This window comes from Eleginops maclovinus, chromosome 6 (assembly GCF_036324505.1).
Source record: "Eleginops maclovinus isolate JMC-PN-2008 ecotype Puerto Natales chromosome 6, JC_Emac_rtc_rv5, whole genome shotgun sequence".
Classification (NCBI taxonomy): domain Eukaryota; kingdom Metazoa; phylum Chordata; class Actinopteri; order Perciformes; family Eleginopidae; genus Eleginops; species Eleginops maclovinus.
The window spans coordinates 16,716,752-17,005,109 of NC_086354.1; the positions used below are offsets into that span (position 1 = coordinate 16,716,752).

Below are 288,358 nucleotides of genomic sequence, written 5' to 3' on the forward strand. Positions count from 1 at the left end.
AGGTTCACCATTGACTGCAAAACGGTGTGAGAGACTGTTCCGGCCCTTCCCCTTCTATAATCGTTGACCACACCAACCCAATCAGCTATTATTAATTTTGATTGATGATAAGTAATTACTCTGGATTTAAGGGACAGCGTAAAACAACGGTGGCTTTTGTTGGGATATTGGGGGCCGATGGGCATCAGAGGCAGGAGGGAGGAGAGGCAGATGTTTCTCCACTCTCTGCCCTATTCTCCGCGGCTAAAAACAATGCGTTTGGCTTCAGAAAAAGAGAAGTGCTGCAACAATTGTTCCCTGGAGAGAGATACTCTGAGCGAAATTAGATCCAGATAAAAGGCGTTTATGCGAGGTCAACTTCAGTGTGGACACGGACACATATATAGTGGCCAAAGTCAAATCTGAGTGATTTGTCTGAACCCGGGGGGGATTAATTAAAAAAGCTGTGAATTATAAACATTTAACGTCTTTACCGATTAAATGTCAACTAAATCATCCTCAAAGTGTTTTATTATTTTAAATAAAAGACACATTCTAGTTGTAATTCTTCCCTGATCAAAAATGCATGTGGTAAAAAAAGACTTTTTTCTTTAGGCAGTGTTTTAATCGCAGATCATTTCACCTTTAAATTGCAATAGGAACTGATGATGATTAGCCCTATTGAGTCCAGGGAGCCCGGGCTCTCCAACTGGTCGTCTGATTGCATGAGGACATAAACATATCACACCGGCTCTGATTAGCAGTGGAGGGCCAGGCCAGGCTAATTCTTATAATTGCAAGTGACTTCAGCAGCACCCTTCTTTGATCTATTGAAACCATTTCCTGACATCCTCTGCCTTTCTTATTGGGTTGACACAGCGCCACTTTACACTTTTTATTTAAAGACTATTTGAAATGCATATTAATATTAGAATTGATTTATTTATAGATATTTGGCTTTTAAAATCTAAACGTATTATGCACTATAACAGAATAAACCCTATTAGAAATACCCTCATACAACCTTCTTTTGTCAAAATAGTCTATATATTTTTAATGACACTAATAAATGTGTTGCTGCTTTTGGTTTCAATACAAGCTGATTTATTAAATTAAGTCTGCAGATGTTTGAAACCATAATGATCCTTTCAATTTGGCCTTCTTTTTTTTTTTTGAAAATTACTAACGCGATAATCTTTTTCCTTATTCATTTCTAAATAATTTGACCAGGTTTAACAAGAATAACTATCAGAACTTCTTGATAAAAGCACACATTACAATTGAAATTAAAAAACGATTAGTGTCATTCCAATTTCTTACATTTCAGACGTTTAACTTAGATTTTCAGTGAGGGTTAAAAAATGTTTGATTACATTTCCTTTTTTAACATTCATATAAAAAGGTTATGGAAAAACGACACTGAACAGTAAACTAAGAAGGAAGAGAAATGTTAGAGAAAAGGAAATAATACAAAAACCTGTGACAAAATTACACGGTCATTGTCGAGTATTTTTTTTTGACACAAAGTTTATGTTTTATAATGACAACAACAACAACAACAACAACGGTGGGAATAATTATATATGCAAATATTTTAAAGGCAATATTCAACACATCAACATCATCATTATGTGCATTAACATCAAACCATGATAATAATCAGGTATAAAAATACAACCATCCGAGCCTATTAAGTGTGCTGGAGTAAAAATAAAACGGATCATAAAATAAAAAACATAATGTTGAATACCTGCGTTGTATTATAGCAACTCTAGTCTATAGCTCCCTCTTGTGGTCAAACGTCGTACTGAAGTAAAAGTGACAAAAACCAGCTGCTTCTACTTACAAGAAATGTGTCTCATAAAATGTATTTTAATTTTAACTGTACTGCCTTATACTCTATCACAGCTGCTTCTTTCTCACATTCACCAGCACTCAATCCTAATCATGACTCTGTGTCACACACACACACACACACACACACACACACACACACACACACACACACACACACACACACACACACACACACACACACACACACTATTTTTCAGTGGACATGATCTCTGTACTCCAGCAGCAGGTAGTTCTTGATGAACGTGGGCAGGTCCAGTTCAGGGACCACTTTATGCAACCGGCCCTCCAGGAAGCTCCTGATCCTGCAGCGTGCCAAGTGCTGCAGGGACCGAGGGGCCCGCTCCAAAGAGAAGACGGACTCATAAAACTCTTTGTGCTCCTGTATGATAAAAAAAACCCACAAATGAAACTGAGATCTCATAATATTATTTCTCTCAATTTACAAAGTAAATCATGGCATGTTTTAATACAAAATTAGTAAAAAAAGCCAAACCATTTGCAATATTCCCCTGTAGATTAGAGCCTTTGTGATTATAAAATATTGCTCATACTGTCTATACAGCTATAAGCATCCTGGCAAATACATGGCTTGATTTATTCATATTACCATCATAATATTTTTGTAAATTAGTTATTTATTTAAAGGCCTAACATACCTCAGAATTGCTGCCATCACTGAATAAATGTTATTTACAACCTGTCAAAAACAAACTTTTAAGGCCTGTATATAGCATATTTTTTAAGAATTTAAATAAAGAAAACAGACATTTGTTCTGAAAACACCCATTCTGATTCAATTCTACTCATGAATTCATAATTTCAGGAGCTTGCCTTTAACAGCTCCGGGGAAACAGCCTCAACCCAGGTTTCGTTTACTTTGAGGCTGCTGTAGGCGTTCAGAAGAACCTCGATGGTGCGTGGAGATCCACAGCAGTGCTTCAAAACCTTCAAAGAAACACCACAACACAGAGGAAAGATTCAGATAATCATCATTTAAGTTCATGAGCGAGCTTGTGACTCCATAGAACTGAAGAAATAAAGTAATTAAACACTTGTGAAATGAACAGATTGGTCTTCCCTCCAGGGGTTTAACTGGAAATTATGCAATTAGTGCTAATTAATCTCCTATTAACACTTGCCTAATTAGGAACCAGGCATTTTGTCTAGTGCACGTGGGTTCACTGATGGTTGTAGTCTGTTTCCCGCAGAGAGTGCAACACTTCATGTTGTGTCATGAAATGGGAATGATTTGAATGTGAAGTTGTGAAGTCTGGAATATTTCAAGGAACAGTTTACTGCTTCAAGACTCTTTCACAAGGTGTTACATGTGCAGTTATAGTGCTAATTATGCAAAATGAGGCACCTTGATGAATAATTGGTTCATGCTGTAAATACATATACTGATACAAACCACTCTGGATTGCTGAGTTCATCTGTCCTCTAGTAATTTTACATTACATCTTTAATTTCTTACCATTGGCAGAGCTCCAGGCCACACGCGGATAGAGCCATGGTTAAGCAGAGCTCGGACGATCCTCTCAGGTTGATGGGACACCTTGTAGCACACCACCTTCAGGATGTTGTGCATGGGAGCTTCACCCCCGTAGTCCATCTCATTAACGCAGGCACCATGAGCCAGCAGCAGATCCACTATGTCTGGGTTTACATTCTTGCAGGCCGTGTGCAAAGGACTGTGTTTGTCCTGGTCCGTTGTGTGGACGTTGGCCCCGGCCCCCAGCAGCATCTGGCAGACCTTGAAGTAGCTTTGAAGCTCCTGCAGCTCCTGGGGTTGTGAACAAGCAGCGTTCAGAGGCGTTAGACCCTCACTGTTCTGTTTGTCCACAGCAGCTCCATAGCGCAGGTAGAGCTCAGTATGATCTGTGAGGCTGTTACTGGCTGCCACGTGTAAGGGAGTGTCGTCTTCATCCACAGTGCGACCATTAATAGCTGCTCCATACTGAAGGAGGTACTTGGCACATCTGCAGACAGGCAGATGAAGTATTTTACTGTTCATTAAAACAGATGTTAAACTGGATAACATTAAACACTATAATTTATATAAACACAGTTCTCCTGATAATCTTTTAGTATCTAGGTTTTAACATGTCACACAGCAGAAATTCCATGTTCAATCAATTTTTCCAGCACTTTGGGAATTTCCATTTCACCTTTTCTTTACCTTGTCTTACAGCTTGTTTAAATGTACTTTCAACAGAAGCTTGTGGTTATAAAGTGAGATTACATTTTACATTACAAAGTTGTGTTCAATTGCAAGAAATGCAACCTTAGTCATTTCAATCCACTTTGGGGTTTTACTGCAACTGTCTTTCTTGGTCTGTCATGACCATAGACTGTATAAATAAGGTCATGACCAAGGGGCAACCTCCGGTGCTGAGCAGTGAAATTTGTATACAACTCCCCCGTTTTAATTATATTAAGGCTTAAAGTTATGCACAATTAAGGGCGTGGTCGCTTTGATTGACAGGTTAGCGCTGTCAGTGGGCGCTAGCTGTTGTCTGCTCTGCTAAAAGCCTCTGCACTGATAATGTGTCTTGTTTGGTGTAATTCCTTAAAGCAGCAATAAAAACTATGACTATGCAAGCCAGTATCAATAATACATTTACCATCACATGTAACTTAGCTTATTAAACGTATTAAAAGTAACGTTGTAATCGAGTGTAAACGTTAACGTTACGCTGATTCACGGTAACACTGGCCACATTTCTGGTCAAAATATAGTGTTGCAAATTACGTCTATATTTGAAACAAGCATTTTTAAAATAGTGTAGTATAATCTCAATAACAGATAGATCTTTATGTCAAGTTTTGTTGTATAGTTTCAGGTTAACTTACCTTGAGTAAGATTGACCGGCAACCGGGAGCAACGAGACCCGCAGGGTTTGCTGTTGACTTTTAGCGGGATAGCGCCGCCCGCGAGTAGCATACGGTAGCATGTAGCCTAGCTTGGAAGCCTTCGCTAGCTTGGTAGCTTCGAGCTAGATGGGCGTGTTTCAGTAGCCACGCCCGCTTCAGTTCCAACCCTATGTCCATATTTGGATTAGCCGGGAGTTGGCGGGAGGTAGACTGAGAAGATGTCGACGGTGGGAGTCGCCCACACCTATGAGTGACGTCACGGATACTACGTCCATTATTTATACAGTCTATGGTCAGGACCAGTAGCTTATGGTTGGCTAAGGTACACAGGAAATACTGGAGTGTTTTTTTTTAAACAATTAGTTTCATCTCAAATTTTCATATTTAACCATTTTTGAGTGTAATTAGCTGGAGATGAAAAGCTTTTGGATTAATATAGCCACACATGTTTTGCAATATCTGCTACTGATAAGCAATCAGCAATTAGGTAGATTATTGGTTTACTGATCTTAAATAGCAACTTTCGCAGCCACTCTGTTATGACCTAGCTTATTAAGGCTGATGTTTGAAAATGTCAAGTTTAAGCGCATGAATGTAAATTTTACTGAAGCAGTGAAATGACTTTTTTTTCTCCTCTGTTTGATTTTGTTACACGTTTGTTCTTCTTTACTTACTGTAAGGATTCGGGACTTGTGCAGAAGTGCAAAGGCATGAGGCCGTCTTCAGTGACAGCGTTGGCGTTGGCGCCATGGACCAGCAGCAGCTTGGTGCACTCGGGATGGCAGTTTTCACAGGACTCGTGCAGAGCGGTGGTGCCCCCTGGTGCCAGGTCAACACTGGCCCCGCGCTGCAGCAGGAGTCTCAGGCACTCTGTGAAGCCTCTGCCAGCTGTGATGTGAAGGGGTGTGGTCAGCTCCTGCTCATAACTCAGTGACCATAGTCCTGCCAACAGAGAGTACAATGTGAGGCCAACATTGAACCCAACCATTCAGTAATGTAAATTAGCAGACACGTCAGATATTCAAGAGTGTTTTTACAATGAAGTGCTTTGTATCAGAACATTTCCAATTACTACTTGACTCTTTTCAATACTCACTAAAAGCCCCTGGTATGCTAAATAAAAGTAAGACTTCTTTGCGTAACTGTAGGCAGTTTGAAATATCAACAAAGCTACAATAAACCTACTTAGGCCTCTGTAGTTAAATCTGAAGTTCTTCCATTCGTCTATGTTGCTGGTGTCATAAACGGCATCAATAAGGTACTCGTACTCCTCGTCGTCCAAGATGCTGACAACGGTCAGCTCATCACCAACAAGCAGAGAGTTCCAAAACTGCAGGACACAACCCGAGGCCCTGGATGTGGCAATCACGTCGTCACGGTACTTCTTGGGTTTGTGCCACTTAATTTTAGGTGCTATGTAAGCCATACTGGTGCTAAATAGATCGTTTCTGTAACTTTTGTACAGGCTTGGTTCTCCAGAAGGAAACACACATTTATGCAGGTTGTTTGCGCAGATAGGGCTATTTCAGGGATGTTGATATGTGATATTTAACTTGACCCTGTAAATGTTGCCAGTGAAAGCATGGGAGCCAATGGCTGGTGTGATATGTGTCACCTGCCCACTGATTAAGCTAAATCACTGAAGCCAGAGGACATTGACCCCTGCACCCAAAAGGTTTAGGAGATTAACGTTGTTTTGACAAATTATTTTAGTAGCATCTTATGTTGAAGTATCGTTAGAACATTTAACTTGGAGACTGAACATTTATTTCAGGGTTTCAACAAGCCAAAGCTGACATAAAAATGTTTTGTTTTTTTAAATACAAAAAGGAAACTGGTTATTTTGTGTCCTGTATTCAGCGATAGACCACATTAAAATCCAACACTCGCTCGCTCTCTGTTGATGTGTTGGACATATGATGGGTTCTAAAAATATTGCCTCGTGTTCTGTTTCTATAAATATCACTTCAGTGTGTATTTAAACGCTGGGGGAGGGTGAGACGCACCAGGTACAGCTCTTTACTTTCTCTCTTGACCAGCAACACAGGTGAAAGTCTCTCACATCAGTTAATTGTGGTAGCTAATCTCTAGGAAATACACCAAATCTACCTGGCTGTGCCAAGTCATATATATTCCTGGATTAATATCTAATGGGGATATACTGTATTTTGTCTCCTACCTTCCCCTGTGGCGACCCAGCGCATGTCCCCTCCCTGTGGCTCAATGATGAGGTTTGTTGGGGATCCTCTGGGAAAGAGTTGCTGCATAGCCTGCAGATCTCCTGTGTAAAGAGCGTTCTGGATGACCACGTCGTGGCAGATTGCTGGTGGCATGGCGGTGCTGGTCCTCAGCAGTGTCCTTTCCCGGATCTCCTTCTGCAGCATATAGCTATTGAAGTGATGGGTAGCCAGCTGCTTTTTGTGCTTGTGTCTCGCCAGCATGTCCTCATCAAGTTCAAGAGAACGCAAGGCTGTAGATGTGAAGACAAAGCTGCCTTGAGACATGCTTAAAATCTATCCTTTTTCCGAAGAAAAGTGTGAAAAGTAAAGTGAGAGAGCCAGATATAAAGGCCTGTCTCTCTGTTTCTGTTGGTTGTTTCTCTCTGTCTAATGTCCACTATGTGCCTGCCGGCTGTTCACAGGGTCGGTTCAAAGAGTGGTTTTGGTGTTCGGTATGAGACCCTCCCCTGGAGTGTGACAAGTTGTGCTATTTTTATGTCTCACATGTAGACACTCAAGCCTCTTCTATGTGCCTGAGGCGAAGTTACAGCCATGAAGTGTCCCTGTCAGGCTGCCAGTGTCAAATTAATTTAATAAAAGCGCAATAGCTGTTTGGGTGTGATAGAACAAATGATTCAATCACACAGTATTATGAGACAAAACTTTAATCACCAGCAAATGGAGGAGTGTTTCTTTAAAAAATATATATAGCTAACATAGATTTTAAACTTAGAAACATACTGCCCATTCCAGAAATGCGCAAGATGAAGGGTCAAGTAGTTAGATTCAATGTTAAACTTAAAAAAATTATGAAAAGTAGCAGACAACTTTTTATGTCCAGACATTTTTCTTAGAGGAAGGGCAAATAAGAATGGCCTGTGTGTCAGCCTAGTAAGTATGTTTTTGCAAAATGTATTTTTCTGCTCTGTGTTCTCTCCGTTCAAGAGCCTTAATGGATTTTATGTATCCACATGGCTCCCTGCATTAGAACATTAGGCTGAATGACTGGCAACCGCTGTGTCACTCTGCCCCACGTGTAGTGTTCTGATGGCAGAGGGACGGCGCATAATTAAGCCTCTTAAGCCTACTCACTAGGCATCTGACAAACATCTCATATGACTGATGGGCCGTCATTTTCCAATGCTAGAAGTTCCATCCAGTAGCAAAATCCCATCCCATCTTTTAGCTCTCTAGACACCAAGGATAGATATTCATGGCTTGGAAGGATTGTCTTTAAGTCATTTCAGATTGATTAACTTGCTCATATATCTCTATCCTTTAAGATGTGCTATAATGGATGCACAATGTCTAAAAACAAACACGTTTTCATGTATGTTTATCCACCTCAGTGTTGGAGTCCATCAAGGTGCCTGTAAGCTCTGTGCAAAACAAGGTCTGCACTGCAGGTGAAGTAGTACACGATATTTGTGAAGAGGTTTACCTTCTTTCCCATTTGAAAACACGGAAGCATCGCTGCATCTCATCTATACCTTAACGACTGTTCTGGTATGGAAATCAAGGTCATTTATTTTATGTTACAGTTTGGTAATAGATGCCACATTAAACTGAAGGCGAGTAAGAGTTTCAACTTTGAAAACACACATTACCAGAGAGAGACTAGGAATATTGTTTTTGCGGCTGGAGTACATCCTTTTAAATGATATACATAATGAGTTTATAATATGCATCTGGGCTACCTCCTCTCTACTTTGATGTCTTCCAAATGGCCCGGGTGTCATCAGCAAAACATGTAGGCACTTTCCCGCCTCATTGACTCCCAAATGTATTTTAAATATCATTCCTGGTAACGCAATTATTTAAAACGCTGAACTAAACACTTACTAATGGGGAAAAAGACAGCGACTTCGATAAATTCATTTCTCAAATGGTGGGCATTCATGTTTCTTTCTTTTTTTCGTTCCTCTGTGAAGCGGAGGCAACTCTGATGACAACAAAAAAAAACATCAGCAGTAGTAACACCCCCTGGCCTCCCAGCCCCCTGTGGACACACTAAATCTTTGGTTTTCTTACATTACCCACCAGAAGCAGTCTCTCCAAGGTTTCCTGCATTGTGGTCAACTGCCTTCCAAGGCGTTGAGAGGGTGGACATCAGCAACAGGCATTGATGAGAGGAAGGCACTTCATTTATGCAATCATAGGCAATTAGTTCCCTCTGATTATGTGCCTCTTAATGCTGTTTTGAGTACTGTGGCACACAGTAATACAGAAAGAGATTAAACTATAGCCCTCCCTCCACACTGAGCAGTCATTTAATATACTGAGAACATAATGAAATGTACACAGTAATTACAGTAATATTAAACTCTAATGGCTTTGCAATTAAATCTGAGACATAGTGCATGCAAAGAAAGTCTAAGTTTAGAGAGTGCACTGTGACATCAGTGCAATACATTATCCATCAGGTGTTTCTAATATTAATGATTTATGTGTTGTTTATTTATTATTCCTATCAGAGGAAGCAAGCTCATATCTGGCATGTGTTTATATTCTAGTGGTAGAATAACTTGGAGGTCACCATGAAAAATGAAAAGAGATAATGAGCATGCTTAATTGGCTAGCGTCATTATCTAAAAGGAGCTGCATTTATGCCTCTGTCTGATAAATCTGATTTACATCTTGGCTTTTGCTTATTTTCTTGATATCATATTGGCCAACAGTCGATATGGACACATTATGGTAGATAAAATATGTCTGCTTCAAGTCTTCAATGCCTTTAAAATGCCTCTGATAGGCCATCAACATGGTTTCCTCTGGCCCACCAAAGTCCACAACAGGGCTTAGACAAGGTGCCCTGTTTGTAAATCCCCCCCACGTCTCATCACAATCCTTGAGATGTTGGTGGAGAACCTAAATGAATTTATAGAGCCTTGAATTGAACAGTAGCTCCAAACTATTCTGTGGAAGCATGATTACTTTTTCTGTACTCTTTCAGCTCTGAGCCCACTACCTATAATGTATTGTATCGGTCTTTGCAGATTCCAATTCTCTCTCAATGCACTGATCACCACGCAAATAGCCCTTTGTTTCATCATGACAATTGAGAGGTTCATATTTCAACCTAATAGTCCTGTATAACTTTAACCATCTATCACAACCTCATTTCATTGCGGTTGCAGTTAATACGCGCTTCCCTGCCAAGTGGAACATTTTCTAATGATGCACTCTCACACGAAAACAAGGCAAGCCAGCCTGGGCTCTGCATCACTCACTAATGCATCCATCCATAATGTGTTCATAGCAGTCTGCCTAAAGGAGACAGCGATGACTACCACTAGGCATGGGCATGAGAGGGGATATGGGGAAGGGTGCAAGATGCAAACCTAAATGGGCATGATAATCATGAACAAAGTTACTGCCATCAAAAACTGTATCACCCTCATAATAACATCTGTAGATTTCACATCATTACCAAGAATACTGGGAAGCATCTTAAATGGGTATCTTAACAATAACAGTCAGCGGTGGGAGTCACATCCAAGTGCATTATCAGTGAGCCCGGCTTTGTAAGATGTTGACAAGAGTAGCATAATAGGTGTATGTCATGCCTGATGTAAACACCATCGTAATTAGTGAGACCTTATCAGTTCCTCCATTTTATGCAGATTGGACCGGTACAAGCTCTGGTGTCATTATCCTGTAATCAAGTGCTATTCAGTTGACAGTGTCGTCTTTTAAAGCCCTGATTAGGATGCATAACAAGCATTCAATGTTACATTATTTCCTCTAAGAGTTTATAAATATGTCAATTTTGAAAGCTGACTGAATAATGGATCTTATCAGGGTTTCAATAAAGATATAAGGTGGGGAAAAAAACAGACCCTGTGGTATTTTGAAATATAATGAATTTAATAAACAGTTTTTTACCTCAAATGTATTCGGTGTCTCTACATAGGAGGTATATTATGATTACAATTGAGGCAGAACTATGCCCTTTTTTCCTCAAATATAAAACCCAACTTTAAAAACGACAGATGGTTTTACAATAGGGCTGCGCGATATATTGTATTTATCAACATTGTGATGGGACCCTGTCTTTCTGGGCGTTTGTTTTTTAATAATTATTTTTTTGCTATTTAAAAATCTATTTGTTGTGTTCCAGCCATGGTTTGGAATTCTTTTTGTAACACTTTTTCATGTCATCCACTTTTATCTTCTTTGAAATGAAGTGCCAAATTCTGGTTATAATTTTCCTGTGGCCTACCGAATGTCACTTCCGGTTGACATCTTTGTTTTGACAGTCGGTATTTAAGAAATCAGAAACAACATAAATCCACTTGTATAGGCTACTTGATGCAGACGGACTATTTGTTTTGTTGCAGCCTTAAAGAGCACTTTTTGGGGGGTTTTGTTTAAGAGTTGTTCCTGCTTTGTCTCATTAACAGTAACGGTCATTAGGCTACCATTGCTAGCTGACGTGATGCTAACCTTAGCTATATTGCAAAGATACTTAAGTAATTTGTGCGCGTTGTGGTTGTTTCAGTAAACTCTCTGAGCTTCTTCCCCATTATATTTGATATCTGGAGATGCAATGTTAAGTGAGTTACATTCAGTAGATAACTATGAAATCAAGAAGCGATTAGCTGAGTGACAGTAATTCAGTTTAAGCTTCGATCAAACTCCAGTTATGTTATCCTCTCTAAATCGCAGCCACCTGTGTAATTTGGCACCTGTCAGGGCTGTGTTCTCTCATAACCCCTATTAGTGTCTCGACAAATAACACAGGTGCCTTTTGCTTTTAGGTTGATAAGACACTCCATGTACAGTATGTGTGAGGATTTAAAACAACGTGCATAACGGAATGCCACAATTTACAATTACGTTTTTTTAATTTTTATGAACTATGCTATAAAATAATGTACTTAGAGTTAAATATTCGGTTGTAAGACAAGTGTTAACAATTGACAGAATGGATGATACATTTTAAGGGTCGTTTAATTTCTTATTTGTGATTTTATTCTACATGTTGCACCTATGGGCCAGCTCAAAATACATTTCGTTGTGCCTTAACAATGACGATCCAGTTCTCGAAACTTGCTAAGAATATTTGAATTTACTTTCATGAGTTAAAAAACCCCCGAGTATGTTAAGACTGTCCATAAACTGACAGCTAGATATTATCCCATATGAACCCTTTATGCATAGGCGCCGATTCCGTGGGTGCTTCCGGGCCCGAGCACCCACGGAGAAGGCCGAGCACCCACGTGCCGTGCATGTCATGCGATGGACGCATGAGGGGGTGGCACACACACACTGTTTTGAGCACCCACCGGCAGAAACATAAATCAGCGCCTATGCCTTTATGTACCAACGTGGTATTGTAGCAGAATACTGATATCATGCATGCCGTTTATTGCATCACTGCAGAGGTGTTTTTGCCAACTTGCAGTGTATCTGTTAGCAAAAATGAACGTTTCATAGCTTTAATGTAGGCCTACACAACACCAAGACAATAGGTCTGCAATATGAAAGATGTGCAATTACCCCATCTAGTGGTTTGAAATTACTTTACACTGTAAATAGAGTCAAGGAGATTACAACAAATGGGGTGGGGGTGGGGGTGAGGGGGTGGGGGGAAAGCGTGTTGTGCTTAGATTTATTGAACTCAAAAAAGTAACAAACGCACAGATGCACAAGTTTGAAATCTGTCACAACAAGTGTTGAAGGCTTCATTTGGAGCTGGTGTATTTGGTAACAGCCTTGGTTCCCTCGGACACGGCGTGTTTGGCCAGCTCCCCGGGCAGCAGCAGCCTCACGGCGGTCTGCACCTCCCTGCTGGTGATGGTGGAGCGCTTATTGTACTGAGCCAGCCGGGACGCCTCAGTAGTAATCCTCTCAAAAAGGTCATTCACGAAGGAGTTCATGATGCTCATGGCTCTGCTAGAAATCCCTGTGTCCGGGTGAACCTTTGACGGCAGAGGAAAAAAGTTGCGTTATAGGTCTAATTTTAATTTGGGAAAATCGAATCATTTACATTTTTTCTTTTTGTTCTACCCACCTGTTTCAAAACTTTATAGATGTACATCGCGTAGGTCTCTCTTCTTTTGGCCTTTCGTTTGCCTTTTTTCTCAACCTTCACCTTCTTTTTAGACGCATCATTAGTCATTTTAAACGGTTTCTATTTACTCTGACAATGTTGAGTTAGTCAAACGCGTTATCTAGTAGGAATCATCTCCCAGTTTTCGGGCTCGAGGACGTTTATGTAGCGTGCGTTAATTAGTGACTGATTTGACCCACCTGTGTTTTTGTTGAGCGGATATTCTTTCGCTCCATATTACGATACAGTGATGACATGAATAGGGAATGAAAGTGTAGCCGAGAGGCCTTACAAACGTACGTTTTCATCCCGCAGGTAATGTTTTATTTATATTTTACTGCAGTCTTTCTACGGTAATAAAGTGATAAATGGAGGTAGAGTTTTACCATTGCACATAGTATTGGAGTCCACTGGGTGGCACACTTGCACCAATGTTCAAGCTGCATTCAATCTCTCAACTAGAGTGGTCTACCTGTCCACTGTAATCCATTGTAATCTTCGATGTATGTTGTTGCTGACAAAACATTTCAGCGCGAGGTATACGATTAATGTCAAATAGCATTTACAGGACACGCTTTTGAGTTGCATTATGGTCCCCATGAGTTTTATGGTAAGCACACTCTTGATCCACATGTAGACCTGAATTGTTTCCTGCTGATAGATTAATGTACGCTGAGGCCAAGCTTGTTATAAAATCTACGATTTTAGGACTAAGGTCTGATTAATGCAGGAACTTTCCCCTGACACCCGGCACCAAACCTCCAGGTTCATTTTGTTTGATGAAGTATGTGGAAGCGAATATGTATGGCACTGTAAATGTCTAGTCCTGAAGCTTTCTAAGATGTTAGAGTGCTGTTTCAAGTCCCTAGTGTTCAAATTCAGAATACATTGGTGCAGTATTTTGTGTTTTAACAAGCTCCTAATTTGGACAAACTGCAAAGTGATAGAATAGTAACATTTTAGCTTTGTGCTAATGATTGTTTTTAGTTTTGCTTGTTAATTTATAATGTATTCATATCCTCTCATCACATTCAGATACCAGAACATATTTTATATTATTTTACGATCGACTATGTCTTACCGCTAATAGGGGCACAACGTTTGTCACTGGTAGTCGAGGGAGCAGGTTCATCTGCCCTCTGGCTGTGCACATAATGTATTTCAGTTATAGTTGGTGTCACTGTGAGGTGTAATTGTACTTGAGGGGGTGTTTGTTTGGTTAGTAATGGTATGTTTACATCCCCTAGCTTGCATTTGTCCTGCATGCTTTTATGCGTTGAACACCTTGACAAATTTTAGATTTGCATGCTGATAATTGGGATAAAAATGTTTCAGCTTCAGGCCTGTCATTTCTTTTTAAGATATTCCTGTGGTGTTATTTGGGATAAAAAGCATTTCATTTTAATTAGCCATGGGTGTGTTGTTTAAAAGCACATTTTGAGGAATAAATATGGTCATATTTGATTAAACATGGCAGCCTACTGACTTTAACCACTATTGCGTTTATCTTAAAGTAGGCCTATAGTATTCCAAAAATCTGTCTTTTTTATTGTATTTTAGTGGAACATTATTATCAGTTAAAGGATATACTCAGCCAACAACACGTCACGAATGTATCTATCTTGTGTGATGTGTGTTTGATTTGTATGTTTATAAAGGCCTGCTATACGTCATAGTTTCTGCATCACAGACATAATCTGTGTGATTGATGCGACCCAAAGCAGTTAAAGAAGCTGAGCACAAATAATTCCTTTATGTCATCCAAACACATCGCTCTGAAGCACTTTATCATGTTCCTTTACTATCATATATCCTGGGACAGTTGGTTTTAAACATGTAACTGAGCTTTCAATCAATTTGTAGATACATCCATAAAATATAAGGGGAGGTAAATAGTGAATTTGAGGAAAATAGTTGCAAACTCACTCTGTATTAAACAGGCTATTCCGGTGATAGTATATAAAGCAAATGGACAGTAGTGTTAAGGCAGACTCCTGCAAGCTATATCAGTGGAGCATTGCTTTAACAACATCTTCATTGAAACTATTTGGGTTTTAAGTAGCTCTGGACTCATTGCAGAAAAAAATCAGCAGTTCAGTTATTTATATACATTTTAACCAAACAGGGGTAAAGAGACGCATTTCTATCCATCACATATAATGCACTATTATTAATATTATTTAGCCTGAGCAATATGACAATTTTCAGTGTGCAGTACAGAAGAAATCCTTTCTTTTACATAAAAGGTTTTTCCTGTTTAACTCCAAGGACCCTCTGATGTTCTCTTAGATTTACAAAATATCTGCTTTTATTTCTTTTTCTATAAGAAACTGGTGCATTTGGTTTGATAAATAACACATTTGAGGATGTAATTAGTGCCAAATCTCTTCAGAACATTGCCATTCCTGTGTCCAGGGTCTTGGACTTTTTTTCTTCTCCTCTCAGTTTTGTTCTGCACAAGCACAGCAGATAATTGAGCAGGAGATTACGTATGAAAGGGCCCTTATCTCCAACAGCATTTATGCAAGGTCATTTCCAGCGACTGCCACACACATTGAATAGCAGCCATCGGTTGACTGTATTGTGAAGGCCGTTTTCTCTCTCTGTTCTCTGGCAGATTTCTGCAGCTTGCTTGTTTCATCTGTGAAGAGAAGATGAAAAAAAAGGTGAGTCAATGTGTACACATCTGCTACCTCGCTGAGTGGGTCTGACAGTGACAGAACAAATGAGGATGTGCTGTACTGTTTATCACCACCTTTCATATCAACATATTGCTGAAGGCTACGATGGGTGTTTGTTTTGTGTTTTTCTGCTGGGTTTGTAGCTAAATAGAACAAAGCTTAGCTCGATTCCTGCGGTTATTGCTAAGTAGTTGCCGAATGCACAAGTTGTTGTCACAGTCTTTTATACAGATATACCAGGTTGTTTTCTGTGAACATATCCACACTCAGCGCCTTATTATGTTGCCCCTTATTTGATAATAACAAGCATCCATCTTTCATACACTACAGTTGAAAAGCGTTTTTTTTTGATGACCTAAGTACCATTTTAACATTATTTTTTTTGGTTTGCATTGAAGTTTTGCAATCACAGTTTATTTATTTATTTTTTATTTGCAGTGTACTTGTGTAAACTGCTGAATATTGTATGTAGTAAAACAAAGCGCTTGGAGAGGGAGATCGTTTAGAAGGATCACACTTTCAGTCTAATCTGTAATGTTCTAGCTCCTCGGTACTGGCACTGCTGTGTTGGTGCAGCGTTGCATTTCTGCTGCTCCTTCTTAACTTAGTGATGTATGTGCTCTTAAATGTTGACTGCTTTACTGCAGGGTTCAGCTCCTAACCGGGTAATCTCTTCTCTGAGGAGCTTGTCCAATCTGCATAACTTGGGCATCACAACGAATGATTTACTGTAATTGCGGCTTTTAGCTCTATATCATATCCTGGCAGTTTGCTTGTGGCAGGATTTTTTCTTTGCTAGCTGAACTGAAGTAGTACAGCACCTTGCTTAATATCCAACATAATGAGAGTGGCGCTCTAAACGTTGCTAGGGTACTGTTTACTTGTCATATCAGAAAGGATCATTTTTTTCCAAAGCTTTTGCAGCATGTGGCATTCAGGAACAACAGACCAGCAGTATGAACCACATTGTTTGCGGCTGTGCATCGTGGACCAACCTTATCAATCCTGTTAAGAAACGAGTCAACATGAAGCAATCCTAGTCCCTTCAATTATCAGAAAATCCTGGTTTAAGTTAGCTTTCCTTACAGTTGCTTTACATTGATCATGTTTTATCTTTACTGACTTTGCTCAATGATGAGGGCGGTGGTGGCAAAGTCCATGGGGGCTTGGCCTGGGAACTGGAAGGTCACCAGTTCAAGTCCCCGAAAGACCAAGTGCCACCGTGGTGTCCCTGAGCAAGACACTGGTTACCTACACTGCTCCCCGGGCGCCGTACATAATGGCAGCCCACTGCTCCTAACACTAGGATGGGTCAAATGCAGAGACCGCATTTTGTTGTCCTAGTACTTGTACTCTGTGCAATGACAATAAAGTTGAATCTTTAAAAAAAATTTTTTTTTTAATGAGCATTATCCCAGAGCTGTTGTTGATTATCAAACAACACATTCCTGGATGCCCAAAACAAAGCTTAACATGGAAATGTGAACTAAAAAGTGTATTATTTACATTACGTATGATCAAAGATATAAAACAAAGGAAAACCAATTAAAGATAAGACCAGGATTATCCTTTGTGCTCACAGACATCAGACTTACTGTGAATTACGTCTTACTCTCATCCCACTCTGCATTAAGAGTCTAGCCTATAAATGTTATTGCATCTTTATAATATTTTTTGCTTTTACAAACTTCTCTGGCTAGTTCACAGGCAGTTAACGCACTATGTGAGTTATGAAGCCAGAGGTATTTTTAGGCCTGGAATTTCTCAGAACATTAGTTTATGAAGTGAAATTCAAAGGCCCCCAAAAAAGAGAGTGCAGTGCTCAGCAGTGCCTCAAATATTACCCCTACCTTATTAATATTCACTGCATTATGCTGTGCATCCTACCATCCACTTGAAAGCCAATTACTGTTGAAAAGTCCACCACTTTCATCCTGCAATCTGCAACAACAGACATGCCTGCCAGTGTGAAGTTGGGATTAAAGTTAGCTCATCTGAACTCAGGCCAACTTTCACCCAAATGTAGGGAATTCAAATAAATGCAGCGTAAAGACTATTTAATTATTTAACTGAACAAGTAGTTTAATGCAGACGTATGCAACAACGACAAAAGATCACCCTACTCTGATGATGAATATGTATCATTCTATATTTCTTAAAGGTTTCTCTTGGTGAAACAGTTCAGTTAATCTTTTGTAAAAAATAATTTCTTGAGAGGTCTTAGATCATTTTTCGGCTACTGTGCATGTTTTAGACACAGGATTTTAACACTAGCGTTTGCATTTTTTATTGCAAATAATATATAAGATTTGTTTTGAAACTCACTGAATATAAATGGCACAAAGCTGAGGGTCAGGTCTTAGTCGACCCCCTGTGCTTTCACCATGCTCCTAGATCGTTACTTGAACATGTCACGGTTGCTTCTCTTAACTATTTATATTGTGGGATTTTGTAGTTCATGTCTTTTCAAGAAACACAGCATACATTTTCTAGTCATTCCTACATGCTCACTAATATATAACAGTTATAGGCAGTATCTATGATTTTATGCTGTTTATGTTTTGTCGAAACATTGGCATACTTGGCTCTGTTTGAGAATGAAGACATTTTTAAAACGGAGTGACGGTTTCATATGTTAAATGTCTATAGCATCATCCATCAATGTTAAGTGGTTCTTCTTTTAAGCACATTAGTCATTGTGGGTCATGACTGTGAACACAAAGTGTTGGGGATTTCATACATTTAAAGTACAGGAGAGGATTATCTAGCCCTGAGTCAGGAATCAACCACCAGTACATCCATCTTCATCAAGGCAGTAACGCTTTGACAAGAAATAATATTGGATTTATTTAAGGTGTCACCAAGTTACGACTTTATATAAGTGTATTTTTGTTTAGCTTGTAGTGCTTTTGGGGGGAAGAAGCACAAGAAAGGCTGCTGTCTTGTTGTTTCTAAATTGCAATATCTAAGACATTGTTTTGGTAGACCTATTTTAAGTCTTTCCTGTCAGGTGAAAACTGATACTGTGGTAGGGGGGTTTAAAACCACAACATCACTTCAGGCATCATGTTGCATTTCCTTCTGTGAGCATGTTTTAAATTTCCTCTGGACTGTGACAATGTGTGGTTGACCTAGGATTTCTTTAAAGTTTACAGATGCAGTGATTTACCTAGTTGTATATGAATAGCATACCATTGCATTCTATGGTGTTGTGGTTAATGGTTGCTAGGCTCTCTGTGCGTGGTTACTAGGACAGAATATTGATTTAATCCTCAAGGGCTTTGGTCATATCCTTGGCAGTTCACCTATTGTTATGATAATTAGACATCCCCGGCTAGCAAATGAGTGATAATCTTGTTGGCGAAATGAAAAGGTTTCTCAGAATAGTGCGGTGAAATATTAACCCCAGTAAAATCAGCAATTCCATTACTGGTCAAGCCTGGAAATCCCACGTAGTCACAGACAGCGAACCATATCCCTAGACTGATATAGCCAGAATGGGAAATGCTTTTTGGGATTTGTCCATTTCTTGTAACTACAAAGAAAATGTAATTATTTAACCCATGCTGCTGAAATAAAACAAAATACATAAAGATCTATAATCATGTGTAATAATGAAGAAATCCTTTAACCAGCTGATTTCAGTCATATATGTGTGGGGTTTACTCTATGAAAAGGTTAAAATCAGGACATTTCTTTTGTGTTTATCAGTCTAAATAATGTGCAACCTGTAGCATTCTTGCATGCGTGCAAACATGTTGGCGACAGATTAGAGAATAATAACACAGCGAAGGTGGCGTCCAGATTGAAAGACTTCCCGTGTGAGAACAGACACACAGGCAAAGCAGCCATTCAGCAGTGGGATGGATCCTGACTACTAAAGAGGGAGAGGGAGAGAGAGACCGAAGAGCGACAGAGCAAGAAATGGGGGAGTGGTGGATGAGAGAGAGGAAGCGAAGAAGAGAGTGAAAGGTTCCACACGGCAGAATATAAATCTGTATGTTAACAGGACCAAAGCTAGAGGTTCCCGAAGCGGCTTCAGTGGTTATGCTGGTGGGGGGTGGACATCAAGAGGTGGTCTTCCCTGTTAACTGAGGATCTGTGCAAATAAGGAAGTAAAACCCGTGGGAGCCGTGAACGCCGGTTGTCAAGCACAGTGGTGGGCTGGTCGGAGGTCTGTGACCCCCTCATTTTTATTTCCAGAAGACAGAAGAAGAGCAAAAAAAGGCACGAGCGAAAGAGGAAGGTAGCTGCGAGGGACCAGTGAGCCATTTCTCTCTTTTATGACTTCCATTCACAAAACCATTGCATCCCATTATCACAGCGATGTAGAGGCATTCTCTTCGGTTAGAGGAGGAAGGGTCCCATTGACTGCTGAGGCTTAGCACCTCTCTCCAAGCGCTAGCCCTTTTCATTGCGGTCCCCCCCCCCCCCCCTCATCTCTCGCCTCTATCCTTTACGTCTGCTGTTTTCTCTGTTCTCTCTTTACTTGTCCCTTGTATTCTTGTCCCTTTTCACTGCACTCAGGAATCAGGAAGCATTGCGTTCTGGTAGAAGTGGGTGTTTCTGGAGCTGTCATTGTGTTTGGTGCCGCTACAAAGGACAGCTGAGCAGGGAGTCAGAGAGACAGCTTTTGGTGATAATAAAATAGCAGCCTGAAAGAACAGGGGGGACCTGGGACAACAGGAACAGCTGACCGCCAGTGGAAGGTGAATTGTGATGAAAAAGAAAACTGTTACAGAGACTGACAACCATTTTAAGGTAGCTTTTTATTGACACCATCAACACTTCTTGAGGAAATAAAGAAGCAGCGTGCCAAACCAACACTGCCGGCTGGATTCTGCTGTTGCTAAGCAAAGTCTTTAACCTGAAGTTCTTGAGCACTCTACAGCCATGAAAGAAAGCTCAGCGGAAAGCATTGAAAGCACCAGGCCCTCCAACCTGCAAGCTTTTGCCAACATATCAACCCTACATGGCATGAGTCACATTTTCGCCTATGGGCACATGACATTCCGTCGGTTTCTTTGGAGTATTTCCTTTCTTGGTTCACTAAGCTTACTGATGCTGGTGTGCATGGATCGAGTGTCCTATTACCTGGAGTATCCTCATGTAACCAAACTAGACGAAGTGGCGGCACCGAACCTCACCTTCCCAGCCGTTACCTTCTGTAACCTCAACGAGTTTCGCTTCTCCAAAATCACGAAGAATGACCTGTATCATGTGGGAGAGCTCTTGGCCCTCCTCAATAATAAACACGAAATAGCCAACCTACACTTGGCTGAGCCCGAGGTGCTGGCTGCCCTCAAGGATAAGGCAAACTTTCTGAGCTTTAAGCCCAAACTATTCAACATGACTGACTTCTATAATCGTACGGGTCATGATATCGGGGAAATGCTACTGCAGTGCACCTTTCGAGGAGAGGATTGCTACCCGATGAACTTCACCACAGTAAGTACTCAAGCATACACTCTATTATCTTAACATGCTGTAATTCTGCACAGCGTGCTGTATTTCCTGCCAGACCTGACAGCTTGTCCATTTCTTTTATATTCCGATGGGCTTAGACTGAGCTTTAATGTAGCTTGTGCAATTTATTTCAAACAGCTGCCCTGCTTTAATGCATCTAGTACACTATTGTAGTCCAGTGTTAATGTTGTATTTGTTATTTCTCAAGTGTTGGCAGTTCTTGCAAAAGCTGCTGTAAGTGTTGATTCTTTGTTTTTGTAACCTTAGTTCATGTTTGTTCCGTGCTGAGAGCAAACGGTGCATGAAACTTGTGAAACAGGTCAGGTCTTAAGGTGAAATGCTTCAAAGATATCCCCCCCCCCACTCCACTGGCTCTGAAGATGGCTTGGCTTCTGTTGTTTTTGTTATTCCCTCCCCCCCATGATGTGCTGTTCTTAGGTCAGATTTATGGTTGAGGCATTGGACACATGTGTTTTGTTTGGGCAAATCGGACTGATGTTGTAATAACATTGTCCAGATTGAAGTTCCTCACTGATTATTGCTTTGGTATTAGTATATGTTCACCCTTGGTGCCTCTTTTCATTATTTTCCCATCTTCTTTATTCTGCTCATTTAAATATTCATCAGTGCTGCTCCTAAAGTTATTTCTCAGTTTTGAGTAGAAACTATTTGATGATTTTTAAATTTCATTAACACTTCCGACAAAGATTATTTTAAATACCTTTGAGAAAAAGGTGCAATAGTGCTGAGTTTTTACCAAGCAGTCCCACTGTGTGCTCTGATTTATTCAACTCTACATTTGGCTATGCTACCAAGCCTACCTCTTCATTCTCCATTCAGTATGACTGTAAATATGTTGCTTTTGTTTTGCTCTTTGAGCTGATTATTTAACTAATACCTCATCCCAAATCAATGATGGAGTGGTAAGTAGTATCAATGGTTGATTAGAAGTGATGGACTATATTAAAGCAGAGATGTGGATCTGGGTGACATCAGACAAATGATCCTCGTAAAGATCTTAACACACCCCAGTACTGATGCTGCATTATAATGTGCGCTGAGGGATGTGTCTGTAATATATTTTTTAAAAAGTGGCACTTAGTAGGCCTTAATTAAAAAGGGTGACCTTACAGACAGGTTTTATATTTGAACAGCAAATAAACATATCCTAAAAGAGGAAAAATAGGATGTTAGCCTCAGAAGTTATACACATGTGCTTCAATTAAATTGGCATTGTTATTCATGAGAAACATCGCCTTAAAAGTTTATAATTTCACTGCAGTTCATCTGAAATTCATGTGATTATGAGTTATCAGTTGCCAATTATACTTTATGCCATACGAGTTTGTGGCAGCCGGGTGTGGTTAGAGCGCCGGCTGCGGGGGTGAGGGGAGTGGCTCGGCCGGAGACCAGACAGCTGATCGGAATCAGGTAATCAGGCAGTTAATATAAAGCATGTTGGTAACCTGGTTCTGGTCGGTCTTGCAGTAGGCTGGGTCCTGGGAAGACGACACAGCCCGTCCTGGCCTTGCCCGTCCTGAAAGTACCGCGGAGCTGTCTGTTGTGTGCACATTTCGTAAGAAATAAACGCTATTGTTTTTGCCCAACCCCGAACGCTTCCGTCTCTTGCCTTTCACCTGAGCCACCCCGCTCACAGTGGCACCTGAACAGGGACCTGAACCCCTCAGATGACGGAAGGAGAAAGCCCGCTGGGCCAGGCCCTCCAGCGTCTCGCCCTCATGCAGGAGAGCACCACTGCCCTGCAATGTCAGCAGAGCGAGGCTCTCCTCGAAATCGCCTCCAGCCAGCGGGAGGACCGTGCTCTCCTGCGGGAGCTGCTGCAGCGTCCGGCCGCCCGGGAGGCCGAGCCGGTGACCAACCCCGCCCGGCTGCCGCAGATTGTCCTCCAGAAGATGTCAGCCGACGACGACCCAGAGGCTTATCTGGACATATTTGAGGGCACTGCGGCGGCGTGCGGGTGGCCGGAGGAGGAGTGGGCTGTGCGGCTTCTTCCCCTGCTGGCCGGGGGAGCGCAGCTAGCCGCCCACAGCCTGCCAGCGTCCGATCGACATGAGTACAAGCAGCTGCGGAGGGCCATCCTGGACCGGCTCGGCAGCACGCCAGAGGGACACCGCCGCCGGTTCAGGGCCCTTCCCTTCGAGGACGCTGGCCGCCCCTTCTCCTACGCGAAGCAGCTCCTCGATGCGGCGAGGCGCTGGCTTCAGCCGGGGATGCGCTCCGCCGAGGACGTCATGGAGCAGGTGGCACTGGAGCAGTTTGTCGCCGGGCTGCCATCGTCAACGGCGAATTGGGTCCAGTGTCACCGCCCTGCCAGCCTGGAGGCAGCCGTCGTCCTCGCGGAGGACCACATTTCGCTTCCCCGGCGGAGCATGAAGGAGGAGCCCCAACAACCTGTCGTCCCCGCGGGCCGACCCGTTCCAGCCCCGAGGAGGAGGTTCCCGACAGCAGCCGCTGCACCGCGTTCCCCTCAACCCACGACCCGGCCCCTTCCCACCCAAGCCCTACCTCATCTCTCTCTCTCTCTACCTTTTGTTTTGCAGACCGACGCCTCCAACAGTGGGGTGGGGGCCGTTTTGTCCCAGCAGGTAGAGGGGGTCGACCGCCCCGTACTGTACATTAGCCGTAAGCTGGCTCAGAGGGAGGTGAACTACAGTACGGTGGAAAAGGAGTGCCTCGCCATACGGTGGGCGGTCGGCGCCATGCGTTACTACCTCCTGGGGCGCCCTTTCACCCTCTATTCGGACCATGCCCCGCTCCAGTGGCTCCACCGCATGAAGGATGCCAACGCCCGGATCACTCGTTGGTATCTGGCGTTACAGCCGTTTAACTTCAAGGTGATCCACAGGCCGGGTAACCGGATGGTCGTGGCTGATTTCCTCTCCCGCTCGGCGGAGGGGGGGGAGTCAGCTGTCGGCTGGCGGGATCCCGGCCTGAGTCGGGCGGTGGGGGTATATGTGGCAGCGGGGTGTGGATAGAGCGCTGGCTGCGGGGGTGAGGGGAGTGGCTCGGCCGGAGACCAGACAGCTGATCGGAATCAGGCAGTTAATATAAAGCATGTTGGTAACCTGGTTCTGGTCGGTCTTGCAGTAGGCTGGGTCCTGGGAAGACGACACAGCCCGTCCTGGCCTTGCCCATCCTGAAAGTACCGCGGAGCTGTCTGTTGTGTGCACATTTCGTAAGAAATAAACGCTATTGTTTTTGCCCAACCCCGAACGCTTCCGTCTCTTGCCTTTCACCTGAGCCATCCCGCTCACAGAGTTAAATCAAACTTTTTCATAATGATAATTTGATTGTTGGCAAATTTTTCCTTGCGTCAGTCTGGATTTCAGATTATTTTATTTGAAACAAGAGTGCATTGGCTAGAAAGAATAAAATGCCTAGGGAGAGGCAACACTGCAACACTTGTTTCTGTTTTATTTCCAACTCTTTTTTTCAAGACGTTTTATTATTCTCACTGCGTCCGCTTCCTATAAGCCATCTCTTAAAGTGCACTTTTGATGGGGTGACATCTAACTTACTTATCTCTAAATGAGTTTATCCACCATCAACAATACAATTTCTTATCTACTTTGTATCTTTAATCAACCTTAAAGGAAGTCCCCACAGGCGGACAGTTTTTACGTGAGTGACTATAATCGTGGTAGTTGATAAAAACTCATCTTTGCTGTGTGAGAAAATAAAGCAATAACTTAATACTGATGTAAAATGTTGTTTATTTGTGTCATGATTATTGGTAATTGGAGATGTTTCCATTTACATGTTTGTCTCCAAGCAATAAGAACGTTTCTTGAGAAACTAATCATCCATGGAAAGCTAATTGCTGCTGTATTGCTTGAATGAAACAGTCAATGAATTTGGATTTGCTGCGTGTTTGATTTTGTTTTTGTTGGGCAAATTTGGTGGTCCAGTAAACTGTGAACTTTAACCTGGCCATGAATTACTGTCATCAGATTTCAACCGCCTTGTTGATGCCCACCCATCATTGTATTGTGTTGATGTAGTGCTACACCACACTGCATGTTGTCCTCAGTTGGCAGAGTTGTGTTTGTCAGGCTTGGATGAGTGCCAGTATGACATTTTAAGGATTTGGTGAGGTTTTGTTCTCGCGTTATCCCGGGACATCGCAACAGTACGAATCCAGCTACCTCAATAGGTAACATGAGTTGGGCAGACATAAGGGAGAAGAGGGAAGTTTTAAAAACAGAGCAGCAGGAGGATGAGGAAGAACTGTGCTTCCAGGATTGCCAGACATGTGCTCAAGACTTATTTCAGCTTTTTTGCAATAAAAGAGTAACACATTTTGCTGGAAAAGTCAAGCCTTTTTCTCATTTTGTATAACCTCCAAAAGACATAGTTGTGTGAATTTTATTTTGCAATAATTCCAGTCGAGTTGGTATTTGGTAACCATTAAGCCTATTACACATTAAATTACTGCTCTCAGAAACCTTCCATTTCAAAAGAAGTTTAGTCAAGTGTTGGCTCATGTAAAGCAGTTTATGGGAGTTTAAAATGAAAGGAAAAAGAAATCAAATATGAACGAGGCCACAATATTCTTATTTTCAACCATTTCTTAATTCAACGTCCAGAAAAATTACTTTTATTTGATTTGTGCCATGATAAATGTCACCTAACCCTATGCTATACCCATGGAGCTGATCGCTTGGTGCTGTATCTGACAATAATCTCACACAACACTGAGGCTCGCCCACTTATCGTGTAACTGAGTTGATAACCTGCTTCAGTGGGAAATTACATCTCAGCTGCAATTATTATACATCTCCAACAGCGAACACCAAATCAAGACATGGTTTTATGTTGTATTTTGTTGTTTTTTTTCCATGTGTGTCCAAGGTGTTATCTTTTCCAAACACAGCATCACCATTCACTGGCAGTATATTGATATTTAGACAACTACAGAAAAAAATTCCAACTATTCAAATTTCCCCACAGACATGGTGAGAGGAAGATTTACAATGCAAAGCACCGTCGGAGTGATGAGCTTTGACCTTGAATAAACAAAGGAAGAATTCCATTAAGTCTGGGTTATAATGCATTGCGAAAACAAAGCATTCATTTTGCATTGTAATGGGTGGGTGGGCCAGGGGAGAATGGCAATTTGTGTTTCCAATGCAATTAACAACTGTAATCCCTCTTAATGATTGTATGGGACATAATGTTTTCCATGTCATAAAACATTTAGATTTGTCTCGTAGACTATGGACAAACTTTAGGGATATTTTTTTCTTCCAGCTGAAATTCAAAATAACCTCTCGAACGTGGGAAGCTATCAAAGAGTTAGCTCTCTAGCGCCCTGTCAGTTCTGAGGTCAGGGCAAGTTGTTTCAATTTTTAAATCTCCCTTTTCAAGGCTGTCTTTTTAGATGATCTTGGTTTTAAGATAAGTATATTTCCCAGCCCCCAGATTCTTATGATGAGCTCACTCGAAAAATGAAAGATATTTAATACAATCTCTTTGGTGAGGTGGAAAAATCTTACTTTCAGTCCGAAGTGAACCAGAGTTTAATTGTAATCTGAAAAAAAAACAGCTTTTCTAAATTTAAAGATCATAGTAGGGTTAACCACATTTAAATTCTTAGCTTTCCACCACATGAATAGTTACCCCTGTAAATTGTTTAATTGAATTTACTGGGGATTTTACAGAGGTGTATTTTGAAAATGGCATTTAAGCTGAAAAAAAAATGCCAAAATGACCTTTATCAATGTGTATTTATTGACTTGCTGTGGCTGGGAGAGAAGCCTCTGAGAAACACTGTATGTAAATGACGCCTCAGTCGATGATAGACTGCTCTACTGAACAAGAGGTTGATTATCATAATCTGATAGTGTGGATGTAGCAACCCATTCTTAAGTCTTGACAGGTCATGACAAGTCCCTCCGGGCTAGATTTCTGTCCGTTTCTTACAGACTGTGTAAAATCAGTATTCATTATTGCATGTTGCTGAAGCTCAGTCTTTAAGATGTGAGGTGTCTTTCATCTTATCCTTCAGATGACAGCAGGTGTCAAGGGGATGAAACATGGCTACAGTTGAGACGAGGCTAACTCACTCAATGTGACTTGTGGATCCACACATCGGGTATTTATGCAGAGGTCCTCAACACCTAAGGCTCATTTACACTTTAGACAAGGGGTCTTCAACCTTTTTTTGTGCCAAGACCCCTAAGCTAAAAGAAAGAGCACATGGACCCCCTACTAGACAAAAGTGAGGCAGCCTGAGGTGCTTAACCAACCTTTTTATGTTGAATACAGTTCAAAGCTAGTTAATCAGTTATAGGTAGACATAGCTTACTAGTTGAATGTTATGGACAGGTGCTGCGTAGTGAGGTTGCATTTCTCCCCCCCCCCCGCTAGTGAAGACCCATGCTCTAAAACGAATTGATGCAAGAGCCAGAGGATATGTTTCTCTAATATTTTGTCTTATTACAGATACTGTGTGTCAGCAGTGTTGTATTTTTGGCTGATTTGTACAAATAGCGTACATAGATTTCCATAATTTCATAATTCTGTTGTTTGCAGAGCAGGCTGTTTTGTTGACAACACTCTGCAGCAGCTCGGTTGACACAGTAAAATATCACAGTTCAGCAGAAGGTGATGGCAATTCTGTTCATAATAGCTACCATCGTTCTTAATCTGTAAGACACCCTGTAAAATAGAAAACCATCCCAACTCTTTGATTACCACAGTACCAAGTATATCAGTTTTTGTAAATGCGAAAATACAAATTGGTCAATTTGTGATCCCAAAACTGCAGAGATAATGATAACTGCCTGTATGTTCATCACATACTTGGCCCCTTTTTCCTATTACACATTGTCATTAGATCCATTACAAAAATGTTGATTCACACAGCTTTTAGGTGTTTTCTGAGGTACATGCTTTTCTTGCTGTTTGATATTGTCAATGTTATGTTCAATCTAGCATCAGTTTGGGTCTAATCAATGCATATGCTCAAACATTTGTTCACATACAAGTATCTTCTTATCGGGTATACGCAGAAACAACACACACAGGCATCCCTGCATTCAGAAGCATTGCAGCTGCCACATCGATCCTTATGTACACTTGCAAGGGATACACACTGAGAGCATGTAACAACACTTCACTAAGCTTCTTCCCATGAAATGGAATTTGTGGCAGAGAAACATCAAATCCGCAATCTGCTCCAGCAGCCACTGTATGAACCCACTGTAGTGGAGTGGGTATGTGGGCTGACTTTATTGAACAAAGCTATCCTCCAAATTCAGCTGGTGGGAACAAGTAGTCTTTAAACTTGCATCATTAAGCTGATCAGTTTGAGTAAAAAAATAAATAAAAGTATCCACTGTCTGTAGTAGCAGCTGCTCTGTAACAGCAGTCGATACTGTATGTGCACACGGCGAACGAGAGTGTCAGGAAGGAAGAAAACAAGCTGCTCCACTGAATAATGTTTCATGAGTTTTTCAGGAGGTGATGAGTTGTGAGAAGTTAGTGTTGCAGACGCACTGTGTAAACTCAGACTCAGAAACAGAGGAGATGGGGGAAAAACAGGAGAGCATATATATAAAAAAAAAAAAAAGATTACTTGCTTTATATGACAAAAAGAGCTATGGTGTGATACATATTTGTGCAGCTGCACCTGTCACAGCAGCATCTGTTCTAACCATTGTTATGGACTTAATATTTTAGGATTGCTCGAGGGAATTTCTTCAAATCTGGCATTTAAATCCACTTTCCACTCAGGAAACTGATTACAGTTTGTTGGTCGGAGGTCAACACCACTGTTTTGGGCCATAACTCAAGGATGATGATTTGTGTTAAAATGTCAATGTCTAATAGGATGAAATGGTAAAGGAATGACATTTTGGACAGACATTAAAGTAAACTGGTACTTGGTTGGCAGACGCATACAACTATAAGGTTTCGTAGTGTAAAAAAATCGTCTATAGCAATTTTCCATATTGTTCATACTTTTGCCCTTCTTCTGATAGTAGTGTAAGGGATTACAACCTTCTGCTGCTGTGGTGCAGGTCTCTGAGGCTGACACACTCAAGCAAAAGTGTTGAAAGTTATTTAATTACAGACAAACAACAGCTTTTAATACTTTATTATACATCCTTGTTATACAAATTTAAATACTTTTGTGAAAGTCAGCTTAAGCACACACTTACCTTGTCAACATTATTGCTGATATAGTTATAACTAACAGAATTGATTAACAATAGTGTGTGTGCTAAACGTGTCTCAGAGGGAACCGTATGTGTCCTTGTTTCAAATAGTGGACTCTGAGTCTCTTTTTCTATAGCACATGTTTGAGACCTTAAACTGGTAAATTTTCCTCACTCTTAGGTGTTGAAGTTATCTATCCTTGGTCACTGAGAGGTTTACAACTTCACTGTAACACCGGGGTATTCATAACTCAGAGCAGGGCATGATAAAAAAAGAGTTATGGGCCTTTTTTCCCTTTTCCATTGTTTTTATTATTGAGCAGCATCTAAAAATAAATGTAGGATGCCAAAAGGCAGGCTGTAAGTGGGGAAAAAAGACCATAACAGGTACTTCCTGTGGACATCAGTGGCTACATTTTTACCCCACAAGTATACAATGTAAAGTTTCCCCTCCTCCGGGTAGTGGGCTTCAATGATTACATACCTGAAAATAGTCAGGGAATTGTATCATTGTCCGTCTCACAGGGCAAAGCTGCAGCCAATCATGTTAGTCTCTCATGTGTGACGTTAACTGCTCACGGGACACTTCTGTTCCCTGCAGCCCTCCAGGAAAATGCCTGCATTCAGATTGCACACCGCCCTTGAAAGAAACACAGTCTTGGGAATAATCTCGAGGAACAAAAGTAGCTTCTCTTGCTTTAGTTCCCAAACCTGCAAGCTTCATGGAAGAATATTAAAGCACTGATTACAGGGGGGAAAAATCTTATGGACTTTCAACCACCCACTGAAACCTTGAAAGTAACACAGCACTTTTGGAACAGAGTAGGGCAGAAATTAAAGACCATCAGTGTGACTTTTATGGTTTGTTTTGTCATAATCAAAAAACAATTATCTTGTTATTTTGGATCCAACAAGCTTCCTATTTACACAGTTTGTGCGGCATGCTATCCCATCTTATTCAAACTGTTTGTTTAATGGGGATATAAAAAAGAACATTTACATCAAACGACACTAACTGCAGACTGATGAGCTGTTTTATAGCTACATTCATATAAGAAATACTCTTTCTATGATATAACTAACCCAGCTTCAGCAGTAACATTTTTGCAATATGAAAGATATTTGACCTTCAGTGTCAAAGTGGAAACGCAGTTTTTGTCAGCTTTCCCTTCAGCCTAAGCTGACGGCTTGTCTGCATTCCTGTCAGTGTGTCTTGATGAAGTCTAATCTCTGCCCATGATTGCCTTGTGTCACTGCTCAACATTTGACATCATGAGATAACATTAGTTACTTAGCATACTGCTGCTGAAAGCAAACATACAGTATCTGCTTAAATATCCCTGAAGTATCCTTAAAGGGACTGAAAAATGAGTCAACAAAAGTTGGTTTGTTGTGATTAAAGATTAGACAGAAAGCAAAGCAGAATTGGTCAATTTACCTCGTGATCATAACACCATTAATTATGTACAGATTAATGAGAAAAAGGAGCTTAATATTCTTTCAACGTCAATAAAAAAAAAAATGCATAAATGATAATCACTGTGCGTTTTATGTGGCAGGTGTTAAGTCTTCGGTCAGAAATAGATCTGGGCAGTTTAGGCAGGGTTAGTATTGGTTAATTACCACCACTGTGATAGCTAGTGCAATAGCAGCTGTCCGTCTATGATATTAACTAAGAGTATTACAAAAGGCAAAATTCCTGCAGTGCAGTCCAGCACAAAACAAAAGACATCGTTAGGAATGTCTACAACCAATTTGTATTTCAGTCAGTTTATATTATATTATTATAAGATATTCTTCTCTTGCTTTGTCAGATTTAAAACAAGCCCCATTAAGCTCCATTAAAATGCTGGAAATGGCAATAAATCAGCGCTGTGATGGTGAATACGCAAACCTGAAGTACAAATAACCACATTTTCACAAGGGCTGAACAATAATTAATATTATCATTGTTTTGTGATGAAATAATTATAAATTGGCCGTTTTCAAATATATGTTGCATGTGTGTAAATGAGTCTAAGTCAAAGTAAAAGTAATTAGCACCAATGTCCATCCTGACCTGTAGAATATATGTAATAAAATAATCAGTACCTTTTTTTAAATGTGATGATATTGTCTTTCTATCACAGTTTCTTTGGATCGGAAATTCACTTTACTACTTTACCAACACATACTTTACTGTATGTTGCATGTACAATAATTTCAGGTACATTTGTGACCCGACAATTTTCACTATTATCGCACATTGAGAAAAACCATGTGAGGTCTAAATTTGCCAGTCTTTTAAATTAATAATTAACTTTTTTTCTGCCTGTTGAAACAAACCCACAGCATATTTAGAGGCAGAGAGAATAAAAAATAGTTCCGCTCTTAATCATCCTCATCATTTGAAGAAGTATGCATTGATCCTTTGAATCTTTAATGTTTGCAAATGGAAAAGAGCACATGAATCACTCAGTTCTCTTGAGTTTCTGTTATAAATGTTTCATCAGTGTGACCTCAGGTTAAGTAATATAACTACATTCAATTATTTGAAGAACTCTGCATTGCTATTTTAAAAAAAAAGTCATTTAGGCTAATGAGGTTTATGTAACATTCATGACCTGCAAGTATCAAACAACAGACACTTTAGATGATTATGTTGCTTTTGCATAACAAGTATTTTTGTAGGTGTTGCTTGAGCACAATAAGCATGTACATCTTCTATTTCCACGAGTGCCTTTTTCCATTAAAGTACATCGACACAAAGAGGAAGCACAAATTAATACGTCTCTGAGTGAATCGATTCTGCCTCCTACATATTCAGAATATTTTTTCTGCCCAGTGCTTGAAAACAGGCGGCAATGTAAGTTCCTTACATTTGATTTCATCGGACAACTAATCACACAGACAGAAATGTGCTAGAAATCATTCCACCTGTCATTACCTTGATTGTGACCGGCGTAGCTCCAGCACAAATAGAGCTGCAGTGTTTAAGTCATTTACATTCATGGGCCGTGGCGGTTTGTTTATCTTCACCAGGACGGGATTACTTACACGAAAGCCAAATTGTCAATATGTCCTTCTCTATTGCACATGCAGGGTTTATGATAGAGGGTTACTCTGCTCTAGTTGGTTTATGGGAAACAAAATTATTCTACTCCCACATCTCCTGTAGGAATAATAAACACCAAGGATAATAGCATTTGTTCACTTCCCGAAAAAAGATGTTGCGAATATTTTACCCTAATGCTAAAATAGTTGTTTCTCTGCTGAGCTTTGCTATGAGATAGCTTGCGGTCTTGAATTACTGTTCTCAATAAAATTAATCTGAGAGATATTGGTTTGTGCCTCTGAGCTTAACATTCCTTTTTTCCTAAATTAAACCCACTTAGTTTGGTACAAAAAGTGCTCTATCATTATTTTTCCTTTCGTTAGTCCTTTAACAACCATGGCAAATTATGCTTCAAAATCCTTTAATTTGTGGCTCATTCTAACTCCAGAATATCCCTTTACTTCACAGAAGGATTTTACATTTAGGGCTGCGTTATGTGCTTTCCTTCCGTTCCTACAGCTTGTGTGTAACGTCTTGCGTAGCATCATTGATGCTGACTTTCACAGCGTCAGCTGAAATATGTTGAGTAGGACTTATACATAGTGGGTCAATGATCCCAAAACACTGAAGTACTTGCGAATCCGATCTTAGAGTGCCATTTCTCGAAGAAGAGATACCATTAAACCCATTGTATACAGTGTTCTAGAACATGCTTCAGTGAGATGATGTGAAAGCTGCAGGTCAATGGCCGGACAGAAGGTCACAGGAAGTGTAACAGACCACTCCAGACACTCTGTGTGTGTCTGAGACGCCACGTTTTGTTATTGGTCCATTGATACAAGGAATGTTTGACTTTATTTTGTGGAACGTGTACAATATACTGCAACCAAAGCTTTTCTTATTCATCCGTGTGATGTTTGACATTTCATCTTGGGTCCAACTGTTGTTTTATTCCTTGCGCCCTTTAAAACCTATAAAGATCTATAGTGAAAATGAAAGATCATTTTCATTAATAACTAATCTGATGAGTTTTTTTGTTCATTCATTGATGGATTGTTTTATATAAAAAACAAGATTACATTCTCGTTGTTTTTTATTTGTCCTATCATTAACTTAAAATCCAAATGCATTCACTTTATGTTAGAAGACAACTAAGGAAATATATTCACATTTGAGAAGCTAGTGGCTACCCTTTTTCGGCATCTAACCTTTAAAAATGACAATAAACGATGAGTTGATTCAATAAAATTGCAGCAGAATAATTTTCGATTAACTCATTGCTTATCAATTGTCTAAACATTACATCTCTAAAAGGGTCTTGAACGAACATGAGCGCTTGTAAAGTATGAATAATTATTTTGTGTCAGTGTTTAGTATTATTTCATGATTCCACCAACCTTTTTTCAGATTATCTTTTTCACTCCATCCTGGTAACACCAAGATTTCAAAGGATGTAGCTGAGGGCGATGTTGCTGCATTGACGAGGGACTACATTGTCTGCCCTTTGAAAACTCATTTTTATTTTTGTCCCCCTATCCTGGCTCCAGCTTTAGTATGATTACACCACAGTTAAACATCTGATTTTGCAGACCTTTGTATCCAATATAATGTCTGAAAGAGTAGCTGACATTTAAATAATTAATAGAATTTGCAGGACTGCTGATAAGCAAACAAATAATTTGCGTGACTAATTCTCATTTTCATAACACATGCTAGCTACCAAAAACATTCAACCTATGTTCCCTATTCTTTGAACTGACTATTTGCCATTAGATCCTGTACCAAACACACGGTTAAAGCCAGTTTTTCAGCAGCTCTACGCTTTAACGCATGAGTATCTTTGGTAAACCTCAATTATTTGATCATTAGCAGGTTAAATAGTTAAAAGCTTGACATATTAGTTCATCATTGATCTGTGCTCTCTTTTCGGAGTGAACTGAAAAGAAATCTAGCCCCTTGCCACATTGGGCCAGTCTGTTGCCATGGCAGTCGTCTGTGAGGCATGCTCCTGTGCTGTAATCACGAATTGCATTACTCCACGTACAGCGCAATTACCCGACTCATCAAACCAGCTCCTAAGGTGCTACAGCACTCTTCCTGTGGTTAACACGAGGGGCAATTCTAACTTCACCCCTGTATCGTTTCTCTTTTCCTCCTGCGTTTGTTCCAGAGTCCTTCTTTGCACTGTGGATCACTGACATCGGACAATGGTGTATTGACATCAAAATGGCATCCGATTACCCGGCTGATCAATATATTGGATCACGGAACATATTGGATGCATGCTTAAGAGAATCAATATGTGAGCATCAGCACAATGAGTTTTCCCCCCCCCCTAGAATATTTGGAGAACAAAGACTTGGAGATTGTGATTTATAGATGAGTCTTTGTCCTGGCATTGGTTTTAAACATCATGACATCTGATGGTCATTTGAAATGGTAATTCCACTCAAAGAACATATGTCAAAAACTCACTCTTCAAATGTCACATGTATTTCCCTGGAGAAGGCTGAATTAAAATGTGTAGTCCATTTATTAAAGGATTTAGAATTTTTGCAAAGCACTGTGGCTCGGTATTGGTTGCTTTTTTTGACGAGTCCAACCTCTCTCTCTTTTTTGGTCTGCTGATATGTCTTCAGATCCAAAGAAATGTCTTTTTAATATACATTTATAAAGGAGCACTCCTCAGCCAATCTTTTTGGCATTTGTTCTCTCTGTAAATGCCACTGTTAAAAATGTGTTACACATATACAGCCCCGGAAAAAATTAAGAGACCACTCCAAATATTTCTTAAGTCTTTATCTCTTCATGTATGGCATTCCAGTGTCTGTTGAATTCCAACACAGAGACATGTTGTCAGGAGTTTATAGAATACAATAGAAAAAAAACCATTTAACTCAAAGACATATCTATAAAAAGTAAAACCAGAAAAACTGATAATGCTGAAGTGGTCTCTTAATTTTTTCCGCGGCTATATGGTATTCATATATTTAATTCAGTCATTTAACTTCTGTGTGTCTAAATGCATTAAACTCAATCAGACCTACTCAGAGATGATCATCTCATTAATTAAAGTTAAACATTATCTTGAGATGGCAGTGGAGGTATTTAATAAATCGTTTCACTTTGTCTCACTTTAGAAATACTGTAGAAATAATTAATTTTAGTTATTAATATTTCCATGTAGCTTATAGTTTCCGGTTTTACTGCTTAGTTGAATTCTGTCACTTCATTCTCCTCAAAAACTGGCATTTGGGTTGCCTTTAAAGGAATAAAAATGAGTTGTATATACGCTCTCTCTTTTACTTGTTTGCGCAAATACTGTAGATATTTTTAATCAATCTTTTTCTCGGTAGTTTAAATGTTTTACAGCTACTAGCATAACAACCCAGACTGATGCTGTCTAGTGTTTCCTGTGTACACTTGTTTGGTGATTGATCCACAATCTCACAAATAACACTGTCCAATTTATTACTCTTTCCTTTTGTGTTTTCTGGGAGAAGTTAGTTATGAGTATGCGCTCCCCTGAGACTCATTATGGCTGTGGAACTGTAGGATATAAAATAATGGTTTCACCGGGGACAGGATTCTCTCCAGAAGCTCATTTTGGTAATGTAGAGCCTGCAGTCGTGTGTGTGTGTGTGTTTGATGGTTTGTTCGGTTCAGGTGGCGGGCTGTTGCTGTGCGGACACTCAAATGTCAATTTGTCTATTCACCGTCACACCCTTGAAAAGTGCTAAATTGACTGTTGTCATGGATATCTGAATGTGACCCAGGCTGAGTTCATTGTTTGACTTAATTCAAAATGACAAAGGCTCTCATTTATTAATGGCTTTGATTTGAAACCTACATGCCACCTGTGGGTTTTAATGCAAGCCAGTCGCAACAGGCTGTGTGTCGTTGCAGAATAGCACAGTAGGAGATGAGAATGTGCTCTCTCCGCTTGCACTGTATCACCACTATGCCAGTCTTTAGATTGTCGTAGTTTCAACAATAACACAATAAATGGAGGGTCAAAAGCTCCAGCTAAGTGAGCTGGAGGGGTTATGGGGACGACATTGACAGAATTGAAAAGCTGCAAGAGATAGTGAAACACCATCTCAGTCAGCACAGCACTGAATTATGACTCTGTATTGTTATCTGTAATTGTAATGACCTTACCTGAAATGTTTTGTACCGATACATGCGAGGAGGAGTTGGTGAGTCATCTAGTTTGCATTTTCTGTAACTGTGCTTATCACAAAGTGTCTCTATTCTGCTGCACAGTTCGTACCTTCCTGTCTCCGGTCTCTGCATCTGCCGATTAGTAAACCTTCGCTGCTGCTGACTCACACTTTGTCCGACGCAATCCACAGCTTTTGATCAGAAAATGTTAAATTACTGGCAGTGGTCTTTATTTATTGATTTGTTGTATTTATTATTATTGAATTTTTAATGTTTTATTGTAAAAATTGTTTATTATATTATTTATATGAATATGTATGAAAATAAATGTAAAGAACAAAATAATTACTGGCAGTGTCATTTGAAACTAACAGAACAAGAGCATGTTATTTGACAGATGTGCAGACTGAATATCTATATATTCTGTGTATGTTCCGTATGTTGTAGGACTATTGGCTTAAATAGACCCTTTTGCTCTAAATGCCTATGCTTTGAATGACTTTGTTTGGAGAATTCCTGACATAAAAGAACAGTTATTTTAGTGATTACTGTATGCCTCAGAATACAGTAATTACTAAAATAATGAGCACTGCACTTACAATGTCCTCTTTGCATTTAACAAATGCAGCAGTCAGATAATTTATGTACCCCAGAAAGCCAAGGGGATCTCTCTTACCATGTCCTCACCCCTCTTTGTTTCATCTCCATCTTCCTCTCTGTCCCTGCCTCTCTCATACCAACCCATAAAGTCTATTAGTAGTCTCTACGCATGACAGCCACGGGGGAACGCTTCCTTTTGAAGGCATTTCACACTGAACACTTAAAACAGTAATCTTTATGAAGAAACGGCTGCTTTGTTAGATGAACTAGTTTTCCCTAATGGCTGGTTTAGGGCTACACGTTCCCTAGATTTAGTCCCTTGATAATGCCGCTGTTGCAGCTTCTTTTGAAATCCCTGTTTACACTACGCCATTTGCTGTGATGTCCAGTCAGGATCATGTGAAGATGTTCTTGCATAAACAATAGAGTCTCCGTCAGTGTTGCGCCGCTACCCAGAGCCAAAGGAGATGTGTGGGTCGTGGGAAGGCTTTCTGCAGACGACTCAATGTCTCACTCACTGTGCTTAGTCAGGCCTAACACGCCCGAGGCAGATCACTCTCTGACTGCATATAAATTAAAGCAGATAGCCTTGTCCATGCTTTATTATCTGCAGCTTCTCGATGCTGTTTAAAACTTCCCACTGAGAGGCGGCGCTTATATTGCCGAGGCTAATGACGAGAGCGTCGACCTCATTCGCACTCTTCGAGCTGAGGATGAGTAACGACCGCCATCATGAATTTATGGGGAGCGCCGCAAATGAATGATCAGTCATTCATTGCCATTTTGTTTTTGCCACGCTTTACCGTTTCAAAGCTACACCTTTTTGTTTACAACCTCTAAGGCACACTGCATGCGTCTGTGTGCCACATTATGAAAAGATTGAAAAAAAATCATCTATTCACGGTTCTTAACAGAAGCCTTGATTTTCAACTAGAGTGTTTATTGTTTTCTTCATCATGGCTCTGATCACTGTCTTAGTCATGTTGTGTACCACTTACACTCCGGCATCATGTGTACGATGTAGCCTTTCTGTATTAAGTGGTAAAGGAGCTATTTTCAGTTCATTTTAATTGAGATTTTAAAGGGTTCACATTCATATTGGGTCAAAGATGTTTTTTATACACATCCCCAAACTTGCAGCCAACTTATCGGAGGGAATTTAAGGGCCATAGATCTTAGAAACTCTAAATATGGCTCGGTAAAGCATTACCAATGAAACACTAATAAACACTTGCAATCATAATTTGTACTTGTAATAGGTTTTTGCAACTTAATGTTATATTTGAAGATGAATCTTTTAAGTTATGTGGTATAAACACCCTTATATTAAAGACCCTAAACAGTTGTTTTAATTTAAGTTGCCTGGTTAAACCTCTTAACTGGATTATGTGTGTACAAATGAGGCTTCATTGACATTCCCCCACGTTAAATCCTCTTAATCTGCTGCTCCTGTTAGAGGCGGGATCATTTACCCTGTTAGACTTACTATTAGTCCATAAAGTTAGTTGACATAGTTTTAATCAAAGCATAGCTTAACACAGTTTCAGAGTAGAGTCTAATCAGCCAAACTATTGAAAACACCTGTGCGGGTTTGGAGGTAATTCAAAGCTTAAAGTCATCAGTCATGATTTGATTTCAATGAGGCCAGTTTCACAAAAGAGGCAAAAGCTATTGTGTAACTCAAGCTCTTCAGAATAGATAACATAGAAGTCCTGAAGCATCCATTGCACTCAAGTAGTACTCATTTGCCACAGATTCTGGGTCAATTAGGATTTTTTTCAAACAATTAAACATGGCTTAACTGCTTAAAACTGCTCAGCTAACTTCACTCCAGCAGAAAGGTTTGCCTTCTGGAATAATTCAACAAGGACGGTTTACTGGGAACATTCCCAGAACAGCGTAATAATGGCAAAAACTCCCTTCAGTGCAAACCTTTGGAACTCTTGAGATGCTGTGGCTCAGGGTTCAATACTTTTGTCAACAGTCGGGCTTAGAATAGTTTACTAAGACAAACAATAACAACTAATGTACATTTCAAACTTGCAGGCTGTGAAAAGTCAGTGTATGAATCTTCTTCTCAATTCATTTTAAAGAACAAATCTGATGAATGACTTCTGTGGAAGAATAGAGTGGTCATCCCTTTTTTTTAAACTCTCAAATATCGATATCAGCCTGAACAAATCCAAAGACGGTCGAGCGGCAGTCCCTGGAGTACAGCGGCAGCATAATCACATGTGTCACTTTCCAAATAGACTCTGGTGTGTTCATCTAGATTGTGCTTTTTTACATTCCTCCAAACTCTCAGCCGCAGTTATTTTGGATGCACATGTTTTGTAACCTCTGTGTGTTCTGCAATAGCAATGTCTTGTCTACTTAATGCATTTCTGGAGTCCGTGTTTGGGTCCGCTAATCTAAATTGCCAGTGGCTGAACCTAACACAAGGGTTTAAGATGCAGAATAGAAATCCAGCCTCGGCTCTTTCATTATCCTAATGAACTCATTATGGCTCTGATAATTGTCCTCAGTTGGCTTTACTGATCGGAAGCTGTTGGCAAGTGATATTTTACAGCAAGTATATTTTTCTATTTCACTATATAATTGATATAAGAATCACTAACCACATTCTGTAGCTACACAGCCATCGTTATTGGAACAGTAATTCCTATTTCCTATCTAATTGTATATGCTGCTGCTGCTTTACTTACACTTTCAAAGGTTGATTTCATCTGTTAGATCATCTTCCCTTCTCTCACACATGAATTACTAAACATTAGAAAAAAACAAGATAGAAAATAAGTGGAACCAGAATAATGTGACAGGATTAGCTGGATCCCTGGGAATCTGCCCACAAGAAGCTTGGGAACAGTGCTGGGATTTAAAACGGCGATTTTTGGGGGAAAAACCACACATGGAAGGGTTAAGATTGTTTCACTTTGATTTAGACAGACTCCTGTTGGCTGACTTAATTCTCAAAGGAAATAAAAAATCTGGACTATCTTTGAAGACGGAGAGAAATGAGAGTCTGGGATTGTGTCTTGAAGGGGAGATGTTGCAGAAAGCTTGTGATTGGATGGAAATTGTTATGCAGCATTGCTTCTCATTTGAGACCTTTGGTGTTGTTGTTTTTTTTTAACCTATTATCAGAGGCATTTCTGCTTGAGTTGGTTCTGAGCAGGGGCAATGCTCACTTAGACTGCTGTTCCTCCTAATTTGCCAGTTTAGGTCTATCCTCATTCAGGCTTGTCACAGACTATCTTTCCTCCAGTCCTTTTTAAAGAAGATTTCACTCATGCCTTCTACCTCCTTCAACCACAACCCACACCCAATCCCATTTACCAGCCCAATGTCCTCTCTCGTCTGCAAACCAGAGCCAATGTGAAAAATGCCATGTTCTTGTCTGGTGAGAATGCAAAGCCCCCTTCTCGGACATGTTTGGCACATAAAGGCAGCGCCGGGCCTGACACCAGAACATCACTATGAACAGTGCCTGAACAAGCAGCACAAGCATATTCATTCTGTCTTCATTTAAAGCAAATCAAATATACATTTCCCTATGTTTAATTGTCTGTAGGAGCTGTGGTGTTTCTGCCCTGCGTTTCTTCATCAATTAGTATCACTGATAATGCGATGTGTTTTTTTTTGTCTTTGAATGCTCTGTTTAGACATGTGGTTATTGCTGGTCACGTGACATTTTTTTTAAAGGCAATTTATTGTACACGTTAAAGATGTATTTTATTTTTATTTTTTTACAAAGTATAAATAATAAAGTTCATGTTCAAAAGGGGCAAGAAGAAGCATAAAAAGTTCTAGTCCTACATCGCTTAGCAAACATGCTACGAAGTCATACAGAGTTCGGTTCATGGTCAACCTACATCGCTTAGCAAACATTGCAAGTCGAAAGTCATACAGAGTTCGGTTCATGGTCGTTTGAAAATGTGTTTTTTGTATAGTTTTTTTTCTTTAAGTTTCACAGCATTTCAGCTCATCATTATAGTTGTTCTACAGAATAACACCTTTTGTAGTCATGCAGTGAAGTTGGGAATTTGTTCATACAGGTGGTTTTTTAACAAGCAGTTTCCCCTGTGTTTGTTTTTCTCTTAGTATGAACAGCCCCTTGATACTATGAAGCAATTGTTGATTTACGGCTTTGAACATACAGTAATTTGAATAGTTTCAAGGTCTTGTAGTTTTAGTATTTTTAGATTGATAAGTAATCGATTTGTTGTTTCTATGTAAGTAGTTTTATGTATAATGCATACTACTTTGCTTTGTGTGACATGTGCCAAAGGATTTTCCTCCCGAAACTCTTACCTATGAGAAGACCTGCGTATAGATTGACTACATCTCTCATACAGGGACATTAACAGGGGGGTATATTAAGATGGTTTGAGAAGTATTACTTGAATAGTGGCCATCTTAGATAGACAATCCAAACATGAAGTCTTGCTGGAACGCTATGATTGTAAAATCTTATAATTTAGAAGTTCAGCTTCTCCCTTCCAGATTTGGTGGTAGTCCCACATGCCTCAGGCCTGCTCTGGCAGAAGGGTGCTTGGCTTGTACCAGGGGGTGTGAAACAAGTCCCTCAGCCAGCAGGATAACAATCTCCTTCCCTCAAGTCTCACAAAACCGCCTCCTGCCAAGAGCCTCCTACTGTCCTGCCACCTGGTCTTCAGTTGTAAATCTAATCCCAGCCAGAGACCCGTCCATAAGGCACCCAGGCGTCCTCATGAAGCTGTGGTCCCCCCATCGGACCGCAGCGAGGACCCTGGCAGCGACTTGTATGAATAAGCAAGCGTCACTGCCAAAAGTTTCAGCTAATCTTCTTTGTTCCGGTGTTATTGAATTACAGGATTGAATAAGCAGAGAATTAATTGTTGATTTTTAATACCACCTCCACAAATGTTGTGCCAATTTAGAAAGTCATTGATGGAGAGCATCGCTTATCATTGAGACGACTTTTTAAATTAAAATGTCTGTCTCATAATTCCTTAATCCTGGATCCAGGTGTTTAAAAAGGAAATGTTTGTTGATGTAACAGTATGTTTTGGTATCCAGAAATGGTTTCATGAAACGCTAGGCAAAGATATTCATGTCTAAATCTATGCCTTTTGATACAGGAGGCCGAAGCCACATGGACCCAGACATTAAGTTATTCAGCATGACAAGGGTTGAGGCTGACCTTTTTTAAATGGAATGTTCTCCAAGAGAGGTTGCCAGTGACCAAATTTAAGTCTTCAATCTTGTAGATGTAATCTCTGACATTCAGAGCCCTTATGTTTATCTCATTGATTCAGCAAACGTCCAACACCACGAGGCGTTGCAAGCAAATTCCCTGCTCTCCTCCCCTCTGGCTTCTATTTTGCCTCCTTTTCAGACTTCTGCGAATGGTGAATACAAATCGTGTGTGATATTTAAACAGCCCTAACATTTGCCCAAATCAAACAGTCATAGCCCGAAGCAGGTTGCCCTTCCTCGGCAGCATGTTAAAACGTTCTCTTGATTAGTGTAATTTGCCCTGCTGTCTTTAGTGAGAGTGCAGCGCATTAGCCGTATGCTTAGAGGTGAGGGGGCTGCTGTCAGCGGCCCCCTCACCAGCTCCTGTCCTGCCAACTGTTGCTGATGATTCACAATTATCAATTTGTTCACAGAGAATCTCATTTAAATCTAATTTTAGAAATCTAACCGCTTGTGACCGAAGTTAGTGAATATCTTATAACTTATTTATCAAAGTGGTTGTTAATTATAATAATGAAATTGCCCACCCACGGTCGTTAAGTCAAGTGACAATGAACACTGTAATGTGCAGAATCAATTATCAATTAAACAGACAGAAAAAGGGGAACTAGTTTCAGGTCAGTACACTATCGCACCGTGTGCCAAACAGCTGACTCATGCTGCTTTTGGTTCACTGACTTGCAATATGAAACATAATTGGCAGTTAATCTAACTGATGTTGATAAAGTATCAAATGGGGAAGAACGTGCTCTCTGTGCCAACGCTATTACCATTGGGAACCCATCGTTATCAACAATGCTGGTGCAGGTTTAACCAAGTTATCCACCTGATCAGCGATGGCTAATGAGGCTCTACTAACTAACATTCCTAATTGATCATGGCATGTGCTGTTAATCATGATGCTGCAATAATCAAATGACCTAGAGCTAAACTGTGTGCACACCATTTACCCCCTGGGTGCATCTAAAAAAAGTCCAATCTTCCCCCTCTTTTAGCTCTGTTTTTGGTCACCACCGACTTCTTAGGGCAGGGCAGTGGCAAGTGTATTTATATAGCACCTTTCAACACAAGGCAATTCAAAGTGCTTTACAAAAAGGAAAGACATTAAGAGCATTAAAAAAAAGTGAAGCAGAAACACATTATAAAATGGCATTTAAAAACAGTCATTAAAAAGCAAAGACAATAAAATATACATAACAGCTATAAAATACATGAATAAAAGTCAATGTTGGATAAGAATAGTTCAATTCAAAGCAGCAGCAAAAATAAATGTTTTCAGCCTGGATTTAAAAGTAGTGAGAGTAGCAGCGGACCTGGAAGGTTCCGGTAGTTTGTTCCAGATATTTGGAGCATGATAACTGAACGCTGCCTCACCTTGTTTAGTTTTGACTCTGGGGACAGAAAGCTGACACGTCCAGAAATACCATCCAACGCCTTTGAGGATACTCTCCCTTCAGCCCCCAAAACGCCATCCAAGGGAAATTGGCTATTTAGCTATTAAGCTAATCTCACCAGGTAGTCACTAACAGTGTCCGTCAACGGTTTGGTGCTGAACAGGTTGTTTACAGTGAGTTTGAAAACCTTTACGCTGAAAACAAAATGTTATTTTAAAGGTGTTTTTACTATAAGGTAGCATTGTGTATTTTCTCTCAGGCAGATGGGAACACGAATACCAGTTCAATATGCTAAGCATCGTAACATGAAGGAATGATGAGTCACACCACGCTCCTTTACTCCCAGCCCAGACTGTGTGTTATTTTCTGACCCGAGTGGATCTGCCGATTCATGTCAAGCAGAAAAATGTTGGGCAAACTCAGCTAATTTCTCATGGCTGAGTGCCACCGAGGCTCCCCCGGACCAGGGAGCACCGCTTCTAGCTCGGGGAACACAATACACACACAATCCATCATACAGCCACCAGCTATCAGCCATCCACCCAGCCTCAGCTCGATGTAAGCTCAGAAGGCATGCTTCCTTGATTAATGGAGTAGCTTGGTTCCTAATAAAGAACTTAATGTGCCTCACATTTCAAACAAATCACAGCAAATCAGACTATTTAGGGAGGGTTTCTTTTGCTGACATTATCCCATGGAAAAATCAGTATTTTAAGTCATTTTCTTTTTTCTTCGTCATGCTTAATAATCTATGAATAATAATAGAGTTTCCAATAATTTCCATAGACATACACATCCGCATAAAATCCTTCCAAGCCTGTGTCATGCATTTGGAAATTAAAGATCAGCTTCGAGCACACAATGTGTGTGAGATCCCTGGGCACCTCATCAGATCTGTGTACAGTCATTGTCCACCGGCATTGTCAGACAGAAAGCAGCATGAGCGGCTGCATTGTCCCTTTGTTGCGTAGAGAAGCACAAACAGACGATGGAGCTTTTTTTTTTTTGCAAGTCTCCTGCTATATTGCAGTGGGGACTTGGGTTGAACATGTGTAATTACCTGGGCCTCTGTACTCAGGATTAGGAACAGAATTAAAATAGTGTGGAAGGCAAAGGGGAATACAAGAGCAGACACCAAACCAAGCTTTATTGATTACTTTGGGTACGGAAGTGATTGCAGCGTGTGTTTGTGTGTGAGTTAGGAGAAATTAGAGATGTCAAGTCTTAGTGTTGCTGCAGTAATTGTGTTTAGATCACAACTCCCATCTGGCTGTGGTGCAGTGGCGATATTTATGAGAGGTTGTGACACACCCAGATGCAGTAATGGTTGCATCTGTTCTGTCAGCCTGACCTGAGGGTCCGCTGTGTTTACAGACATACTATGAGTCAGTGACCCCACTGCGTCAGGAGGCTTTTTGTTTTGATTTCATGAAGGATCCTCCAGAGTTCTCACTGTGCTTTAAGGCGCTTTCATGATCAAGGAGTAATGTTCTGTGAGGATTTGCTGTTTGCCAGACTCGCTGAACCTTTGGGGATTGCACTGAGGACAGATGGCTGGAATAACACGTGGTTATGACGACGTCTGTACATATTGACACTGAAAGCTTGTCAGTGTAGATCCAAGTGTCATTATGACAAACCTTCAGTCTGCTCTATATTCTCTAAGTACTATTATCGTATGCATGTTGTCAATTCAAGCATCAACTTCTAAGGTGAGAGAGTGTAGCTGCTTCAGTTCATGATGGATGAGTGGAGGGATTCAACTCCCATCAGCCTTTTAATCAAGATAACTTGTATCTGTGTAACCAAATATGTTCACAGTTTCAGGTACAGATTTACACCGGGTTTAAAGTAAAGTCAATTGCATATTAACTTCCCATATTGCCTTTTCACAGTCAAATACCAACATTAATATTTAAAATTGAGTTCATTTCTCCAGTGGGGTCAAATCCTCACCAGTAGATCTTTGTTCTCTCCTTTTGTGAAATAAATCTTTTGTATGTAACACTAAATGCAATCGACCTTCCAGGTTTGTACCGCTTAAAGCTTTTCCCTTTCCGTTCAGTATATGTGAGTCCACCTCCTGGGATGTAGTGTAATGCTGTTTCTAACACCAGGCCCTTCTGTGGTTGTTTGTTGTTGTTGTTGTTGCCGCCCTCAGGCTAACTCTGTGGCTGTGACACCTTTTAAGAACATGAAAGTAGGTTTAGCGGTAATCGGGTAAAAATGGTGAGGTGAAGATTGAAGTAAGCAGGAGGAGAGGAATATCAACAACACGAGACGAGGAAGAACTCGTGGTTATATAATGACCAGACATGTTCACACTGTGTTTTATTTCATCAGTGTTTTGTCAGACACATTATAAAGTATAAGGTACACACTCTTACCATGAGCTGGTTGCTTACTTTGCATGCTGCTTACTATCAGTTAGTCAAAGTCAACTTTATTGTCAATCTTTCAGTTTGTGTATACAGAGATTGAAATACTGTGTCCCACAATCTCAAGGATTAGAAATACAAATATATATATATATATATATAACTAAAAAAAAACAACATATCTTCAAGATTCAAAGGTTTTAATGTCATGTGCACATAAGCTACAGTGTAGTAATGGCAATACAAATCTTAATTTAAATTTCTCCAATAATGCAACATAGTTATACAAGACATCAAATAAAATTCAAAAATAAAACGAGATACAAAGTATAATAAAATAAATAAATAAATGAAATAGTGCAAGAAGAAGTCTCTATGTAAGTTAATAGAATATGATATATACCAGAACAGAATGTGTATATATATATGTACAGTGGGGAGAATAAGTATTTGATACACTGCCGATTTTGCAGATTTTCCTACTTACAAAGCATGTAGAAGTCTGTCATTTTTATCATAGGTAGTCTTCAACTGTGAGAGACGGAATCTAAAACAAAAATCCAGAAAATCACATTGTATGATTTTTAAGTAATTAATTTGCATTTTTATTGGATGACATAAGTATTTGATACATCAGAAAAACAGAACATAATATTTGGTACAGAAACCTTTGTTTGCCATTACAGAGAGCAGACGTTTCCTGTAGATCTTGACCAGGTTTGCACACACTGCAGCAGGGATTTTGGTCCACTCCTTCATACAGATCTTCTCCAGATCCTTCAGGTTTCGGGGCTGTCGCTGGGCAATACGGACTTTGAGCTCCCTCCAAAGAATTTCTATGGGTTCAGGTCTGGAGACTGGCTAGGCCACTCCAGGACCTTGAGATGCTTCTTACGGAGCCACTCCTTAGTTGCCCTGGCTGTGTGTTTTGGGTCGTTGTCATGCTGGAAGACCCAGCCACAAGCCATCTTCAATGCTCTTACTGAGGGAAGGAGGATGTTGGCCAAGATCTCGCGATACATAGCCCCATCCATCCTCCCCTCAATACGGTGCAGTCGTCCTGTCCCCTTTGCAGAAAAGCATCCCCAAAGAATGATGTTTCCACCTCCATGCTTCACGGTTGGGATGCCGTTCTTGGGGTTGTACTCATCCTTGTTCTTCCTCCAAACACGGCGAGTGGAGTTTAGACCAAAAAGCTCTATTTTTGTCTCATCAGACCACATGACCTTCTCCCATTCCTCGTCTGGATCATCCACATGGTCATTGCAAACTTCAGATGGGCCATGACATGCGCTGGCTTGAGCAGGGGGACCTTGCGTGCGCTGCAGGATTTTAATCCATGACGGCGTAGTGTGTTACTAATGGTTTTCTTTGAAACTGTGGTTCCAGCTCTCTTCAGGTCATTGACCAGGTCCTGCCGTGTAGTTCTGGGCTGATCCCTCACCTTCCTCATGATCATTGATGCCCCACTAGGTGAGATCTTGCATGGAGCCCCAGACCGAGGGAGATTGACCGTCATCTTGAACTTCTTCCATTTTCTAATAATTGCGCCAACAGTTGTTGCCTTCTCACCAAGCTGCTTGCCTATTGTCCTGTAGCCCATCCCAGCCATGTGCAGGTCTACAATTTTATCCCTGATGTCCTTACACAGCTCTATGGTCTTGGCCATTGTGGAGAGGTTGGAATCAGTTTGATTGAGTGTGTGGACAGGTGTCTTAAGGAAACAAGTTCAAACAGGTGCAGTTAATACAGGTAATGAGTGGAGAACAGGAGGGCTTCTTAAAGAAACACTAACAGGTCTGTGAGAGCCGGAATTCTTACTTGTTGGCAGGTGATCAAATACTTATGTCATGCAATAAAATGCTAATTAATTATTTTAAAATCATACAATGTGATTTTCTGGATTTTTGTTTTAGATTCCGTCTCTCACAGTTGAAGTGTACCTATGATAAAAAATTACAGACCTCTACATGCTTTGTAAGTGGGAAAACCTGCAAAATCGGCAGTATATCAAATACTTGTTCTCCCCACTGTATATACACATACATAATTAACATAGACACATATAAATATGTACACATTAAGAGGCATAGATAAAGGCAACACAGTCAACATTTACAAAATAACAGTCACTAGAATGATGAATATATTTCAGTAAAAAATGTACATTCGTGCAAAAGACTGTCCATAGCAGCGTCATTAGGGATAATTAAAGTTAGCGGTAATAATTACATAATTTATTTAAGCTAATGATTAATAGATTAACCTCTTAATGTAGTGAAGAAATTCTTATGTGATGAATTGAATTTACTTACTAATTATTGTACCGTTATAAATACCATTACCGTGTTTATAGGATACAATGCAACACATTTAGTTCGTCCACCCACTCCTAGAGAACAGACATTTGCAAACCACTCTGCACAATTACATCACAATGCATGCATCATAATTTGAGTATATTACTTTGCTACAATGCGGCTTTTGTTTTGGCTTTCCTCCCCTGCCGGCTGTTTGGCAGGAAACTATACTGACTGCTTCACCTCTGTAACTCGATTATACGCTGTTCCCTCTCTACTTGCTGAACAAGGATACAGTAATGTAACACTTCAGAGCTATACGTTTCTTCATATATATAATCATCGTAAACATAGTTGTACCCCATTGAGAGTTCTTTAGCTTCAGTAGCTGTAAAGCAGACATCTTGCAGACCACAGCGATTGTTTAGGTTAATGGCTCTCACGTGGTGAAATATTTCTTCAGCAGTCTTGAAGTGTGGAGTTGTAGACTGGAAGCCCTGCAGGGTGCTCAGCTAATTGCTGCGTGAGAAATGGCGCACAAGCTCAAAGTTGTTACACTTTTGCTGATGTGCATGTTGGAGTTGTAACGCATGATCACGCATCGTCGTGGGAGAGCTCACTATTGCTGTCAACACTCTGATGGAGATGATGGATGGAGGAAGAGGAACACAGTAAACAGAGACAGACACACTCTCAGCTCTCTGTACATATGTCTGTCTCTGCCCGTCTGTCCTTCAAACACACACACACACACACACACACACACACACACACACACACACACACACACACACACACACACACACACACACACACACACACACACACACACACACACACACACACACACACACACACACACACAGATCCAAGGTTGAATGGGTTGATAAAACATATGCCATGTGAACTATTGGTGCAAGGCATTGGTGTTGAAATGTTGTGGCTGAAGGCTACTTTATCCCTCACCTATGTAAGGGGTTCTTTATAAAAACTCATATTGTTTATTTTTAAATAAATGAATTCATAGTAGATTTAAAAGAATCTATATTTTGAAAACAGCCAAACTCAACTCATTATTTTGTTTGCTGGTTTTGTTCCAGTTTGTTAATAGCAAAGCTAACGTGCTGTGATGTGTTTATCGTAGCTGCAGGAGATGAGAGGCTTTCTACATGTTTGGATGGTAATGTTTGTTTTACAGGAGTATAAATGGAGTACTGGCTTCTTACTCAAAACAAGTTCACTTCACCTTCTCCACCTCTCTGCTCTGCTGTTCACTGACTTGAATGTGTGTATGTGCTGGGATTGAGCTTGTACATAACAGACAGACAGAAAGACAGCAATTCTGTATTTCTTTTATTTGCATAAGGAAGAATTTAAACACCAGCATTAAAAATACAAGCAGTGTACAAACATTGAGATAATGTTTTTTAACACAGTATAATAAAGTTATATTTGTCAACAACTATAACTGTTCCTGCAGGCAGAGGCAGACATTTAAACAGGTGATAAATGACAATATTGTAAAACACATACAGGTGTAATAACATAAAACATACCTTCATAGGTGAAGCTGTTGTTCACAAATACGGTACATCATTGATACAGTTACAGATGTTCTTATATGTGCTTATACATACTGAATCGGGAGGTTAAAGTCAAGTTTAACCAAACAACAGTTGTAAAAAAGACAGGCTTAGTATCGTGACTATTCAAACTGCACAGTTGATTTGTGACAATACGTTAACTAGTATGCAAATTAGGAGATTATGAGAAATATGTAATTGGTTATGTAGTAATACAGTTGAAATAAGCATACAAGAGCAGCCAGGTGTTTCCCATAACACCAAATATGCTCTCAGGTTCTCTTTACATCTCGTCTAAATCTGTTAAATTCTGTAAATTAAAGGGAGCTTTCAATATTCCTAACTTGGTCTGCCTTTTAATTCAGTGACATTTTTCAATATACTGTAACTGAAATAGATCATACTTCTGATGGGTGTGAGATCCATAGTTGTGCAACCCTGTGCTAAAAGACACAAAAAACACGTTTGTTGAAAGATGAAAGGAGCGTAAACGGGCAGAGTGCCAGCAGTATGCCAGTCTTTACACAAAGCCTTCCTTTAGATCATTGTCTCCGATGCCACCATGATATCGCTTTGTTCATTCTCTGCTGGTGGTTGGACACACGTCAGGAAATTGAAGTCTCTGGTAACAGCCAATTTTGTTGCCATTTGTACCTTTTAATTTTTTTCTAAATCCTTCCTCTCGGTTTAGGACAGGTCCGTCAAACCTGCTGGGTATGCAGCTTTACATTTTGGTCTGAAATGTGACTCTGAAGTCATCAGTGGCAGTCCTGGAAGGACTGGAGATGTTTTTTTTATTTGTTGTTGTCCTGCTGTGAGTAGATTTAGCTTAATAAGTAATACATTTCATATCTTATTCTTATTACTTCTTCTCCCCGTGGTGCGAGATTGACAGCCGAGAGAGATTTGTCCCTGTGTGCGTGGGGATCTATTAGTCTGGCTGTGATAAGTGTGCGAGGGATTATTTCACCTAGTGACAGCTGCTAGGTGTGTGTGCAGAATTCAGAGAGGTAGCTCTGGGTTTGTATTTCGTTTCCAGGCCGCGTTACCTAATCGTCTTTTAGTTCAGATTTGGTGCTACTTGGCTTGAATTGCTGTTAGTAGATAAAATAGGACTATCAATCAGCCTCAGGCGTTCAGCAAGTTTAAATAAAGCCAAGTCCAATATTTTCTGAGCAAACAACACCGGTATTACCACACTTGGATCTTTCTACGTCTCCCAAGGCTGAAGGTTTCCTGGCGCCTACAAATATCCCCGAGTGTTAAGACTGACAGCTGAAGTTCAAAAAAGTCATCTGTGTTGAACCTGACTGAGGTTTGCTTATGTTCTCTAACTAAATGAAGAGCTCATAAGGAGGACGTTGGGTGGATTTAATTCATTATTAATGCATATGGGTTTCAAAGGGGCGAAATGAACAACTCATCCGGTTTCCCACTCACAGCCATGCTGCTGCAGAGTGCCAGGAACAAATGAATAGACGGTATATGCTAAGTGGATCAGGTTTTAGCAGTGATGTTTTCAACATTTCCGTCCATTTGTCCTAATAGCATTTCTGATTTGTTTATCTTGGTTTGAGGCCTAATGAAAAGTATTAACAAAGGGAGATGTTGTTGTTTTTATTTTGTGACTTTACCGTTGTTTTTCCTTAACACTTTTATTCTCAAAGATTCTCATTTTGAAAACCCAATCTAGTGTGATAAAAAAAAAACACACAGCTAATGTCGATTTTCATTTTACAGCAAATCGATCTGGAAATAATTTTCTTGATTGCTATCTGCTCATCATCTCCACTTTTTTATTTTTTGTTGATTTTTCTCCTAAACATTATTTTTTCTTTATTTTATTAGTCAATTTATTGAACATGTTAACCAAATGTTTTTTTGGCATGTTGGTTTAAGTATAACAATAAATAATCAAGTCCTTTTCCAGTCCTACCCCCTCTAGCAAGCATTGCTCAGCGGTGGTGATATTTGATTTGTTTTTTAAAACTAAAAAACAATCATGTCTTTGTACAAATCAAAGAAATAATTGAATAATCTTTACAGGTAAACCAAAAATCGCCAAAGACAACAATAATCCAGAAATCATCGGTCCTGCTCATAACCATTAGTTTGATTTCTGAAGTTTTTTTTGTTTAAATAAAGTTGCATAGCATTTCAGCTCACCATTCATTAAACTTCTCCATCCATGCACAATTAAATCAGAAAACATTACTTGCTAAATTAAATCTGACACCATTTGAAACAAAATGCGGTTCATAAATGCTCAAAATGTTTGTCATCTACCTAAACAGACAAACAGAACATCTGCGTTAAGTAGTTCTCTTTTGAATTGAAGACATGCATTTAGTATTTTACTATTGCTTTGCCGATGCTTTGCTGGTGTAGGGGTGCACGAATGCAGAGGGGCAGAAACGTCTCGGGTTGTTTCTTCATCAGCGTGTTGTTTCCTCTGGACACAAGCACTGAAGCGTGGCTCCCTGTTACAGATGCAGATATGAGTATTATCTACTCGGCTGAGGCCTGTGTGCATTTAACACAGGGGGGACTGCATTAATTAATTAACAGTCACTTCATTATACTTTAGATGATAGGGTAAAGTTTTCAGCAGAGAAGTTTAATAGTGCAAGAGGTCAATTAATTCAGTCTTCGGCCAAAGAGAAAAGCGGCTAGTGGAAAACCCGCGGGAGCAAAAGAGAGGGAATGAGAGAGTTGATCTCTGCCACAGTGATCATGATCTTCTGCTTGTGTAAGGCTTTGGAACCACGTTGAAAGGTCAAATTTAGCCGGTGTATATTGAAGACACGACCTGCAAGAGCAAATAAATGTTTGTGTAAACACAAAGACCCACACTGACGCAGAAAAACACATTTCCATGCATGCACTTATCCGCCCACTCGTTATACAGAAACACACAAATACACCACGCTGCCTCCCACACACATATGCACCCAGCATAGAAATCATGTCTTTCTCTCACACACACACACACACACACACACACACACACACACACACACACACACACACACACACACACACACACACACACACACACACACACACACACACACACACACACACACACACACACGCCTGAGCATTATATTCAAATCCAAACCGTTTCATGTACGCATTAGAGCGCGTTTTTGAACCTTCACTTTTTTTTTCTCCCTGGGAGTTAAAAGGAAGCTCGCTGGTCTTAGCAAAATAAAAGAAGGAAGTAATTTAGCATTCAAGCCTGGCACTGTCCTTATCTCCTTTAACTATTTTATGACATGTCGGTGTTAGTTTGTGTGTGTGTATGCGTGAATGACACAGGGTTTGGGGTGTTTTCAACCTTTGAAGTTTGAAGCTGGCTAAATCTGAGCCCAGTTCAGCCTCGCTTAGGGAGTTCTGCCTTTTTGTTTATGAGAAGGGTTTTGTTTGGAACAGCAGCATAAGAATAGCTATGTTGGTGGATGTGGTATTGTTATTAGCTTGGGTAATGCTTTTATATAACTTATTAAGATACATAACTATCAAAAACCCAACGTGTCTTGATTTGGTGAATGTTACCCATGCAGTGATGGCTCCCCGCAGACTACCTTTGTTCTGCATGGGAAGACTTTATCTGCTTAATGGATAATGTTTTAGAGGTTTCAGTCCATTTGTCCTAATAGCATTTCTGATTTGTTTATCTTTGTTTGAGGCTGCAAAGATGTGGTTATTTTAGTTTTATAGCTTAACTTTTCTCAACCCTCTCATTCTCTAAGTGCTGTACATTAATATCTGTTCTGATCTAATCTGTTACTATAGTCATCAACACTAATGATGCAGCATCAGGAAGCATTTTGAAAGCCAGTCTATTCTCATTTAAAACAAAGAAAATACCACAACTAATGATGATTTTCATTTTACAGTAAATTGTAAATTGATCTCTGGGTTTTTCTAGAGAATAACGTTTGAGGGCACTGATGTCACCTCCAGCTAAAATGACGGCCCCGTCCAAAAACTAATTGATCAGAGCGAACCGTAAAATATTTGTTTCCGACATTGATCACCTGTTTATTCGGAGCTTCATCAAAACAAAGCTGTCTGCCGCCTGACGCTCTATTTGACACAATTTTCAGATTTTTGGAGTAATTATACAGTTTTTGACAAACAGAAATATTGTTTTCTGGCATCACTTAAACATTTTACGTGGAAAATCCGCATTTTGGTATGAGGGCGCACGCCTAAAGTAAGAGGGAGCAGCACCAAGACTTTATCTGCTTAATGGATAATGTTTTAGCAGTGATTATGCCATATTTTACTCCATTCTGTCACGGGTGGGGGAAAAGGACCCAAGCGCAGAAGCAATAGAGGAGGCAGGGGTACAAAAGTGTAACATAAGGCAAGCTTTTATTCATGGGAAAGCTGATGACCAAAATGAAAAAACTAGGAACAAAGGAAAAGGTACAACACAGGACAAGTATCAAAAGAAAACTCAGACAAACCTGTGGAAAAGGGAGGGCTGAAAAGGGCGATCCCAGACATCACAGGGAACAGGCAAACAACGACGAAGACGCAACATACAACACAAAGGGAAGACGAGGCTAAATACAGAGGAGGGTAATCACAAGACAAGACACAGCTGGCAAGGGGAGGTGAAACACAGGGGCAACAGGTGCCACAATCAGACAGGAGGGAAACTAAAGACAGGAAGTAAACTAGAAAAGACAAGAACTAAGACAAAGCAAGATTCATTTAAAGATAAATCAGTAAACTATAAATACAAAAACTGAGATCCTAACACATTTGTCTTAATAGCATTTCAAAAACCCAACATGTCTTGATTTGGTGAATGGTATTCATGCAGTGATGGCTCCCTGCTTTGTTCTGCATGTGAACACTTTATCTGCTTAATGGATAGTGTTTTAGAAGTTCATATTTCAGTCCATTTGTCCTAATAGCATTTCTGATTTTGTTTTTTTTAATTTGAGGCTGAATGCTAAGTATTAACAAAGGGAGATTATTTTAGTTTTATAACTTGACTTTTCTCAACACTCTTATTCTCTAAGTGCTGTACATTAATATCTGTCCTGATCTAATCTGTGCCTATAGTCATCAACAGTAATGAGGCATCAGGAAGCATTTTGAAAGCCAAGCTAGTCTCGTAAAAACAAACAAAAAAAACACAACCACAGCTAAAGATGATTTTCATTTTACAGTAAATCGTAAACTGATCTGGCAATTATTTTATTGATTGCTGTCAGCTCGTCATCTCCACTCTTTGTTGCTTTTCTCCTAAACTTTTCCATAGATGCACAATAAAATTAGAAAGCAAAACTTTGTAATAATTCAAGAACACAGCCAAATTCCTAAATGCTCAACAAGAGAAATTATGAGAAGCATTTTCTTTGGAACAGTAGCATAATAACAGATATGTTGGTGAAGTTGGTATTGATGTTAACTTGGTTAATGCTTTTATATAAATTGTTAAGATACATCACTGTCAACAATACGTCTTGATTTGGTGAACGGTACTCCTGCAGTAATGGCTCCCCGCTGACTGCCTTTGTTCTGCATGTGAAGCCTCTTTGCTGCTGCTCCTGTGTGTTCACAGAAGGTACGCACTGATGATCACAATTTCATGCTTCTTGTTTTCGGCGGTGAATATCTTTACTGACTGTTTGGATATACCAACAGACCATCATCACAGATGGACCCATGAATGTAGGGCTGGACCCAAATATTTGATCATTTACAAAAATGGATAAAAACCCTTTGAAGAAATGTTTTTTATACAATAACAAATTATAAGGAAAATGACAATAATGTAAAACTACAGGTACCCACTAAAAACATATCAGCCCTTTAACTAAACTGATGGACAAGCATTGAAGGCAAGGAATACATTTTTACATCAAAATGAAATCTGAAATTATGCTGCAATTGTCCTTCCTGTTTCAGAGCAGATAGGTGGTCTAATGCAATGTTCGAGTCCTCTCAAGATTTTCAGACATGTGTGACGATTTCAGTACAAAACCTAAAAAGCTTCAGCACGACCCTCAAAGGAGAACGTTGGGCAGCTTTCTCTGCAGCTGTAGGAACGTCAGAAAAGCCACAATGCCTGCTGGTTTGATTGAACGTAATTATTTCGGCCTTCATGAGTTACCTCCAGCTATCCGCAGAACAAACGGCACATGCAGCTCACGTCTCTGTAGCCTTTCTGTCCTCCACATTTGGCATTTAGCCATCTTCTCGTCTTTTATAGTTTTGTTTCTCCAAATCAGAGCACACAGTCACTGCTGCGAGCTGCTTTCTTCTCAAGCTGGATTTTAGCACAGCAGGACAGAAAACACATTTTGCATTTCAGTATAAGTGTGCAGTGTGTTGGAGTTCCTCACTACTAGATCCAGCCTTCTCAATGATATGATAGAATGTTGTCATGCTACAGGCACATTGATGTGTTTTGTAGTCTGCTTTCACCTTCATTTGACAATGTGTATATATGTTAAACATCTCCACATCGTGTCGCATCAACTGACCCCAGTCGGTCTGTAATTATCCTCATCAGCCATTTGCTGCTGCGAAGGAACCACATATTTAATCCTGATTAAGTGCACTGAAGCCTCTTAAAAATAAACCCCGCTCTGTCTCCTCTCCCTCCCTTTTGATCTCCACCCTCTCTGAATATTTCGTTTTACCCCTTCAGAGTGTAACTAGTTGTTTAAGATTGGATTAATCATCGGAAGGAAGTGCACCCACCAGTATCAGAAGGGAGTCTGTTGGCTTTCTTTTTTGTTTCTCCACTGAAAATGTGCTCTACCCCAAGGCTCATTTGTTGATATTTTGTTGGATTTTGACACCGTCTCAAAAGTTTCCCCCAGGGACTGAAAGCTTGAGCTCCCCGCGGTGTGGTGTGTGATTGATGCAGCCTCTCTCCGTCTCTGTGATGTGTTTACTGATGCGGCGGTGATGGAGTGAGATACCCCTGCTGAAGCTGATCTAGTGAGCAGCTGGCCCGTGTTCCTCGCTCACACAGCGCCTTCGCAGTTGTTTCCCATCACAATTTCTCTCCCCATTATGACTACAGGGTGTTGTTTAGTGGCTTGGCTTCAGGGAAACGGAAGGATTGCTGAGCCGTACCCCACCCCAGGTTAGTCTTTTAATGATACCCCACTAGAATTTATTCACTTTTAGGAAGGTCAGACTGTGAAGGAGACGTTGTCATTACAGCACAGCCAGATTCTACGTGTTGATAGATGCAAAAATAAGGTTTCTGTGTCTAGATTGTTTTCCTTTTTGAATCCAGATGCGGTCAACTAAACACCCACGTCAATTGTGACGTAAACCTTCTCCCTTTTTAAACCTTTTCATTCTCAAAACTATAGTGGTGCAGGAACAAGTCCTAAATGCCGGAAGTGAGTTGGTGTATTACCGCTTCCGGTTCCCTTGACTCAGAGCCGATGGGATTTCTCCATAGGGTTTTGGAAAATAGCTCAAAGTAAGGTCTGTGGTTGACACAAATTTAAGAGACGGATCACGTTTTGTTCTACGACATTAAAGACATCAGCAGTGACCCCGCTCCACTGTTGATTTCTGAAGAGTTTACGTGTCTGAAAAACAATGGTTGTTAACAAGTGGCTGAATAGGACTGCAAAAGTTGTCGAGCACGTTGTACGTCATTACGCCGAACACGTAAACACTCCCGCTAAGTTTGTTTGCCCCTGTTCTGCTTGAAAGTAAGTACCTGTGCTCTTGCAAACAGGAAACGCTTTGTTAAAATATGCAAGCGCGCAAAGGTCACTTGAAAGGATCTTAAGTTGGCGTGACGTTGAAGTTGTGCGACCCTGCTGTACTCCTCTGTAGTTCGTTTATAGCATAACGTTAGCATTTTGCTTCTGACGATTAGATTTATGATTCTAAAATTACAAAAGTAGGATAGACATGTGCTGATTAAACGGCTGAACAAAACTTGCATTTATCACACAGGTTCGTTTTCCACAGATCTTATTTTTTACAAAATCCTATGGAGAAATCGCATTGCTTTTTTGTCAAGGGAACCCATGCGCAGCTTACTTCCGGGTCGGCCTACAAAAATACGTCATCCCTGCATCACTTTATGACAAACATTTAGGCATCATGCTTCACACTTTTAGCACTGACTGTCGCAATAAAATGATAAACATCACAGATGGTTGATTATATCAGTGAGGCTCATTAACGTTAATTGGCGGGCAATTTGAAACTTGTAGCCGTTCTCTGATTCAAAGTGCGCTCTGTGTTCAGCCAATTTTTCAAAATGACTCTATACCACCACTTTACAGCCACGAGTGAACTGTGAGTGGCGAGGCTCCTCAAGATAGTCATTTGAATTGTATAATCTCTCAGTTAAACTCCTTAATGTCAACACTCTGAGCTTTTCACCTGAATAGTCCTGTATAGAGATCTCCAGTATTTGGTGCCAGTAGCTGTATTTTACAGCATAGGCAAAACAATTGTATATATTCATAATAAAATATTGAATAGTTAAATTCATTTCTATGTGTGATCAATAATGATAGTCCAGTGGCAGATTGATTTTGCATCTCTAATTGTTTCACAAGTAGCCAGTCATCAAATCAATTTCAAGCTAAATCGTTGTCAGACTAAAGCCTTGGGTTCAGAGGGTTTTTTTTTCAGGGCAATGTGGTGCGCTTCTTTTGATATTCCCATGTCTGTTTACCTGCATGTAGCATTGCTTGAAAGTGATTTCTCATTACTTCTTGAACTACCATTGAAAACCAGAACACTTGCAATAGCAAGTCTTGTCTCATGATTACATATATATCTGCATTCATATATTCATATCCATTTCTAGAGACCAGCTGCAGTCTGTGTGGAGCTACTGCAAGCAGGCTTGTGTTGTGAGGAAAGGTACCTGCTGCAGAGACGCCTTCATAGGGAGCGCTCATTTTATGCCTTACTGAAGTCTGCCCACACTCGATACAGCTAGAAACAGGAGCAGTTGTACATGCTTCGTGACCATAGCTTACAGTATACATCTTTAAAGCAGTACAGTATGTTAAAGACAAACGTTTTCTCTTTTAGAGTTCAAGTGTGGTTGTAAAAAAACATTTTTAGTAGCAGATGCAATGAGTGGTTTTGTTAAGTGATCATGTAATGCTTGAAAACTCATAGCCTTTTGAAAAGTTTCAGCTGAATCTCGCTGTGACAGCTCAGTCAATATTGTTGCTGCGAACATCCTGGGAAAACAATACTGTAATCTATTCAGCAATGTGGAAGTGCTGCTTTGAGGCAGGCTTTGAAGATTTGCCCAATGTTTGTTTGAATTTGCATCCAAATGAGCTTTACATTTCCATTTATATGTATGACACGGTAACAGTATACGTTTTTGGCGTTTTGCCTATTGTTGTATAGAACAGCTGAAGGCAGACAGGAAAGGACTGAGGGTCAGCTTCAAATTCAGGCTGCTGTGGTAGGACTTTGGAAACCCGCTCTACCAGGTGAACTAACATGGAGAATACTCTAACCAGAAAATGTAGCCAGACATCTAGAAAATGAAACCAGGTACTTTTTTTTTAACTCTTTATCCATTGCAGTTTTGCTATTCTACATTTTCCTTTTTTCAGCTCTTGAATATCATTAAGGTAAAGTACTGTCTGACATTTCTGAACGATACCCAGCCCTAATTGAGATATTCTCCACTTAACCAGAAAGAAAGAAATCATGTTAACTGAACATATGGGAAAGGACGTTTTTCTTTACCACATTTCATCAATTTAATTTCATTACATCTGACGGTGCGGGAAATAAGATGGAACTCAGACAGGGATGCCTGACTGAGTGAGGAGGCTATTTAAAAGATTATTTGAAAAAAAAGAGGAGAATCTATGATGGCACTGTGAACATTATATTTAATGATACAGACTGTCAAGACCTGTATTTGTGCAGCACCCTGGAAGGTGCACTGAGTCATCCTCCTCCTCACTGATATTTTTTCCTCAGCATACAGTTATTTAACACCTGATCAACAGCTTTAGAGACATATGATTCAGCACGCAACAACCCAGAAAATTAATAGATTGACTGCTCTCTGTGGACAGCCTCATAAAAGAGCTGGTTAGTCACATGGTGTACGGGCTGACAAGTAGTTTGTCTCGTGGCAGTTACCTGTAAATCTCTCCTCTCTACTGTTCATTGCAGCCCATCACATACATGTAGGTGGATTGTGCTTTATGGGGTAAACCCAGCTCCATAATGTGAGAGCTGTCCTCTGTGAATTGTTTCACTTTATGGGTTCTAAAGAATGTCTTCTAAATGGTTAGCTGCTCACATTACCAAGACATCTATTCTACAATACTGATAAAGCCCTGCGACAGGTGACCATTTAATGGCTTGCAAGTACAATTTTTTACTCCTCTGTTCCTCTTAAACAATAGTAACAGCTGTAGAAGGAACTTTAGGACTAAATATTCCTCATCAGAGTTAATGTCAATACAAGTAGAACTGAACTTATTTTACTAGTGTCAGACAGACAGTCAATCCAGCATTATACTGTGTATATATATATACCTAGATAGCTCTCGAAAAAATTAAGAGACCACTCCAAATTTTTCTTAGATCTTTATCTCTACACATATGGCAGCCATTCCAATGTCTGTTGAATTTCAACACAGAGAAAAATTGTCAGTAGTTTATAGAATACAAAAAAAGAAATTGCTGAATTGGTCTCTTAATTTTTTCCGGGGCTGTAAATTGATTTAAGTCAACCACCATTTTATTGGACAATAACCCACATTTAGTCTTTGGATTGTCAAATATATCGAAAAAAAATGGCCGTTAACTTTATGACTTTATGATCTGCCCCCTAGTGACCAAAGATCTTATTGTGGCTTTGTTTCAGCAACGCTATTGCTGTCAGTCCTGCACAAAAAACAATAAAAGTGTTTTGTTGTTTTTTTATTTCCTTGATCGTTTGAACTAAATCTTTTTACTGCAAATTCAAGCAAACACACAAACATATAGCAGAGCTCCAGTATGGACATGCCACTACTGATAACGCATTCCTAATGGCCATCGATTAACTGGTTATTCTACATTTGACGAGTTGTTTGGAGATGTGCATACAATCAGACAATTCTTCTCTCTTTTTGCACTATTTTATTTATCTTATTTGCACCATGTATGTTGAGTTGTTGGAGGAGCATGGGATATAAGATTTTCATTGCCAACATATACGTTGTATATGCTGTGCATATGACCAATAAAACCTTGAAACAATGTGTCTTGGTGGAAAAATGACAGAAATGTCTGCAACAAAGATTGAAGGCAAATGAATATCCAGGCTTAACATTTGTGCTCTACTGAAGCAGGACCTTTTGCTTCTCCGTAGAAACACCGCAAACCTCAACTTGTACTTTTCTAGCCCAAAGAAAAACAAATGAAATTGAGTGTAAATGTTAAATTTAGACATTTAATTAAAGGAGACCTGATTAAACTACTGTTCTCATTCAATACAAGGGAAGAGAAAATGTGCTTTCATTCTTTGCTGAACCTTCAATCATGAATGCTGAGAGAGTCTGCAAGATGGGACGAGACCAGCGTTATAATTAGTAAGGGCTCAAAAAACAATTTCCCTGGTGCTTCTGCAATAATGACCGTAATGAGGTTTAACAGTAATGCCTTCCTTGGCATTTTTCTGAATATATAAACATAGGTATGTACTGAATTGATATCTGTTAAATTTGTGTGTGTTTATTCATTCAAAGGCTTTATTATTTCAATTGTATTGTGATGAAGATTACAGAGGCTGCACTGGGTCCTATTATTAAGTGTTATGGCATCTATTTACTTTCTGCCAGAATAATAATAATGATGTTTTTATGTAATATTTCTTCTCCTCTTTTTATTACTATGTGACACGAGGAGTCTGTACTATTTTGTATATGCAATGAAAGATAAAGCAGTAACCATCGGTAGCTGCAGCGCTCTACATAGGATTAATTACAGATTATCCACTGATTCTTGTTGATTTACATAAAAAGGAATCACCTGGTGGATTGGTATCAGATCTGAGCATTCCCCTGCAATAAACCAGCGTTTTTTGAGTCTTCCTTGAACTAATCGTTTATTGTTTGCTTTCGTATTGACCTTTTTGGCTCTTGACAGCACAGACTGTAATGAGATTTATCACAGTCCCTCTGAGAAACACGCAGACCGATAAAGCCAGGCAGAGGAAATTGTAGAAGGGAAGTAAAACATAATTTAAAGTTAACTGTTATGAAGCAAAATGTGATATATTTCAAAGGCTGTAGGATATCACAAAACATGTAAACATCATCATAAAAACAACATAAAGAGATATGACAATTAGAGATGGGAAAGAGAAGCAGCTAAATGTCCCTGCATCATGTGCCACAAAGAGAGGCAGCCATTATCCACAAATTAACATACTGTACCACACAAAAGCGTCAGTTTATTATTTATGCTGGACCCCTTTTCCGACAGTAAAGGCTTTCTTCAATCAGGATATCCATGTAACCGTACAGTTTAATCATTGTGTGAAAGTTACTGAAAATAAAGGTTGCTCATTGTTGTTTAAACAGGTCTAGATGATATGTGATGGTTTGATGAATTGTCAGGGTATTTAAACTGGAGGGTTTGAAGTAATATTTGATAATGACTTCATTCAAGGAATGATTGGTTAACTTAAAACATGTGCAAACATACACAGTAGCCAGTATGGTTCCCTTAGATTGCTAACAACAAATACCCACCACTGCCAGCATAAGTACAGTTTTAACAAATACTTTTTTATTGACTTGGCCCAAACATTAGAACCATATTGCGTAACTGGATATCTAGAAAAATACATTCAGTACAGAACCACTCGGCTGGTTTTTGCGTTTTATGATACGCAACCACTACACAGATATGTGTTAGCAAAGTAATATGTTTTTTTTGTCTGTAGTTTCTTTGCAATGACAGTTCTGTACCTTTTTTAAAAACTGAAATCAATCATCCTGTCTGTGGAAAGTGCTGTTTCATTGATCCTGAATGTTACAGGCGGAGAAAACCAGATATTGCATTTTTTATGTGGCTGTCTGCCAGAATTCCTTGAAGTGCCCGAATACCTTTGTTATGTTATAAGTGTGCAAAAGAAAGTTGCATTTTGGGATGTGAGGGCTCTGAATTTGTTTCTTAAATATTTTAATTTATATACTGTATATGTGAATTAGGGTAGGTTAGGGGCTAGTTGCTCTTTTAAAATCCTCAGGGATAAAGAATTAGCTTTAACTTGATTTCATATTTTATCCATTGTGTTCCTTGTTCACACTATGGCAGTTATTTGTGGCCTATCAAACAAGTCAGAGATAACCTCAAATTTAAGTTTAGATCATTTTTGTTTATGCGCTTGTTAGTCGTAATTGTCACAGGTCAAATGTCTGCCGTTTTTGTGTGTTGAATGCCTCTCCAGTTAAAGGACTATTAACTGTGCAGTGATCTTCTGGCATGGTATTTCCTGAATGTCTTCGAAAGCTACAAAATCTATTTGTAGCAATGCAAATAACTGCACTAGCCACCATCCAGTGAAACATCACACATATGAAGCCCAACAGAAGTTAAATGAGATTGTTTGTGTGGCAAGAGTTTGTACTGTTGAGGTCTTGCAATTACACGATTGTGACTAGTTATCTTCCAACATGATACAATACATCAATTTCCAGGTGGGCATGATCATGCTGTGAACCGTAAATAAATTAATGATAACGAGATTAGATTCTCATTACAAGGATGCCTGGAGAAATGAGAGATAACAGAATAAACTTGATAAGTTAAGGGGATGAAGAGACGGCAGTTTATGGCAAAGACTGTGGTGTCGATTTAATGAATCATGAATTTTCCCATAATCACTTTGTGATGGAAGTGTTATCGACAAGGGGAAATGTTCCTCCTCATTAGATTAACTAATTTAACTTGTTGTAAGAATTAATAGGTCATAGACTGAACAATTCCTGAAAAAGATGTTAAATAATTGATATAGTTAATTGTTTAAAGCATTATAGTGTTTCAGTGTTGGAAGTGGGAGCATATTTAGCACATCGTGAGCCTTTGAGATTGACTGTGCCGCCAGCATCAGACGTCATATATGCTTTTAATAATAATATTCAATCGATGTGTGCAGACTAAAAGTTCTCAGGGGGAAAATCATTTAAAGTCTGCAAGCCACTGCTCAGGCCATTTATCTGTGAAGCTTAATTATCCCTCATCATATGTTGCCTCTGTCTGCTGTAAATAGTGGTCATAGGGGCCAAAACCATTAGAGCTTACCGCTCATATTTCCATACATTCACTGAGGCACCTTTTTACTTCAAATATAATATGACTCACGCAGCGAAACCCACCCCCTTTGCCTTTTCCAGAAAAAATCCTTTAGAAACAACCGTAGTAAATCTCCTCTGAGGGATCCTGCACTGTGCTGCTTTAAATCACCAACCTGCCCATCGACATGTTTCTATAAATAGCCTGCTGAGTTTTTATAACCGATTCTTTACACTGATGGCGGAACGGCAACACCACATGACACGTACACACCTCCCTTTCGATTAATAAAAACAAATGCATTTTGCCAATTAGCTAACTGCCTCGACGCCCTTTCCTGTGCAAGGGAGGTGTGCAATAAATTATTTCAGTCATGCTTGAATATTCATGCTATAATGGTTTTTAGTATTCATGTAACATACCAGTTCATATTAGTCTGGTTTGATTCTTCTTGTAAAAACTGATAGCCTAATGTTACTGAAGTTTAACTAACGTAAGTAATAAGGATAAACACAAATGTGTTTGTTAAGCTGGAGTAAAATGTGTCATCTTGCATATTTTTAAGCTAAATGAGGAACACCAGGTATCTTTTGTGTCTTTGAGGTGATTTACATTTTTCAAATAAGCACTCGGAAAAAGTGTAATCCTTTTCAGTGTCCTTTTTAAAAGAAGAAAACATGTTAATGTTTGTTTATGCTATGATCGTCCTAAATCTCCCGGAGCAATCACAATGTAGACATGTGTTCAATAGAACGAGAGTCTGCCTCGGGCACTTCATTGTATTGTTTCCTATTGCAATTGATTTTCGGGGAAATCCTAGGCGCCATACGAGTGGGTTCGAGTAAAAACAAGCATCCACTGCCGCAGAGTGTTTATTCTTCAAAACACAGGAGGCAAATAAAAAATGCTTATTTAACCCTTATGTACACAAAGAAAACAGCATCACGGTTAGCCACTCTGAAATCATGTCTGAAACTTGAGTCATACTAAATATTCAATGTAACTTCCCATTGTAGAATTAAGTCTCAGCCGGAAATCAACTTGATGACGCCAAAGAACAGTAGTTGTGTTAGTGTTCTAGAGTAGACAACTTCCAAACATCTATTTTTACCCTGTAGGCAAATCTGAATGTGTTTTGCTCACCGTTTGCATATATGAATCTACTTTACATAGTGACTGCGGCAATAAGCAAGACCCCAGCCTGACACTCCATGCCCACACACATTGCTGTGTGTGTAGGAGGGGGATAGGACGACACGTCCAGGGTATATAGTGCTTGACTCAAGCTCACTTGGTACTCCTGTGTTTTTCAAAAGCCACATCATTTACATTGAAAAGGTAGTTTTCATACACAAGAACCACCGCATGCAGCTTTCAGTCAACAGTGGCGTTTCACGTTGCATTGTAATGCCTTAATAATAGCCTCTTCTTAACAGCTGTGATAGCTACCAAAGCAACTAGATGGATGAAGAGGTATCTCTTTGTGCTGCATTTATTTGATTTCCCACCCCCCCTGAGCTACAAGCTGGATTCTTCTCTAGCTAATGATGCTTCACAAATTAAAAAGCTGCAGCCCTGAAACCAAAGTCATCCTGCTTCATCCATCAGAACATGCCCGTCATTGGACCAATCCGTATTGAAACAGACCTAACCCTGTATTTGTTCTCACACACTGGTGGCGTCCCGCATAATCAGTCTGAGAGTACAGAATGATCTAAAGACCAATTGATCACCTAAATGAGCAGCTTTTCCATACGATCAGACTGATTGAGCATCTGGTTTGTGTACAAAGAAGTCTATATTCAGTAAAGATACTTGTGATTATGTACATAATTGCCTCCTAACTGATCTTGTTACACCAGCAAATCGATATGTATATTTGAAGTGATGTAGCATACCTCATTAAGAAGTACCTCCTCTCTTTTCATTCTCTCACAGTTCAACAGATGTGCAGCAGCGTCTGAGAAACATATTGTCATTAAATCAGAGCCTGTGTTCATACGTACAAATGGCAGCATGTGGCTTTGCCTTTTTCTGTCCCCCACAGATGTGGCCTAACGCCATTTATCACGGGTGGACAGGCTTGTTTACCTTCCTGTTTGCTATTGGTCATGGCGGCTTGGGAGTAATAGGTGGAAAGCCAAGTCCTCTTCCAGCAGCATGTACCAGCGCCTCTCACAGGCACAGACCCACTGTAATCTCGCACACCAGTGAACTCAAATTAAAGTGAAATTCTCAGGTGTCAAAAATGTACGAGCTCCTCTTCTGCAAGGACTAGTTGAACTGCCTATAGGCACTTATTGTGTTGTTTTTGTTGGCCTTTAGTCCAAATATTATATTATAGACGGTGATCAAATAAATGACAGCTATCATTTATTAATGTTCAATCTGCTGGGGAGTAAATGGTAATACACTTTGTTTGAATTTGGTGGCTTGAGTGATTTTAAAATGAAAGCACCTGAATGTGAGATCTATGAGAATAAGAAAAAAAAGAAGTCAAATTTCACAGAACACAGAGCTCATCTGGAGGCTCCTCTGCTGACAGGAGCAGATCCGGACTAGGACAGAGAAATAACCTGTTTGTCTCCGCTAACACAATCATTTGTGGCTCCATGATGGAATTCATACTGTGTGTGTGTGTGTGTGTGTGTGTGTGTGTGTGTGTGTGTGTGTGTGTGTGTGTGTGTGTGTGTGTGTGTGTGTGTGTGTGTGTGTGTGTGTGTGTGTGTGTGTGTGTGTGTGTGTGTGTGTGTGTGTGTGTGTGTGTGTGTGTGTGTGTGTGTGTGTGTGTGTGTGTGTGTGTGTGTGTGTGTGTCTTTTGTTCACACATTGTCACTAGAAGATACCAACACTTTATTCATCACTTCATCACTGTCTTGTTTCCTGGTTCACAGTTAACTCATAAGCTGTCAGTAAATCATACAGCTTTGTTAGATTTCCAATACTAAGCGGATCTGCCTGCTGCTTCCACTATGCCTGCAGAGTTAATTGTGTTATGAAACAATAATTACAGTTAATACATGCTTTACCTCACTGAAATGCAAATGAAAAGGTTAACACCATGGCCACTTTTGTACACATATGCAATCCAGTACAGAAGCCTTCTGCTGAAGCTACAAAGCTATAGACGATAACAATAACATTTTGTGTCAGTGGTTTATTCATAGAAGCAATAAAAACACACATATAACACAAGTAAACAATAAAAGGAACAAATGCCTACAGAAATGGAAACAAACTGAACATTACTATTATGGTTAAGGCACAACTTGGGGCTTAGATGTTGTATTCGGTTGCGTTAGTAGTCATTTCAAGAATGTTTTTCATTCACAATCAGTGTGTCAGACATAAAAGCACCTTTCCACAACGCTATATCTCTGGCTAAATAAACATTGCCACCTGCTGCCAGCATCTATTAATTGAATCAGGTCACAAAAAGATTCTTTGAAGTGCTTCCTTCACTGTGCACTCCCTGTAATAACGCTGTCATAACCACTTAAACCCAATAATTGAATTAGACGAATGTCAAAGCACAAATCCTTTTTTAGTTTTTGTATCTTCAGATATATCAACAAGCATTTAGCATTGCTTATTGATCAGTTTGTTTTTCACAAATATACAAAGGAAATCTATCTGTATGAATAGTAAAAGTGTCTTTCTGTTGGAGAATCGCAGAAGACAGAACTACCCAGGGGGTGAAGACAGTTTTTAGGGGACTGTGTCAGTAGCAAACCCTCGGTGGATAAACAGTGGAGATGCATGGCAGATAGCTCTGAGGCACACAGGAGAGCTTGTTAAGGAGGCAGCTGAGAAGGATAATGGAAGCTTCTCACTTCACTGTCTGCCAAAGGGCCCAGACGAAAAGAGAAAAAGAAATCTGCTCTGAGAATAGGTTTACACTCAACACAATAGGCTACTGTATGTAAGCCTTCCTTCCAGAAAAAAATCTTACAGCCCTGTAGCAGCTGCAAAAGTTTCTTATTATTTATTTTCCGCACCGCTGAAATGAAAAGTCGGTCCTCACGGTTTACAGTTTATAAAGCTTAATAGACAGGTTCTGTACACATCGCCCCAGAGAGTGGGAGGCCAGAAAAAGCAGTAAAAAAAGTGGAAGTAATAACTGAGCAGGAGAGTTTGGGCACAGTATTTTATTTCTCTAGAACAATGGGTTTCTATAGTGTGCCCTTTTTTACTTTTAGTTAAAAATATTGTGTATGACATGTTTCCTTGGTGTCCTTGATCCTGTCCTGCTTGGTTAACCATCAGAAAGACTGATTGGGTTAATCCTAGGGGAAGTAGGCAGGGTGTTCCTGAGGAGTAATGTCACAGGTTGTAGCTGAGTGAATGTTTACTTGCCCAATTTAATTGAATTCCTCATGCTCCATACACAGCTATTACAGGCCGGAGATAGCCTGATTAGTTACCTCAACCCTGCAGCTGGGTGACAGTTGTTTGACACCCTGTACGATCAGATGTAACGGGGAAACATTCTGGCTATCAGTGAAAGTACAGACTGAAATGCCAAGGATTTCCCGAGCTGAACTATAGCCATTTATTTTGTTTAAAGTTGACTGTCAAATTTACAGAAAGCAGGTAATTGGTTTCTCTATGTCACAGCACCACTCCGATGGGGGGGACCACAGTTGGATTTTAAAGCTTTTATTACTATAAATGATTAATATTACACATTCAAAAGGGACATCAGGAGTGTGTGCACTTCAAAAGGGGAAGACAAATAGCTAACAATGCAGCAGAGTTTCCTATTGAGAAACTTTTTTGCCACAAAATCTTAATACTGAATGTATACAAAACTATCTCAGTGAATGTTTCCATCGGGTAAGTTGATTTTTTAAAGTTACACATTTCAGAGCAAATGCTGTGTATTGAAGTCAATGGTGACACAACACAGGACGTGTTTACTGTCTAACCCTAACCTGCACCTCAGTCTTTCCCCAAGCTTATATAAGAATGTAAGGGAGCCTAAACCTAACCCCTCACACAGAATGCAGGACTAACTTTGACTTCTAGCATCAAAATGTAGATGGAAAACAACTCGCCAGTGAACATAATCCAAGCAACAAAACTTCTATCGAAAGCACATTGGGCAAAACCATTAAGTATACAGTGTATAAACTTAATTTGTAGGACATAGGGTTTGTTATTACTTTTATTTACTTCACTAGCACTCTGGTTGTATATGGGTTTAATGGTGATGTTGGAATGAAAGGGCCAGACTGGTTTAAATAGTCCACCCTGCTAGATGGCATCAATAAGGATATAAAATATTGCATGGAGTTTTACTCTCCGATTCCCTCGATATATTTTAAATATTAAAAGAATGATTTATTCTTAGCTTGAGTGTGGTTGGAAGGTGAGGTCCGTTAAAACATCAAACATTCTAAAACAGCCTTAGGTCTTTATAGCCTGGGACCAAGGAGAGCATTAACTTTAAGTCTTTTCACCTTGTTGCCAAAAAGAAATGTCTTTATCTAACTGACAGAAATGTCGTCAAGCCCTGGTGTTTACTTAATATGAACACTGACACGAGGGAACACGTTGCAATCTATAAAACCCGCCAAAAACAACAAACCAACTACCAGGGGAGGGAGAGAGTGACTGGCTGCCTCCACCAGCTTATAAAGCAGAGGAGCCGTGCGGCACAGGTGTCAGCCTCCCTCCGACGGCCTTCCTGTTACTCTCCCTGTGGGGGGAGACAGCAGACGGGACCAGGCAGCACTTCAGGGCTGTCACACCCCTGCCTTCCTCCTCCTCTGTTTACTCTCCCAGACGACAGCCATCAAAACAATCAAGCTCCGTCTAGTAGTTAATTAATCAGTCCAAAGCCAATTTCAGCCGCTACAATCCATGGCTGTGGGAGGGAATCAGGAGAGAGATTGTTTTCTAAATGCTAACTTTACACTCGTGCATAACTGTCATTGCTAATCCAGTTAGCTGACTTTGTAGAGCAGTGCACAATCAGGACAAGCACATTATACTGTAGAGCTGTTTTAATACTGTAGTCTATTTAATGAAATCAGCATTCCCCTTAAACCTCTCATATTGACTATAGGGATTAGACTACTTAGCTGTGATGACTAATGATGAAAGATCTAATGGCTTCCATCAATCAACACCACAACAAACTCCATGGATTCAGTCCTGATGCAGGAAGAGCTCTTTCAGATGGATTTGTATGTAAAGCACTCCTGTCTTTTGAATCAAGGTTACCTAGCTTGCTTTTTCTTACAGCTTCAAACCACATCTCACATGCTCAGTTGTCATGGTGATAGCTCAGGTATCATGACACAGGTTTAGTCCTGCTTTGTCAATTTTATGTCGCTAATTATGGCAGTTTCCAAAGTGCATTTAATGTTGCTTTATTGTATAAGGTCTGCCGTTATTGTAAGCAATATTGTTGTAAGCAGTGGGCTGCCTGCGGTGGGCCATTTTGCAGTGTGGTGCGATCTTGATACCTGTAATCATGCAGCGGGAAAGCTGGTCATTATTGGTCAACAGTAAATGGACTTTCATTTAAATTGTGCCTTTCTAGTCTTCCCACCACTCGAAGAGCTTTTACACCTCATGCCAACATTTACTGACATATTCAAACACTGATGGCAGGGCTGCCGTACAAGGTGCCAAGCTACTCATGATCTAATGCTTACACACACACACACACACACACACACACACACACACACACACACACACACACACACACACACACACACACACACACACACACACACACACACACACACACACACACACACACACACACACACACACACACATATACATACACTAACACTACGATTGCTATGCCTCTGGAGCAAATTGGGGTTCAGTATCTTGCCCAATGACACTTAGAGATGCAAACTAGCGTAGCCAGCCAGGAATCGAACTGCTGCTTTCCAATTTAGAGACAACCCACTATACATCCTGCCCTGACAGTTTGGATTTAGCATAGGGGTCTTGATTCAGTCTGCTTGGATGCAGTTTAGACATTATCGTTTAGGCGACAAACCCTTGGACTCGATGTTGTTTTACAAACTGGTCACTGGGATTCCAGGACTGTCCTCAAACTGGATGTTAACCCGCGTTATCTTATGTTGTCAACTCTGATAACTCCATCATGATTACTGTCATTTATAGAAAGAAAATCCATCATTTCTAGAAACAACACTGAGGTTTTACCCGTGACTTCAATAAGTGGGCCTGCCTGACATTCTTATGTTAAGTTAGCGGGAGAACTTGTGGACATTGAGGTCGTGTAATGACACTTGACTTTGTAATTTCCTGCAGGCAAGTGCTTTGGTTCAGAGCTACCGATACTAAATAGAAGCAGTATTGATTTGAGAGTAAAGCTCGAACAGGACCATTTAATACAAATTCCACTAAGTCAGTGCTAAGTCAGCAAATACAGACTAGAGCTTTATTACCTGGATAGCCCAGGAGAATATATAACTGAATATAAGAACGGTAAAGTCACCAAATAAACAATAATAACTCACTGGAAACTAATCTTAAATGTCAATACAAATAAATAATATTCCTGAGTGTGGTTTAGAAAGAATGAATAACACAGGCCTCAGTCAGCATCAGACATTCATCAGGAAGCATTAATCACACACATACAGAGATTTATGCTTCATAGCTTGATGTCAGTGCATTTAATAATATTGAATTCTTTATTTGTAAAGGCTGTATGTTCTGAAAAGTATAGAAAATCAACGCAGCCCAAAGCTTTCCCCTTAACGTTTTCATTCCGAGTCTTCTTGAAGCATTTTGGTGTTTATCTGTGGTTCTATAAAAGCCTTTATCTTTGTTTTTATTATATATACATTTATAATTGGCAGATTCTGTCAAAGCATTTTCCTGTAATTGTTTGGAAAAGGCTCAAAAGACTTAAAGTATGTCTTGAAATCTTCAGCAGAATTATAAACATTCAAAGAGTCAGACCTGGTTGGGTTTGGTCAGAGCTATGGAATATTAAATCTCCCTTAGGTGAAGATAAAATACAGGTGATGAACTTCTTTTTAAAATACAAAAATGTGTAATTATATTTGTAGTGTATCAGTAGTTAATTATAGTCAGAGGTGGGAAGTAACTAAGTACATTTACTCAAGCTCTGAACTTAAGTACAATTTGAATCTTGAATCTTTAGGTACTTGTTTCCATGTTATGCTACTTTGTACTTCTACTCCACTACAATTCAGAGGTAAATCGTGTACTTTTACTCAACTACGTTTATTTAATACCTTTAGTTACTTGAATAATGATGTGAAATATAATCATCACTTGAATCAGACTTTATTTACATCTGGAGCAAATTCACAAGCTACCCTGCAGCTTTGATAACACTTTCATGCATCAATAATTATAATCAAGACACATCATATTATTCTGAAATGAGCCAATCTGCACAATTAGTACTTTTACTTTTGGTATATTTTGATGCCAATACTTTTGTACTTTTACTTGAGCAACCTTTTACTTGTAACTACACTCTGGTTCTTCTACTTTTACTTAAGTACAAGAGTAGTTCTCCCAGCGCTGATTGTAGTTAACTGCATACTGTGTAGTGCACCCCTTGTACTGTGGTCTTTAATATTGTGGCCTGGGGCTCCCTTTGATACCTGCTTGGGTACCCACCCCTACTCCTCTGTTATCAGAGCTTCAGAGTGCATCCATAGAGGATAACCTTCAAGACGGAGTAGTGGGTCACTCCTCAGACTTAAGATTAGAGCCATGGCCGACTTGTCCCTATTTTTGGCACGGATAATATTTGACATTGACAAATCTGGACTGAGTTTCCTAAAATCATATAAAATGGGTTTCTCTGCGGACAAGGTGCAATGTTCCCTGACACCAAGTCGAACCTGTAAATCGGTTTTATATATTTCTTAACAGTTCAATCTTAAAAGTCAAGGTCTGAGAGGGCATGTCAGTATGTAAATGCCATTTTAGGTATTATTTTCATCTCAAGGGTGTTGTTTCCAAACCTCTCTCTCAAATGGATTTGGGGAAAGTCACCTTTCATTCCCCTGAACTGTACTTACTGCTAATTGCAGTCTTAGATGGACAAAAATAATTTTTGAAAGGTTCTTTGAAGTACCCAAAGTGAAGCTTTTCCGCCTTTTATTCTCTGTGATTGGTTTGGCAGCTATATGAAGTTCTCTGCTTGTGCATAACAATTACCAGTCAGCATGGAGTTAGGCATTAAATCAAACGGGGGGGGATTTCTACATACAAAAGTCATAGTCCATGCTCTTTATGAATTAAACCCACAGCACAGCATTCACCTCTGCTGTGCAAACAAAAGATATAGCATATTCCCTTTGTTCTAATGGTACCCAATTCATCAGGAATTCCCATGTGTGAGGGTCAATACTGAAATATTCTCAGTACTTGTTGCCCATTTCCTGCAATACGAGAAACCAGCTGCAGTCTACTTTCACTGCAGACACAGATTTTGATTAATGGCTTTCAAAAAGCTGCTTTTATGAAGTGAAAGATGAGAAGTAGATAAATAGCTGCAGATACTGTGCTGGTAATAAAGTATGGTATGGTTGTCCTTTCCGCTCAGATGGCAAAGACTGATCGGTGATTGGGGATGGATTTTGATTTCACTTTTTGAAATGAGTTGTGTTACAACTGATATGATTCAACATTTAAAACTGGAGTTATTTTTATGAAGAGATTGTGTCTGAGTTAACAAGTATGTATTGGCATTTTTAGTGTTTTGTTCTGGAAATACATTTGCATTTATAGGCCATTTTCTCCGGTCTGAGGCAATTAAAACAATTATGTCTTGATTAAAAATAATGCACTGGCTCTGATTGAGCAACCATAAACGGTCCGTCAGTTAATTGATTTGTTTCAATTAATTGGTAATCATTTCTAGGCTCGCAAAAACATATATTCAGTTGTTTTCTAAACCTTTCAGTCAGCATGGAGTTTGTTCAGTTTGATGTAATTTGAAGCAGCTAAAAAAAAGCTATTAAACATACTTTGATTTGAGGCTTTTTTGGTTGTCAAGATACGTCTTAAGATCAAAAATGAACTTTACTGCTCATAAATATTCTTTATTTAGCATTCATCACCTATGGGTGGCTGCAGATGAATACTTGGATGAACCTTAAAGCTTAACGCTGAGTAGTTCGGGGTCTAGGGTTTAAAAAATGTTGATACGAATCCCAGCATGCTGCCCTGTTCCTGCATTTTAATGAGTTTATTTGCATTCTTGTTTATCATTATCTCAGTCAAGACTATTGATGTGAAATTTGTCATTACATTAGATATGTCAGCTCAGCACTTTCAGACTTGGTTCCTTGCTGTTTTGCTTTTGGAGCTACATAAAAGAAAAAAAAAAAACAGAAAAGACTGAGTTGCCCGACAGTTGGATAAAGTCTCTGACGTGACGTGTCCACTTTTTACATTTCAGATTCAAAAACACTGCTCTCTTCTTGACCTGTGAACTTTCTGTGGAGCCGAGCAATTTTCCTGTCACAAAAAAAGAAACTGAAAATAGTCCTTCACACTAAAACCTCGCTAAATCTCAAACATTTTGATGGCTGGGACGTTGCTGGGGTACTCGGGTTGACAAAACAAGAGGGAAGGTAATTATAATTTGAGGAGCAGAGGGACAGGTTGAGACCTTTTTCCAGTATTTAAATGACCTTTCAGCATTATAAAAACGCCATTCTTGTAGCCCTTACACGTCCGCCATCACATCCCGCAGACAAACGCTGACATTTTGCACACAGTGAAGAAACAAAGCGGCTGATGAGAAAGAGCTCTTAGTCTCTGAAGATATCAGTAATCTGGACATGTGTGAATGCAGCCTCGGCTTCTTCTCACTGTAGAGTTAAAGAAAGTGTTTTCGGGCGCACAGAGAAGTGTTGATGTACTGAATTGCTGATTTGTTACGGCAGTGCATTAACCAGTACACCTAACTTAAAGTATCTGGAAAAGCTCCACAGTGTATTGATTGAGGAGCTGCTTGCACTTTGCCCAGAGTGCCCCTATTAACGACCCAAATGTGCTTTGTCCACTACTTAATTTGCTGTAGTCTAAGAAGGATTACTCAATGTTACCCATAGGCAACAGAACAGCAAATATGTACTCAATGTTCATGTGCATAGGGAAAAGCTTTTAAATTATTTTATTTATACTCAAAGAGAACAATCCACGAAGCTAGTTCAAAGTGGCACCTTCTTTAAACTGTCCTTTGTTTAAACTTCTAGTTTTGATGTGCTCTTGCTAAACCTGACATTGTCTAAATGACATTTCTCTCAGTCACTCGACGCTGAAGGAAAGGTTGCTGTGAGTAAAAAGCCTTTAAAGTAAACTTAAACGTCAGAGTTGAGATTTAGTTGTATTTTTCAGGTCGGGTCAGGGCAGATTCTTTACCTGTAGGTAGATTTAGTTTGCAGATAAAAAGACAAGGGATCCATCCTGACACACACAGACAACAGACACATCTCTAATAAAAAGACTGATAAAAGTACACCCTGCTCTGTCAAATCTCAAAAGGTTTAATTCAAAATTCATAAATAAATAGGTCTCTGCGTGACGCTCCTATGATTTGTAAATTTGGCCAATCGCTGCTGGGATAAAGCTGTTTTTATACTGCTTAGTTCTACTCTTTGGGACAACTAACCTCCGGCCCGAAAGTAAGAAGTTTGAATTCCAGTTACATTTTCAAGTGTGAATGCTCAGCTAGAGCATACTGCAGCTGTGGCATGAGGTAATTGTTTTCTGCACTTTTTCTTTTTGAAGTTACTGCTCCTTGCAAAGAGAGGTTAGTGTGTGTTTTCGGTGCTGTGTGTCCCTGAGTGCTTGTTTATTAAGTTATCTGATAGCTAACAGATTTTAATGATGTCTTGTGGAAAATTACAGCCAAGGAAGTGATTAGGTTTCGTGGCAGGACCAGGAAAAGATTTGTTAATATTGTTGTCAAATATAACATTTTCATTATTTCCTCATTAATGCACTGGCCTTACTTTTTAATCAATATGCCCAAAAGTGATCTCTTGATTGTCACGGTGTACCATTTAGAACACTTTGCAGCCTTGCCAGCGCAGTGCATTTATTTTTATAAATGTTTTTATAAGTTGCCAAATGTAAACGTATGTGGTAATTATAAGGTACACCCTGCACTTTATGTACAATCTATTTATAGCCGGCATCGATTGAGTGAGGGCTGTGTCAGTGTTTAGTTTAGTACCACAATGACAATCCCATCGGTAATGTCAGACCGGTTAAAGCTGCTCCAATCAATATTCTGACATTAACAATTGATTAAAAGACTACACGTCATGTAAAAGTGGGCGTGATGAACACACAGAATATGATCACCCTGTAGCAGGGTTCAAAATTAACATTTAAATGTTCCAATTTAACCAGCCACTGAGAAGATTACAGTTGTGCTTTTTGTCTGGTGAGTAAAACAAATCTACCCGCCAGTCGCATATTTCCCGAGCATTCGTCTTGTGAATTGTGCTACATTTTTGCCCTGCAGTTCTCCTCAGCTCCCAAGAGCATTTTATCATCTTTTAACCTGCTGTTTTGCTTTTATGACCAGCAGACTTACTGTTTTGAATCTTCCTCTCCTGGCAGGCAATTAATAAATTCATAAGAGCCGACAGACCTGGTCCATTTTGCTGTAGTCTCCTAAGGAATGCTGAATGAATGTCCGCTGAACATGGGCAACTGTTTGCCAGTGGCGAAAAAACATGGCTCAGTTCAGATAGAGCTTTACATATATTATATTTAGACTTTTGGGATTGAGTGTAGTCGACATCTCTTGAAAGTTAAATCTATTTATTGAGACCTAATCTATCTGAAACCTGCAATATGTGGTTATTTTGTCCACTGGAGGGCAGAAGAAAGAAGATGTGAACACAATACTGCCCTTTAAGTTAAAATGGCATTAGCAAACAGTTGCTTATTTACACTTCCAGCAGGTACGGAGCAGCGTTATCATTCATTTAGTGTCCTGTCTGTTGCTCCCTGATGAATGTTAGTCCAATATTCCCTCTTCTTCATCCCGCTTTTGGCCTCTACCAACATAATTGATCGAAGGAAGGGAAATATAGAGGTGGGGTGAGAGGAGAAATGGATGGGTACATTTAAAGGCTTGATAAAAGTGATGTATGTAAGATGAAAGAGGTGTGGATGATGAATACAGATTGGTGTGTCGGTGAGGAAAGCAGAAACAAACAGGGGTGAATGGTTTAACCAGGATTATTTGAAATAGTGACAGGTGATTAGAGATCTTTGTTCAGCTTCTAACATAAGTTAGCTTATTAACTCCATTTTAAATGATCGCTGCTCTGAGCAAATCAATTTCAGTCAAGACCAATGCTTATCAGGATGAACTGAAATAACCTCAGGTCTGCATCCTGCCAATATACACCTCTGCCCATGAGCTGAAATATATGCTGGAGAACCTCTATGAGGAGAGGGCATTAATAATAGATGCTGTTACAAAACACATGATAGGGGGGCTGCAGCAAGATAGATGATGTATGCTGCAAACTTAAGGGATCAGCTATGGTTGCATAGACTAGTGCTGAATGTGTTTTACGATCCTTTAAATGGATTTAAAGACGTTTGTGCACAGTAGATGAATGCTTGCTTTGACTCTCCAGAGTGACTCATGTCATCGTATTATGTGTAATCGTTACAAGAAAGTTCAGGAGGGATCATGGCAGCCTTCAGATTACAAACGTCACTCTAAGACGACTGCCAGGTTTGAATACTGTCACCAGCTGCATTAAGCTTAAAAGGAACCATGAATGAGTTATACAATGGCCTCTCACATAAAGGTCTGTTAAGATTTCATTAAGAAAAGCACTACACCATTACCATAGTGTAGTGCTCCTCTGTGGCTGATAGATTATTGTCGTTTTACATGGCAGCTCAAGATTTGTTTACGCTGCTCTAACACAATGTGATCCTCATTGGGCTCAATTACATTTTGTGTCTGCTAAATGTCAGCTTTTCTGGAACTAAGAACAACAACCTTTTATTTTTTACCTAGACTACTACACCTGTGTGATGTCTTCAAGGCATCTTGATTGAGTCACAGTATTTTTTTTGCTAATTAAATAGCTTTGAACTCTTCTGAGTGGTCCTTTAAGACTGAGTTCGATATCGCACGACATCCTGAAATGGTGTTTGGTTAGATACATTTTACAAAAGCCCAAAAACAATTGATATAGTTTGAGGTTGCTAATAGAATTTGATTTGGTTTTGATCTTTGCCTGCCTCTGCTGTATCCCTATCTGATGCATCCCCCAATTCCCGCTGTGGGATCAGGTCTGACTTTCCAATTGAAACCGGATCTTTAGAATTCACTGTGCCCTCTAAGGTCTAAATGAGGATTGGTTGATACAAATGTCCATCGCTTCTTCCCAGCTCCAGATATCCAACTCTTCCCCTCCCTTGGGTGTGAGGAGGAAACTAGACCCTGTTTCGACCATCCTCCCTTGTACATTTAGTTTGGATGAACCTCCCTGTCAGCACCATTATTCAGCGAGACATAACTACTGCAAGTTCGCATCCAGCAGTCGCTTATTTGGAAATTCTTGGTCATAATGGGAGCCCCAGAAGAGGAAGCTCCTCGTCCACCATCCGACATTACAGTGTATGGAGCCAATTGTACCCTCCACGGGCTCAGCCACATCTTCCTACCCGGTGGAGTGACTATTCGACGGCTGCTTTGGGCCGCCGCATTCAGCTCTTCCCTTTCCATCTTCCTCTACCAAGTGGCCGACCGTGTGATCGAGTACTACCAGTACCCCCATGTCACTATCCTTGATGAGATGGACAGTCCCGTCATGTATTTCCCAGCCATCACCATATGCAACTACAACAGCTATCGAAAGTCCCAGATTCTGAGGAACGACATATTCTGGATGGCCGGCCTCTTGGGTGTGGAACAAGGGGATTTTGATGACTTCATGGCCGCTTTGGGGCAGCCCACGGATAACAGCAAGTTCTTCCCCAGCAAGAGCTTCAACATGCTGGAGTTTGTACAGAGGGCCAGCCACAACATGGACGAAATGTTGCTTGACTGCAAATACAGAGGCAAGGACTGCGGTCCAGAGAACTTTACCACAGTAAGTATGGCTTCTTTTAGCCTCTAATGAAATCTGTGTCAACTGCGTCATAAAAAATAACGGGAAAAACATGCATCCTTCGGTAGTATCCTTAAAAGTTTATACATTTCTCATTAGGATTACTACTAGTTTGTTAAATATTTATCAGAATACCTAAAATAATGTTTTAACTTTAAGTTGAAAGTGTTTGAACGCAACATATGCAGAAGACTTCGGCAACATTGCCAACAACTGTGAGCTGTTTGATAGTCATTATGATGCTCAATTTAAATTCTTCATGCTGCCCACCATAACATTAATTATGAGTCAGTTTATGTTCTTCAACAGCGGAAAACATTACAGCGAAAGCTCTGCTGTAAGAGAGTGGTTCTCTGTATAAAACGAGCATTGTCATGATGAGACATAGACATCAGATATCGCTAGGGAAAGAGAAGTCACTTTCATTCAAAGGATGTTGTCATTTCTTGATTATTTCTTCAGGTAGGGTCCCATAATCCTTCCTTTGTAAATAATGAATGTCATTTTAATCTAAAGATTCACCAGCTGAAGGGGGAAAACAGGTATGGGGGTGTAACACAGAAAGAATTCTAAGGAATACTAATACAGCAATATTTTCTCTCTGTTACAAGACCCTGGTACCAACAGCAGAAAGGTTGTTATTGGGCTTTCATGGTTAGGGCAATAATTATACTGTTTCCAATTTCTCATGTTGTGACTTCTACTAATAGTGATTTTTCTTGAAGGAGAAATGAGAGATACTTCCCTAAAATTGTCCTCGGGAAGATGTAAACTACCGAGTTACCATATGGTTCAACAAATCTCTCCTGACATCACGCATCATGTATTATGGAGCAAACATATGGCGTTTTGAAAACCAGTTGAGTTTTCATGCGGTATTGTTTATTTTTGTAAATACCTCAGAAGAATAATCTTCATACTGTAGCGATGGCACCAAATGTTCTAGTGTTTTGTCTAAGCATTTTATGCTTTTATTTTTGGTTGAATCCCAGATTATTTTCGTTCTTGATTATCAGACTTCACCAGAGAGAATAATCATGTCAGCACAATTTGAATCAATCGTCCTGCTGCAGAGACCGATGAGGGATTGTATTTCTATGAAATGGACCATTGATTTGAGGGATGAAAGCCAAGCACCAACATGGGTTTGTCCCGATGCACAAGTGAAAGTGATTTATACTAATTATATAGAACTTCTACACTGGCAATACAATTATTTTGTATGAGAGAATAGTTTAAATAGATCCCACAGTAAACTTAACTTCTAATATAGAAACGGTTTCAGGCTTGTATATGAAAATGGAACTGGATTTCAGTTCCAAAAACAATGGAAGCTTATGAAGACAGATTTGGATATCGATGTGGACAGTTAAGTGACCTTGGCTCTTTCACATCCCAATGCAGAAAGGACAAATTTCAGCTAAATGTCAGAAACTGGAGATGCTCTGAGGGCCTATGTATAGAGGGGACTAATTAAATATTCATGGAGCTGCCTGAATTCCCTTCCTCGGCCTGCTGATCTTACTGTGGGAGGCTCAGAGGCAGTCCCCCTCACCGGAGATGAGATCTGATGGAAATGAGATTACCCATCATATACTTCAGGAACATCACTGCGAGATGACTCACGCAAGGTCTAGACAACATCTGACAATTAGCTCTCTACATGTGGAATAAACGGAAGAAGTATATGCATAAAATCATTCCGATGCCTTTTAGTTTAGCATTTTAGGTTTGAGCGTAATGCATTTGGAAATGGCCATAAATCAGCAAAACATTGAAACAAATCATCTTTTTCATAATTGAATCTCTTGGAATACTATTATGTTTAGATATTTCTGTCTTAGTTGTATATTTTTTAGGATTAAGTGTGATATGTCTGCATTTTTGTATCAAAGTCAGACAAAGAAAGACTGGCTGAAGAAACTACAGCATGTCTACAGTAACAGGAAAGAGCAGATGTTTCTACTAATGAGTTGGATATGGGTGCAGTGGTATTGAGAAATCTTGGAGAGGAAATATCAGGGCCCCCAAGAGCAATTATTCCCTCTGCATAAAGTACTGAAATATGTTTTTGGGGGGGAGGATGCTGTAATTCACTGGAGGAGAACGAGTCGCAGATATTAAAGGCTGGCAGATGGCAATAGCTAGAAATGTTCTACCCAGTGCTAAAAATATATACAGCAAGATGGCTTTGAATGTCCATGTATCAATCTGTAAGTGAACTATGGCAATAAGTTTTGTTCAGATTACACTGAACGATTTATCTGCTTCCAGAGTATGAAATGTATATCTTTACAGGTCAGACAGCGCATCACTAAACACATCTCAACACACCGCTCCACAGAACAACTTTCTTCAGTGGAAGCTTTATTTCATTATCAATATTTTAATCACGCCGCCATCTTGTTGCAGGACACACTGTCTCTGAACTAGTGTGTGATTGATTGCCTCATTAATACTCGAAAGTGTCAGCCCCCCAACACATCCCATCACACTGCTGTGGATTAAACCTGCAAGATTGGCTCAGACCAAATAAATCATCTGTCAGTGTGTATATGCAGGATTCATGCGGAAGTTGGCGTGATATCATTTCAATCGATCAGCAGCTCAGAGCTCTAGCTGCCTTGCGCTAATGCAGAGAGTAGATTCTAACACATTTATCCTTTAAGTGTTGAACTCTTGGTGTGATTGAACTTACTGTTGAGGTATCAAACTGTATTGACATCATTATATTTCATTATGGTCTGTATGTGGTGGTTGCGGATTTGTTCTGGGTCTGCCAAAACAGAAACAGGATGTGGAGGTTTACTTCCACTGCAGTATAGTCTACAGGCTTTGGAGGTCAAAGGAAAGAGAAGGGTGAAGCAAGCAGTAGTAAGGATTGAGTGTTAGAAATAAAATAGGCAGTGTTGAAGATAGGAAAAGGGACGAAGAGTGGCAGCTTATAACAAGAGGGATGGATAAAGGGCTCGGATGGGGGGTGTTGGATAAGACAGAGTTGAAGGGGAAAGCTAAGAAGACAAGGTGGGAACAAAAGGCAAAGGAGGGGAGTTGGAGGAAAAGGAGGCAGTGCTGTGCTTAGATTGAGGTGGTACTGGGACTCAGCAGAGGACCGATGCCATCATTGTGATTCAGCCTGCATTTGAAATGAAGCCACAGCCAGGATGCACAACTGGAAGCATTAGGAGAGATGAAAGGAAGAGGTGTGCGAAGGAGCACAGAATTATAGAGCCGCCTCAGGCATGAAAAGAAAGGTAGCAAAAAAAATAAAGCTCCACAGTTCAAACAATAGAATAAACAAATCTGAGGCAGGTTGTGTAGATGACAGGCCAGATAGCAAATACCTAATATGTTTGTTCCATTACTCAGTGTCAGTAAAGGCCAGTGCGGGAGCCACTGTTACTCTAAGTGCTGTATTGGCATTCCGATCAATGGCGTTGAAGAGGAAAAGTGAGGAATTCATAGCACGGGGGACGCTTTTTTGCTGACTTGCACACCAGGGTACAGACACCACCAGAGGCAGACATTGGAGGTGCCAGTTGACAGAACCCTCTTAAGTTAATTGGCTTGTTAGGTGGAGACATTGGACACAAGAGTGGCTCTGTCCAAAACCAATAGTGCCATTATGTTGTGTTGTAGATTACCAGCCTTCTGGCACAGTGTCATACCCAAACAAAAGCATGTGTTAGTGCTTTTAACAGCCATTTTTCATATTTAACTACCCAATGATGGCCTGGCGAATGCTTAAGGTTTCATATCATATGTCCTTTTGATCTTGGATTACCTGCCATGCCCATACAGTATATCTTTTGTTTCCACTAATGGCCTTGTGATCTATGCCAAATAGTAACAATGTCTTGCTCCTCCTAAAGTATTGTATTGCTATCTTCTTTCAAGTAAACTGAGAGTCCGCCTGACACCACCAGTTACTGTAAAAGCCAGACATGACATTTTGTTGGAGACAGCTTATCGTTTAAGTGTTTAAAATGACATACATTTAAATTATGAAGTGACGTTTCTTTGAATGCTGGAAAGAGTGAATGTGTACCCTTGCAAATATTTAGGAATATATTTTGAATCCTAATACGTTCACCTGACACACGGCTGAGTCTTAATGCATTGCTGTTATTCTATGGTGCTTTTCACACAGCTGGAAAGTGCTTACAATGCTTAATTTTTTGGGGGAAAGCGGGCAAAATGTATTCAGGAATGTATATCAAAAGCCTCCGGCTGAGCAAACACGATGAGAACATGCAAAAAAAAAAAAGAGATTACCCTTGCAAATGAAGGTACCGGGGAGGAAATATGAGGAGTGAGTTTATCAAAGTGGGACTGCGGGGCTGCAGACTGAAAGCTTGAGTGACAGCGCACTTGTGTTTTTTTTAGTTGGATTTTGCCTGGAATGTAACAAGGGAACAAGATGGCAGGTGTAACCGCAGCATCTGTTTTTTATTGATACAGACTGCAGCTGCTCTCCACCTGGTCTACTGGTGGAGGGGGGGGGGGTACTGTACATGTGCTGTGTCAGAGATGTTTACAATTACTGGTGAACTTCCCTTTACTGAACCTTAAAGCCTCACATAGTCTTATGGACAATAAGATGTTAAATATACTCTCCCTTTTTTAATTTTATTATTCTTACCAAGGAAATGCCAATGTTTCTCCCTCTTGTTACATTTTATATGAGGTATTCCAAAGTATAAGCCCCTCTTAGCTAAAATCCAATCTTGCTTCCCTTGCAATACTCATGCAGAATACAAAGTGGCTGCTGCTGGCTTTTCAATGAGGTTAGTTTCATTTAGAGGCAGGCCACAAGATGTCTCCCTCTGCTAAAGAAGCTGCTTGTTCACCAGAGTGACGTCCCTGATCGCAGATTTTTTTGGATCTAACCGTCTGTCTTCTGTTACACATTTACATTTGTTTAGTCTTAAATCACAGTGTAACAGAGGACTTGTTTCTCTCTGGCCTTTATTTGTATGATTCAGAATTTCGAGTTGTGATATACAGTAACTCAATGCTGCAATAAATGTGGAATATTTCCTTAATCTCCAACAAGTCAGCTTTATTTATTCAAGCTTTAAATGTTACATAACTTGAACTGGATATTGTATCTGTTTCAATGATCCTATATTCATCTAAAAATATCAATCAAATGTGTTGCAGTCACTTTATTTTCTACATAAAATAGGAAAAGAAGCAAGAACAATAAAGCATTGTTCATGTTGATCTGAAATGATCATTCAATTATTGATTTGTTGATAGAAGAAAATAACTGCTTTTCAAGTTATATTAGAAGGAAGATGGCAGATGGTATGTAATTCATATTCTGTATCTTAATTTCACTTAATTAATCATTGGGCCTGTAACCTAGTGGACAATCACACTTACATTGAATTTTCACAATTGATTTTTGACATGTTTGATTGTTGTGTATCGACATACAAACTAATCAGTTTAGCTGTACAATAACTGGACAATAATACTGGCTATAGCTTTTCGTCACCTCTTTGTCTGAGCTGTGTGTATCTGACGTGAATATAATTGCTGCCAGGATTTCATTTGGTGTTTCATTCTCACTGGCCCTTGAAGGGTCTCTTCCCTTTTTCTCAGTCAAAAGTCTGCTCCTCCTCTAATGAGACCTCTGGGGTTCAGCCAGGCTTTGACATAAAAGGAGGATTGTTAGTGTAATTTCCTGACAGTATCCGGGATCACTGAGCCGGTCTCAAGGCTGGACAATAAATGTACATATCTGAGAAATAGTTATCTTTTAAAATAGTTTCTACTTTTCCATCAAAACGGCAATCAGCTTCTCAATTCAGCAAATTGTATTATACATGATTCTCTAATTACATGCTTGAATACTGCGATAAATATGACATGTCTGTGCATCGCCAGGAAGGCAACAATAGAAATGTGGGAGCAGCAGAATGGAGGAGGATAACGATTTTGCGGACACAAAAAAAATAAATGTGCTTCCACCTGGAGCGCTTTATAGTCCTCAGTGATTGCAATGCTGTCTGTGAGGGGTTATTTAAATTCTATTAATGAGTTTGCGAAAGGATCTCACAAACAAAGACAGCTTCAAAGTAAGTCAGACATAAGTGAAAGCCACGTTATGAACATTTCTAAAACACTGCAGTTCAGACACACCATTGCAGAGTGTTACATCAGATAGGTAAGCTTTGTTGTTTCATTGATTAGATTAGACACGTTCTGACCTTCTTGTACAGTCATGTTTCAATTTGCAGTAACACAAGCAAGAGGGAAATACATACTTCTTATACACAAAGCTACACAGTCCACTGCATTATCCCTTTCACTTTACCCAGAAAATCATTGATTCTGATGGGAAGAAAAAAAATCACTGGTAATATGTCATTCAAGTAGTTTAATATTGATATTTAAAGCTGCACTAATCAATGTTTTTATACAAAAAAATGTACAAATGTTTGCTCACACATTCTCTATACCAACTTATCTTATGAACTAATTATAAGTAATCGTTGTGGTTAAGCTTGTTGTGTGGCCAAGTCAAAAGTTTTACATACATGATGTCTCCAGTTATGGATGCAAAGCCGTTCACATCAATCACTGATGTTTACCAAATAAGCAACTACTTTTGGTTACGGCGATAGCATAAAACATCATTTGTGGCTCACTCAGGTTGTGGACCGCAACATATATTGCTTAGAAGTTTGCCATCAACCTGAGAGGTGAATATACAGTATGTCAATGTTAGGTTTGCAGTTTGTTTTGGCTACACCCTCGTAGCCAAAACGGTTACAAAAAAGCTGGAAATCCTTATAATTGAGGCTAAAACTTGAGAATGTTGAGGGTTTTTGTTGAGAGGATGACGAACAAGCTGTTTTGAATGTCAAAATCAACATTTTTCCATTCATTCACTAATCAATTATTTCACTATTTTTTTTTTATTGATGGTTAATCCGATGAAGACAATGGGTTTCATTCTCAAAAAAAAAATCTGGCAGTAGTACGACACTCAGTTACAGACAGGACGTTCTTACAAACACTCCATGAAAATGATAAGTGGTTAACTGCCAAAGTGAACCCTCACAGATGCTGTCTTCAGTTTTCTGGAAAGTATTAAATTCTCCCCCAGGAGAATCATTCTGGACTTTTCAGTTCCTGTTGTATTGTGTTCAGGTTGAGGGGACAGTGTAGCAGAAAGCTTTTTGACTAAATACTGTACGGACTCAGGGGATGGAGGGAGTATTGAAGCCCTGGGAGTGAAGGCCTTGGCAGCAGTGTTTACGTGACATGTACGTGGATAAATAAGTGGGCAGCAGTCCAAGGATTGATGAATAAATGAAGTTATACCAGTGCAAAGCCCTGCACCTGGATAGTGACGACTGGTTGGCTAAAGAATACAGATTACAATAATGTGTGAGGGGTTTATAAATGTTTATGTGTCTCTGAGAAACATAATAGAAAAAAGGGTGTTAGAGAGTGAGCTGGATCTTAAAACATCTCCCAAAGTCCAGAAGAGATTCAAAGCTTTGTTGCACAGAAAGAACACATTACACTAAAATAGAAAGATAAACACTACCGCGAACTTCATTAACATAGCTTCAAAGGTCTAAAATGTAAATGTTTAAAATGTAAAATCAAGCAAATGTATTATAGCGTCTAATCAATAATGCATATTAGGTGATAGAAAAACGTAAAGCTGATTGCTGGAAATGTGCAGTTAGAAAGCACATTAAAAAGAGTAATGCTGATTGTCGTGCATTGCCTGTGTGTAACCTGCGCAGCTGGGAGTAATGAAATGCGTTTTGGTTCAAACTGCTGACGACGGACAATTCAGAGAGCCTCACGCCTCCGCTTGGCTTCTATAGGAAAAAGGAGCTTGGGTAATTAAATTACCAGCTAAATGCACCTCATATCTATTGACATGTTATCCAAAGAAACCGAGAATAAAGGAAATCCATGCAGCGGGTCAATAAGTGGAGAAACCAGGCAGTCAGCTGTAAGTCTGATAAGGTTTTATTGTTGGAATAAGTCACTGGTTTTAGCGCTCATGCAGCATTAGCATCTCATCTTCTTTGTTTTGCTTTGTTATTGGGACCACAGAGGTAGTTATCGACTCTCATGCCAAAATACAGCATTTTATTTACTTTGATTGGATCTTTCCCAAACATAAAGAGAATCCTTAATTGTAAAATTAAAACAGAGCCCATCTGGCTGTTTCTAAAAATAAAAATGTTTGAACATAAGGCTAAAGAGAAAGCAATGTCAAGCATCTGTTTTGCATTCGAGTAAGAACAAATTAGGCGCCGTGCAAACATGAAATCCAGTAGCTGTAAAGGAAGCTGGACCTCTGCAATTAATTTAGATTTGTTTTTTACCATAAAGCCCTGAACCATTGCAGGGACAAAAACTGTTAGCAGTGTGCTGTTAATGAGGCTTTATTTATTTTCTGTATCCAGACATTCATTAATGTTATCGGACTCGTAGGCCTATTACCACAACTTTTGAACAGGAACTGTTCTGCATAATTCTCTCTCTTTGTTATAATTTGATCATTTTGGCTTTAATTAAATTGGCTGCAGATAATTTCAAATGTTTTGAAAAAACAGTAATCTTTTTATTGAATTGAGTTTAGTTAAATTACAAATGTGCTGATAGGAATAAAAGACTCCCAGAGCTTAATCAAGTCTACAGTTTGACCTTTTGATCCTTGGATTGAAATATCTTGTAAAATATTCTTTCCCCGCATTAAATGGCAGAACGGTCTTGTCAAAGTTAACAGTTATCAGCCAAACCCTTTCTCTTTTTGTTATAGGAAATTAGTTTACAAGTTCAAAGGAATTTACCCATATAATGTACTAAGACAATAACAGTATGTAGATGAGAAAGGCCACCACAGATAAATTAGAAACTTTAAAGCTTGCTTCGTGGCTCTCTGTACAAGAAAAAAGGTTTTGCAGAATGACTTTCCTGGAGTCTCCACTTCCAATATGCTAAGCTAACAGCCTGCTAGCTCTAGCATCACGTATAGCTAGCAGATATGTGAGAGTTGTTGATCATTTCATCTTACGCTCACCTAGAACATGGCTATTCCCCAAAAGGTTGAGTGATTTCTGTTAGGTAAAATGTCTCTTAATTTCCCTCCGATTCTGTTGTTTAACAACTACGTCCAATGTATTGATTTTTAAGAAAGAAGAAGACATACTTCATTACTTACAATTGGCAACCTTTACCTTAAGTACTCACAGTTATCCAACATTTTCTCCATTCTTCCCTTTTCAGAATATTTCATCTTAAGTCACCACAGCTGTGATCAGTTTACTTAGCCAACAGTCACATTCTAAAATAAAAAGAATCCAGCTAACATAATGAAAAATAGTGTCAGTGTGAATCTGAGCCTTCTGCCAAACAGAATGCTTTAATAGGCTCACATAAACGGAGTAAAGCACTTTTAGTATCAGCCAGAGTCACATCTGCATGCTGCGGCATGTCAGCCCTCATTACATTGCATTTGTGAAATCATATCTGATACTGACAGAAAGAGGATCTAGGAGATGTGCCATACTGGATTTTTTCTAACACATTTTTAAATGGATCTTTCTGTGTTTTTCTCCAACTAACGGGCTCCCCTCAGTTATCAATTTTATAGATGTATTGAGCCAGGAGCTAGCTGCAGATTCTCCAATATTAAAGGATCTCAGACCTCGTCAGTTTTGCTGTTTGGGAGTTTCTTTATAACAATTATTTGTACTTTGATTGATACCTCCCCCCGCCTCTCTATACCATCGGAGGTCTACTTCATCACCGAGGGAAACAATTTCATTCACTGGCTCCACCTCATTCTCCATTCGACTGTAGAGAGAGTGTGTAGGGGGGCTACAAGCTTTATACTGCTTTATGCAGGCTGCAAGTCAACAGTCTAAAAAAGCATCTGTTCAATCTGTGGAAAAAGGGAGGAGTTGGGTTCGGGGCAGCTACTGCACAAAGAGAGAAACCACCGAAATCTGCAAGTATTGTCTGGCACTGAAGAGGGAGATGGAGGAGTAAGAGATCAGAGCAACAGGGGTAAGCCTCTCCGGATTTTCAAAGTGATTGCCTCTGGGAGTGAAGCCGTCGCTAAAATCTGCAATTATCACGTCCATTTATCTATTGATGAAGGACTGCTGATGGTTACGCTTGATGTTTTTTTATTAATGGACAGATTCAGCTGTTTTTCCCATAAAGGAATCATTATGTAAATCAATTTTACCTCCCCAAAGGAGCTCAGGTCCTTTGTTTACGGCAAATCATTTTCAAGCGTGAACAGTGGGACAGCTGCACATCAGGAGTCCAGTCGCTGCTACCTGCAAATTGTGATAGTTAAACCTGGAGATGTTTGTTTGTGAATTAGAGATGTGTAGGGTTGGAAACTGAGAAACAGCAATTAGTAAAGAAGCGACCGCCTTAACAGAAGCAATTATGGTTAAAGTACCTATATCCGAAACAGTTGCCATGGGACCACCACCTAAAGAAAGTGATGCCCAAGAGACTTGTGTCCAAAACAAGTCCAGCTCCCTTAAACCGACACTGAAGGAGATCACTGTGGATTTCATAATGAGGACCAAAGTCCACGGGTTGAAGTTTATCTTCTTTCCGGACAAGTCAAAACTGCAGCGAGTCATCTGGATCATGGCCTTCTTCCTCTGTATCAGTCTCCTGTGCACCTGGTCCTGGAATCGGATCCTCTACCTGATGTCGTACCCTGCCATCACGAAGATATACATGGTGTGGGCTCACAACATGTCCTTCCCAGCTGTTACCTTCTGCAACAAGAACGTGTTCCGCGTATCCTCTCTGACCACGGATGACCTGTACCACAGCGGCTACTGGATGGACCTTATGTATCCCAATCACACGGTGGTGGAGCAGAGCGTGTCCCTGCTTAGAGACAGCCACATACAGGGTCTCCTGAACCTGTTGGACTTCAAAAACTTCACCCCGCCCCCTGATCACAGCGTCAACACCACCGAGATGATGGGACGCCTCGGCCACCAGCTGGAGGACATGCTGCTGGAGTGCAGGTTCAGAGGGGACCCCTGCACCTACAAAAACTTCAGCACTGTATGTACGGAGAGAAAGATGGTGTTTGTCAGGTGTGGATATGAATGGTTGTTTACAACGTTTATTAATAATTCATGGAAGCGTTTGACAAACCACCCTCAATCTCTCAGAGTGTTTTTAGGGAGCTTCAAAGCTGCAAACAAGCCTGCACTGTTTTTCACCTCTCACATATGACAGATTCTCTCTTTATTAAACGTTACGTCTACAAAAGTCAGTTCCAGAAACAAATGCTTCCTTCATGTTGTTGGTGAAAATGTCATGGCATGTCATCATCAAGGACTTTTGTGTCTTCTTTGCAGTCTTCTGAGTTTCTCTCACCCAGGCAATCCTTGAATTAACGCCTTTTTGCTTTACAACCCGTGACAACAATATAAAAGAAGAAAAATGAGAGCATTAATAATTCAAACAAGTAAATCAGTTGAAATTAAAATTTTAGCTTCCCTTTATTAAACATCTGGAGGGCATGTGCGGTATACGGCATTGTTTAAAAAATACAGCAGAGCTGCACTTCATTACACACATTAAGTTTGGAGTAACCACTGAATGCTGCATGGAGGAATACGACGATTGCAAACCATAGTCACACTATTTGTAATAATTATAATTATAATTTTGTATCAAATGCTTCCGGAACAGCCTATAACATCATCAGAAAATATTAAAGGCTCTACGGAGAAACTTCTGCAGTGAGAAATCCCCCTGCAGAGCGACTAATTTATTTCCACAGCACTGAGAATAATTTAAACCCAGGACACACTCGTAGATTTAAAGCAGTAACGTGTCACTGGCTCTTCATTTAACCACATATATTAGTATATACAGCGTCATAAAAAAATAAAAACCTGTAACTATGACTACTACAGTGAATATATTTGAATTGCAAAGTCTCGCACACTGCAGTATGTCAGCTGTCAGCGGTGGCTTCCCTGTTTTGCAGAATCTCTGCAATCTTTAACATCTCGGTCAGATTGCACTGAGCCATAATTGGGATTTAAACTGTCTTGTGCTCGGAGAGACATATGGTGCGGCTGTGATGTGACAGAATGAAGCTCCTTTTTATCTAAACTTAAATCTGAATCTTTAAAGAGAGGTCTCTAGTTACAGTACTCTTTGCAGACCTCATTATATAACCAGCTGGGGGAAAGGACCAAAGCTGTCTTATCTGTCTGAGCTGCACGGCCGTCTGTCTGTGTCTGCATGTGGAACACTGACTCTCATCTCTTGAGATCAGCTTTGCCATGCTGGTTGAATTTTTGCCAGCAGCCCTCTCACCCCAACCGTAGCACACTGGGTAGTGAAAATTAGATGACATTCCTCTCCAGTGTTACTGGTGTGGTGAAGAGCAACTTGGACAGCCAGACAAAAACATCATGTCAGAATGCTTCAGTGTTTGTATGGCCAATTATTGTTTGCCCAGGAAGGATATTCGGACATCCTTGGTCATTAATGTAGGAAGTGTGGCTGGATGCAGCAAACCACAATTTCAACTCAACATTGAGGGTTTTAGATGGAATTAAAAAAGAAAAGGTTAAAAAAGGGAAATTACCTAGTTCTGAAAATGAACCTTTATAAGTTATAATGCGGTTTGAATTGGCCTTATTACATTATCTGGAAGTGATGTTACATTTTGAAATAAAATCCATTTACGCTTGATTCGTTAGATGTTGCAGTTTGAGCAACCTTGTGGAATTATTGAAATTCAGATTGAAAAAGAAAATTCTGATTTTATTAGTAGTGAAATATTTCAGTGCTTCGAATTCAGTGGAAATGATCTGCAACATAAAATATTTCACTGTGATTACATTTCAAAATACTATATTCAAACATTTTTAAGCCTTTCTTTGATTTTATTGTTTTATAGTTGATGTGTGATTGGTCAATGTAGTCGTGATCCTTTCACCCCACTAAAATATGAAGTTTTTTGGCAACGAACACCAACAAGTGGATATTGCTGTAACTGATGAACTTGTAACAAACTCTCCTCTTTATAACGGTGCAGATTGTTGTGGTGAAATACATGATTACCAGATATTGAAGTTCCTCATAGTGTTGCATAACCAATCAATTCTACTGTGATAATCTAATCTGAGACTGATAGATTTAGCTTGAATTGACACAATCCCTCGAGCCATTTTCAGAATTGTAAGATGTCTTGATCCAAACTCTAGAGTGCAGTTTCAAATGTCAACATATATAACCACGATACAGATTTATTGTGACTTGTTTTGCAGAGGATGGAGAGTTTTTCCAATCACAGTGAAAATCCATAAATTTGAAAAACATAAAATATCCATCAGCTCTGACTCTGCAACGAAGGCTGAAAGAAAATGGTTTAATTAGAACTGACAGATGTTTTGTGTTAGGCAATGTACTGTAAAGATTTCACATCAAGCGGTAAGTCAAGACAAATATGTTTTTCAAACTCAAGTTGGTGTGTGTGTGTGTGTGTGTGTGTGTGTGTGTGTGTGTGTGTGTGTGTGTGTGTGTGTGTGTGTGTGTGTGTGTGTGTGTGTGTGTGTGTGTGTGTGTGTGTGTGTGTGTGTGTGTGTGTGTGTGTGTGTGTGTGTGTGTGTGTGTGTGTGTGTGTGTGTGTGTGTGTGTGTGTGCGTGCACAGAGAGCTTTCACCTCAGGTGGTTTTTATGTAATGACGGCAACATAGTTCATTCACTCTTAAAATACTCAGGGGAAATTTGGAGTGAAATTGGGTGAAGATTGATAGCTGCTGCTGCAGCTGCGAAGCAAAGCTCATTAATTCCTCAATTCAGAGCCAGGTGCCAGTTTAAAGTCGGTACTGTTTCTCTGATAATCACAAAGCCTCTGCAATGATTAGCTGTCCTGCAAAACTACAGGCTGACATGTAATACATCTTGTAAAGGCACACAATTTACCTCAGCACAGTGGAAAGGCTATAACTTTTCCTTATGCTCCTTCTTTTGCTGTGCTCTTTCTTTGCAGATTTACACACGCTATGGAAAATGCTACACTTTCAACTCTGGAATAGGCGACAACCCCTTGTTGACCACGTTGAAAGGCGGCACGGGGAACGGCTTGGAGATCATGTTGGACATTCAGCAGGATGAATACCTTCCTGTCTGGGGAGAGACAGGTCAGTATAAAACAGTAAACGGTATCATTTTATCCTTGTGAAAATCACTCCAACCTTTGTGGTTCCTCTGAAAATCCAGAATAATTTTGCAGTCACTAGTGATTGATTTAACAGGAGGATGTTTTACTTTGTCCAGATAACACAATCACAATAATTTCCCAGGTTTTTCTTATCTTCTTTTTACTGCCTATTGTCTGCAGAACTTCTACCACACAGCAGTGATGTACTAGCTATTGCTATGTTTAATAGTATAACATCCTCCAAGTCAACCACCCACATAAGATCTAATAGATTGACTTTATGGACATATTGGATTCAAAAAACTACACCCACTGTATTGTACAGCCGTAAAGCTTACAGCATGTAATAAATCTTAGGTTGTAAATCAGTTTTATGCAGTATAAAGTATATCACTGATATTAGCTCTCAGCAGGGGCTTTCGGGAGCACTAAGCATCAGTGCCAGAGCCAAAGAGCGGGTTTCCATGGGCGACCGTATTTGTTTTTATATTTTCTGGCCTGCTGTATCCACAGATGAGACCTCCTACGAAGCAGGCATCAAGGTTCAGATCCACAGCCAGGACGAGCCGCCCTTCATTGACCAACTGGGATTTGGTGTAGCCCCTGGTTTTCAAACTTTTGTGTCATGTCAGCAGCAACTGGTACCTAATGCTCAGCCTCCTCCACTCCAGCCTCGACCTTTTCTCGATCCGCTTCATTCTGTGTTTGTCCCCCGATCCTCGCCAGCCAGTGCCCGTTACCTCTATATCTCAGAGCCTGGAGCAAAATCAGATCTTTGGTTTACCTTGTGTGGGAAATGTGCTGTTAAGGTGTCGTATAAACACCTAGGGGTTCTGGGTACAATTTAGGGATTATAGCAGCCAAGGAATATTGGTTGGACCTTAAAAAACAAGTATACTGGGCTTATCTGAGACTCTCACAATACACAGAAATATCTGGCAGCTAGAAATGTTTTTCTTTACATATTTAGTCTTCCCTGCTTTCAGTTTGTTGGGGAAAAATAAATACAGCCAATTCCAATGCTGTGAAATGTGTGTCTACTGGCCAATTAAAGAGACATCAGAATTCACACAGATCAGCAGGCTTTAATGATCAAAATATGAACTCTGATTCATTAAAAAAACAAACCCTAATTTAAAGTGTTTGAAGCAAAAATGACTTCTAATTAATATGCTTAGAATTTCTTATACTCAAAACCCTTTAAGGAAATTATAATTGTAACATTAAGACTGGTTGCCAAATTGGTCGTCTGGCAGCAGAATTGAGCCAAAATGAGATTCACTATAAATAACTGACCTCTGAAGACTTTCTGTATCTTATTGAAAAAACGTTTTTGATGTTAAATTGACCCATTAGAAGAAGCTTATGCATTGTGTCATCATTAGTTTATATCCCTTATTCATTAACACGTAAGGCATGCAGCATCAGATGAGAAGATGAACCACAGCCTTTTCTTAAGACATGTTTTAAAATGCACCATGATTTAGGAACTTAGTAAATGTGAGTTTTAGCACGAAATATCAAAGGAAGCAAAAGAGCCTGTGGCAGGGTTTTGCAGAAAAATTTGATTCCAGCCCTGAAATATAGTGAAGGATGAAAAGTAATAACTACAGTAGAGCCTGAATTGATCGCAGTGCTTGTGTTCAAGGTCGTAACTCTGAGCTCACATGTACATCGTATCCAAATTAATCAAACTGTACTGCATTTTTGTGATGTTGCCAAGACAACACGTTGAAACTGTGCTTCTTATTTCTACACTAGAATAAGCACCGCACCTCTCATTTTCATATGGATACAGTGAAAGAATAGGGGAATATTCTCTGACAAGGAGAAAAACCCTCATTGTAAGACACAAGGAAATGGCGCCCGTGCCACAAAGGATTTCAGGATTTTGCAAGGATTACCTTTGAGATCAAGTGCATTTCTGTATTGTGCTGCAGGCTCATTATAATATCCACCACATAATGAGTGAAGTCTCGAAATAATTGATACCCCAGCAGTAAATCTAATTCCTTACAAGCCCAATTTAAATGATTTTGCTCCTTAAGTTAATGGTCTTGGTCAGTTCATGAGCATGAGATAAATGATCAAATAAACCCTTCCGCCCTTTTGTTTTGGCAGAATAACATGGGATTATTGAGGCTGAGTTTGGTCCCCTAAAACAGGCTTTTGGACACCACACAGATGACAAATTTCAGTTCTTGAACATGTAATGTTTCTTTTTTACTTCTTATGTAGGGGTGTCAAGTGCTCCAAGTGTTTCATCGTTCAGCAGTCTCTAAGAAGGGAATCTGATCTATTAATCACATCGCAAAGTTTCCTCCTGAAAACAAAAGTACATGGACTGTCATTTATAATCCTGACACGAGCGCCCACACCAGTGACAGCTAAAAGACGTGTTTACGACCTCAGAGATGTGCTGAATTAATTAGACTGTCATTAAAGTCTGGCCAGCATTAATTTCAGTCAGTCTCACTCGACTACAGTGACACTGCTCTCAGAGTAATAACTGACATCTGGATAAAGCACTTGTGATTTCTAGACTTTTCATTTTGGGAAGCCTCTGTCAGCGAGGAATTTCATTTTTAATAGGAAGCTATGACTGGTGAGATCTGAGAGACCATTTTAGAGCACAATTATGTAATGGTGACTCTGCGGTCACCCGATCTCCAGTGGATAGTAGAATAGAGCGACTAAATGACAACCCACCAGTGTAGAATCAAATTAAATCAATCAAACGTGATGTATATAGCCCATTATCACAAATGATGCTTGTCTCAGCAGGCTTTATGGAGTGTAGAGCTACACCCTCTGTCCATAGACCCCTGCCACTTACAGGGAAAAACTCACCAAAGAAACCCCACAAACAAAAAAAAACTTAGAAATTAGACATGCGACAGAATAAACCACATAGTAAATTACAGATTAGACAACCCATATGAGAGATATGATAATGTTACTATACTGTATACGAACAAGATGGAGCCAGTAGGGTGTTTTGTTGGCGGCAAAAATTAAATCATCGGCTATGACTTTGGCAACAGTCGCAGCCCTGATTCATGATTCAGATGGGACCTTTAATAGTGTTAACCTGCCAGATGAGAGCCATAAAAACACCTGGTACTAACTTTCATTCGTACCAATGATGAAAAGTTTTCACGCACTGCTGGGAGCAGTAGCTTTTTTTGTTAATTTCCTGCGTCAGGCTGTGTCTTGTCCGAAGGGGTGGATCACTTCCTGTCCCTCGCATTGCTGGTGCACCTCCTTATTATTCTGATAATGATGTGGGCTGTGTTCCCTCATCCCCTCGCCCTAGATGAGATGTCCTATGAGGCCGGCATAAAGGTACAGCTTCACACTCAGTCTGAGCCTCCTTTCCTCCATCAGCTGGGCTTCGGGGTCGCCCCCGGCTTCCAAACGTTTGTTTCCAGCCAAGAGCAGAGGGTAGCGTATGACTGTTATGGGCTTGCTGCATGCCACAAGTCGTGTATTGTTTAATACATACACATCAGTAAGATTCTAACTTTCAGCCCCCCCCCCCAAGGAATGGATCCATCCCTCTGTGTGGCTGAAGCAATGACATCCAACATCTGCAGTCTGTCGCCCTTGTCTTCTCTGTTTAATAGATGTCAGTAAAAGCAGTTAATGGGTTTCATTCCAGCTTGAATCCATCCACCCGAGTCTGTACCTTCATCAAAGCTGTTGTTTGGCTTTACCCTCTCAAGGCCATATAGAGTTCTGTTGCATTTTTTGTTTTGTTTTGCCTTTATGTTATCGGGGCGATCCACTGGACCGCTACTTAATATAATCTGGAGGGGCCAGACAGTGTGATTCATTAGGTTTTATTAGCCATGGAGACTCTGGAATCGTTTTGTTTTTTTGTTTGTTTCCTGACACTCCTGTTATGAGAGTCTGTGGGCTAGAAATGGAGTTCAATAAAGGCTTAATAATGTTTGCCAGTTTAAGTCCACTCCTTGAATGAACTTCAGTCTTATCTCTGTCACTTTCTGTTGACTAAATGGCCCTTACATTGTCAGAGTTGGCCTTGTTAGAGCTGGGGAAGATGACAGTGAATTGCAGTGAATGTTAATGTGACAAAAGCAGCATCATCTCTGTGAAGTTTTGTCAGGAACAAACCCTTGGAATAGACTGTTGGCTAGCTCCCTCTGCAATTAAAAGCTATCTGCTCCGATGCCTAGGCAAGCGGCGCTAGCCTTCACAAATAATTGGTTCGTTTGAGTACTAAGCATTTATTACCATTAATTGCTGTAAACAAGACTTTAAAAGTTGTCTAAAAGTGTTGTTGGTGGTTAAATGTCGGTAAAAAAAAGTGTCTTTCAGTGTTTAAGAGAGCTCTGCACATTCCTGCCGTTATGAGACGAGCACCATGGGTCCAATGTTTACTGTGAGCCAAAAATGTAAAAAGCAGGCATTACATATTCCTCATTAGTGGATTCATTTAGAATTCCCTGAGTTACTTATAAATGTAATGACCTGCTCTTCACCTTATTAATGAGAGTTTACCTCTAATGAGACTGCACACTGACTTCACTTCATTGTTTAATTCACAAGACTGCAGTCCTGGGAAGCTTTAAAAAAAACCTCATGGGTTTTAATTAGAAAATCAAAATAGTTAAATAACAATAAAAAACACTTGTATGCTTAGGAGGAGTCATTTATTCATTAAGAATCATATATTCACTTTAAATTAAGATATAAAGCTCTATATAATCACTACAATTCATTTATTTGTTCATTCAAATACTGTTTATTGTTCTGGATTCTGTTCTCGAGTTTGTCTATTAATTGTGGTGTCCTGTCTGAATCTACATATTTTACAGATTTTTATTAGGGCTGTCTCTATTCCCATGGTATTCTGTTTCCTACCGGGGACTAGACCTGCATCAGTTATGATACGTAATGCATGACGCCCTGCTTGCTGCTATACGTGAAAAAATGAAGTTGGTCTGACCGGATATTTTGTTCAAATATTATCACAGTGCATATTTTCATTGTGAAGCTTCTGTATTTTTTTTTTTATGTGAGAGACTTCTTTTGTACTTCCATTCCACTTTTGTACTTGCATTATGTTTTTGGTTGTAATCCTGTCCGCTGATATACTGAGGGAAAACATGTGCTGTTTTGCTCTTTCAGCTTCAGTACCTCCCTCCGCCTTGGGGAGATTGCAAGTCTACTCCCATAGACTCTGAATTCTTCTCCACGTACAGCATCACCGCCTGCCGCATTGACTGTGAAACTCGGTACCTGCTTGAGAACTGCAACTGCAGGATGGTTCACATGCCTGGTATGAATTCAGAAACACGCGCCCAATTAAAAACGGAGCTGCAAATACTTCATCCCCATGCAGTTTTTTTATATCATTTGTGTAATTATTTTCACCTCATGTTATTTCAAACAGGGACCTCAACAGTTTGCACACCTGAGCAGTACAAAGACTGTGCTGACCCAGCTTTAGGTGAGCCTTCACACTTTATTTAATCAGTAAGAAATATGAGTGTGATACTTATGTGTCCAGCAGCAGACTTTTAAAGCTTCAATATAATGCCTCTGTAGCTTTAATTAGAAATTACTTTGATCTCAGACAGTGCTGAAGCAAAAAATAATAAAGTAAAACGATTGTATAAAAATTCCATTAGGTAGATTTGTGATGTGTCTCTGCTTCGCCGATGTCAAATAAATCCCAACAAGTTTTTTTTCTTCTCCCTCCTCTGTAGTCTAGCTTCAGTCATTATTTGCTTTCATGGAAAGTGAACGATGGCAGCGTATGTTGTTTCTTCAGTTTTGTGCAGAGATATTTTTAGAGAGCCTCTGTGTGCAGGTTTGTTTGATTCTCCGCAATATCTTGAAATGACTTTGATCCTCCACAGACTTTTTGGTAGAGAAAGACAACGATTACTGTGTCTGTCAGACCCCCTGCAACATGACTCGCTATGGCAAGGAGCTGTCCATGGTTAAGATCCCCAGTAAGGCCTCTGCTAAATATCTGGCTAAGAAATTCAACAAAACTGAGCAGTATATTGGGTAAGTATTGTATGGTAGCAGTTCTTAGCTTTTCTTCTTTTAATGGATGGATGAATTGTGGCATAGCATGACCTAGGTCTCCATCGTTCACCTTCAATGTAACAATAATGAAAGATAGTTGCACAGGAAACGTTAGGTGCTGTTTGCTGTAATGTAATAACAGCAATAAACTCTTTGGGTGTGATCTTGTCTGTCCTCTCTCCAGAGAAAATATACTGGTAATGGACATCTTCTTTGAAGCTCTGAATTACGAGAAGATTGAGCAGAAGAAAGCCTATGAAATTGCCGGGCTCCTCGGTAAGATTTCTCGCAGTTGTCAGGTTTATTGTGACAGAAAAATGTGGTTGACCTCGGTAGCAGCGCTCTCAGCGGGCCTCCGCCAGACATTTCACATCTTGTGTTCACGTCCGGTGCTTTGAGGTTTTCTCTTTGAACTCTTGAAAAAGGGGCTGAACACATTTTCATAATATGATGATCTTGCAAGGGCAGCTGTGGTTGTGTCTGATGAGAAGTTGGGGCTGGTTGGACACTTTTGACAACTCTGCGCAGATTACTCTGAGAGATACTGAATGACAGCACAGGAAACACTTTCACACACTTTTGTTTCATCACTGTACCTGCACATATCTGTTCATCTCGCTTCTAGGTGATATTGGAGGTCAGATGGGACTGTTCATCGGAGCCAGCGTCTTAACTATACTGGAAATCTTTGATTACTTGTATGAGGTAAAGTGATGACTTTCACCAATTGAGATTTAACCCTGAAAACAATAATTCAATGTATTTTTGTTCTTGTGCATATAATAGTACATTGTTAACTACTCAACAGTTAATTGACTTATGTGTTTGAGTCCATTTTAATGGATACATATGTTACTGCTTGTTTTTAATCTTAATTCAACAGTCTATTTTTCACTCTTGATAAGAAACTACTTCTTTGAAACGTAACAGATCTACCCATCACCTTCTGTAAAGCTCAATAATAACTTGTATTAACACCTTATTTCTTAATAGTTACATGCATAAATAAAGCGAAATGTAAAAATGTCACAGGTTGGCTCCATCGAAGATATAGTCGGGCACATATCCTCCAGGAAAACCACAGCTATGTTCTTACGCTCCAGTTTTAGCATGGATAAACTGAACAAGATGCAACTTCTGAACTAGTGATCTTCAGCAAGCAGTTTTCTCCTGTTTTCAGTCGTTATGCTAAGCTAACCAGCCCAAGGCTGCAGTGTCATGTTTTGCGTCACAGAGTTGAGAGCGATATTAATCATTTCATCAGACTCTCAGCACGAAAGTACATTTCCTAAACTGTATAATTAACTGCTAATGTTAAGTGTAAATGTCACTGAACATGATTAATTCTGTGAAAAATTAGTATTTGATGTTTTTTTTGCATTTAGGTGTTTAAGGATAAGGTGTTGGGCTACTTCATTCGCAAGAAACGTCCTCAGCGTTGTCAGAGCGACAATCTGGTAATTTCAGTCTCTCAGAATGCATGTGAATGAATTAATGTGAATGTATTTAATGAGCCTCAGGAACAACAATACCAACAAACATGTCCATTGACTCTCAAAATGCGTTTAATGGACAGCACTAGAGAGAGAAATCCAAGCAAAACCACAGTATGTGACGACTAGTTTCATTTTCCCACACAGAACCTATGTATTGTGATAAAAATGAATGCATAATCAGTTTATCTAATGTTACACTCATATATTACTTTATTTAAATGCTGAATATTATGGAGAAGCATCAAAACATTATGTCACATGCTGAAAAGAATCTACAATAGTTATACAGATGGAATACAGATGAGTATAATTAAAAGAAGCAAACTGACTATAAGCCTTCTTTTATATGCTTCCATATTTTGTGCTTGCTACGAGACCACTGCTTTAACTACAGTGCATGAAGTAGAAATTAATTAACTGACCGCTTCTGGATTAACCTCTTAACGTGACTCATAAACTGCTTTTATTTATGCTCTTACATTGAGAAGTTAAAGCCCTTTGCAGTAGCTGATCCCACACACTCAGTGACTCAGTGTTTACCCAGCTTACTGCAACATGGCTGTGTGACAGTATTATCAGAGGAAAGTCAGAATTGAATACAGAGCCGGATAAAGATGACTCAAGATTGTATTCACATTATGATTCAACTCATTTTTAAGCGATAATCCCATTTAATTTCAACATTAAAGCTAGAATAATGAGGGTTTGCTCGGTCCTGAATCACATCATTTGTCTAGCCTAAAGGTGTCAAGAGGAACCTCTTAGCTTTATACCAAGGAGTTGAGAAATGATCAATAGCTGAAAAACACTTTCTTAATATAGGAAATGAGCAAACGTTCAGCACATGAATCAAACCTTTGTTGGCAATAGTTGTAGGACCGTTATTATATAGCTGAGAAAAATACTTGATTGATGTTATTGATCCTATTGTTTTTAATGCCAAGCTTCAAAGTTAGTGATTTAGAACAAAGAAAGTATCTCCTATAGATTAGATAAATTACTTTAAAGGAGTCCCAGAAGGAACACATTTTTAATACATGATTATCCGTATGTTCTTAAAAATAGTCAGTTAGGATATCATTGGTTATTAGGAGTATCGCAATATGCAACTACTGATGATGACCGTAATGTTTTTTAAAAATGTAACATTCATATTTTCTTCGTAATACATATGATCCAGCACCTCTTTAAATGATTAACCTGTAATTACTATAAGCAAACACATGAGATAAAGATTCTAAAAAGTCTAAAATAAGTTGTTTAACGATCAATATTAGGCCTACCACATTATTTTTCTGCAGCTAACTAAACCTAAAAACAAACAATTTTTTCCAATTCTTTGAAAGACATGTAGACGTCTCCCTCTGTGCAGCTCATTGTAGACGTGTAAGCGCTAACAAAAGCTTTTTTCTGGTTTCAATCAAAAGCATTCAAACAGATTTATGTTAGCGCAGACAGTTCTTTTGTCCCCAAATATATTCTATCAACCAGTTTGCAAGCTCAAATGTTTTATTCGTGTCACACAAGCCCACATAACACACAACATAATAACCTTTAGTGTCTTCACTTCGGTGAAAAAGCCATTGGTTTGTCTCTGCATGTGTTTTGTGATCCCGCATGCCGGGTTGCCTCGCGTTAAGGACCTGTTTTGATTGCTGATGTGGAAGAAAAGACTGAAAGAAGGTGTTTACTCTCCTCTGTTGAAGTGGAGATATGTTAATTTAAGACAACATAATGATGGAAGTTATTTCAGTCAGTCTGGTTTTTAAATAGCAGAAGAAGAAGCATTTATTCAGTGTGCTGATATTTATAGTATGTCGTGCTTTTACTGGAGTTTTACATAGTGTGATATGTCTTGTTCTCTTCCCCATTCATGTCATATGTTCATCTGCTTACAATAAATCATCCTTTTTCTTTCTCTCACCAATAATCGTTTTTCAACTAGTCCATTGTCACGTCTCCACTCAAACAACCCGACAGTAAAGTATAGCATTTTGTCTTTTTTTTGTCTACTTTCATTTCCCTTTATTGATCGTCAACTCTTCTGGATGACAGTAATCATCTTTTATTTTCCCTGCTTATTAAAAGGATCCAAATCTGATCAAACAGCCATCTTCCTTCAGTACTTTAAACCTTTCACTGAGGGGAAACAAACACTATTAGAATTTGCATTGTGTTTTATTTTCATTTCAGTCACCCTCACCCATCTTTCTTTTCATCATGTCTATTCCAGGAGTTTCCAGAGAACCCAACCAGCCCTGGTGTCACGCCTAATCATGCCCCCAGGTAGCACACCCCATTGATTATAGATGCTCCCTCCCATGCTGTCCCTTCTCTTTCATACATACCTGAAAACCATCTCATACATTATTTCCTCAGTGGCTACAAAATGCTGTGGTAGATAGTGAAACAAAAAGGGGGTGATTAGCCAACTGCAGCGAGCATTTTAATATCCAGCCGTGGTGTCAGGGCAGGTTAGTTCTGTGTGTTTCTGAATTTATCGGCTCAACGCGAGTCGGTTGGCTTCTCCTAGTGCATAATGATTGGACTCTATGCAAAACTCGCTCCTTCCATTGAATAATGATGCTTTCTCTCCCAATAGGACAAAGCGCAGTCCTCCTGTGAAAAAAGATTACATATTTATTGAGTTGTGGTACAACCAGCTGAACCATACGAGATCCATTTGTTTCCCCCCCAGCATAGAGGTCCATTTAGAGGCCAAGCATTGAGGCTCATGCCAGATAACATCACTAGATGCATTACTTTGTGATGTTATCTCAGGTCTGCATGCAGGGAGTTTGCACAAAACATAAATGGTTCTCTGTCTGCTGGAATAGCCAGTTTTGCCGATGGGACTACCAATGGTTGTTCAACACATACAGTGTCAGGAGTTACTCACTCAGCTTTGCACACACAGGGAATGCAGAACATTTGGATGTTCCAGCTTAACTCTAACTATAGTGTAAAAACAGGATTAAATATATGCTGTTGTCTCTCTCTTCTCCTTCCTTTCATTCATATTCCCCCACCTTCCTTCTGGTTTTTCTTTGAACCCTCTTTTGTGAAACATATGCAATGTGGCTGATCTTGAAACCTCCAAATCTGTTGTATTCATGACCTCACCGTATGTTTCTGTCATTGATGGCCCTCCATCTTATATCTCTGTTGCCTTGATAATATTATTTTTGCACAATTTCTCCTTGCCTCAACATTTCTCCTCTTTTCCATTTCATCCGCGTTCATCCATCGTCCCGCTCGCTCTCATTTTACCTGTGGCTCATTTACTTACCTTCATCATCATCATGGCTCCCTTCATCGCCCCTCCCTTAACCTGGTTGAACTCGTCTTCCCTCCCCCCTCCCCCCTCCTCCTCTGTTTTGCAGAGCACCTGTGACACCCTGCGGAGTCACTCCGACAGTCTTGGATTCACGCCGAACATGTTACCTCGTCACCCGACTCTAGGCAACTTCGAGGAGTTTGCTTGTTGACAACATAAAGAAGGGGTTGGGGGTGGTGGTGGCACATCCGGGGACTTGACAGCAAACTGTGACTTAATTTATGTATTTAACAGAAACTGTTTGAGTATACTATAGTAGAATTTATCAATGCCTGAATAGAAATAGAGTTCTATCATCAGAAGAAAACAAAAAAAAGAGAGACCACTTCCTAAACAGAACTCAGGTTTAACTGCCATGTCAAGGCGTCTGTGTTAATTTATTCATGTTTCATTTTGTTTTTCTTACGCTCTCACTTTTGAGTTTACAAGCAGAAAATAGAACTATGTTTAGAAAATGCTTTCTGAACTGTGATGAGGTGTAGCACTGTTCTGCCTGCATTGCTGTACAAACCTAAAAGAAAAAGAAAATTGGAATCTGCAGCATCACAGTTTCTCAACAGTGTTACATCTGCAGCATCCAACACATGCTGTAGTGAGTGACCTTATACTGTCACCAGTTTGAACAGGAGAGCCCCTTTTCATCTCAGTGAGCTGATGTTGGATAAAAGAGCGGCTCAATCCTGAATCACATCACTAGACTGGGGTTTAATGTTGCCTTCTGCTACTGTGAGGCTCTGAGTTATGAATTTAAATGACTGTGCTTAATACATTTCAAAAGAGAAAGGGAACATAATATTTGTATACATGCAAGTATCTAGTTAGGTTTCACAGGGATGGCAGAAACTTGGATGGGTTTGTTAACTTAAGTCACTTTCTACATGTAGTAAGGGTTAATTAAAGAGTCAGGAGGCCCGAACAAGGCTATTGATTGTATCTTTATATCCTGACGTTTCTATTTTCATTGTTTTTCCATTTTTTTGGGATGACGTTGCTGTGCTGTGAAAATAATTCCCTTATTTACATGAATTAATTAAAAGAGAAACACTCTGGTTTCCCTTTTGCCTTTTTAATAAATCCTCAGAACCAGTTTTTCCATTACTGTGTCTTAAAGGTGTCCATCAGCACAACCCCCCGTGATAGTAACCTATTCTCTATTGAACATAAGAAAACCTAAAGAGGTGTGTTGGGGACATTCCTTAACTTGACAGAAACTTGTAAATACTCACAATCAGATGCCATGAAGAAATTCTATACTGCTTATGTGAGACATTTGTCAAATATATACTGTATATATATGTCAATATATCTAATTATAGATATATATATAGAGGAAGATAAAGTGTTCTCCTTTCTGTTCTTACACCAGAGAAGGAACTTGGACTTTCTATCTGGGTGGACCGTAAGTGTCTTTGAGTTTCTGGTGATTATAGCGATCCACTTTATTAGATACAGGAGAATTGCCTCAAAACATTCGAAACCACCTCGCACATCAGCCCCATTTACTACAATTGATTTATAGCGGAAATGCATTGTAAGATTTTAACATTGTATCATTTTATTATTATTACTCCAGAACATGTAATAAGTCACAAATAACAGTTTGTGATGTATAAATGAACAAGTATAATAAACTCAATATTTACCCATCTTACTCACGTACACAACTTTTCTTCTTATCTTCGTGTGAGTCTACTTCCTCTCGTTAATGTTCACTGTTATTTAAATCCTTGACACTACAGTTATGGACTTGCTGTTACACTCACATATCCTCACTATAAATACTTTACTGGAAAATCAGAGTAGTTTTTTTTTTTAGATGTGAAAGTATAATGCCAATCAAGTTAAGTGGTGTTCATAACACTGTAGCTTTATACTCTGTCTGTGTATTAGATGACTGTTGATGTGAAGCACAAACCCTTGGAGATCAGCCATCACTTGAAAGCCAATGACTGGACGTCTATGGTTGTGACTACCTTTTGTGGCTCTAGTTTGAACTAGACACACTGTTAATTATGGTGTGTTCACTTCTCCATCATTCATAGGAAAAAGAGCATCTGCCAAGAGCAGCCAGAGACCTCGTTGTGAAGAGACTTTATCCAAATGGAAAATGTGCTTTACAGGAAAAAAGATGAATCAGCGGCATTGTGTCATGAGCAATAAATGCACTGAACCGAATATAGTTGAGACTCAAAACAAAAAAAAAAGATTTGAGATTCCCATTTTGAATAAATGATGTTTTCACCGGCTGGAATGACAGACTGAACAGCTGCGAGACAGATGTATGATATGACAATTGTATATTAGCCATCATTAACCCATTAAAGAGACAAACCCCAATTCATGTTACACAATGATGCTGCATTACCATGCATTACACACAGTGTGTGTGTGTGTCATGTTGTTTGGGTTAAGAAGCATAAAAATGACCCACCATTTACCAGAAACTGTGGCTGGAGGATGTGTGAAAATGTCCCGGGTCTTTAACTCTCTTTCCCCACACCCCCTGCCTTACTACCAGTCACAGAACAGCAGAGTGTATCTGAACTGGCAGAAATTATTACTGAACTGTTTGTGCCCATCAAGTAGTCCTCCTGATATTTGCCGCATAGTTATGGCCAAGTAGAAAACCGTACTCTATATATTTCTGTCACCGAACACTGACGTTTGAACTATTTTATTCCAACTAATTATGTCACATCACTCATTTTGTTCCTTGCATGACCATTATGTATTCCTATTATCTCTGGTCTCTTAATGTAATCTTAGTCATGCTGTTCACTTTGTATGGTCCAAAATGTCCAAAATGTATATTTTGGAGCCAGATGAATCAAAAGGATGTTCTGCAGGTCCTCCTCAAACCAGGCTTGGGATCGTGCAATACTCAAAAAGGGAAGATATTTGGAAGATGTGGGCAAACTGATACATCTTTTCATCAGTTTTTATGGATATAATAAACATAATGTGGCTTAAAGTAGAAATAAATGTGCCTTCAAGACTGGTTGTAACAGGTAACATCAAGATTTCCATTCAAAGATCTGGAGAACTGAACTTGCTTCATCTGGCTCTACGTGCTTTATGTGCATTTTATTGCAGATATGTGATTTTAACTCTGAACTGTACATTAAATAGTTAATACACACTTAACTACGTGTAACTTACTCAACTCACTTTACCGACAGCACATGCACCTGCATGCCAATTTAAAGGCCCCGAGACCTCAATCACCCTCTGGACAAAAACAAATCTGCAAAAGTAATGATGCTTTCAGGGTCCCCTCAGATGGTAACATATCCCGAGTTTGGCAATCGTTCTTTTGACTTCTGTGCATTGATAGTCGAAAAATTGCGCGGGAACACTTGAAGAGAACTCTCTTTGGGAGATGGGGCCAGCTCAGCTGCAGGAATTCACGCAGCAGCGCTGGAAAGTCGCCACAGACGCCAAAATCGAAACAACAAAAAAATTAAAGCTTTTCCTGGTGACAGTAGGACATCAGGATGTTGACGACTTGTTTGGCAAGGGCATCAATAACAACTTCCATATGTGTTTTATATGTTAAAGCCCTGCTCTCCCGTTATCAACATTTCTTAACAGCAACAACACATTTACTTTCTTCTGATTAAAATTCCGTCAACTTGGCAAGGAGTGTACCGAAATATTTCCCTACTTTTGTTCTGATTTGAGGGAGCGCTCACATTTGGACGTATATTACATGTATGCAGCATTAGAACAGTTTGATGAGATTTGTCTGTGCACCTTTTTCCTGAAATCTAGTTAGATGTGCGCTATAGACATCTATGCACCTATCAGAATTGTGCAACACATGGAAAAGTATATGACAGTTGGTGGGTTCTTTACTGTTGCCAGGCAACACAATCCTGATGCCCCATATTAACTGGTTTTCACTATTACTAAAACTCCTACTTAGCAACACCTCATGAAGTTTATTCCCAAACCTTACTGTGATTGTTGCTTATTTACAAAAATGTTCTGAAGTACATTTACTCAAGTACTGTATGATTCTAGGGTACTTTTTCTGTAAGATTTCTAAGCAGGACTTCTTCCACCTCTGCTTATTTAGCATTTATAAAAAAGGTTTGAATCAAAACCATTTCCAGAGATTCAAAGTTGACATTTAGTTTGATCAAACCTAGCATCCTAGCCTACCCTGTAGTTGCACAATTATGACAAAAAGCACTTTACATATTACTGGATAATTGTTATCATTTACTATTATCAAAGTGTTTCCAAAATGCAGAAGTAGCCAAGGTGACCGGATAAAAAGCAAACTTTGTAAATCATTTTCAACAGGCACATTTTTCCAAAATACATCTCAATACCAGGTCTATTAAGCGTCTGATTTTCCTCAGTTGTCACCGATACAATCCAACACTGAATAACAGCTGTTAAATGGATGGACTTTGGGGCCAGATTATTTGTTCAGCTTCCATTTCATAAGTCAACTATGATTCGATCTTAAAAGCAAACATGTATTTATATCCAGTTTACTGAATAGTGAGTCTTATTGTCTGAATTATACATAAAAGAATCACTGACATCTGTCCCACGGGTTTCGACCAAAAAAATGAAAGATACTAGCAAAGTGCAAAATCACCTCTTCATTAAAAGGTTAAATAGAAGCTGTACAAAGTAACTCTAAAGCAGTTTATCACTAGAGAATGAAATACTGAGAGGAAATGCTTTTGTTTTTTCATTATAACTTACACACACACACACACACACACACACAGAACCTTTAAATCCTAAAATAGCTGGCTAAAGTCTTTAGATCTGAGTTACATTAAACCATTATGAAGTCACTGTACCAAATGAACCTCTTTTAACGAATGCAGAAAAAGGAGCAGACATTCCATCATTAATAAATACATGCATCCATTATCTTCTTACATCAGCAAAATGGAAATAAGTCAATTCCCTATTAGCACAGCTACATCAAACAGAAATCATTATGTAGGCGTATTTATGGGATACGTAGCGCTGCAACGATCTGGAGTAAAATAACACTGCAAGCTGTTTACCATGTTGATTAAAATGAATAGTCAGAAAGTACACAGCTAATGGTGCCAAACAATCATTATATGAAAATACAAATTATCAGTGGGTTACTATTAAAGCATTTCAGAAAAGGATGTTAGTATAATTATGATGTAAGAAAAGTAATGTGTCACTAATGGTCCGCTAGTCATTAACATGTATTTATGTATATTGGCCCATTGATTGATAACCGGCTATAATCCTGGCTGTCAGTGTTCAACATATTTAATAATATTCATATATATACACTAAACAATTTCAAACAAAACTTACAAAGTGCACAGGAAAAAAATACAAAAAGGGGAAATAAAAAGCCTGAGAAAGATAAAATAATAAGTTAGCTTTCCATGCTATTATACAATCTTGTAATTTGGGACAAAGAAATGTACTGTTGGTATGTGAAACCTCAGAATTACAAGTCTGTAGTCTGTAGGCCTGAAAAGTAAATATATATAACAGTATTATACAGGTTTGTAATTCCCTTATAATTTCCTAGGAAGTTTCCAGTAATAAGTATGTTGTTGGTACTAATTATAAAGTAAATAGAGATGTGTTTAACGTGTTACCGTCAAAGCAGACCAAATGAACATGCAATCATTTGATTAATCTGTACAGAAAATATACAATTTCGTTTATATCGTCAAATTAGTTTACACCATAAGTTTATTATTAGAGAAAAATAACTTGTGGTTTAATTAAAGTATTTCTTTCATAGCTAGACATTAGTACCAAATCACAAACAAGAAACATTCCTTGGAAATCATTTTGTAATTACAGACCTGTAAATTAAAGTGGAACAAAAGTAACATACAATCCTTAAAAACACTGACTTAAGCCTTCATCATTTCATTCAAATAAATCTCTCCCTTGTTATTCTAAAAAATACAAATTAATTGGAAATAGTAGCATTTAGCAACCCCAGGAATGAGTGAGCCATTAAATCATCTGCTCATGTGTTAGAACGTTTAAATTAAAATCTGAATTCATTTACCAAATGTGATCACCACAGATTCAAAAAGGGGCCTTTTTCCATTCATAAACAACTATTTAAAAGTCAGAAATGAACAGCTTGTTAATTTCATCACTGTTTTGGAGCAGAGGGGCATTTTGTTCTGAAGTGTTTCCACAGGTATAAAAAGTGTTTAATGCAACACATAGTGCATCCTCCCACATTAGCGCTACTTTACTGGGAGGCATTTATGTACCAAATTAAACGGGCTTGCAATTTAAAACAACCTTAATCCTTGCAGAGCCATCAGGCCGCCGTTCCAGAGGCACAACAGAATGAAATGCAGGGGAGTGTTTGAAAGCGGAGAGGGATTCGCCTTGTTGGTCCTAATGACCGAGCAGAGTGAAGGATGATTGATTCTGGCGGCTGAGGTTCAGCGAGTGGCCGTTTAGCTTTTAGGGTGGGCAGAAATCAGCAAAGTAAGGGTGCTGCAAGGCCTCCTCTGCAGAGATCCTCTGGACAGGATTACATTTTAGCAGGTTCTGGATGAGATGGAAGGAAACATGAGTAAATAGATGGAAATGTACAATTTATGGCTGCATAAGCAACAACTTGAGGGTAGTTTCAGCTGAAGTTATTAAATAAATGCAAAGTTATATAGGTTAAAAAAGTCATATTTTGATTGACAGTTGTGATAATGTGTTATGATATTTAAACAGAGGCAGGCAAGTTCAAAGTACCTGGAGTAGATCCCGTCCTGTGCTACTGAGTTTGGGCACCACATTCACCAGCGAGGTGGTAGCCGGATACATGGGGTATGGCTGCGGGTAGACAGAAAGTTTCAATAACACATAGCAGATACTGCGGGCACTGTGGGTCTACATGGTATTAATAAGTTACCTTGTAATCGGGGAGTTTCGTCATTGTCTGCCACTGTTCTTCAGTTGGTGTACCCAACAACGTACTGAGTGGTTAAAGAAATACTTATTTTGCAACAGAGAGTTGTGTCCAACCTGCAGAGACGTACTGTTTGTAAATCATTCATCTCATAGTAGGTTAAAGAGTTCCATTTAGCAAAAAGGATATCTGAAGATTCTTTTCAACTGGTCGTCCACATCGTTTCCGGGGAATAAAGGCCTTCCAGCATTAGCCAGCTCTGAATAGGACGTGAAATCAAAAGGAAACATGAGAAATATTTTATATATGGTTTGGTTACATATACCTTTTATTCATAAAATGTTAAGCATGACAGAGCAAGCCATTTTTAACCAAAGCGCCCTAGACTTATATTGATGAGTTATGATTTTTGTGATTACGATTATCCTTCACTTAGTTACACAAACCCTTTTTTTTTTTTATCAACTGGGTTTATGGCAAGTGAATGATCAAATTTGACAAGCCACAAAAGATTACCATTGATTTGGAGCTGGTAAGTGATGAAAACTAATAAGACACTTTGCATTTAGCTTGCATGTTGCTAACTGTGTACCCTGCATGCGAGATAACAGAACAAAGTTAGTAAAACAAGAATAGATTTACATATATTTGATTGATGTCAACAATTAAAAACAAACCTGCAAATATGCATCCAGCAGACCACATGTCGATTGAGGTAGAATAAAGTTTAGCACCAAACAGCACATCGGGAGGCCGGTACCACAAGGTCACCACCTACATATAAATCACAGAGAAGGGAGTTAGCTCCAATTATCACAACTGGTGTTAACACAAGTGTTCAGGCATTCAATGGAAAGACCGTTCTCTGGGGGGGTGAGTTTGTACCGACACTGATTTCAGAACGAGTGGGATTTGTCACTAAGACTTCACCTGGTTCCGCTTAACTTTTTTCAACTTCTACAAACTGTTCTTTGTCAGGTGTAAATGTTTAAGAGACATGTTTCAAGGTCATATAACAATGTGGTGAAGTTCACTGACAGAACAGAGTAAAAAAGCAGAAAATTACAACTTTTCAGAAATGTGGAGCTGTTTCAGCTTGAAAGGTTCAATTAGTTAAATATGCTCATTTTCAGCATACTACGGGAACATGAATTACTTTTTGAGGGTGTTTAAAAGAGAAAAGATAACCTGCAAATCTTTGAAGTTTAAATAAAATTGTTCTACATTAATTATTATTACAATGTCCCATCTGGAGTCCTCACCGTTTGCATGTTTAAAAAAAGCGAAGCTCAAAGAACAATTAATTATGCATAATAAATTAGGCAGCTCTTTAAGTCTTTCTTAATCTCTGAAACATTTGACTTATTATGCTTACAAATTTAACAAAATACTTATCCAGACATAAGAAATTCAGTGACTGTATTCAATTCATGCTATCCATGTAGTGTTAAATAACTGTAGGACCATCCATCTCTTCTTGCTGAACCAGTGCTAAGAGTCTCAGGGTAATACATCGTCTGAAATGAAATGACCTTTTGAAATGACCTTACTTCAAAACTGCAATGCTTTAAACTCTGTTCCCCTCTAGGTTTTCTGTTTATTACATTTCCAGATCAGACGCAGTCACCCTGGGTCAAGTGCCCCCTCTTGAGATTGGTGTGCCGGGCCCTTAGGTCAGCCAACCAAATCCACTGAACCTGAGTCTGAAACCTTCCTGTCAAATCTCTGATAGCAACAAAAATCACAACACCATTTTAACCACAGGTTGCTGTGTGTTCGACTCTCTCCCATATCATTTATTAAAGGCTCAGACCTCAGAGAAACTGAGGCCAGTGACTGTTCACACGAATAACAGCAATTTAATCGGATAACAAAGGAAAATTGTGGAAGACGCCATGTTTCTGTATTGTTGGGGCAGTTTGATAGTTGGAGGTCACTGCTAGGCCATATTTTTATATTACTTTTTCACACAAAGGTATTGATTTGTATGTCATGTCGTCCAGTCCCACAAGCCTCAAAGCTTTCAATGTATTGATCAGACGCTGTCTATCATGTTTCACTGTGCTATAGAACATAAAGACGAACCTGAGGACTGAGAGATAATACATAAAGCTTTCTTGTCTCAATACCCAATTCAAAATACCACACAGCTACGTAGAGAGTCTAAGTAAGGTCAAATAAACTGATCAGTAAGAAGGACATTTGTGCATGTTACCTTGTCACAAGTAATACACGTTTTTGAAAAGCCTGAATTAAATAGAAAAATCTCCTCATGTCATTGGTTAGAACCCAATTCCAAAATCTCTCAATGGCAGGCCAAAGGTCCAGGATTCAGTCTGACTCCAATTTTTCCATAGGTCTATGTGATCACTTATTAGCACCTGCTGTGTTACAAAAGTAAAATGTACCTCTGCTGAGTAACACCTCACAGGAATGCCAAAGGCTCGAGCCAACCCAAAGTCAGCCAGCTTCAACTCCCCATTCTGTAAACAGAGACGCAAGTAACAATGATATTAATGACACAGACTAAAAAACTATTCGCAGTGCATCAGATTTAGCTTTACAATTCAGACATGCTGCTGTAACTCATTTCAAGTGTTCACGGTCAGCCTTGAGTCAAAGTCCAAACGCAGCTAAACACTCACTCTGTTTATGAGGAGATTCTGTGGCTTCAGATCTCGATGAAGAACGTTTCGACTGTGACAGAAGGCGAGGCCTTTCAACAGCTGGTACATGAATGACTGCATCAGAGAGAGAAAAAGACAAAGCAATGTTAAAGCAATTAATTACACGTTTCACAATATGATAATGATGATAATCTGAAGCCAAATATGACGCTATTATCTGTAAACCAAACTGTTATTATAGTATGCATTAAAGCAGCATGCTGTAAACCATCTTCTAGGACAGGACTATCCAGGATTTGTAGCTCTCACCTTCACAGTTTCAGGATCTAGATCCCCATTGCAGCTGTCAAAATACTTCTTCAAATCCTGCAGTTGATAAGAGACATACATTAGCCTTGGAAGGTACAGATAAAAACATATTCCGTTGTTTGGGATGGATATCTCACCTGGTCACAATATTCAAAAACCAAGGTTAACTTCTTGTCACTGTGCAACACATCATGTAGTCTGCAGAGGACAGAACAGATTTAAGTGGATGGTTGTTGAGATCAGAGTTAAATGCAAGCTGCTTAGCATGTTTACTTATCTGACCAACTGTGCATTATTTCCTGTCACTCACAAATAGCAACAGATTAAAAGGCAGACTAACCTGACAATGTTTTTGTGCTTAAGTTCCTTCAGCAGACAGATTTCCCTCAGAGCAGAACTTGGCACCCCCTGAAAGAAATGACACCCAGTGTGGTTAGTACTAGCCTGCTAACAGCTTGCTATCATATACTAAAATTAATATTATGTTATTCTGAAAACATACCTCGTCGTCATCGTCCAACCTGACCCTTTTCAAAGCCACGATTTCGTGGGTTTCTCTGTTTTTAGCCTTAAAAACTGTCCCATACGTACCTATAGAGCAGATAGCGATGAGTTAAAATCAGTCATCGTATTTATGAATGGCATTGCTAGCTTGGTACCTAATGTTAGCTCTTGTTAGTATCGTTAAAAAGCTGGCAGGCAAAAACTGTACGCACAGCTTAGTATATGGTTAGCAAGGGAGTTATTTACTGTAGGCACGCAGCTTAAAATCTAGAACCTAGAAAAGCATCTAAATCATTGCTAGGTTAGCAAACCAGGCTAGCTAATATTACTCTAGAAAAGGGGAATGAAAACTCACCCTCTCCGATTTTTTCAAGCTTCTCATATTTCTGCATGTTTGGCCAGTAAGCCAACCTCGAACAAGCTAGCGAACCAGTGGCTAATAAAAGCCCCAAATAGGGGTAAATAATGTTGTTATAGCTAGCGTTAGCTTAAAGCTACATGCAGTTGCTGCTCCTGGTCGGTCTACAGCTAGGCTTGTTTTGTTGGTCATCTAGAGGCCAAAAGATGAATCGCAGCTCTCTGAAAAAATAGACCAAACACCCCAAAACATTACTGGGTGCAGAAACATCTTAGGTGCGAGCAGCAATATTCCGTTTGTGTTTATTTGTATGGCACACTTTGTCTGTTTACTATTTGTTTGCAACTCATTTAATTCACACTTTAAACAATTGTGACAAACTACATAGTTATAGCTTAAATTAAACCCTTTTTTAACATTATTTTGTACAATTCTCTCTAAATGTATTGACTTTAAATAAAATAATAAAAAAACAACAACATATGTAAGCCTATATTATATATACCTTGAAGTCTGATCACAAATTCCTGTAGGCTGCAAGCTAATGTTCATAATTCAGTTTCATATATTAATCACCATCATCTCTTTTCTATTGTTTGGTATCGTGCATTGCCTACATATGTTCAGCTCCTTTTTTGAACTGTTACACAAATAATGTAATTTTACTGTTATACATATTTGTTTTATATGTATAAAACACGGAGCGTAAACTAGTTCACACCTCATTTCAATGGACCAAATTCTTAATTTCTTCAAATTGTCCCACATACTGTAGTATGCAAGATAAGTAACAGTGAGGGATGTTTATACGTGTAATATATGTTATATCTTGAACGTGTTTGCTGTGCTTTAATTGATTCTTTGTAACTTAATCTGAAACAGCAAACAGATTCTACTGGGAACTGTTAGGCTAATATGTGAGTCTAGGCCAACTTTGAATTATTAATCACAAATAGCCTCATTTGTCTGTTAAATAATGTAAACACTATTGTAAATGGGATACAAATCTTGGCTTTTCACTTTAGTTCAGCAAATGATACGAATAATCCAATTAATGAAAGGTGATTGCTTATATTAATTAGTGTCAGTGGGCAATGCTTTGTGTCAGCGCACATAATGTACAGACACACACAGGTGTGGATAAAATAATGCATCACATTAGACAGGAGCAACCTCTAGGCATCAGTTTAATTGTGACAATTTACTCAAAATATTTATTTAAGTCAGTAAGTAAAACCATATTAACAATGGCAGTTCCTAGCTTTAAAAGGGAGGTTACAATGTTGCCAAAAAAGCAGTTCCTCCCAGTTATCACATCTAATCAGAGCGGATGTTACCTGTCTGCTTGCTTTAGCTTTACCCTGGTGTGGAAATAAACTGTAGGATCACTAAAAGAAATGGCACTATCCACTCAGCATATATTTCTCCTGAATTGGGTTCAAACAATAGTTTCTTTAACCCTGTATGTGTGACAAAACATGCAATTGTTGTGTATAATGATCCATAAAAAATAACAGAAGTGCAGTATTCTAATTAAAACAATGTTTAATACTTTTTTCCCCTTCTAAACTATACTTGATCATTCAATACAGAGAAAAAACACTGATATCAAAATCCCATTTAAATTATACTGTACAGTAGTGTAGTTTGGTAATCATCACAGGCTCATTGAGTTGGTCCGCTTATACATTTACTGTACATACATTCATTTGAGAGTTTGTTTTTAAAGTACACATCTAACATCTGGTAGATATACAGTAGAGTACAGTACAGTATAGTACAGTACATGTTTTACATAATTCATCTGTTCAAGCATGCTTTACTATGAGTTTGATTTGAAAAAATAAATGAAATGACTCAGTTTAGATCTACAAGTGTGTTCACTTCTTCCCTTCAGCTCTTTGCCTGCGGATCAGATCGGAATAGAGTCCTCCTTTGCCCAGCAGTTCCAAGTGAGTCCCAGCCTTGAAAGACAAGAAAAAACTGTAAGTTACAATTCAAACTTATATCATACATTAAGTTCTTTGAGATGGAAGCAACAATGTTATACATTTACTTAGCTCAACTTAGAACCAAGTGAACTGTCTTCTGTTTCTCTTGAGGGAATGCAGTCCAATAAATAAGCCACTACTTTAATAGAATATAGGAGCCTATTCATTTATCTGTATAGTCTGCTTCCTCACCTCCACAATGCGGCCATTGCTCATGACACAGATGAGGTCCGCCCCTTGAATGGTGCTCAGCCTGTGGGCGATGATAAGCACAGTGCGCCCAGTTGTAGCCCTGTCCAGAGCCTCCTGCACCACCCGCTCTGACTCTGCATCCAGAGCGCTGGTGGCTTCATCCAGCACCAGGATGCAGGGGTTCTTGATCAAGGCGCGGGCAATGGCAACTCGCTGTTTCTGGCCACCAGATAGCGTTGCACCTCGCTCCCCTAGGTAAGAAAATATAGAGCTTAGTATTTAAATGGCAAACAAATGTTAGTATTTAGTGTGCCTACATGAAAGCACGTACCAACCACAGTGTTATAGCCGTCTGGGAAACCTGTAATGAAGCCGTGAGCATTGGCTTGCTTGGCTGCGTTAATGACCTCAGCATCTGTGGCTTCAGGCTTCCCAAAGCGGATGTTCTCCATGATAGATGATCCGAACAAAACTGGCTCCTGCAAAGATACAGGGTGGAAGATAATAGCGTTGCACAATATGGATTTTCAAGTCAACCAATAATTACATGCTTCTTATGGCCAAAACCAATAATTTCACATTTTTATTGTTTATGCACAGCTGAGGGAACCCTAAACCGTATAAAGATGTATTGAGCAAAGATGGATTAATCAATATTCCAAAGCTCTGAACTCACTAAATATAAACAACATTGCTATTGTTTACCCAAAAAACAGAACAGTTCTCACTTTCCAAATGTTCATTTATTTTTTCTAGTGAAGAACATCAAAAAACAAAACTGTTGTCTTCCTCCGAAACTGTGAGAACAGTCCATCCCAGGTGATGGCATGTTTGTGTCTACAGTCAGATTGCTGTGCTTGCTTTTCTTCTCCTCTGTGTACATTGGCAGATTGCAAATAAGTCTGAAGGTGCATACAACCATGCACGCTTTCAGAGTGTGTAGATGCTGCTTGTTAATTCAATGAAAGCACTCTTTTTTTAAATGATTATCATCGTTTAATAATTTCTTGGCTATACTTCCATTATTGGACTAATTCATATCAAATTGAAATGGCCCATTATTGGCCAATGATATATCCTGTATCGCTTTAAGATAGAGCGATAACTGGTCTGCAACAAATATGTAATGTATACTAATCATTTTATTAAACTGAATTAATAACAAAAAGCATGCAATATTGATGAACAATCTTTACCTGATTGATAAATCCAATGACTTTTCCCCTGAGCCAGGTCAGATCAAGTGTTCGGATGTCAAGACCGTCCACCATGACTACACCGCTGATGGGGTCATAGAAACGCTCCAGCAAAGACGCCACAGTGGACTTTCCTAAAATCAAGTATTTGATTAATAATTATAAAATACATTTCAGACTATCACTATCATTAAATAGGATTTTACCTCCTCCAGATTCTCCAACAATGGCAACAGTTTTACAAGGTGGCAGCGTTAAGTTGAACTTTGACAGGATCTGATGGCCAGGTCTCGTTGGATAGCTATAAATATACAAAGAAAAGCAAAGAAAAGATAGTATCAGCTGATATTTATGTGAGGTTATTATCTTGAATTGTCTGGAAATCTACTTAAATTCAGATGAGTTTCCAACCTGAATGAGATGTTAATGAAATCCACTCTTCCTGTCAGAGAATGGTACGGGATGCGTCCTCCTCCAGACATAGGGATGGTGGGCACCAGAGACAGGTATTCAAAGACTCGGGCCCCAGAGCTTAATCCTCTCACCATCTGTTGCAAAAGTTTAAGATTGACTGCTTAGTTTATCACTGGTTTTGGTTTATCAGATGTTGCATACATAATATAGTGATACATTTTCAGGTAACGCATGTTCTATACTTGCAAATTAATTTTACTCACCTGTCCAAAAAGGATAGAGATACCAGCCAACGACCTGAGTACAAAAAAGAGTATACAGTGGTCTAACATCAGCTACATTTGAACTGATACTTTTAGTTTCAAAAGAAAGATTGGAGAATAAGAGCAACCATTGTAGATAAAGATGTATTTTTACCTCTGAACAGTCTGTGAGGCAACCAGGAAAGACATGAGGTCTCCAGGGGACATTTCATTGCTAGAAATTAAAGTCCCTCCAGCAAAAATAGTTCCCAGGACAATGCCTGCAATAACGGCACACAACACATCAGCATCACTGTAATGGATCTGCTCAACAATGTCTTTATCATTTAACATAGTAAAATATACACTCACAGTTAAGGGCAACGTTTGACAGTCCTTGGAAAACTGCAATTCCAGAACCAAGATCTTCATTCATTTCACATGACTTGTCGACTTCATATGCATATTGCCTGGGGAATAATGACACAGACATATTATTTCTAACATCCAGCATATCGTGTCTCTAAAACTAATATAGCTTTTGATATACTTATGTATATCAACTAAACTCTCACTTACTGGAGCTCCCGCTCCTCCATCGCAAAAGCTTTCACTGTCCGCACATTGCCGAGTGCCTCATCTGCCACTCCTGTTGCTTTTGCCACCTTAAATCAAACACAAAGTTAGAAGAAACAGTTACTCTCAAGATATTGTATCATACGCAAAATAATATAAATATAATGTCTAGATGTTCTGTTCTGTACATATCTAGACTGTTTTAATTGTTGCTGTTCTAATATTTCAGCCTCTTGTGACTTGGCAATGAAACTCAACCGTATACAAGACATTGTTCAGTCCAAACAAAGACTCTAGGCAAAATGATAATACTACATTCGGAATCACCTGTTCTTGAGCCAAACGGGACAGTTTGCGGAGGAATGAGCCGAAGATAGCCCCTGCTCCCACCAGACAGGGGAGGACAACCACTGTCAGACCTGTGAGTTTGGGGGAGATGATATAGAGAGAGACAAAGCATCCGACTGTCTGTGTAATGCTCCGAAGGCCCTGCAATTATGCAAAAATAATTTAGAAGCCTAAAATGTATAGAATGTATATTATTCTACAATATAAAATATAGTATTTTATACCTGAGAAATGACCAACTTGAAGGAGGACTTGAACTCCTGAATGTCAGCAGTCAGACGGTTCACCAGCTGCCCGGTTTTATTGGCGTCAAAGAAAGCGACATCTTGTCTGAGAACAAATAAAAGAACACAGGCAAAATTACAGGGCTTCTCCGGATATAAGATTCATAGAGGGCTATTAGCAAATGACAGCATCCTGTCAGGGGACCATTGAGTGTTTTGTATGCATGTATTATTTTGCTAGGAGTATACCTCAATAAGGATGCAAAAAGTGTCTTCCTCATGTCTGCTGCCACTCTCTCCCCTACTCTTGAAAGCAGGACGATGTAGCCACTTGTCAGCAGGCCCTGCACAAATGAGGTAATTAAGGACCAGGGCAAAAGTGTATTTACCAAAAAAACAAATGTGACATTTATACGTTTTCATGCACATTTTCTTCACAGTGAAGAGTTGAACGGATCATGGGTAGGGCAGCAAGCATCTACAAAAATTAACTGACAACAACAACACACAACGTACTGGCATAGTAAGTTGTGCAGCTGTACTTACTTGGATACCATACAGTACGAGTAATTTCAGTGCAGGGCCTCTTATTTCTTGGACATAATTCCCAGTCTGTTCTCTCAGGTAACGTGCCACAACGTTCACCAAATCCCCAAGCAACAGAGGGATTTGAATATTCAAGATAGCTGCAGCAAAAGCAAGCTGAAAAGAAAAATACAAAACTTTAGGTTATCAGTGTAAATGAAAGATCATATGTAAAGTTTTTGTCACGTCATATTTTATTTCAAAAGCATGGAGATTGCATTTAAAATAAGTTATTCGAGCTTACCACAACAGCACCCATGAGAGCAAATAGCTGAGGTTTGACAAACTCCCAAAAGATATGCCATTTGAACTCTGGTGCAGGAGTTTTGGATGTAACTTCAAGAGGAGTGTTGTTATTCACATCTGCCTCGCAGTGAGCTACATGGCAGAACAGCCGTGCAGAGACAGTGAGTACTGCTGGTCCTAGGATGAACTTCAGGGCCACTCCAGGGGGTTTGGACGTTCGGGTGCTGGACTGGCGGATAGCTCTCTGTGTGAGGCCCCAAATACGAGTGACAGCATTTCCAGGCTGCTGTGAGGAGCTGCAGGCTGGGGATCGTGGAGATGTGTACCATCTGGATGAGAAAAAAAGATTATTAATACAATTTGCGATTCAATAACGTACACAAAGTAGTTTAAGGCTAATGTTATAAAGGCTATGTACTGTATTTTAAGGCTATACCAATTACAAAAAAACGGAATTATGATTGCAACTTGCAATAGACATTTCTTAATCACAAACCCTATGAGTAATCATTATTTCACTGTTTTTCTATCATTTGAAACGTTAATTCCAACTTTTGAGAAGCTTCTTTGTCATTTCTCTTTTGAAAAACACTGATTAATTTAAATGTTTTATTTGCTGCCCAAATATTTACAGAAGGCAATCCCAATTCTATATTCCATGTCTGTTTTTAGAGGTTAAAAGACAAATTATAACTCATACATTGAACTTGTGGTTGATTCATGTACTGTGTTTGACAAGAAATAATACAATCATACATCCCACTGAAGCTTTCTATAAATAAATGAACACTTGGGTAAACTTGCTGAATGCATATCCAAATCAAAGTATGCCAAGCTCTTAAAGCAGCTACAGGTCAGCTGTCAGCTACACTAGTAACGTTACCGGTCCGATTACCCTACCGTGAAACTTTCCATAGATCTGCTGCTTTATTGCATCGCGGGTGTAACGACAATGACCGCACCGGACCAGAGATGCGAGCTCTACAGCAGAGTATGTGAAACATGTTTAATGCTTATTTCTGTGATAACTAGCGCACACATTTAAAATGATCTTTAAGCTCTACTGTAATCCACAGGCACCATGCAGGCTGCCATGTTGACACTGACCCAGAGTGCATTTCTGCAGCAACCGCTGACTTCATTTTATGTGAATATTGCGAAATGGCGAAAATGTGCTTGTTGATTTCACATCAAGCAACAAAGTATAAGCTTTAAAGCGAGTTATGCAACATTTGTTTACCGAGACGCCACAAAATATCAGACTTTATAAGGGAAAACACGAAAAAACTACAACTTGTATCCGGAAATGACGCCCAGAGAAACGGAAGGTGACGTCAATAGCGTTTTGTTGACATTTGTTTTGTGAGAGACAAAAACAGTGGACACACACTGGATGGTGTATTATTGGAAACCAGCGAACGAAACTCGCGACTGACTGAAGAGCACCGTGTTGTGATTTGAACACAGTGTATGAAACGAGCTCTGGTGAAGAGTGGACTGACATCAAAGAAGATTTCAACATCAGCAGTTAGGAGTCGGGAACAAAACAAACCGAAGGACTGCATGAGGGGCTGAATCATTCACAAGCTAACCAGACAGCAGACAGTGGAGTTAGGTTGTTATCTTAAAATGACCATAACTAACAGTTATATCTGCTGAATATTCGTTTTCGAAAGTCTTAACTACCACTCAGTATTTCTCGCGTTACCATGGTCGTTTAGTTACACAAGCGTTGTCCGCCGGACTAGCAAGTTAGCAAGCTAGAGTGGTTAGCTGTAGCTAACGTTGCCCTTACTTGAACTGCTCCAGCTGCTAGCAACATAATGTAGCTGAGGTTACAAGACTGCATTCGTTTCATACCGTGTTTACTATAAGTAGCTTGTGAGTTTGCGGTAAGCTCAAGAATGTGAAGAACAATGGCCAACTTTGAAGCTTACCAGGAATATCAGAGAATTGAAGACTTTGAGGAGGACTCGCCACCAGGGGAGGAACAGGATTTACTTGTGCATGTGCCCGAAGGCCTAAAAGGTAAACATGTTGTTACAACTAAAACATTACTTGTATATAAAGAAATGACTAACTGCTTATATTCAGATTAATTGTATTGTTTACTGTTGGATCCCCATTAGCTGTGCCCTTAAGCACCACTAACGGAACTCGTCCTGAGATTCACATTCAAATACAAAACAAGAGGTGGAAGAAGTGCTCAGATCTTGTTCTTAAGTAAAAGTAGAAGTACCAGATTGTAGGAGTACTCTGTTACAAGTAAATGTCCTGCACTCGAAATGTTACTCGTATTTGACTTTACTTTGTATGCTGCAGGGTAGCTTGTTAATATTACTCCAGGTGTAACCAAAGCTTTATTTAAGTGTTGATTATATTTTCTCATCATTAATAGAGTTAAAGTACGGGATTTCCCTCTGACTTGTGATGGAGTAAAAGTACTGAGTATCAAAACAAGTACTTGACACCACTGTACAAAACACATTACAGTCTACATAAATCAACACATTTAAAAACACGCTTTGAACAGTGTAGGCAACACACAGGACAAGCATAAGAGATATTAGATAATAACATTAATATCTGTAAAACCTTACACATGGTTCCTAGCAATAACGTAGCATCCTACACATGAAGTCCCAAGCTGTGAGCTTATTTGCTTCTTTCACACTTTCGTTTGTGTGTATTTAGTCAAGAAGAAGGAATGTTTCATTGTCCTATAATATATTACTGTGCATCTTAGAAAATTAGCCTTATGTTGCCTGTCTGCGAGGAAATGTATTTAATTTTAAATAGTGATATTCTTGTACTGAATAAGTATATTTAAAAAAAGAAATGCAAATTGTAGCTGAAACTGCTAATGCTTTCATTTGTGTTACAGACTCATGGCACCATATCAAGAACCTGGATAACTTCTTCAAAAGGATATCCTTTTAAATGACAGTTCTGTTTAATAGCAGGTCTTCCAAAGTGTACTGTCATTGCATATGTCACTGACATTGCATCATGCTGACACATAAACCACTGATGCTTTTTGTTGCTTGATGTTTACTTCTTGACTGGGGTATATATGTTCCCAGGCTCCCCAGCTTAATATCCTCCTGATATGACACATTTATCAAACCTACGCCTGGAAATTGGCGTCCAAGCTGCTTTCTTTTATGTTTTAGGCTAATGTTACTTCACAGTTTTTCTTAACTTTCCCGTCCACATCTATCATTTTCATCAGAAGAATGGCTTCGCTTGTATGATGCTGTCAGAGTTCTTTGAACTTGTGTAAGTATCAAGTAGTACACAACGCTGAGAGTTCATAATGAGATACAGTGTTTACAATTATGAGCATTACTTTGGGTTTGCAGTTTAATAAGAAACCTGTAGTCAGTTAGACATAGTCCCTGTTTTTGTCACTGGTAATAATTCATGTTATGCCTCAGGCTTCATAACGAACAACTTCAACCGGATGATTTCAACAGCAGCTGTACTTAGAAGCTCATGTGAAATACTTTCTTCACACCAAACACTATCATCTTATTACATGTTGGTGATTGCTTTATTCACCATTAACTTATGACTTTAACTCAACATTAATGTTATTTAAACTAATTGGGTCTGTAGCTGAGGTCACAAAAGTGCAATAATAAATATACAGGGTTAATTTTAAGTTTGTGAAAATCTTTCTTCATAACAACAAACTAATCAAAGCTAAGCCTGTAAACATATTAAATAACGGAACTGCAAGTAATCTGTCTTATCTGCACTTCTGCATTTATTACTTCTCAGTATTTACAGACTGCATGATAGTTAGAAATGAAATATAGTCACTTATCTCATCTTAATGGCTAATGAAATGAATCTCTTTTGCCAAGTATATTACTTTTGGGTTGCTTGTTTGTTTGTTCCACTGTCATTAGGTATGATTCCTAATCTTTTCATTTCATTTCTTCCTCACAGTCAGTTTTTGTTTGTTGTCACATTCACGACGTTCCTTGTCAACTGCGTGGAGTATGATGTACTGTTTGCCAACCGAGCGGTCAACCACACCGGGCAGGGCCAGAACCCCTTGGACAGGAACAAGGTCACTCTTCCTGACGCCATCCTGCCCAGTCAGCAGTGCACTGAGAGGTAATCATGTTTAATACTGTGTTTTGTGGCGCTTTAGAATGTGTAAAAAGAGTATTTTTTTCTATAGTTAAGAAAATTAGTTAAAAGTCTAAGTGAATTACCTAAACGAAATAAGCAGTCACATAAAAGGATGTGACTGTTCTCTCATTCCAGCCAGTTTGATTAGCTGCTTTGTTCTCGAGCATACATGGGCTTGGAGCCCTTTTAGAGACAGGCCTTTAGAGGGATTACATTTGTCTGGCTTAATTCAGTAAGGATCAGACTTTCAGCCTTCCATTTTTTATCGGATTGTGTCAGATGTGGCTTCCCACTGCAAGATACAGTTGCATCCGTAAGACAGGAGCCTTTTAAGCCGTTCCCCTTTGGTTTATTGTTTTAGAGAATCCAGAGAACTTTCTATTTTTTTTATTTAGTGATTTACGGAAAAGCCTCCTGAGTTTTCTAGTAAATGTAGAGACACTCTAAGCAATGATTGTGTTTCTACTACTACTGTTATAAGTTGACTTGAGTTTCTATGGTTTTTGTCTTACTGTTACCTCAAAAAAGTAATCTATCAAAATATTATTCCTAACAAAATGTATTTTGTATTGTGTGTTAAGCTTCTGAAGACATGTGAAAACACATTGAAGTTATTCATTCATGTTAAAAAAAGGTGTTAATGCTGTGGTAATAGCAGATAGCATTAAATCTTAGGTTGTTGTTTTTAAACGGTCTATAAAAAGCATCAAGTTTGAACAGATTCGATTTGATATCTGATTTGAAGTGACATCTCTTTCTATGAAATGTTTTTCTCTCTAAGTATTTTGTTTATTTGAACCTGGGATTGCTAGCTCCTGCAACTGACAGTTACGTGGAGGAAGGTATTTGTGTACTGTGTTTAGACTTTAGGAACAGGACAATGTAATGGATAGCTTTGGTGAGGTAAATCTGTCCTGCCGGGATACTGACAACTCGCCCGGGCCAACAAGCTGACTACCACATGACACCTCACTAGACCTCCCCCAACTCCAACCCCAATCCCATGTTTTCATATTCTTTCCAAGCTGTAGCCTTCCATCTGTTTTTTTTCTCAAGCTTGTCTAATAGGCCTCTCATTAATTTGTTCCTGATTCTGACTGTGGCTGTATAATTATTTGTCTCCAAGTCAGTGACGTACAGCACCCTGGAGATCTGTTATGGGAACAGTGTGTTCCACAGTTAGGAACCTATCTGTCCTCCTCTTAACTTCTCTAATGTCCTATTCAAAGCCAGATCCTATTAACAACATATTTTTTTCACATTTGTTTATTATACGTAAAAGTGACCTAATATAAAATGATATAGACAAGGTTTAAAAGTGCATCAACAACCGCAGTATATTGGCTAATATGGGTTTATACGTTTTTGCCAAGTGTGTTCTGTGTTTTGACTTGAAATACTTTGGAAGGCTTCTTTGTTTTGGACACAGGCTGCCTTTCCACAGCCTGCAAACAATGGTGGCAGTTTGATACATATCATAGCCTAAACTTGAGCAGCAGGTCTAATTTATTTGCATCTGTTCATCATATCATAAGTTAAATACTGCATAAAGAATCAATTTACCTTGTCATATGAGAAGAGGACGTCATGTGTTTTTTTCCTGAGTTCTCAGTAAATGTTTTTTTCTGAATCCCAGATTTCAAATTAGCCCCCCTGTAACTGTTCTCAGGATATTTTTAGGCTTTTTTCCACCTGCTATCTTTCCATCCCTTCTAAATATTGTGCAAGCATTATGGGTCTTTCTGTCCTGACATTTTCAAATACAGCTGTAACTAATGTTTAACCCATTTCTGAATGACATCCATTTCTTTAACAGATCAATAAAGCCAGCCATGTCTGAAAGGATCTTTCTTTTTGTTATCCAGGATTCAAGAGAACAGTTGGCTTATATTCCTTCTCATCATGGCAGCCATCTTCTGGCTCTATCGACTTGTTAAAGTATTTTGCAATGTTATGAGCTACTGGGAGATCAGGCAGTTCTACATCAAAGCCCTGAAGATCAGAATGGTTAGTGCTACATGTGAACACCTTATCAAATGTCTCTATGTTGACAATAATAAAACCATGAAGATAATGATATCCCAAACACTAAACCGGATTGTCTGTAGTATTAGTCAAATTACTTTATGCTCCTTCCTCTCACAGGACGAACTATGCAACTTCACATGGCAGGAAGTGCAGGACCGTCTCATCAGCCTGCAGAGAGAGCAGCAGATGTGCATACACAAGAAGGAGCTGACAGAACTCGACATCTATCACCGCATCCTGAGGTTCAAGAACTACATGGTGGCAATGATAAACAAATCTCTGCTGCCAGTACAGCTGCAGCTCCCTCTGCTGGGCAATGTGGTGTTCCTCACCCAGGGACTCAAGTACAACTTTGAGCTCATCCTCTTCTGGGGCCCTGGCTCTCTGTTCCAGAATAAGTGGAACCTGCATCCCAAGTACAAGCGCAACGGAAACCGCCTGGAGCTGGCGCAGCAGCTCAGCAGAGTCATCCTGCTCATGGGTTTGGCCAATCTGCTGCTGTGTCCATTCATCCTGGTGTGGCAGGTGCTGTACGCTTTCTTCAGCTACACCGAAGTGATCCGCAGAGAGCCGGGGAGCCTGGGTGCGCGCCGCTGGTCCCTGTACGGTCACTTATACCTGCGACACTTCAATGAGCTGGACCACGAGCTGCATGGACGTTTAGGCCGCGGCTACAAGCCCACGTCCAAGTACATGAACTCCTTTACGTCGCCGGTGCTGACCGTGCTCGCTAAGAACTTGGCCTTCTTCTCAGGCTCAATTTTAGCTGTGCTCATTGCACTGACGGTCTATGATGAAGATGTCCTGACCGTGCAGCACATTCTCACCGCCATCACAGTGTTGGGAGTCGTCGTCACCATCGCCAGGTGAGCTTTCAGAGACAGGTTTTATTACCTAGAGCCATCCCAGGATTGTTAATAGGTGTTACAATTAAAGCAGCTACCTTTATTGCATTAATATTAAACTTGCTGTTTATCAGGGCTGACTTAATTTTAAATCGACCAAAATTTAGGAGCAAAATCTGGGAAAATATGTCTCAAAATAGCTTTTGAAATTAAGTGTTGTTGTGCTTCAGTGTTCAGGCCTGCACATTATATTCTACAGACTTTATTTGGTAGAGATCCTGTTAATGAACATCGCCTCAAGTAATGTAAATGTTATCACAAATGTGTAATCAGTTAAAAATATTGCAATTAGATATTTTAACTTCATTATTTAGCCCGACTGTTTATATTATATTCTACACACAACTATATACTTTGATAGATTATCATTTTGGTTATTCAGTTATGAGTAATCAATTCCTTTGAGTTGTATTTTAGCGGTGTTCAGAAGCTTCTGTCCAGTTATTGTGTGAAGTTATAGTGAACTGTAAGCTCCCTTCATCCTTCACTCACTCGTGAATATGGGCAAGCTTTAAGTGATTTGATTCCCCTCCAAATCAGTCACATTTTTTCAGCCTCAAATCAATCTACACGGTACAAAACGATTCAATTTCAGAGTTAATAATGAACATATTTTGTCCATACCCTGCTCCAGGTCCTTCATCCCAGATGAGCATATGGTGTGGTGTCCAGAACAGCTGCTGCAGTGCATGTTGGCACACATTCACTACATGCCGGACCACTGGAGGGGACATGCTAACAAGAGCGAGACCCGTGACGAGGTGGCGCAGCTGTTCCAGTACAAAGCGGTGAGGAAGGGAGGAACTGAGTGGATGGGAACACATTTGCAACATTTTAAATCAGCGTTATGGAAGATGGATGATCTCAGTTTGTATTGAGGACATTTTTGATATGAAGCACCTGGTCAATAATGATACTGTCTATTAGGAGTAACACTGGATTTATTGATGGGTTCCTGGGAAGTTTTGACATTGATCTGATTATGTAAAGGATTTGTACATATTTAGAATGTGACTGATTTTTCTGATTCAATCAGGTGTTCATCTTGGAGGAGTTGCTCAGTCCCATTATCACACCCTTCATTCTCATCTTCCACCTGAGGAAAAAATCTCTAGAGATCATCGACTTCTTCAGGAACTTCACCGTGGAGGTCGTTGGGGTCGGAGACATCTGCTCCTTTGCGCAGATGGACATCAGACGCCATGGAAACCCAACGGTAAGATTTGTTTCTTCACTTTTATCAAACTGGGGGTGTATGACCCTCCAAAACTAATTTCAAACTTCATTTAATGTTGGTGATTAATCTACATTTCTGAATGTTTTTGCAGTGGATGTCAGAGGGCCAGACGGAGGCCTCCATATACCAACAAGCGGAAAATGGCAAGACAGAGTTGTCTCTTATGCATTTCACCATCAAGAATCCACGCTGGCAGCCGCCTCAGGAGAGCTCGGTGTTTATCAGCCACCTGAAGGAGAAGGTGCACCACGATGCACAGGGCGGCCCCTCCACCCAGCTGCTGCTCTCCGAGGCTCCTCTCTGCACCTCACTGCAGTCCAACGAATCGGACGCTGCGGTAGGAACCCTCAGATATTATTCACACTAACCTAAATGTTACAATAAATATTAATTGCCTCAGAGTAATTTAAAAGTAGAATTTTCTACATTAAGTAATGATCCATACAGGTATTCTCCTTAAAAACCTTTAAATGTCAATGCTTACCTTCTCTATTGCGATGTACTCTTGTTTACTTAGGGACTCTGTATTGACATGTGTGGTTTTTTCCAGCATGATAATCTGCTGGCCAGTGTCTTGGCTCACCCTGTCCTAACTGCGTCCGGACTACAAGGGCGAGACCACCGCTTCATTCCACCGAGCACCGCTGCTTCTGCCGCTGCCAGTGTCCTGGCCTCTTTGTCAACCTCCCAGCTCCAACACACCAGCCGCAGCCGCACGCACGGCCTCATGAACTCATCCGTCCAACCCGAGACCATGTACCGCAGCGATCGCACCATCATTGACAGGTGATCATCACACGTTCACATTACGTTGCATTATCACTCGCTGTAGCTATAATAGTGTTTGGAGCAATCAATGCAAATGCTTTAATTAATATGTTTTTTTCCCAGTATATCTAACAGTGACATCCGGAGCAACACTCTGAACTCAGAGTTTGCCTCAGCTGAGATGAGTCTCCATGCCATCTACATGCATGAGGTAATTTCCTGCCTCCTACAGCTGACCTTTCCTCTGTTGTGTGCCTGGAGTGTAAAGTGATACTCAGCTTGAATTTATGTAGCTTACAAAGAACCAAACATTGACCAGTTTTATAGAAGAAAAATGGCATTTCCCAAGCCTACAGGTGCCATCTGTTTGGTATTTAAAATATTGATCTCAGCTAGAGAAACATTTTTCAGTATCCTTTGTAAACCAGCATTCTCTGCTGCTCATTGACTCCTGCCTCTGTCTCCAGCTCCACCAGCAGACTTCCCACCCACAGAGAGCTTCAGGGCAGTGGCTGAACCCCGTGCCAATGAGAGATCTGCACACAAGCAGTGGTAAATTAAAAATGTTGTTTTTAAAAGAACTTGCAACCTGCACAATACTGTAAATAGCACTATAGCTCTTCTAAGTTTGAGATGGGATTTTAAACCAACATTTTTTGCAATATTAGCATTGATATGAATGACTATGTAATGGGAAAGAGATTGCTTGTAGTGCTCAAATCCCGGTCATGACCTGAATCTGCAGCACTTCATTACACACTCCAAACAGAGTATCAACTACAGAGGCTTAATTGACTTCAGAATCAATTACATTAGACTTTTAGAAGCAATTATCTTTGCTTTTAGATTGGTAAAACTTATGTTACGCTTCATTGTAATGCGGTACAGAGACAAACCTGCACTCATCTTGACATGATACTCAGTTAGTTAGTTAGGTCAAAAATGTAATTAAAACAAGTTGAGTTTAGGCATGATGTACGCAATTTGTAGAAAATTGGCTTAAAAACATCCCTTTTTAATGATTAATGGTGCATAATATATTATATTTTTGGTTGACCCACAGGCATAAGCTGTTGCAGGTGAAGGCCTTTTGAAAGCTCTAACATGTAAACACACAAGCTAGTATTGGTTAAACAACACAAGCATAGTTATTTCTGACCTGTTCATCCGAATTGTGGGGCAATGGTGTATTTTTCACCCAGTTGGGGAAATGTTTTTCAGTTTATTCTGACACCACATGAAGTGCTCCATTTTGAAATTTAGAAGAAAGTCAAACATATTTTTTGTATCCATCCCGAAGTTACCGTCTGCTCCAAAATGTAATGTTTTCTTCTATGGCCCAAGCTACACGGGCCAGTAGCTTTTTAAATAATCTTGGGGAAACACTGATCCTAAAATCACGAGGGTCTTACTTTAAATGTTGTAATCCGTTCCCTTGTATAAACTGGACTATGCTTTAGAACGACTCTGACTTCTTATTAACGCTGGTTTCAGGTTTCCAGGCACAAAGCGGCCTCGGTTCCAGCCTCTCTATGCCCACCACTGTCCACCTTGGAGGCTGGCAGGAGGAGGAAGAAGAGAATGCAGATGATCAGGAGATTAACAGTGGATCTACTCCAAAACAGGGCACTGGGAGTAGTTGTTGAGTGCCTTATGTCATAAGGTATATGTTCTCTTTAAACTCTGTAAAATGACACAAGTCTACGATCTATGCTTTGTGGTTCTTTACCCTGTGTGTTAGTCGAACCTTGACAACAATGGCCTTTTATCCTTCAAGGGATACATGGCCGTGATAATTTCTCCTCTTTATTGTTTTTATAGCGTTTACAGTTTTACTTTCTTCTATGAACATTGTGGCCTTAGATGATCTTCATGGAGAGTTTAGCATGGACCTTTAAAACATAATTCAGTGTTTGTTGTAGGAGGAGATCATTGAATAACCACTGTCTCTGCACCGCCACGCCTCATCCTGTCACATCAGGCAGACTATGGCATCAGGGAAACCATATGTCTTCCGTCCGGTCCGATCCATCTCGATTTTTGTCATAAACTTGTACAGACAAACTATGTAAAATGACAGAGAGACGATATGGTGTATTCATAGGATCACTGTGTGTAAAAAAGAAGAAGCGCAAAATGCTCATCTCGACTTCTGATGAGCCTTAAATGATTTGTGCATCACAAAGATTAACAGCGCCAGTCTATTTGAATTCTCACAGAGTGATGTTCTGTGTTACCAAGACTGCAAAATGTATCATAGCTGCCTGAACAATATTGATCACCTGAAAGAGAATTCAATTCTTCATGTTGTGCTGTTTGACCCTGGTGATTTGTAAATACACGTTGTTGCTGACTCATCCTTTAAAAGACCACATGTTTACTACCAGAGCTAATCCTCGAAACATTTACCAAGTATTGATTGATCAAGATAGTCACCATGTGTATCTGACACATGCTTTGATGCTGCTGTCTGTGTCCTAAATACAGATTTTAAACAGTATTAATATTTCTACAGCTGTTGCATCTGGAGACTATTAATTAAAAACAGGACTGAAATTAAAGGTCTAAAATACACCTGCCATCAAAATCCCAATGCAAATATAGGATGTGTATTTAAGCTGGACACAATGTCAGCTTTATGCCTTACCACCCATACAAAAAAATTGTTTCCATATTACCTCAGTGGTGGTGAAGAAAAGATAATACCCTGATCAATACCTCTGCAGTGAAATTACTGTTGTGTAAATATGAATACAGTACATATTGGGTTCTTTGCAGTGTGCATCTAATAACTGCATTTTGATTTTGATGGTGGGCATACATGGATTTTCTCTTCCTTTATCTGGCCCAGCAGAAGTCATTGGTGATGGCACCAGAAATTGAACAAAACAGGGTGGTATTGCTTGAACCAATCGTTGTTGTGCACATAAGCATTCTGTCTGCGTCACAGAAAAATGGAACATCAAAAGGGCTGATTTTTAGATTGTTGCTTCTGCAGATTTAGGTTTGAAGATTTTAGGGCAGCTGCTCTCTGTGTTGGTTTTATTCTTTCAAAATAAGAGCATGAGGAGGAAAAAGGCTTTCCACAGTCTGCATCATCTGTTAGCTTTAGCTTTATTTATTACCTGTTACCCTCCCGGATATTTAATTCATATTTGTCTATTATTTATTTGTACAAGGATTATTTCGATTTTTTTTTGTGAAATCATTTTCTTTCACTTAACCTTTTTAATTAAATAAATGGCATGTTCCCCCCCACTAAAAGTAGTTAAAAAAATGTCAAAATGCAAATATAACATGGCCATCTGCATGATTATGAATGTGATTTACACCTACACTTAACTGGGACTAAATCTGGTTGTTGATGCAGTGCCCCAAATTATATTTTTACCCGTTTTTAATTCCATTTTTTTTATAGATCAAAGTAACATAGATGTCATCCTGCACAACTGCAAGAGGGAATGTGTCTAAGCTCTCTCGCGTGTTTAGAAACTATTACACTTTCTCTGTGAGCGTGTCTGTGGAAGGAATGCGTTTTTGACACGTTCGTAATTATGCTAACATGAACTTTGCACTGACAGAAAATAAACATTTGTTTTTAAATGTGTGCGTGTATATATATATACAGTCCTTGCATCAGTTACCTCCTGGAAAGGGCAGGTCTCAAAAGGGACACTGAGTCAGTCTCCATCCAGAATGACCTCTTCTGGTTGTTTGTATATAAACAACACTTCACCGCTTGTCGTATTGTCACAGTCCACAGCGAAATCACCTGGAAACACTGTGGCCAATCACATAAGGTCGTTCTTACCTCTGGTCAGTAAAGGTCCGCCCTGTATGGGACGATGTGTGTCTCTGTCACGTTGAATATACTCACATGGCTCATTTTCCATTGTGCAGTGCGTTGATGTTGTAGAGACACTGGAGCTGGGCTTTGTGCACAGAGTTGATGTCTTTTGACGGTCTCCACATTTACACCTCACTGTTATGTCATTTTGTTTTAAGGAGTGCCTTAGTATTAAGGATTCATATTTGCGCTTTATAGGAGCCATTTCATGTAAGCTATTGGATTTTCACAGATTTAGCAGCACATACTATGTACAGTTTTATTTGGTCTTTTTGGCAAGTCATTGTGTATAGCATCACGTATGTTGTGAAGTTGTGGATGTAAGATGAGTTGTAAACTGATCCTGAGGTCTTGTGTCAGTCCGTTGTATCCAACAGCACACTTCTTCTTATCATGGTGTCTGAACTTGCACTGTCCTCAATATCCTAAAGAAGCAGGAAGTGTGCCTTGTAACTGTTGTCATCACGGTCAACCTCCTCATCTTACCCTGGTTTATAAAAAAAAAAAAACACCAGTCGAACAACCACAGTGACTGGAACAAGGTGCTAAGTTTTCATCCTGAAATGTTGAATATGTTTTAAGACTTAGTTACGTTTTTTTCTTTCTTTTTTAATGTAGGTTTGTTTGTTTGTTTTGTTCTGTAAATTAAGAAACACTAGCTGAAAAATAAAACATGCCAAAAGAACTTGTTTTCTGCACAGCTTTACAATACATGTGCTGGTTTTTTTTGAGTGAGTAGAGAGGCAAATAAATCTTATTTTGAGTGTATTTAATCATATCATGTGTGGTGGATTATGCCATGTTTATTTGAAATAAAAAATATATTTAAATGATCATGTCATTCTATTTATATTGCTGTTGTTAGTGTGCCTAGTCGGCTTTTGAGATTACAATGTGGGAGCTTTTCTCCTTAAATCTTAGACATTTCTGACACCAATATATTTGCCTGTTTAAATGAATAAGTAGAGCCTGATAAGTTTGAGATGTCCTTATGTGGTCACTGATCAGCGATAAAGACCGACATCCAACATCGCAAAAGTGACCAAAAAAACATAATGATACTTGCTTTGTGAAAGATTTGAAACTGTCTACTTTGGTTGACTCTTAGAGGTGGTATCACACTGTGGTAGACAGCAATGCAAAGTGCTTTAAATGTGGACAAAGTAACAATACAGTCGCAAAGAATCAAACACTGAAAAAAAAAAAGTGTACCTAATGACAAAAATCTCAAAGAGAGATAGAATCATATATTTCATATTGTACATATGTCTTATTTCTCTTTATGGTCTATTTAGTCCTCATCAGGTTTGTTTTCATCTCTTGCTCCACTTTTACTCAAGATGCAATAAGATTACAGGCTCAAAACTCTCTTACAGGAAGACTTATTATTTACAGACTTCATGCTGATGTATTCAGGACACATTCCCACATTTACATGTTTTAGCATCTCCTTTTTCTTTCTTCCCCTTCCTCCTGCTCTGTCCTTCATTGTCTCTTTTCCGATACTCTGCCGATTCTCACAGTTTGAATCCACCTCTCCCTCTTGGCCTGATTGAAATTCGTCAGTCTAATCCTAGTTTGAGTGATTTTGAAACCATTTTTGTTCATTAGTTACATGTTTTGTTCTGCAGTGACAGCTCATTGCCCTGTGTACCCCTGTTGTATTTCTGGTACTGGTGTCAATACTGTAAATAAACATTGTAAATAAACACCACACACCTCTATTTGAGATGCACTATTTTGTCTCCAATGATTCCTTTTTTGTTTCCAGTTGGTTTAAATCATTCTCATGTCCCCATTGAAAATTTTAGGGACATAGAAGCCATCCGCTGTTCATTCTTGGCTTCTCTGCCCTTGCTGCAACATTTGACCCACTTGTTGCCTGCCATGTAAATGTTGTTTTGAGGATGTGTTTTGGCTGTGAACATGATACAACTGTGACCTTTTGTCTTGATATGGCTAAGAGGTCAAGTGGAAGGCCATGTAGGTCAAATATTGGCATGTAAATGCTGCAGTCATTCTGTGGAAATTGTCTGATCACAAAAAAATGTTTTAATGTGGGATTTTATTTAACTCTATAGTTGCTGAACAGAAAAGCCATGTTATATACTGTATATGTCTATCTGCTGCCCTCTGCTGCATTGTGATCCAAGTGCCATCAGAGGCTGAATATTAGGAAAGATATTGCAATTTGGATAAAATTGTATATTCATTACCTAATTTATACCTTGAATTCTTCTTTAGCTCCTCAGCTCTGATTAGTTGTTTTCCTTTACTGGCTAAACATGATTTTATTCACAGATTCATTTCTCACAGTTTCAGCAAACAATAACATGTTTTCTAAAGGCACAGACTTCAGCTTTAACAGCCAAAGTATTTCAAAACATACATTTGTTTAACTTTCACCAAAGTTCAATGTATCCAGTCGTATTACAAAACTAATTCCAAAACACATGCGTTTCTCCAAACCTTACTGTTTAAAATCTTCCTCATACAATTGTTAATTCACTGTAGAGCTATGTGTGACATTTCTTCACAAATCAAGGAGGAACATTTTTGTGTGATTGGGCATCAAGAATCATAGAAAGAGCAAAGAGAGAAAAGAAGAACAATTGGAGGTAAGTTAATATGTCAATTAATTTAAAACGTTACATTCTGTATATTACACATTTATGATCTAATAATGTTTGATTGAATGTGGGATCGACACGTTCTCTATCAATTTCTTGTCTTTTTTCTTTTCCTCAGTAGACTTTCAGGAGCATGGAAACCAAACACAGAAGCCAGAACAGGATGAACCAGAGGCAAGCAGCAACAGTGGATTACTGTCTGCTAGAGTTTCGGGGAGTTTAAATCAGGTCCAGGCGACCTGCTGCTGTCAGTCACTGGCACTGGGGGAAAGCCCACACGAGAAGACCAAGAAAATATTGTAGAGGCCAGAGTATAGGGAAGAAAGGGGTAAGACTGGCTATACCTCTTGTTTCCACACACCATAAACAATCAATAAAATCATGTCTATTAATCTATGGCAAAGTATAGCATGAGAGAATTAAATCTAATGGTTGCTATGTGATACTGAATGGTGGTCATGGCAGATACATGTAATGCTTTCGTTAAATATGAAGTCATACTTATTTATGGGCCTGACCAGCTGGAAGAAGCAGCTGTGAACACATAGATGGTGGTGGTGGAGTACAATGTGTTACACAGGGCAATTTTAGTCACTTTACATATGACCAAAGTGTTGCAAATAATGCCAAGCTTTGTTTAAAAACAGTTACTACTACTGCTGAACGGTTGGATGGTCATAGTGAAGTAAGAGAACATGACCGAAAATGAAGATAAGAAGAGACTATGACATGAGACTTCAATTCCTAATGGCTGACTGATAACAAGGTATCACTATCTGTTTAGTGAATCAGAAAGGTTGTCATAATATAGCTTAAAAAGTAGAAAAATAGCGAAACATTGAATCCTCAAAATTATTAGTAGTTGACATCTCCAGGAGTCACCTGTGTTTTGCACTAGAACTCCAATGCTGAGGTTCACATTCAGCAACCTTTAATTCGGTTTCGATTTAATTTAGCTTATCCTCAAGCTCAGCCTGCACTACACTCTGTGGTAAAATGATACAATATCAGAAAAAATCAAGTGGCAAGAGGATGATGTGCAGTTCACAAATGTGCACTTACAATAAAGCACAAGAGCATTTGCATTTCTTTATCATGTATTATTAATTATATATAATAATTAGATGATAATGATTGATTTGCTGTTTACTAGGATTTATGTTTTAATATTATTAGAAGCAGTAGTTGTAGTAATCATTTTAACATGTTCAAATAATATGTAATACTCAGATTCTATTTTATGTTGGTAATATTAATCTGCCAAGTAAGATTTTACTAAATGTATGTGAAATGAATGTATTAACTACAACCACATTACCTTTGTTTTAAAGTAGCCTATAGTACTTGAAATGAAATCTATAGAGTTACCTCACTCCCTTTAAGCACAATATCATATTGTGTTGTTGTTAAAATATTAATTGGTAGTCCTTTTAAAGATACCCCTGCACACACACTGTATGTGTCTGTGTGTCTGTGTGTTTGTTTTTGTGTGTGTGTAACATGCATTGGGAAGGTCCAGTTGTTCCAGGTGGGGGTTGTGTCTGTTAAGAAGCCTATAACGGATAGGATGTAATTAATAAAGTAAATAATCAACAGAAAAGTACTTAGTAGTTACATTAAGCCTACTTTAGTAGTGCAATTAGTTAATTTCTACCGCTTGTGCAAGCCCAAGCTCTGCAGGTGTTACCATTAGTAATATCCAGTGTTATGGTAGTGTGCAGCCCAGCAGAGGCCAGCCTGCTCTACTTCCAGACTTCACCACCAGCAGCCTAGCTATCTCCTATCTCCTCAGTAAATGACAAGTCTATTTTGGAAAGGAGGCTGCGCCAAAGTAGGCACGTCAGCTATTTGACATCATGAGGTACCAGAGAAGAAAGAAAAAATAAGTTTAGTCAACCGCCCACCGCAGCAGACTGGGAGGATGTTCCCACCATCCTGGATTTACAACCATTTCAAGGATATTTGAGCTCGAAGAAGACATTTTTTAAATTGGGATTTATACAATCCACTGATTCTGGAGTTGGCTATCATTTGGAAATCTTGACGGTTAACTGAAGTTTTAGGCCACATGATTCAACGCCCGTTTTACCTGAGTGGCTGAAGACTCAAGGTGAAAAATTAATGTTAGGATAATAAAGTGATGTTAACAAAATAACACGTTACATTAAGAATAATACCTAAGAATTTACCGAAGTTATAGCAGTTTTTCTATTTATTTCATGCTCTTGTTTGTAGAAAACCTTCACGTAACGGTTAATTGCTCATTTGAGTTTACGTTAGGTTAGCTACAGCTTGCAGTTTCAGGTAGTTAGCTACTTGATATAACTGCGCGTGTTTCACGTGTCGTAGTGTATTAACAAACCAATCCCTTGAAATGTTTTAAGAGTAACGTTTTGGTTCACTGAGGAATGTAGAAGTTTTTTTTAAGTCGTAGCTTTATCAAACAGCTGATATCCCTTTCGCTTCTACAAATGGCAATGGACAGAGACGGGGTCTGACAGCTGAGGTTATTTTTGGGACAGGCAGTTCAAGCGACAGAGGTGACAAAGCTGGCAAATGTCACTCTTTGAAAGGCACATATCTGCTCTATTTGACCTTGTTACCATGGAATTTATTTGTTGTTTTGACGGTGAACTACATTCCTATTGTATAAGCTGTAAGGTATAAAGTCTTAGTATTAAATAATGTCAGCAGGGCCATGAAAGTGTTGTCCGGACTGGCACTTGCTGTAACTGCTAGCCATAAATATGCCTGTTTGGACTGTGGAGTTATGTCTGTTTTCATAGCATTACATATTTATAGAGGAGTTACACTTAAGACACATCTCACTATGGCTTTTGGTACATTCAACGGGGTTTGTTTGTAATTTAGTGTGTGGACAGAAAGTAATATAAAATAACTGACACAACTTTCCAATGTGCATACAAACTATGTGATCTAGTTTGCACAAGTTTTCACTTGATATTTATCAATTTCAATTCGAAACTACTATTGTATCCATTATTATTATTATCCAAATTAGTTATTTAAAAAGGACTTTGGTGTTGACAAAACTATATCAAACTACTAACTGCTTCATTTTCCAGCTATGAATGTATTTAGATGGACTGTGACACATAATGTGCAATAATGGCATAAAGCATAATTTTAGGATGGACACAAATATGAGCAATATAAATTAGGCATACAGTACTATTACACTACCTACAATTAAGATCTGATACATATTGACATTCGCCACATAGGCTAGACTTATATTTGCACTTTTAGTGTCCCCTCTTTATATTTGAACTGCTGAAGGAATTTCCTTTCCAATCCATCTTTTCTTTTGTTCAACGTTTCATTTTATTTTGTTGTACGCCCCTGCCTGGAACTGTATTGTAATGTTACATTTTTATTTGATTACAGCAACAAACAATGGATCAAAACTTGTTTGGTGGAGTCCCCAGGTTTCTCACCCGTCCAAAGGCATGCTCAGTGTGTGTAGGCAAAGATGCCACACTTAGCTGCACTATCGTGGGCAGCCCGACCCCGCTGATAACCTGGGAGAAGGACAAGCTGAAGCTGACATCTGGGGGACGCTTCAAAACTGTGGAGGATGGAAATCTGTACCGCCTGACCATCTATGACTTAACACTGGAGGACAATGGCCAATTCATGTGCCGGGCCAAAAACATCGTTGGGGAGGCTTATGCTGCTGTAACCCTCAAAGTGGCCCTGCAAACAGAGATGGCTCAGAGGGACCCCTGTTTTCATGGTCAAGCCTACCTCTACCCGTGTAAGTTTGGGGGGTGATGTGGTTTTCCACTGCCGGGTTGCGGCCCACCCCGATGCCAACTTTGATTGGGAGAAAGATGGGCGCTACTTGGGGGAGTCGAATCGTATCAAGATTGTTTCCGACAGTGACAGCAGCACCCTGAAGATCCAAAGTGTGCGTAACCTGGACAGCGGCACCTACACCTGCAGGGCCCAGAACACCGTCGGCCGTTCACACACTGCAGCAGCTCTTGTTGTAGATGCCCCGGATTCCCGCCAGCTGGCCGCAGACAAGAACACCTCCTCTCTCCTCTCTCACCTACAAAAGCGCAAGGAGGAAATGAAGAAGGACATCTCTATCTATCGCACTGAAGAAAGCAGATCCTCTGGTTCCTCCTCCAACACCACCACCATCACAGATAGTTTGAGTTCTCTGAGTCTGGAACATGAGTTGAGGGCATCTGCGCTGGCAAAGCTGCCCAAAGGTGTGTTCACCCGTACCTGCACGGTGACTGAAGGCAAGCATGCCAAACTCAGCTGCTTTGTGACGGGTCACCCTAAACCCCACATTATCTGGAGGAAGGATGGATCAAACATCAGCGAGGGACGCAGGCATGTCATTTATGAGGACCAAGCGGAGAACTTCATCCTCAAGATCCTGTACTGCAAACAGACCGATAATGGTCTCTACACCTGCAATGCCACCAATATGGCTGGCCAGACCTACAGTGCTGTGTTGGTGACAGTCAAAGGTAAGATGGACATGTTTTTAAGAAATGCTGTTTACTGTTTTACACATATTAGAGAAAAAAACTATCCCACCTATGTCAATGAATTACATGCATATCTGTCAGCCAAGTGCAGCATATTCCAAACTAGAGTTACAGGATATGCCTGGCTTGATTGCATTATTTTATTGATAACAAATCCCATCAAAGTAAACAATATATTAGTCTGTCACCGCATACTTTCCAACATCTATACCATAACTGCAGTACTCATACATCTTACAGCTTCTAAATATAGAGAATATTGTAGAGCTGCATTCAAAAAGTCCCCTAATTGAGTCAATTGACAAAAAGGATCATTTGTTGATCTGTAAATTAATGTAAAAATTATGTTTTCAGCCTCTTAAAAATGAAGGTTTCCTGCTTTTATCTGTTTTTATCTCAAATTAAACTGAACAGACAAAACAACACATTTAAAGACATCACTTTGGATTTTGAGAAACTAAAATAGACATGTTTTTATAGAACCAGAAATGCATTGACATATTAGGGAAATAACTGTCGGATTGATTTCAAATGAAGTTGTTAGCTGAAGCTCTACAAGACATTTCTTAAAACAGCTTGGTACTGCACATCACAGAGGAGTGAAAAGTCATTTGTAAGGGACTATATTTAAGTCGTACATTAATACACTTTTGGTGGTCTAGTGAGTATTCATCACAGCAGGATGGTGTCTGTGGGATTTACTCAAAAATAAACTGCAGCGCCTATATCCTGTGCGTGATGAACATGTCTGCCAGTGAAGCGAGTGGCTCGTGTGTGTGTTTGTATAGTTTAAAATGGAGGTACAAGGATGTGTAGGGCCTATATGTTGAAAGGAAAAATCAGTGGTGGTATCTGCACTACTCTTAGTGTCCGAATCATTTCACCAAAGCATAATATACCCCTGAAAATGTGTGTAGCTTTTAACAACAAGTTTGAAATCTGGCCCAGCCTCTTTGGGAGGGTGTTGTGTTGCATCTATTTTCTGCTGGTGATGAGTGGTTCACAGATGCTAAGATGTTCACTCACTCACTGCAGCACTTTGGCACTGCTGCTACTGAGACTCCCTCTGGGAAAAGATTTGGCCCAGTGATGAAACTGTAGCATTATATATTCCTGTCGGCATGACTGATAATGAGGGCTGCCGCTCTTATGTACCTGTTTATTGCTGTTGCAGGGCACTTCTGATGTTTGCAGGTTGTTCATTTATAGGATTTAAGGGGTGAATTCTGCGATAGGGGTTATACGTTTCGAACTCTTACTTGTTGCATGACGATTTAATATTCTTTATATAAATTAAGAAAATGCAGCACAGAAAAAGAACAAATTGAATTGCAATGAATTGTAACTTGTGTAAAAGCATTTGACATAGAAGAAAAAAGCAAGCCAACCCTTTCTGTAGCCTTTGATTTAATTACAACAATTATTATACAGCACTAAAAAAAGAATAGGTCCTGGCAGGAATGCAGTCAGTGTTGGGACGATAACTTCATTAAAAGAATTTATTTGGGACACTTAGACCGAAATACATGACTGTTAAGGGTCGTCAATGTTAATAATGTTCTGGTGTGTTGACAAGCCTGTCAATCATTTTAAGCTGAGGGGTCAAAGAGAGAGTTTTTTGCAAACACCAAATATTTTCTTATTGAAATATTGAAATGAATAACTTCAATGCTACATTTATTTTATGTGGTTGCTTTGAGGATATGAGGAACCCAGTGGACCCATAACTCAAAGTGGAGTTCTATGTGTTTCAACACTTGATTCCTAACTTTAAACTGTTGGCGTAAACCCAAAGTATGGATATGGATACAGTTTGAACTCTAACCCTCATTTGTAGAGTAGAGCAGCAGGGGAAACGTACAACATGTTCCCTGCAGCTTCCATTCAAATAGCAGTTGGAGTAAGCACATCAACCTTCAAATTAACTTTGTCATACTTTACTGAGGAGCATTTCCAAGGCGTGCCAGAAGTTCTTTAGTTGATTTCATACCTTGCAGGCAACCAATTGTCAAACCTTGACTTTCAACGACCAAGGTTTTACAGCTGACTATCAAAAAGCTTTTCTTTCCTTGCCTTTAGGGCTGTACACTGAATCGTGCAAAGCCTTGAAACATTGCTCTTATCACTGACATTCACATTCTTAAAAATCAACATTCAAATTGAGGATTTGATTTGATGGATTTTAGGGAAATTAGTGTATACAATTTGGGAAATGGTGACGTTTTTTGGGGGGGGCGTTTTTCCACTCATGGTAATTATTATAAGACAGAACATGTACATTTTAAGCAGTTTTTTCATAGCCCATGATTGAAAGGAGCAGGGAGAAGAAGGTCTTATTTTAATAATGAAATGGTGGACTTTGTAGTAATCCTCTTTGTATTTGGCCTACTTACATACAAAACCATACATGTGGCTTTAAAGATTGTCTCATTATTTGTCCTTGTGTCAGAGCCTAAGGTGCCTTTCAGGAGGAAGCTGCAGGATGTGGAGGTACAGGAGAAGACGTCCGCCATACTGATGTGTGAGGTGCCCGTTAGTGCCACCCAGGCCAGCTGGTTCATGGAGGAGACGAAGCTAGATCAAAGCACCAAGTATTACATGGAACAGGAAGGCACTCTGCGCCGCCTCACCATTCATAACGTCACCACCAACGACGACGGTGTTTACATCTGCGAGATGAAAGAAGGCAGCCGCACTGTGGCTGAGCTCACTGTCCTGGGTATGGTGGAGACTTTCATTATTTCTGTTAGGTATTTTATGTCTCTAAAATACTTTTAAGAGTCAGGAAATGAAGAACTTCTAGTCAATTTGTCTATAATTATTCTGAATGTGTGTCTTAATGTCATGTCCACTAACTCTCATATCCCAGGCAACATTACTAAGAAGCTTCCCCGGAGGACAGTAGTCCCTGTCAGCGACACTGTCATCTTCTGTGTGGAGCTGGAGCGTCCTTTCCCGGATGTCTACTGGACCCGCAATGGCGTGAAGCTGAAGGGAGATTCCCGTATCTCAATCGCCTGCGTGCACCGACAGTACACACTAACTATTAGAGATTGCCAGGCTGATGACTCAGGAGAAGTGGCCTTTGTGGCGGGAGACTGTAAAACTTCCACACGATTCTCTGTCACTGGTGAGCAAGACCATTTTTTGTATTTATTATATGCTGATTGCATCATATTCAGGATAGGCTTGGATTTTTCCATTCTAAATTGAGTTCAAATTGCCTTTATAACAATATAAGATCCCTCATGTCTTTGATGGCCAGTGAAAAAGACTGCAAACAATATCTTATCGAAACTGACATGAATGATTGCTAAAAATAAAAGAGGGGTCAAAAAAGTAAGGAAACTGAATTTTGGTTTAATCTTTCTTTTGATTAGCTACAAGCTACAATACTCATCAGATCATGTAAAAATCATGATCATTTCTCTTTCTGCTCTAGCTGCAAGGAAGCATCCTCCCGATCCCCCAGTCGATGCAGTGGTTGCGAACAAGACTGACTCATCCATCACCATCCAGTGGTCTCCTCCAGATAGCGACCGCCCCGTGCCCATCAAGTGCTACATTGTGGAGAGGAGGAAGGTTGGCACTCAGACATGGCAGCGGTGCAATTCTGGAGAAACCATCCTTTCCACAGAGACCACCATCAGCAGCTTCAAGGAAGAGGCCACCTACCAGTTCCGTATCTCTGCCATGAATGACTTTGGCCAGAGTGCTTACCTGGAGGTGCCTGGAAGCTTCTACCTAGGTAAGACTGATGAAAAAGCCATTTTAAATTCATGGATATTGTTGTACATGTTTAGTTATTTCATTCTCATACCTGGTTTGCCTATTGTCTCCAGAACCCAGTGCTGAAATCAGGAAAGGCCTGATGAACAGCATTGCCTACAACGGTGAGGAGTTCTCTATCTCCGTGGAGCTGTCAGCTGTTTGTTCGGCATTCTGGTCTCTAAACGGACGCCTCCTGCGCAGTGGAGGCGACTACCTCATCACCAGGTCCAAGAACACACACACTCTGCTCATCCGTAACGTGACCATGGAAATGAACGGGACGGAGGTCAAGTTTGTGGGTGGAGGCTCGCAAAGCAGTTGCATCCTGTCTGTGAAGGGTATGTAGTCAGGAAAGTGCTCTAAATCATATAAATACATTCAGTACGCTCACTTTTCTTTATTCAACTGTTCTTAACTTTGTTTAATTGGATGCTGTTGGCAAATCAATAATGCCTTGTTACATATTCTCTGTATTTTCAGCTCCTCCTGTCAGGTTCACCAACAAGTCAGATCTGCAGAGGGTGGTCTGCAGTGCCCAATCCAGCGCCCAGCTGACTGCTGAGTTGTCAGATTACGATGCACAGGTCAGTATAGTATATCACATTTTAGTTTTTGTTACTGTTACCGTGCACACACTTTTATAATTGAATTCTTGTCAGCATATAAAATATATCCAGATAAGTACCAGTAGTTATAGTTGAGAAACATGTTCAAGTCCTCTTTCAACCCTTGCTTTAACTTCCTCATGTCTTTGTTGGCCATCTGTTCTGTGTGTGTGTGTCTTCAGGTGGTCTGGATGAGGAATGGGCGGGAGGTGAAAACGGGAAAGAAGTATGAATACATGATTATCGACCGCAAGAGGATCCTTGTGGTTCACAACGTCACAGAGGAAGATGTGGGCATCTATGAGTGTGCTTTAGCTGATGACAAAATATCCATGCAGCTCTCTCTTAAAGGTACGCTCATTAAAGAAGTTAAGCACTTTAACTTTATCACAGAGCAAAGTAAACAATATGACTGCCAAGGTTTCAGTGTTGGCGTCTGAAGCAAGAATCTCCAATATGCCCTGAAAACATGATTGCGTGAATGTAACCTGGCTCAGCGAGTGAAACAAGTCCCAACTCAAGCCCACATGCAGACAGTTTGTCTCAGGTCATGTGATATACTGAAATACGAGCTGCTCTGATGGCTGCAGCATATGCTTTTGAGCCATCAAATAGAGGAAAGCGTTGTATATCAACATGTAGTCGGCTCTAGTGTTATTCTGCGACCCCAAGTCATGTTCTCTCCACACATGAGCTGCTCTGATAACAAACGTAAGGATATACATTTCTCAAGGGATTTTAAAAGAGATGCACAATAAATCCCCTTAGATTTCTTGACGGTCAGTTTTACACGTGTAGTGACACACACTGGTAAAACAGTAACGTCAAAGCCACACACACAGACACAGACACACCCACACACACGCACACATCACATGTCCTTTGAAAAGCTCTCTATCATTCTTACACAAGACTTAAAGATCACAATTGTAGCATCTGCAAGCCCCCCCAAAAAAAAGCCATGGTAGAGGGAAGACCTTTGGAACAGCCAATTAAATCAGACATTTAATTTATTATTTTGTTATGAATTCCCATGCATGCTGCTCAAGAGTATTTGCAGTGACCAGCTCCTCTGCCAACAGCGCAGCGTCTCTCCATGTCCTCTCAGGCTGGAGGACACATACCTCTACATTCTTGTAAATAGATACTCATTCATGAATGATTGTATATAGACATACATACAGAGTGTTGGATAGATAATGAATAGTTGACTCTCTACATAATATATTGCCCTTCATACACAGTATAGGGTATTTTTCTCTTTTTCATTTCCTTTTAAAGCAAAGGAATAAGTATTGTTTGTGTATGACAGTTCTTAGTATGAGAAGTGGTCAACATTGGAATCTGCAGGTCCCACTTATAAATAATGGGAGGCCATAATAGTTCAAGAAATGCTGGTGCATTTCTAGATTTTGATTATTGTCATATCATTTTTTTATTTACTCCATAATTCAGAAATCTATAATTTGTCTGTATGAAATAAAAATGTATAATTTGACAAATAACAAAAAGGTCATAACTGTATTTCCACCTCTATTTCTCTAAGATGAACCTGCCAAGTTCCTGAACAAAGCCAGAGGAACCATGGGAATGTCCTCAACCCTTAAAGGAGACCTCGAGCTGACCTGTGAGGTTTCTCCAGCCAGCGCGGCCGTGGTGTGGAAGAAAGATCAAGTGGAGATCACAGAGGACCAAAGAACGACCACCGTCGCCAAAGGGACTCAAAGGAAACTCATCATCAAAAACGCCAAGAAAAGTGACGAAGGACATTACTCCTGTGAGACAGCAGTAGACAAAGTCACATTCCAGGTCAAGATAAAAGGTAGGACTATTTGATTCTTTTGCAGTATGATTCAACCCAGCATGTTAAAGATGAATATGATGTCAATGTCCTTCTTCTTTTCAGAAACTCAGGCAGTAACTGCCTTCTCCAACAAGGAATCAGTCCAAAAGGAAATTAAGGCTACTCTCTCCCAGAAAGCTACTCTTAGTTGTGATGTCTCGGATAGTAAGACAGAAGTGAAGTGGTATAAAGACGGCAAGCTATTAATATCTAGCCGGACGATATACTCAGAAGTAAAGGGCAGTACTCGTCAGCTGGTGATCGAAAAGGTGGAGAAGAGCGATGCTGGAGAGTATATATGCGAAGCGGCGGGGGACAAGCTGGTCTTCAAGATATCTGTCTCAGGTAGGACTGCTCGGTTGATGTATCGACAAATACAACTTACCAAACATTTCCAGTATTGTACCAATAATATAAACTGTGTCTGTGAGCTACTAAAGGAATATAATTTGAATGATGAGTTTGAGGCTTCAAGGCTTTATTCGTTATGTCGACATTCAAGTTTTAATCAAAATGTGTATTTATTCTGATGACACTAGAAAGTTGATATCCATTAAGACTGTTGATTTGATTTGCTTCGATTTGGAGAAAAAGGCAAATTTAGTCACATTTCATTGTTTGATTTTTAGCTTACATCAGAAAAACTACAACAGACATTCAAAGCTCCATTTGAGAACCTTCAATAAAGCTTTGAATGAGTGTGTGCTATATGTTTCAATCATTTGATCTAAAACTGTCCTCATAACAACGCTGTATTTCTTATTGATGTTCCCTTCAGAGGTCCAAGCCTCAGCCTTCTCAAACAAGGAGTCAGTCCAGAGGGAAGTGAAAGCCGCTCTCTCCCAGAAAGCCACTCTGAGCTGCGAGGTAGCTGATACCAAGACAGAGGTGAAGTGGTACAAGGAGGGCAAGCTGCTGACTTCCAGCAAGACAATCCACACAGAGACAAAGGGTAAAAGTCGCCAGCTGGTGATCGACAGCGTGGAGAAGAAGGACGCTGGAGAGTACATCTGTGAGGCTGGGACTGAGAAGCTGGCATTTAAGATGCATGTGGCAGGTAAGAGCGGGGGATTTTAAAACATCAATATTTGTAATTCAATGCTTTTTGGATCTGATATTTCCCCTGTCATATCTCCGCCATCAGAGGCTCAGTCGGCCTTCTCCAACAAGGAGTCAGTCCAGAAGGAGGTGAAAGCCACTCTCTCCCAGAAGGCCACCATGAGCTGTGACGTTTCTGATACTAAGACAGAGGTGAAGTGGTACAAGGAGGGCAAGCTGCTGACTTCCAGCAAGACAATCCACACAGAGACAAAGGGTAAAAGTCGCCAGCTGGTGATCGACAGCGTGGAGAAGAAGGACGCTGGAGAGTACATCTGTGAGGCTGGGACTGAGAAGCTGGCATTTAAGATGCATGTGGCAGGTAAGAGCGGGGGATTTTAAAACATCAATATTTGTAATTTAATGCTTTTTGGATCTGATATTTCCCCTGTCATATCTCCTCCATCAGTGGCTCAGTCGGCCTTCTCCAACAAGGAGTCAGTCCAGAAGGAGGTGAAAGCCACTCTCTCCCAGAAGGCCACCATGAGCTGTGACGTTTCTGATACTAAGACAGAGGTGAAGTGGTACAAGGAGGGCAAGCTGCTGACTTCCAGCAAGACAATCCACACAGAGACAAAGGGTAAAAGTCGCCAGCTGGTGATCGACAGCGTGGAGAAGAAGGATGCTGGAGAGTACATCTGTGAGGCTGGGACTGAGAAGCTGGCATTTAAGATACATGTGGCAGGTAAGAGCGGGGGATTTTTAAAACATCAATACTTGTAATTCAATGCTTTTTGGATCTGATATTTCCCCTGTCATATCTCCTCCATCAGAGGCTCAGTCAGCCTTCTCCAACAAGGAGTCAGTCCAGAAGGAGGTGAAAGCCACTCTCTCCCAGAAGGCCACCATGAGCTGTGACGTTTCTGATACTAAGACAGAGGTGAAGTGGTACAAGGAGGGCAAGCTGCTGACTTCCAGCAAGACAATCCACACAGAGACAAAGGGTAAAAGTCGCCAGCTGGTGATCGACAGCGTGGAGAAAAAGGATGCTGGAGAGTACATCTGTGAGGCTGGGACTGAGAAGCTGGTCTTCAAACTCAATGTGGCAGGTATGGCCCAGGACTGAGTTGTCATATATTATTTTTGTTGATGAATGTTCTCATCATGGATATCTAAAAACATTTTATTTGTGGGCTCCTCCACAGACATGCAGGTCCAGTCTGCACTTTCTGACAAAGAGTCAGTCCAGAAGGAGGTGAAAGCTAGTCTCTCCCAGAAGGCCACCCTGAGCTGGGAAATATCTGATTCCAAGACTGAGGTGAAATGGTACAAGGATGGCAAACTCATAAGCACCAGTAAGGCAATCCATGCAGAGTCAAAGGGCAAGAGTCGCCAGCTGGTGATCGACAACGTGGAGAAGAAGGATGCCGGGGAGTACCTGTGTGAAGCTGGGTCTGAGAAGATGGTCATCAAAATGCATGTGGAAGGTGAGGAGAGGGAAGGATGTTGTGTGATCAAATTTAGACTGCATTATTGGTTGCTTTTCTTTTTAGATATTTGGCATGCTGTGCCCAAACATCTATATTGTCCCCAGAGTCTGTTATTAGATGGCCCTTGAGATTTTGTGTATATATTTAGTAATATTGAGCCTCATGCTTTGTTTTCTCAGAGCATTTGCTTACTGAGGTAGCACTGCTGTCCTGTGTCGCTGTTGATTGTCACTTCCTGCTGACAGTCTTGCTCTTGTTAACAATTCCAGTCCGCTCATGTTTTCTAGATGCCTAATTATTTTTTATTTAAGACTGCAATTGCAATGTTAAGTCCCCCTCAACCTGACATGCTTTAATAAAGCTCATTGCTCTGTGCACTGTTTATGTAAGATGATGTTTTCTTTTTTCAGTTAATATAATCCAAAAGGGTGTGACACGATTCCTTTTTTTTGAGGGTAAATGTACTGACACCACACTCCTTTCAGGTACTTCTACAGAAGTCCAGGCTAAATCCTCTTTCCTCAACAAAGAGTCAGTCCAGAGGGAAGTGAAAGCCACTCTCTCCCAGAAAGCCACTCTGAGCTGTGAGGTAGCTGATATCAAGACAGAGGTGAAGTGGTACAAGGAGGGCAAGCTGCTGACTGCCAGCAAAACAATCCACATGGAGTCAAAGGGCAAGACCCGACAACTTGTGATTGACAGCGTGGAGAAGAAGGATGCTGGAGAGTACATCTGTGAAGTTGGAACTGAAAAACTGGCATTTAAAATGCAATTGACAGGTATGAGAAAATAAAGGGACTGCTTTATGTGTTTTGTTTAAATCAGGTTTATATCAAGATGGTTTTATTTTATAAGATTGCATACAAATGAGGGTTGGCAATCAGAAATCAGAAACACTTTTTAGTCTCTCAGCGGGGAAGTGTACAATGCCATGACATTTTCCATTATTACTTTCGCAGAAATCCAACTGAAGGCAGCCTTTTCCAACAAGGAGTCAGTCCAGACCGAAGTGAAAGCCACTCTCTCCCAGAAAGCCACTCTGAGCTGCGAGGTAGGCGATACCAAGACAGAGGTGAAGTGGTACAAGGACGGCAAGCTGCTGACTTCCAGCAAGACAATCCACACAGAGACAAAAGGCAAGAGTCGCCAGCTGGTGATCGACAGCGTTGAGAAGAAGGATGCTGGAGAGTACATCTGTGAGGCTGGGACTGAGAAAATTGCTTTTAGAATACAGGTGGCAGGTAGGAGGAATAATTTGACGCTGGTATTGTTTGAGCAATGTGTTTTTGTCTCTAGTGTGGTCTCCTCTGTCTTCTTGCATAAATCATTATGTAGTTTCATTCCATCTGAAATGTTTTGCTGTGTGTATCATTGGTTTACTTACAGTTTATGCATTTGTTTTGTTTCACTTTCCTCTGCAGAAGCCCCGGCTGGTTTCTCTAACAAAGAGTCTGTTAAGCAAGAGGTAAAAGCCACTCTCTCCCAGAAAGCCACCCTAAGCTGTGAGGTAGCTGATTCCAAGACAGAGGTGAAGTGGCACAAGGATGGCAAGCTGCTGACTTCCAGCAAAGCCGTCCACATGGAGTCAAAGGGCAAGATTCGTGAGCTGGTGATAGAGAAGATGGAGAAAAAAGATGCTGGAGAGTACACATGTGAGGCTGGAACTGAGAAGCTTGTCTTTAAGATGCAGGTCACAGGTAAAATATATTTCAAATACTGTTTTATTTTGGCAATTCTCAGAACAAACAAATGAAAACAAGTTCTTACTTCCCTTTAGATGCAGCTGCTAAGTTCCAGAAAAAGCTTGTCAAGGACACATGTATTGTTCAAGCAAGTGAGAAAGTTGTTTTGACCACCGAGCTGACGACTGAGAGTGGTGGTGTGAAGTGGTACAGAGATGGTGTGGAGCTCAAGGAGAGCAGCAAGTATGAAATGAAAAAGGAAGGCCTTTCTCGTACCCTGATAGTGAAATCGTCTGAATCCAAAGACAGTGGAACATACTCCTGTCAAACTGCTGATGACAAACTGGAGTTCAAAGTTCAAGTTAAAGGCACGTCATAGACTTTTTAATAGCTGTATCTTGTCTTATCTTGTATCCGATTTAGATTTGATGTCTAATGATGCCATGTTTTCATTTCAGATTCAGCTTTGAAGTTTGTGGTCCCTTTGAATCCTGCTACAGTGGAGTTAGAAGGCACACTTAGCCTGATGTGTGAGCTAAATCTAGTCTCAGGGGATGTTGTCTGGCAGCATGATGGTCGGGAGATTAAACCTGGAGGCAGGTACTGTGTCAGGACAGATGGTGCTAAGCGGGTCCTCACCGTGACTGGCATGACTAAAGAAGATGAAGGAGAATACAGCTGTGAATGTAGGAATGACAAGACCTCTGCCAAAGTTACCTCAAAAGGTAATTAATTGTTTACCTAAAACACTTTGAGGTAGATTATTCTGTATCTGTTTATTTTATTTTATGTCATGCTTTCCTTTCAGCACCCAGACTGGTGAGGCTGACGACTAAACTGAATAATGTGGCTGCCATGGAGGGAAAAGACGCCATTTTCAAGTGTGCTGTCAACCCAGCAGACGTCAACGTTAAATGGTTCCACAACAGCATACCCGTCACTGCTGGGCCCAAATATAAGATTGGGCGTGGTGGAAGCAGTCACACACTCACCATCACCTCCGTCACACAAAAAGATGGGGGAGAGATCAGCGTGGATGCAGAAGGCAAAAGCTGCAAAGCTACCCTACAAGTGCAGCGTAAGAACACTCATGTTAGAATATCATTTTTAAGCATGTTAAGTCATCTTTTTTCCTCATGAACTTTGGCGATTCACCCATTTTAGATGAACCTGTGACCTTTAAGAAAATGCTAGCAAACCTGACAGTGGAGGAGCAGAGTGAAGTGAAGCTGGAGGTGGAGCTGAGTAAGCCGTCAGATGAAGTGAGGTGGATGAAGAACAGCGTCGTGCTGCAGTCTGCAGGAAACATGGAGATTCGGATCAACGGAGCTAAGCAGGCACTGATCTTCAAGAGCGTGACTTATGCTGATCGGGGCATCTACTCCTGTGAAACCCTGGATGACAAAACCCAGGCCAAACTCAGTGTGGAGGGTAAGACTGATCTACAACATACATATTTTAAATACATAAAGAAAGGAGATTCTTTATTTAAAAGCTAGGAAACCATGAAGGTTAAGTCTCAAACTTTTTCTCATCCTCCCTTCAGTGAAAAAGATCCAGGTAATAAAGGGCCTAACAGAAACCAAGGCACACGAGACAGAGACGGTAACTCTGGAGGTAGAGCTCAGCCAGGCTGATGTGGAAGGCTTCTGGACCAGGGATGGGGCCAAGTTAAAGTCCGGGGCCAACTGCCGTATCACAGCTCTGGGAAAGAAGCATGCCTTAACGTTGTCCAATCTCAAGACGGGAGGATGCAGCAATGATTGCCTTCCAAGCAGAAGGAGTTCATACCTCTGCCAAACTGATTGTCACAGGTAAGGCCTCATTCCTGTTGGTCATTCATGTATTTGTCACTAATGCCTTTTTCTATGTCACCCATACTGCCACAAGGGTCATTATGTTGCACATTTTTTAACAACAACTTCTAATTCTACAGAACCTCCTGCCATGATCGCCAAGCCCATGATAGATATCAGTGTCGCTGATAAGGAAAAGGTTACTTTTGAATGTGAAGTGTCCAGAACCAATGCAGATGTTAAATGGTTCAAGGTGAGAAGTTAATATTTGAATTACTGTCTGCTTAGTTAAATAATGAGATTTAAAAAGTGTCATGCACAGCATGTAACATACAAATAATTCATCTGCAGGATGATGTTGAACTGAAACCAGGGAAGAACTTTGGCATCCATTCCTTGGGCAGAAAGCGCAGTCTTGTCATCAACAAATGCACCCCTGAAGATGCAGGCACTTACATCTGTCGCACTGCTGATGATAACACCTCGGCTAAGCTCACTATTAATGGTAATTATCACTCATGTCATGAAGCACACAAATCAGTCAGGTTGCATTATTGGGTATAGAAACTTCTTAATAATGTTTCCCTGCAGCCCGAGAAATTAAGATTGTTAAGAAGCTGGAGGATGTGGAAGTGATGGAGAAGGAGAGCGCTGCATTTGTCTGTGAAATATCACATGATGAAGTCGACTGCCAGTGGTACAAAGGAAGTAACAAACTCAAAGTCGGTGACAACATCAAGATGAGACAAGAGGGTAATGTATACACCTGCATTCTCATGCATATGATTTACCTGAATAATGATTATCTACAAAGTTGTCTTGTTTCTTATTCCAGGCAAAACCTACGTACTTCTGTTCAAGTCTGTCACCACAGAAGATATGGGTGAGATTAAGTTCACAGCTGACAAGGCCTCTTCAGCAGCAAAACTGAAAGTGAAAGGTAAACCTGTCCGTGTCCTTGTGCTGAAAACAAATATGTTGCTGCATGACTCCGCTAACCCTTATGTTGCAATGTTCAGATGTGGTTGCAAATGGATTTTTCTATTGATGAAACAAATTGTTGCAAAAAAATGTAATACATCTGCACATTTGTAACCCTATTTTACTGTTACCGAATGATTAGGATAATCAAAAGTCTGCATACATTTTCTGCTAAATTCAACTCAACATTTCGACTGGTTTAGTGTGCCAATGAAAAACGTTGCACTATAGACAGATGAAATGTTGTTGAGTTAACAGAATGCATCAATCTGACAATATTGATGAGATAGAAAATCCAATTCAAGTTGCATTTGCATTGTTATGCCACATTGAGGGCTGATGGCAAAAGGAAACACACGTCTAAGTTTAGGATTATTTTCAACAGGTTTAGTCATGGCTTTCTGTATTGGTTGATTTTATTCATTTGCACTGTTAGGCACAATCTAAGACAGATAAGATGGCGTACTTGGCTCTCATTTGAGCATTATTTGCTGAACATGCATTTGTTTCTTAGTTTATATGTCAGTGTCTCTCTGTTTGCAATCAGTCAGCAACTGATATATAAACAAGAATGGCTGTCACGGTAATTCCCAAGATCAGTGCTATCTGCTTTAGCTTTTGCATACAAAAGTTGGAACTAATGGGGCATCAAAAGCATTAATGCTCCATTACTTTGCCCCTTTTGCTTTGGCTGTAACACAATGTAATTATGAACAGTGCCTGTCCTTTAGTGCACCTAAGCAAGGGCTTTGGCAAAGCTTCAAGAATTAGGAGCCTTTAATCTTCCCTTGTAGCGTACATGATAATGAAAAGTTTGAATTGATTCAGTGTTATTGTTACTATAGAGCTGCCTGTCAAGTTTGTGAAGAAACTCAGGGATAAGATAGCGATGCATAAGCATCGTGGACATCTTGAATGCCAAGTGTCACGTGCTAGCGCAAAGGTGAAGTGGTTCAAGAACAAGATGGAGATCAGACACGGCAAGAAGTACGAGATCAAAAGTGAGGATGTGTACCGGAAACTCACCATCAACGATGTGGGCTCTGGGGACGAAGACACCTACACCTGTGACGCCACTGATGAGAAGACATCCTGTAAACTACTTGTGGAAGGTAACAAGGTCGATTGACAGCTCTCAGGTTCATCAAGTGTAGGGTATTTATATATACTGTATTTAAGACTCAATATTTCTGTATACTGGGTATACACATGAACATACTCAAAGTATGTATTTAAGCCATCAGACTCCTAATCAATGAGGTGTCCATATATAGGTCTGTCCGTCTGTCCGTCCGACCGTCTGACCGTCTGTCCAGCTTTTTTAAAGTATTTTATTTATGTATAACCAGGAGGAGAGGTGGATTAAGTATTGGCTCTAAAACATGCATGGCCTAGGAAATAATTTAACTTTTTTTTTCAAAATTAAAAAAAGTGTGAAGTGTGAAACCTGTTCCTATCCTTTGGAATGACATTATACAAAGATGTTCATTTCATGATTAACTTATCCCATAAAGGTGTATTTCCTGCAAGTAGTAGTAGAACACACACAATATTGTATACTATTAATAGATTTCTGTCTGCAATTTGGGTATCAAAAAGCATTAACCATTGTGTTTAAAAATAGTCACGATTATCTTTATGTCAGGACTTCTAAACCATTCTCTTTCTTGACGACCCCTACAGAGCAGTCCATCAGCATTGTGCGGGAGCTGACATCAGTTGAAGTGACCGAACCCTTTGCAGCTGTTTTCGAAGTTGAAATCAGTATGGAGCTGGTGAAACCTCCCATATGGACTCTAAATGGGGTTGCTGTGAAGGAGAGCGCCGATGTGGAAATGGAAAAAGAGGGCACTATGCACCGTCTCACTTTCAAAAAGACCAAAGCATCCATGACTGGACCTGTGCAGTTTACAGCTGGCAAGAGCAGATCTTTAGCCCAGCTCACAGTCAAAGGTAAATGTGTAGAAGGACATTTATACAGCAGTAAACAACAATAACGTACGGTTATACTGCTTTTAGTTAATATATCCAGTGTAATTGAGTTGAGTCTGATCCCATGTTGTTCCCCACATTCAGAGCGTCCGCTTGAGATTGCAGAGCCCATCAAAGATGTCAAGGGGAAAGAGAAAAGCTCTGCGATACTCAACTGTAAATTCTCTGCCTCACCCAAAGAGGTTGCTTGGTTCAAAGGACCTGTGCCTCTGACCGCTTCAGACAAGTACAACATGAAGCAAGACGCTACAAGGGCTCAACTAACTATTCAAAGGTTGACTCAGGAAGACAGTGGAGAGTACCGCTGTCAGTCCGGACCTGCTGAGACCAAAGGGACACTCACCGTTGAAGGTAAAGTATGGACACACAGCAGACAGCAATTGAACAAGTTTGTAATCCTTCAACGAAGCTGTTTTGTGATTGTCTTCAAACTTAAACTGTTACGTTTTCTGTGTCCAGTACGTGAAATTAAGATCAGCAAGCACTTGGCTGACACAGAGGTTGATGAAGATAACGATGCAGTGTTCACATGTGAGATTAACTATGCTGATGAAGAGGTACAGTGGCTCCTGAATGAAAAAGTGCTCTTCACCAATGAAGTCAACACCATCACTCATGATGGGAAGGTCCACAAGCTCACGCTGAAGAACTTGGCCCCTCAGGACGGGGGGACTATCACCTTTCAGGTCCGCAAGGTGAAGGAGTCAGTGACACTTAAGGTCAAAGGTAAGAACAAACTAAATGAACTACTGTATCAATATCACATTAACCAAGGAAATCCAGGCTAAATGAATAACCAAAGTATACTTTGAAACCGTCTATCCATTCTGTCATGCTTTCAGAACATTAAATATCTCACTCATTATTTCATTTATCAATTTTCCCTCCAGAGAAGCGAGCTGTGTTCCTCAAGTCTCTGGATGATGTCATTGGAGAGGAGAAAGGCATGATTACTCTGGCGTGCGAGGCGTCCAAGCCCAGGGTTTCTCCCGTATGGAGAAAAGAGGTTAAAGTCCTGAAGGCCGGGTTAAAGTACGAGCTCCTTCACACGGGCAAGTCTTTGGGGCTGATCATCAAGGACGTCACCAAAGAAGATGCTGGAGAGTACAGCTGTGATTTAGGAACTGAGGTTTCTAAAGCAAAGGTCACTGTAAGAGGTTGGTACTGTTATTGAGATGCTTTACAGTTTCATACATATAGTATTGTTTGGCGTCTTCTCTAAATTATGCTCTTTGTCCCAAATTTAGAGATCGGCATTGGAATTACCAAATGGCTGAAGTCGGCCGAGGTGAATGAGGGAGACACATGTAACTTTGAGTGCATTTTATCTCGTGAGAGCACAGACGAGTGTTCCTGGACTCTGAATGGAAAGACTATCACAGATGGAGGCCGCTTCAAAGTCACCAGTAAAGGACGCAAGTACATGCTGACCATCAAAGAGGTCACTCCTGCTGACGCTGGAGAGGTGGTCTTGAACATTAAAGACCTTAACTCCAAAACAACATTAAAAGTTGAAGGTAAGCGACATACTAAAGAGGCCTAGACAAATGTACAAAAGTATTAAGTAAGGACAATAAACATCCCATTTTGCAGGCAAGGCTTCATCCGTGTCTAAAGGACTACAGACTGTTAGTGCTGTCCAAGGAGAAAATGCTGTGTTCTCCTGTGAGGTAACAAAAGCTAGTTTCACTGTAAACTGGTCCATGGAGGGCAAAGTCATCAAAAAGAGCCAGAAGTATAACATCAGCCAAGAGGACAAGGTCATGAAGCTGACGATCCATAACGTCTCATCTCAAGACTCCGGAGAGTACAGCTGCGAAGTTGTTGGAGGTGCAACCACTAAAGCCAAGCTGGAAATCAAGGGTAAGACTCTTCATTTTAACAACGTTAGAGCATTAAAAGACAACACTTATTGTGAAGTTGTGGTAAAAGGCTAATTTATTTGCACAATATAATAGAACTGTAATTAAAGAAATGTAAGAAATGTCCTATACGTGTCCATCTAATGTAGTTTTACAAAAATCCACATCCACCTTTCATTGTACATACTGTATGCCACACAGGTAAAAATATATTTTGCTAGATGGTAAAAAACAACTCATGACAGGACAAAGAAGAAAAACCATACGACTAGTCTAGCTTCCACTAAATATCACCGTTCAACAGCTTAACTGAAGTATATTACTCTCTCAAAGTAACATTACACAGGTTCAAAAATGTCTAAAAATATGTTGTAGACGTAAAATATTAAACCTACCAATCCACTATGACTAGTTAACTTTTGATTTGCTTAAACCTAAAATATACAACTCTTTTTATATCATTGGAAAGGACAACTATGAGAAAGAGAACAAGAAAATCATTGTCTTAATGCAAGTATAGCTCTTGGATCGTATTATTCTCTGAAACTTTGAAACTAGTTTATTGACCTTGTTACTTTTTACAGAGCCAATCCATAAATTCACTAAAGAGCTGAAGGACAGCCAAGCGGAGGAGAAGAGCAGCGTGACCTTGCAATGTGAGACTGCACAAACCCCGTCCACCGTGGTATGGCTTAAAGGTCACACAGAGCTCAAAGCTGGAGGTCGATATGAGATGTCCCAGAGGGAGGGGGTCTTAACTCTCACCATCAAACAGCTGGAGGAAAAGGACACCGATATCTACACGTGTGACGTGGGCACAGCAAAGATCATGGCTAAGGTGACAGTCAACGGTAAGTACCTATGTTTGTATGCACACAAGTTTGGGGTAAGTTGTTGTCTTACAGAGCTTTTTTTTTTTTTATGAAAGAACTGTTATTTGCCTTGAGAATTTTACCGTGACTGTTTTTTGTATTTTGCAAGGTTCTTTTTCAGCAAAGAGATAAATGCATTGTTCACATTACTAACAGTATGGTTTTGCTTTGTTGTTTTAAAGCCCAATTGGTGGTCACAGCGAAAAAATCAAGGAACGATCAAAAAGTTTTGAAAGGAAATCTTCCACATTTGTTTGCTTCTTCTACTGATCGGTGTTTGGCATTGTGCTTGAATTTTATGAAATATGCTTCACTTTCGTGATGCTATGCTCTTTGTCTGGGTGTTTATATGATTGACAGATTGTTCGTACATCCACAAATTGTGAACGACATCCACCAGCATGTGCAAATGTGTCAAAGTGACTTGTTACCAAATGCATTGTCCTGTTATGCAAGGGCTACAAACTGCACCGAGGAATGTTTGCACTGTTGTAGGAAAGTCATCCTCAGAAGAAGCTTCGTCCGTACTGTTGGAGTGATAACATTGCAACATAATTTTCACCTCTGATCATTCTCCATCATCCGTCACTCAACCCAACCCAATTCAAACTCCTGTTTTAAACGAGCACGTCATTGTTCATTTGATTTTAGCCCTGCCTGCCACTTTTAAAGAGAAGCTCAAGAACCAGGAGAAGAAGGAAGGGGAGTCGGTGAAGCTCTGCTGCAAACTATCGAAGAATGCTAACAGCGTTCAGTGGAAGAAAGGCTCTGAAATTCTCAAAGCTGGAGCAAAGTATGAGATGAAGACGGAGGAGACTTCTTGTGAACTCAGATTAAGAATTTGGAGGTTGATGATAGCGGAGAGTATTCTTGCTTGTGTGGGGACCAGAAGACATCTGCATCTGTGAAAGTCACTGGTATGGATTTATTGAAAAATGTAATATTTACCAAAGCAGATCCACTTCGGCCTTGTTCGTGTTTTGTTTAAACCTTTGTTATTAAAGTTATCAAAACTTCGTTGTACAGCACTGCCGCCGACCTTCAAACAGAAGCTGGAGAGCCAGGAGGCTGAGGAGGGAGCTAGTGTTACTCTGCGCTGTGAGCTCTCTAAACCTGGAGTCCCTGTTGAGTGGAAGAAGGGAACAAAGGTCCTGAAGTCTGGAGAAAAGTACCAGTTGAAGCAGGAGGCATCTGTGAATGAACTCCTCATCCACAAAGTGCTGCCAGAAGACAGTGGAGACTACAGCTGTGTGTGTGGAGAACAGAAGACAACAGCCAGTCTCAACATCAAGGGTAGGAAGAGGATTTTAAAAGAATCAGTTAGATTAACACTTTTTATGGATGGAATTATGTGTACATGGTCAGACAACTCGTTTTTTGAGAATGAACGTCATTGTTCATTGCAACTTGTCTGTGTTTGTTTTTACATGTTGTGTTATATGTTATGTTATGCCACTGACTGCTAACCAACTAATAAATGCTCAGCCCAACCAGTGACCTTCAAACAGAAGCTAGAGAGCCAGGAGGCTGAGGAGGGAGCTAGTGTTACTCTGCGCTGTGAGCTCTCTAAACCTGGAGTCCCTGTTGAGTGGAAGAAGGGAACAAAGGTCCTGAAGTCTGAAGAAAAGTACCAGGTGAAGCAGGAGGCATCTGTGAATGAACTCCTCATCCACAAAGTGCTGCCAGAAGACAGTGGAGACTACAGCTGTGTGTGTGGAGAACAGAAGACAACAGCCAGTCTCAACATCAAGGGTAGGAAGAGGATTTTAAAAGAATCAGTTAGATTAACACTTTTTATGGATGGAATTATGTGTACATGGTCAGACAACTCGTTTTTTGAGAATGAACGTCATTGTTAATTGCAACTTGTCTGTGTTTGTCTTCTGTGTTTGTTTTTACATGTTGTGTTATATGTTATGATATGCCACTGACTGCTAACCAACTAATAAATGCTCAGCCCAACCAGTGACCTTCAAACAGAAGCTGGAGAGCCAGGAGGCTGAGGAGGGAGCTAGAGTTACTCTGCGCTGTGAGCTCTCTAAACCTGGAGTCCCTGTTGAGTGGAAGAAGGGAACAAAGGTCCTGAAGTCTGAAGAAAAGTACCAGATGAAGCAGGAGGCCTCTGTGAATGAACTCCTCATTCACAAAGTGTTGCCAGAAGACAGTGGAGACTACAGCTGTGTGTGTGGAGACCAGAAGACAACAGCCAGTATCAAGATCAAGGGTAGGAAGAGGATTTTAAAAGTTGGTTCAAGTAAAAAATATGTTCATGTATAGAACAACATTTTGCACACATAAAACATTACTCTATACATAAACAACAACTTAACTTGCATATTAAGACGTGTTTTTTAGTCAGAATGTCATTGCGCTTTGCAATGTGTCTGTGTTTGTCTTCTGTGTTTGTTTTGTATTGTTATATGTTATGATATGCCACTGACTTCTAACCAACTAATAAATGCTCAGCCCAACCAGTGACCTTCAAACAGAAGCTGGAGAGCCAGGAGGCTGAGGAGGGAGCTAGAGTTACTCTGCGCTGTGAGCTCTCTAAACCTGGAGTCCCTGTTGAGTGGAAAAAGGGGACAAAGGTCCTGAAGTCTGGAGAAAAGTATCAGATGAAGCAGGAGGCCTCTGTGAATGAACTCCTCATTCACAAAGTGCTGCCAGAAGACAGTGGAGACTACAGCTGTGTGTGTGGAGAACAGAAGACAACAGCCAGCCTCAACATCAAGGGTAGGAAGAGGATTTTTAAAAATCAGTTAGATTAACACTTTTTATGGATGGAATTATGTGTACATGGTCAGACAACTCGTTTTTTGAGAATGAGCGTCAATGTTCATTGCAACTTGTCTGTGTTTGTCTTCTGTGTTTGTTTTTATATGTTGTGTTATATGTTATGATATGCCACTCACTGCTAACCAACTAATAAATGCTCAGCCCAACCAGTGACCTTCAAACAGAAGCTGGAGAGCCAGGAGGCTGAGGAGGGAGCTAGAGTTACTCTGCGCTGTGAGCTCTCTAAACCTGGAGTCCCTGTTGAGTGGAAGAAGGGAACAAAGGTCCTGAAGTCTGGAGAAAAGTACCAGATGAAGCAGGAGGCCTCTGTGAATGAACTCCTCATTCACAAAGTGCTGCCAGAAGACAGTGGAGACTACAGCTGTGTGTGTGGAGACCAGAAGACAACAGCCAGTATCAACATCAAGGGTAGGAAGAGGATTTTTAAAGTTGGTTCAAGTAAAAAATATGTTCATGTATAGAACAACATTTTGCACACATAAAACGTTGCTCTATACATAAACAACAACTTAACTTGCATATTAAGACGTGTTTTTAGTCAGAATGTCATTGCGCTTTGCAATGTGTCTGTGTTTGTCTTCTGTGTTTGTTTTGTATTGTTATATTTTATGTTATGCCACTGACTTCTAACCAACTAATAAATGCTCAGCCCAACCAGTGATCTTCAAACAGAAGCTGGAGAGCCAGGAGGCTGAGGAGGGAGCTAGAGTTACTCTGCGCTGTGAGCTCTCTAAACCTGGAGTCCCTGTTGAGTGGAAGAAGGGAACAAAGGTCCTGAAGTCTGGAGAAAAGTACCAGATGAAGCAGGAGGCCTCTGTGAATGAACTTCTCATTCACAAAGTGCTGCCAGAAGACAGTGGAGACTACAGCTGTGTGTGTGGAGAACAGAAGACAACAGCCAGTCTCAACATCAAGGGTAGGAAGAGGATTTTTAAAAAATCAGTTAGATTAACACTTTTTATGGATGGAATTATGTGTACATGGTCAGACAACTCGTTTTTTGAGAATGAACGTCATTGTTCATTGCAACTTGTCTGTGTTTGTCTTCTGTGTTTGTTTTTATATGTTGTGTTATATGTTATGATATGCCACTGACTGCTAACCAACTAATAAATGCTCAGCCCAACCAGTGACCTTCAAACAGAAGCTGGAGAGCCAGGAGGCTGAGGAGGGAGCTAGAGTTACTCTGCACTGTGAGCTCTCTAAACCTGGAGTCCCTGTTGAGTGGAAGAAGGGAACAAAGGTCCTGAAGTCTGGAGAAAAGTACCAGGTGAAGCAGGAGGCCTCTGTGAATGAACTCCTCATTCACAAAGTGCTGCCAGAAGACAGTGGAGACTACAGCTGTGTGTGTGGAGACCAGAAGACAACAGCCAGTCTCAAGATCAATGGTAGGAGGATCAGTGATTTAAACGTCTACGTTGTACTAACATGTGTTTTTGCTTTATTAATGAATTGATTTGGAAAAATATGTTTTGTGATATATACTACAAGAGATGTCCTTTCCAAAAGTCACCATTGAGTACTTTGAACCTTGATGTTAAATAGAGAAATATTTGTGTCACTTTATGTTTTTTTGTCTTGACAGAAGCACTTAAAGCCTTTTATTGTAAGATAACCTTTCTGTTGCTGTTTATAATTTATTGTTTTACCATTTCTGTTTGCTGGCTCAGAAAATGTCAGCATATTTGTGGATGTTGAACATCAGATTCATCAGATGTTGTCTCTTCTGTTGTATGTGGTGGATGAGTGGATGGATGTCTGTTCCTTGATCCCTTTGTGTGCTCTGCGCTGTGATACAGTTTGAATTTTCACCTTCTCCTCAAAGGACGTTTTACTACTTCTTCCACCTATTCTTACTTTGCGTGTTTGAGATTACAAAACAGACAATGAATGAAGCAGCCCAAACTGACTACTAAACATTAAAACAATGAAGGCTTCTCAGTTGGGCTGACAGATCAGTTTGTTCATGCTGTGTTGTATCAACCATGTTTTATTCATCATGCTTGTTCCAGAATTAGTTGTGAGCCATCTGGTCAGTTGATGTTCTATTTTCTTTTAATCATATTGGCAAAGTGCTTAATACGATCAGGTATGTTACAGCATTCTAAGATCAGATTGTTTCTCTCAGCTGTGAAGCTTGCACCTCCTCCTTCAGCGACTAAACCAGAATCTAAGAGTCAGCAGATCAAAGAAACAGTTGAAGGTATGCAACGAGGATGCCGATATGTTGCCTTGACTTCTGGCTTTATGTTCTTTGTCGATTTTGATAATAGCCTTTTTGTCGCTAAGTGCAGCTTGCCCTTAAACCTGGCCTATATAGGCTGTGATAAATGTTTTTCTTCCACGTTTTGTCTTGTTAGTTTACCTTTTATTAGGTTGCAGTTTTATGTGCCTCTGGTGTGTCCATTGGAGTTATAGTTATGTGTTTGCAATGTTTAGGTGGGTGTTTTCCCTCAGTGTTGGATTGCAGTACATGGAGCATAACCTGCCCATTTAAAGAATGAATGAGAAAAGAAGTCAAGGCTTTTTGTGCTAATTGTGCTGGTATCAATGTGATGCTTTGGGAATGACACCTATTGGCTTTGAATTTACATGTGCGTAAGTGACCTGTGTCTGGCGTTTTTCTTTGTCTCTGAAATGCTTTGAGTTTATGACGGATATACAGGCTGTGCTCAGGTCTTCATGTTAAATGATAAGGCAGTGTCACTGGTTGGTGACATCACCATTCATGTTGCATTTCTTCGTCCATATGATATTTGTATTGCAGCAAAGGCCTCTGAAGCTCCCTCCAAAGTTGCTAAAGATGAGCACAAGAAGCAAGAGATAAATGAGACGGTGGAAGGTAATTCTCTGAAGATTCTTGGCTGTGCTTGGTTATTTAACACATGTGTATTTGTCAATAATCAGTCTAATGTATTGCTTCGTTAAGCCAAAAGTGAGAAATCACATCATATTTCGGCTGCTGGTGTTATCTGATAGAAAGCTGTGGGTTTAAGGTTTAATATATTACTCTATATTCGTTTATATTACCTAATTATTATTAGGTTTAGCTAACCTGTGCTATTTAATTATCAGTGGTGCCTCGTTTACGTCTTTGTTGCATGGAGACTGACTTGGTATGGAGACATGGCTTTGTTTTCAGCTGTTATTACATGTAGTGAGTGCTATCTTAAGGCACTTGTGGGTCTGATGTTGTGTTCAATTTCATAGCTGTGATACTGCCAACTACCGGACAGACTCCTCAACAGCAGCTCGTCAAAGTTGAGATTCAGAAAGATTCTCAAGAGCTCAAAGTGGGAAGTGATGGTAATGAGATACATGTTTGTATGCTGTCTTTCAGTTAGAGTAAGCATGGTCGTCATTTGTGATATTTGTAATATAATCCATTTGAAGTCTTCTAGAAAAACAAAGTTAACAATACAGAAGAATTGGAAACTATGAAGGGAATATGCAGCTCAGTTTGTTTTACTGTCTGTACTGTTGGTTATGTTGCCTAACAATTGTGTGAAATATATACAGAAGTTGGCTTTTGTTTTCTTGCCAGCCCTCGTTTGTTTCCCTGTTCCATTTTGTGGCACATACTGATTTGTCCTGTTGTTTAATGCTTTGTCTGCTCCACTCGTTGTTGATTCAGATTGTTGAACTCGTTGTACGGGGTCATTAGTGTTTATGTGTGCTTTAATGGCTTATATTGCTCTTGTCTTCAGGTTATTGTTCTTTGCTGCTGACAGGTGTTATCAAACAGAAACATTTTTTGAGCCAACCCGCACTATTTTGTCTGCCTGCTGGTAAATGTGGCTTTTAATGTCACAAACTGCGTTATTATTTGAACTTTTGCTACTTTTGTGATACCAAAAAACGTTTTAATCCATCTCATCATCTGTGGATCTGTGTGGTGTCTCCTTGTGTTCAATTTCATAGCTGTAACACTGCCACCTACTGGACAGACTCCTCAACAGCAGCTGCTCATACAGGAGAATCACAAAGATTCTCTAAAGCTTGAACTGGGAGGTAAAGGTAATGGCAAATGTCTGCATGGCGTCTGTCGGATAGAGTAAGCATGGTCGTCTTTTGTTTTGTTCCAGATATTATTGTTTGACTTGTAGAAAACCCACTTGAACTGGAAGATATGCAAGGGACTACATTTAGGCCTCTCAGTTTAGTTAATTGTCTGTAGCATTGGTTTTATCAATTATGTAATGGAAATATATAGATGAGATGGCTTTTGTGTTCTTGTTCGACTCTTAATTTTTTGGCAAATACTCACTTTCGTCCAGCGTTTTAATCTCTGTTTGCTCCAGTTCTGTGATAAATGTGAGGCTGGTTGTACAGGGTCACTTTTTGTGCGTGGGCTTTACTGGCTTTATTTTGGCTATTGTCTTCAGGTTATTGTTCTTTTACTGCTGACTGGTGTTACTAAACAGAATCGTGTTGGGTCATTAACTGGCTTACATTGAGACATGTTGCTTCAAGAAGAACTTGCTTTAACGCTAAATGGTTTTACCCTATCTTTATATTTTTTAACCTAACCTGCACTATTCCATCTGCCTGCTGGTAAATTCAGCTTTTCGTACCTACACGTTAGATTTCACAATCTGTGTTATTATTTGAACATTTGCTACTACAGTGAGAAACACAAAAATCTCTGTGGTGTCTCCTTGTGTTCAATTTCATAGCTGTAACACTGCCACCTACTGGACAGACTCTTCAACAGCAGCTGCTCATTCAGGAGAATCACACAGATTCTCTAAAGCTTGAACTGGGAGTTGAAGGTAATGGCACACGTCTGCATGGTGTCTGTCAGATAGAGTAAGCATGGTGGTCATTTTTTTGTTGCAGATACATACACTTGACAAATTGGTAATATGGAGGGACTACATCATGTATGTTGTCAGTTTGTTTAACTGTTAATTGTGTTGTCTAATAGTTGTGGGAAATATATACAGAAGTTGGCTTTTATATTCTTGTTAGCCTTCGTTATTGTTGCTGCTCTCCATTTGGTGGCAAATACTCAATGTTGTCCAGTGCTTTGTTCGTACCGGTTCTCTGTTGAATGTTAAACATGTTTACGCTGATTGTAGAGGGAAAATTGTTTTAATGTGAGCTTTACTGCCTTTCTTTGGCTCTTGTCTTCAGGTTATTGTTCTGTGCTGCTGACAGGTGTTATCAAATAGAAACTTATCGGTCATTACAAAAATGCTTTAAGGCTATACATGGTTTTAATCTAGATTTGAGTCTATTTTAACATCTGTGGTTACCTCTGGTTGTTTTCGATCTCATAGCTGTCATACTACCACCTACTGAACAGACTCCTCAACAGCAGCAGGAGGTACATGGGGATTCTCAAGAGCTTAAAGTTGCAGGTGAAGTAATAAGACACATGCCTGCATGGCTTCTGTCGGATACCGTGAGCATGGTTGTTATTAGTTTTATTCAGATTTATTAAGGTTTTAGACAAAGCATTACTGGAAAATATGGAGGGAGTAGGCAGCTCAGTTTGGATGTACTGTTACATTTACTAAGAAAGTGGCTTTTGTTTTCTAGTTAGTCAAAGTCAAAGTCCACTTTATTGTCAAAGTTTCCACATGTGTTATACATACAGTGCAAATATAAAAGAACATAAAAAGATAAGAGCGTAATACATATGTTCGACAGCCATTGTGTGTTGCTATTCTGTCAATTCTGATTTGTGTCAAAGGCTGATTTAGTTTTTTTTAGGTTGGATTTAAATGATGTTTTAATGGGTTGTTAGCCCAGTTCTGTGTTGAGTGTTGAATATCTTGATTCTGTTTATGGTACCCTGGAACTACTGTGTTGGCTATGCTGCTGCGTGAGAGGAGAAGAGAGCCTTTAATGTTTTTTACTTGAAGCTTTAATGACTTTGATTGCTTTCTGTTATCACGTATATCTGTATGGCTGGCAATTGTCTTCAGGTTATAGATTTCAACACTGCAAGTTTGTGAGGTTATTGTTGTGTTTTATCCCAGTTGAGAGGACTGCTGCTGGAACAGCTGCTGATACACAGAGGCATGGGACCAAAGAGCCACTAGAAGGTATGCAATGATTGAAGCTCTTTTTCGGCCTTGTGCTTCTACGCTATCGCTCACATCCGACTCAGTCTTTGTGCTATCCTCGTACAACAGTTCCTTGTGATTCGGTTTGTGAAGTGCGTGTGCTCCTTGTTGTTTTTTAGCCGACGTGATATGAGTGAAAGACAATGGCAAAGAGTTACTGATGATGTGATGAAACTTAAACTTATACAATGTCCGAGATGACAGTTAATTGTACAAGGTGTTGCGGAATGTCTGTCCTCAGTGGATACTTTTGGATGAATTAATTGAGATGAATAGAAACTAGATGTGTGGCTACTGGCTCTGTAGTCACCATGTTTTGGTTTTAATCAGGCTTAAATGTTTTATCACAGCAGCAAAGACTCCAGATGCTCAGGCAGCTGTGACATTAAATCCTGATGATTCCAAAAAAGTTGAATGTATAAAGCGACATTCCTTAGCTGTTGTCTCTGTTGGTTAAGCTCTTGGTCTTTTTGTACGTTTGTATGTTGGTTCCGTGTTGTCTTGGACATTGTAGCTCTACAGACGTGTATGTCACATTGCTTTTGGGGTTGCGTTCTGTTAAAAACTTTGAGTTAATGTCAGTTGAATTTCAACATACTGTATATGTCTGCGAATAACTTCAGATACAGTAATGGATTCACCAGCTACCGAAGTGATCTCCAAAATTGAACCTGGGAAGAAGGAATCCCAAAAGACGGTTGAAGGTATGTGTGAAAGTGATAGTTAAGAAAACTGGTTGAACTCTTGAGCGCTGGGTTTTTGGTCAAGCACATGCTGTGGTACAATAAGCTACACATAAAGGCTGTTGAGACATAACGTCCTGTGTCTTGAGGGTTTTGTCAAAAGTTTGGCACGTTTCATTTTGATGGCTAATGAGTTGGAAATTGCGTATTGGGAATTGCATTTATTCAGAATTCATTCAACATCACGATTAATGAAATTCTACTATCATTGTTGCAATTTTGTATTTTATGTGTAACTGAATGATTCACACCTGCAGAGATTGAAAAGCCTGCTGTTTCTGAAGTCATCACAAATCCAGAGCTTTCAAAGCTGGACACCAAAGAGAAAGAACAAGGTAGAGGTTTCGTGGCAACCGCACATTGTGTATTCCCCTCAGTTCTGATGTGTCAATTTTTGTATGCTGTGAAATCATTCTGGTTTGTTGTTTCTGATGTCCTATTGACTCGTGAATGCCAAATTTCATGTTGTCTCTGGATTTTTGTCGACTCATAAAAGGAGTAATTCAGATCTGTGTTTGAAACGCTTCATAAATGCTTAGGTGGATGCTCGTTTTAAATGGGAGTAGGGATCAATGGCTGCGCACCTATGTGGTTGTGTGTGTGGGTACGTGTGTGTAATATTTTAAAATAGGCATACAGTATAAGGTCTTGTTGTATTTTGTGGTGGGGGGGGGGGGTTACTTTTGCAAATTACAAATGCACAATCAGGTAAGTTGAACAATATTCGCAGTGCTGTTGTCTTCTTGGAATTTGAAAGCCTGAGTAACAACAACACGCTCAACCTCTTATCTAACCCCAGTTCTTCCAGTCACAGTCATTCGAGACCTGGAGAGCCAAGAGGCTGAGGAGGACGAAACTGTCTCTCTGTACTGTGAGCTTTCTAAACCTGGCCTCCCTGTCGAGTGGAAGAAGGAAACTCAGGTGCTGAGTTGTGGAGAAAAGTACCAAATTAAACAAACAGGAAGTAGTTATGAGCTACAGATCTTCAACTTGAGACTTGAAGACACAGGAAGCTACTCATGCTGTTCAGACGACACAATAAGCTCAGCCTCCCTTGTAGTAAATGGTAGGATGGATACCACATCAACATTGTCTTCTTCTGGCTTTCAGCCTTTCATTTCATTTTCTTAGTCATTCTTCTTCATCTCACCCATTCTTGACTATGTACGGCAGATATAAATCTGGTTGTTTCCTTCTATTCATCAGCTGCACCAGTCGTTTTCACGAAAGAACTCGAAAGCCAAACGGTCGACGAGGAGGACAGTGTGACCCTGCACTGTGAGCTTTCTAAACCTGGTGTTCCTTTGGAGTGGAGGAAAGGAGAACTTGGTCTTTGTCCTTGCGCCAAGTATGAAATCATACAAACAGGTCACCTGGCATCACTTGTAATCCATCATGTAGACCCAGAGGATGCTGGGAGTTACACATGTGACACTGGTGCCCATCAAAGCACTGCGCAACTAGCTGTGAAGGGTATGCTTGCTAAAACCTGCTGTTTATAGTTCAGATACTTGAGTTGTCAATGAATTGACCGAAGACTTGCTTTTACAAAACCCTTATTACTGTAAATAACATTGAACATACGTTTTACTAAGAAAAGTTTTTATTTTATCTAATGTTAAGGATTTAAGATGTGAAACACACTTCCACCTCTGTTACATTCTTACGTATTTATATACGTAGAAAGCTTTATATTGCGGCAGCTTTCTCTTGGTTGTCCTAAGTTTTTCCTCCTCCACTTCCTCCCCTGCAGCCCAGCCTGTCCTTTTCAAAACCCAGCTGCAGGACCTCATAAGACAGGAAGGGGAGAGCGCTAGTCTTCGCTGTAAAACCACAAAGCCGGGATCCAGTGTTGTCTGGAGGTTTGGAGACAGGGTGCTGGCATCCAGCAGCAAGTATCATCTGAAACAGGAAGGAACTGTAGTTGAGCTCGTCATCTATAAACTGCAGGGAGCTGACTCAGGAGAATATTCTTGTGATGCAGGAAACCAGAGGACTTCAGCTGTCCTCACTGTGCAGGGTAGGAGCTGTCTATTTAAGACTGACCTTTTCATGCACCCTCTGGAGTCACTTTTTCCCATGTGTCCTTCATCACTCCACCACTTGAGCATGAAGTACATCAACCTTTCATCTGAAGATCCTATTTGCATTGTAGACTGGATTGCAAATAAATATTCCAGTGTTATTTCTCATCCCACACCTTTCCTTGTTCTTCCCTGTTCTCAAAGCACTTGATGTTGAGCTTCATCACTCCTCTCCTCCGTTATTTGTGCGTGTCTGAAGTCTCTCCTCACAAACAATAACACACTCTTTACTGTTTTTTTCTTCACTTGCTACTCACAATAATCCTTATACATTTAATCACACTTTGATCACAATCCGACCTGCTTGAACTATGTCTTTGTGAAGAACTTCACTAAAGTAACTATTCTTCTGAAATGTATCTTTCAAACAGAGGTGGAGGTTAAAATACTGAAGTTCCTGGAGAGCTCGGTTGTGTACCAGGGTGATGATGTCCGCTTTGAATGTCGGGTTTCTCGTGATGAGGCACCTTTGGCCCAGTGGAAACTCCAGGATGTCCCACTACAGAATAACGAGATGAACCTGATCAAATCTGAGGGATGCGTACACAGCCTCACACTCCGGGGCGTCACCACCGCTGACTCGGGAACAGTCACTTTCACAGTTGGTAACCACACTTCAACTGCTTCTCTGACCGTCAAAGGTAAGGGAATTTTGTATGCATCACCTATGAGGATGAGTATTAATCCGTGCGACTTTTTTTCTCCAGTAACATTTGGACTGTTTATTTGTCTTTATCTTCCTTGTGGATCGCATTCCCTCCCCTGGATGCTTGTGATTTTCTTTCTTTTCACTCTACACTGACTCGTTATGCATTCATATATCCCACTCTTTCATTTGTTTTCAATCTACACATAACTGCATATTCCGTCATATTTCTGCAGTATGTGCGTGTTCATCATCTCACAACTTTTCCATTACCATCGAGTTAGAACTAACACCCATTACTTTTAAAAATGTGTTCCTTGAAATTCTTGTTTACTGCAACTTTTCTGCACCTTTTTCACTGAAGACTATTCAAACTGTATTCAGCCTGACACACCCAGTGATTAACCGCGTCATATTAATCAATAATTGATATTGTGGGACTTGTATTAGGGCAAGGTGTTTAAGATGCTGTGTTCCCAACCTCACAGATTTGAGTCACGCCTGGAAAACTTGTTGCATGTCCTCCTTCTTCCTACCCTCATTTACTGGCACCTTAAAAAGTGTGGATTTATATTTAAACTTTGTCTTAGCACCCTCCTTCTGCGTTTTTTTTAATGGTTTTTGAAAACGGTAAACATTATTACCGCAAGGCCATTCAGTCATTATACAGACAAATCATTTGCCTAGAAATATGTTTATAGATATATTTGATTGTGATTTTGATTGGTGTTTTTTTTTAGCTAAAACTTTAAAACGGAGTTAAGATAGATCAGTAGCCTTACAGTTCTTTTCATGCTGCTTTTCAATATTTTGTTGGATTTGTGTTGCAAATACAATGTCTCCTATGAGTACTGTGTTTTTTGCGTTGACTGTTGTTACCCAAAGAAGTCTTTGACACTTTTCATCTTAATTAATAATGGTCTTTCTGGCAGCCGCACCTGCAACATTCAAGAAGGAGCTGGAGAGTCAAGAGGCCATTGAAGGAGACAAGGCCAGCCTGTCCTGCGAGACATCAAGCCCTGACTGCAAGGTGACCTGGCTGAAAGACTCCACTGTGCTCATCCGTGGGGAGAAGTACAGTTTGGAGCAAAACGCTACAACGCACATCCTGGTCGTACACAAGCTGGATGTGAAGGATAGTGGAGAATATACGTGTGAAACAGGGGACAAGAAAAGTACAGCTACCCTGACTGTGAAAGGTAACGGAGCATCTCATCTGTGTCTAGTGTCTCCTCTTGTCATCACCCTTCCTGAAGTTCCTTTTACATTCTTCCATCCCATTAACAAATACTGGATCAGATCTACTCAGCATCTATAACTCATGGATTTTACATTTTTAAAGTTTAATTGTGATGTCTTAGTTGGCATGTAGTGTGAGCTTACTTAATTATCCGATGTTGGCTCAGTTTTCAATCATTTTTTTTACTACCTACAATTTGTAGGTCACCAAATTACAGATTTAGTGAGTGGATTTAAATGGGAGTTTGTTCAGGTGTGTGTGTTTGGAATGATTCATGTCAGAATCCATGATCAAACTTGTGGCATCAGGTTGTTAAATAGGGATTAAAAAGAGATTCTTGGACATGGGTACCCCTTGTTACTGATGCCTTCTGGAAGCTCAAGAGATCTGATCACTTCCATCATCCCATTCACCCTCAGAGCGTGTTCGCATCACTCGAGAGCTCTGCGATGTTACGGTGACCACGGGGCAGGACGCTGTCTTTGAGGTGGAGTTGTCTCACTCGGGCGTGACAAACGGCCAATGGTGGCTGTCAGATAACCTCCTCCAAAATAACGATCTGAATCAAATGAGCAGCCAGGGCAGGGCGCACCGACTGACCCTGAAGATGGTGACCACAGATGAATCTGGAGATGTTGCCTTCGTGTTGGGAGAAGAGAAGACTGTGGCCTGCCTGCTGGTGGAGGAGAAGCCCAAAGGTAAAGGAGACGGCACGGTCACTCCTCACATCCATCTCCATCAACCTCCAAACAGCTTTGTCTTGGCAAATCGAAATATGCTGGCATCATCATCATCATCATCATCATCATCATCATCATCATCAACATTCTAACTTAGCATGTTGCATATTCTTTCATGCTTATGCTAACACAAATATCCCAATTTAATGATTTAAACTACTACTTAACACTGAACATTGTAGATATTGCAGAAGAGGCATTGTTTTCAATACGGAATTGTTACCTTAAATACTTGAATAATTATCGTTAAATGTTAAAACTGCATATAATTGGGACCATTATCAAACTGAGATTTGGGTTTCCCATATTTACAGTGCTAATACTAGAGAAACCACACAACACTTCGGCAGTAGAGGGTGAAACCGTCACTCTGGCCTGCACCATCTCTGACGCCAAGGCTTCTGTCACCTGGAAGAGAAACAACATGGCCATCCAAGCAGGTCTGAAGTACAACCTGAGCAGTAACAGAGCGCTCCACCAGCTTAGTATCAACAACCTGGTGCCTGAGGACTCAGGAACGTACTCATGTGACACTGGAGATGCCCAGTGTGACACCACCTTGACTGTGCAAGGTAAAGACCGATGCCACATTGAAAAAAGTGTTGATCAGATGCAAGAAATGTGGACGGTGGATTGAAATAAACAGCTGACATTGGAACTTCCACTTGCTTCAACCACACTCCAAGTCTGGCATCATTGTCAGCTAAACTTTTTGTCTAGAGATATTTGTCTTTTTTCTGATGCCCAACTCTCCCTCACCAAATCTGATGCCAAACTTTCCCATTTTAAATTTTGACCAGGTGCCCCCGTGTCCTTCCGCAAGGAACTCACGAACCACGATGCCATAGAGGGTGATGATGTTACCCTGCGCTGTGAGCTGTCTAAGCCAGGAGTTTCTGTTGAGTGGAGGAAAGGAGGCATGGTCCTCCAGCCCGGTAAGCAGTTTGAGATGAAGCATGAAGGATGCATTCAAGAGCTGTGTATACGGAACGTGGAGCCGGAGGACAGTGGCTACTACACCTGTGATGTGGGAGACCAGCTCACCACGGCTTCTTTGGCAGTGCAAGGTAGCCTATTTCAAATCTGTTTCAACAATCTTCGATTTCTCTGACAGTAATGTTTTAATGTGGCTGTATTCTTCAACTTATTCTTGCAAATAGAATAGTAGGTCTGTTCTTAAGACATGCCTACATCTTTGTTACCTGTGAAATCGCATGGTGTCTTGATCGTCTTTGTTTAATGGTTTGCTTCTCTGTAAAGTGGATTTAATGCTTACAAAGAGGCTCAGTGTTGCATATGATATTTTTTCACTCAACAGCGAAAGAAGTCTTCATTGTGTGTGGTCTTAAGACCACTGACGTCTTTGTTGGGGAATGGGCCACCTTCTCCTGCCAGCTGTCTGGTAGGGCCCCTGACAAGGTGCAGTGGTGGCTGGATGGCACCTTGCTGGAGAACAGCGCCTTTAGTGAGATAGGGCTGAGCCAGGGCAACATCCATACACTCACCTTAAAGAACCTGGCCACCGATGACTCTGGCACTGTCGCGTTCGAAACTGGCAGTTTAACTTCAACAGCCAAGCTCTTAGTCAAAGGTATCATATTGTAAACATAGTCAGTGATTAGAGGCTGAGATAAGCAGGCACTCAGTCTCATTATTGACCCTGCAGAATTTCAATTCTACATTTCATTCTTAAAATGTATATTTTCTTGAAAACACATTGGTTGTAACTTATTATAAACCCAATGTTGTGTCTGTATCCACCCATTATACAATGTAACTGATGACAATATTTGTCAGCACTATAAATCAAAGTTATAAACTTAAATGTTCCAAATTTCGATGTTGGCTTGTGATTGACATGAACCAATTACAATTAAGTGAAAATCGTCTTGGTGAATATGAGTAAATATTAATTGAATCCTGAAGTTTTCTGCAGGGTCCCTTAAAAAGTTTGTTTATTGATCAAGAGTGGATTTTCTTTCCATTTCATTGCTTCCTCATGCATGGGCAGCATTTTTCCTAATTTCATTAATAAGAATAACTATGATAATAATGATGGCAGCTGATTATTCCATGCTGTATGCTTTGATACAATTAAAACACACCACTGGGTGCAGCACCACAGCAAAAATGTTATCTGGGTAAAAACTCAAACAAAATGAAACCAGTAAGGTGTGGCAATAAAAAAAAAAATCCATATGTTCATTTTAATAAAGGAATGAGGAAATGGACGTTAGGTTGATTGGTGACTTTAACTTAAATTTGTATACGTGTGAACGGGAGCATGAATGGTTGTCCCGCTGTTTGTGGCAGTGCTGTGATTGACTAGCAACCTGTCCAGCATTGGTTTAGAGCACAGCAGATGGATGCCTTTTCACGTACATGCCGTAACGTGATATGGCATACTGTTACATTGCCCAATAGCAAACGTTTGCATACTGTGCATTACCCTTGGTTCTGCTGATTACCTGTTGGCTTTATTCTTCAATTCTTAATCATCCTCACTCTTAATGGCTGTGTCGATATCGAAGCAAGCTGACCTGGTCGCTAACTGGGGGCTTCTGCTTGTTCACTGACGTCTTAAAATGTCTGTTTCTTTTCCATCCCCCAAAAAACTGCCAAAAATAAATGATAAAAGAAAGCACTGAAACTGACTTGATGGCACTTGTTAGCATCATTGGCTCCATTCGGCCTCGTCTTTCCTTAACAGTGTTGCCAGGTATAGGTACAGTATTTTCTAAAAGCCAACAGTGCATATTGTAGGAACATAGATGGATGTGAATGACTGTGCCAGGGAGGTAACTGGCAGATCGTCAGCTCCATTTCAGAGATGCACTGTTAGGTGGCTATATGTATATTGAATGAATCCCCATTAACGTTGCATTGAAAGGGCTGATGTCTGTTTTGCAAAGGGAGATTAGTAATCACAGCATTTTTGGAGCATAACTCTGTGATTCAGGATCGCCCAATCAGTTTAATTTTCAAAATCGGAACTTAAAGCGTGAAAGTGATTATCATAGACGCGCGTACCTTGGTAATGAAAATGATTTGAGTGATTTTAGTAGTAATACACTGAACATTGAAAGCAGTAATGCTGTTTTCAGAAAGTGCTGCTCCACCCATCCATGCAGGCCGGCTGCTGTTGAATACTCATTTACCTTAACTATCCTGTCCCATCAAGCCCCGCCCCTAACTTTCAAGCACTAAAAACTCTAACCTCCCTACACCGCCTTATGAGTTTGACATTTCTATTCACCCATCCCCCCTCCTCTCTCATCAGCTGCTATCACTTTTTGGCCCTTGATTGTGACCCTGAATCTTGATGGTTGGGCTTTTTGACCCCCTACTCATTTTCAGACCTCACATGGGACAATATAGTGGGCATTTAAAAATACTGTACCATTGGAAGTACTTTTTTTTACTGGACAATCCATAAAACATTTTTAAAATTCTGGACATTTCACTGATCACTTCAACATGATTTTGGGGGTTAAAGAGCCCATAGTCATGTTCTGCGCTTATCTTTATATCTATTGGTCAAACCCTGACCCTATGACCCCTGACCCCAACCTCAGATCCCACAGTTGAAGTGGTGAGCGAGCTGGAGGACATTCGGGTGCTCGAAAACCAACCGGCTGAGTTCATCTGCCAGTTCTCCCGGCCGGTCAAGGCTCAGTGGAAGAAAGACGGGCAGCCACTGCAGCCTGATGGCCGAAGGGTGGTAGTGGAGCAGGACTGGAATGTGGCTCGCTTGTACATTAGCCATGTGTCTGCTGAGGACAGGGGCACATACTCCTGTGAGGCAAAGGGGACCTGCGCGGTCGCTTCACTTTTTGTGGAAGGTGAGCTTCCCTAAATGGGAAAAAGGCTCCAACCTCTAGGGAGTCTCCTCTGCTTCCTCATATCCTACAGGACAAATACACTGATCAGCTATTCATGATAAAGTTTGGGCCTTTGTTGATGAATCTCAAGTTATTTGACAATTTTTTAACATGCTTTCTTGTTTCTTTTTATTTGTTTTCTACAGGGAAACCAATTGACATTGTCCAGGGCCTGGAGAATGTAGAAACCTTTGATGGAGGCGAAGTGCTGCTTGAGTGTGCCCTGTCTCGTCCTGAGAGCAAAGATTTCCACTGGTTCCTCGATGGGAAACCAGTAAAGGAATCCCGTAATGCTGAGATTGTAACATTTGAGAGTGGTCGTCGTCATCTGCTCCTTCTGAAAGAGTTACGAGTGACAGACAGCTGCACAGTGACTTTCAAAGCTGGCACAGCCTCTACATCTGCACAACTCTCTGTCAAACGTGAGTCTATTAAATAAACAACACAAGACTTAAGTTGTTTTCATAGATTATCTTGCCTGAATGATGCATTCTAATGTAAGACACATCTTACATTTGGGTCTGTGTATTTTTCCCTTTAAGGCTGGCAGCTGGATGTTGTAAAGAGTCTGGAGGACAAGGTGGCTGCAGTGGGAGAGAAGGTTGAGTTCAGTGTCGAGCTCACAGAGCCTGTCCCTTCAGCAGAAGTAGCCTGGTATGCTAATGGAGTCGAGATCAAACCCAGCGACCTCTGGGCCTTAAGAGCGGACGGCTGTTCTTATCGCCTCGTCCTGAGGAAGGCCCCTATGATGCCACAGCAAGAAATTACATTTGCTGCTAGAGATGCTCTCTCTCTGGCCAAGCTCACCATCATCAGTAAGTGATTTGATCTTTAACTAATTTGTATCTTTATTCTTTAAGGAATTTAATTTTTAGGTTTTAAAATGTAAAAGTTTGATAGAGAGAAAAATCTGAAGGATATTCTGGGTATGTACTCTCCATGTTCAACAGGATGGACGGATAATTTGAAACTATAAAATAAAGTATACCAGGTAAAGATCCCTGTAGGTCGTGATTATTGTTTAAGCATCTAACGCCTCCTTCTTTCCTTTTTACCAGCTGTACCTGATCCTCCAGAGGACCCAGAGGTCCTCAGTAAGACTGAAAACTCTGTCAACCTGTCTTGGTTCACTCCTCTACATGATGGAGGGAGTCCCATTCTGGGATACAGGGTGGAGATGCGTCTGGTAGACAGTGCCCTCTGGCTTCCATGTAACTCTGACCCCGTGTGTAACACAGAGTTTGTGGTTGAAAATCTTACTCCAGGGAGTGGCTACAGGTTCAGAGTGGCAGCCACTAACATATCTGGGATTGGAGAGCCTGTTGAGTTGCCCCACACTGTGCAGCTTGGTGAGTGGATGTGTAGTTTAGTTCATGAAAAACTGTACTTCAGTTTGCTTGTGTGACAGTGCTGTTTATTATTCATGGTTTAACTAGAATCTTTAAACTAAATACCTGAGACGTGACCTCAAAACCCTTCTCAGAAAATATCGGATACTATTTGGCTATACGTTAAATGACATATTAGCAGTAGAGATACTTAAGAGGCTTTATCATTTGCTGTACAATGGTTGTTTTGTTCTTTTTTTGCTACACAGAAGCACCAATTCAGCTACCAGTTTGCCAAGGTAAGGCATTGTGTGTATGGTGTGTAGGCTTTCTTCAACTGAATTTAAATCGTAGAATCTTAACAGTGGGTACTGACTTAGTAACAAACAAATCTCATTGTGGTTATAGATGTAGAGGCAAAACTAACAGAGGCTGAGACGATGGGACAACCCAGTCTGCCTCCAGAAGCTGCTGAAGAAGGTGATGTTCATGAGCTGTGGGAGGAATCTGCAAAGAAACGGCGCATGAGTCGTGAACCCACTCTGGACTCCATCACTGAACAACCTGAGGAAGACGGCAAAGGTGGTAAAAAAAAATCAGAGGAAGTGGTAATTAAATCGGAAGAGAAGGAGCAGGCCATTATGTCTAAGACGCAGACAGAGTCCAAAGTTTGCACAACCTCAGAGGATGAGTCTATTTCTGGGGGCTCAACACTTGTCTCCTACCTCAAGAAAAGCAGCTCTTCCTCTGTCACAGCGACCAATGAGAGTGAGACTTTGACTACTGAGAAGTTCTTTGCACATTTCCAGATGGAAAAGCAGACAGTGCAGGAGTCTAGGGTGGAGACAACCACAATACAGCAGACAGAAGCACATCAGACGTCAACAGAGGCGGCTGAGATCATGGAGATCAGTACAGAGGATGAGCCTGATCTCAGAGATGCTGCCATTAAGATTCAAGCTGCCTTTAAGGGCTACAAAGCCCGAAAGGACATGCGCCCTGTCTTTAAAGATGCCTTCAAAGACCAGACCAAAGAACCTAACGGCACTATACATCTAGAATGCATTGCAGAGGGTAAACCTGATAAGGTGCGGTGGCTGAAGGATGGAGAACCACTGACTGATGGCAAGCACCACCATATTGATATCTACAATGATGGTACTTGCTCACTGGTTATCACTGCCATCACCACAAAGGATACTGGGGTCTACACGTGTGAGGTCACCAACAAATATGGAGTCACGTCTCACAGTGGTAAGGTCACAGTAGGAACAGAGAGAGAATCATCTGGGCGGCGGCCGCTGACCGTGGGCTACAGCGCCGACAGCGAGCCGGACAGCTCCTCAGGGAGTGAGATGGATGAGTCTCTCAGGCAGGCAAGCAAACGTCTGCACCGCCTGCTGCGCTCAAGTCTCCCTCCAAATGTTGAGGAAGAATCATTTGTCAGCGCAGATGAAGGAGACCTGGGTCCTCCAGATCCCCACTCTTACAGGGAGGATGACTGTTACATCTATATTCGCTTTGACTCCCGGACAGAGGCTGAGGTTGCCTCAAAGAGGTTTCAGGAGATGTTTACAATCCATGGGGTTCCTATGGAGACCACCATCCTGGAGGCAGGGTCTCTCAAAGTGGAGCTGCGGATTAGAAAGATGGGCTACATGCAAGATGGTACACAGACCCCGACACCAGAAAGACAGCCTCCTGCATTCATGGCTGGAGCACAGGGTAAGAAACACATGGCTGCTAGGATCAAGATACATTTGTAAAACACTCTCTAAATCATCATTATTGAGAGAATAGTATGTTTATTTTTGTGAGGACATTTTTAAGTAGCATTTTATATGTATGTATTGTATGTAATTGGCTAATGAGTGAACTACTTCGACACATCTGCACTTAGCTGTTAGTTCTGTGAAGTTACGAAATAAAAGTGATGTTCATAAGTAACCTTTTACCTACTTTTTTATCCTCTGACAATTTGCTTTTGCTACCTAGCTGCCCCAGTCTTCTTGACTGAGCTACAAAGTCAGGATGTTCCTGACGGTTATCCAGTCAGCTTTGACTGTGTGGTGATTGGCAAGCCCCCTCCCACTGTTCGCTGGTACAAGGATGGTAAATTGCTGGAGGAAAATGACCATTATATGATTAATGAAGACCAGGAGGGCTGCCACCAACTCATCATTACCACTGTGCTGCCCACTGACATGGGCGTCTACCGTTGCACAGCTGAAAACAGCAGCGGCATCACTGCCACTAAGGCTGAGCTCAGGGTTGACAGTGAGTAAACTTGCATTATGTGCACACAAACATTGTTTGAAGCGCTGTTGACCAAGTCTCTGTTTTCATATGCCTGTTACATGCTACTCAAAAATGTCCTCACATTGAGACCTCATTGCGAAAGTGACCCTTGTGCAAATTAGACGCCTTAGTTTAGACAAAGTCCGGAACTCAAACTAGTTTTGAGGTAACAAAATTGCACACACACACACACACACACACACACACACACACACACACACACACACACACACACACACACACACACACACACACACACACACACACACACACACACACACACACACACACACACACACACACACACACACACACACACACACACACACAGTCCCTGATGTCATTGATCACTGTTTAATACTATAAACCAATCTTTCCATCAGTGTCTTGCAGCTCAGATTATGACACTGCTGCTGATGCCACTGAGACATCTTCCTATGTCAGTGCCAAGGGCTACATGTCCAGGTGAATTTACTATAAATGTTGTTTTATGCTGTTAGACAGAAATAAATACATATATGTTATGATATTCATAAATACTGCATTCAATATGTGTACTGTTCTTCTCTCCCCATGTAGGGAAACGGAGACATTTGAGTCTGTAGCTGAAGATGATCAGCTACCACAGGTTGTGGACGAGCTGCATGATGTTCATGTCAGTCCAGGTGCCCCTATTGCTAAGATGCAGCTCAAAGTAAAGGGTGAGTTTACTAGACAATATACCGAAACCAATACTTGGACTTTGGGTGTCAGCCGATACCCACTACTGAGACATTTTCAGTGTTAAAATAATAAGCTACACTCTTCTAGTGGATGTGGAAAGCAACATCAGGCTTGACTTAAACTTCTGGAGTTGGTTGAATAAGTTGGTTTTGTTAAATTGCTACTGCTACTCCTCGGAAATTGACTTTGTGATATTGCAAATAGTTGTAGTACTTGTTGGTATAGCAAGCTTCAAATTCTTCCAAACAGTTGACATGTTGTGTTGGTCCCACAGCTATCAGGTCTAATGGCATGCTGCTGACACATGACGTATAATCAGACACATGTATAGAGTGTAGATGTATAGATCTGCCTGCTTGTCGCTGATACAGGATCCAGCCAGTCTTTAAAATTAAGTCAACCTGCAAAAAATGGATTATTTCAAAATGGATTTTTCTTTGTCTCCCAGGCTTCCCCAAACCCAGAATATACTGGTTCAAAGACGGCCACCCTCTCCGACCTTCAGACAGGATTCTGTTGCTGGCAGAGAGAGATATTCATGGTGTTGAGATCCTGGAGGTGAAGAAAGATGACATGGGGGAGTACTCTGCTTACATCAGCAACACAGCTGGTTCTGCATACTCCTCTGCCCGCCTGATAGTGCTGCGTATGTACTCACACACCTGAATTGTTGTGTATGCACAAAAAGCCTTAGATACTTTGTTTTTAAGTTAAAAAAATGAGTCAAAGAAATGTTGTTAAGACATTTAAAGATACAGTTACAACTTTTTTTCTTTTACAACAGGTCCAGGGGAAATGATGCCTCAAGATAAAAGAGGTAACTTATCCTACAAGATTTTAGTAGTAGTAACACAGGCACTTAAGTAGATAATAGTACATTAAAAGTGACCATCCTTTTGTTTTAAATTCCTTTTTCACAGACCCCAAGGAGCACCTGGTGCCACCCCGTTTCATTGAAAGGTTCAGCAACAGGAAGGTGAAACATGGAGCCAGCATCACTCTGTCTGTCAAAGTAGAAGGTTAGTTTAATTTATTGTGTGGTTGGTTTAAAGTATTTTAACACCTACAGTAATCTGGGGACATCCAAAATGTTAATCTCTCCCTCCCCTTTACTTTTTCAGGCTCTCCCACTCCAATGGTCTCCTGGCTTAAGGAGGAATCAGTGGAAGACGTCCTGTGGATAAAGCCTGACACCAAGGGATACAAAATAGCAAGCTCGGGGCGTCAGCACAGCCTCATCTTGATGGACGTGGGCGTAGAATACACCGGCGCCTACACCTGCATTGCCACAAATAGAGCGGGACAGTCCATCTGCACCGCCCACCTCGAGGTCGATGACTGTACGGAAAACAAAGTTATTTTGGCACTCTATCTAGAAATACGTTCACTTATGAGCATATTCTTAAACAAGAACAGACAAGACTGCACAATTGTTACCTCCTTAGTTTGCTTTCTGGGTTTGATTGTAATTGTATTTATATTTTTATACCCCTCTTACCTAGTACCACAACCAAAGAAAGAGGTCAAACTGTCAGAGTAAGTCATTTTTTTGATATTGCACCTCCAAAAAAGACTTGTATAGACAGCACATTTAAAATAAAATCTAACATTTTATTCTCCTCAGGGTGTTTGGATTCACAGTTAGTCCTCCAGAAGAAGAGGCTGTCAAAACAAAAGGTGAGCCATATCACCTTATACACCAGCATTTATCATGTATAGTAATATCATCTGTTAAATATAGTAATATAAATTATTCGTAGTAATACTGCAATATGAATGGTGTTTCTTCTTCTTTGTGTTTGCCTTAAGAGAGTAAAATGTCCTACCTAGGTGAAGTAGGTACAGAGGAATTCCTCATGAAACTGACAACCCAGATCACTGAAATGGTATCAGCAAAGATTAACCAAGGTGAGTGTTTGCGTTGGACAAATTCTGTGCAGCAATTCAATATCATTATTATGATTACAGTTTAAACTACTAGAAAACTTATTGATGAAATATCAAGGGTTTCTTTTCCAGAAAGCTTCTGGTTCAAGTGTTTCTACAAACCTAACTATTTGTTACATCACAGCGTTTATTTGAGTAATGGCTTTAAGTAAGAGGATAGCATGAAATTAAACATGCAGTTGTAGATATCAAAAATGTTTCAGCTCAAGACTTTAAGATCTGTAAAAGCTAAACATTCAACCTGCATGTACAATGTGTTCAATTGGGATAAAATAGAATCCCAGAGAATCTTTTTCAGTCGGGAATTATTTACTCTGCTGTTATCATACAGTGGTATGCAAAAGTTTGGGCACCCCTCTGAGATTTCATGACAATTTGCTTTTCCTTTATAATAGAAGATCACAGCAACAACATTTGTTTTCCTACAAAGATGTAGACGTTTTAGTGTTTTCCAGACCAAAATTCTTAGGGTAGCATTACATAGTTTTATTATAATAAAATAAAATGCAAAAAATGGGATGTGCAAAAGTTTGGGCACCCTTATAAATAGCATTCATTTCAACACCTGTACGGATTTATAGCTGACAGGTTGCTGCACAAAATTGCTTTGATTAGCTCATTAGACCTTCAATTACAAAGACAGGTGGAACCAATCATGAAAAAGGCTATTTAACATAGGTAATAGCTGGCTGTGCCTGGCCTAGGTTCTTTCTTAGGGAGTGGCAAGATGGGGACCTCAAAACAACTCTCCACTGACCTGAAAGCTAAGATAATCCAACATTATAAATTAGGAGAAGGGTACAAAAAATTATCTGACAGGTTTAAACTGTCTGTCTCCACAGTCAGAAACGTAGTTGTGAAATGGAAGGCCACAGGAACAGTCCGTGTGAAGGAAAGATGTGGTAGGCCGACAAAAATAGGGGAAAGGCACAGGCGAAGGATGGTGAAAATGGTCACAGAGAAGCCACAGACCACCTCCAGAGAACTACAACAACATCTGGCTGCTGATGGTGTAGTTGTTCACCGTTCCACAATCCAGCGTACTTTGCACCAGGAAGAGCTCATTGGAAGGGTGATGTGCAAAAAGCCTTTCCTGAGTGTTAATCACAAGAAGAGTCGCATGAGGTATGCAAAAGCACATCTGGACAAGCCAGAAGCATTTTGGAACAAAATACTGTGGTCAGATGAGACCAAGATTGAGTTATTTGGTCATAACATGAACAGGTATGCATGGCGAAAAAAACACACTGCATTCAATGAAAAGAACTTGTTGCCCACTGTAAAATTTGGTGGAGGATCTATCATGTTATGGGGCTGTGTGGCTAGCACAGGTACTGGAAAACTTGTTAAAGTTGAGGGCCACATGAATTCCTTACAGTACCAGGAGATTCTTGACAAGAATGTTCTAGAGTCAGTCACAAAGTTGAAGCTACGCCGGGGTTGGATTTTTCAGCAGGACAATGATCCTAAGCACCGATCAAAATCCACCAAGGAATTCATGCAGAAGCACAGGTACAATGTTCTGGAATGGCCATCCCAGTCCCCAGACCTTAACATCATTGAAAATGTATGGATTTATTTGAAGAAGGCTGTCCATGCACGGAGGCCAAGAAACCTGACTGAACTGGAGACGTTTTGTGTGGAAGAATGGGCCAAAATACCACCTGCCAGGCTTAAGGGACTTGTCTGTGGCTACAGGAGGCGTCTACAGGCCGTTATTGCAGCAAAAGGAGGCAATACTAAATATTAATGGAATTATTTCTTAGGGGTGCCCAAATTTATGCACATGCCTATTTTTGTTTGAATGCACATAAACATGTTTCTGTTTGACCAATAAAAGTTATTTCACTACTGAGATGTTTCTGTTACCATAAGGTATAACATATGTTAAAATGAAGTTGCTGCTTCAAAAGCTCAGCAAGTGACAAACTGATGCAGTGGTTTTCCTAAGGGGTGCCCAAACTTTTGCATACCACTGTATATGTAGCAAAATAACTGCGACCAGATAACATGGTGAAGGTCAAACATAAGCATCCATAAACATGGACTCCCAGAACCTAAGGTCGCTAAGGACGCCTTGACCAAGGGGGATAACGTCTCTTAACGTCACCCAGTGTTGTCTGTGGTTGGAATAACAATCTGAAGGTTGCTTATTGCTTTTCTGAGTATTTGACTGCATATAAATAATTGCTAACTGCCATGAATGGCTTTGCTAGTTGCTAAAGCTTCACATGTAATCCACACATTACGTTGGATACATGGTTTAATTAACATCATACTTGTTTGAATTCAAATGAATACTTTGGTTTGGTTGAATTCAGTGAAATTATTCTGATAATCCAAGAATTGTGAACGTATTTATGCTGAATGTGTTAGGACTACAATTCTTGACTTGCAATAGATTTAAGGTGTTCCTGTTCAGCTTGCTTGTTTTTGTGCACGTTTTTCTCTATCCATGAGCATAATGACTTCTTATTGCGTCATACGGACATAATCTCTTTAACATCTTACATCCATCAATTTAGAAATCCAACCAAAGAAATTCTCATCAAATCATTAATTTGTTATTCAGACAGTTCACAGAATCATGAAGTGCTCCAGTGGATGAAATCTTGGCCCAAAACTACCAGTATGTATCCAAAGTGCTTCAGCTTCATCATTAATATGCATCTTCCCATTGGGTTTTGGATACAGATGACTTTTTTGAAAATTATTACAACTCGTTTTACATACAGGGGGGAAAATATATGAAGAGCAACCACTTCCTCTTTTCCTATTTCAACATTGAATTATTGAAATTTCCAATGTAATTTTACTGAAAAAAACTTGATATGACTATAAGTCTAACCAACTTCTAGCTGAAATACATGCTCACTGACAGACCTGTATGTGTAGAGCTCAGATAATAAGTGTTGTCTGTACCATACCTTCTTCATGCATGTTGTCACAATACTAACACACAGCATTAAGAATGAAATATTGTTGTGGACTTTTTTCTTTTTCTCTCTCTAAATCCCACTTTTTCCGTTAATTTAAACCAATATATAACATGATCGATAGGGGGAAAGGTTTTGATGGGCACTACCAAGTAAGTAAAGCACCAGTAGAAGCCGGTAAAGAGTCACACAAATCTTTAAATGTGACCTTGAGCGGAAGGTTCTGCCTCAGCCACTAATAACTGACACTAAATTCAAGACAAAAAACATGTATCTTCATTAACAGCAAGGCACAGCATTATTAATCATGGTGAATAACTTTGACATATTAAGTTTAAAAGATGGGTTAGTGTTATGGTACTTTTTTTCTTTAATTGACCTTTCTTCTTCTGATACCTCCCTCTGTTCTCGCGGCCCCAGCTTCATTGCGTGTACCAGGTGTTGACAGTGATGATGAGACCAAGACTCCTTCTCCTTCACCTCATCACGGTCGCTCTCGTCCTCCCTCCCTCATCGCTGACTCCTCCTCTGAGTCTGATGAGGGCGATGCCAGGGGAGAGGTGAGATATAGGAAGTCTCAGTGTGATTTTTGGTGGTCCAGAATCGTACAGAAACTATAAACTTCAATATCGGTATTGTATCTTTAGTTATGAAGGAAGCTTTGAAATATTCCGTACAGCCCTAGAGCCAAATTGTGCAGGAATATGCAGCTTTACATCAAACTTCATTTATCTCTGCTTCATTAAAATGAATATTTTTTACAGATGTTTGACATCTATGTGGCAACGGCTGACTACAACCCCACCTTATCAAACAAAGAAGCCATCTCTCTGAAGGAGGGACAGTATGTTGAGGTGTTGGACTCAGCTCATCCTCTCAAGTGGTTAGTCCGGACCAAACCCACCAAAACTACCCCATCTCGCCAAGGCTGGGTGTCACCCGCCTACCTGGACAAGAAACTCAAAGTAAGTTCCAGAAAAAAGGCACTGATCCGCCATTATAACAACTACATACTTTGCATCAATATTAATTAACTGTGTTGGAATCTCTGAACATTTCTGAAATTATAACTGTGTATTCCTCCAGCTATCTGCTGATCCAAGTGACCTTCCAGAGACTAATGATGAGGAGGTGACTGAGGGTGAATACAAGAGGAAGCTGTTGTAAGTAAAGCATGTCTAAAATCACGTATTCAACACTAAGATAAGAAGTACTTCATTGATCCCAAATTGGAACATTTATAAGTATAAATTCAAAGAGAAGAAATAAACAATTCTTATATTTAAACAGCTCAAAATAGAAATAGAAACGTTACATTTATATGAAGTATTATAACAAACTATTATTTCATGTCCCTAGCCAAATGATCCAAGACCTGATAAACAGTGAATCAGAGTTTGTGAAAGAGGTCGACTTCTTCACCTCCCATCATGTGAAGCATGCAGACAGCCCTGATGCACCGCCGGATGTCAGCAGCCAGAAGGAAACCATATTCAGGAACATTGATGATATCAAGTCTTTCCACAGCAGGTGAGCTCCCCTTTTAATGAATAGTCATTTTAGTCAGATATTTGTTTGGATGAATGTAAAGCAGATCTCCTGTCTAAAATTTGAAATGCATTCCCGAATATTTTTTCTTTTAGGGCCTTCCTCCCAAAGTTGAATGACTGTGAAACAGATGATGACGTAGCCATGTGCTTCCTGAAGAACAAGGAGGGCTTTGAGAAGTATCTTCAGTATCTTGTCGGTCAGGGTAAAGCTGAGTCTGCTGTCAGTGACAAGGCCGTTCACTGCTTCTTCAAGGTAACACCAGTGTCTTTGTTATTTTTTTTCTTAAGTTTTGGTAGTTCAATCCATCAAACTCAATCTAATCTATATGATTGTTTCAGTCATTGGAGTGACTATGGACCAGTACATTTAAAAATCTTCTGTTTTTATGACATTGCAGGAGTACACAGACAAAGTGCAAGCCAGTGCAAACCCTGCAGATCCCCCCGTACGCAGCATCAACGCCAGCCTCCAGCACCCACTGGACAGGATTCAGAAGTACAAGGCCGTCCTCAAGGTGACAGCTTTGACACACGATATGCATGAGAGTTAGGAATACATCCCATGCTAGTGTAAGGCATTATGTTTTAGAGCTGTTTTACTGTCACTGCAGTTTTATTGAAATCTCTCCAACATCTCCAGGAGCTCATCAGAAATAAGGCAAAGAATGGCCAGAACTGCTGCCTCCTGGAAGAAGCGTATGCCATGGTGTCTGCTCTCCCTCAGCGTTCTGAGAATACCCATCATGTCGGCATGATCGAGAACTATCCCGCCACACTGGACGTATTAGGAGAGCCGATGAGACAGGTAGGTAGAGTTACTGTGGTAGAGTAACATGATGTTGGGCAGGATATTGTTTGTCTGATTGTTTTTGTTTCCCCCTTTTAAAACCAGGGACCCTTCCAAGTGTGGGAAGGGGCTCCAGGAATAAGGACGTCCTCTAGAGGTCACCACCGCCACGCCTTCCTGTTTAAGAACTACTGTATAATCTGCAAACCCAAAAGAGACAGCAACACTAATACACAAGCATATGTCTTTAAGAACATGATGAAGGTGACACTTTTATTATAAACACTCCTCTTTTTCAATTTTAGACTGAATTTGTATCTTGCTGATCATCTGCCCCAATTCTGTTTTCTGTATTCTTTGTCTTGTTTCAGTTGAATAACATTGACGTGAATGAGACAGTGGAGGGGGATGACCGTGCATTTGAGATCTGGCACGAGCGCGAGGACTCTGTGAGGAAATACACCCTGCAGGCCCGAACTGTCAACATCAAGAACTCATGGCTGAGAGACTTCAGAGAGCTGCAGCAGCGATACAGCACGCCTGCATGGAGTGAGTGGAACACACAGTCTAAGGAGACATTCACACTAATAGGAAACAACCTTTGTGCACTCAAGTGTTTTAGCTTAACCACCTGAGAACGTGCCTCACAAAATCATGCATGTACAATAGGCGTGCATAAACACGAGATTGTCCTCTTTCCAATTGGTTGTACTGTCAGGGTTTGGGGAAACAGGACCCAAGTGCACTAAAATGAACGGGAGGCATGTATGGGTCCAAACAAAAGGCGAGCTTTATGTAAATTAAAGCAGTATATTCAACCAAAAAATAACCACACCAACACTAACCAGGGGATACAAGGACACTGGGAACAGGAGCAGACAGACGGACGGGTAGGAACAGGCAGGTAACATGTACAGGATCAGGGAGGAAACGACGACGACCGAACAAGAGACAAAAGGGGAACCAAGACTAAATACACAAGGCTAATCACCAAACAACACACAGCTGGAGAGGGGAGGAGAAACACAGGGGCAACAGGTGAACACAATGACACAATCAGGGGAAGGAGGGAAACTAAAGACAGGGAGTGAAACTTAACCTGACACAAGAGGGGAAAACCTTTCAAAATAAAAGACACAACACAAACACATGACAGACACGAAACCAGGATCATGTCATGTACTTAGCAGTGATAATAGCAATGGCGAAAAATAAGACCAAAGATTTATTTGTTTTGACCAGTGACGAGGTGGAACTGATACCAAAACTAACAAATGAGAACGACTTTCTTTTCAGACAAGGATAACGTGATAGGGGCAGAACAAATCAAGAAGGTCTCATGACTGTTGTCTTCGTTGTTCTCCTTTTTTCTTTTTCCACCAGTCCTAAACACAATCCAAGAGTGGTCAATCTAAAACAGGGTCAACAGCATTTTAACAAGTCTCTGATTTAGGGGTTTGAAAACTCTGGAGTAAAGTGGAGGCTAGACGTAATGTAGCAAAAGAAACCTGTTTTTAAAAGAAAAATATACTAGTGCGGATGCAGCCAACCTCCCTTGCATCACGCAGAATGTATTTTATTATACTCCCCACTTTCTAACACTGACTTTCATTATTAATCTCCTTTCACAGGTCGTCCTGACTTTGATGAAATTTTGGCCAACTGCACAGCAGAGCTCGGTCAGACTGTAAAGCTGGCCTGCAAAGTCACTGGAGTACCCAAACCTACGGTCACGTGGTACAAGGGTACGCCATTTTTATTAGTAATTTCCTCATATGGAGAGTAATGCTCCTCAGTGACACACTCATTACTGTATACAAACATGACCTGAAGCCATATGTCTTCATGGTTTACTTGTTGGATGCAGATGGGCGTGCTGTGGAGGCAGACCCTCATCACATCATCATCGAGGACCCTGACGGTTCCTGCACGCTGATCTTGGATAACATGACCGCAGATGATTCTGGCCAGTACATGTGCTTTGCCACAAGCTCAGCCGGCAATGCCAGCACTCTCGGCAAGATCACCGTTCAAGGTAGAGGATTTAATCCAACACAGGAAATATCAGTCACACTGAAGACATTGAAGACATTTTTGAAAAAGAGAAGTGAAGCTTAGGTGGATAATATTATTTAAATGTGTATTGTATTTTCATATATTTCTTGCAGTGCCTCCGCGCTTCGTGAATAAATTGAGGAATGCCACATTTGTTGCTGGTGAGGACACTCAGTTCACCTGCGTCATACAGAGTGCCCCCAACCCCAAGATCAGGTATGAAATATGCAGAGCATTTGAAGTAAATTCAGAAGCTCCTTTGTAACATCTGTTGCCATGTGTGTTAACCTCTCATCTCCGCTATACCTGTGTTAACCGTGCAGGTGGTTTAAGGACGGCAGGCTACTGACCGACCAGGAGAAGTATCAGACCTACAGCGAGCTCCGCAGCGGGGTTTTGGTTTTGGTCATCAAAAACCTGACAGAGAGAGACCTGGGACATTACGAGTGCGAGGTGGGAAGTGATAATAAAACATTGCCTTTGAGAAAAAATTCAGTTGACTCTTAGTCAGTTGATAGACAACCAACAGGTTTTTAAGACTCTAAAAATGTATGTTCTGCTTTTGCCAGTTGTCCAACCGGCTGGGCAGTGCCAAGTGTGCTGCTGATTTAGTTCCTCCCTCCGCTGTGGCCCGCTCTGCTGAGCAGGCCATCACTATTGAAGGTAAGGACACTGACTACGTCCTCGCAGAAGGAGGTCCTCTGTAGCTCATGTTAAAAATGCTTTTCCTGGAGGTTTAAAGACGTTATCAGTTGATGCATCTTGTACTTTATACTTCCTCCCACAGTCACTGAGCAGGAGACAAGAATACCAAGGAAAACCATCATCATGTGAGTGTGAACCGCATACAAAATGTGTAGTGCCTGACACATGTCTCTTGCCTGGAGGGGCGTCTGATCATCTGTGCTTCACGTGTCCTTTAAAATATAAAACCTAATCATACCTAAACTGTAAAAGGCTTCATTACTAACTGAGGGATTATTTGTCAACATCAAGAACGTTCAGGGATATTTGTTTCAGGACGGGTTTTCCTCTGCAGTTACTCTTTTAGTGAAACAGATGCACTGAGTGTCTTATTCTCGGCCTGGCTGCTTAGATATTGCCTGCTAAGAGATAAAATGCTTTTAGAGCTCTGCTGTACGTCTATCTGCTTCTGTCAGGGGCCCCATGTGTGCATTGGGGTGTAGTATTTAAAGCCTGAGTGCAAAAGATTCTCTCACAGCGATGATAAAAAGGATGGGCTGTCTTCACCAGGGTGCTGTCTCCTTAAACCTGGCAACTGAATCCCTGAGGCTGGTGGGAAGTGCTTACTTTGTAGTTCTTGGATTCAGCATTTCCTAGTTAGATCTCATGTTCGCTTTGACTGGTCGCTTTTATAACTTCTACAAATGATTCTTCTGATGTATACAAAGCTCTCGCAATATTTTAAATGGCTTGCATTGTATAAAAAATCCATGTAAGCCCACCACCACTTTATCTTAAGTTCTAAAATGTTGTTTCCTTTCTCCAGTGAGGAGACTATAACCACTGTGGTGAAGAACCCACGTATGAGGCGACACAAGTCCCCCGGCTTGACTCTTGCTGGAGCCCACCGCTCCGAGACCTCCACCCCAGAGCCCCCCACAGCCAGGCCGAGAAGGATGTCCACACAGAGAAAGACCACCATCCCCACCCTCTATGTCACTCAACCCGAGGGCGCTGAAGCCAGAGTCATGGAGAGCAGACCCAGGTGGGTGGAGGTCGAGGAGGTCATCGAGTATAAGGTCAACAAATCTCCCAGGCTGTCCAGGAGGAGAGGCATCTCCCCGGCAACGTCGGAGCGCTCATCGACTCCTTTAAGAGCCAAAAGGTCTCCGCCCGAGAGAAACCCAAACACCAACAACTCCAACAACAAGCTGGTGGAGCAGGCTCAGCTGCAGGGAGACGTCAGCAGCTCGCCGCTCTCCTGGGAAGGAGAGGAGGGGAACGTTTCCCCGGATGCTGTCTCTGGAGAGCCACATGAGCTCTCATCCGTCCTCACTGCGACTGGAGAGGACAGCGAGGACGTGGATGATGATCAAACTGTCATCTTTGAACCTGATGATGAAGATGATAACTCGGTCGGTAAGCAGGAGCCTAAGATCCTTACACAAGGCGGCCGTGTTCTCACCCTCGAAGACTTGGAGGATTACGTGCCAGAAGAAGGCGAAAGCTACGGCTCCACCAGCACCCCCGCTGCTGAAAAGCCCTGCGAGATCTCGGTGCTGCAGAGGGAGATCGGCGGCTCCACAGTGGGACAGCCAGTGCTCCTCAACGTGGGCCGGCCAGCCGCAGTGCCGAGGCAGAGGAGCGGCTTCTTCGGCCGCTTCAGGGAGCATCTCTCCAGCAGCCTTTTCACGTCTGCAGCCCCACAAGCCAGCGGGGCCCGGTCCAGGACGGAAAGACACGTCCCCATCGAAGTGAGCCACGCTAAGCTGGAAGTGAAGCCTTCGTACTGCTCCGAGGTGCAGCGGGTCGAGGGCGGGCAGCAGAGCTTCAAAACCAAAGTGTCGACTCAGACCTACGGCTACACTTCAGTGGGCAACCCTGTCACTCTGCAAATTAATGATAACCTTTATCAGAACCAGTAGTAGCAAACGATTTTAATTTGGTACCACACACCCTCTTAGTCTTAAATGGGGACATTTCTACGTGCATGGTGAATAAGACATATCCTAACCTAAAGAATATTTACTGCCTTAACAAACCATTCCATTTTGAAGCAGCCCAGAAAGAAAGTAGGCTCAACTTCTTGAGTCTTTTTCTCGACAAATGGCTAGAGTCAGATGGTGTCTTTAGGCGAAAAAGAAAATGTCACTGTAATGTTTCAGCCCAAACTGCTTTTTTTTGTTATAACATATACAGTATGTGTTGTATTAAGAAAAGGAAATTAAGGTTTGACATTTTACTGAAGAGAAATCTAATCGTCTTTTGCTGAGTTACATTTCTTTCGAACGCAGATTCACGGTATGGGCGGATTATGAGGAAATGGGGATGACCACCTGTCCTAAATCGGAGGAAGACAATTTATTTAGCCTCTTATTTAAAGGCTAAATAAAAAGCCACTAATTGTATCTCTTTGTTGTTGTTTCGGGTCTTTACATGGTCATTCAGCGTCTCATTTTTGTTGTCTTTTTGTAGTTTCAATCTACTTTGAAATTGTTTTGGTGTTTTTGTTGTTTTGACCCTTGTTGAGGTTGCTTTGTGTCTCTTGGTGGTCATTTTGTCTCTGTTGTTGTTTGATCCACCTATATGAACTGATCCAGACATTATCCCTTGTGAAGACTCCTGGAATATACACAAACAAATCCAATGTGTTAAGGTATATAGCTTTTATTATTATAAGTTTTGTACCTTTCAAAGGATGTTGCCTTTTGCTCTCATGCAGTGCCTTAGATTCCTGGCGTTAACGTCTACTAGTGAGGGCAGTCTCTAGTTCAGTATCGCTATAAGTATATTTAAATGATGATCTGCTATTTACAACAGAGCCGTGTTGACCTTTTTGGTCCATGGACTGTTTCAGTTTGATTTAGTGTCAAATGAGTCAGTGTGGCAAAGTCACACACACGCTCTACTCTGGTTGTTTGTGCCTTAATTGTTGGTGAGCAGCTTCTACAAATATGGCATTTATACATGAAAATCTATTTGATGGTGAACCTGTTTCACATCAGATCTCTGTGTTTGACTACACTCATATACCTTTGTGAGACATTTGTTACTATCAATAATTACATTTTGATTTGTTGTGCCTGTTAATGCAGTGCCATTAACTGTAATTTTACACATATATTACGGGGAGATTCATATGTGGGTGAGAGATATTTAGATGAGTGACTGCATGTATTAGCCTTCCCAAGGCACACGTATTTATCTAGAGCAACAGAAGCCGTAACGATGTATTCGATTGAGAGAAAATGTTTATGCAAAGTACTTGAGCTCACATAATTTACTACCTTGCCAATTTAAAAAATGACTAGAAAACAGGAACTTAAAGATGCGTGGTGTTTGCGTTGTTTCTTAAAGGTATTTTAGAAAGTAAAATATTATGTATTAATATCGATGAACTAACAGATTGTAATGCTTGTACTGTACATGTGTAGTTTTTTGAAAAATGTTTGGATATTCAGTGTTAATAAATAGATGTATTGCAAATAATAACCATGGTCAGTTTCTTTCACAATTAATAGCACACAGTGTTTACGTTTCAACACATAACGGAGCTAAACACTTAAGTATACGAAAAATGAATACTGAAGTCATTTGGATTATTGGGTTCTTTGAAAAAACATCCCAAACTACAGATGGTTCATCAGGCTGTCCCTAGGTTTTCTAAATAGTAGATGGATAGTAGTTGATAATTAGTTAATGTTTTCCATAGCTTCCAGGTCATTGGGACCCAGTGAACCCAAATCAATGCAGCATTAGTTAACCGATATGAATTAAGACACACCTCTCTATTGCAGGGGTGTCCAAACTACGGCCCGGGGACCAAATTCAGCCCATAGGCCATTTTGAATCGGCCCTCTGCAAATTCTAAAAATACAACGCAATATGGCCCACAAATTCAACTTTTGCTTGTCTTATATGTTACTTCTCAAAAATATATGTTAAAATATATTAATGAGCCCAATTTTCAAATAAATTTAGTCATTTAGAATTGAAAACATTTTCTAACAAATCTTAGTTGATAAAAAAAACCCAATAACTTATTTCTGTAACAAGCTTGAAATTGAGCCTTCATATTTACTCTTATCAGCAATCTGAAGCTTCTGTTTTAAGGCACGAGCTGCCAACAAAACAAATGAAACCCTAAAGACAGATGGGATGTAGGCTTTTTTTTCTGAAAGCGTTTTCAAGTCCATCCATCCATCCATCCATCTTCTCCCGCTCATCTGTCAGGGTCACGGAGGTAACAGCTCCAGCGTTTTCAAGTATCGCACATTATTCACCTACATTTGATTTGTTTTGCTAACTTATAACTTAACTTTTGAGGCATTATTCACCTCTATAAGTGGCCCAGCTCGCCGTATATTTTTCTGTATGTGGCCCTCGGTGAAAAAAGTTTGGACACCCCTGCTCTATTGGATGCAGATATTCTTCTATTTTATTGGATTTTCTTTTCTTTGTACAAGCATCCATGTAGAGCTTCTTATAGTTTGTACTAACAAGTTATGAAAAATCTGCAGTTCTTTTTGAAAAGTCAGTAAATCAATTTCAATTTTTGACATACTACTACACTATATCTTGCCATGATACTAAAAAGATATTCCAGGATATCTGCATAAACCCTATTTAACATGTTTGTGCAGTAAACATGTAAAAGGATTGGCATGCTTTATCATAGGCAACATAGAAGGGAAACCATGAGATTTATTTTTATTTTTTTTAGTACAACTAATGTCATTTTACTGAACCAGTGACACTGCAAAATGAACGTTACACAATATAAAAGTGTACAAAATACAATTGTAAAATAACCAGTAAAACCGTTGTAGTAGACACCCACCCAAACAAAACAATGCAAGGTGACATTAGATGTGTTTCTTTGTTGTAAACACGTTTTACCTTTATTACGACATATATTCCTAATACAGCCCAACATGATCTACACTAGTATGTCAAATGGAGACCTGTGACAGTTTACCCAAAATCTTTAACAAAAAAGTTCTCGACTAGTTTTATTATTTCAATAGTAAAATTGACTTACGTAAACACCTCTCTTCAGATATCAGTTGTAATGCTGAGCTTCTTGAACTACATGTGCAGATATCTGTCTCTGTAAATCTATTCACCCTTTCACCACAAAATGACTGCTTGCACAAAAGACATACAATAACATACTGCCACTTATCAAGATCCACCAGGACTCTTTCCCACCCTTGAAAGACCAGTTTATTGTCATGGTGGAACGGGTTATGCCTCTCCTTGTTTGTGTGAGTTCATGTTGGTGTGAGGCAAAGCTGCGAGCAGTATAAACAAAGGCCATCTGAGCATCCTTCAAACCATGCCAGTATCATATTAAACATTATTGGAGTATCTTTTGTTCATAAAATAAAAATATGGAAAGGTTTCTTAGTACATTATTATTTGGTAATAACTTGCTCTAAACACAATATCTACACCTTTCAGTATCCACTAAGGGAGGACTTTTGTCTTAGCTTAGCAAACCATCTGAGGGAATGTTCACAACGGGAATGGAGGTCTGTGGTTTTGTAAGGAGTGGCTGGACAGGACAGAAAAGGTGTCGGGAAGCTGCTCCTACGAAGACATGCTGACTTTCTTGACCGTATTGATTTCCTACAGGAAGACAAAACATTTTATTATAATACTCCCAATAGAAGTTGATGATGTTGGTCAAACAAATCTTCAACATTGAACAATAAAAGCCCTGGAATTTGTCCCTATAACATATCCTGCTTCACTGGATTTTGTATATTGTGTCATTTCTATAACTATATTATTTAATATTAATAATCTTTGCTGCAACTATTGTGAATTTCTGATTCTGATTCTGGCTACTTTTCAGGAGGAACTAACCTGCATGCAACCCAACAGAATAGCTCACAGTATGTTATTTATCCATATTGATCATGGATCGCTCAACAGCCGGCTGCATCATGTATAAAAATGTCCCAAAGTTGTTGTTTTTTTTCATTTAGCCAATGAGCTCGCAGTAAATAGCACCCCCAGATATATAGAGTAGACAATAGTTAAGATGTATTTCCGACACAGCCTGAGCATTTCTTGTTGAAAAAGTCAGATTCAACACATTTTCACACATAAAAACCTTCTTATTCAGTGTTCAAATTTCAGTGGGTATTTTAATGCCTCTGTTTTATAACTCAAAGAAGGTACAACTGTTTTGATATGTGTTGATTATTTAACCCACGTCAGAGTTCAGCAATAGATACTCACCTCACGGAGAGTTTCTTTTAACTGCCCATAGGCTTCGTCCAAATTATCATTGATAATAAGGAAATCAAATACATTGGGTTCTTTACCTGAAAAGGAGATAATATTATGTTCAGGCATGTTTAACGTTTAATGTCGTTACATTATTGTAAACAAACAATAATTACGTACCAAACTCCATTTCCACTTGAGCTGCATGCAAGCGCTTTTGAAGGCTCTCCTCTGTTTCCGTCTTTCTGTCTCTTAAACGTTTTTCCTGAAACAATACAGAAGGCATTCAAAGAGCATTTAAAACCTGTGGTTCAAGGTCACACCCAGGAACTCGTGTAGGCCAACAAGAACTTCTCAAAAAACACACACTCTTTCTGTGCTTACCAGGACTGCCATGGATGGCGGCTGGATGGTGATGTAGAGGGGATTGAGGTCTTTATTTTTGATGTTCCTCACACCCTGCATGTCAATGTCAAGTATACAGATGAGGTTTTTGGCCTGGACGGCTTGTACGGCAGCTTTACTCGTCCCGTACATGTTCCCCGAAAACACGGCACTCTCAATGAATTCGCCATTGTCAATCGCTTTCTGCATCACCTCCCGTGTGACATAATGGTAATCTGAAACCAGGGAAGGACACATCCAGATTAGGTTACTATTTAACTGACACATTAAAGGTGATTTACTGTTACAGTGGTTGAAAAAAAAGGAGGAACATGTTTTACCTTTGCCATTCTCCTCACCAGGTCTAGGATTTCTTGTAGTATCTGAAGGATGAGAAGACATTTATGTCATACTCTGTACTTTATCACGCAAATCCTCTTATTTGGGAAGCTGGAAACAGGGAATATTTGGCATGAAAAAGGATTTTAATGGTATCAAAGAAACATTTTCTGAGGATGTAATAATAAGGGTCTTATTGTTGCAGTAAAAGTAAATGCCAAAAATGCTCTGGGTCCATCTTCTAAATTCTGAATATGTAATGTTCATCTGTTTTATGCACCATCAATCCTTCTTTAAACAAACCTTGGAAATTGTTGGGCTTTTTTGTTGTTGTGGCTTTTATGATTTTTCCAAATGAATCAGAAACATAATCAGCAGATAAATCGATAAATAAAAGAATTATTTGTTGCAATTTAAATTAAAATGAGTAGAAATCTGGGGTTGACTGTGGCGCAGTAGGCTAGTGCGTTGATCCTCAGATCAGGGGAGATAATGTACACCAGTTCAATCCTGCCTTGAAGAAATTGGTCCTGTGGGTATTTTCCACAGTATTAATATATACACATGTCTGATATATGTAATAATCGGTAAAAACACCATCAAAACAAACATTAAATGCTTTGGCAGAGAGTGGCAATCTTACGGGAGACGCTGAAGCCGAAGACACCGTCGTATTCTTTCATGAGCTTTTTCAGCAGAGTGCTCTTCCCCGCCCCGGACGGGCCGCTGAACACCACAGGCCTGGGTCCAGCCATAGCTGCAGGAGAGCAGGAGAAGTTAGTAAAGGAAATAAGTGGGTGAGGCTGGAGCGATGACACATACCCACTAAAATCCAGTGGCAGTCATTGTAGGACCAAACGGTGTGTGCGGCAATATACAGTATATCTTTTAAAATATTTCACAAAGTAAACAAGGGGTTTCGATGCTCAGACAAGCCTCACCCATTCCGGTGGGATAAATATGATCGAATGATAAGCCAGCGTTTTTTTAAAGGCGGACCAAATGAGACCAAAACATCTCCCAAAAGAGCAGAGGCAACTGGCGGGTTGGCAAGCTGTGAGGTTACCATGGAGCAGAAACACTTACTCACTAATTGGAGAGCCCTACTTTGATTGTGATTGCAGGAAAAAACTGAAGAGCTAAGAAAAGCAAGAGCATAACAGGGGACACTGCTATCAACAAGACATGGGCTTAAAGTAAACAAATAATTTAAAGTGACCTTCCTTATGTTACAATCCATTCACTGACACGACTATAAGCATAATTGCACTCGCAAAGACATAGTTATATTACCAAGAGTCCTTACTCCTACCTATCTGTATGTATAAATAAAAAGGTACAAAGTGAAACCATTTGTTTCATTCAAACTGATTCTATCTAGTCCTGTGTGTCACTCTTTTTCTGTTGCTGCAATTAAACCCGGATGACCCTGAATGAGTCCATAAAGATTTATCTTGTCTTTTCTTATAAACCGTACTTTACAATTTTGCAAAAAAGCTACTTCAACACCTTGCAGTATATTCAAAACAACTTCTCTTTCAGTAACAGTCATTTTTAGGTAAGCTACTCAAGTTACAATGTAGGTAATACCTCCATTGTTCCTGCTTACCTTCCGTCAATGCACACAGAGCTCAAGCAGACAGTGACTCCGAGTGAGCAGGAAGGGTGTGATGTGTGCAAGTAGACCGAGAAAAAGTGCAGGGGGGAGGGCCAAGTTTACACACTTGTAGATGTGGTTTTGCATAGAGCGTCATTCTAAATGTTGAGTAGATTTGTCCAGAATTATGCGATAGTTATAAGACAGTTTGTGCGTTTTGTTTTTAGTCCAAGGGCTTGGAAAAACCGCTCCATTCTGTTTGTCTTTCCCTTTCTACAGATGAACTTAACAAGAAGTCGCAATATCAAATATATGTATGCACCAAATTACAAATAAGGCTTACTGTCTATATAATGTATATCTATATATTTTTTTCAAACAAAAGTAAGCTGGGCTGGACCTTAGCAAGCCCACTGAGCTCTTTTTATAGCCAGGGATAAAATGCACGGCATTACAAGTCTTCTCGTTTCTATGCAAAGCAGATGGTTTTCGGTGCAGGTGAAAATGACAAAGGGTCACTTTGGATTGCCTCTTGAAAGCTTCCCTTAAATAGCATCATGGCTAATTAAAGGTGAAGGAGATCCACTAAAAAGTTGCCAACAATGCTTCTAAAACGTGAACCCACATCTAGACTGACACATAAGAATCTAGCGTTTGTACTAAACCATTAGCTGTGTGACAGGAAATGAGAGACATGTGGGTTTACTTTAATCATGTGCACTGAACCCCATGTGATTGACAATAATTGCATGAAGCAAAGTAAGTCATGTGAAACCCATCAGGTGGCAAACCTTCAGCCTGCAGGTTTTTCAGTGTAACAGCTGAAACCGAAAGCTTTAAACCAACCTTTCATGGTTTTAGCTTCTTCTTATATCTTTATTGGATGATAATTTATTGAATATCTGTGGTTTATAGTGTTGGTTGGACAAGCTATTTGGATATGAACACTTTCTGACCAATTGTTAATCCCTTCACAGACAAAACAATCTTAAAAGACTTATCATAAACTAAAAACATGTTGCAGCTCTAGAAAGTACACCATACAGTCTACATCAAAACACAAGACGGTGTTTTAGTCCAGTTTACCCAGAAACAGAGGAGATTATATGGGTACATGTTTAACCAGTGCTCCTCCCTATTAAGTTTAGTGCTCTCAAACTAAACTCATGTTTTAAATATTGTTTTTCTATTCAGATGTGGCATACAGAAAAAGCAAAGTAGCACTTGATAACTTCTGTAATTACAGAGTGGTTTTACAAGTGTTAACAACCTTACAGATAAAACTTCCCCCAATGCTCTGCAACGTGCACTTTGACTCACTGCTATAAAAGCAATAACTTTAGATGGAAATGCAGAGTAAACACGGCAGTAGTGACCGTGAACTTTAAAACTCAGCAATGAGGATTTTTTAACTATGTTGTTTAAATGATGAAACGTAAACATAAATGACCGTATAAACATTTCATCGTTGTGCATCACTAGCATTTTTGAAATGGTGTGAGATACCAACACAACACAACACGGTGTCTATGGGGTTGTTTTTAAAACTTGAATAACTCAATGACTACTTTATTGGATCCTATACTACGATGCATCAGGTAATGTGTGCCTCCTCAGTAAATACCCAACACCCATCTTCTTCCGCAAACAATCTGACTCTCACACTGGACCGGATGAATGGCAATGGCACTAATAGCCACAGTGATTAATGGACATATATTGTCCTTCCTACCTGAGAATAGCCTGGAAAAATATCTCATGTACATCGGGGTTTTATATTTGTCCGTTTTGGGCTGGTCTCCGGATGGTTTTATGCCTCATCTGCTCTTGAGTCTGTGCTGCGAGAGCCATTAAAGAAAATAGTGCTGCCGACGTCATCGACACGAGCAGAAAAATCAAGTGATACGTTCGCGAGCATCGGAAAAAGCGCGACAAGACGTGAAACGTGGTGTGTGTTATTATCCAAAGAGTACAGACGACACAAATTCAACACTAATAATTAACTATATGTAATTCACTGTTACTTGTAGTTTCTACGTTAACGGGGAACATTACACGCGCACTATTATCCATGTATCCTAGAAACGCTATTCATTTCGCATAGCGTAGCTTCAGTAAAAGGCTGTTTTATCCAGATACTCGTCTAACGCTGTGCCGTTTTCTTTACAGAATATAACGGGCAACATAAGCTACCGGATCAGTTTCCATGGTCTAAATAAACATTTCCACCAGGAAACACGTTGTTCCTCATCCTCAGCACTCATCACTGCAAAACTACCCGGATGTCGGCCGCATGTGTGTGCTAACGTGGCTAAAGTCAGCTGTTGAGCTAACGACACACTTCCTCCTTATCTTAAATCTTCAGGACAGCGGATTAAAATGTTTGGGTCCTCCAGATCGGGAGGTGTCAGAGGAGGTCAGGACCAGTTCAACTGGGATGACGTGAAGGGCGATAAACACAGAGAAAATTATCTCGGTAAGTCTTTATAAACTAGGGCTATCTGCGCTAACCAGAGCTAGCATTGCTAATAGCAGTTTGCTGTTAAGAGAAATTATCTTAAAAGCACATTTAAACTACACTTAAAAGCGTCAGTACTCCACAAGCTGCTTCTCCATACCTTTTGTTTTAGAGTCCCTCATTACACAGTGTCCAGATGCTTGGTAATATTACTTTTTCCTCTCTATAAGCTGTAGGTCCAAGTTGTCTTTGCACTCTCTCTGAGCACACACACGTATCTCCCACGGCTGGCAACATGTCAGCATGCCAAACAAGAATTGCGTAGTGCCCACCACAGCTGTAACACACACAAGGATGATATAGATATGTATTTATTTGAATTTTATTTAGACAATAAACCCTTTTAAGCTGACTAACAATAAACTTTGCATGACTGTCATGACCAGGACCATTAATGAATGTTACAGACCACAGCATGATGACACAAAATAAATCTCAGGTCCTATCCTGGATTATACAGCAGTTAGCTGGGTAATGCATCTACAACCTTATCTACATACATACATTAAAAGGCTTTTTTCTACCACAGATGATTTTAAAGTATGGTGAAATCACAGATGAACTGGGGAGAAGACGCAAACCAGAAAATGTGTATTTTACAAAAGTAAAATGTGAAAAGTCCTTCTTCATTTGTTGCATCAAAGATAAAACAATATGCCAAACGACAAACACCACATTTGCTGTATTTTTATATATTTTTTATCCACTTCAATTTGTTGCTCTTGTGTTCAGGGAACTCTTTGATGGCACCAGTAGGACGATGGCAAAAAGGCAAAGACCTGTCATGGTACGCGAAAGACAAAAAAGGCGGTGCACCTTTGTCCAAAGAGGAAGAAATTGCTGCCGTCAAGGCTGCAGAGCATGAAGCACTGATGGCTGCCCTGTACGTATAACTTGCATATCCCATTTCATAGATACAGTTTGGGTCAACAAAAGATTAATGTATTCATTGATATTCTTTACCTAGAGGGCACAAGAATATAAAGAGGCAACCAACTGGCCTGACCAAAGAGGTATGTCACTTTGTTTGGCACTGCTTACGCTCAAAACGTCTGGAACATTTTTATAGAACATGCCTTCAATAAATAAAAGTGTATTATGAATGATTTATATAATTTTCCAAACTCTTTTACCAGGACCTTGCAGATGTCTGCCGGAGGGAAGAGGTAGATGGGGAAGAGAGAGATGTGGACCGTGTCTCAGGCTTGGGAAGCTCCAGGTTAGAACAATGTGAATTTTGGGATATAAGAAACCATTATACAAAGGAACCACATACAATGAAACATCAAATGTATAAGTACAGTATTAAGTCTCTCTTTGAACGTGTTTTATTTTTGCCTTTACAGCGCAGGGTCAAGGAAAATGGTGCTCTCCCAAAAAGAAAAGGAGGCTGCTAAAATAGGCCTGCCTGTTTTTACAGTAAGTTATTTCTCACTGACAAAATAGAGATACAGATGGCAAAACGTGAGGGAAATGCCATTTGATGGAAGGATAAACAAAGAGAGAGACTTTAAAAGTTAAGAGTTTAAATGGAGAGTTTCTTTAATTAGATTTACTACTTGATGCAGAGATTAAAGACAGGCTTTTTTCTTTACAGCACTGCAAAACAGAAAGTCGCCCAGAATCCTCAGCAACAAAGACGCCTGAGAGTGTAGAAAAGGAGAAGTGGAACAGCGGTAAGTATCCATTATATTGGCCTTCTAAGATAACTTACTGAAAACCAATTGATTTCAAAACATACTTTACATCACAAATTGTAACCCTTTGTCATTTGATTCTGCAGGCACGAGAGCAAAAAGAAAAAGAAAGAGAAAAAGGGCAAGAAGGAGAAAAAGAAAAAGGAGAAAAAGAAGAAAAGGCAAAGAAGAGACTCGTCCTCCTCGGAGCCAGACGACGACAGAAAGAGGTTGGTTCAATTTTCCATACAGATGATTTATTCTGTCGCCTTGCTGTGGACCAAAAAACAGAAACACTACAGAGTATAGCTTTGATAAACCATTTTTCCATTGTAATGTGTTTAGAAGAACCTCTCTATCTCCAAACCAAATGTAATTTACTAAAGGCTTCACAAAGCTTTCATAAATGAGGGCCATGGCATTTTATTTTTGTAAAATATATTCAACATTTTACTGTCCTGTCTAGCAACCATAGTTTCAGACTGACTATCAACCAGAAGATTTGGTCTGCCAGCACTAGAGGGCACTCAGGCACTGTCCAACACACACCATTTTGAAGCATGACCTTTTAAAGTAGAGGTGCATGTATGACAAGACATTTAATATATATTGTAAATCAGGTGTTGTGGATGAGTCCGGATTTAGCAGATTGACTTTAATTGATGTGCTGGTGATAAAGGATTTGCAGTTTAACATAACGTATGACAGTAGTGCAGAACGTTTATGATTGAAGTTAATATGAAACATTTGTCCACACAGTAGCTAGTTATATTTCACTTACGGGTGTCATTAGTGGTTTACTGTTGCTTATCTGGCAGATACTTCTTCCCCAGCCTCACACCACCCAATTCACCACAACCCCATCATTGATTGTCTGCTTCCTTTTACACTTCAGGCACAGAAAGGACCACCATCATCATAATCCATCATACCATAGTCAGAGTGGAGCCAAACCCCATGACAGCCATTCAAGGGGGGGAGCAAAGGCCGAGCGCGAGCCCTCCTACCCCCATCATCGACAACAGCGGCATGACACAGACTCCTCTGATGGGGGGTCTCCTGTCCCCCGTAACCCTGTCAGCCACAAGACAGCCCCTGCTGGTCACACACAAAGCCACAGGCGGCGCCACGACACAGACTCGGACAACTAATGTCCTCCTCACCCCCCCAATTCAAAAGATGCATAACGCGGACAGACCGCTCTACAGCAGCCTGAGTGGCCCCGAAGACCTCATTTACCCTGAACAGCCAAACGGACTGTGGAAGGAAACAGGTCCATTCGTCTGACTCACAGGCCTCCTGTTTGTAATTCCTATACAGAATCAGTTGGTTGTCGTGACGCAACGTTTTTTTTGTGTGTGTTTGAACAGAATTTAGTTTTGAAAGAAAACACATGAATTTGATCAAACCTTAAAAAAATGAACATTTTCTTAAGATTGTGAATTTTATTTTTGATCTCTTTAGTACAAAACACGGTGCAAGATAATGTAAAATGTATTCTGATGTCTGGTAGCTTTTACTGATTTTTACTTTGACTTTTTTACAGACTGAGAACATGTTTTGATGCATGCAGAAAAATATCCACCTTTTATTGTCTGCCCAAAGTATTTTCTTGAAAACAGTTTTCCTGATAAATAAAAGATCAAATTCATAACTAATAGATTGAATTATCATTCTTTATATAAACATTTCTATTTAAATGGATTACACATCTGGCGAGCTGTGGCAATTTGTGTCATGAGCTCAGTACATTTGTATCATTAATAGCTGCTTTACAGAGAAACATATTTAGGTATGGAAAGTTGCAGTTGTCTTGCAAAATAAACGTATGTTTGAAAAAAAGTCAAGAGTGTGATTATTTCAATGTGTTTTATTGCACATTTTTCAAAATGCTCCCTGATGCCTTTTTTCTTCCTCGCTCATGTCCCCCGTCCCACTGTGCCTCCTGCACCACCCAGCAGCCCGGCCCTTTTCTTTTCCCACCCCTGCCATCGCTCCTTAATCCCTCGCCGCTCTAGGTTCAGCTCCCTGACTGGTGCGACACCATCGGAATGCTCTCCACTGGTCATAATAGAGTGTAGTGTTTGCGTTTGCCTTGAATTGTTCTGAAAGAGGGTATTCTGCTGGCCGGCACCTGGGGGGTGCACTAAAAAAGAGCAAGGCATTCATAAAGAAGAGTGCAAAAAACCAGGCTGGTCCTTTTATATGGCCGAGTACCGTTAGACTGCCACACACAAACCAAGCTGACGGAGCAGCAGGAGAGGAGCCCACACAAAGACGCCCTCTGAGGGACCCAGGACTCCAGCTCCCTCCCCTCCCACCACCACCATACTCTCCTGCCATGTTTTATAGGCTTGGCTGCATTAACCATAGCAGCCCAATCAACCTGAAAGAATGCTGTCCTAGATTGCCACCCCTACACAATGTGCTCTCCACATTACTGCTTTAACCCAAACATTGGGTGGTTTACATCACCTTGGGGCATCACATTTCTGCTAGGGTCAAAGGGTGATGGCCCCAACAGGTTGCCATGACACCAGATTCTTGGGTTTGTTGTTAAATGTAAGTATTGTTTCCTGAAGTGTGTTTCTCTTCTGGCTAAAACTAACATACACAAGCCTGCCAATGTCAAAATCACCTGATCTATCAGGCTTCAGCTCCCGAGGAAATTCAGGTAATCAAAACAAGGTCATTTTTGGTTTGCGTTTCTTCATAGGAATTGTAGATAAAACACATACAATAATTGCACATAAACTAAATGTTAAATACTGTGTTCTGTACGTAACCCATACTAATTGCCAAGTTTTTGGATGAATAACTGATAACACATTTTCCGTTTTTTGTTGGAAAAAATAATTTAAAATACTTTTTTAGAAACTGTACTCAAAAAGAAAAATAAGAAATGCGCTTCCCTTTTTGACTTGTCACTGTAGGAAAAATCCCAGGTTAATAATAAAATTAATATTATCATAATTTAGCTGCTTGGATTTCAGGTTCCTGGTTTTCATGGATGCTCACCGTTACACTGACGTGCAGCAGAGCCATCTTTAGTTAACAGCTGTGCTTTTCTTACTTTGACAAGTTCAAATATCTGTTGTGAGAAAGGCCTACCAAGAATATTTAGTATTTTCTGCTTAATAAATGGCAGATACTAGTTTTTCTTATTCATTTTGAGTCACTTAGCACTATATTAATGATAGTTCACATTACACCTGATTAAGTAGCAAAGGTGCAGATGTTTAATGCAAAACAAAATACTACAAAGTATGGAGAAAAGCTAGTTTTATTGCATAGTGTGAGAATGAAAATCAGATGCAGAAACACTTTTTAATCAGTCACTTTAATTACAGTGCTTTTTCCTCACAAAACAAAAGCTTTACATAAAAAAAACAGACAAACTTAAGAGATTAAGATAGTTTCCAAATATTTAGGCAGTTATAAATCCAAAAAATAAGTTTGATGTACCCTCAAGACATGACCAGATCAGCAAAGTAACCCACACCATTTTAGAAAAGAAACTTGAAAATAAAAAGGCATGTATCTTGGATAAGAAGGCATATGTATGGCTTCATGTTTGCTCCAAGCACATCGTGCTGCAAAGAAAAGAAATACTGGCACTTTGTATAACATGTATCGGACAATGATTTTGTATTGCCATCAAATTGCAATTTCATAGATTTGATTAGTCTGAATAAAAAAAAGGCATGACTTGCTAGAGCCTTGAGTGAAGACAGTAGGGCCATTGTAGTGTGCAACTCCTCATGTCACAACTACCTTACACAGTACACACGAGTTACAGTATAGGGCTGATGAAATAAGTACTCAGTAATAGTTCCCGTGCAGCCTAATGATGTAAACACCCAGTAAATATGCGTGTCCCTAGAGACAACATCATGCAGATTTGCTAACAAGTATATTGCAAAGGCAGCACATGATAAACCTGAGACTCAGAAATACAAAAACCCAATGCTGACTCAATTGACTGCCTTTCAAATAACCACGGAGCAGGTAGATGTGATACTGTTGCAGCATTCCTCAATTCAAGCCACCATACTGTATAACAAAGGCTGGTAAGTGTTCACAGACAGGGAACTCTCCACTGGGACAAAGTGATGTCAGTAGAGTACAAATAGTAAATGCCAGTGTTTACTAAATGATAATTTGGGGGCTGGTACATGTAATTACTGCTTGAAGTAACCACAGTAGCTGCAAGTAGTGAATCAGTGTTTTATTCAGTTTTTATGAAGATTTAAAGCCCCTCACGGATCACTCCCTGCAGTACATGTGACCACCATAACAAGCCATCAGATTGCATTGAGGTCCCGGGCCAACGTGCTGGTAAATTCTTATTCTCACCTCCCTTTTCTTATTCAATGCACACACGGCTGCCCAACAGCCAGAAAGAGAAATAACCACGGTAGGATTTGTAAGAGTGCAATAAGCTGCCCCATTACCAAAACTTATTTACAGTTACATAAAACAAAATAATAAAACCTGACAGCTTTACAAGAATAGATCACCTCCACCACCGGCCTGTATGTTTATGACGATTACAGTTGAGGTGAGGGCAGCTTCCAGTACTTTTTTTTAAAGAAGGTATCTCAACACCTTAAGAGTAGATAGTAAGGTCAGAAGTTGAGTGGAGTAGATTAGTTGTGGATAAAAGGTGATTTTTAATGGTTCTTGAGCTGACCAGACAACCAATCCAGTCCTTCATAGAGGCCATCGCCAGAGGTGGCACAGGTCGCCTGGATGTACCAGTTTCTGTTACGTAGGCTGTGGAGACCCAACTTGTCTGTGAGTTCTGCTGCATTCATAGCATTTGGAAGATCCTACAAACAATAAAGAGGTAAAACATTAGAAGCAAACCCTGTGAATACAACAGGTTAAACTCGCAGGCATTTGCTTTTGATAAACACTTGCTTGTATCAAAAGATTTCCACAAGTATAACATACCTGTTTGTTGGCAAACACTAATAGCACGGCATCACGCAGCTCGTCCTCTCCCAGCATTCTGGCGAGCTCGTCCTGAGCCTCCCCGCATCGCTCTCTGTCGTTGCTGTCCACGACAAAGATGAGACCTGGACCAAGAGCAAATGGGGAGCACATTAGTGTATTTGTGCGATTGTGAAGAATTAAAACTTGTAAATACAAAGCGGCGTAAAAGTAGTGACTATTAAAGAAGCCCATTACAAGGTTACTGATTTAAAAGCCAATAAACATAATGAACCGTACCCTGTGTGTTCTGGAAGTAATGACGCCACAGCGGTCGAATTTTGTCTTGACCGCCAACATCCCATACTGTGAAACTGATGTTCTTGTATTCTACCGTCTCTACATTGAAACCTGAATAAAAAAAAACACAAATCATCAAATTATTTTCCAACAAAGTTCTTATTCAACCGTTATAAATGCATACAACACAGCCAAACACCACTATTCAAAAGTGTTTGACTTACCTATTGTGGGAATGGTAGTCACAATCTCGCCAAGTTTAAGCTTGTACAAAATGGTTGTCTTTCCAGCGGCATCCAGACCCACCATGAGTATCCTCATGTCCTTCTTACCGAACATAGAAGAAAAGAGGTTTGCAAACATATTCCCCATGGCGACTGGTGAAGGGAACCTACTTTGGCAAAAGAAAAAAAAAACCTGAGGAGAAAACAACATTGAGAGATCAAATTAGTGCTAATCATGTGATTGTATCTGAAATGATTGGTCAAGAAATCAATTAATCAAAGGATCGAACTATATTATTATTTTTGATCATTTCTTAGCTGGAAAGTAAAAGCAAAAATCTAGCTTGACAAATGTGTGGAGCCACTCCTTATACTTGTTTTGCTAGATATTCAGAGACTGTAAAGGTGACATTACATCGAATTACTTATATTTGGGGGTTGCACAATACAAGCTATTTCAGGAATGCTGATTTCTACTGACAGGAATGACAGAGTCGCACTTGTTGATAATTATTAACCTATGATTCAAAGTGCAGTTAATACATCCATGGTAAAATAAGATGTTACGATGTATGACGTTCCTACAGGACACCGGAAATGAAATATCTCTTTGCTTAATTTGTCGTTTGTGACATCTCTGTTTTTAAAAACAAAATAAAGGGTTCCAGATTTTACAATAAGAGAATATTTCCAACAATTTCAGGAAAATGATCGATGTGATTGTTACATCATCATTTGATTTAACGTACGGTTACGGACTGGTGAGATCACAAATGTGGGTAGCCTTTGGTAGCAGTCGTCCTGTATTAGCAAAGATAATTTCTTGGCTTATTAGATCACGTTAGGACACCAGAATTTCCGCAAAGTGACGATTAAATGAGGCTTACTGAAGCACATTATAGTTAACATCAGGCAATTTGCAACAGTAAAGTTTACACGGCTAACCTACATAAACAAACAACAACGTTAGCTTGCTACGTTGCGATGCTAATACCTGTCTGACCAGTTTATTGGATACGTTCCTGCATGCTACGATTCTCGTTTTACATTTTCATCCCAACTTAATACTGAAGACATGTGGGCGATATGTGGTGGAGAAAATAATAGTATAACAAATGTATGTCACGTTAGTTGATTAAGATAAATTCGCTAGCATAATCGGTAAAGTTAGCACTTAGCACCCAGTCAGTTTTTCACCCGGCGTCCTGAATAACTTATTGCAAACGCAGTCACAAAGACGATTAACCTAAAAAACGCATAGCTTTTGATACGACCAACGTTACCTTCGGCCACAAATAGCATATATGTCGTTTAATTCAAGCCTATATTACACACTTACACAGTTGATGTTTCCTTCCTTCTTCAAGGCGTTTCCTTCCTCAGGAAAATGGCGACGCTTTGACACGTCAGAGGTTCCGTTCCAGCTCAACTTCCGTGGTCTTCAGACCAGGAGATGTCGCCCCCTGCTGTGGAGGGGAGAATAACAAGCACCGCAGGTACCTTGTCTATTTAACCAGTGGTGTAAAGTAGCTAAGTACATTTACTCAAGTACTGTACCTGTATTTCAATGTGTTCCTACATTGTACTTCTTCCCCACTTCAATTCAGAGGTGAATAGTGCAGTTTTACTCCACTACATTGATTTAATACCTTCAGTTACTTTGCACACTTGGATTAATAATGTGAAACATAAACAACACTTAAATAAGACTTAAGTTACACCTTGAGTTACATTCACAAGCTACCCTTGAGCATACAAAGTAATTATAGCTTAAAAAAAATAATAGCTGCACCTTTAGCAGCTTTGATAAACACAATAAGTTATTCTGAAATGGGCCCATATGCATAATGAGTACTTTTACCTTTGGTACTTAAAGTGTATTTTGATGCTTGTACTTTTGCACTTTTATTACGATATGTACTTGTAACATATTTATACACTCTGGTAGATCTTGCTTAAGTACAAGATCTGAGTACTTCTCCCACCTCTGTTATTAACTTTGATTAATTTAACATTTTGATTCATACATTCAAACATGCCAAGGGTGTAAACTCTTATCTTAATATTAGTTTAAGATAAGAGAGACTTGTCATCCATCTATAAACATGGATATAACAAACTAATGATGATTTAGGCGTTCAAGTGTTTATAATGCTTACCTGCTGCATACTGGGCTTCAGTTGTTGTACTCTCTTACGGTTATGTTTTGTCAGGTTAGCACATGCTAATTATTTGATGAAGTGAAATTTATTTAAAAAACATTTAAAAGCGACAAATGGGAATTATTAATAAAAACACGGACATACATAATGAATTGTAAGTTAATTATTAGAGCATGGAATAAATTGATGTATTATTATTATTATTATTATTATTATTATTATTATTATTATTATTATTATTATTATTATAGCACAACAGTATTGCACAAACAACAAATAAGATACAATGTGTGGTCAGGCATGTCTTTCAAAAACAGATGGATCACTTTATTTTTAAATAGGTGCGTTGAATGGACTAGTATCAATCAGCTTGTTATTTTTGATATTTACTTTAATGTCCCGAGTATTGCATTAATATATGATTAATAAATGTGTTCATTTATAATTAGAATATATCGTCAGTCACTGTAATCAATCAGTCTTGGATGCCACATACTGTTAGAGTTGTGTCTCTTACATGGTTAAAATGCTATGTTTATTTTAAGCCAAAAACGTTGCGCATTAACAGAACTCAGTAATGGGATACCAGGCATCCGACATCTTGTGATCAATTTAGGTGATATAAATGATTATGGAAACGTCTCATAGTGTGATAAAATGAATTATGTCCTAACAATTTGTTTATACTGCTTATAGGAGGGATTGTTTTAGGAGGAGCATCCTTGTGATGACCTTAGCTCATAACCAAATGAGTATTTGTTTTCAAATTCTGCTGCTTCCACTTCCTTTTGATGCATGACCATCTCATTAAGGAAAAGTCTAATCGCGTTATTGTTGGGATGTTGAATTTTAACCAGGGTCAACTATGCCTGCTACCCCCAGCAGAGGGGGCAGCAGGAGGGGAGAAGGGCTGAAGAGAGCAGCAGGAGGGGAGAAGGGTCTATAGTTGGTGATGGACCACACAGTGAAGGCTCATAATGCTGTCTCACTCTGCCTCCATAATTTGTGGTTGTGCCCTGCCAAATGCCTGGGAGATCGCTCTCAGCATATTTTCACAGCAACTGCTGTCTTTTTTATGTGTGTGTGTGTGTGTGTGTGTGTGTGTGTGTGTGTGTGTGTGTGTGTGTGTGTGTGTGTGTGTGTGTGTGTGTGTGTGTGTGTGTGTGTGGAAGGTGTTTACAGAGAAGCAATTGTTTAGATACTCACATTTAACTTTTCAATATCTATATTGCAGTGGTGCAATCAAACAGAAATGTTTCAAATCATGATTGACTTTAACACATTTTAAACAAGCAGAGAATTAGGTCTAAGAGCATATAAAAAAGAAGAAAAAAAGAAACTAGACGTTAGTCAAAGGTTGTGAGGAACTGAACATTTTTCAACATCACATTTGCATTACAAAGCATTTGTACTCCTAGCCTATTTTTCTCTTGTACATAATGTATAAACAGGACCGTGCTACAAAATATATCTATACAGAATTCTATGTTAACCCATTTTTCTATTCAAACATTTATTTCTTCAATTGATTCAGCCCATTAACATTTTGTTCGGGGGGGTAAAATCCCAAGAACCTGTAATTCTCTTCTCTAGACAGGAAGGTCGGAGGGGGGGAATACCAAACTTCCGATCAAATAACTCCGCTAACAATGTTGCAGAGTCTCTGATACAGAAAATAATTGGGTTCGCAACCCTCCATTTAAACCTAGACCGTACTCCTAATTTGTGAGGTGAATAGTGGGATAATGCATTGGATGCAATGCATTTATCTGCCTCCTGTGAAAGGCTTAGCATTATTAAGTTCAAAGTACTTCATAGGATCCATTTTTGCAAAGCTAGATTATCGAAGATTTATCCAAACGTCTCTGATATTCGGGACAGATGCTCTCCAGCAGACTGACTCACATGGTCACACTCTAGCTTGGTGCAAAACTTAAAGTCTTTTTAGATTTTACGTCAAGGATATTGAAATGACTCCACTCTCAACAAATGGTTATCCTTGGTACTAATGTATTGCTGAGGAGGTTATTTTAATGACTGATAAACAAAGTCTTGTAACTTTAATTGCATATTATGGTAAAAAACGCTCACCCCCCTCAAACCCGTCCTGTATGCATATCATTTCTGAAATTGGAAAATCCAAAAACAATTGCAACCTCTCACAATGCATTCTGTTCGATTGACCTAGAGGGTTCGAGGATGGAGGTAGATAACTAGGGGAGAATAAAAGAAGGGATATTATTTTCTTAAAAGAAAAACTGAAATCCATAGTACTGTATCGCCATATGTGCAGATTGATGAAAAAAGTATTTCATCCTCCCATTGTACTATATTTCTTGTGATGTAAAGCAAAACAGTTTTCTAAAATAGTGAAATCCAACAGAAACATGGTCACGAAAGCAAAACCTTGCATTCCTATAACCTTTGTAATGGAAAAACAACCTGACTGAGTGAGTTACTTCCTTTGCGGGTGTAACTGGTCAGTAAGATACCACCATACTGTTTAAATCACAGCAAAAAAACAGAACAGAATAACATCTTCAACTCTGCATTTTTCTGTAATTCCTCAATGCAAAATACAACACCTGTTGCTAGATTTGGTGATTCTCCATTCATTGACTAAAGTCAAACCCCGATCCTCCTCTTTGCACAGTCAGAGCACAGGTGCAGGTGTTGAGGTGTGACAACAGAGATCAGGGCAAACACGTGCAATGAAAGCTGTTAAAATAATATCTTATAACACCTGTAACTTCTGCTGTAGCCAATCCACATATCTGGACTCTGAGATAATCCCTTTGCTGAAAAATTATGCCTGAGGGTTGAAAATCTCCTTAGCCGAGTTATCATTGTGCTACAAAAAGATATATGAGGCAGAAATGTTCCTCAGAATTCAACTGGAGTGTGTCCAGATTTAAGAACATCTCCAATATCAGCGGACCTATCTTTTTTGAAGTGATGATTTTAACTGGAATTAAAAAAGTATTTATTGGTTTGACATTGCCATAATATGCATTTATAACGTACCATGTAGTGATCCGAATGCACGGTACAGATCCTAAGGGTAGTGCTAAATCCACCTTTCCATGCTCCACAGGCGAACACAGCGGTAATATCCATTTGATGGGCTCTCCTCCTTCATGGTTTCTCCTTTTCGGCTTCATATCCACTGACAGTTGTGATGTGCGGACACGGGACTAGAAAAGGGACAGTAGGGGGTGTATTTATTGCCCCCCCCCAAACCACACACACAAACACACAAGCAACTTCTTATGTCCCCAATTGTGTAAAAGCTTTGACAAACTTTTTTCAACACGTGCAAGTGTGCACTCTCTCTCTCTTTCTCTCTCTCTCGCTCTCTTTCTTTCATTTTAAATCCCTTGTTTATTTGTGTCAAATGTGCTCCGAAAACACCTATCTCCACCTGGGGGGCGCGGCAAAGCTACAGTAGGATGCAACATAGATCCTTTATAACAGGAACATGTGTTTTTGGTCAATTTCTGGGCAATGTATACAAACTTCATTATTACCTGAGAGGTATTATCCAGGTCGCTGAGTCAGTCATGCCCAAATCAATGTACATGTATAGCTGATCCGGCAAAGAGTGGCCTGTCTGCAGTTTGTGAATGGAAATGGGATGCCAAGGAGCTAACAGGCTTCCCAGTAGGAAGTGGGTAAAGATCTCAGTAGGGGCCGACTCCCCTCTGAGACTAGGCCTTGCAAGGATAAAAACGCTCAGTGAGGGGCTTGGGAACGCTGATCCAGTGTGTGTATGTGTGTGTGTGTGTGTGTGTGTGTGTGTGTGTGTGTGTGTGTGTGTGTGTGTGTGTGTGTGTGTGTGTGTGTGTGTGTGTGTGTGTGTGTGTGTGTGTGTGTGTGTGTGTGTGTGTGTGTGTGACAGAGACAGAGGGAATGTGTGTGGAGGCATAAGGGAGAGTTTTATTTGAAATATTGTGGGCCTTCTCATTCATAAATATAAAATTATACAAAGAACATGTTTTGGATTTGGAGTTTGTCTACAGTATTTGGTGTGTTGTTCAATAATCATAATAATCATGATGATAGAAGCACATTATTAAATGGCCCACAGGAAACCGATAGACTGCTGTGTGAATCGTACAAAGGAGGTGGTCTGGGCTAAGCAGTGCTGGAACTCAGATGGACAGGCATGGGATGCCTCCCTCTGCGTCTCATGTCCTGGATTATAGGTCGGGCAAAATCCCAAAGGAGGTGTGACGCAGGAAACAAACCAAACCTTATTACAGCGACCTGCATCGTTGCCATGAGAGGACCCATGCTGGCTTCATCCATTGGCAACAAGTGCCACTGGGCACCCTACCCCACGCCTCTCACAGTAGGGGGCGCTACAGAGAGAGACTGGCTGGGGCAAAAGGATAAATGTGCAGCAGTGTCGGCTGCCAATCACCTTTGTATGGTGATTGTACGCAGCCTGAAAAGGTCGTTAAGGGGATTTACATAACATTTTGCACTCCGCCCTGGGTAAATGCGGAAATATTCGATTGCATATAGAGTCATTGCCACATACAAATTGTTATCATGTGTTTTGACAGCATACTTAATGGAAACAAAAGCAATATTGGATCCAGATAAATGGCAATGAAAAGTGTAAATGCATAACAGACCATGTATTTGGGTAAGACCTTTTGAAGATGGTGCTAAACGATGGCTTGTTTCGAAATGTTGCTTCATTGTGCTACTGTATTTGTGATGTAATCCATATATTAAGGACCTCTGTTCTAGTATATGGGGAAACTAATAGTATCGATGGGAGATGTCCAGGGACATCCGTGACAGATGGTTGAGACAAGCTCTTCAAGGACGCACTTCTTCAGAAAGGACATGTGGGCCTCTGGTGAGGGAGTGGGTTTGCATTAAGAATGGGAAAAGCAGGGTTGCAGGAAATGGGTGTACTGGCAAGGTGTAAGGGTACACGTTGAACACAACGTCCATGCCAGGGAACTGGATTTCCTTCTAAAGGATGACTTGGTTATACGTGAGGTTACCATGGTCCATGTCTTTGAAGGGTCTTAGCACCCTTTTAATGACCTGCATTTAAGGTCACCACCATCTATGAAGTCAAAGGCCATTTTGACTGGTGTAATGTCTGAGTGTACTTCTGCTCTTTGAAACTTGCTTCTAGCATCCACATGGTCTATGACGAGCCATTGCAAGATGAAACAATATTGAGGATAAAAGTATTTCTTTGAAAGACTTTTTTGTTTCCCTCAGTGGGTTGGTTTGAAGTTGATTCATGTTTGCTATGTATACAGGTTTTTAAGGGTTGTCCCACCCCTGCTCCCTGTTTTAAATCCAGCTATATCCCATTGGAGGAGGCATCAAAGATTTAAGTGTGAACCTGTTGCACCCTGGGGTAGATAATTGGTTGGAATGTACAGCATGTTGAAGCAGGGCCTTAAGGACAAACCAGCACCAACCAAAACCTGTGGCATCAAAACCAGGTAGGTGTCCAGATCTGGCATATAGGATTCTTCACTTGTCATGTTAATGCCAAATGATTTGTAACACGGTCTCATCTTATTATTCGAAATTCAGGCATCCATGACATTGACAGGTTGATTGTAAGTGGCCCTTTGGGCCCTTTATAGGGGCCTCATGGTGACAGGCCTAACATGCTACCAAGGTGGTCCAAGTATGGTGTTTTTTATCGCTACTGACAACTGATCTCTTTTGGTTATGTCAGCCCCCCGAATAATGAATTTAAATGCATTTTGTGCGCACCAAGGGCCAAAAAACCCAATAATCATTTAAACATCTAATAATTTCTCATTTATCTGGTGAAGTTGGGTTTACTTAAAATAACGGTAGATGTCTACTATTTAAGTAGTGTTATCATTTTGTTGGTGATTGTTTTAATCTCAGAGCTTACTTGTGTCCAGTGTGTGTGTGTGTGTGTGTGTGTGTGTGTGTGTGTGTGTGTGTGTGTGTGTGTGTGTGTGTGTGTGTGTGTGTGTGTGTGTGTTGCTCGACGGTGCACCTGTCTGCCTTGAGGCTGGAAAGGCTACAGCCTCTCATTTCTGGCTGGAACTCGTGCGGTAATGCATTAGAGGGCTTGTCATTGTACTTTATTGAAGGCCTCTGACAAGCTATTTGACACCCGTGACAGGGTCAGAGGTGTCAACCTGCTCAGACTGACAGGGAGATGGACACATGAGGGCACAGGCGAATTAGGTTGCTACCCGAGTCAATTGCAGGTTGTACCCTAGGGCACTTTACTGCTCAACCTATAAAGCGAGGATGTGGTCACGTTTGATGCTTTGACAAAAAAAGGAGAAATGTTAATCTATTTTCAGCACATAAACCACACTTGACTCATCTTTGCATGTGACATTTCCTTTCTTTCACGTTTTGCCTATAAAGTCTTTTTGTTTTTCTTTTTTTAAAGGTAGAACAAACTTCTTGAGGGCTATTACAAATTGTTGTGGGTGATAAATACCTGAAAAACCTACACGGTTAATGGATTTGGCATTACATTTACAAATTACAAATTGATGTTGTATGAAAATGTGGGAAACAAACTGGAAATGTTTATACACTCGACAAAAGGGATAACAGGCACATTATGTTACAATAATTACAAATGTTGTGTTCGGCTGCATGTAAACACCTTTAGATCTATGGGCTTGTAATGGGCCTCAAAACGGCAAACAATTTAGATGAAACTGCACAGGATGGAAATAATGGCACAATGAATTCTAAAGTCTCAAATCCTTGTTAAGACCCTCCATCTTTCAAACTAAACTGGATCACACCAAGAATCTCCTATCCCTTTATCCTGTTTAGATCCTCTAATCCCTCGACCATTTTCCATTCTTCCTCTTTTTCTCATTTCAAATGGCAACTGTTTGGTTGTCCGGCATTGGAACGTTGAGAATTTGTCCTCTGAGTGAAAGGAAAGAAACTATATTGAAGAAAGGAAGAACAGCTTGACGGAGCCGAGAATGCTACGGATCTCTTTAAGTCCCATAATGAGATGTTTTCTCTGCTCCGAGCTTGTATTGACATGGAGACTAATGATTTCCACAAAGTAATACATTGAGAGAGTAATGCGCAGGGGTGGGAAAGACAACACAAAGTGATTTAAGTCGTAGAGTAGCCAAGATGCTCAGTGCCTCTCTTTGTATTGGATGTGAAGAGCCTAAATTACATCACTTCTCTGGAGCAGACACACGCAGAAGCAGTTTTGCGGAGATTCATGTAACTTCATGACGAATGAGGAACATATTAATTATAATGAAAACAAATCTCTCTTGATAACAATACAAACTACATGCAATGCAGTATCACAGTTACATTCAATCAAGGCCCGGATAAGATGAAACGATGACAGGACTTATGTGAAACTTTCCTGCATGCCGAGACCTTCCAATTAGGTACTAATGCTATCTATATTAACCCTTCGCCCCTTCCCTGACTTAGCTTTATTGAGGGAAGGGCAAGGGGGTTGGGGTTGCCTCAATAAAAACAGCACTAAAAAGCAATTACAGTTCTGTGAAGAATGGGACTTGTCAGTAATTTGCTGTCTAAAACCGAGGAGATTGCAGGTCTGGGGCCGATTGGAATTCTGAGCCTGGAGTGCAGTGTGGGAAAAGCAGTGGGAAGGCAAGCACCACCCTTTGTGAGGTAATTACTGGAACTACCAGAGGCCAGCGCCAGTCCCTGCTAATGATAACCCCGCTCCTCTACACTGCTAGTCACCTTGTAATTGATACACCCAATCTCACTCACTCAGTACATGTCCACATAATGCAGATCAATATAGACATGCATGTATCTTTTGTATTCCCTTTTTATTTTGGCTTCATGTCCAAAACAAGCTGATGTTTTTTAATCACAAACAATTAAGCACCTAAAAAATGTTGATTCATGAGAAACTCAAGTGAACCGGTTATGTGTTATTGAAGCATTGACCAATACAACATAAATCAAATTCTTTCAGATTTGCATGAGTTGTTTGCCAGTTGAGACGTTGTATGTAAAGATGCAGGAAAACAGAAGGGTGTTTGTTGGTGGTTGTTTTTGTGTGTCAATACATTTACATTGAGGTTACTTGCAGTGTTCATTGAAACAATAAAAGTGTTTCCCAAGTTTTATTTGTTCCTTCTGTTGTTTGCTCTGAACATAAAAATGTAAGGGATATGAGTTATATAGTTAACTACGCCAAAAAAACTGAAACGTTGACTTTATCTATTATGTCAACAAATTTCACATCACTGTATTAAGTTAGTTACAAGCAATAATATTAATCTGAACCTAATAGTTTGTTCTTTAAACTTAATATCATTGCTTTCAACTACCTTAATACAGTTATGTCAAATTTGTTGACATCATTCCTTTAATTAAAGGCAACGTTACAGTTTTTTCAGTGTATCAGTATTACTTTTCAGGAACAGTGAGCAATTTTCACTATTCTCGCTTTACATTCAGGAACTTCTTTTGAATTCTGCCTTCTCATTGCCAGATCAGATTGGGCAAGGGTCAGCCCAGCAAGACAGGTGGTGGTGATGCAAAACTTATTGATTCCAACTACCACAAAATCACACAGAAGAAGAAGAAGTTTGAGAAGACTTTTACTCTGCAAAGAAAACTATGTTTTTTTTAATCATTTATCTATAGAGCTGTATGTGGCTTCAAGTCAAAAGGATCTGTTCATAGCTAAGTTGTACATTTGTAATTATGTAAAAGACATTGTGACACACATAATAACCCAATGACAACTCCAACAATTAGGATTAACTTTTCATGGCATTATAAGAGAACTGTAAATATAAAATCTTAGACCACAACATGAAGATGAGAGAAAGAACAAATGATGACTGAAGATGCTTCTGGAAATGCAAACATGGTCTTCCTACCTGCTGAACCGCTCTGAGCTACAGGGAGGTGAAAAGGTGACTAATGAATGATCATGTCAACCTCCTCCTCCCTACTACAACCCAGGCCTGCATTGATCTGCAGGATGACCCCTTGTCAACCTCCAGGCTCAGCAGCCTACCACCACCACCACCAGACAACATCTTACAGTAGCATACCTGAACACAGAGGGCTCCCTTACAAGAACTCTTCCTTAAACTGAAGAGTCAGGGCAGTCAGTGGAGTAACCGAATGAACAAGCATGCATGTGCAAACACACACCTGCACACCGTATAGAGCCTAAGTACGTCTCCCATATCATCCCCCCTTGGTTCCACCCCCAGTTTGACTAATGTTCTCTTCTAAGTACAGAGGTGGCAAAAAGTCCTTTGTTGGCTTCAACAATACAAACATGCACTTCAAACAGGGATAAGGCTGCTTTACAGGTGCTACATCTCTTCAAATGATGGCTGTCCTCTATAGAAATCTTACAGATCACCCATCATCCTCATTCATGTTAGGTGACGCACTTCACACATTCCCCTCCCTGGCTGTAAAAGAGAAAATGTAATGCCATGATGGCTCCAGATGTTCAGATGTTTCCATCAGAGAATGTGTTTTGTGTCGACAGAATTATATGTAGAATATTATTTTGTCTGGCTGCAGTGTGTCTGTTGTTCCAAATTTGGAAAAACAGTGATTAGTATTGTGTGATAAACAACACATTGGTGGATCTTAAGTTAGAATTTAATGGCTGAAGTGTTAGATAAAGGTGCGAGTGTTGTCAGGATCTATTTATTTAGAAAATAGAAGTGAGAAATATCACTTGCAGGCCATATGAAAACAGAACAAATGAGGCAAATTAAAGTGATTTTCTGCGGGATTAGTTAGTATTAGTATAATTTGAGAGTCAAATACCCTGATAACATGGGACACCTTTTCAAATTTAAACTGGCAGTATACCAAAGTTCTTCTATGCAATATTTATTTTAAAAATGATTTTATGATCAGGCAGGTCTGATGTGTTACATGTCTTAAATATATGTACTGAATCCAAGGGAATGATCTCATTTCAGACAGAAAACACATAGACATCAATAGGCCAGCTTCAAAGTCAGTAACATAATGACATGCCCACACACTTCTCTGTAGTGCAGCTTTAGCCCATCACCTTTGCTGTGTATGACCTAGAAACAAGAAGAGCTTTGAGAATGACATTCTTTAAAGCTGCAGTCAGCATTTCAGCAGCTCTCTGATTTATAGACTTTTGATGCATCTCTGCTTTTGGCATGCAGATAAAACCTCAATTCAAACATAATAGTTATCAATACTAGTCTGCATGTTCGTTATAAGTTATTTTAATCTTCAAAACATCAAAAGACCTAGTGCAAGGAATAGTGAAAGCTGGCTGTAACCAAGTGTTACCTCTGTGGGAGCATGTGCATCATGGCATCTGAGTGTGGGCCTTTGCGCCAGCCCACTGTATGTCGGTCTGCCCCTCAACAACACTGCTTTATTTAAATGCATGCAGTGATCTCCTGTGAATGTCAGGGTGAAAAATAAAAGAGGACACTGATTGCAATTAGGTTCATTGTCTCCCATTTATATGGTTATTGGGTGGTGCCTCTCGTCGCGTCAAAGTTCTCACAGTCAGGATGCTATCTCTCTCACTGCAGCCACCGTAGCCTCATCTGGCAACTATCTGCTAACAATGTACCTCTCACTTGGGTGACAAAGCTACTAGGTGGGTCTAGTCTGAAGGGAAGGGCCCATTTCCTTCAGCCAAAAGACAGCGTTGCTGCAGGGCCGGAGTTTCTGTCCATCCTGTGATCTGTTTCATGTTTTGTACTTGTTTTCTCCCATTCAGATGGTGTGAAAAGTGTCAAAGGTCGAGGTGTGGAATGAGCTTCTGACAGCCTCCCAGTCACTAAACCAAACCTGAACCTGGCTGGCTCCCAGGGCTTTATACACAACAGAGTCTTCAACAAGTCTTTTTTCATTTCCCATCATGAGGCAGGATTTAAATGCCATAGCATTTTTTTATGAATGTCTGGAAAAATAAGTATTCCAAAGTAATGAGTCTCAGTCATTGGACAAACTGTGAAAGACGGCTTAAAATATAGTATGTGAGGGTGGGCAGACAAATGAATCCACATGAATGAAAACGGAAGGGTATCACTTTTTGTGGTGCTTCCACTCTGGAGGGGGTGTGTATCAATCTTTCTTTGAGATAATGGGGTTAGATAGCAGTGAGACCTGGCCTCTGGTGGTGACATTGTTGCAGGGCTCAAAGACTATCAGGGGTCCAGCGGCTGAGCCGGAGCACTGGTGGGCTCTATTCACATCCAACCCCTAATCTATCTTGAGATCAGGTCTTTTTCTTCTACAAAGCTCCATCTATTTCTTAACTCTCATCGCATTTTTCTTTTCTGGTATTATTGTTTCTCCAAAAAGCACAGTTGGCTTCTGCAGTCTCTCAGGAATCACATTATTAGCTCAGCTTTATTTTATTCTTCTTTCGTCAAATGTGGATCCACAGCCCATGTTTTGGGCATTATGGCCTAAATCTATTAGTCTTCACGACTGACAACTTGTCCATACCGTGAGTGCGTGACTGTGATTAGATTTTACATTCATTCAGGCATCAGCTTTATCTGTTGTAGGTGTTGTGCCATCTGCAGACACGGTCTTGCAGCTGATATAGGTAATAAACACGGGAACTTCTTGACTGTGTCTTATGTGCTAGCTATGGGCTCACGTATATAAATGTCATAAAAAGAGTTCAACGTTTGTGGAGGGACTTTTAATGCTTCTGTTTATTGTCCAAAACACATTTTATTTTGATGAGATTTTTGTTTTGTTTTAAGGATACCATACGTTTGACCCTGAAATGACCATACTTTGAATCATTAAAATGCACAATACTATATACTGTTGCCTGAACTATATTCTTAATCTCTCACAATTGAGACCCGCAACACATTTATGAACGTGACAACAAGACATTGCATGAACTTCAAAGCATTTCTACAGCACTGTTGCCATTATTATTTATTAATAATTCAATAAGGGAACTGACCAAACAAATCATCTTAGAAGTTTCAAACCTTTTACCATTACTTTACACCCTTCAGAAGTTGAGTGTGTATCACAAGTCCTCTCAACATAAAAGCAGCGAAAATGGTGTCATAGCGCTTCTTTTCATTGTCCAAGACATCTAGTGACTGAATAATGTTAGCTACTTCATAATGCATCACACATTCACTTCATTCATAGATAATAGAACACGTTTGGTTGTTTATGTTGCTTTATTTTGGTGTTACAGAGTTAACTTTAGAAATCTACGACAGGCAGTAAGACAAACGATACCTGTGTGCAGTCAGTGGAAAAACAGAGATGAGGTAAAAAGGCTACAGCGTTACAAGTCACAACACTGTTTCAAAAAAAATGTATTTTGCAAATATATACTTTTACTTACTAATATGTACATAGCATAAAATAAATAATTATAAAAAAACATCAAATTTTAGAAATCCATAAAAATGCAAAAAACTAGTTTGTACAAAACTTTGGATTTTAAGAAAAATTAGAACGTAAGCAAATTGTCCACACAAGCAATCAATCACAAATGACGTTTACAGTAATAGAGCCATTTTAACAGGTCTTGTACTAATAATGGCTGCTGTGTACTTTATTATAGATGACTTAAAATGTGAAAGTGATTATGGCCCTTTATGTATATTTTCAGTCAAGATGAAAAGTCATGGTGGGCAATGAAACGATACATGCCTGAGATGTAGCATTACATTGGCTGTAAACAATAATTTATCAGTAGCTTTACACATTTATAGTTGATGATATCAGTGAAATGGCAGTAGCACGTTTTCATACACATTCCTTCTCATCTTTCAGTAGTTTTTCACTTTCCAAATAAATAAATACTTTGTTGTATTGTTTTTCAAATGAAGGGAGGGCAACATAAATCATCTTTGCTCTGGTGTTTAGCATGACTACAAAACCATATGCAACTAAAATAACATAAACTCTATTTGGGTCTATTTGGTTAAAATGGGAATTACTGTATGCAAGAATTAGTCAAAACTTCACATTTTTTTTTCCTCCAAACTACATATGATAGGTTTCTTTCACAGAAAGAATCAAATACATGCAAGAATACACAATGAACACAAATAAACAATAACATACTCTATGTAAGGACATAAACTCACACACACACATACACACAAAATATTATCATTATTTAGCAGCATTAAAATAAGGGAAGAATTGATAGTTTCAGTCATGCTGCTTGTGGTTTAAGTTGGAGAACAATGAGCCAAGGCTGAGAATCGTCAGAATCATTTTAAGTCAAATGCAAACTAAACTGCATTATACAGAGCTCTAATGATGCAGCATATTTTGTGGTTTGTTTGCCATTTGTGTTTATTTTGCTGGGGAGTTCAGACCTCTATTCCATCAAATACCAAATAAAAGAATGTTATATATGTGTAAATAAAACAAAAATATAGTGGGAGTATCCCTTTTATAAATAACAGCTTTCCCCACATCCAGTCCCATGAGACATTGCTAATACTGATAAAAACAAGGAGAACATGCTTCATATTTTTCAACAAGTGCTGACCTTTCAGATTTATTTACAGCTCTCTGACTACCGCAGACACACAGGGGTTTCACTTTCTTGTCTTTTTGGTCATAACTGTTGGTGTTTTTCAAAGCATTGTTACTCCTAACAAAAAGCTTCCAGTGTTTATAGGTGTTTCCGGAAATGTGTATATTCTTGTTTTGAAATGGTTCAGATTAACTAGTTAGCTTAACTAATTTGAGCATATGTAAACACATTGCAGCATAATAACTACATTCACTCAGGTGCAAGTGCATTCTTACCCAAACATCAGTAACATATTAACACTATTAAAAAAAACTCACTCACACAACGACAATGTTAGTTTTCAGATATACACATACATATAATGTTGAGGAGGAGAGCGCATGCTATTGAATGTCTGTTCATGTAAGTTGTCACTTGTTGTGGAAAAAACAAGTTATGAATGAACATAAAAACATGGGACACTTTCATAGTTTGTCCCATCGACTTGAAAGGATTGGCAGTGCTGTACTATTCTTAAAAAATTATCAACTTGGAATACAGGAAAGAATAAAAAATCACCAATATGGTGTTTGTCAATCGGCCCACATTTCTCCTTTCCTACATCAGTACATCAAAAGTCTTTCGTCATCGCTAGAGATATCAACATTGTTGTCATCATCGCCATCATATCAGTTCACATGAATGGAGTTTTGTGATGTCAACATTTAGTCAACACTTTCAGTTGATCAAGGCATTGACTGGCTCTTTTCATCAGAAAATACAAGGCTGTATATCTGCCACTGGAGTCCATGGACAGGTCGCACAGCTTTACAGTCTCTCATGTCTTATATATAAGTTGCTGTATTTGTGAATCTGCCCAATGAAGTCTTTCAATTTTGGTGAGAAAAAGGCAGGAATCACATATTCCTTATTTGCAGGTGTGCACATCATAGACTCTCACACACTCCTGACAGCTGACGTAGCAGCACCAGTGGAAAATACAGTGACACTTCTCCTTTCTCTTCTCAGTCCTTGTGTTATGACCTCTGCCGCAGCAGAGCAGGTCACACCCATCTATACCATGGGACGTCAGGTTGCAGATACGATCACGGGTGCCAAAGGAGCCGGTCTCAGGATTGGGGTCACAGAAATTGGGGGAGCTTTCATAGTAAACCAGGTCGCGCTCTGTTGGGGGTTTGAAGTAGTTGTATTTTGGTCTCAGGGTCTCAACCCATCCACGGGACTCCTTGTGTTTCTCCACCACCATCTCTGATGCGCTGTCATACTTATCCTTCATGTAGTCGCCAATAACTCTGAAGTCAGGCTGAGACCACCAGCACGTCTTGACCTCGCAGCTGCCTGACAGCCCATGGCACTTACACTTGAGAAACATGTTGTCGTTGAGGGACTAAGGATGAAAAAATGTATTTGTCAGTCAAATATCTGAAAGAAGAAAAAAATGCTACACACAATCAGAAAAAATAGCTTTTTTAGAAAAACTCACCATTCTCCCTGCCTCATTGTTGTGGCGGTTCATGGCGGAGCGTGCATCAGGGCGATTCTCCCTCGCATCAGCAAACTCCCTGGAAACCATGCTCCCAAAGTCCACATCCTCGCTGCATCCACCCCACTTCCATCCCTCGCCAGGGGGGCCTTTGTGGCGTGTGTCACATCCGCAGATGGTGGCTGAACCATCAGCGCAGGCACGGGTCACTGCAAATGCCACTCCCGCCGAGGCAATGGCATGAACAAATGCTGACTCTCGAGTAGCTGGAAAGAGAAGTTCAAATATCTGTAAGTCAAAAGTTAACATCCTGCACACATAACTTGCTAATGATTATTTTCAGGATTCAATTTCTAGAGAAGTTGTCCTATAACTGCCAGAGAATGAAGGTCACGACATGTTTATGTGGATTACTGCTCGTGTTTGGTCTTGTGTGATTGCATGGGAAATAATTTTCAATCCAGGCCAACAGGAAAATGTAAACAAACTAAAAATGCTGCCATTTACATTAATATCGTTGCCTTCTATCTACTGAGATGTAAGCTGAGATTGTGGTCATTCAGCCCAGACATCAATCGTCCTGTCTCTAAATAAGGCTAGCATGGCCTCTATGCCTCTGTCTAACATAGCTAACTGATGACTCAGAGGGATCAGGATCTTCCAGAGAGATGAGAGGAAGAGACGGGGCTGACAGGCCTATAATTAAGAGACTCAATTAAGCTTTTGAAAGGTTAGGAAACTGCCTCACACTGTGGGGACATATCATAGACACAACATGGAGATGGCATTGTAGTGTCCACATATGCAATACCAAACAACATTTCCCATTTAAAGCCAGAAGACAGTGTTCAAATTCATTTGGACAAGGATGTTGCTGGATATGTGCATTTGTATGGTTTGATCACAAGAAAAAAGATGTAGAAAACATGATAAAGAATATAGAAACACCAGGTGCTAATACGAAATGAACAATCAGAAATGAAAGAAATGTTAAAAAGGGATCAATAGTGAAATCTGGGGTTGTGTATCTGCAAATCTGTTTGTGTTTTTGTGTGCGATCAATACATAAATAGGCCGTACATAGTTCTGTCTAAAGAACAAAAACGACAGAGGGAAAGAACGAAAAGGAGTATAAAGCTAAATGTAGTATGAGCTCCTCCCTTACAGCAGGTTCCAACCAGTTTGAGGACTAAAGGGCATTAGGAACAATGATGCAAGAGAAAAGGTCTACTGGCATCCTCCACCACCCACTTCATACTGCTATTGTCAACCCACAAGGTAACTTGTGTTCACAATACCTCCAAACCTCTGCTCTCATTCCTGGAATCCCACTTACTGCATCTACCACTGATCATTTCACTTCGATTTAGAATTATTTTCTATTGCAATCAAGGGGTCTCTGGGCTGAAATATTTCGACAGTGATTCATAACATGAATCACAAAACAATTTTGGGACCACAAATTAGTAGTGTCTGAGGCATAAGTTCTACATTCATTTTAGTAGGGGAAAAAGCCTCCCCTCGCAAGTTGGATCAGTTTGATTAGACTTTTCTCTGCTACACAACAATGTATCATCAGCATAGAAATATAATAACATTTTGGGAGTCACAAAATGTCAGTTTTGACAAAAGGCGTGAAGAAATGTGGACCCGAAATTGAACCTTGGTGAACTCCTTTGAATACGTAACCTTATGGATGACTGGAAATAATTCTGTGGAACATACAACATAAGGAGGTTGAGGAGTTCAATTGGAAGAGGTAAAGAGCATTATCTTGGGATGAATTGAGTATAGGAGAACAATCGGGGCACATTTAATATAACCTAGTGTCTCTGTAGGTCTTTAAAGTTGTAGACTTCTTTTAACCCTCCCAATCTCTTCAATAAATCCTTGATTTCTCCCCAGAAAACCTGGTGATGATCTAACATGTCAAACTTAATTGAAGTATTTACATTACAATGCCAAGCAACGGTGATACTGTCCATGCAAAGCAATATCTTAAAGTTGATGAAATCATTTAAAAAAAAATATTATAACATATTACTAAAATATTTTTGCTAATAGATAACACAGATTCAAAGGTTTATATAAAAGGTATTACTCCACTCACCTCAAACCCAAAGTGTACACCTAGTTCCAGTTGCAAGACAATTTCTTTTTTGTTGAAAAACCCAAACTTTGTATCTAAAAGTCAACCAAAGTTTAAGGAATAATTACATTTTTACTCAATCTACTACTTCTGTACGATGCTTGGTGTTTCAAATAACCTATAGAGTGGTTATCAAGCCCTGTAACAGCACTTACTTGACCTGGAAACCACAGCTCTTACGGTACATTAGTTTCTCATCTTTTCTTGATTTTACGACCAATTTATGGTATTTCAGGACACTCTTACTCCAACAATGCTCCTCCACCAAACTTTGCCAGACCCTGGCAGGCCGAGTGGTCCCTACAACCTGCTGGGGGGTTGAATCCCCTATTGTGCTGCCACTGTCACGCTGTGTTAGTTCCACAATGGCCCCAGATATTTTATATGAAATTTGCCCTGGCCGGTGATTAGTGGGGACCAAGTTAAGTCATAGCAACAGAGAACTATGCATTGGCTGGACCCCGCTTGTCGGCAGACGGGGAAATCCCTATTCAAATGGTTTAATAAAACAATCTAAAGGGCGTGTGAATGGGGAAAAGCACTTTTTCTCCTGCTTAATCTCATGGTTGCGAAGATATTGTGCTCAGAGCAGTGCCCAGCAGGGAGTGGGGCTAAGGTCCCCCCATCAACTCCATTTACCACACCCCCTTCTTTCTTTCTTGCCCAGAGTTAATGATATACTGGTGTGCTAGTTTCCCTCCCCCAGAATGGAGAGACATACGTCTCATGAGAAGCATAGACCTCTTAGCCCATCCTAAATAGTTACACTTTCTCATCCTCAGGTCATAGGTCACAACCCACATCCCCTGACCTTTTCCTAGTTAGCTTAGTGGGGACTTAATAATTTAGGGTAATTTATCAGGTGGATTTCCTGGTGACTGCGGACAAAGCGGAGGTAACTAAGGAATTAGGTTTGATAAGTCAGAGCTACAAAAGTATGAAACCTAGCAATCCATTCCACATGCTTTGTATATTACGTAATAGGAGTTTCCTGTAAACCTCATTTACATTTAATGGTTTCAAGTAGAATAGTGATGCTGCATGTCTATACCTGTGTGGGTGGTAACAGCCGCAAAATAGTAGCTGTCCACTTTTTGTAACAAAGTTGCCCTAACTAATTCTATCATATGACTCATAAACTTGAGCATGATTATACCCATATAGGTAGGTGTTCTGCAAAGAATGCAGAAACAGCTCTGGGTTCGGCTCCAAGGACTAAGAACACCTGCACAGCTTTCTATGTCCTTTCATCACAGGCAGATTCCAGCAGTGCATGTTTTGACACTTTAGTTAATGTAAATTAATGAGTGCTGACGCAGACATAGCCTGCAGGTAGGGCTCATGATTTGGGGTGTGGAGTGAGAGAAAAACATAGAGAGAGGATCAGACTATGTGGAAGGGAGAGAGAACATGCACATAGGAGAAGTATGTGTCTATTTTAAAAGCAAGAAAAACTGAACTATTTTATGTTTTAATGCATGAATTTTGGTAAGAGTGTGAGTGAAAGTGTGTTTTAGATGGATGAGTGTTTGTGTGTTTTCAAGCCAATGTCTGATCACATTTGGCAGTCAAGTGATCCAAGCAGACAACAAAAAATGTTTAAATTCTATTATTTTAAACTAGTCTCAATTCAATTTACAGAATGGCCTTCCGTAATAGCCCATGTTCTTTATTCTTTAAGTACTTATCCAGTGCTTAATCCACCTCTGTAAAACGAACTTATAATGTCCTCTGTGAAGATGAGTAGGGCATGGGCAGTGATGTGCTAACTGATAGGAACTAAGCCCCTGAAGCCAATAAAGGCGCCTACTCCTCCTTTCAGCTTTGGACCCTAAAAAGGCAGGAGGAAACCGACACACAACAGTCTGATTCGCAGACAAACAGACACCAGTGAGGACAATGGTCCTGTTGCACAGACAAACACCAGCATCAATCAAATCCAATGAAATGGAAGCCCTCTCCTACTATGACCTATCAAAGGCCTGTGAGCCCCTGAGTCACTCTCATTGGCCTCTGACAAAGGCACTTAATCCAGCCACTTTGACCTCTCACATTATTAAGGGCCTCAGTGACCTTAATCCAATCAAAATGATTTACTAAAGCCCAGTAGCTGCCTCCTCTTTCCGCTCAGTACCCCTGCAATTTAGGCCTGGGAGGGGCGGCAATGGGAGCGATGTGGTGGCATTTTGCACCACAATAGGGCTCGGATTGTGAACCCCTATCGTTAGCCACCTACTTGAGCTCAAGCCTCTTCTATCAACTGGCTCAGGAGTTTATTAAAAGCAATTGCCCTAAGTAACCTCCAACCCCCTGTGTTTGCATCAATCTTCTGTAAACTAGATGACAGGTTAAGATCTTCGACCCTAAACCCTTATGTTTGGCGCTCATTCTCAATTTTGGAGCCTGTAACTCATTTTAGATTTAGGCAGAGGAGACAGATAACTAAAAGTAAAGACAAAAAAGAGCATCATAGAACTCCATCATAACAAATGCTTCTGCTCTACTCACATGAGGAGTTAAAGGAATACTTTTTGGAAACACCCCTCATTTGCTTTCTTACATAGAGTTGATAATAAGATTGATACACTCACTTCTGTTTGTTAAATAAGAAGCTAAAGACAACAGACCAAAACCACTAGGCTGGCTCTGTCTGGAGGTAACATAATATGCCTCCCAGCACAGTGGGGATTTCTGCTACCTGAGCCCATAAGTAGACCAGACTTGACATACACTTAAAAGTCCTAATACATAATCACAGAATCTAATGGGAAAAATGTATTTTGAAAAATTCCGGTTTACAGTCTTGTGTAAATCACTTCAGAGGATTGTGCAGCAGAACAATCACAGGGGATTCCCTCCTAAAGAAAACTCTAACAAGACAGAACTCACTCTTCTAATTGTGTACATTATTTCAGGCATACAGGCTGCTCAGAGCTTGTTCAGTCCAAGGTCTATTTAAACAAGGATTTGAATGAGCATAATGAATGATGCACACAGGGAGTGCAGCTTTTCTAATGCAAATACAAGACGGAGAGAATATAGAATTGTGTTGGAGAAGTTAATCAACACAAAGATATATTAGGTCACTTTCTATTTCTCAGTTCCAGTCTTTTTGCAGCTGCTTTGAAGTACCATAAACATAATTTGGGGGAAGTAGGGTCAGAGAGCATCACCAAAGTAAGAGGTATGGTGGGTGTACACGTGCAATAAGTAATAGCTTTATTGTTTTCTACTATTATTGAAGTATTTACATACAAGTAGGTCTTGCATGAAGGAACTATAGGCCTATTAATTGGTTTGTTTAGGAAATACGTATGCTGCCCTCGTATTTTCATATTCTTTTTCTCACTTCTCACATCAGAGGCACACTGCAAATGCTGCAAAACACTGATTTTGTCTAACCTTTCAAAACCTGGTTTGGAAAACATGAATGTAGTTGATTACTTTAATGATTGTTAGTCACATGTGAGCCATAGTTGATGATGCCAAATTAAAATACCAAGAATCTTTTGGGGGAGTTAAAACATGTATATTGGCAGCCTGAATGAAGTACACTGACGGACTTGTTGCATGAAATAGAAAACAGCATTTTAAGGTAATGTTAAAGAAGGCAAGTAGCAAAGGTTATAATAATCCACATGCATGTCTTTGATGTGTTACATTACCTTTATCTAAAACTGGCCCAAAAATGGCCAGATTGTCATTGACTGTGGTGCAGTTCCAGCGTCGGCCTCGGAACTGGTGCTGGCACTCCTGGATACCAATCTTCACCCCCTCGGCCACACTGGGCATGATTTCCACGTAATTCCGGCAGAAGCGCAGCTGCTTGGGCACCAGACCCGGGATGCTGCCACATAGGATGGGTTGAGTGCCCAGCGAAGAGTACTGGTGGCCCACTGCTAGTGACCTACAAGGAGAGGGGAAGTCACATTGTCATGATTTTCTTGTCACTGTCTATCTTTATCCATTGACTTCACAGAACCCAAGAGGAAGACTAATTTCCCTCTCCAGGTGCAGTGTAATTTAGCGTCTGAGTTTGATTGTGTTTGTTTGCTGTATCAGATGCTACCATTAGACGTCCATTCTTTATCCCTTCAACTACCCTCTCTGCAGACACCTGGCCTTTGTGTGTATTGAAATTGCAGCCCTGCTGCCACAGAAGCAAGCAGTGTTTCTGTCTAAGATGAAAGTCCACAATGCATCGAGAGGTCTTCATAGACCTTAAGCTGACAACTTGGAAAACTACACCTTGTTATTAACTGTCCGCACACTTAACAGGCCTTCGGCTTAGAGTAATAAGAGTGCAAACCCTACATTGAAACTTCAGAGAGTGTATTAAGTGTAACACAGAACCCAACCCCCCTCTTCCTTTGAGGAAGGTACTCTGGGATACAACAAGTGCAAACTTGGTTCACTGATTACATCTCTCTGTCTCGTTCCCTTTATTGCTTTCTCTCTGTCTTTCTGTCTGTATTTTCTGTGTCCTCTCAATTAGGACTTTTAGTGACTGGTAATCATAGAAATGGGATATCCATTGTATCATTGAATAATATGTAATTTAGCCCAATTTTACAAAACATTTTGCTGTTCTGTGCTTGGACATGATCTGTTGGCTTTTCAACATCACAGAGAGCTTTATTGGCTCAAACTAAAGATGAGTAATTGGTTTGACTTGCAAGCTAAGTTTTTTCAAAGGACACATTTAAATGTCAAGACATTATTATAATTAAGATTAACACATACATTTTCTATTAATGACCCCCTGACCGGAGATATCCATTTGTTTTAAATAAAATGTTGGTAAAATCAATATCTTGACAACTTGATTATTTAATAGCAGAGTGCCTATTATCTTTGGCAAGAGTAGCAACAAAGTAGCTTGTTGGCAATCGAGACAAGTCTACATTTCACCTCAACTGTCTATTAAAGAGCGAACACTGGCAGCAGTATGCTGATCCTCCCTGAGTGATTTGGGCTTGATAATAGTTACTGTAGCTGTTGCACGAAGGCAGAGCCAGAGCAGGTGTGCAGTCTCTTGCCGCTCAGTTAGCTCACTCTCCGTTGACCCGTTCACTGTTGTTCAAGGACTAATCGCTGATCACAACAAGATTACTGAAACTCCTGACACTGGCCTCAGGCTGCTTTCCTTAAAAGCTCACAGCCCAAGAAAAGATCTCCTCAGCCAACTGACCCCTGGCTGACCACTTGGGATGGCAGAAAAACAGGATGACCTTGAAGACCTCAAATATATAGGGAAATGTAAAGGCAAAATGAATTTCATTTTCAGTATAGTACTTTAATGCTTTCTGTGGTTAATATGTTTGTAAACCATTTACTGATAGTTAACCAGTTATTTCTCCAGGGCAAATATCAGAGTTTTCTTTCACACTGGCTTTCACAGAATATTTTGTCTAATTTCTACAGACCTAGACTGCTCTAGTTAATCATAAAAGAGGAGTCTAATAAGCAAGCAAAGGAAAATTGGACCATAGGAAATCGTTTTTGTCTGCAGTTTGTCTGCAACCTCCATCAGTAAACAAGCACTCCTATAACACAGTGGCCTCTCTTTGGCCCTTGTCAGTCCACACACCCTGAAGCACATATTTCCCAGCAGAAACCTGAGTATACATCCCAAACTCGTGCAGACTTTAGTTTGCCTTTTAACATGCATAACAGAGATGAAACGTTAAGAAAACCGTGTAAAACAATTTATCAGAAGTTCATCATTGTGAGATGTTTACTGTGAGTGAAGGGAGGTGAAACAAGCGCTGCAGGCCAGCATTTTTTACAAGTAGTACTACTCTGCTTCCTTTTCCTCTGTGGGGAAACATGTGACGCCTATGAGGTTTAGAAGCCATTTCCATCAGCTCCATCATTAACAAAGACTTTTGCATAAGTGAATGAGCACCTAATGTATACCAACAGCAGAAAATAGGGCAGAGTAAAGGTCATGTGGGAGTCTCCTCTTGACCAGAGCCTGTAATGAGCCCTACATCAAGACTACACCTGTGAGGGTCTTTTTGCATGATTTCTGCTAGGTCCTCTACCTGAACTGTGTCAAACAAACCATCATGAGTCAATGGACTTTGGTTGCTCTACTCACGCAAGTCTCTGAGTTTGTCTCAGTGGGGCTGAGTAATCCATGCCACCTCTTCCTGTGTTAGGAAATGGCCTAAGAGAGGAGGCAGGGCATGTTCAACCGGGGGTGATTTATGTTGATTTCAAAGGAGCTGTTGCAAAATGTTGGATACCAGCCCTCGGTTTGTCATGTATAGAGTGTTTTGATTCACTTTATTTCTAATTACTGAGAAAATCATAAATCAAGTGGACAAAGAAGAGGTTTATGATATCAAATAAACCCTTTAGTTAAAACTGTTTTAAATAAATACTTAAGAAAAGCATATATCACATTCAATTTTTGTTATAGTATGACTTTCCCCCTCTCATCTAAGTGTATCCAGCGCAGGTTTAATGCATATTTCAGCAAGCCCAAGCAGGGTACCTTAGAATTACCACTTTACTCGTGGGCCCTGGGGCCTTGGAGCCGACTTTGACATCAAGAGAATATGTTTGGGAAAAGGAATGTGCGGCAAGCTTTCACCTCCAGGTATTTATCTTCTAAGGTGGGGTGGACTAGGGAAGGGGGCGGCGGGGGTGGCGGGTGCAGCCAGGCTATGTCATGGCAGGTCGAGTAGAGACAGACATGAACCTGTCTTAGTGCATATCTAGGTCCCCGGAGAATACTGTGGCACAGAGGTTGAGTGTGATGCAGCTCCAATGGCCACTTGAAGCAAAGTTTAGCATAGTCTGTCAGCAAAACATCACAGGTTACTTTTCACTCAAGAAAAAGCTCTTAGGTAGCTGACATGCCGCTTGAAAACCGAGAGACAATGCAGCTGTATTGAGAGCAATCCAAAGGGAACCACGTTATTTGACTTGGGATGAGTTGCTATGAAACAAAAAACACATCAGTAGCCTCACAAGAAAAAAACAACAACTTCAGTATTACGTCAAGAATGTTCAACTCAAAGTGACTTCATGTGCTACTTCTGCTGTCAAAGTCTGTTTATACTGGTAGGAGTGATACAGCAAATGTACTTCAAGTTTATTTGCCATTCTTTTACTCCTGTAGTTACAGTCTTCGATAAAAGACCAGACCCACCCTCCAATATCAAATTATCAACATATAAGTGAGTTCTTTACTTGCTGCAGTTTTGTAATGACAGAATGGAAACCTGCTGTCCATTGTGTCATTCAAAAGTGGCTCCACAAAAAAAGCTCTCTTGGAGATGAAATAAAAAGCCCTTCTTTTCTCTGTTAAGCAGGGTGCACAAGTGTGTCAATCAGCTGGCCTAAAACATGGCAACGCAAACACTGGCATCAACAGAAAAAAGGGCAAAAGATGCTTGTAACAGTGATAAAACAAAAAAATAATTTAGACATCAAGTTGGAGGAGAATGCAAAGTAACTGGATGCACTCACTTTTAAAAACCAGGACTTTGGACTAGTTTGGGTTTGATTTTTTCCACCCACTGTTTTATCAGGATTTCCTTCCAGCTGTGCGGGTAATTACTTTCTCATCAGTATTACCACCAGGAGCCCCATTAAGGAAAGTAATATGGTACACCCAAAATCGCAGAACTATTTAAAGACAGAATAATAAGTAAAAAATATATTTATATTTATGAAGTGAATTCAGACCTACTAAGACATTTATGATTCATGTGTTATGGTTGATGAACCTTGTACGACCAACAAAAGACAACAAAACTTTGTTTCATAGACGTTGAGACAAAACATTTATAAACAAACCAAAATGAAAAGAAATGTGCTAAATAGAATAGTTTGCTTCTTATATGAAGAATAGTTAGGCTGCTGTGACATCATTTATATTGCATTTTCTGCAGCAACTCTGTTCTTCTGTGTGTTTAAAAAAAGAAAGAAAATTCAAGGACATCAGATGCTGATTTCTGAGGACAGTTGGAACATAAGGAAACTGATGGGAGAATAATCAGTGATAGAGTGATAGTCCATACCCACAATATCCATTACAGCAAAAGCTGTAATCACACATAAAACTGTTGAATTTGTTTCTTTGAACTTTAGTTATGTTAACTTATAAGTGCAATATGTGTCCCAAGTCTGATATGAATACATACATTATTCTATGTCAAATGCTTTTCTGGGTATCCTCATTAAATTACTTTAAATAATATAAATCACTCAAAGAACAGACCATATGTAAGTGTGTGTTCTTAGTGTGGGTTGCATTTCATATTCTGCCACTTTGACCCCATACACAGACTTGTGGACGCGCACACACAAAAACACACACACTTGCATGCACACAAACTTTGCACCTGCTGCTCTATGAATAAAACAATGAGTAAAATTGCATCGTTAATGTTGAAAATGTCATAGTGCATAGCATTACAAAGTAGTCATTGAAGGAAGAAACATTTGCATGGATTCGTTTTTTCGTAAGTGGTTTTGGTTTCTACAGGTCTGTTCTTAGCTATTGAATTCAAATGAAATCACGTTTCCCCCTTTTTTTGCACTTTTTGTCTTTACCTTAACGTTTATGGTACACGTGTCTAACCAACTTTACTATTAATGCAATTAAATGTTCCGCTGCTGTCAGAAATGAAATAAAAACCATAACCACTCGAACTAACACAAAAGCGGATCATCAAATTATTCTCAACATTTTAAAATAATATGTCACCATTCGTTCGGGATATAATGAATATAAAACTTACCACCAGATGGGATAACTTGCCATGACATGCGTAAGCCCACAGAGCAACAGGAAACATCCAAGGTATATCATCCTTAAAGTTTCTCTAAAACTTCTCCCCGCAGAAAGCCTACATGCGCGCTCCTACGCGCACTGAGATTTTAACCGAAGATTGGACAAAAAAGAAAAACGGATCTGCACTGCTGGATTTTTAATTCTCTCCTCCAAAACACACTGAGGGAGAATCTATCTTTCGCGACTACTCGTGGCAGAACTCGGGAGCCAAATATTAAAAGTTAAAAGCTGCTTGCTTTTTTAGGACCCAATCAGCAGGTATTGCCAAAGGGGAAATTCTGATGATATGTTTCCTCTGTTGCCTTGTCAGGCAGTTTGCACTCACCCAACAGAATGAGCTAATTTTAAGATGTGTTTTAGTGCTCATTGAGAATTGGTCGCATTAGCATGCAGTGTGTGTGATATATAATGTTGTTTAAAGGAGAGAGGGAGGGTCTGAGGGGTTTTAAATAGACATCGGAACCCCTGTGGATTGCGTAGCTATAACAACCTGTCCGGATTTCGCTCCCTGGCTTGAAGCTTCTAAAATGCAGAAATAAATATGTGTGAATTGCTTGAGACCATTATTAAGGTCTGCAGTCCTTTATTTGTGCCTGCTTGTCATGAGTGTAAAATTAGAAGTTGAGGACTGAATAAACACAGAATTCACTAAAACTAAACTACATTGCTAAATAGATTTCCCAAAGTAAATCCTTAAAAGTTTTGCCATCTATTGCATTTATTCATTATTTAATGTGTGAAATAAAAACATTTCGCTTTCTGACATTACATTGTATGATATGTAAATTACACTGTAAAACTATATAAAAAAAAGTCGAAACAGTATTCTTAAAGTGGCATATTTTGAGCATGAAGGTAACGAATCTTCCTCACATTGTAAAACTTCCTGCACTTTAATAGATGATGTTAACAGTTAGAAAAGGTTCAAGCTAACTGTGCGATTAGCTGCCAAACTGTTTATTCGAACGAAATATTTGATGAAATGATCTCACCACTGATTTCAAAAGGGAGACTGTCTGTTTCCCATTCTCAATGTCAAGTGGCTGTTGATAGCTGATCTAATAGGAGGTGTCTCCATTTATAGGCACTGATGCTTTCTTGGAGATAAAAAAAAAAGCTGTTCTAGTTGAGCAACATCAGTGACTAATGGGCTGTGTAGAGGAAACAAAAGGACGATTTATAAATTGAACACAAGATTTTCAATCAGTTGTTTCTCTTACAGGAAACATTTCCCCTGTTGTTAGGTCAACACGTGTTGTTGTTTAGTTTACTATTGACTCGTACAGTTTATAACATTCTTTAATAGAGATTGTTTAATTATGTGAAGTTATAGAAAATACATTTTCTAGATGTGCTTTTTGTTAGCTTGGAGGGAATCGAAAATATTATTTACCACAAATGGTTGCATATCACCAATAGCATCATAAACATTTAATGTGCAGTTAATTGAAATATATTAATTAAGATGCAGTGTTTATTTTTTTTAGTCAGCAGAAGCATTTGCATGGATTCGTTTAGTAATAACACTCGGCGTTCAGCCCAATGGTGGACTGTGTATTTGTTTAATTCCTGTGTAATTTTTTTTCTCGCTAATATTAAAGCAGGAACGAAATACATACTACATTTACAATGCATGTAATATAAGTATTTATTATTTAGCAACTTTTGTATAGACTATTGAATTTACCTCACCAGTTCGAGCTGGACATAGATGTTTAAATACAACATGTATTCACTCAACCCTGTCAATGTTCTCTTATATTAACAATGTGTTCACGTGCTAAGCTTTGATGACTCGCTCCACGCGAGGCAACACATCATACGCTGAACCCTAAATATGTTAGTTCCATCTGGTGGCAACTACTGTGCACTGCAACCGTGGCAAAGGCATGAAAAGACTTCCAGACATTCACAGCCAAATGGTAGAAAGCAATACTTGAAAACATGTATTCAAGTTGTGTGCTTGGATGCAACTTTGAGTTATTTGTACTTACTTGATTATGTCAATTTTTGCTACTTTTTACTTCAACTTCATTACATTTCATGCTGCTTTAGGTGTATGCATTAATAATTACAAAACTCTTAAAGGCTAGTAGTTTGGATGTTGATACTTTAAGCACCAGATAATACCACTTTCACTTAAGTCCAATTTTTTATCCAAGACTTTACTTTAATATTTTAGTATTGCAAAAATGTGTTTTGCATAGAGCCTTAACACTTCTTTCGCCAGTATTTTGATTAGTAATAATTATTATTATCATCACCTAAATGTTTTTTTCTTTATTTTTTTTCCTATTTTGTCATTAAATGACTGTACTTCCTTGTGCAAAGTGAATAACTGTGGAGCTGCTCAGAGGAGCCTGAGGGTTTGGGCAGCTGTTTGGGAGAAATCTGGAAGTTATAGAGCAGCACTTTTCCTTTTTTCCCTCCCCAGTAGCTGTCAGCACTGGCAAAGAGGCCAAGGCAGGGTGTTAAAATGCATGTGAAAAATGTGATGCCTGTTCAGTTTATGGCTACTGACTGTAGATCATGTAGTTCAACAAGAGATTTAATAAGTGCTAACACGTGTGTAAAGCATGTTTAACTTTTACATACCATAACAATCATTTAAGTTATACTTTTATATAAAGTGGTGACAAAGTGAATACGCTTCAAAATCTGGTTTATGTTGGTTTTATCTCCATCAACACTTTTCACCCCATGCTGTCGCTGCAGTCTATCCATTCAGCTCTCCCCACCGAGCAAACAGGAGGACATCATGGCACCTCTTTGTGCCCATGTTTACCTCACTGTCAAAATGATGTAATCTAGCAAAAGGCCTGTTAGCAGGGATTCATGTCCAACATGTGAGTCTTGTCATTGCTGCATCACAGTCAGGCTGCCTCTGTTTGACAGAACACAGCTTGACTAACATCATGTATTACAGACATATTGCACTAGTCACATTTTCATTACTTCACGTACTTTCCATGAATATTTTCCTTAATATGCCATGAAGCTGTTAATGCTCATTGGTGCAGTCAAGGGTCGTAACATACAACATACAAAGAACATTTGGATTTATTCGCAGCTTCTGAAGATAACAATTTAAGATCTGTGTTGTGTACAAAAGTGATGGCACCACTAGATGTCAGCATTGTAGTGGAATTATTATTGTCTGTCTGAACTTTATAAGAGAAAAAAAAAAGGTATATGTATTCTCAACTCCAAAAGGCAAAAGCAAGTTATTTATATGTCCCCTGTCAAGTTAAAAACAAATAAAGATGAAATAAATACAAATCGAATAAATTAGGCAGACTTGTGGGGTTCTGCTCTCGAATATTTAAAAAGGGACCTGCAGATGTTTTGTAGTTAAAGCAAACAGGTAAAGCGAGTGAATATCTATAAGAATGTGCTAACTAATCTGCTTTGTTGTGTTGCTTAATGCAGTATTATTTCTCTTGAATGGACCATAAAAAACTGAGATGTTCAGTAGAGAAATATGAGAAAAAGCAGACTACCATGTCTCTGTTTGAGTTACAACCCTTCCAACGGAAAAGGGAGGAGAACAGTGCCTCAATAAGTTGTGACACACCCCACGAGCTCACACCTGGAAACAACTTATCACTTTCCCTCGTAATCCTCCGTTAGTCTCCAGACATGGGAACAAAGTAAAGGGTCGGCCTCCGCTTCGACTTTATCTGCAGGATGGGCAATACCACAGGCGTTGACGTCCTCTCCCTTGCTCGCAACTCTTGGTAATACGGGGTGTAAAAAGGTTTCTGATAAGACAAATCACGGGACACAACCTCTAAATCTTAATGTAAACGGTCTTTGTTGTCACTGAGGTCAGATTAGTAGCTTTTGGGCTTAGAACAGACCTACATACGTCATATTGCCCTATATGTTTTCTTAACAGTCTCTACATCTCATCTCAGTTGAGATTTTATACTGACATGTTAGATAAATCACAAAAACACAAGATCATTTATACTTATAGGTACAAAAAAAATGTATTCTTACATAGTTTGGATTCAACAAATGTTTCCAAGTGCTTTGCAAATAAAAAGATTAATGGTGATCAAAATGTAGCAGAGGATTTTCTGCCACTTTTGACAGTAAGTGCAGATTCTTCAGCATTTATTTAAATTAATATAGTAAGAACTGAAAATGATCTGTAGGAAAACCGATATGATGCTTTTAATGTTTGTCATACAGATAGAGTATTTAGAAAGAGAATGATAGAGGTCCGAGCACTGATCCCTGTGGTACTCCATGAGTGTAGCTAGGGATTTAAAGTTCTGATATCTATGCATTTCATGAAAAACTATTGTATGGAAAACCAGAGTAAAATCGTAAGGCAATTAAACAGTTGTCAGGTTTGGTTTTAATCCTTTAATTTAAAGTAGTCACAACCAATATCTGAGGCCAAGATAAGCAAATAGATGCAATTGAAGGTCTAAAATATGTCAACATAACCTGTTAAGTCTCTTTTTGTCTGTAACTGAAATCCTAAACTGTTCTGGGAGCCTTTGGTCACAAGGTTTTTCCTCAGACGGGACTCTGATAGTTGTGTTAGAGCTGAGGTCACAAATTAAGCAATAGGGGTGAAGCTTCCATAAGCCAGAATACAAGAAGAGACAGCAAAGCTTTCATTAGAGGAACAGCCCTGTGTGTCATATCGGGATGCAGTGTTTTATATCAACTGTTGAAAGAGAGAAAATGTGAGAGTGTAGGGCCTCAAATTTCCACCTTCTTTCAGTCTCTTCTTCTCTTCTCTTTCCCCACGATGACACTTTACTCTGGGTCAGCTGAGGTCGCAATCAGCTGAGAGGGAGGCTGTACAGACTGCAGCTGCTCTGCTGGACTCTGTCTTGTTTCATTAATGCTAAGTAAAGCAGATCATACCGTTCCATCAACACCACCTGCTGGTCAAGAGCACGACCCATTCACTGTACGTCTACCATATTGTCTGTCTTCGCACAGCCACCTGTACTTTCCTGGCTCAAACTCTTCACATGTCACTACTTTTACTGTTGAGACTGCGTTGTGTCATTGTAGATGCTTTCTCCAGCGAGTCGAGGTGAACCTGGATGAATGGTTGTGCTTGTTCAAGAGCAAATAGACAAATTGCGTTTCTGTAAACACCATTCAAGCAAAGTGTTTCGCAGGTTGCTAGGAAACCAAAGAGTGTATTTTATCATGCGGCTTTGGCAATAAAAAACCCAGCAGACTGTGGTTTGATATTAAAGACAGATATTAATTTCATTGTTTGCAAAGCAGGAAATTCAATGCTTGAATGATCATAGCTTTTAGCTTCCAACAGGATGATAAAATAAACCAAAGATGTTTTTGGACAGATCATTTTCTTTAATGTCCCACCAAAACTAAAGGTCAGTTATTGATTTTGGAAAATCATGTTTAATACATCCAACCTTGCATTAAAGGTATTTCAGGGAGTCCCTCCCACAGTAACACAACAGCAGCAGCAGCAGCAGCTTAGATGTGCCTACTTAAACACTTTCAAGAATGGACAAGCCGCCACATGCTCACATACAATTTGGCTCAAGTGTGTCATAACACGTCACTAGAAAATGTGCATGGACCATAGGTTACATGCCACAAATGAAGCGCCAGGCTTAAGTTTCATTAAGGTGTTATTTTGATAGCAAGGTGCTTCTTCTATGAAATCCAGCTAATGTTTGGACCTGCACGGAAAAGTAAATCGTAGAGAAACTGATTCTGCAATCTTGTAGTCGTTGAGGAAACATTTTAATGTTATTTTGTCTCATAATTTGATTAACTTTTTTGCTGAGAGTTGTGATTTGCTCCTGACCCTCAATTAAAATGTGTTCACTAGCAATATCTGATCTGTTTTATGTCAGGGATGCAATCAAACCAACCCTGGAGGATGACAGCTGGTTCACCAAGTTTTCATAAAAAAACAACAGCAACCTCTCCAGACCCTGAGGACGGACTTTTCCTGAATCCTGAGAACGGCTGCACATGGTGCACCCGACGCCTGAAACAGCAGAGTGGCGCAGACGCACCGTCAGCCTCCAAACCTAAGCCACAAATTATGTCTGGTACATGGAAAAGATCATGTGGCCCTGCAGCGGAGTAGGGGTGGTGAGAACAAGGAGTTTGGTGGTAACTGGGTTGGGATTGGACGGATACGATTTACATTCCTCTCCAGGGATGTGATATCAAGACAAGGTCAGACCAAGGCTAATACATAAGACTCTTAGGAGAGGGAGGGGAATCTTTGCGCTTTCATAAAAATTATTCCTCCAAGATACCATCTGCCTTGTGTTATATTTATTACCTACATCTTTCTGGATTTTTCTAGACCTTTTTTATATGGTCATGCAACACATGCCTTGCTGTTTTTTTTTACAAACCTATTTACTGTAGGCTGGATTGATTTTGTTTCTGAGTTATTTTAAAGGAAATACCTCAAACTCCATCAGTGTCCTATAGCACATTCCATCTCATTTGAATAGCCGATGCAGAAACTAACCTCAATTCCCAGAGAAACCTCATTGTAATTGCAAAATAAATGTAACACTGAAATCTGAACTGAGTATTCTAGTCACACTTTGAACTGAAACCAAGTTGACTTCTTCTACACTGTTACTTAAGGGTGACTTTCTCATGGACATCTGATACGACTATTTTCAGAAGGACCCATAATATAGGCTATTATCTAAAATGCATTTTGGACATTTATATATACATTTTGCCTTGGAGATAGATTATAAGAGACAGGAAAAATGGTAGAGGAGGGTAAAGGAGTATATCTACCAGCAGGGAGGTAAAATATCCCGGCAGCCTAAAGAGATTAGTGTCCATTACCAAACAAATTTCTGCTACCACCTACAACACTTATGACAGTCCTCAGTTCAACCCTCATAGGAGCCCTAGTTAAAAAAAAACACACGCTTTTGTCCTTATTGCCATTTTCCCTCGACACCAGAATGAAACAAGCTTTGTTTTCTCGGTTGCCGGGTCTGAGAAGAGGGGGTGAGTGTGTTTTAAGAAGGGTGTGGGAATCAATTATCCCACTCAAGAGACATGCAGGACCAGTGGGTATTGCTTAGGATTAGTGTCCATTCTTGTCATGTACTGACAAACCCTCCCGCTGATCTCCTTAAAACCAGGTGTTATTAAGAAGCACGGTCCTTACTGGGGGCCTATAGGCTTTTGAATTACTGCCCTTTAGGAATAACTGACAAGCTTATAATGTAAAAGAAAGTGCATTCCTGAGCTTTCATGTGCTCACCTGTGTGAATTGCGAGAATGACATTGAGCATGAGTTTAAAGTTAAATCATGCATCCAAACAGCAAATTCACAAGACTTAAACAACCTAACCATGTTCTATAAGTGCATATCTAGCAGCACCTTTAGAAAATCAGCAGCTGGCTAGCTTAGCTTAGCATGAAGACTGGAAATAGGGTGAAATACTAATTGTGGCTCGTCCAAAAGTAGCAATATTTGCTTTGCTATTATTAAAAAAAACTGTGACTCAAGATTTCAAAGTGGCATGCACACCGCCCATGAAAAAGTCCAACCTACAACCCTGAGACAAAATCCCTCAGTTTGAATTTTAAACGTTGGAGTTGAGTGGATACAAAAAATAAGGACGAATGATGTATCAATAAGTGATACATGTTAGGGCTTGTAGGTGGATTTTGTTACAATTTGACAGAGCTAGCTGTTTCCAACAATTTCCTATCTCTTTGCTAAGTGGCTGCTGTCTGAAGGTTTATACTCAACATCAAATTTCACACAATGTAAAGTTTTTGCCTTAAAATCAACAATGCAGGTAGTCCGCATTAACTGCTAACTCATATTCAGATAACACACCATGCAAAAACTGAATAATTGGTGATCTGTTCACGGTTCAGCGATCACAAGAGATCCAGTATCATGTGAAAAAAGCAACTGTAAATGATCAAGCTTGCTGACTTTAATCTCTATTTTGAAGTGCCATTTTGTTTGCCCACACAGTAAGCAGAAACTTGGCCCTGCGAAACCACTTGGCTCATCTGTGACTGTGTGTTTGCGATAAACGGGCTGTATATTGTTTGAGATTGGGATTTAATAGACTTCATCCTGAATCCTGGCAGCAGTGCTCCCCAGGTGTAGCTGAGAAAAACCTGGACCCTTCCCAAGTTCAGATACCTCTCTCTCTATTTACGTGCCAACAATCAAGGTGTGTATGGACACAAAAGATGTCAGGTGATAGCTGAGCCACTGAAAGATGTTTACACAGGAGTTAAGTATGGTTGTCCCAAGATATTCTCAGCTGGCAAACAGTCAGTAGATATTATTCACAAATCAAGAGGTCAACTTAGTCAACAAATCTGTAACACGGCTCCGCGCTTAAGAATAAACCTGTAAATAGGGCTGTCACCTTAAGCAAAATGTTACTGTGAATAACTGACATTTAACCATCTATGTCTATGTTTTGCAAAAAAACATTAAATAACATTTTACAACTATGCAACTTTTTAAGACTGAGTAAAGTGTTTGCATGTTAGAGAATCTTTTTCTGTGACAATAACTTAATGTTTTGTTAATCTCCAAATCTTATGCAATCAAATGCGTAGGAAGAGTAAATATTTTCAAGAGCAGACCTGCCAACGGGTTCAGATTACTTTGCCCGAATGATTGATTGTTTGCCAATTGATTTATGGTGCTCAATATGATATTTTTCAAGTGATTAAAGGGTACTTCAACAGTTGCGAAATGGCCTACAGTTATATTTGCGGATAAATTTGCTTTCTTCACCGTGAACTGCAGATGAACTCATGGTTTAGGAGAAGTGATCGTTGTGCCTTCCAAAAGGCAAGACCAGACTGATATTTAACTTCAACAGACAATCTTTAACCAAAAATCGACTAAACATGGAGCCATTTCTGCAATATATGATGCTATTTTGACAGGGAAAATCAACACAGGCATGTTGATTTATAGGGCATATGTGTGAACCAGTTGATAAAGCATTGTCCAGAACAAAACTGTATCACAGTGGACTATAAACGCAGCAACGCTACATTGTTATAATAATCAATTACAAGTAAAAGAACACTTATTAAAAATCGTACCTTCTACCATTCTTCTGGCATACTGACAGAAGAATCTATTTGAACAAAATGCTCTCTAACAATCACAGACACTTTTCTTTCTTTCTTTACAGCAATATGGCCCATGTTGGTGAACACAGGTTATCTTTTGTCGCTGGAGCGAATTTCAATTTAGAACAATTGGAAGGTTTAACGTATCACAAAATGCATCATATTTTACAATCATATGTGAAATTCTGTAAAGTAATTCCAGTTTTCAGAAACACGTAGTGGAACAAAAAGTACAATAGTGTCAGAGAGTTTGTAAATTAAAGAATAAAGTATAATGTTGAAATAGCTCACTCAGTAAACTACTAAACATCTCATAATACCGATTTGAAACTTAATTTTCAACCTTGGAAACAGCAGTAAACGATTTTGAAGTAAGGTCCACATGTGTTAAACTTGTTCCAGTGTCTGATCTGTAGTTGAAGTACAATAATGGACTAAATATACTTAGTTACTTTCCATTGCTGCACAAAAACGAACTATTTTAAAATGCAAAAGTCCAGCTACAACATCTTACTTAGCGATGGACTTGATACACTTCCATATGGGCTTAGTATAACTGTTATCCTGCATCTGCTGGATTATACAAATTCAAGGTTTGCCATACTGGAAATAAACTGTCACTGACTGATGGTAAACAAGAATTTGATCATATACAGGCCAGCTCAGACTGACCTCAGTCTGCATAAACACTCACGGTATGGTGCTTAAAACGCCCACAAACTGTAATGCCAATCATAAGTGAAGGCAACTGGGAAGATTTATCTGTGTGAAACCTGAGAGTGAATTGTGAATCAGCTCAACTCTGTATGTATTGCCATATTACTCTCTCTCTCCCCCACCTCTCTCTCTCTCTCTCTCTCTCTCTCTCTCTCTCTCTCTCTCTCTCTCTCTCTCTCTCTCTCTCTCTCTCTCTCTCTCTCTCTCTTCTCTGCTGATGGGAGGAGCACAGCGCAGCTCCTCTCTGTATAAGAAGTGTTGAACGTTCAAGAAGGGATTTTACACAGCTACTCAGGAGAAACGAAATGATCTGCCCTGGAGCCGCAGCAAAATGCTGGATGGACACCTACTCCTGGGATGGTTATCGTTCACAGTCATAGTGTATCTTCTCAACTTGCCTGGACCAACCGCAGCTTATTTTGGGTAAGGACTAACAGACACTACAGTATGTCCATGATGCTGCTTTCATTGATTTGATTGGTTCCTAAAAGCAGGTAACAACATTTTTCTTGTCTTTAAACCCCGCTGAAACAGTTCATTGAGGTTTCTTAAAAGATTCTGCAACTAAAACCATCTCTAACCAACTTTGATTTGTTTTCTAAGTTGTTTTGATTGCATTAATATCCGCGGGTCAGCGAGGTGTCATTTGGCCGCGGTTGCGCAGCCCTCAGCGGCCTCGCAGCTGGTGGCTGCAGCAGGTTGTCAGCACATGATTTGGCCTCACTGGAGCAGCTGACAATAACATTTTTTTGTGACAAGCAGGGTCAGAGAGTATCTTAGAAAGCCCATTAACACAGCATCTATAACAGGTAGCCATACGCAGCTTCTGCGTAATGTTGGCAGAGGAGAGCTCACCTCATTCTCTCCGTGATAATTGAGCCAGCGCCCAGTGTAAAGTAACCCCTGGCGCGTTGAATGGCAGGTAGTGGTCGAGTGATTATTTTGCTGGAACACTTGTAAAATCATATCCTTAGTCGACTCTGAAAACAACCGCGGAGCGAAAGGTGAGTGTATATGCCTCAGACTCCACAGCTGGTAACAATAAAGCAATCTGACTGAACTGGTGGCCGAAACGTCTGCTCAGCTTGCACAGAAAATTCCCCCATCCAGCATAAACATCACCCAACTCTGGCAGGCTTTTTCTCTTCTGCTGCCTCCATCAGCTTTAAAACACAGTTGGAACACGTGTTAGGAAATGAAACCCAAAAATTAAGTGTTTCATAAATCATGTCATATTCACAACAATGTTTAATTTAGGAAGAACACAGGGGTGTATATTTCAAAGTAAGTCATTCCCAGGAAACGCCTTGAATTTTAGGTGTAGCCCACTATGACCTCCACTTCAGAGTGCCTACTAATGCACTGAACTCCTGTTTGCCTGCTCCCATGAACTTGCACTTTTAGTTTTCTTTTTACTGTTTTAGTTAAATACGACCATTACCCTGCAGGGACACCAAGGTCGTTCAAATGAGGTCAGCAAGTCAGGTGTGAGAGCAGCCATGTTTCACCTGTCTTCATCCCAAAATCCCCCAAATGACACCTTATCTTTAGAAACTGACAGAACAAAATGTACTAAGGTGGCCTGTCAAACTAAAAAGCCAAACAAGATCTTGGTGCTTTTCCGTAGTATCTACAAATATCCGTGTTGATGGATGTTGTTAGTGCTACCCTTGGCTGAAAACAGTGCAGACATGCTCTGAGACAAATGGCTGTGACTGTGCAGTGATGACAATCGAAGCCTTTCCAGCAGAGTCAGATTTATGATAGGTATGGGTGTTGTGCTGGATCCAGGAGTGTTAGTTGATCTGGGAAATGTTGTGAATCTGCAAGAGAGCACAGGAAGTTTCCCCTAAGGGCCTTTTAGACTTGTGTGTTAGACCTGTTGACCTTAGCTCCTACGGGATGTATAGGCTTTCCTAATTTTGGTGTAAGACTCTGTAAAGTTACATTTTTTTTAACAAATATTAAATGAACAGCAATGAATACTTGCGTTGGGAGTGTTTTTTTCCTTTTCTTGATATCTATCTGAATTAACCAGATTGTTGTGGTTATGACAGTTTATAATGCGTCTGAGTAAATGTTTTTCTCTTGGGTGTTGCACTGAGGTCTTAGCATGTATCTGAGTGATGTAAACATGCTGTACAGCACCTGTAATAGCTCTATATGCTGGAAATATCTCAGCACTTCTCAGTTAAACGTCATCATCTGTAATGCTAACGCACATACCAAATACTTTCTCTGTCTCTGTCTTCGGTTTCCCCTCCAAAGTCGCATTAGAAGGACAAATGTAACCCTCCTCTCTGTTTCTCTGTCTCCCTCCCTGTAGCAGTGTCGCCCTTGGCAGGCAATGTGTATTAAGGTTGACGTGCCAAATTGGCACTCACATCCACCTTAATGGTCCTAATGGTAATGCATATTTACTTATTCAGTTAGCACTTGTTTTCAATTCTCTCTGTCAGTCTGTTCTCTAGCTGTGGCCTGTGTAGTGCAGCAAGACATGTGGTATTACGATACTCCAGATTTATTATTCCACGGCTCGGTGAGGAGGGAATATGAATGAGTGTCAGTGAATGATTTAGCCCTGCAGCTGAGGAACATGAAACATACTGAAAGAGTCTGCACAGGTGACACAGATACAAAATGTGACTGCCCAGTGGCCAACTTCCCAGAAACTTGACACTGCTGACACTCCGACACAGTCCTGCTCGACTTCGGGACACACAAACACAAACCTGTTCAAATAAATATTCCATGAGCGTGAGGCATCCTAGGGCCTCTTGAGTACTGATTTACTCAAAATAGAGGGTCAATGTTGCATACCCAATTTCCAGAGTGCGGTGGAGCGTAAGTGTAACATAAACACAATCTCTCCTGCCCATAGTCTGCGCAGTCGAGGGTGGGGTGGGATTCCTGGCGTAGTCAAGCACCCGCTTAAATTGTCATCCTTTGCCACAAGAATGTGAGCACTCATTTTCTTTCCCTCAGCCTGTTATGGCAGGTGCTGGTTCTGCTTAATCCGTTATCATTAGAGTTTGAATCGAGATCTTGGCTGAACTTTCATTACTTGACTTAATAGGTTACAGCACCTTGATGAAATATTGTGTAATCTGTCAGAGGAGGAAGACATTTGCTTTCTCAGTTGACCCTGCCAGGGCTCAAAGGGCTCTCTGAGACAACTGTGTTGGTTTAAATCTGAGTTTTGGTAAAGGCATGTCATTCTGTGGTCTTGTAAACTGTGCTGAATGCGAGTCCTAACACTTAGTCAAGACTTTGTTTTTATTTAGATCATGTGCGACATATACAGGAAGGTTGCCCACAGTCATGCAACTGCCTCTCTGATTCACCAATCACAAAGGCACCGCAACATCCGGAAAAAGCAAATAAGGTGGTTGCTCTTCCTTGCTGTTTAATAACTGTACTATTGTTAAACCCTCCTATCATCAGTTTGTTCTTGAGAGAGAGCTGATGCTCTTTAAGATGGTCCTATTGTTTTCAGCACTCCATTAAGTCAGGCAGTATGCCAAAAACAACATGGTAACAAATGGGATGTGTGTACATTTACTGAGGAGTGATGTTTCAGTTTGCAGCTTTAAAAGGTTTTTTATCAAAGTGCTGAATTAATTCCTGATGTGTATCAATCAGAAGTGAGTATTAAAGTTTGAAGGAGCCACATTTCTTTAGCTCAGCACAGAGATGTTTGAAGTTGTTTTTTAAGGGACTCCTTGTAAACATTTCATTTGGTTGGTTTCCTCCTCTTTCTCCCCTCCTGTCTTCTGGTTGCCTGCCTCATGTGCGTGCCGGCATCCCTACAGTGGTTTGTGGGGAGCTGCTGGGTGATTACCACTCATTAGGAGCAGCAGAGTTAGTGTGGGCTCAGACTGGCGATGCCTGGCAGACAGTGGTGGCGGGCGTCTCATTACCAGGCCTTAAGGACTGATTAGCCCTGACGTGCAGCAAGGGCGGGGAGCCCCGTTGATAGAGGGATTTCCCAACTTCATAGGATATCCTGTGGCTACAGCCACACCTCAAAGGGTATCACTTTACTGTGAGCCAAGAAGATAGGATTCTCTCAGCTCTAGCACTGTGACCATGTAGCCTGGTGAGATCACGCAAACCTGGAGGCTTAGATAACAGACCGCATGGCCTCTGAAAAGAGAGAGCTTTGTTTTCTTTATATTTCTGTTTGATACATCCGGATTTGAGCTAAGCCATGCTTTGCTTTGAGTGTTCTGCTCTATAACATCCATGTTAGAGGCCTGCTATGCCTGTGGATGCCACATGGTGGTGCAGCACTTTCTGAGAGTGCAGGATGGGCCCCAATCAGCACTTTGTAACCTTTTTGAGAATGGGAAATTAAATAATAAAACATCAAATGTAAAGTCAGCCAAGTCTGTGTAAAAATGATTCAGGAAGAGAAAAAATGGTGTACACTTAGATGTGGTCAACAAGTGTGTTTGAAATTCAGCTTAAAAAGCAGGAATTCCCGTCTATATTACGTCTTCTCCTAACTAATGCACAGCCTTACTGCTTCTTTCAAAAATTGCAGTCGTACACATCTTTGTTATGGAGGTTTCAGTGGTGCCTGCAGTGGGTTGTTATGGGGCTCATATTGTATAATACCATGGTTCTACTGAATATTTTTGAAGATTTCATGGTTTGGTAAGGCCTTTAAATTGTGCTTGGCCTGCTCTGATCCTAAAAACAACAGTTTTGGTGTCATCAGCATGCAGAGAAACCCACAGCCGAGATATATTTGATTTTAAAGGGCTTTCCCACCAGGCAGCTGTGCACGTCATTGGTGGATAGTCAGAAGATATGGTAGGGAAAATCCTGTTGAAGTGTTGTTGGTAACGCATGATGATTTTTGCAGATGGAGCTGTAGACATGGGCAATTTGCAAAACAGGAAAACTAATATAGACTCAAGATACTTTTAGTGGTTAGGCATTGATGAGATGATGCTAGTTAGCGTAACCGCTATGTCCTGTGTTTTCCATCCTTGACCACAGGCGTTTTCTCTGCCTGGTTTGTGGGGATAGGAGAGACATGGCGCTTCACATGTGCCAAGATTAGGAGATTGACAAACCCTTACTTAAGCCTTATTAAATATCCCTGCATTTTTCATGCCTAACTTTGTTTTGTTTGTGTCAACTTTCACAATTTAAAACTTTCTAAAGCCAACATTTAGTCTTTCATTTTAATCTCAAATTCCTAGTTTCAAAGATTAATAATTTCATAAAGGATGAAAGGAAGTTGACCATACAGCTTCAAAACCGCATGTTTAAAATGTAACTGCACATTAACAGGATGCTCATCTTACATAAACACAATGATAAAGAAGCCTGACCTGACGTGCACTCACATACTCTGGTACTGCATTCAAATGTGTGTGTTTGCCAAATGGGTGTAATTGAATAAACTAAGGTTTGTCCCAAAAGGTGTATTTATTCATAAAGCCTGAGAATAAGTTTGAGAATTGACATAGTCAGATAAACACTGATATGAATACTTTTGTTTCATGTTGAAAATGGCCCTATTTGCATGAAATGTTTGCTGCAGCTTAACTCAACAGTCAGTTGTAAAGACACTCCAGGCGATAAATGAGCTGTGTGTACATGCACAGACATTTTGCTACTGGGGAATATTTGTAAGATGAGTCAAATTAAAATCAATTTCCGTTTTTGGCTTGAAAACTACTGCCAGTGTTTGAGCTTGAATAATTCAATGACATTGTGTGCTTTTGTTTTGCATTTGGGTTCTATATGTGTTGTAGGAAACAACTTATCTTTCAGTAGTAAGAGTAAATAACCCCATATACTCAGCCAATGTATTTACTGAGGCATGAGTGATTCAAAACACCAAGTGTTTTGTTTTGGATTTTGCGGTTTGACTTTGCACGCTCAGTTTATTCAAAGGAGTGCCTTTCGCCCAGTACAGAAGGAATTACCAAACCTGACATTTCCATTGAACACTTTTACTTGTCTGCTTAACAGTTAGCCGTCAAACCAACAGTCTCTTGCCAAATTACCATAGTCTGGGCCTTGTGTCTGCATGTGCGAACCGGTGAGAGCTAAGTACAGTATGTGTGCCTGAACGTGTTTGGTCGGTGCGCTGGTACAGGGCTGCTCTGTGCCATGGTGTAGGCTAGAACAGGGGAGTCATGCGGACACTGCTGCACGCCCAATCTGTGCCAGTCACACAGTGACTATAACTGAGCTGCTGACCTTAGAAGCCTTGAGTTCTCACATAGCAGTTAAACCTCTTACCATGCCCCACACTCCCATTCCCAAACCCAAGTCCTGTAGTCCTACTGCTCAGCTACCAGCGCTCGCATTAACAGCTGCGGATTAAAAATGAGGTTCAACAGTAACTTTTCCCCTTTTTTTATGACTTGAAACAAAAATATTTTGCAACTTTTGGGGTGGAAAACTAACTGAGAATACAATAACTTCAAAGAAAATATGCCCAGTGCATCGTCATTCACATTTAGAATATCAAGACAGTTGCTCAGGAACTCTACCCAATCAGTCAATTAGTGGGAGTAGTCTGACACGACTTATGTGGGTTGTAAATGACCAGAAGGGACAGCAGATGATATAACATTGGGTCATATCCTGTGAAGTCATTCAAGATAGCGGACTTTCCCCCCTCACACTGTGAATAGCTGTGCTTCTAGACGTTGCATAGCATCCCCACTGCGCAGAAAAGCTCATTACTCAACTAATAATGACTTACTAAGTCCCAGGCCAGTACCACTTTGTTTTCAAAGTCGTTTTGTCATGTTACTGTACTGTGTCAGCCACAGCTTGTTAGGAGTAGTCACAACACCCAGTGCTTTCAACCAGTGACTAATCTTATTTTAGCCTTATACTTAACCGTTTACTCTTTCCCCTATTTCTGGGTTTCAAGACTTGGGCAACTGACGGTGTCACTTTGGCTGTTGGGGAGACATTTGAGTTGAGTTCTGTGCATGATTTTGTCTTTTTTAAACGTCTTGGAGGTAGACAATACCCTGGAAACTCCATGTACCGGAGAGTCATTTGACACTGATTCATGGTTTCTTCAATTATTCAAGTTTAAGCTGTGGAGCACATTGTCAGCTATAGTTAGAGTGGGCCAGAGGGAAAACACCACACACACTCACATTCCTACAACCTCTGGCATAGCCTGTGCTGTGATACACCAGATGGGACTTGGGCAGGGTGGTCTGAAGTTCATCCAACATTTCTGAGAAAAGCAGACACTTTTTTCTCCCAAAAAGCAGCATTTTAAACACTCTGAAGGCAGGAGTAAAAAGTTAAAGGGAAAAAAGGAGATCTGCACTGGCAGGTTTAATTTCCTACAAAAACAAAATGTTTGATTTTTAAAGATATGTACAGAGTAATCTCAGGTGAGCACAGTAGTTTGTCTTCATGACAGCTGAACTGTTCCAGGACACATGTTCATGTCCGTCATTGTCTTGTGCAGGTTACGTCCGCAGACAGCGGTGGTTTTGTCTACAGGAGGCTTTGTTTTGAGCCACCAGCTGGACAGAATGATTGGCATTCGTTTAGAGTAATTGACCAGTGGGAAAAGGGAAAGTTTGGAGAAGAGGGAAAAAGAAGGAGAAGGAGGAGGGGGGCTAAGTTGTGATCTAGGAGACACCAGACCACACAACCTGCAAGTTCAGGCTGATGGAGAAGCTGTGGCTTTTGTGCTTTTTCAGCCTGGGCGCGTTCAGCCACGACTGACTCTTGTAGGTGTTGACTTAAGGTAGTAAGTGCCTATATGCAAGTGCACATGCACGCATGCACACACATGTCTATATTGTAACTATATACACAAATGGAGCCAGCAACTGTAGAGTGAAGATGATAAACAGACACTGGTTGACAATGCCAAAAACTCTTTTCTGTTTTCTTATTTCTAAATCTGAAAAATAGCAATCTGTTTGCTTTGGTAACTTGGCTTATTAATTCCAACATTTTAAAATGCTTAGTTTTAAAGTTAAAAACAACAAAGAGAGCCTTTCCTTTGGAAATAATCATTCTTCATAGTATGTCAGTGCTAGTATACTTGTAGAGTTAGTGCTATGTGGATTGCTTTATCCTCCTGAGATTAATCTGTACCACATGAACTGAACCACCTTTATTTATGTTGTTTATGTTTGTGTTAGTAAATGTATAACAGCAGTGCACAAAGTCATGTGTATTCAGAGCAGACCTGCATATAAAAGATAGTCTAGGTCCTATTACACCATCTTAACTGTTTACATTCCAAACCAGAGAAGAACGAGCAGATTTACCAGCTGGGAGTCACTGCTAGGCCTGTAATGTAAAGCCGGAGAGGTAGTGCTGATGGCGAACTTTGGCGCTAGTCAATGATTTCCTCGAGGGATCGACTTTGAGGCTCCACGGTGTGAAACGAGCTGTTTTCCCTCAACCCACTGCATTGGAAAATGTATATAACATAAATGTCACGGGCAATGGGAGGTGCTGAAAGGGAGAGAGAAAGGACTAAACAAACGCCGGTGTTACTAAGTGAAAGACAGTGGAGGAGGCGCAGCGTGAGAGTGGGTCAGTGTTGTCTGCGAGGAGTGTGTAGAGGCAAGTGTGTAAATGGAAAAAAGCAAAGCTGAGCAAACATCAGCAAGAATCCGACCTCACATACGATAATAATGACTTTTATACGTTGGTGTTGTATTCCACGTGTAATTTGTGTTGCTGTGCCAACACGTCAAACAACACCTCAAACAAAAACACCTACACAAAATGGTCCATCATGTGAAAATACACAGTTACATGTTTTTACTTTCTAAATCAGTGTGGCAGTGATACCGTGTAGGTCACCTCATCTTTCGGAAATGTTTGTGTTGCCTTTAATTGCACCCTTTTCAAAAGGGTTAATCAGAGGCATCCAATGACTTAGTTTATATATCAATTATCAGATAAATGTAGCATTGTCAGGCCAGGATAAATTACGTTTTCTCTTTGGTGTTTTACATTTTGAGCAATAATGCTCCAATTGTGCTTACATAATTTTTTTAATGGGTCAAATGTTTGGACATAACCACCTTATTTAAGATGTTGCCAGGAGCTCCTTTACTGTTTTTCTGACATTTCATATCCCACAACTCATGGAAAAGCTATATTAAATCATTGATTAACCCTTATTAAAGTAATTTGTCACAATGCAGAAAGCCTTTCCATAATTAAGAAGCGGTACCCTATATTTAAAAGAGAATTGTCAGAGATGACGTTTGTCTTTCCACTTTTTCTTATAAAAGTACTCATCTTGATAGGAAAACTCACAAATGAATGTCGTTCAAACACAATTCAACTGCCTTACAACGAATTGTAGGCCTGTCTGGTGCTTTCAGAGTACGGAAATAATAAATCTCTAAAGTCCCTCCTGACACAAATGATTTCCTTTTGACCGAAGATTTCAAGTTCAAATTTGTAATAATTTGAAATTCAGCCCTTGTGCTGTTTTCCAATTCTCTTTTCCTCTCAGTGAGTTGAATGAGTTCATTTTTCAGCAAACAGCAGAGTGATATTTTATTTGTTTCTGCAGATCACCATATTGGAATGTGTGACCCTTTTGTGTGACAGCAGACGTTACGGTCCTGCATAAAGAGGAATGATTGACGTGAACTCTGCTATGAATCTTGTGAAAATCAAATGGCATCCAGAATAAGATATTATATAGACAGAAACAATGGATCAGTGTACATCTGTGATACTATTTGATTATTTTCTGCACAACAGCGAGACATGGCCAGTAGTTCCTTCTCTTGAGACCAAAAGTGTTTCTCCGCTCTCTAATCTCTTCCCCCCATGCTTTGCCTCCAGGCTCTCTTTGCAACTAGCTAGAAATATGCAAGCCACAGACATGGTAGCCCTGAGATCAGTGTCATGTCAGCTTTGGCCTCCCTCCAGCTCCTCTTAGAACATCTTCTTGTCTTAAACAGGCGAATGTCACACAGACAGTTGAGGCCTGTCACTCTAATGGTCTCTTGTTTTGCGCCTCTGGAAGATCTGACGCTGATATGAGTTACTATGCATGCCTTACCAAGGAATGTGCACATCATGCTGGTGGTATTGAGTAAATTAGGAACACCATTTGTAGGTTGAATCTATTTGCTAAGCTTTATATAATACATGTGTCTATTGTTTAAAAAAAATTGCAGACATGAAATAACACACTGGCTCTTGGTGTGAATTTACAATATGTCTTGAATGTCTTCACATGGTTTTTAATTTCCCACTGGTGTTTCAAGTGAACTTGGGCAGGTATCCCACGTGGCGCCATCATTCAATCCCTGACTGCTTGCTTGCCATAAAAGTGTTGTGGAACGGTTGTCAGTCATATGTAACATACCGGGTCAGCTGGAATTGTTTCTTTTGGCACTTTGAATATGTTTTCTTGGCATTGTTGGCAGCGTGGATTTTAACAAAGCATTAGACACATAAGAGGAAAATTATATTCACAGCGAGACAATTTCGTGCATTGGGTATGCTTCGCTCTGTGCGCCTCAAACCAAACTTTTTTTTTTTTAACTCTCTAAGTGTGTTGGGAGAGCAATGTCTGTCAAGACGCAGCTTGCCAGGTTTCCATTTGAAAATCCATAGCTGTCAGACAAGTAAAGAAAATGCAAACACACTTTGTAAAAAGGAAACCATTTGACCCAATATGAAAGCAAATCCTGATCCTTTTTGATTTGACTGCTTGGATTTTTAGCCAGGTCCTGAATGCATCTTAAAGACAACATCTTATAACATATGTGAACTATTAAATCCATTTGTATTGTCTCGAGGGAAACTTTTCAGTCAGTTGTTGGACTTATTAAAACACATCTCTTGTTGAAGATCTCTTGTGACCTTGTGCTAGAGGCTGAAGTGAATATGAGTGGTGTCAGAATCTTCTCAGAAAAACAATAATGAAGTCAAAATTGTAAGTAATGTGGATCACTTATCAACAGTTCTGCTCCATTAACTAAACTGGTGTGGACATCCAGCAGGTGCTCTGCACAAACATATTTTCTTTCACAATGGTTGCTCAATCTATCCAGATTTCCTCTTTACTGTGGCTTTTTATTTGGTAGTTTTACCCTTTATACATGCACAAAAGGATTGAAACGATTGATGTTGTTGCTTTATCACTTCTGTATATGTTTGAAATGTATCTATCGAGACATTTGAAAAACTGAGTGCTTTGATTCTTGTTTTTCCTCAAATTTTACAAAGATTCAAATTGAACCCTTTATTATACAGCAAAAGCAAAAAGTAGTAGTCCTACATTGTATTAGTTCTGCATTAGATAAGTGTCCATCTATATACAAAAGTGTCCTTTCAATGTCCGTCTGCAAAGGCACGTTGGCTAGAAGTCGTGTGCTTTTGTGAGTTCTGTAAATCCATTTATTCTTCAGTTTCACTTTAAGGGTGTTAAGGAGGCCAGAAACGCCACATAATGAACAACTACGGTGCCAATCCTGTCAGATGGTGTGACCAAAATGGTCACAGGCTGACAGTCATGTCCCCTGTGTGTGTTTATGAAAGTAATGCTCTGCTCTCCCCATCACAACCTCAGAACGCTGGTCGTCGGTTTTGCCAGCTATGTGGCAGTCCTCGCTTTGTGTGTTTTATATACGCTTCCCTTAAATAAACTGACAAAAGGAGTGCAAGTCTACCACATGTTCTCCATACCGTGTTTAGAACTGAATCTCCTGCTTGTTATATTTCAAATGGATCGCAGCTTTAAGGTCCGAATACTGCGCTTTTGTTATGGGGCTTCTATAATGAGAGTGTAAATCCTGCTGTGTGATCATGTTTAAACCTATACAACGCTGTTGTGAGTGACATTCCCCCCCTTAGGACACGATATAAATATTAAACCAAGTATTCGCTGGCTACTGTTTCACATGCTTGTGGTATGACTGTCACGTTCACTGAATGCCATTGTTTAAAACATGTCCCCACATACACTGAATGCTTTGTTACGTATACAATTTGTAATCTCAATCCTAAATTCTCAATATATTAGGTAGTGAGCTGCTGGTCTTTGACTTTATTACTGTGTGAGGTCTAAAACGGGGACAAAACATTGTCAGGAACCTCTTATGAAAAGTAAGAACTCATCCACCTCTGTGGAGAATTTGTTCTATACACAGACACGCCTGTGCTGGAGGTTGATCTCAATCTCGAGCAAATGCTGATTTCCTCTGAACATTAACCACTGAACAGCTGAAATCATTTGAACATTAACCAAACTTCTGAGCATTATATGCCCCAGCTACGCTTCCTGAGCTGTTTATGTAGTATATCTTTGCAACTCTTATTGTTTATCCAGGAAGGTCAGCATCCTTTATCAAGATGAATCCACCCCCTCTCTGTGCAGTGTGTTAACTGTGATCTTTCCCTGCAGGTTGACAGGTAATGAACCGTTGTCTATCCTGCCACTGAACTCTCTACCAGAGGAGAACGTGGGCAGGGCCCACTACAAGCTGTGTGACCGGCTCAAACTGGAAAAGAAGCAGCGCAGGATGTGCAGACGAGACCCGGGTGTGGCAGAGACCCTGAGAGAGGCCATCACCATGAGCGCCATGGAATGCAAATACCAATTTCGCTTTGAGAGGTGGAACTGCCCCTTAGAGGGACGCCACCGAGCCAACATACTGAAGAGAGGTATATATGCACTTACCCTCTCTTTTTTAACTTCTAAAACAAACTTTGTCCCTCACCAATATTGCACAACTAGAAAGATAACTGAAGTATCTTTGTATTTTACTCTCCAGTGCTTAACATTTTAAAACAGATGTAGCACCAGACTCTTTTCTATGTTCCTGCCCCTCATTTGTTACTGTGCAATGTGTCTTTTCCAGGATTTAAAGAGACAGCCTTCTTGTATGCCATCTCCTCCGCCGGACTAACCCATGCGATGGCTAAAGCTTGCAGCGCAGGACGCATGGAGCGCTGCACGTGTGACGAGGCCCCGGACCTGGAAAACCGCAAGGCCTGGCAATGGGGAGGCTGTGGAGACAACATCAAATATGCAAACAAGTTTGTTAAGGACTTCCTGGGCAAACGCTCCAATAAGGACCTGCGCGCACGTGTGGACATGCACAACACAAATGTGGGCATTAAGGTAAGCTTGCGACTTAGCATTGGTATACCCCGGGCGCTGCACGATAGCTGCCCTGGTATAAAGTCTTATTTGGCTCTGGAAAAACCGTAAAACTGAGGATGAAACAATGCAAAATTACCACCAGTCTTCCTTATTTGCCTTTTATTAAAGTCATAATTTGAAATGTCATATACCATACCCATGAGGCAAACCAGGACACAGAGAAAACTGTTTGAATGGGATCAGAATTTATTTGGAGTCAGAGATAGTATTTAAATAAACTCACACAAATCAGATTAACTGTGGGAAAACTGCGATAATATAATAGAGACTGAGTTCTGTGCAATTTTGTAAACAGAAAACAGCTTGAAGTGCCAAGTCATGAGTGCCTTATCCCACATATACTGTAGTGCCATATCTCTGGTAATGCTTGAGTTTAAACGTTACAGTGCTGGTGTGAGAACCCTCTTGGGATAGTACAATTACTGAAAAAAATGTGTAAAGTTAAATGTATCTCTAAGAAACTTGGAAAAAAGAAACCTTAACTGATTAGACTAATTGCCACTTTACTATTGGTGATATCTTAAAGTGCTAGTTGGTCAATATTGGTTTTCTCTCCTAGATTGCGGAGTGAAAATGACTCACATTTCTGCCTTGGCAAAATTCTGAAATTGTTGGTGGTAAGCAAATATGCAAATATGGGGTTTTTCATCTTGGAATTGTTTTTAATAGTAAAATAAAAAAGCAGGGAATGGTTTTAGTTTGTCAGGCCAAAGCAAACTAATGGTCTGGAATCATTTGCTTTTTTCTCGTATTGTAGCCATTTTCATTTTGGTTTCGAAATGAATTATAGCATAGGCACACTTCCCAAATGTTAGCAGATACAAAACTCTCCTAAAAGACCAAAGCAGGCTCTTCCTTTTCTGCTTGGCATTCCAAAATTCTCTCTGAGGAGATTTCATTTGTGATAGAAGATTTACAACGTTGTTTTTGCTCCTTTTTTTCGTGGTGATTTGCACATGTAGTGAGGTACACCACAGTCGTTCGGGACGAATTCCCACACGGGAGGACGTAGCTGGAATGTGCTAGCCTCTGCATCCCCCCCGACATTAAAAAGCTGACCTATCAAATTTTCTTGACCTGCTGGTGTGATGAATATGCGCTTCCTGTTCCCGATCTCTTTCGCAGTCTGAGAAAAGAACTGTAGATGCTATCCAAACTGCTAAGACAATGTGTTTTTGTCATTGATTTTTGCACACACACTGCTTTTACTCTGTGGTTGATGCTGAAATGAACTTTGGCTGACCACAAAGAGGTCAAGTTGTGTTAAAGTAATGTGCTTGTGGTCACATTTGCTCAAAATGCCCATGTTTCACTTGCAATTATGTACAATTTTATATTGAGAGGACTTTCTCTACTATTATTTTTCTTTTAACTGTTTGCATGACTCTAGGTTACTATATAATAGAAGATTATGGTTGATCAACTCTTTTCCATTGTCTATTTGAAAGTGTTTCTCCTTAAATCCTCCCATCACTTATCCTGATTGCTATCATAGAGTTTGATCAAAATGTTAGTTAAAATAACAAAAATCCAGCTTCACACAAGCTAATATTCTATTGCTCTTAATTGGACAAGTATAACATTGTTCTCGTTTTGAATCATATAAATAATAGTTCATATGCAATATGTGGAGCATTTGTTTAAATATGAAATCAGAGAGAGACAGAGCAGTGAACGTCATAGTGATAATAATCATTTCCCATAGTGTCTTGACATTACTCCCAAACCACAGCCCTCTGATTGTCAGCATCTTTGGGTAATTTGGCTCTTTGAAATTCTGCTTACCAAACAAAGACTCATGAAATGAAATAGCATGATTTAATGTGTCATGCCAGTTAACAATATTTCATTGTTTCTGAACCAGGTAACCAAGGGAAACATCACTTGCAAATGCCACGGTGTCTCCGGCTCCTGCACCGTCCGGACCTGCTGGAGGCAGCTGCTGCCTTTCCACGAGATTGGAGCGAACCTGAAGCTGCTCTATGAGAACACCAGTAAGGTCGGCAGCTCCACCAATGAGGCCACAGGGGAGGGAGAGATATCCACAGGCCGGAGACAGCAGCAGCAGCAGCAACAGCAGCAACAGCAGCAACAGCAGCAGCAGCAGCAGCAGCAGCAGAGCAGCAGCAGCAGCAGCAGCAGCAGGAGCAACCGCAACCGCACCGCAGCAGCAGCAGCAGCAGCCGCCTCCACCTGTGCCTGTGCCTGGCCTGAACGATCAGATCCCTCGCACTATGGCCTTGCTCCACATTGAGGACTCGCCCAGTTTTTGTAGACCCAGCAAGTACTCGTCGGGCACAGCAGCTCGTAACTGCTACAAAGACAATAACTGCGACGCTATCTGCTGCGGTCGAGGCCATAACACTCAAAGTCGGGAGGTGACTCGGCCCTGCCAGTGCCAGGTGCGCTGGTGTTGCTATGTCGAATGCAAGCAGTGCACGCAGAGAGAAGAGGTCTATACCTGCAAAGGGTAAACCAGTGACCTGTCAGCCCCTATGATCAGTGGAGCAAGTGAAGATGGTGGTGTTGAAAAGGGGTGATTGATTTGTTCTTAAACAAGGTTTTGCTCACACTGTCGGGACAATGTCCTGCTAACTAAAAAGGAGCAAGCCGATGGAGAAGCAATAAGCACTTTGAGGGACTTCTGTGGGTTTGGTTACAGAGGTCCTTTAGTCCCATGTCTGGGCTTTGCAGATCAAAATTACCTTCTCAGACAACTGGGTCAACATCTCAAGCTTTTTTTTTTTATATATCACGGCTTGCCTTGAAGAGAAAGCTTTTAATTTCCTAAAATCCAAACGCATCTTTTCACAAGAAAACAGAGATTAGCGTCCAGTAAATGAGGATCCAACACAAGGACAGTATCCCCAACAGACTGGTTTCTGGGGTTTTGCCCAAAGAGGAAATGTGTGTGTGTGTGTGTGTGTTATTGTCAAACTTTCTATGTGTGTGTTTGTACGTGAGCATGTGATAGATATTGAGGTGGGTGGGGGGGCTCGAATGACGACTTTTATGGCAATAAAAACCATATTCGGAGACTGCTAAAAAGAAAAAAAAAAGACAGGATGTAAGATTTACTCTACACGCACATATTTACACTCACACACATTGTGTGTTTGCATATGTATGTACATAAATTCAGTTATATTGTAATGATATTATACAAGCCACTTATCTAACTATGTTAAAACAAACCACTAACCACACAAATGTTATGTTGTTTGTGTGTTCTCGCGCGTTCTTCTTCTTGATTCATGTTGACAAGGCCCTTTGGAAAGCAGCACACTTGTGTCCGTCGTCTTGCTGTGGATAATTTATAGATCCTTTTGGACTACTTGTTCACAGGAGACAAAAATTGAATTTCCCTTTTTTTTTGTAGCAATATAATATGAATATGTTAGTAAATGCATTAAGAGAAAATAACTAAACCAGTCAGTTTAGGCTATTCTCTGCCTTGAGCGAACCAATGTTCAGGGAATAACTTAAACCACTAAAACTATTGTGATAGAATGGAAAAAAATGTTGCAGAAACATAGAATATCCAAGTTGGATGACTCTGGCCTTGTTATAGCCAACACAATTGCAACAGGGGACCAGCAAACGGTTCGCGTGTGACTCGCATCAGAAATTGTTGAGCTGTGCAGAGCTTAAATACATTTTTTTTGTTTAATGTTTTATACTTTGAAGTTGTAAAGAAAACTGCAGAGAACTGGAGGATTGTAACCCCCTACCATGTCACATCCTTCTTTCCTCTTGCCGTGATTTGATTGAGCCATATTCAACACACATAGATCTGCAGCACATACAGTGGGAGCTGCATCGGTCTAACAGTAACGGGCAAATGAGACAGAAATCTAACTTGACCTCTCTGCAGAGCTGCTCAAGTGAAGATAAATATGTTTCATTGCTTGTATAAATATATTTTCTATTAGACTTATATTTGTGTAATGTTCAGCAAATGCCTAAATGCAAATCATCTGTCTTTTGTCTGAAGTGAGTAAAGTTCTTATTATATACAACTTCATAATTATTTTTATATTGTTGCTTGGCACAAAGTGACACATTTGACACAATGCAGCATACAGAACCCTGCCATGCAACGACAGTGACAATTTAGGTCAATAGTTTGACAATTGGGGAATACTCCTATTTACTTTCTTGCTGAGAGTTAGAATATTGATATTGGTATCATGCTTAAGGACACAGCTAGCCAATTAGCTTAGTCCACCATTACATCTGGAAGCATAATACATAACATTGTAATCAGTGAACTTTAGAAAGGCTTTTTGTTAGATTTTTTAACCTGCACATAAAGTCAGGTTAGCTTTTTCTCCCTGTTTTTAGTCTTTAAGCTAAGCTAAGATAAACTAAGCTAACTGGCTGCTGGTGGTAGTTTCATATTCACTTGAAACATGTGACCGTAGTATTAATCTTCTCATCTATCTCCCAGCAAAAAGGCAAATAAGCTCATTTCCAAAATGTCAAACTATTGCTTAAAGATATGACCATAATATCAAAGGTTTAATCACATAAGAAATGTCTCTGAACACACAATGCAAACAACAATATTTCATTGTATTCTCACCACTTCTGAGAACATTATGTTATATACTATAAGATATGCCTTGGTGTGAATTAACTACTGAGTGAGGGACACAGCTTTGTATTATAGCACCATTTACGCACTGAAGCCCCAAAGCCCTTTAAAGTATTTTAAGATCTGTATTTATGGATACAGTGCAGTGCAGATTTTTTTTTTCTTTTCTTTAAATTGTAAATAGTAAAAACAGTTTCTTCTCCTGTGGTATAAAGACAAAAGTGAGGCACATGTTCAACTCTCACAAGCAACTGAAACAGAAATTGGTAGCATTAAGAAACATTAGGGTGAGACTTTAGAGGAAGCAGCACACAGCTGCTCTAACAACACGATTACAGATTGTAATCAACAATGCAGCACCACGACAAACTAACTTACAAGTAGCTTTTACCTTCACGAGATGGTACAAGTCTTTAAAAATGGTTAAAGAATAAGCACAGTCCTTGACAGCAGTAGCATGCTTTATGAAGAAAGCCTTGCATGGAATATTTGTTCTGAGGAGATGAATTCCAAGCATTTTGATATGAGGAGGCATGCCAAATAAAGACTGGTCAAAACATATACATAGAACTTTGCACGCTACATGGAAACCATAATAGCTATGCTGAGACCTGAAGCATAAATGCCTGCTTCCCACAGCATTCGGTGTGAGCGTTCTCCACAATCTTTCGCCTAAACACACCGAGGTTCTCTACTATTGAGCTGATTCAAAACAGGCATGACAGGAATACCAAATGCACACTGAGTGCATTTTTGTTTGTTTATAGATTGTACATAGGCCCAAAAAAAAGGAGCATGATGCAGCAGCCAGTTGGGCAGTCATCCATATTCTCAAATCCAAAACTCTGCACTGTTGAGTCGTCAGCGGATCATGTACAAAATTCTGTTTTGTAGAAAAAAAATAAAAGATAAATTATTTTTAAATATATTATGAGCATGTGTTTAGTGTAAATAACGTCAAAGTCTAAATTGATTTTATATCTTGTATTTTTTACTCTGTTTTTCCTTTGGGTGTATGTTCCTAATTTTGGGGTTGAGGCTTTGAGAAGCAGTGTATACTTTGAACATATTACATTACATATCTCATCATTCGCTGTTATCTGAGCACTAACAAATCCTAACAAATTTAGAGATAAACTCACTTTTAGCCATCTATTATTCATGCACACGATCATGACAGTCTTGAGAGTATTCAAACACAATCACAGTCATCAACAATATCTTTTTTATAGGATTAAATCTGTTTGTATAATCAATTTTTTTTGTGAAAGTACTTTGTAATGTTGGCCATCACCATACAATGCATTACAAACTATGATGCATCATCGTGGACTAGTTCCTACCACCTTTGGATCACTTTGCATCTACATGTACTTTTTGTTAGGATTTGTACTGTGTGTAAAACACATCAACCATGTATTGCTCTTTGTGATGATACTACACCAGCAAAGCTTCATCCATGTTCACCTATTCATGTCTTATGGGAACCCTAAATTATTTTCCTCTACCTCATGTGTATAGCTTGTAGGTATAAACAGATCACAAATGACTGGTAAGAATGTATTTAAGTTATTTAACATCTTTGTATAACAAAGGCGAAAAAAATCTGAAATAATAAATGAATTTTTAAATTATTTTACGTGTGGTTTCATTCATTTGAAGTGTTTTGTGAGCATTTGGTTTTAGGAGTCGATGACCCTCAGGAATGTGATATTATAAAACTGGGTTTCATTGATGGTTTAAAAATGGTTTGGTTTGGCAAATGTAGTGCTTATCCAAGTTGATTACATTATAAAATAATGCACAAGATTAAAATAAAAGTTAATAAGACTGCAAGTTCTTATCTAAATTCAAGCTTTCACTTAATTCGTGTACTTTTGATTAGGATTAGGAGTGATAATGCCATAATAAAAATACTCATGTACATGTGTTATTTGGCTCTAGGCAATGCAGTGAGCATTTCTCGTCAATATTTAGTTTATAGACTAAATTATCAATGATAATCTATGTACAGCCCTTCAGAGGCACATTGCTGCAAACATAAATGGTATAAAGTTGACAACAACTCACAGACTTTACCAAATACATTTGCATTATTACACTAGAAGATGACTCAAGGTGCACTTTCTGACTCTTTGTGGAGCTTTAGATGCTGTCACATGCTAAAGTTTGCAAAGTTGTCATTACAAAATCACCTATTCTTTCTAGTCATGCTGAACGCAAACATTTCCCAAATTGGGATCAATAAAGTATTTCTATCCGTCTAACTAAAGTGATAAAGTCGAAAATTGCTAGAAAGCAAGTTAGTTGAACTTGAGTTGAGTTTCTTTTGTCCAAAACTTCAAATTTAACAAATGAAAAAACCTTGTGTGTTCGTTATTATTCATACATTTACAGGCACAGAACCTTTAAAAGCTACAGTCCTTTAGGGGTTTTCCCCTTTGCTACAGCAGCAATTATGATAGGAAATGACCAGAAAGTCTCCTGTTTAAACCTCTCAACTGGCTGGGAAAATGTCTGCGGCTCATTTCTTGATAGTGACTGCAGCAAAAACGCCTTCCTTCTATGTAATCAGACGTCATTGTTGAGGTTAAGTGTTTATGGGAATCTGATACAGACGTTTTTGGATTTTCACAGTTTCATGCAGGATCAACTTAATTTTGCTATGACTTGTTATATTGATTTAGTGTAAACTGATTATCAAGGCCCCTGTTATATTACACTGCACAGTACCATGGCAGTGATGTTTTAGTTCAATGTCAAAGTAACTTTGAAACTCTTTAGTGCAACATTTCTGTTTTGGTTTTACAGCGTAGGGACGTACGTATGTGCTGGAGAATTACACTGCTGAACTGATGTTATTTCAACGGGCTCTATTCCCCCAACAGATGAGTGGAGATTTCAGGGAGTTTTCTCTCTCAACAATGTTACAAATATCTTGTGGCCTCATCATACAAACTCTGAAGCTCAACTAATCCAGGAAAAAGGGGGTTTTGTGATCCGGGGCCATGAATAGGAACTTCACATCCTGTTGAGAAAACAATACACAATTATGGTGTATATCTGTTCTAATACCTAAAACATCAGTGGAAAAGCCCTCGATATCCCTTACGCGTGTACCTAAATTAGCAGTGCAGGAGAAGCACCCTATTGGTGTTAGCTATTCCTCCCATGGGTCCTAGCTGCTTTGCTCTGAGAACCTGAGAGGCTTTAATGTACCCCGCTGCTGGACTCCTCCTAACTTCCTGCCCTGTACCAGGCTCTAATATGAGCTGTAACTTTGCGGTGCACTGTAATCCGACAACGTTTTGACAGCTGTTACCATGAAGGAAGTGGGTGCAACAAAAACGCATACTGAAAGAAAATCAAGTAAACTTTGCCCCCCAACCCTACTCCTGACTACCTCCCATTCCCACTTTCATCCTCTGGTCTGCTCGGACATGCTCAGGGCTGTTAAGCAAGAGCGAATAGTGAGATAATTCTTGGACTGCTGGAAATGGCAGATGATTTGTTGTTCCAGCATCACCCTGCTGCACAGGATGTAAGTGTGCCACCTTTTCGGAGTATGTCGGTTTAGTTGTGTGAGATATGGAAACTGGATACAGAGTGGCAGTACATGTATAGCTCAATATGCAGGTTCATCAAAACTTGTGGCAAAATAAACAATTTCACTTGGTTCGATGGTTCAACATTTCAGATTGCTTTCTTACCAAGAGTTAGTTGAACGATCCATACCACTTCCATATCGCTAGAGATAATAAGAAGGTGCCAACAAGTTGCTCTTAGCTTAGCTTAGCTTAGTTTAGCACAAAGACCACAAACCCTGGCAACCTTAATTTGACGTAACACTTGAGGAAGTAACTGTGTGGGGCAAAGAAATACTCTGGCACTACCTCACCCAAGACAGCTATTTATTATTGTGCCCAAATTTCACTGCCTAACTATAACCCAGTGCTTGTTGTGCCAGCAACAGTAAGCAGTGATTTTTATTACATTCAAATCTTTAATGAAAAAGATAGTTACTTTTCTTTCAAAAGTTTCATGGTGTCAGAAGAACATTTCAACCAAAAACGTAGAGCTTGAGGGTAATTAATGAGAATCCAAGCATTAGCTCCTCAAAGACAAACTCACTGGGTAACACATGTGTGCCGAGCACTATGAAAACACCTTAGCTCATGCTGCAAGTCTGTGGAAATCACAGATTTATGATTTTTTTCAGCATGTTGGGAAAAAGCGAGTTCCTCTCTGGAAAGTGTGATAGGGGTCTGAAGGGTTTGTACCTTCCTCGCCTCCTTCCTGTGCCTTGCCCAATAGCTTACCCTGTTTATAACTGTTTTTGATTGTTGTTAAGTACCTGTCAAAGCTCCTGCTTGTCCCTCTCCTTGGAAAAACATGTGAGCTCAGCATCTCTCAGTACAGGAGTGAATTAAGAAAATGCAGTGCATTGAGGAAAAATACTTAGTGCACTGAACACTTATATGGTGAAAATCTGCTGTTAAAACAAGGATGACTTTGTTTGAATCAGCATGCACACAGTCAGTCAAGATGAGTGATAAGCGTGATGGCGTGAGACACGTTTCATTTCTGTACTTCTTCATTAATAACTCCAATATTACTCCAGTTAAGATTATAGGACAGGCTGCTCGAAGGATTTAACACCAGGAAGAGCATTCAAGTGTAATATGCATCTAAAATATGTCATGTGTTAAAATACAGTGCGAAAACGATCAGTGTTTTTGGAATGCATTGTACTTGCGGTCCATGCACTTTTTCTTTACTCGACTGGGGAGACAGCCATTGCAAATGTCCGGGGCCGCCCCATAAGATGCGATACATAATGATGATAACTGGCTCAGGAGCTTTTCAACACTTACTCACAATCATAAAAATGTCACTTTCACATGACAAAGCTCATTTCTCAAATAGCCCTCCTTCTTTTATAATATGCTGCTCCTCTACTCTTGTCCAAATGAACAGTTCAATACAGCTCATAAATTGTTAAAAAAAAACCTGAGTCGACATTATCCTTCTGGAAAAATAGAATAATAAACAAACAAATTATTCTATAAATAATAATGGAGCATGTGTTTCTTTCATTGGTAAAACATGCTTGGACAGAGGGAGAGCCCTATGGACCCCATAGCTAGGGGGATGGGATAAACATAGATCTGCTCAGACGCCTGGGTTTTTTGGCACGCCTGCTGCACTTGCAATAGCACCAGGAGAGTTGGAGTGCTTGCCAGGAGAGGTGCAGGGTTAGAAACATTTTATTCTTGAGGAAATTCCTCCTATTACTCCATTATTCATCAGAATCTCAGAGGAGATGGATGCTCTAACTGCTCTAGCAGAGATCGTTCGGAAGAAAACAGTTCATCATGGTAGATATCCGAGACAAGAGAGTGTTTTGATGTATCACCAGTAGGATGTATGTGATGGACTTATACTCCTCAGTCCATCAATTTACTTGGACAGTAAGTACTTTGGAGATTGCTCAATGGATATTCAATACCATAACTACACAGCATTAAATGTCAGAGCAGCCATTTAGAATTGTGAAGGAGACATTTTCTTCAACCAGGCCACCACCTGTTTTGTCTATCAGGAATTTCATGAAATATTAACTACTGGCACAAACTGGGGGTTTTGTTTTCTCCCAAAATGTTGATGTTATATAAGCACATAAGGGAAAGTTGTCCAGCAGTGAATCGAAGAGGACATGGAAGTTTCTATCAGCAGCTGCGCTGACCTACGACCGCTCATTTGTTTCTGCGTGTGGGGTGGCGATGCGGAAATTAGTTGTAGTTGTGGTAACTGTGTGTGTGTGTTGGTGGGAGGGGGGTTACAATGGGAGGCTGATGAAAGCGAGGGGGTTTACAGAGATGGGCCATGAAGCTGCTGTCCAGCTCATGCTTCAATTGTGCAGTAAAGATTCCCCAGCTGTCCTACGGATTAGCCCGTGTGCTTATGTGATTAGGATACATGGCACCGTGGCTAGACCCGGCGCCTCTGACCCGGAGAATGTAGAATGAGATGAGATGGGAGGAAAAAGGATGGACGGGTGATGCTGCAGAGTCCACAAACACTGAGCACCCAACATAAGACCTGGGTTTGTTGAGTGCATGAGATGTAAAACAAGTCTGTTGCTAACTGTACTAAATGAAGGCTGTTTAATGTTTTGTGACATAATACTAAAATCTATACTCAAAAACAGGATTTAACTGCCAGCAATATTCATTCATGAACTCGATCTATACCATGAGTCAATGTATGGTGGCTATCAATGCCTAAAGTTTAGCATCAAGTGTTGCCCATTGATAGCATTGCTGAAACACAAGATGAATGTGTTCATCGTCAGATCTGTCATGCATATCGGAATCACAATACCTTTATTAGTCCCACAGTGGGGAAATATACATTATATATCTTTAAGGAACTACTGTCTTCAGCCGTTTTGAGACCTGTTTGATACACAGGTTTGCCTTACGAATGTTACCAAACAGGATAATTCATTAATGGTTTTGGATCACAAAGTATATTTATTGAAGGGGAGCCAACTCTGAAAGGCCTGTTGAATCTCATGTTTACTGACCTAGGCAATCCATAGAAACAGAAAGTTTTGTCTTATTTCACAGTATGTTGATTGGTATCCACTCCAGATACACAAACATATGAACACAAGCACTAAAAAACGAGAGATTGTTGTATTATCTCCCATTTCAGTCACACTTTGTGTTCTTGGAATCCCATTCGATTTATATCAAATCATCATGGCATGATATATGCTCATTATGAAATAAATACCTAAACTGTATAGGGCTCTTACATGTTAATAATCGCCCACTGAAAAGCATAGAGAGGCTTCAAAACATGGGAAACTTTGATGCTAACACAGGAAGAGGCAATACTTTTCCTCCTGCATCCTCTTACTAACATGTTGGTCTGGGAGAGCTCAGAATGACTGACATGTGGTATGACAAACAGTGTGACAACATGGTGTGTGTGAGCTGCCCTGCACAGCTGCACATTGCCCGGTTGACTGTACCAGACGCTATGGCACGGGTTCAACAGTAACGCTGACTTCATGGGTCACAACCAGCACTACTAACTGGAGTCAGTGAAACCATGGCGGTTGCCCATAAGTTAAGTAACAACGTAATACAAATAGGTTAAAGTTGTAAGGTATACAGAAAGGCAACTCATTCATTCTCCACACACTTCTACCGTTACAACACCAACAACACATTTGGTTTGGGAATATGAGCTCAGGAGATAGTAATCCCATCTGCAAATGCAAGATAGTTTGCTTTAGCTGGATTCCCACCCCTGCTGTTTTTGTTACAAGCATTTGCCAACTAAATGGAATCCCAAAGGATAGTTGGGTTTCGTTTAACAGAGAGGTACTTGAGGATCTGTCACCACGATCTCAACAAGTGTGGCTGGCTGCTTCAATAGGAGCCACTCACAAGGACAGAAGAAAGGAAAGACCACATTGTCGGTGGGGGCGGGTCTCCATTTTGTGTGAATTTGGTCATTTGTTGGCCGAGGTCAGCTCCTGAAGATTAGTGTTGATGGTGGTGTGTGTGTGCATGTGTGGTGGGGTTGGGCTAAATTGTTAATCCATTGATTTACTTGGAGTTAACACGCTGGCCAGGGTCCAACAGAGACTTAAGTCACAATTGGAGTGGGGCAAATATATTGAGAGGAGATGGTGGGAAAGTTGAAATGCTGCTTTTCTTTGACAAAAGGGGAATTTGAAGAGGAAATTGAAGCAAGAGTCTGCGGTAGGTTGGTAGAAAGGTCCTTAAATACAGTCTACGCCGTTGTTTGTGATTTGCTTTGGCTAATATTTAGAAATTGTAAAACATAATAAAAATACAGACTACGTTTTGACATACAAAAGCAGGCTGCATTGGCCGAATATACGCATTTCAAAATGAATAAGTGTAAAGACAACATCACAATCAAGCCCAGGAATCTTAAATAAATGTTCCCCTTTGTAGCCTACTGACAGAACAGTTTTTCCTTGGCAATGTAAACATGAGAAACATAGTCATCGTGCAAGAACACAGTGATGAATTATTTCATTTTAAAGATCATGAAACAAGGGGTGCATTGTCAAACATGTTGACCTATAGACATATTCAGAGATTCTAGGAACATGTTAAAACAGGACAGTGAACGCGTAACCGTCCCTGGACAAAGAAACATTCCTTGTGTCAGTGATACTTGTGTTTTTTCACGTCCATGTTTTCAATTATGTTAGCAGGCTTGTTGAGAGAGACAAGCAAGATTACCATGGAAAAAAAACACTCATCATGCTCGACAGCTATTTACGGAGCTGCTGTAGACTCGCAGGAATGGTCCTCCACCTTGACTTATTGAATTATGGAGAAGCTGTCGACAGGTTGAGCAACTGTCTCCTTCTCTCTGTGTTTCCTTACATTCACTTTACTCAACACAGAGCAGCAGCTGTCAGTGTCTGCTCCATTCCTTGACTGCAGCCAGCCAGGGTGGATGAGTGCACCTTGCAGGCTCATATCACAGCGACCTCATGTTGTTTGTTACTACTCAAAACAGAAATCAAATTTTAGCTGAGTATTCCTAGGAATTGGGTCCGGATTGGAAGAAAATGTGTCTATTGATTTATATCCAATGCCATCATTCAAAGCTAGAGGGGTCCTTCTGTAGGGAACCATAGGTAAAATGGTGTTAGGTTTAGTGCGTAGTGCATGCTAACCCTAACCCTAGCCCTTAATAAAGAAAATATTTTTCATCTTATCACAGAACTAGAATTTATGGCTGCATTATTGTTAACCACAAAGAAAATCTTTCCCTTTTTATCATATAAACTTTGTCAGGACAAATGTGCCACATCAAAAAAATGCTAACATTTTAGCATGTTTTTGCATTCATTCAAAGTCATTAGCTTTAGGGGTTGCTTCCTTGTGATTTGGATCATCCATACAGTACATCCATACTATATGTCAGAAGGTAAAACGGAATTTCCTGGGAGTGATTTCTTTTTTTTTTACTGTCTGTAGTCTGCCAGTTTTGTAAACTTCTAAAACATTGTGCTGATGCTGCAATCCATTACTGAACCACCTGCTGGTCCAGCCAAAGAATACAAATAGTTATAAAACAGGTGTGTTTTCTGTAAAATGACCTTTGACATTCGTGTTAAATACACTAGTATTAGTAATGTGTTGACTCCTGTGAGCGTGCACAGCTGTCTTTGCTGAGCTTTCCTTTTTTGAACAGTTTGTTGTTCCAGGTATGTTATTGTACATGTCTTAAACTGTATTCCTACAGAACCTACAGAGCTTTAAAGTAAAGCTGCAAAGAAAACCTGAATAGAATTTTATTGGAAAAGCATGTTAGGTCAGTGTTTTTGAAAGAACTTTTTTTCATATTAAAGTACCTTTTATAACTGAGTATTAAGTTCCAGTTGACTAACCAAAACGTTTGCATGGTTAATATGCGGTATATGAGCAAAAGCAGAATGCATGCTGAGTTTAGTGGTATTTATAAATTGGAGGTTATTAAAAAGTGAGCCGGCAGTTGCAGTTATGATTATTTCTAACTCGTAGTGAGCTCTGAGCTGTGACTACAGGGAATTATGACGTCACTGTGGCTGGGGAAGAGGGTGGCCTGTGAGGACCAAGCCCATGGATCACATCCAGAAGCACTGTAACCTTCCAGTGAGGCAGCATAGGAGGTGTTCAATTTCTTCCAAGTTGACAATGCCTCTGCCAAAAACGCAAATTCATGTGAAGCGGGTCTGCCACCTTCCTGGCTTTCCCTGCCTTGAATAAAAGCCACATGCTCGGTGACAGGTTTCATTTGGTTATAAGTGAAGTAACGCATGGTGGCCTCTGCAGAGCACAACGAGGAGAGCTGAGGGAAAGGTGTGACAATCAGATGCTGTCTTGTTAACTGGGAATATCCGGCAGCGGAGGCCTTTACAGATTAATGTGCAGCAGGTGTTGTGTGTCTAGACTAGCAGAGAGAAGTTCCCTCGCTGAGTAATTGAAAGTGCAGGTGCATCTTGGGCCACTGCCAGCATGTGGGGCTGCTGTAATGTTTTAGCGGCATGACATCTCACTTTTAGGGCTTGAGGTATTACATAAAACGCCGCCGAGCTCTGATGAAAAACACGATGCCTAAGGAATGCCAGATTTGCTTGTAAAACATCTCTCAGCTATTATGGGCTTTTGTTTCTGTTGCATTGACGGCTATTAATGTAATTTCATAAGTTCGTTTTTTGGCTTGTTGAAGAAATGTAAAAGGACTTGGCAAGAAGTCTGGAATAAAACCCCGACTTTGTCCACTTAATCATAAAAACCTGGTGGGTTTGGCTTCCTATGTTGACATAGAACAGTCAGAGCCAAGAAATACAATCAAATGTTCTTGAAAAAGTTAGTCGTGGTGGATAACACAGACAGGATAATATCACCTGATATTGAGTGATATTGGGATAATGGTTTAAAGTTACTGTCTCATACAGTACTAATGGTGGCTGTATTGTTAGTGTGGCCTGGATAGGGTGGGGATAATTTCTTCTAATATGCTCGGGATTGCTTACTAAAAAAACAACAATTTGTAATGACAAATGATATATCTCTTTGCATTAGTCTCACTAAAGACCACACTCGTTGATTCAAGTATCTGCTGCTGAAACAACAACCTAAAAGATAATAATAAGATTGATCGACTCAGGGTAAGGGGGATTCTTATATAACTGCAAGAAAAACACATTTCTCAAATCTGTTATTTTAATAGATATTACAAAAGGGGAAAATAAAATGTGCAATTTGCATGCTTTGCAACTGCTAAATAGATCAATAAGTGAGCAATATCTGATCTCTGTTAAATTTACTGTTGCTGTAACTGTGATGGCGGTTTTATTCCCTGAACTGTATGGCTGCTCCTGGCTCGAGGCCCTCGCTGGCTATCAGTCTCCAGGGCTAAGAGGATAATGTGTTAGCTGATATCTTAGCTCAGTGTGGTGCTGAAATGGGAAAAGGGGGAGTTTGGAAGAGGTAATGATGGACCACTTTGGTTTCTCCTGAGAAATAGGATTGGGCTAGACTCAGACCTGCATTTGGACAGAAGCAAACACAATGGTTTCCAAAACACATTTTTTACATTGTGTCTCTGCAAGTTTGCTTTTCAGATGCAGAAGAGCATGTCAATGTGTTTGGTTTATTCCGCTATCATATAAAGACATACAAAATGCTCTAAAAAATATGTTGGAAATCAGATTATTTGTTTTTTTAGAGTTCAGATAAAAAAATGTGAGAAGGAAGCCACATTGGCCGTGTTTTTATTGCCAAGACGAGACTTTAGCACACTGCCTGTGCGAGGTGAAACAAGTGTGGATGCAGTGCCAGGCAAGGGTCCTCTTTCTCTCCTCACACTGAGCCTCTCCAGTCATGGATCACAGAGCTGGAGAAGCAGCTAATAGCTCTCTCTAGCTGGGCCTGTGCTAAATACTCCCTCCACTAAAATTATTCCTCTGGGAATCAATGGGCCCATTCTTTTGTGAGCTGTAGTTTGCTTGATGGTCCCAACCTCAATGTGAAACATTAGACAGCAATGGGGAAAACATAAAACATAATACTTGTGTGACCAGCTTGTCATTGGGTCTTCGGTGGCTGTGTTGAGAATTTTGCCCAAGATAGTAGATTTAGCGAGGGAGAGGCTAGTGAGGGCAACGGGCTTTCCACAAATCGAATTGCAGGCACTGGTACGCAGAACAGGAGGGGTTTTCTCTGGATTTTACTGTAAATATTGTGGTGCCGTTTTTGCAGAAATATAAACATGCAATATTTAATAAAGTTTTATGTTTAACACTGCAAAAAGTTTGACCCTAGGGATGGTATTGTTGCATGGTCAGCTGTTCGGTCCCCAACTTTGGCAAGGACTGAGTTATCTTAACAACAATTGGATGGATTGCCATGAAATTTGGTACAACCATTTATGATCATGAGAGGTTGAGCTCCTTATTAGTTTGGTGATCCCTTGACCTTTCTTTAAACAGCAGGTTGAAATGTTCACTTATCCTGGGAAATAACCCAATATTTTCCAGATGAATAACCTAACCCTAACACAAACCCTTACCATAAGATACATTCTAAAAAAGAACAGATAATATTGCCTCAACCAGAAATAATTCTGACTTTGTTTCTCATCATTTGAAACTCTGTATATGATCATTAAGTCTTGGTCTTGTTGAAATATCCGAAAAAAGTTATCGGTATGAAACACACCCATTGAAGTTAAATGTACAAGCAAATCATATTTCCTTTTTTTGGGAGTGTGGTCAGAGCCAGCACCTTGAGATCAGGGATCAAAGATTAACCACAGTCTTTCAGTCTGCATCCCCTCTTTGGATTGAGCTCCACAAAAATGTCTGACATCTAAAATGGAGTGAAGCGTTTAGTGGGAAAACAAACATCTCTATTTCAGCTCTTTATAATGCCCATCATGTTTTCACTTGATGTCCTTTTTAATCTTCCAGTAATTGTTTCTTTCAGTCAAAAGACAGGAATCACTATCCTTCATCCAGAAAGTACAGCCTAGCCCTTGACCACAACATCTCCGCTGTCTCGCCACAATAACCTGGTATTGGTTTCTTGTTCACCCATAACTCTCAAGAGCCACGATTTCTAGGGTCTTTTGCTTCCCAAATCAATTATCACAGATCTGCTCAGACCTTTCCAGATGATGACGGGAGCCGTCTTTGTACTCAGAGCCCCAAAAAACACCAGATCAAATTTTAAGAAGCTGTCATTAGCGTCTAGGTAAAAAGCCCAATATGATCCATGGGTTGCGTATTAAACATAAAGAAATGCATAGTGACGTAACAGCAAAATCAGGAATTTATATTATCTCAGGAGAATGCAAAACTTGCGCAGAGTGGCACAGTACAAATTAAGCAGATTTAGACTCAAGTGTTCACGGCAGACCAGCAGCGTAAAGTACCCAAATCAGCTTAATGTGGCTAAGCCTAAATATTTATAAAATCAGTTGTAATGGGCTTCTCCCCTGGCACTACCATCCTGTCCGGTGTCACTCTGGATATAAGCTGGAAAGTTGTGACTTTTGATGTCAAATTTGAACTTGTATTGATCAGACATATCGTTTAGACAAAAGCTTTATCCCTAACTGAAATAATCAAACTGTTGCGGCGGACAAGTTTTCCACAAACACTGGGCATGGAAAGCTTTAACATTGTTATTTATTGGTTTTGGTCATACTAAGTGTCTAAAAGTAGTCTGGGTCTGCCTCACGTTCATAATGTTCCTCGGCCTGTGCCAGACCTCTGCTCAGCTTGTCTATTTGGTTACTATTACTGAGCCTTTGTTTGTACTTCAATGGAAGCTGATATGAGTTGTAAGCGGAGCCTGTTGCTACAAGAGTCTCTGCAAAGGTCAAACATGGTGGTTTGTTTTTTTTAGGATTCCTTTGGGATGCAGAGTGAATAACTTTAAGGCTTTTTACCTGTAGGCAATAATGAGAAACAGCACCCCTGCCAGTTGGTCAATTAGAGACAAACATGTCTTTATGGACCTGCCAGATTGGGAAGTGTAAACATTTCAAAACAATGGCTAAAATGGAGGAGAAAGAAAGGAGATTATGGAGAAATGGGTTGATGTTTATCACCTACTTTTCACAGTCATGTTCCAACTGCAAACAGGTTATGGTAAAATTGTGCTTTTAAGTCTATCTCCGATTATATTTTTGCACTTACAGTATTTGATCAAAATATGCTGTTTTTTTTGTTTTGTTGCTGTGTAATTTATTCATTCAATATCTATCTTTTCAATACCATATGGGTGCAATATTCCTTTTATCTATTAGGAAGGTAGGAAAAAATTACAGCATGTCCACATTAACCACTGAACAAAGAAGGGTTTCGTTGTACCAAAGAACTGAACCTTTGTCAATTGGTCCATTATATTCTGCAGGTGTGCCTTCATGTGTCAAGAGTACACTGATCCCACCATGTTAGCGTCATAGCTCAAGCAAAATCATCAAAAGGAGACCTTATCTCAGCGGTGTACTGTAGGATGGCAAAGAGCCAAGATCGCATGCCTTTTCCTTACTTTCCTCCTGTTAGATAAGTGCTTGTTACATGGGACATAAGTTATGTGTCAGTCACGACAGGATTGAGAGTGACGAGAAGTACATGAGGAATGTTAAGTGCAACACATCAGACACATCAAAGAATGCAGCGAGCCCCAGGGAGCCTGTTAAATTAATGATCCAGATTGTCTTCTGCACAAAACAAAGAACGAAGAGAAAAGGCTCCTGTGTGTTCTACAATCTGCTGAACCATAATATTGAACCTATTTAAAAACGTGCAGGCTTTACATCCTGGATAGGGCATCAGCTTGGAAAGAAACTGGGCACCTGCCAAGAAATAGGAAACTGTTTGAGTTCATATTCGTTTAGCAAGAAGACAACCAAAAGACATGCTGCAAATACATTTACAACTAATCTTAACCTTGTTTTCTTTTCTTATAACCCTTTTTGTGGAGACAGATGTTTGTTAAAAAGGCTGTAATTAGAGGACACAAAAACCTTGTTTTAAACTTTTCACAGTTGCTGCGTTTCATTTGACAAATATTTCAGTGTAGCTCCTCTCGTTGTAAGTGTAAGTTACAAATGTCTATTTCCCTGAGAAGGACAAATTATTTCTGTTACTGAATAGGTTTGTTGAGTTGCTGAGGAACGAATGTTGAGACTGAAGCACTCAGAATCTGGAAAACATCCAAATCCAACCAGCTGGCCAGATGCTTCTGTGGTGCCTGAGCGCCGCTCATGTCCATGGTGACAATCCCTGCCCACCAAGCTAGAGAGAAAAGCCAGAAAAGCTACATCCTGGGGGAGCTGTAGCGCCAGTGGCGCCTGCCTGAGTGTGATATAAATCCTGGCTGCTTTGAAAATAATTAGCGCGGGGATCAAGGCTAGCAGGGCAGTCTCCCCGGCCTGGCGCTGAAGAGGAGACAGGTGCCACCAGTGGCCTAAGCCACTGGAGCTGCACCCTTGTAGTACAGAGCAGGCCCAGGCTCGGAGAAAGAATGCCAACCTCGATTAAACAAAAGAAAGAGCCCCACTGGTCAGGCAGCTCTTTTTCCTTTTTTTTTGTGCTCCTGCACGTATTTCAGGCCGGTGGGAGGCTGCTGGGTGTGGGATTTGTATGGGTCTTGGAAGTGAAAGCTGCCAGAGAATTAGGTTTGAGGGGTGGGATGTTTGTGTCCACCCCTGTGACCTGACCATTGAACTGACCCCCTGGTATGATGAAAGCGGTGTTTTTATTAAGCCAAAATCTACAGACAGCAGTAAGGTCCAATGCAAATAGATGATGAGGATATTGGAGGAATGGAAGACTTTCCAAATAACAAAGCAAAATCCTGAGTACAGCACTCAAATGGAGATTAGTCAGATAGGTCACCAAGAAACAAAAGAAACACACCACTAAAGGCTTCAGCACGCTGAAAACTGTGGGAGGTTTTTTCTTAACTGCTGCCGGCAGCAATAACTCAGGTCGTAAAATACGTTTCATTTATCACATAAATACTTCTGTCCTTTTGCCGCATAAAATGAAGTGCATCACCATATATGCCTACAAGTAAAGACTGTCCTTTATTTCTATTTATGATATTCATCTAATCAAGATTACAAAGAAACCCAAACGAGACAGGGGTTTGGAGAGGGATCAGGAAGACCGTGTGATTCACGAGATGTTTTCAGCCTGGTTTTAAGTGTGGTTTTAAAGAACAGGTCAGTGGTCCAATCAATATATTTCATATTGTGTTCAAGTTAATGGAAATGTTTGATTAATGCAAAATATGTTTAAATAAGTATTGTCTTTGAAAGGTAAACTTTAATTATAAGGTAAAGACTGAGTTGGATTCAGAAGAAATGTTGCCTTATTCACAAAACAATTATAACATTATTGTGTCATTTGTGATCCATCGATTGATTTAGGAGATCATTTTCTTCAACTTTTCCTACGAAGGACATGTTTTGAAGAGTCAGCACCTATAAGCTTAAGTGACCACAACTTTTAAATGAGGTTCCGAGTTGAACAGCAATTCCCATGTCTGCTTACCCAAATGGAAATTCCTATTTTCCACACAGCTTATGAGTAGGCAGAGAGACTGTCAGTCATTGTCCAGACAAGTGACACAGGACCATCATTTTCCACTTTCAAGAAGTACAGGGAACCCTGGCCGTGTTCCCCTGGAGGGCAGGAAGGAAAGACAGGATGAGGGGGAGCTCCCTTAACAGAGCGAGGCTCCCAGATTGGAACCGGGGATCCCCTCGCTGGTCTGACTCGTGGTGTTCAGTGTTGGAGAACCAGAGAGTTGAGACGTTCCCATGTCACATTTTCTATTGTCTTTTGCACTTGGGTCAGGGATTTTCTTTCCACCCCATGTTGGCGGGGATACTGCTGCTGCCAGTTACTGCGGTTAGGAGTAAGACAGCTGTCCTTTAACTGGAGAAGCCAGGTTCAAGTCCTGCTTGGCAAACATCCACCCGGCTGCAGAGTCCTCGAGGATGACACTTAATACTCTCTCTTTTGCTGACTCTGCACATTGCCCTCCCCGTGAAGATGGGCAAGAACAATTAAAAACTCAGAGTGGTAGAAAGTTACTGCAGCAGACTAAATAAGCTTTCATTTAGTAGTGCTTTATGTGCTCTACTACATTTCAGAGTAACATTTTGCACTTTTTAGTCCACTCTACTCATCTGATTTCTGTAGGTGCTCGTTACTTTGAACATATTTTGACAACAATTAATCGATTCCTTTATAACATTTTTAAATTTGTTGTATATTAAACTATCAACGAGTTATAAACCAGTTTAAATTAGCTCTATCTTGACAACATTAGCAACAATATTACATTTATTTATAAAGGTTAATGCTTCAATAAAGTGATCCATTAATATATGACAAAATTACGCTTTGAAAGGGATAGTTTCACATCATAAGTTTTACTTTTGATTAATACACTTCAACATTTCTGTACTTTTACTTATTATTTGAATGCAGGACTACTACTTGCAGAGTAATGGAGTATTTTAACACGTGTTATGCTGCTTCTTTTATCGCTAAAGCATTTTCAGTACAGGCAGTAAATGAATAATAATGTGTGTTCTAATAGCCCTTTAACATTTTATTGTGTAAGCTGTCTAACTTTTAAGTGGTAGAAAGTTTTATCTGTCAGATAACTTGCATGTGTAACAAGACACTGGATCGCTTTATTTAGCCGGGGAGGTGACATCAGTCACAGGCATGTGAAAGGTATTTCATCCCTTCATGCCAACCGCCTCCATACTTCTGATGTTGTCAGGGTTGACTTTTAGCTTGCTGCAGGTAGCTTGACATGCCTGAGTTATTGTGTCCAGTGATGAGAATGAACAATTGGACAGGTGACGTTGACTTCAAGCTCCACATTTCTTTACCCCATGCTACAATATTTAGCCAATGACTCCATAGTTTAACCACAAGGTCAGTTCCTATTATAACGAAGAAAAAAATCTCTCACGCTCAGTTGCTAAGTGTCAAGCAAAATTATGACTGCCTCAGTTTATGCCAAAAAAGTGTCTTAGCCAGATCGTCTCAATAACAGAATAGCAGCACCTGGCATATCATTGTTACATGCATGTGCCAAACACACTTTTCTCTCATTAGCTGTTGAGCGATGGTTGTACATTTTGTTTATTGAAATAGTGAGTTCGGATTTATTATTTCCTCTGAGAGAGGAAATGTGGACACTTATTAACACCTCATACTCAGGACATTTATGCAACAACCAAAATTAGCCGGAAAAAGCAATGAAGAGGGGAACCTAGAGAAGAATGGGGAAAGTAAGTGTGCCAGTTTTGAAGGAAGTTTAATCTGGAAACAACACCCTGCATTTGTGAAAGGCTTTACCGAAGGTCATGATGCAGACTTGATGAGGTGACAAAGTGCTCAGGTACTTCTCATGCACAGCAGAAGCAGTGAGGATCGGTTTCTTCCACAAGGGTCAGCCATAGCAAACGTTCTTCGTCCCGGACAGAGCCAAGGCACAGAGATGACTGAGGAAGACAGATGTGCTTGTAAAAAAAATGGATACTTTTTGATTTATTTTAAATGAATGCCAATATCCACATTTTGCTCAGTGTCTGCTGCCCTAGACTAAAGATCAGTCATGGGAAAATCTGAGCTTTATACAAATAATTAGCACTGAGGATAAAATCGGATACATTTTAACCAGACATCCATTTCCAGTAAAAAAAAAATAGAAAAAACTTCAGTGATTGTTTGCCCAATTGGTCCGTGACCACAATTTGTCAGGACACATCTCATGACTGAGATACTTCCTTTCAAAATAGTGTTTAAGGAACCACTGAAATATGAAAATCAGCCCTTATTTTCAAATTAAAGGGCAAGCTAGTTTACAGTCCACATTACAGAGATTCTTGATCAATTTGTAGCTTTCAAGTTATTTTATATCCTTGCAACCACAAATGTTTAATTTTTTCGGTTGTTTAAAGTGCCCCAGGCTTAGAATAATGATTGAACATTGTATGTTCTGGAAGTGTTCCACAGTTTTATATTGTGGGATGTCGGCAGTAGCAGCCTTTCACTGGTTTCCCTCAGTGAATTTAAGAGTAGGAAAGAGGATGGCCGTTAACTGTTGTGTATGTACTGACATCAGCCACTGACCAAGGCTGTCAAATAGACATCAAAACATGCACTTAGGCAAACTGCACACTCCCTTTTCCCACATCCCATCCCAGAGCCCTTCATGTTGTCCACACAATGGAAATCCAAACGCACAAGAAAGATTTTTCCATGCAAATGTGAAATCCATACAGGAAAAAGAAAAATATGCAGTCGGAGATTCACCGTGCGCCCAAAGAAAACAACACTCTGTAAAGTGCTTGCGCCGCCAGCCCGCCAGCCTCCTGCCTTTCAATTATCCTGCCAGCAATATATCAACTTAACAAATACCGAAGGATGTGACCTCTTGATCTGAGCTGAACCCAACTTTACCTCAAAATCTTGGTCACTCTGGGTTTGACGGACAAAACTGTAATCCCTCAAAGAACAGAGTTAGGTCATCAGAGCAGTTCAGGAGCTACAATCAAATGAATAAATGATAAACAACTTTGCCAACATATCTTTTTAAATTGTACCTCGAAAAATTGTGACGCACTCTTGGCTTTAGTGAATGAGATCTCGGGAAGGCCATCTGTAATTATATTCAATCACAGGGTGGGTCACTGTTTGGATTAGCTCTACTTGTATCAGTATGTAGATAATATGGACTTGTGTGGCATCTAATTTTCCCCTATAAATCAGCAAAACCTAAATGACTACATGTCATTTTACATATGACAGGTGATGGCTTAAGTTAGATGCAGTCAACATGTTTTAGTGCATCTTATAACATTATTTCAATTTTTACTTGCTGTTTTTCTTTTAACATTTTATGTAAACACTTGGCAGTAGATAACATCCGCAGTCCCAGTGGGCAGGGGACAGGCTGTGGGAAAGTATATAAAAGTGGCACTGAAATGATGATCACTCTTCAGATGGGACTAATTGTTGCTGTCTGAACACCTCCCAGTCGTCTAAAGCATGCTGATGTTAACAATCGTCTACTGATGTACACTCCAGTCCCTCAGCACAAGAAGTTAGAAAGCTGCTTGACTTTGGAATAGGACAAACCTGATTTGAGATAAACAAATATCTGGTTAAACTCAAAAACATTAAAAACAAATGGACTTAAAAAGGAACAGAAGTGGCAGGCAAATGCATCTGTGCACAGGATTTTGCATGGGATTCTTAAGCATTAAGATGCACCAATAAATGTTTCGTACAAAGTTCCTTCTTTAGTGGACTGGTAAATGCACAGCACTGATTCAGGTCCTAAATAAGCTAATAATTGATTCTGCCAGATGTTCAGAAGCATCAGAACAAAAACATTTATTTGTATTTATACAACATTTGTTTTTAGCAACATGTTGACCTCTGTCTGTGATGCACAAGACTACATAGTACAGTATATCAAAAATAATCTTAAGGGAGAACAGAACATTTGTGGAAATACACATCATGTAATGACAAATCTCAGGCTTTCAATTAATGATACATTTATTTAAGTATCATGGAAATAAATCCAATAACTGCCTGGATTTGTCAGTCAGGGTAAAAGTGGTGGAGCGACCAACAGAACATGTGCTGATGTGAAGTTGAAGTAGCGTCCAACGATGTATCACCGCTGATGCTGTTTCAGTATTTGTGCACTTTCCAGTTTTTAGTCAACGGTTTTGTATTTACTCACTGTCTAATGATTTGCAGTTGCTGTTAGTCACCTTAAACTCAGGAAAAGTGAAAAAAAACCAAAATGCAATAATGATAATTAAGATATTCGTTTTGGCATGTGGCCCCACTTCCTCCCTCGGAGAGTGCAGTGTAACGCAACGAGTGCAATCCTCTTAGGGAAGATATACTTGTCATCACATTTTAAGACACTGCATTTTAAGGCCTGATCCTTTTAAGTTCAAAGAAGTGTTCAGAGGTCCCTCCTGTAAATTTGATTGGCACTGTCATAAAATTAAAAGGGCCTATTGGCAGGGGCACCTTTGACAAATTGTAAACCAGCTGAGTTCCCCTGTTCAAACTTAACATGTAACACTTGTGAATGAGTCACAAAACTACACTATGGATCTGCCAAACACATTTACGTGCTCAGCCAGTGTGCCAAATGCAACACGTGGATCCACAAGAGTGCAAGTAAGGCCTGCACATCCGCATATTACCCTGAAGAAATTCTCCTTGATTTTATTTTGAAAGATTCAAAGAAAAACCATCTTATCAAATTAATAACAGGAACAACTATGAAGACTTCTTTTTATCTATAAAATTGTGAGAACAGAGTCATATAAACAGCGTTACTTCCAGCCAATTTTGTCTAAAATGAAAAAGAGATGTGCTCTTTTTGGCACTTCTAACCTTTTTCTGTCAACCAAACACTTACTCAGCAATTATATTTTTGAAAAACTGAAGTGCTGGGTAATAAATGTGATGACTTATCCTTTTCCATTCAGTTAAAGCTGCTCTTACTTACAGGGTAAGTACTGTATTTATATAACATACATGTCCCTGGACATATAGTGGATGTGAAATGGTCCAAATCATCCGGGGGAGAAAACAAGTCACTTTCTCTCCCAAAAAACTGGAGAGATTTAAGAACGTGGCCTCAGACTTGGCACAAATATGGAGGACAGTCACGAAGCTGAATGTGGGCAATAAACAACAAGTCACGCAAATGTACACTTGACATGCAACACAGTTGGTGATTCACTTAAGCGTCTGGCTGAAATTTTATTCCCCTTGGCCTCAGTTACATATGGCATCATTTCTTGTTACAGCAGAGTACAGACAAAGCTGAATGCAGGTTATCAATATAATACTCACAAATTACACCATGCAGGGAGAATCCAAGTAAAGCCCTCTCACTGCCAACTTCATTTGAGACAATGGAAAGCTTTCTGTCTCCCCTCCCTTTTGAGCAGTCAGTACACTGCTCCCTCCTTACGTCAGCACCACTCCCCTATTAAAACAATATACGGAAGATTTTGCGCAGAGGCCTTTAATGACTAAAGGAATTAATATGGAGCCACAGCCACGTCTCTAAATGTTTTGAAGACTTCCCACACTATGACAGTCCAGCAGGCCTCCATGACCACCAGCGTTGTCGGGACACAAACGTTAACATCAGGACCTACATGTTTGCTCTTAATTGGATGCCTTTCATCAAACAATTAGAAGCTCTGCCAACCATTTTCGGAAGAAAAGGTCCCAACGGAGATAACACAATTACAAACAGTCAAGGAAAGCAGAAAAAATATCAGCGATGCTGTAGGCAACGGAGATATGAAGGGCAAGAGCCAACTAAGTCTCAAATCACCCTTTTCCTAAACACATTAGGGTCTCTAGCTGGTGCTTTAGTCACTTTTTCTGAAATTATAATTACATCAGAACATACCGGTAGATATGTGTCTGCAGCAAAGATGTTCTCTTTCCATTATTCACAGGATTCTTTTACTCTTTTTTTTTTTACCAGTTTTAACTAATCACAATCAAAATCGTTTTTGTTGCCAAATAGGTTTACACATACGAGGAATTTGCTTTGGTATATGTGTTGCGTACAAAACCACAGAAAGAAGAGTACGTCGATTATACGTAAAGCATGCAACAATACGTCACTCTATTGATGTTCTTCACAATTGTGCGCCGTCAACTGAGTTGTCTTATCATGAATATATGACAATCGACAAAACATAAATCCCATAGAACTCTATGGTCCTTCTACACAGGCGTTTTCACTAAGGGTTGATTGGATGACTTTGCAGGACTCAGTGGGTGTGTACAGACTCCCTGACTCTCCTGTTAGCATCACCTATTAGAGTAGAAAGTCAATTTCCAGCATTAGGATGCTCTGTCCAACCTCAACCTGATCAGAGTTCTGACCAGAAAAAATTAACTGAAAACACCAGTGAAAGTGATCAGGCTCTATAAAGGACAATGGCGCTGGTTTTGATAGTTGACCTCATATT

General features: G+C 40.0%; 12 protein-coding genes across 23 annotated transcripts; 5 read left to right on the forward strand and 7 right to left on the reverse strand.

The window, feature by feature from the left end:
- Nucleotides 1–1,494: 1,494 nt before the first annotated feature.
- On the reverse strand, nt 1,495–7,347 carry asb10 (ankyrin repeat and SOCS box containing 10). 2 transcript variants are annotated; one of them, XM_063885283.1, is made up of 5 exons: nt 6,890–7,347; nt 5,385–5,652; nt 3,311–3,815; nt 2,668–2,781; nt 1,495–2,215 (listed from the first exon to the last, which is right to left on the reverse strand). In XM_063885283.1, the coding sequence occupies exons 1-5, from the start codon at nt 7,212–7,214 to the stop codon at nt 2,030–2,032; spliced, it is 1,398 nt and encodes a 465-aa protein (XP_063741353.1). In that variant the 5' UTR covers nt 7,215–7,347; the 3' UTR covers nt 1,495–2,029. The 2 variants fall into 2 exon arrangements, with proteins under 2 accessions (XP_063741353.1, XP_063741354.1); XM_063885284.1 differs by lacking the exon at nt 6,890–7,347 and adding an exon at nt 5,896–6,446.
- Nucleotides 7,348–11,834: 4,487 nt separating this feature from the next.
- On the reverse strand, nt 11,835–13,135 carry zgc:92591 (uncharacterized protein LOC436997 homolog). The gene is made up of 2 exons (XM_063886019.1): nt 12,946–13,135; nt 11,835–12,853 (listed from the first exon to the last, which is right to left on the reverse strand). The coding sequence occupies exons 1-2, from the start codon at nt 13,051–13,053 to the stop codon at nt 12,617–12,619; spliced, it is 345 nt and encodes a 114-aa protein (XP_063742089.1). The 5' UTR covers nt 13,054–13,135; the 3' UTR covers nt 11,835–12,616.
- Nucleotides 13,136–19,573: 6,438 nt separating this feature from the next.
- asic1c (acid-sensing (proton-gated) ion channel 1c) lies at nt 19,574–106,208 on the forward strand. 5 transcript variants are annotated; one of them, XM_063886016.1, is made up of 12 exons: nt 89,319–90,534; nt 93,491–93,641; nt 94,175–94,302; nt 98,816–98,966; nt 99,081–99,137; nt 99,550–99,703; nt 99,909–100,000; nt 100,350–100,429; nt 101,110–101,181; nt 103,166–103,199; nt 103,454–103,506; nt 104,604–106,208. In XM_063886016.1, the coding sequence occupies exons 1-11, from the start codon at nt 89,893–89,895 to the stop codon at nt 103,492–103,494; spliced, it is 1,602 nt and encodes a 533-aa protein (XP_063742086.1). In that variant the 5' UTR covers nt 89,319–89,892; the 3' UTR covers nt 103,495–103,506; nt 104,604–106,208. The 5 variants fall into 5 exon arrangements, with proteins under 5 accessions (XP_063742087.1, XP_063742086.1, XP_063742088.1 ...); XM_063886017.1 differs by lacking the exons at nt 89,319–90,534; nt 103,166–103,199 and adding an exon at nt 19,574–21,113; XM_063886018.1 differs by lacking the exon at nt 103,454–103,506.
- A 2,950-nt stretch (nt 106,209–109,158) lies between these two features.
- Nucleotides 109,159–115,454, reverse strand: cdk5 (cyclin dependent kinase 5). Its single transcript, XM_063886362.1, has 12 exons — nt 115,251–115,454; nt 114,894–114,982; nt 114,732–114,799; nt 114,529–114,589; nt 114,392–114,448; nt 114,101–114,196; nt 113,864–113,938; nt 112,133–112,229; nt 111,645–111,714; nt 111,459–111,519; nt 111,299–111,379; nt 109,159–111,100 (listed from the first exon to the last, which is right to left on the reverse strand). The coding sequence occupies exons 1-12, from the start codon at nt 115,285–115,287 to the stop codon at nt 111,014–111,016; spliced, it is 879 nt and encodes a 292-aa protein (XP_063742432.1). The 5' UTR covers nt 115,288–115,454; the 3' UTR covers nt 109,159–111,013.
- A 1,326-nt stretch (nt 115,455–116,780) lies between these two features.
- Nucleotides 116,781–122,363, reverse strand: abcb8 (ATP-binding cassette, sub-family B (MDR/TAP), member 8). The gene is made up of 16 exons (XM_063884884.1): nt 122,168–122,363; nt 121,266–121,596; nt 120,983–121,138; nt 120,686–120,780; nt 120,437–120,542; nt 120,192–120,353; nt 119,868–119,953; nt 119,661–119,758; nt 119,464–119,569; nt 119,310–119,343; nt 119,044–119,180; nt 118,839–118,933; nt 118,633–118,766; nt 117,768–117,915; nt 117,437–117,687; nt 116,781–117,217 (listed from the first exon to the last, which is right to left on the reverse strand). The coding sequence occupies exons 1-16, from the start codon at nt 122,269–122,271 to the stop codon at nt 117,134–117,136; spliced, it is 2,127 nt and encodes a 708-aa protein (XP_063740954.1). The 5' UTR covers nt 122,272–122,363; the 3' UTR covers nt 116,781–117,133.
- A 267-nt stretch (nt 122,364–122,630) lies between these two features.
- On the forward strand, nt 122,631–135,933 carry atg9b (autophagy related 9B). Its single transcript, XM_063884883.1, has 13 exons — nt 122,631–123,295; nt 124,152–124,195; nt 124,482–124,546; nt 125,222–125,392; nt 127,276–127,417; nt 127,556–128,304; nt 128,978–129,131; nt 129,380–129,559; nt 129,672–129,917; nt 130,131–130,366; nt 130,472–130,559; nt 130,816–130,900; nt 131,843–135,933. The coding sequence occupies exons 1-13, from the start codon at nt 123,184–123,186 to the stop codon at nt 131,992–131,994; spliced, it is 2,424 nt and encodes an 807-aa protein (XP_063740953.1). The 5' UTR covers nt 122,631–123,183; the 3' UTR covers nt 131,995–135,933.
- A 2,799-nt stretch (nt 135,934–138,732) lies between these two features.
- On the forward strand, nt 138,733–195,290 carry LOC134866114 (obscurin-like). Its single transcript, XM_063886091.1, is given in 79 exon segments — nt 138,733–138,935; nt 140,234–140,566; nt 140,568–141,333; nt 143,804–144,073; nt 144,224–144,484; nt 144,797–145,102; nt 145,197–145,463; nt 145,606–145,709; nt 145,913–146,081; nt 147,277–147,552; nt 147,637–147,918; nt 148,352–148,630; nt 148,718–148,993; nt 149,081–149,356; nt 149,445–149,720; nt 151,061–151,342; nt 151,523–151,798; nt 151,879–152,151; nt 152,242–152,508; nt 152,592–152,861; nt 152,948–153,214; nt 153,330–153,526; nt 153,528–153,597; nt 153,720–153,832; nt 153,931–154,084; nt 154,171–154,332; nt 154,415–154,519; nt 155,406–155,672; nt 156,244–156,513; nt 156,637–156,903; nt 157,012–157,278; nt 157,443–157,709; nt 157,800–158,069; nt 158,146–158,415; nt 158,999–159,265; nt 159,938–160,111; nt 160,114–160,203; nt 161,244–161,510; nt 161,753–162,019; nt 162,224–162,490; nt 163,204–163,470; nt 172,562–172,828; nt 173,289–173,567; nt 173,924–174,181; nt 174,410–174,676; nt 174,928–175,200; nt 177,185–177,451; nt 177,637–177,912; nt 178,033–178,305; nt 178,549–178,839; nt 179,088–179,117; nt 179,227–180,543; nt 180,814–181,095; nt 181,500–181,581; nt 181,696–181,817; nt 182,288–182,485; nt 182,624–182,656; nt 182,760–182,858; nt 182,961–183,179; nt 183,342–183,375; nt 183,464–183,516; nt 183,649–183,747; nt 186,359–186,415; nt 187,143–187,282; nt 187,487–187,687; nt 187,809–187,885; nt 188,082–188,252; nt 188,366–188,525; nt 188,671–188,787; nt 188,913–189,077; nt 189,165–189,323; nt 189,431–189,608; nt 190,691–190,804; nt 190,927–191,094; nt 191,228–191,330; nt 191,438–191,567; nt 191,684–191,777; nt 191,902–191,944; nt 192,625–195,290. Coding segments are annotated over 78 exon segments (18,240 nt in total). The 5' UTR covers nt 138,733–138,935; nt 140,234–140,242; the 3' UTR covers nt 193,724–195,290.
- A 1,192-nt stretch (nt 195,291–196,482) lies between these two features.
- On the reverse strand, nt 196,483–215,217 carry guk1a (guanylate kinase 1a). Of its 7 annotated transcripts, none has more exons than XM_063886105.1 (7): nt 215,195–215,217; nt 199,402–199,515; nt 198,761–198,802; nt 198,420–198,655; nt 198,216–198,300; nt 198,048–198,133; nt 196,483–197,429 (listed from the first exon to the last, which is right to left on the reverse strand). In XM_063886105.1, exons 2-7 carry the CDS (start codon nt 199,511–199,513, stop codon nt 197,391–197,393), a joined length of 600 nt encoding a protein of 199 aa, XP_063742175.1. In that variant the 5' UTR covers nt 199,514–199,515; nt 215,195–215,217; the 3' UTR covers nt 196,483–197,390. The 7 variants fall into 7 exon arrangements, with proteins under 7 accessions (XP_063742175.1, XP_063742172.1, XP_063742171.1 ...); XM_063886102.1 differs by lacking the exon at nt 215,195–215,217 and adding an exon at nt 202,974–203,130; XM_063886101.1 differs by lacking the exon at nt 215,195–215,217 and adding an exon at nt 202,088–202,622.
- On the forward strand, nt 202,029–206,207 carry c6h1orf35 (chromosome 6 C1orf35 homolog). The gene is given in 9 exon segments (XM_063886097.1): nt 202,029–202,831; nt 203,606–203,756; nt 203,841–203,886; nt 204,010–204,092; nt 204,220–204,292; nt 204,471–204,534; nt 204,537–204,549; nt 204,657–204,779; nt 205,445–206,207. Coding segments are annotated over 9 exon segments (906 nt in total). The 5' UTR covers nt 202,029–202,734; the 3' UTR covers nt 205,701–206,207.
- Nucleotides 207,871–211,419, reverse strand: arf1 (ADP-ribosylation factor 1). Its single transcript, XM_063886106.1, has 5 exons — nt 211,346–211,419; nt 210,009–210,200; nt 209,785–209,895; nt 209,506–209,630; nt 207,871–209,381 (listed from the first exon to the last, which is right to left on the reverse strand). The coding sequence occupies exons 2-5, from the start codon at nt 210,154–210,156 to the stop codon at nt 209,223–209,225; spliced, it is 543 nt and encodes a 180-aa protein (XP_063742176.1). The 5' UTR covers nt 210,157–210,200; nt 211,346–211,419; the 3' UTR covers nt 207,871–209,222.
- An 11,379-nt stretch (nt 215,218–226,596) lies between the features above and the next one.
- Nucleotides 226,597–238,190, reverse strand: wnt3a (wingless-type MMTV integration site family, member 3A). The gene is made up of 4 exons (XM_063886144.1): nt 238,081–238,190; nt 232,987–233,228; nt 227,173–227,438; nt 226,597–227,076 (listed from the first exon to the last, which is right to left on the reverse strand). The coding sequence occupies exons 1-4, from the start codon at nt 238,149–238,151 to the stop codon at nt 226,597–226,599; spliced, it is 1,059 nt and encodes a 352-aa protein (XP_063742214.1). The 5' UTR covers nt 238,152–238,190.
- Nucleotides 238,191–248,187: 9,997 nt separating this feature from the next.
- wnt9a (wingless-type MMTV integration site family, member 9A) lies at nt 248,188–267,363 on the forward strand. Its single transcript, XM_063886819.1, is given in 6 exon segments — nt 248,188–248,393; nt 260,371–260,630; nt 260,828–261,090; nt 262,997–263,249; nt 263,252–263,287; nt 263,290–267,363. Coding segments are annotated over 6 exon segments (1,335 nt in total). The 3' UTR covers nt 263,607–267,363.
- Nucleotides 267,364–288,358: the final 20,995 nt, after the last annotated feature.

Coding starts and splice junctions, on each gene's coding strand:
- asb10 (XM_063885283.1), bottom strand. CDS start 7,214: ATGTCTCAAGGCAGCTTTGTCTTCACATCTACAGCCTTGCGTTCTCTT. Junction 5,653..6,889: donor CTGGGTCGCCACAGGGGAAG/GTAGGAGACAAA, acceptor CTCTGTTGGCAG/GACTATGGTCACTGAGTTAT. Junction 3,816..5,384: donor ACAAGTCCCGAATCCTTACA/GTAAGTAAAGAA, acceptor GCCTGTCTGCAG/ATGTGCCAAGTACCTCCTTC.
- zgc:92591 (XM_063886019.1), bottom strand. CDS start 13,053: ATGACTAATGATGCGTCTAAAAAGAAGGTGAAGGTTGAGAAAAAAGGC. Junction 12,854..12,945: donor TCTATAAAGTTTTGAAACAG/GTGGGTAGAACA, acceptor CTGCCGTCAAAG/GTTCACCCGGACACAGGGAT.
- asic1c (XM_063886014.1), top strand. CDS start 89,893: ATGGTTAAAGTACCTATATCCGAAACAGTTGCCATGGGACCACCACCT. Junction 90,535..93,490: donor CCTACAAAAACTTCAGCACT/GTATGTACGGAG, acceptor CTTTCTTTGCAG/ATTTACACACGCTATGGAAA. Junction 98,967..99,080: donor CAGGATGGTTCACATGCCTG/GTATGAATTCAG, acceptor TATTTCAAACAG/GGACCTCAACAGTTTGCACA.
- cdk5 (XM_063886362.1), bottom strand. CDS start 115,287: ATGCAGAAATATGAGAAGCTTGAAAAAATCGGAGAGG. Junction 114,197..114,391: donor TAGATCCTGAAACTGTGAAG/GTGAGAGCTACA, acceptor TCTCTGATGCAG/TCATTCATGTACCAGCTGTT. Junction 111,520..111,644: donor CAGTTGAAAAGAATCTTCAG/ATATCCTTTTTG, acceptor ACCACTCAGTAC/GTTGTTGGGTACACCAACTG.
- abcb8 (XM_063884884.1), bottom strand. CDS start 122,271: ATGTTTCACATACTCTGCTGTAGAGCTCGCATCTCTGGTCCGGTGCGG. Junction 121,139..121,265: donor CTCTCATGGGTGCTGTTGTG/GTAAGCTCGAAT, acceptor TTTTCTTTTCAG/CTTGCTTTTGCTGCAGCTAT. Junction 119,759..119,867: donor ATGGAGGAGCGGGAGCTCCA/GTAAGTGAGAGT, acceptor ATTATTCCCCAG/GCAATATGCATATGAAGTCG.
- atg9b (XM_063884883.1), top strand. CDS start 123,184: ATGGCCAACTTTGAAGCTTACCAGGAATATCAGAGAATTGAAGACTTT. Junction 124,196..124,481: donor TGGATAACTTCTTCAAAAGG/ATATCCTTTTAA, acceptor TTTCCCGTCCAC/ATCTATCATTTTCATCAGAA. Junction 129,560..129,671: donor GACGCCATGGAAACCCAACG/GTAAGATTTGTT, acceptor ATGTTTTTGCAG/TGGATGTCAGAGGGCCAGAC.
- guk1a (XM_063886098.1), bottom strand. CDS start 202,121: ATGTACATGAGATATTTTTCCAGGCTATTCTCAG. Junction 198,301..198,419: donor CGCCATCCATGGCAGTCCTG/GTAAGCACAGAA, acceptor GTATTGTTTCAG/GAAAAACGTTTAAGAGACAG. Junction 198,134..198,215: donor TCAAGTGGAAATGGAGTTTG/GTACGTAATTAT, acceptor TCTCCTTTTCAG/GTAAAGAACCCAATGTATTT.
- arf1 (XM_063886106.1), bottom strand. CDS start 210,156: ATGGGGAATATGTTTGCAAACCTCTTTTCTTCTATGTTCGGTAAGAAG. Junction 209,896..210,008: donor GACTACCATTCCCACAATAG/GTAAGTCAAACA, acceptor TTTTTTATTCAG/GTTTCAATGTAGAGACGGTA. Junction 209,631..209,784: donor TTACTTCCAGAACACACAGG/GTACGGTTCATT, acceptor CTCTTGGTCCAG/GTCTCATCTTTGTCGTGGAC.
- wnt3a (XM_063886144.1), bottom strand. CDS start 238,151: ATGATATACCTTGGATGTTTCCTGTTGCTCTGTGGGCTTACGCATGTC. Junction 233,229..238,080: donor GCAAGTTATCCCATCTGGTG/GTAAGTTTTATA, acceptor CTCTCCTTGTAG/GTCACTAGCAGTGGGCCACC. Junction 227,439..232,986: donor TGGGCCAGTTTTAGATAAAG/GTAATGTAACAC, acceptor TTCTCTTTCCAG/CTACTCGAGAGTCAGCATTT.